The following is a 235,006-nucleotide window of genomic DNA, read 5'->3' as shown; positions in this document are numbered from 1 at the left end:
TACAACTTTAAGTCTCTGAACCACTGCTGTGAGTGTTTTTTTTTTTTTTTTATCGCATTAACTAAGAAAATTAGCCATTAATGTTTTAGAATCAGAATGTTTACTTCCAACAGTTTTAATTTAATAGTTTTAATGGTTGAATAATAATTAATTGTTTGGTTGAAAAGAGTGTTTTGATATCCTCGAAAATAAATTCCACTTGGATAGAAATGTTGTCATTGATGCATTGACAATTGATGTCATTGATGCATTGACAACATACAGGCCAGAAAGGCATCTACATGAAACAAGGGGATGCAATTATACCTTTTTATTGTCATTATTTACACATGACATGTGTCACTGAAAGACACAAAGGCTCCCATTTTTTGTGGAATGGCTTAACGTCATGTGTTATCAGGATCTCGGAGTATAATGTCAGTGTGTGGTGTATCAGCCTGGCCACATGAGCAAGTTGTTGAAGGCTCAAGAGTTATTGAAATGCTTTTATGCTGTTAGCTGATGCATTCTTTTTCCTTTTTTTCTTTTTGATAGCATAATGGCAAAAGTGGTGAAAATAGCATTGTTAGACAATTCTTACATAATATTATTACATTAGATACCGTACAATCTGACTAGGATTCTTTTGTGTGGGATTTTCAAAAAGCACTAAGGTCCAAGAAGCAAATTTGTCTTTATCGCAAATCAGAAGAGTGCCATTAGAAAAGATTTGGAGGTAAATTAGAAATTATATTCTCATTTCAATTGGAGGGGGTTTCCTGTCATTTGTTTATTGAGCAGCACGGATGCATGTTGATGTGAGCCAAGCACAAACACCAAGACAGGATATAACAGAACCAAGCAGTTCTAATAGTTGAGCAATTTACATTTGATAGCAGTCTGAAGGTTTACACAGAGGTAAAACCTAAATCACTCCTGCGGGAGTGATTCTCTATATCAGTGTCACTGTTTCTGAACTCAACTGTAGTCTTGAGTTTTCTTTTGGAAACAAATATTCCTCTTTTAAATAATTCCCGCCCATGGGATATGCAAAATAAAGAGGCCTGGTTGAGTTGTGACATTTTCCAAACATGCTCAAAGGATTTGACCAATCACAACACACAGGTACAGCCGACCAATCGGAGTACAGTCTGCTTTTTGGATGGAGAGCTTCATAGAGACATGAACTAAATGGAGTGTTACTGAAAGACTGGGAAGAAAGGTGCTGCAACAATGTAAAATATGTGGAAAAAATAATGGAGTGTCTATTTACACCAAGTGCAAATAGCCCGGCTTGTTGGCAGATGCTATTTACACTAACTCCAGCAACCAATGGTCTAATGGCTCGTTTCCACCGAGCGGTCCGGTACAGTACAGTACAGTACGGTATGCAATTATTTCCGTTTCGATTGTCAGAAGTTTCAAAAATACTGAACCGTACCGTACCACTTTTTAGAGGACCCTTTCATAGCACAGTAGTCCGAAAGGGTGGAGCTAGACTTACTGCAGAATGCTGATTGGTTGACGGAGAATCATCACTTGCAGTTGCTGCAAGGGGAATGACAACACAAGAGGCGCCATTATTTAATATACAGTTAAAAGTACAATACCGTTGCAACACAATGTTTTCTTTTCTTGTGACAAACAGCTACATACCGAGAATATACTGAATATGTTATTATTATTACACTTGTTTTAAAATATGCACTTAGGTGCAAATAGTATCTGCCACTATTTGCACTAAGTATAAATAGCATCTAACTACTATTTACACTTAGTACATAGAAAAACTGATATTTGCACTTAGCGTAAATAAAATCTATTAGTGTAAATGCCACTGACAAAAAAAAAAACGGTTTTTTTGAACATTTAAGCATGGTTACCATTCTATTAGACCCCAAAAACAAAATTAAAACTTTGTAAAAATGCATAATATGGTCTCTTTAAGGTTCTTTAAGGTTCTTTGGGGAACCCAAAATGGTTCTTTAATGGCATCGCTGCAAAGAAAGAAAAAAAAACCTTTTGGACCCTTAAGTTATAAGAGTGTAGATTTGTCAGGAAGTGAAGTGGGAGAGATAATGGAATGGGCTTCATCAAAGGTAAAGTGCTGTTTGGTTTCTGAAAAAGAAGGAGTTGCGGTCTTGTGGCCACTGTGCTGATCATCTTAACCCGACTCTGCTAATTCAGTCTGCGATTAGGAGAACATCAAGAGCCACTCCATCCAGAATCCTGATGAGAAGGACAAACACCACATGAAATCATTCAGAGCGGGAACACCTACTTAAATGTACAACATTTTTTTATAGATTCAACCTTAATGTTAGATATAAAAAGCCAAGATTACTTTAAATATGCTGTGGAGGAATTTGTTGAATCTATGCAGGTAGGCTAAGTGTTTACAAATAGCAGTATTTTTCTGTTCTAAAATGGTTCTTTTAGTTCATTATTGATCTGGAGCTCAGCCATTCAACTAAACATAGTCTGTCAACACACTCTCAACAGGTTAATATCCTTCTTAAATGTCGATAAATGTTAGCTGGTTTCCTACCAATCATGTTCTGTTAAAAAACGCACTGTGTAAGTGTGTGTAAGTGTGAATACTTCTCTCCTCTTCTCCATTAAGCAAGTAAGTGACAGAGATATTGAATTTAGGATCCATATTGTTAAAGATAAATTATTACTTGGGTTTATAAACATTAAAGCTGTCCAATGACTTTTCATTGCTTTAGGATTGTGAAAGGTTCACACACAATCTGTCCATTCACAATAGCTACTTTTGGCCCTCATAGACTAAATGGCTTTTACTTAAACAAATAGAAGAGACATTGTGTGACTCTAAACTCATTTGTGTACTTCTACAACCTCATCGTCTGCAAACTGCCACTCAATTAGGCTAGACCAAAACACACACATAAAGATATAGTATCATAGAGGATTGTGTAATACACTGGAACATTACATTACAGTTTTTCTAAATTGCTAAAACAGTAAACCCCATTCTCTGAACCAAATATTCAATAGTCTAAACCAATTTGTCGATTAAATCATTCCTTCTGTAAAACATTAAACAAGTGCAGGTAGTTAAAACACTGTTTGCAAATCTCATGCACTTTTTTCAAAACTCTAAAAACATTCTCACTCCCTAAAAAACATGTTTGCACTGTGACGCACTTATGTTTCAAAATGCTAAACCAGGGTGGCCGCGGGTCCTTAAAAAGTCTTAAAATGTCTTAAATAAAGTTTTCCTAATAAAAGGCCTTAAAAAGTATTAAAATGTCTTAAATTCAGATTCTATGGGTCTTAAATATTTCTGGTCACATTACCGCTAAAATTTCTCCAGTCTGACGGACAAAATGTCCGTCAAATAACCAGTGAAGCATCGAATCGTGAGAATGATTCTGATTTTATTACGTAAACAGCGATTGATAATGATAGTATTTCTGCAGCGCTGTTGAGACTCGGGCTGCCTGTCTCTGTGAGAGATTTTAAAGTGAGAATTCAAAACTAATGTGCATAACAGCACACAAAAAAACTCAAAGAAGAAACATACTGAGGTAAAAATTAAAAATGTTGATTTTTTTATTTTTATCATATGATATAGTTAAGTAACATTTTGCTTAATATTCTTACGATTGCAAATGTTACATTGATTTTAGTTCAATAAACAAGTTGTTAATATTAAATTACTTCAATTGCTTAGGTTAAACATTAAATATTACATATACGTACGTAATATAATGTGAATTTCCATCACAGGTTTGGTCTTAAATTTCATTCAAAGTGGCATTAAAAAGGTCTTAAAAAGTCTTAAATTTAACTTGTTTATATCTGTAGACACCCTGTAAACACAGGTAGGCGAAAGTTAAACACAACTGCAACACAGTTTACATCATTTACACACAACGACTCAAAATGTCATGATCCCGGTATCCTCCTCTTACACTCTACCACCCTCTCCTGGTCACACTCTTTATTACATCCATTTACACACACACATTCCCATTCATTATCTCTGCCGCTCTCAGCTGTCTCTCATCACCTCATCACTCTCCCTCTTCTCCTCCCCAGCTGGTTCCCTCTTTCTCTGATTAGACTCTCTATTTCTAGTCTTCCCTGTCCTTTGTTCTTTGTCAGATTATTGCCATAGGTTACGTACCTGTGTACCTGCTGAACCAAGCCCTGTCGTGTCGTGTCCTGTCTGGTGCGTGCCTCAATCTGTCTACCGTGTTACCTCGTCTCTGCTTTGTTACTTCTTCAGCTAACGTGAGTGGTCAAGGATTGGCGTTCCCGTGCTCTCTACGGACCCAGCCTGTCTCATCCTCCGGGGATTTCCCGTTGCCGGTCCTGACCGTACATTTCTGTTCTATTACTGAGAGACTTTCCGTTTTCCTTTGGATGAGACTTTCTTCAGTTGGATTTATTCGCCTTATGTGCCACCTGTGTTATTTTGCCTGAACTAATAAACTTTGTCTAACTGCCCTTTGCTTTTGGGTCCTCTCTCCTACACGTGACAGAATAATCTGACCAGAAATGGACCCAGCAAGGGAGAGTCCTCTTCAATCTGCACTTGAGATCCAGGGAGCCATGCTGGGCCGTCATGAGGATGAACTGGCCGCCGCTCACCATGCCATGGATTCTCTTGCTACTCGCATGACCGATATCTCACAACAGCTTAATCACCTCCGAGTGGAATCCTCCACCTCTAGAAGCCGTGACACGCCTGAGCCGAGAGTGAACAACCCGCCGTGCTATTCCGGTGAGCCCAAGGAATGTAGATCCTTTTTGACTCAGTGTGAGGTTGTCTTTTCACTACAGACTTCCACATACGCTGAGGATCGCTCTCGCATCGCCTTCGTCATCTCCTTGCTGGCTGGCCGGGCGCGGGAGTGGGGAACAGCTGTGTGGAGTTCGGAGGCTGACTGTCTCAGCCGTTATTCCTCCTTCAAGGAGGAGATGCTGCGGGTTTTTGACCGTTCTGCATTCGGAGCGGAGGCTTCCCGTCTTTTGTCTACGCTTCGTCAAGGGAGAAGGTCAGCAGCAGATTTTTCGATTGAATTTCGTACCTTATCTGCTTCATGTGACTGGAACGAGCCTGCCTTAGTAGCCCGTTTCCTCGAAGGGCTCAATGCTGACATTAAGGATGAGATCCTCGCCCGTGAATCACCCACTCGACTGGATCCTCTTATTGATATGGCCATTCGTGTGGAGAGGCGCTTCGACATGCGCCGCCGCAGCCGCAGCCTTGAGAGGGCACTTTTCTCTACCCCGGCTCGCTCTTCTACACCGCCGCCTTTCACTGACTCCGAGCCTATGCAGCTGGGTGGTTTACGAATCTCCGCGGCCGAACGCCAGCGCCGTATAACGGCTCGTCTCTGCATGTACTGCGCTTCCGCCTCCCATCGTGTCGCCTCCTGCCCGGTAAAAGCCAAGGCTCACCAGTAGAGAGAGGGTTACTGGTGAGCGCTTCAACCCTAGACCCTCCGTCACGCGCACGCACTACTTTCTCTGCTCTTCTCCGCTGGCCAGGGTTTTCCACCTCCTGTCCGGTTTTGATCGATTCGGGAGCCGAGGGAAATTTTGTGGATGAGACTTGGGCTCGAGAACAGGGGATTGCCCTCATTGAACGTAAAGACTCCACCCCTGTCCACGCCCTTGATGGTAGTATCCTCTCTAGAGTGCGCTTTGCCACTGCTCCGGTGAGTCTCACCATCTCTGGTAATCATCAAGAGACAATTTCTTTTCTAGTTTTGCATTCTCCTTTTAACCCTGTTGTTTTAGGACATCCCTGGTTAGTCGAGCATAATCCTCAGATTAACTGGTCTAGAGGTTCAATTCTTTCATGGAATTTGTCGTGTCATGTCAAGTGTTTGATGTCTGCTGTTTCTCCTGTCTCTTCTGTCTCTGTCTTTCAGGAGGAGCCGGGTGATTTGTCCGGGGTCCCGCGGGAGTACCATGATCTTCGAGCGGTCTTCAGTCGTTCCAGGGCCACTTCTCTTCCTCCCCATCGACCGTATGACTGCGCTATCGACCTCCTTCCTGGCACCACCCCTCCCCGGGGTAGACTTTACTCTCTCTCCGCCCCCGAACGCGAAGCTCTAGAGAAGTATCTTTCTGACTCGCTCGAAGCTGGTACCATTGTGTCTTCCTCCTCCCCTGCCGGTGCGGGTTTTTTCTTCGTTAAAAAGAAGGATGGTACATTACGCCCCTGCATAGATTATCGAGGCTTGAATGACATCACGGTCAAGAACCGTTATCCCTTGCCTCTCATGTCTTCTGCCTTCGAAATCTTGCAGGGGGCCAAGATCTTTTCTAAACTAGATCTTCGTAATGCTTACCACCTTGTCCGCATTAGGGAGGGGGACGAGTGGAAGACGGCGTTTAACACCCCCTTAGGACACTTTGAATATCGCGTTCTTCCTTTCGGGCTGGTCAACGCTCCCGCCGTGTTCCAGGCGTTAATTAACGACGTGCTCAGAGACATGTTGAACATTTTCGTTTTTGTCTACCTTGACGATATTTTAATTTTCTCTCCCTCTCTCCAAGTACACACTCTACACGTTCGACAAGTTCTCCAACGTCTCCTCGAGAACCGACTGTTTGTTAAGGCCGAGAAATGTACCTTCCACGCGCAGTCCATCTCATTTCTTGGTTCGGTAATTTCCGCTGAGGGCGTTAGCATGGATTCCTCCAAGGTCCGTGCGGTCACGGAATGGCCAGTGCCTGAGTCGCGCGTTGCTCTTCAACGTTTTTTAGGCTTTGCAAATTTTTATCGTCGGTTTATCCGTAACTTTAGTCAGATCGCCGCCCCTCTATCTGCCCTCACGTCCGCCAGGGTCCGATTTTCCTGGTCGGAGGGAGCTCAGACAGCTTTTGATCGCCTCAAGTCCCTTTTTTCCTCCGCCCCGATCTTACGAACTCCTGATATCTCTAGACAGTTCATTGTTGAAGTTGATGCATCAGAGGTGGGCGTTGGAGCTATTCTCTCCCAACGCTCATCTTCTGATGAGAAGGTTCATCCCTGCGCCTACTATTCGCATCGTCTTTCGCCCGCCGAACGAAATTATGATGTTGGCAATCGCGAGTTATTGGCCATCCGTTTAGCTCTCGGAGAGTGGCGTCACTGGCTTGAGGGTGCCTCAGTCCCGTTCGTTGTCTGGACGGACCATAGAAATTTAGAGTACATTCGTTCTGCGAAGAGGCTCTGCGCTCGTCAGGCTCGTTGGGCACTTTTCTTTACGCGTTTCGATTTTTCCATCTCCTTCCGCCCCGGGTCTAAGAACCTCAAGCCTGATGCTCTTTCGCGACAGTTTGCTTCCCCAGAGGTTGTTCCCAATAAGGAGGAGATCCTTCCTCAGGGCGTGGTGGTGGGCGCAGCTGTCTGGGGAATAGAACGTTTGGTCAAGCGCTCTCTGGCCCACGCCGTTACTCCTCGTCTTTGTCCTAAGGGTCTTTTGTACGTTCCTCCTTCTGCTCGTCTCGCGGTCTTTCAGTGGGGCCATTCATCCAAACTGTTTGCCCATCCCGGCGTTAGGGGCACGCTCGCCGCGGTCCGCCAAAGATTCTGGTGGCCCTCTCGTGAGCGCGACATTCGCCGTTTCGTCGCTTCGTGTGCCGTTTGCGCTCAGACTAAATCTGGTAATTCTCCCCCGGCCGGGTTGCTGCGTCCCCTTCCGTTACCGTCTCGCCCATGGTCTCACGTCGCCATGGACTTTATCACGGGTCTCCCCTCCTCTGAGGGGAACACCGTGATACTTACTGTCGTTGATCGTTTTTCTAAGACCGCCCGCTTTATTCCTTTACCTAAACTCCCGTCTGCTAGGGAGACCGCCCAGATTGTCGTCGACAAGATCTTTAAGATACATGGTCTTCCCTCCGACGTCGTTTCCGATAGGGGTCCCCAGTTCTCTTCCCTGTTCTGGAGGGAGTTTTGTCGCCTTATTGGAGCGTCGGCTAGTCTCTCCTCCGGCTTTCACCCACAGACCAATGGCCAAGCCGAACGAGCAAACCAGATAATCGGTCGCATTCTCCGTAGCCTCGCTTTCCGCAATCCGGCTTCCTGGTCAGAGCAGCTCCCCTGGGCGGAGTACGCACTTAATTCCGCTCCGTCTTCTGCCACTGGTCTATCCCCTTTTCAGTGTTGTCTCGGCTACCAGCCTCCGCTTTTTTCGTCACAAGATACAGACTCTAAGATGCCGTCGGTACAAGCCTTCATTCAACGTGCTAAGCGTACTTGGAGAGGGGTCAGGTCTGCTCTATTGAAGTCTCGTGCTCGCACCCGGCGGGCCGCTAATAGACGTCGTGTCAAAAGCCCCCGTTATTCCGTTGGGCAGAGGGTTTGGCTGTCTACCCTTAATCTTCCTCTCCAATCCTCTTCGCGTAAACTGGCCCCTAAATTCATCGGGCCTTTCCGCGTCCTTAAGATACTCAGTCCTGTCTCAGTCAGACTCAAATTGTCTGCCAATCTTCGACGCGTTCACCCGGTTTTTCACGTATCATGTATTAAACCCGTTACTCGTGTTCCTCCCCGTCCTGTCACTACCCCTATCCGTGTTGAAGGCGCTCCCATCTACAGGGTTCGCAAACTTCTCGACGTGCGCCCCCGGGGTCGGGGTCATCAGTTTCTGGTTGATTGGGAAGGATACGGTCCTGAGGAGAGAAGTTGGATTCCTTCCCGGGACGTCGTGGACCGCTCGTTGATCGATGACTTCTACCGCTCCCGCCAGTCCTCCTCCTCCGTTGCGCCAGGAGGCGCTCCTTGAGGGGGGGGGGTACTGTCATGATCCCGGTATCCTCCTCTTACACTCTACCACCCTCTCCTGGTCACACTCTTTATTACATCCATTTACACACACACATTCCCATTCATTATCTCTGCCGCTCTCAGCTGTCTCTCATCACCTCATCACTCTCCCTCTTCTCCTCCCCAGCTGGTTCCCTCTTTCTCTGATTAGACTCTCTATTTCTAGTCTTCCCTGTCCTTTGTTCTTTGTCAGATTATTGCCATAGGTTACGTACCTGTGTACCTGCTGAACCAAGCCCTGTCGTGTCGTGTCCTGTCTGGTGCGTGCCTCAATCTGTCTACCGTGTTACCTCGTCTCTGCTTTGTTACTTCTTCAGCTAACGTGAGTGGTCAAGGATTGGCGTTCCCGTGCTCTCTACGGACCCAGCCTGTCTCATCCTCCGGGGATTTCCCGTTGCCGGTCCTGACCGTACATTTCTGTTCTATTACTGAGAGACTTTCCGTTTTCCTTTGGATGAGACTTTCTTCAGTTGGATTTATTCGCCTTATGTGCCACCTGTGTTATTTTGCCTGAACTAATAAACTTTGTCTAACTGCCCTTTGCTTTTGGGTCCTCTCTCCTACACGTGACACAAAATTGTTCACACTTATTTCTAATGATGTGACCAAACCAACTGTACATTATACAAGTCAGTCCAAAATTTACTCAAAATGTTGCACTGAATGTTGATGCCAGCAATGGATGGAAACAATATAAGAGGGAGAGGAGGAAGAGGATGAGTAAGAGGAGGTGAACACGCAGGAAGAGCATGAGGACGAGGAAGAGCAGGTGTGGAGAACGTTGTCAAGGCTGGATCTGCTTTAGGGTTTTTCTCTTTTCCTGCAGAGATGACATTGTCTGAGATGTGGAGAAACTCCTCCGGCAGGACCAACATGAAGACATGATGCTGAAGCAGAATAAAATCTCTCTCGCTGACCTTGATTTTGCAGTTGCAGAACTGAGTATACTGTACTGTAACATGCTTTTCATTTAGAGTTTTTTACTGTAACCTTTTTGGCTTTTGCAGTTGGGTTATTGTATTTTTACAGTATGCAAGTGGTGAATATACATTCGTTAGGCCTACTATTCAATATTCAGTACTATACTATACTTGCAGTGATACAGTATACAAAATATTCACCGTATGTAATTGCAAAATTAGTTAACTTTGTTACAATATACCGTTTCTGTAACTGCTTTGGATTCTGTGTTCTCCATTTTATGATGTAGTGTCTAATGAATGACCTGTAGTGTTTATAAGTCTGACTCAATGTGTGTATGATCTGAGAGGATTGTTTGATTAATTGTTTGATTTTGTCAGAAGAGTCAGAGGTTCTGTGAATGTGGTTTGAAAATTTGGTTTTGTGTTTAAGGTTTTCAGAAAGTGAGTGATGGTTTCAATAAATGTGTTTTCGCAATTCAGAAAAACTGTAATTTGGTTTCTGTTTCGTGTTGTATTTCTTTGTGTTCAATGTCAATTATCATTAAATGTAGCGTACTCTGCTAAAAGCATGAGTGAAATGGGGCGCTAATAGTCTCACGAACGTGCACGTCGTCAAACCCCTATCGTATACCCCCAGAACATGTAAAATATACAGCACGTGTCGCCAGGGTGAGTAAATGGTGACTTCATTTTCATTTTAGGGTGAACTATTCCTTTAAGGCTATATGTAGCACTTGCAACGCATTGTTCTTTATGAAATCTTATAGGGTTAAACTTAGCCTACCCAGTTAACGTTCTCAGAGCTAACTTAGTCAAGGTTCTCTCAATATTAACGTTCTTCCAATAACGAAATGTTTTTCGAAGTTATACTATGTAATATTCTCAAAACATTACCAGAAAAAAAAACAAAAAAACAACAACAACGTTATTTAGGCCTATAGGCTACGTCATGGATCGTCTTTTTGTGCAATGTTTTAGTTTGACGTTCGTCTAACAATTTTGGTTAATGTTACTGTTTCAGATTGTAGACTACAGAGAAAAATCAAAGTAGCCTAGGCTTCCCATAATGCTTGAAGAAAATGGAAATGCTTCCTTAAAGGTGCAGTGTGTGAGTTTTAGCGACATCTAGCGGTTCGGTTGCGAGTTTACACTAAGGGCTCAGCCCACCGCTCACCCTTCCCTTTCGAAGAAGCTACGGTGGCTAAAACGGGACAAACATCGTTGTCTGAGACGGCAGAGAATAGCCAGAGTAAACCAAGTTTCTGTACCACAGTCCATCATAACCCACATCATGGATAAAGTTTACAAAGCCATAGTCAGGTGAGGATCAAGGGTCTTAATATATAATATAATAATAGTAATTAGTTGATTGTCTCACGAACGTAACCAGCACATTTCTCCCCACATAGAAAACCATTAATACAGCGAGGGAGAAGAACCACATGAAACTATGCAACTATACATTTTTTCTAACAGGGTAGTAAAAGTTTAGCTGGCTAATATGAGCTGTTACTGTGGCTGAGCTGGTTAAAGCGTTAAGCCTTGTTTATACTGGACGCGTCCGCATGAGCCCAAAGGTGCGTGCGGCAAAAATAACGTGATTGTAACAGCGCGCGCGCCTCCGAATCCCCTAGACACCATTTACTACACACAATAGGCTTTTTTTCTCTGATTTTGGAAACTCGATCCACTTAAAATGCTTCCAAGATCGACGGTTGGTGATTCCTGTAACTGTTTTACGGTCAATGACAAGAGTACTAATCAGCTGTCTCACGAACGTAACCAGCACATTTATCCCCACATAGCAAAGCCATAACACAGCGAGGGAGAAGAACTAAGTTACAAGAAACAATCCAACTACATATTTTACACCACTGACAAGGGAAAAGTCACTACTCACGGTGTTTATGGCTAGCTTCTAGCTTTCTGCGGCTTCTCTTTCAAGGTAGTGACGAAACGCGCTCTGTAACGCTGTTTGTTCGCGTTCGGCTACGGTAGAAACATGACGTCACAATATTTCGACCTTCATAGAAGGGGATTCCCGCGCCTCTGTAGATATAAATGCCTCATTCTAAGGTAATAAAAAAATTACAGTTTATTAAGTTCTTTATACACCACTGAACACATAGTTATGGATGTCATATTGCATTTCTGTTAATAGATACTCAAAATTTTTACACATTGCACCTTTAACGTTCGCAAAACTAAGAAAAACGTGTTTAAAACATTTTTTTTAAACAGGAAATTTTAAATGTTCAAAGAACATTTAGAAATAACATTTTCATAACTTAATGGTAACGTTAGCAAAACGTTCTTAGATTTGTCCTGAGAGTTACCGGAACAACCACAATCTGGTAGGCTACTGTTTAGAACCATATTTGTCCTAAGAACAGTTCTCCAGTATTTGAATGAGTGGTCTAAATAATAATAATAATAAATTTTATTTGTAATGCACTTTTCATTTGCGAACAAATCTCAAAGTGCTACAGCAAACCTATTTCAAAAGTAAAAACAGGGGCAAGAAAAGGAAAACGTAAAAACAGTTAAGTTCAGCATTAGTTGTAGCTATTTTTAAATAGAAAACTCTTTAAGCCTTTTTTAAAATGGTCAACTGACTGTGGAACCCTCAGGTGGTCTGGCAATGAGTTCCACAGTTGTGGGGCAACAGAGGAGAAAGCACGGTCTCCCATGGTCCGGAGCTTGGTTCTGGGTGGACAGAGAAAATTACCATTTTGTGAGCGGAGGTTTCTGGTTGATGTTTGCTGGGTGAGAAGTTCCTTGAGGTATAGTGGTGCATTGCCATAGATGCATTGGTGGGTGAGGAGAGTGATTTTGTAGTGAATCCTGGCGGAGATGGGAAGCCAGTGAAGTGCTTGAAGGATGGGTGTTATGTGTTCATATTTACGCACTCTCATCAGGATCCTAGCAGCACTGTTCTGTATGTGTTGGAGTTTCTGCAGACTCTTGCTAGAGATCCCATAGAGAAGTGCGTTGCAGTAGTCCAGCCTGGAGGAGACAAAGGCATGGACAAGTTTTGTGGCGTCGGAAAGGGTGAGTGTGGGACGGAGTTTGGCAATATTCCTGAGGTGGAAAAAGGATGATTTGCACAGATGTTTGATATGGTTGTCGAATGTAAGGTGAGGGTCAAGTCTTACACCGAGGTTGGTTACTGTTGATGAGAGGGGGATGTCTTTTCCGGAAAAGGTGATAGAGGTAATCAGGGACGACTGGACCTGATGAGGAGTGCCGACAAGGATTGCCTCAGTTTTGGAACAGTTCAACTGAAGGAAGTTCTGACTCATCCAGGCCTTAATCTCCTCCAGGCAAGAGGTCAGTAGGAGTGGTGTGGATGAGGATGAAGGCAGAGAAGTGAGGGGGTGGGGGGTTGAGTTTGTTTTGAGGTAAAGTTGTGTGTCATCAGCGTAGCAATGGAAGGAGATACCATGTTGGCTTATGATGCGGCCAAGGGGGAGCATGTAAAGAATGAAAAGGGTTGGACCAAGTACCGACCCTTGAGGGACACCACATGTGACAGCATGTGGGTGAGATTTAGCTCCACCCAAACTGACATACTCGGTCCTTCCAGAAAGGTAGGATGTGAACCAGTCCAAGGCAGAATATGATAATCCTATATCACTGTGGAGGCGGTTGAGAAGGATGTTGTGGTCGACAGTGTCAAAAGCTGCGGTGAGGTCAAGAAGGATGAGAAGTGAAGGAGAGCCAGCATCGGCTGCCATCAGAAGGTCATTTGTGACTCTGACCAGAGCTGTTTCTGTGCTGTGGGCGGACCGGAAGCCTGACTGAAACTTATCGTATAGGTTATGATGTTGAAGATGGTCCTGGAGCTGAGCAGCAACTGCTTTTTCCAATACCTTGGAAAGGAATGGAAGGTTGGATATGGGCCTGAAATTGGCAAGGTTTTCCGGATCCAAAGTGGTTTTTTTAAGAAGTGGTGTGATAGCCGCAATTTTGAGGGGTGAAGGAACATGGCCAGACCGGAGGGAGTGGTTTACTGTTTTTGTGATAAGGGCACTTATGGCAGAGAGATTTGATTTTATGAGGGTAGTAGGGAAGGGGTCCAGGGCACAGGAAGATGATTTCATTTTTTTGATGATTCCCTCGATTTCAAGTTGTGAAACCTCGGAGAAACAGTGGAGAGAGTGGGAGAATCCAGTCTGTGAACTGACAGAAAGGGCAGGTAGTGCAGAGGGACCAGTGAGATGCGATCGGATGGAGTCTATTTTTGTTCTAAAGAAAGTGATAAAGTTGTTGCAGTGTTCCTCTGTGTTTTCTGTGTGAATTTTAATCTGAGGTTTAAGAAGATGGTTTATTGTAGAGAAGAGCTGCTTGGAGTTTCCAGGATTGTTGTTGCTGATGTCCGAAAAGAACTGTGACCGTGCATCTTTAAGTGACTTGGAGTAGGCTTGTTGGTGTTCTCTATAGGCTAGTCTGTGTACGGTTAGTGCAGATGTTTTAAAACGACGCTCAAGGGCACGGCCAAGTGTCTTCATTCTCCGCAGCTCCGAGGTGTACCATGGGGATGAGCGAGCGAAAGACACTGTTTTGGTCTTGATGGGGGCGTGAAGATCCAAAAGTCTGCACAGTGAATTGTTGTAAAATGTGACTGATTCGCTGGCTGATGAGAGATTGGCAGAGGAGAGATGCAGGAGATCCAAGGTCAAGGTGTCTGGGTCAATGTTTTTTATGTTACGAAAGCAGATTTGGCGTTTAGGCTTGGAGTGAGGGGGCAGGAATGGCAATTCCATAGAAATTAACTTATGATCAGATAAGCCAAGATCATACACTTGCAGGTTGTTGATGGAAACAGAATCAGTGATGACCAGATCAAGAGTATGCCCTCTGGTGTGTGTTGGGACGTCAACATGCTGTATAAGATTCAGACAGTCTAGTAATTGTAAAAATTTTGCAGCTGAGTGACAAGCAGGGGTGTCAACGTGAATATTCATGTCTCCAAGTATTAAAAGATTGGCAGAGGTAGGACCAAGTGTTGTGAGTAGATCGTGCATCTCATCAATAAAGGCTGAGTTTGGTTTGGGTGGGCGGTAGATAAGTAATATTGTCATAAAGTAATAAATCAAATCTAAGTCTTTCCAGCAATTATTCAGAAATCAAGGGTAACTACATGACATTCTCCATTTCTTATGTAACCTCATACGTGATTATCTCCCCACTCATCTCTCCTGGGTCAAGATATTTTTGGTTTATTGATTCGTTATATGTAGGTTTTCATGGAAAAATCCCAATGGTTTATTGATTGTGGGCAGCCCCAGTTATAACAGTCCCTTTACTTCCCTTATAATTGATTTAGGCCACTTCAGCTTCAGTTTCAGTTCAGCAGCACTCTTGGGACATGAACCATTACCCAATTCTTATCGTTTCCTCACTAAAACAGTCACTAAAGCATCTGAGTGCAAAAGCCTCAGAGAAACAAGTTGATGAAACAGAGGTTACACAATACAAATAAAGATAGCACCAAAACACAGTCCTGGCAGGAACCGAGTGAAGATAGAAATTATCCTGCTCAAACATCACATACAGATATGATGTGGGAATGCAATGTTTGCATAATACACCCACGGCCCATTCATCCACCAAAAACCTCCACTGGACATCATGACATCATTCCAGGACAGAGTATGCTGGCATTTCTAAACTTGAATTGAAACACCAGTTAGCTGATTTCTATCTGGTTGCTACTTTTATGTACACTTATGTTTTTTATATAATGTTGTCTATTGATGTTTTTACTGGAAAGCGCCTTGTGCACCTTTTGGCTGTTGTAAGGCGCTCTACAAATAAAATGTGATTGATATAAAGTTATCGCTGAACTACACCACAAAAAAAAAAACAAATAAACATCCATGAAGGTAAACACTGCCATCTTCTGGAGAATGAGTAGCATTCTCACTCACCTCAGTTTATACAGTACTTGCCAAAAATGTTGTTCAGCTTAGGAAAATTAGCATCTCCACATACAAAATCGAAGACACATTTAAATATTTAATCATATTACTTAGTTGTACTTGGAGTCATGTATTGTATGTAATAACACGTGTGAACAATTTTATACCCAAGCTTAGTTTTTCCCCTCATATTTATAAAAAAAAAATATATACACACTTCTCATACTTTGTTTAATCAAACTTGTACAGTCAAAAAGACCGGGCCATTACTTTTAGCCACTACTGTATTTGAAAGATACTTTTGTGACATTCAGATTGTACGTTTTATCAGCAGTATTTACATTACTTGAGCAATGCTGGGAAGTTTTTCAATTAAAAAGTCCCTTTTTGAAATTTGAGAATCAATTAGGCATTTCACCAAACATCACACTGGCATTTGAACATCCTCTACAAACCAGACAGATGTGTCTACATGATATAAAGAAATGACTCCAAAGACAAAAGATTTTTTAGACATTTATTTTGACAGTTCCTTACAAATCAACGTTTATTTCTTCTTTTCGACGTCCTGCTCGGCGGCCTCCTTTGCCCTCTTGGCACGGATGCCGAACAGACGGGCATTGGCACGGGCCATACGGAGGCTGACGAACGCCTCGAAGTTCTTCTCCTCCTCTGAGATCACGCGGGCCTTCTCTTTCGGGAAAAACTGCAGAAAACAAGGACACTTCCTCAGTTGCGGCAAAACACTACATTATATATGAACTAAGAAAATCCATTTTCCACACATTACTCACTGCATCTTAAGCCAGTAAACTGACATGAAACAAAGCCTTTAAGTCAAGATATTAAGCATTATTTTTATTGAGTATCATACGTAATGCTTTTATAGATCACATATGGTAAATGGACTGCATTTATATAGCGCTTTCACAGACCGAATGGCCACCAAAGCGCTTTACATAGTTGCCTCACATTCACCCATTCATACACACATTCATACACCGACGGCGGTGTCAGCCATGCAAGGCGCCACTCAGCTCGTCGGGAGCAGTTGGGGTTAGGTGTCTTGCTCATGGACACCTCGACACTTGGTCAGGTGGAACCGGGGATTGAACCACCAACCTTTCGGTTTGTAGATAACCTACATGAACCACTGAGCCACTGCCGCCCCGAAATAGTATAGTATAATATAATAATGAAAAAAACCCAACAAATTTCATGCAAGTAATGCAATTAGGTAAAGTTGCTGATATTTATGCAGCCAAAAAGAAAATATTGATAGCTTGTAAAACAATGAGATATTTATAAGAGTATAGCGGACTATTTTGATCAGTCGTCCCTCTATATCTCCCAATAATGTGTCTTGCTACGGGGTGTCCAATCCTGCAGAGTTCAGCTCCAACCCTTATTAAACACCTGAATCTAGCTAATCTGGGTCTACAGAGACTCAATAGAAACATCCAGGCAAGTGTTGGAGCTGAAATCTGCAGGACGTTGGTTTTCCAGGAGCAGGATTGGATCCCTGTCTTAGCAAGATGATATTTAAAAGCTTAGTCGTAGATGCGTTCCACAAAAGCCTAATGGATCTAGTGTTGTCGAATACAGATTTTTTTAATGCTGAAATATCTGAAACTGTTCCAATACTTATTTCCCGCAGTATCGATACACGATACCTGCTGCTCTTTCACGCTCCCTCACGCACCTCTTCTGGTTCACTTTTCTTAAACGCTCCAGCTGAATAGTGTTGGTGTCACAAGGCCTGAATTTCAGCAAAACTGTTGATTTCATTTGTATCTTTATTCTATTGTATTTATTTGTGCTACTACTAGGGGTGGGAATCTCTAGGCACCTCACGATTCGATTATAATTCAGAGTGCTGCAATGATAAAACGATTATCGATGAATCTTTTTTCTATACAGATTTCTCACTGTGTGACTACTTGGTACTTTTAAAAGAAAGTATTTGTATGATCATAATGAATTTACTTCCAGAATATTTTATTAAACAAATGGAAGTGATTTGGCAATAAATGTTGCGATAGTTTGTAATTCGCTTTGCCTTTTCAGAGTTGGGTAAAACAGGGTTCCCACTCTTTTTGAGTGATCATTTTCCAGGACTTTTTCAATTTTACTATGGCGGGAATAAAAGACAAGGATCACGCGCTAAAGTGATATATTGCTCTCTAATCCTGAATCGCCCCATATACCCTCAGATAGGGCGCTATTTGAGGGGACAGCCATTTTGTAGTGCTGTCTGAAACCATAGTGGACGTTACCGAGTGCACTCATTCAATCCCACATTGCACTGCAATAACGAGTGTACAACCGATGTACGCTAAACAGCTGTCTGAATTCACTCACTAATTTTCATTCACTCCTTGAAGTGAACAGTATTAGTGGACAAACGTAGGGAATAGTGAATGAGGGGGCGATTTCAAATTCAGCATAAGTCTTTAAAAGGCGTACAGTTTATTACCATGACTTTAAGTATAAAATCAGCGTTTAATATGAGCTCTTAATCATACATTATGACTATGGAAGCTTTTTTACGCAACACAAAAAATCAAAAAGGTAATTGCGACTTTTTATTTCGCTATTCTGACTTTTTCTTGCAATTGCGCGCAACTGCGAGGTATAAAGTCAGAATTGCAAGATATGAGGCCCTATTTTAACGATCTAAGCCCATGGTCTAAACGCAGGTTCACTTAGGGCGTGTCTGAATCCACTTTTGCTAGTTTAACATCAGGTAAAATAGTCGGCGCTCCCGACACAAGGGTTGTACCTATTCTCTTAATGAGTAATGGGTGTGTTTTAGGCATAACGTGCATTAAAACAATCAGAGTCTCATCTCCCATTCCCTTTAAAAGCCAGTTGCGCTCGCACCATGGCGGATTCGCTATTTACATTACCTAATTTGCAAGCGGAAAAACTGAACGCTTCTCCACAAAGGAATCCTTTTATTTTTAATATTTAAAAATGTCTTCTGTGCTGCTGCCTTGTGTGTAACTAACACGCCCTTTAAATAATAATAAAAAATTGTGAGATAAAAAGTTGCAATTACGTTTTTCATTTTTTATTCAGTGGCAGACACAAGTGTCCATAGTTTATTGCCATGACTTAACTATAAAATCAGTTTTTAATATGAGCTCTTAATCATACATTATGACAAATTATTCTTGTTACCAGTGTCAATATTATAGCAAAAAATATTGGAACTATTTGAATGTTTTATTTAAAGCTCCAGTCCGTAACTTTTTTGGGTTAAAAATTATCCAAAATACATTTGGGCAAGTATATAATCGGCCAGTATTCAAAACTATGTGCTTGCCGTAGCTCGATTCAAAACTGTAATAATGTTCCAGTAATTCCAGTGGTACTTTTGAATTTCCGCAGGAAATTCAAGCATGTCTTTGCTTCATTACGTCACATCTAAAGGTGATGTCTCAGCTAATAGGCTATATTGTATGTGAGGTTTGAGCAATATACTAATGGTTTTTGGCCAGTGATAATCTCTTCGTTCTCTGCTAAAGAAAAACTGAAGGACTTTCAAAAAAATTATTTTCCGGGATAAGAAGATTTTCCAGGACATTTTCCATGCGTTTTCCATGACTGGAAAGTTTATCAGCGATTTTCCAAGTTTTCCATGACGAGTGGGAACCCTGTAAAAGCTTTTAAGGTTGCCCTGGTTTCCACGGAAGCGGTGTTTGATCTGACATGTGGGGTTTATAACAGAATTCTGCGCCGAATTTGAATGCTTCCAAGTATATCTCACTTCGATATTAATTCTGCGGTGAATTCAAACTTTGAATTTGACAACATGGCAGTCACACCAGTGCGACCTCTTATCGCCTATTTGGTCGCAGTCTAGAGCCCTACTAATTTTTTTCAAAAAAAAGGCTCTCGTCGAGCAAGTGTTCATTTTGAAATTTTACTTACAAAATAAAGAAAGATTTTGGAAAAATAAATATGCACCAGGACTTAAAAAAAAAGAATCATACAGTGGACTTTATATGGTTAAAAGATAAGATACATACGTTTTTGATGGGCATGACAGGTCCAGTGAGCTGTGTGGCCATCTTAATCTCCTCCTCCTACACACAAAAAAAGCAGCAAAAGTAGTCAAAAGACAAAAAAATAAAAGAAAAAAAAGAGAGTTATAGTTGAATAGTGTGCAGTCATCAGCTAAAAAAGGGTTCAAAAGTCATCAAGGATGTGCAGAGATTCCGGAGAAAGTGTCATCACTTGACTGCAAACACTGAAGCGCTTCTCTATTACAGTAAATGTAATGATATGCCATTTTATAGCAGGCATACAGTGCTGTATTACGCTTTAAAGGCCTTTATGATATGATTCGATGAATTAGAAAGCTTTATGAACTGAAGTAAGCCACTTACAGTGCTGTCTCCCTTCTTGGGTGCAGAAGCCTTCCTCGGGAAGATGATGAGTTTGGAGCGGTACACCTTCAGCCTCTGGACGTTGGACTGCAGGGACTCTGTGGATCGGTTACGCCGACGAGGGTCAACGGCGATGCCAATGGTGCGGGCCACCTTTTTGTTGATTCCTGCTGCCTGTATGGGCAGATTACAGTGCAACAGGACAGACATGTGAGATGTGATAATGCTGGAACAGCCCTGACACTCGAACAGAGTCAAGAACAGTCATCAGCAAAAAGGGTTCATGGATCATCAAGGAAGTACAGCGATTCCGGAGATTTGTCATCATTTGACTGTCTGAAACGACTGCAAGTGCACTTTATGAACAAGCAGACAGATTAGAGAACTACATTAGAGTTAAAGAGATAGTTCACCCAAAAATATACACATTCACCATATGTGATGTGCTCTATGCATGCGTGTGGATTAGATGTTTAAGGATTGATCAGATTCATTTTTCGCAATATATCATGCAGTTTTTTAGTGTTGCATCCGATGCTGAGCGGCTGAAAAGCGTCCACTTCCATTATCCAGTACTAGAGCGGCCTCTAGAGGCGAAATCACTGACATCTTGGGGAGTTTGTTTTGACACGTGTGGCTGTGCTCACACATAAGATGCAGATTTAAAACAGACAATGAAACGGTATGTCTACAGCACATGAATTGACTAGATGTTGCATTAGTAGAGAAATAGCAGTGCGTTTGCCATCGAGGCGGAGAGAACGCTAGCATTAGTACCTTAAGCATTTAAAATAATTTTACAAACACACGTAAGTCTGACCCAAATGTTTAATGTCACAATTGTTGCCACTTATTTGCATTAGTTTATAACCAGCTGGAAACTTATGAATTCGTTATGCAGCAAAATTGCATATTTAAAGCTAGTGACGGGAGAAAGCAAATTGATACATTTATGCAGCCGCGTCACTAGACACAATTTTCATTTTAAGGTGAACTAAGCCTTTAAGATTTAACAACTTGGCACCAAAGTTACCTTCAACTCCTCCAGGGTGAACCCACGTCCGGCACGGATCTTGTTGTGGTACCGGATGGTTGGACACCTGACTATGGGTCGAAGAGGTCCAGAAACTGGTCTAGGAGCAATACGCCGAGCCTTTGCCTGACGGGCCTTACGTCTGAGGAAAAAGCAGCATTTTTATAAACTGCCCCTTTCCATGATTAAACCATTGACATTTGTCAGCACAAACTTGTTAACGTTACCTGCGGAGCTTTCTGGCGGGCTGGTTGAACCAGGTGCGCACTCTCTTCTGCCAGTCTTTGTGAAAGTGAGGGTTCAAAATCATGCCATTCCGGCTGGGAGCCATGGTTGTTCACTCCTAATGCAAAACAAATGTCATAATAAGCATGAAGCTCCCTGGTCCATGTTCACATTTACTTCAAACCAGGATTAATTGAAGCTTTGCGCTGTGGTTTGGTTCTGGAAAGAACTGCACGTTCAGGCAAGTTATTAGAACATCTTTGTAAATATTGTCAAAGTCAAAAGCACAAGCCCAGACACTACATGAGCTAAGCTAGTGCCTGACGAAGTGTCGTGCATGTGGAATAAGGCCAAAGAAAACGATAGTAAACACACATATGGAAGTTATATGCGGAGTCGTTTATTTAGGCATTTAAACATTTGACTGGTTCGTGAGCGCCGGTTTAAAGTTCAAATTAGACATCGAAACGTGAGTGTGGAGCTGCAACAAGGTACCGTGTCCTAAAATTATCTTTTTTCTCTCTCAAGAAGTGAAAACACCAACAATACAGACAGGTATACATGTATGACAAAGCAAATTTTAATGTCGGACTATTTGAATTACAAAACAACAAAGATATAATGAGGATTAAAACGGATAAAGTTGATGTTTAGCGGGAATAAATGCACATACCGTCTCAAGCGGAAAATGGCTGAAAGGGAAAAGGAAATGACAACGCAGGGTTTTATGGGAAGTGAAGAAAAGAGCCAATAGCAACGAACGCGCCAGTCAACCGGAAGTGTGAAGCCGGATCTTGTTGCGACAAATTAGCACGTGGATGGGACGTAGATTAAAAGTTCGACAACTGATAGTTTTATAATTATTAAATGTTTAGAAAATTCAACAACTAATAGTTGCTATCGGACTACCATAGGATCTGACGCATGATCAAGAATGTAAAGTCGTTCATTTGATGCGTAAATGCAAAAAAAAACATTTTTTTTTGCAGAAGTAGATAGTAACGGTTAAAAGTTTTTAAACATTTTTGAAAGAAATCTCTTATGCTAATCAAGGCTGCATTTATTTGATCAAAAATACAGAAAAAACATTTAATATTGTGAAATATTATTAATATTTAAAATAATGGTTTTCTATTTATACTTTAAAATATAGGCCTAATTTACTTATGTGATGCAGAGCTCTATTTTCAGCATCATTACTCCAGTCTTCAGTGTCACATGATCCTTTAGAAATCATTCTTATATGCTGATTTATTATCAATGTTGGAAACAGTTGCTGATTAATCTTTTTATTGGAACTTGTGATACTTTTTCAGGATTCATTGATGAATAAAAAGTTAAAAAGAACAGCATTTATTCAAAATATAATTATTTTCAAACAATATAAATCTTTAATATAACGTTTTATCAATTTAACATCCTCACTGAATAAAAGTATTAATTTCTTCAACAAAAAAAAGAAAGAAAAAAAAGAAATAAATAAATAAATGACTGACACCAAACTTTTGACTGGTAGTGTTTAGTTACAAAATATTTTTTATTTTAAGCGAATGCTGTTCTTTTTTAACTTTTTATTCACCAAAGAATCCTGGAAAAGTATCACAGGTTCCAAAAAAAATATTTACCAGCAAAAAACTAATAAATCAGCATATTAGAATGATTTCTGAAGGATCATGACAAACTGGAGTAATGATGCTGATGAAAATTCTTCATATTTATATTTTAAAGTATTTTGGAGTATACTTTATTTTGTTTATCTGTACTATTGCAGATACAATTGTACTATTTATATTAGATTAAATAGTAGTTTCTTAGGCAATATGTGATGTATTTCCCCCTAATATCAAGCCACTATGCTAATACAGCTAGCTAAACATTGGCTGACAGGGGTGGGTTGGGTTGTAACACTTATTTAAAAAGTGGTTGTTACACTTGATTTTAATGTTTTTAAAGAATGACTAGGGCATGGAAAAGAAAGACTGACAGAGGTGTCTCTGCCAGTGTTTTAAATAAAGTGATTTGCATGGAGGAATTTAACAACTCAAAGCCAAAGAAGGTTTGGGTGAAATGCGCCCTATGCAGTTTCAGGGCCCATCAAGCCTTCACTCCAGGTCACAGTATCATTCATCTGTCAGCACTGTGACTCTGATTAAGAATATATACACACACACACACGCTTTTTTTTAGACTTAAAGATGTACAAAGATATTCTTTAATGTGGTACATTGTAGTAGTGTTTATTAAAGGGGTCATCGGATGCCCATTTTCCACAAGTTGGTATGATTCTTTAGGGTGTTCATGTAAAGTTTGTAACATACTTTGGTTAAAATTTCTCAATGGTTGTGTAAAACAACACCCTTTTTACCTCCTCAAAAACAGATCTGTTCACAGCGACCCGTTTCAGTGCATGTCTCTTTAAATGATGAGCAACTGGTCATTTAAATATAATATATATCATATAAACACATTAATGCATACATAAAATAAATCCACTATTCAAAGTATAACTAATAATGGAAAAAATATAGTGGAAGGAATTAAATATCTTACTACATACATCGTACTAAATGTAATATTTTAAAATATAAAAGCACCTTAATGCACTTTGAAATACTTTATTATTGCAGTAATATTATTGCTGAGGCTGCACAAATAGAAACGATTTTGACAAACTTAGGGCTCCCACACCGAAAACGATCAATAGACTTATATTTCCATATTTTACAGAACTTTTGCAGTCCTTTGTGATATCCTGAATAGGCCTACTTTATAAGAGTATATAGTTATTGTATAGTTTTATAGTTCAGTTGAACTATATTATAATATATATATATATATATATAATATTACATGTGCATGATCTGTAATATTTTCACTTTGAAATTCTCTGATCTTTCCGTGGTATTTCAGAAACGTAAAAATGATTGAACAATTGTCTGCAGTCTAATGAGAGGATTCAAATCAATCATTAGGGGGCGTTGTAAGTCCTTGTGTAGAAATCAGAAAATATGGTAGGATATTTCAGGAAAGTAATTGTTTGTTAGAGCCACACAGGTTCTTTCTTAATTGAAGAGTTTTATTGTTGATTCAAACTGGCTTGTTCGTGAGTTTTAAAACAAAAACTGTTGGTATGGTAAAACAAAGGCTATAATAATAATATATTCATTTGCTTTCGACACTTAGCCAATGTTATCAATGTCAATTTTCATTTTCAATACATATGCATGCTCAACCAATTAGCCATATTTGTTTTGCTACCAGAGATGGTTGCATTTCATTACATGGACTTCCTAGAATAGATAACTATTAATCAGTATTACAGATACAATCTGTAGGCTACATGTATGACCAAAATAAGCAATATTATAAACATCTAAATAAATGTCCTTCTGATCAAAGAGCTATATATGAAAGTAATCTAATGTGAATTCTTTAACACAGGTTTCAGATTTTCTTCAGGCATAAAGAGATACTGTGATCACCCCTTCATTAATCATTGATCATTGGAACACTGAAACCGAATCTTTTAATCTAAGGGCAAAGGTCAAGGAGTGCTGGGCCGGGCGGCGGCCATGTTCCCTTCTTTCTCTACACTTCTCTCAGTATCAAGCCCTCAAAACTAACCGTGCCTAATGTACAGTGCAGAAACAAAACGCCGCCTCAAAGGATTTTAGATTTGTTTGCCAACAAAGAAACAAACTGGTACATTTCTTGTGATAATGTTTACAAAAAACGTTTCTTTTGAACTTTCGATTCATCAAGGAATCCTGAAAATAACGGGTCACCGTTTCCACGAAAATACCAAGCATTGTAACATTGAATATTATAATATTCGGCATAATTAGAATGATTTCTGAAGGATCGTGTGACACTGAAGACTGCTGAAAATTCAGCTTTGCATCACATGAATAAATTACATTTGGAAATATATTTAAACAGAAAGTTATTTTAAATTGTAATATTTCAAAATATTAGTTTTACTGTGTTTTGAATCAAATAAATATAGCCTAGGTCAGCATAAAAGAAACTTCTTTCAAAAACATGAGGAAGGCAATGCTTCACACTCATGTGTTAAAATGATTGTGTATTGCAGGTATGAGAACAAGGAGTTACAATTTGAATCTGAAATGGTAAAAGCTGAACATCAGAATACAGAAGCAAAAATGGGGCTCAAAAATGTTACATTTTCGATTTTATTGCATGTCATGTTACTTTAACGTCACACGCATCATACAGGCAAACGTAATATTTAAGACAATCAGCCTCTCTTTGTTTGAGTCCATGTAAAAGCACCTCAGACTGTATCCAAAAGCCCTTTGAAATATTTGGCTCTTGACGGCAAAAGTTTGTTAAACTAGCACATTACAAAAGATTATTTTGGTGGAAAAAGAAATTACAAAACCAAAATAAATAAATTTCATAAGAATTGTATTAGTACTCATTCTACCATCAGCATTATAATGTAGCCATTGTGAATCCTTAAAGGATCTGAATGATCAAGAACAAAACAACAAAGGTCTGAAAACCTTTATGAATCGAGGGATTTGATGAATTTTTCATAAGCAGCTTCATCCATGAGTTCATCAAGTTCTGCAGGTTTCTCTATGGTCATCTTAATTAACCATCCTTCAAGAAGGAGAAATGAATGTTTGAGGAGTATATTATACATGCATGTAAAGTATTTCGTGAATTCAGCTGCACTCACCGTCTTCGTGGCAGGCTTTATTTACTAGTCCAGGGTTATCTGCCAGATCGGTGTTGATTTCCGTCACCTCTCCAGTCAGTGGAGAATACAGCTCGCTGGCAGCTTTGACGCTTTCTAAAACACCAAACTCCTCTGGGGAAAAAAAAATATGTAAAAAAAAATGCTGTAACAGGCAAAAGATGGAGATTTCAATTGATTCTCACCCATTTGTTCAAGCTTTGTTCCCACTTCTGGAAGCCCACAGTACACCACGTCACCTAACGCCTCCTATGGCGATAGAAAGGGGGAAGACCATTAAAGAGATAGTCACCCAAAAATTCAATTCGGTCATTAATTACGTTCCAAACCCATTAGAGCTTAGTTCATTTTCGGAACACGAATTAAGATATTTTTGGTGAAATCCGAGCGATGTCTGGACCATCCACAGACTGCAACGTAATGACCGCGGTCAAGCCCCAGAAAGGTCTGTAAAGACATCATTAAAATAGTCCATGAGACTCCAGTGGTTCAACCTTAATGTTATGAAGCAATGAGAATACTTTTTGTGCGCAAAAACAAACTAAAATAACGACTTAATTCAACAATCTATTCTCCTCCGTGCTACCCAATTCACGCAAGCACCATTAACGCATGCATGTGATCATGTGATCGTGCTCAGCCAATAGTGAACCAGCGTTCTGCCGTAAAACACGGAAGAGCTGTACTTTGTGAAAAGCCCAACAAAGTGAATAGCGTAAGAGAGTGGCAGGGAAGAGAGAAGAGTTTGTTGAATGAAGTCGTTAATTTTGTTTTTTTGCACTCAAAAAGTATTCTCGTCGCTTGATAAACGTAAGGTTGAGCCACTGTAGTCACTTGGACTAATTTAACAATGTCTTTACTAACTTTTCTGGACCGGCAGATATCAGATATCAGATATGATACAGCTCTCAGATTTCATCAAAAATATCTTAATTCGTGTTCCGAAGATGAACGAAGGTCTTACGGGGTTGGAACAACATGAGGGTGAGTAAATACTGACAGAATTTTCATTTTTGGGTGAACCATCCCTTTAACTGTCAGTCTCACTTATTGAGTTAAAGTTAAAGAAGTTTAAGTGCACGAAAATGTAAACACACACACACACATACATATATATACATACACACACATTTTTGTTCGTATATATTATGAAATTATATATATACACACATCTCATTTAAAATATATATTTTACAAAACATGTTCAACTTTAAAACGGCAAGAAAATCAAAGTCATAAATCTGGGGTGATATCTCAAACAACGAGCTTTCAGTAAGATTTTGTGTGGTTGAAAACAAACATTTCCACTAAATGTCATGATCTGAACCATATTTTTCACAATATTTATGAAGTAAACATCCTATTCAGAAGCAGTATGGGCAGTATTTGAGTTGAAATCAACCTCTAAGGCATTATTGTTCAGACTGCAGGCAAATTAGATTTTTTTTTCTCCAACTATTGCTAATGATCAAATAAGATTAGTGTGGAGGAGACTGGTAGGAGATGTGCTAAGAGAGGAGATTATGAATATCCTGTATTTCTGTTAACAGTTTTGGTGTTTTCGTTGCGTCACGTTAGGAGTGACGCAAAAGACAATTTGAAATCCCGATTTGAGCAGCAAGAGTGCACTGTCCAGACAGAGACGCATCTGTAAAAACCTGATTGGTATTGCATTTTGCTTTAGTTTGAATCAGATTTGAAAAAAATCTGATTTCATGTGTGTGTTTTTTGCTGTCCAGACTATCAAAAACCCATTTGGATAAAATCTGGATATGCAAAAAAATAAAATTTGCTGGCAGTCTGAACATGGCCTAACTAACATAAAAAAAACGTGCGGAGAAAGAACCCTCCCCACATCGTCACAAATGGAAAATCGATCTGTTCTACTTTATATTTAAAACTTTTTTTTGAGATTTTTTAAGTGCATCGCTATTTCAAAAAGGTCTAAACGCGCCTTATGACACTGATGAATATTCTTGTTGCAAACTAATAAATTACTGTTGCTCTGTCATTTGTTTCAAAAATTCTATATATAGTTTGTCAAGATTGGTGTAGGTTTAGACTAAGATATTATATATAATGACCAACGTCCCACTGGTGGGACAGTGACCTAACAGGGATCATACCGTTTCAGCAGTAAAAAGTGTAAAAACAAGGATAAACATTGGAAACTGAACCGACACCATGTCTTAACACCCATTTCTTTATAGAGGGGGGCAAACCTGAGCAAAGTTGCTGATGCCGACTGTGCCCACACCGCCCTCCACTCGCACCCACTCGTGTTTGTCTGTAAACTTCAGATCTGAAAAGACAAGACAATTTGATTGACAAAGAGAATTTTAATCATAAAAAGATCAGGATAAACAGAACAATTAGTTAAAGCAGAGATGGTCGTCTTATTGGGAGGGAGATACGAGGGTCCGTGGCTCTACCATTGGAGAAAGCGTAACGGCTAATGGATCATGTGTGCCTTGATAACCAATCGCAATCATTGATAACAGTCTTGACGTCACTGAATCTCGATCAGAGTTGTATGCCAGTCAATCACGGTTTGTGGATACCATGAATGAGAAGTGGCGTAAACTGAATCATACCTGTTGTGCAATTGTGCATGACTTTTCTTATAAAACAGCATTTTTTTCAGTGCAAAAATCCCAATTCTACCCCTTACCCCTTCACTTTCCCCTTCCCCTCTGTTTTGCACGTGCACGTGAAGGGGTAGGGCTCTCCCGATTCTCTTTTGGTTGGAGGGGGAGGGCTAAGGGGAAGGGCCAGCTAGCCCTTCAAATGAAGATTTTTCGGGACCACACTTCAAACGAAGGGGTATGAGAAGTGTCACTGCATACACCGGCTACAGACGCAAAATGGCTGCCCAAGCAAAAAACAAGACCCATAAATGTACGAATTTTGGGCTTTAATAAGTATTTTTAACAACAAATAATTATTTGCTTTATGTTACATTCAATCTTTTGTTCATATTTACGGACAGTTTCTTCAAAGAAACGTTTGTTTAAAAAAAAAAAAAAAAAAAAATCGCCAAAATCGCTATAGTTTGCTAACGATAATCCCGCAACATATTTAAATGTCTGATAACTGGTGAATGTAATCGCGGAAGGGAATTGGCTTATATTTTACCGTACATCTGCTATGACACATTGTTTTCTCGTGGTTATATGTGAACATGATATAAACGAACAGTGCTTACAGTTTCGTGCTTTTTGCAACATGATCAGATCAACCAGTCTGACAGCGAGCAACGTTTCTTTAAGTCCAAATAAGTCCATTTTGCAGCCATCATATATAACGTTACCATAAACTGATCCACCAGCAAACTTACGTCACAAGAAAAATGCATTAGAAGGTGTTACTAGAGGTGTAACAATATATTGTGTTATAATATATCGCAATACAAAAATGCAACAATATCTATCGATAGTGACAATATGTATTGTACACCCAAAATAAAAATGACTGTGTGAGAAAAATGTAAGTTTACAGAGTTTTAGTGTCAATACTACATTAAACTACTATATATAATGTTGAATATAATGTATAATAATGCAATGGGGCAATATTTGTGGGTCCTGATAATGCCAAATGTCTTGTTACCTGTAAAAAGTGGCTTACATTATTTTAAATATATCTAGTCAGTGACAGAGTGCAAGAATATTCATCTAAAATAATTCTGTACTTTCAGCTTCAGAATCATGAAATTTTTTTTTTCAGGCGTCTCCATTAATTGTCCCGTTCATTGGGTTTCCAGCAAGTCCAAGCCTATTCATTTACACACACAAAGTAATATCAAAGTTAGCATTTTAATCAACAGTACATTTTTTTAACCTTTTATTATATGTCTTGGAGTATCGCAATAATATCGTATCGTGAGTTCAGTATTGTGATGTGTATCGTATCGTGACATGAGGGTATCGTTACACCCCTAGGTGTTTTGCTTTTTTTTTTGTTGCTAACCTTGCAGGCTTGCCTTTAAGTGGCTTTAGTTAAAGTGTCAATGTCAATTACGCACTCTCACAGTGTTATTATATTTTACTATTATTTTTATACTAGATTTATCAATATTTGGAGTTAAAATAGCATGTGCTATTGTCATTCATATATATATATATATATATATACATATATATATATAGCTTTAATTTATTTTAATTTCAGTTTCCATAATTTCAGTATTTCATCTAATTTCAGTTTGTTCTCAAGGCAACGTTTCAAAATTTAATTACATTTTTTTAAGTGTTTATCATCAAGTATTTTATTTTAGTTTTATTTTAATCCCCCAAAAACAATTTTGAATAGTTGTCAAATTAGTTCTTACATTGTTATAAACACTTGTGACTTTTTTTCTAATGTGGAAGAGAAATTGGGGAAATGTTAAATAATGTACGGATCATTCTTTTTCATGCAATAACAAAGAACGGGCCTTTCAAACGTCTAATGGCACGTTTCGGTACGGGGTCGAACTTTAGACAACACCGGTTTCAACTAAAAACGGAAACATTTTGGCTGTTTATTTACACGACAACAGCGTTTCAGGGGCCTGAAAAGGCAAACTTTGAAAATGGGTTTCAAAAGGCAAGTTTTTGAAAATGATAGCATTGTTGTTTCCATGTAAACTACAATAAATGCTTCAGTCAGTCATATGGGGTTGGAATGACATGAGAATCATTATGTGCCCTTATATTTTGAAGAACTAGGCTATTACTTTAAACCCGACACTTTTCTTTCAAGAACAATTATATAAATATTAACTTCCTGACTGATAATAGTTGACCATTTGAACTCCATGAGGCTAATGCTGCATTAATTATTTCCAGATCAGTCTCTCCATTTCACTGCACTGTGTTTTCTAAATGATTCTAACTCTGAAACTTCTCCTACCATTGTACCGAACACGACACAGTCACTGAGGGTGGAAGCAACAGTAAAAAGGTCACGTTAGGGCATGCCGAATGATTTTAATTTCTGTGCCAGCCATTGCAAAATAACTGTCTTTCAAACAGGTTTCTTAATTACCCAGTTATGGGTTTCTGTACAAGAAAACTACAAAATAAGATTCACATGATAAAACAAGTGATTCACATTAAACATCCTCTTCCGTATGAAACAATTATGTCAGGAATGCCTCAATATCCCTTGCACAGGACCTGATTCAGAAAGCAAGCAGACATAATTTGAAATAAAAATTGCATATTGAGGACATAGTCCTTATGAAAATAGTCGGGCACACCAATGAACCAGTGCTGAGGACTCCCAGAGGGGTAATGCCTCAACTGAGACGGATTCTAGCATCAGCCCATGCAGAAACAATACAGGTTTAAACCAGATTGTGAGCAGGGCTGAATGCTGGAGCATGCCTGGGCTTTATGCAAAACACTCCTGGTTGTTATTTCTGATCTTGAGGCAACTGAGGGAACATTATGGAGGTGATGCATGCATGTGTAATTTCATACACATAACACACACAGATTTGTTAATGACAGATTTTGTGGAGATAATGTGGAGTCAGGGGCCTCTAATTTAATCAGACTTCACGGGCACGAGATGCAGCACGGTATTCACTTTAAATAGACACATTTTAAGATTGCAAAGAAACCCATGATAATACCACAAGCGAGAAAAATTAATGTTAGTGCATGACGAGTTTGATGCAAGCGTCAGCAAAAATTATATTGACCTTACACGGACCATGTAAATAAATCGCTGTAAATAAGAATACACACAAAAAAAATGCAATAACGAAAAAGTTCAAAAAATAAAGAGACCAGTGAAACGGAAGAATCCGCCAAATAACTTAACGTTACGAATAAAACGTACAAGACATTCATGACGTAACAAACGAACCAAAGTTCCAATGTAACCAACGTTTAATCTCAATACCAATTCGGTTGATAAGTACACATTAGATTCCAGCACATTAAAGCGTCTGAAATGCCCAAAAACGCAAACAGGAATGGCTGCAGTCCTTACGGAAAAACTAAATGTGAGATGTAAAACGTGTGGGAACCGTGAGTTCAGTAAAGTTTTTACCTCCCGAAAGCCGCGAGCTCGTGTAAAGCGTCCTTAAGATGTTTGGTCTTATCGAATTTTGGCACGTCCAGATATGTGCTGGTCTCGAGAGCAGGGGCAATGCTCCCGAAAAGTTTGTCGAAACGCATCTGAGCGCCGCACACATCGCCATCTTCACTGACTCTGGGCTTCACACATGAAATACCAGCCTGATGCACTTGACCGAGCGAGAGGCGCGCGACAGAGGCAAGAAGCGCGCTCACGCTAAACCAGGGACCTCACTGTGCTGATAAGTTAGTCTGAGAACACGAACAGAGATATCGATAACGACAAGAACATTGGCACAGACTAAACGAACCATTATACAAAGTCCAAACATGACGAAAGCTAAGTAGAATCAAATCCCTTGGTTTTGAAAGCCAACATTCATACTACAGAATAGTGTTTCTTTAGAGGGGCCCCCAAAATATGTGGATATTTAAGCCATATATCAAACCAAGTGACATCTGCAAACTAGAAATCTACACCTTTTCTCTTCTCAGCCATTTTACTCTTAATAAATTGGTTATTCTTCTCACTGCATATCTGAAGTCACACCTGTCTGTAACCACAGGTGTTATTCATCAAATAGCACATGGTCCACTAACGTTTGACAATCCAAAGTATCTCATTACTTAAGCATACTGTAAAAATAATAGTTTTATAAAAAAGTAAAATGTTCTGATTACATTCAAATATCAAGTATTGTAGGCTACATTTTTTCTATAAAATAAATGGTTAAAATACACTTGATGTTTTGCTGTCTAATGCAATATCTACTTGTTGGGCCCAGTTACTAATACAATACACCAGAACCATTGTTTTGTCTCAAGATGCACAGCACACCAGTATTGTTATAAAGTTTATAAAAGCTACTTAAAATGTCCTAATTTACCTAAAGCCTAATCCTGGTTTATCTAAGCCCTGTCTGTGAAACCAGGCCTTAGAGTTCATCAAGCTTGCAAATTATGACAACTACCATTACAAAACTGCTTTAAAATAGCATATTATATTTTGAGTAAATAAGCAAACTAAAGGAGAGAAAACTAAGATGAGATGTCCATCTGTGATATAGAAACAAAACACACAAACCGTTTAGGTTGTATAAGTCGTTATTTAATGGGATACAATTGAACAGCCATTGTTAAAAAATACAGTTGGACAGAAGATCATAAAACATCCAAATATGTATGAGAAACATCTGGTTTAATCACAACGGGCTACAGAGAAAAGAAAACAGGGTTCCTATCCCCAATAAAACAGTGAGCCGTATGTTAAAATAACTGCAGAAATCCTTCCTTTCATTATGAACAGTGCATAGGTCTTGAATATTATATCAGGTTATAACCCTCAACAGTGACGATAAATTGGACAGTTCAGGTTGAATCAAGAAATCCAGAGATGGATGAAATCCTCAGGTGTGTTTTCTTCAGTCTCACACTGATGTGCCCTCTGCAGGAGAAGCTGCTTTATTATCTTCAGGCTTCATAGCAGGGAAGAGAAGCACCTCCTAAAGCAGAGCACATCAATTCATATTTATATCAGACCGAGTTTTCATTTCAAACTATCCACAGAATAATATTTGACTGCATTTATTTACAGGGCTACAATTCTAATGAAAAGGTGTCATGGTGGGTCATACCTTGATGTTGTTGGAGTCTGTGAGGAACATGGTGACCCGGTCGATGCCCATGCCCCATCCTGCCGTGGGTGGAAGCCCGTACTCCAAGGCAGTGCAGAAGGTCTCATCAATAAACATCGCCTCATCGTCACCTTCTGCCTTGGCCTGTGGACACAATATGAACATTCATTCCCCTGGAGGATACTTTCTAACCAAAGCAGCTTGTTAGTGATGTGCCCGAAGCCAATTCTGAATTCGAAAAGACATGGAAAAATGAGTAACGCATTCTACGGAGCGCCAAAAGGGACAAGTTAGGCTTGCTGCTGTAGTCGGTTAATATAGTGAATATAGTAGGGAGGAAGACTGACAGGATGATGTCTGAGGATTTGTTGTGCAACAGTTCCTGAGCGTCATTGACATCTTGTCTTGAAAAAAGTGTGGTCCGTACCGCCGCTCCCTGTACACGTGATCGCAAATTGTAAAGAGAAGGTTAAAAGCGAGTGTGCATTCAAAAGAAATTTCTACCCCCCATATTGATAGAAGCTTCCTGTATTTTAGGTTAATTTTAATGTTTAATATTATAGTGATGTACCAACTGGTGCTTTCTGTAGTTAACAGCTTTAGATATTTTTTTCCTTAAGTAAATTGGCCACGTACTGTACCTGATAGGCTCCAATTAATCGATATCGAATGATAGCGAATCGAAACCGAATTGTGAAATTCGTCTAATGCCCAGCCATATATACTGTACACTACCATTCAAAAGTTTGGCCTTAACATTTTCACGTTTTTGAAAGAAGTTTCATATGTTGACCAAGGCTGCATTTATTTAATCAAAATTAGTCAAAACAGCAATACTGTGAATGAAATATTATTCCAATTTAGAATAGATGATTTTTATTTGAATATAGGCTGTTAAAATGTATTTTATTCCTGTGATCAAAGCTGAATTTTCAGCATCCTTACTCCAGTATTCAGTGTCACATGATCCTTCAGAAATCATTCTATGATTTGATGCTCAAGAAAAATTTCTGATTTTTTATCAATGTTGAAATCGGCTTCATATTTTGCAGAAACCATGATACAGTTTTTTTCAGATTCTTTGATGAAGAGAATGTAGAATTTGAAATAGAAATCTTTTGTAACATTAAAAAAATCTTTACTGTCACTTGTTTAAAGGGATGGTATAATGTTCTTTTCACAAGATGTAAAATAAGTCTTTGATGTCCCCAGAGTGTGTATGTGAAGTTTTAGCTCAAAATACCCCACATATATTTTTATAATAGCATGTGAAAGTTGTCACTTTTTGAGGGTGAGCAAAAACACAGCGTTTTTGTGTCTGTCCCTTTAAATGCAAATGAGCTGCTGCTCCCGGCACAGAGGGCGGAGCTTAAACAGCTTGTGTCCATTTACCTCACACAGACATGCACTGAACATTATAAAAACTTTTAGTCTTTTATGTTCAACCCGGAGTCATAAAGATGGAGAGACTCAAGAGGAAGTGACAACATTTCTCAATGGTTAGTTGATGAATTAATCTATCTTATGTGTAGTTATCTTCAAGTCGATTGATTAGCACATTCTGTCTTGATCATCTATAAATTGTGTTCCCGGGGCGGGGTTTATGTAAATTTTAGGTTGTGTAGTTCCTACCAGCCGTTTGTTGTAGTCCTTATAGTCCTTAAAAAGCAATTAATTTAAAAGAAAATATCTCCCTTTGCTTTGAACGTCGTAACTTTGCAGATGTTTATGCTTAAACAGCAACATTTCACACTAACTCTAGTTAGAAAAGTGAAATCATAAATCAACAACCCCTTTAATTTAATGCATCCTTACTGAAAAGTAGTAATTTCTTTCAAGCAAATACTTACTGACCCCAAACATTTGAATGGTAACGTACTTGATACAGATATCAAGAAAATACTAAATGTGATTGTGTAATTGGTCTAACGTGAATACAAAATAAATTATTTTGTATTAAAATGAATATACTTCTCAATATAATTACAATACCCATGCAAATACAGTGCATCAACACAAACCACCAGAGCCAACAGCAAGTGATTGCAATTTGTGCACTAGTTTGATATTTTTAAGGACAACATTTAATAACTGAGAAAGTCCCCCGAAATTAAACTTCAGGACAAGATTAACACAAAAATTAGGTATTCGAGTTTAGCTTCACCTTAGCCTGCTGCTCAAACAGTTCTCGTTGTCTGATAGGATCGTTCAACTCTGTGTAGGCATTGCAGATCTCCTTCTTCATCACGAAGAGTTCGAAGCGCTCAGTCAGACCTTTCTGTGATCTGTGCCTGAGGAGGAGAGACAGAAAATACATCAGCTGAATGTATTTGATCAGGGGTGTCCAAAACTGTCCTGAGGAGTTCAGCTCCAAATCTAACTATTTTCAGGAAAATATTTTCAGTAATATTTGTTCTTTTTTTCCTTTGTATTTTGAGAGAATTTCATGGTACTGGTGGATATTAATGTGATATGACCAAATTTTGTCCACTGAAAATAATTTAAAAATGTTCTACAATTTTTTTGTACTTTTTAGAGTGCGGATCGGGCCGAATTTTTTTGTCCGAGCCCGGCCCGCGTCCGACAGAGCAGTAACCGAACCCGACCCGAGCCCGACAGGCATAAAGATATTTATGTTCGAGCCTGACAGGCATAAAGATATTTATGTCCGAGGCTGACCCGAGACCGACAGTTAAAATCCCTTTTTTTTTTTCTCATACTAATGACACATGTCCGTTTGTTTGTGTGGAAAGCCTGCTTTTATTAAGCAACTGTAGGAAGACATTCGGAAATGTCAGCAGGATGATTGCATCAGCGCGCACGGAGAAACAAGCGCACTTAACGCAGGCGCGCATGCACGTGTTTCGTTGTCACGGCTACATAAACAAATTTCCGCACACAAGAAGACAGATGTTATGGTAATATTTTACATGTATTTTAATCACAAAAACGAACGTTTGCATCACGTGAAAGCATCAGGCACATTGGCTAGCAACATAATAAGCTGTTTTAAATTTAAAATGTTCAATGTCATATCGCGCTGATGTGACCGAGCCCGACCCGAACCCGAACATAATTTCTAAATATCTGTCCGAACCCGGCCCGGCCCGTCGGGTACCGACGGGTCCCGTCGGGCTCGTGTCGGGTATCCATCCTCTAGTACTTTTCAATTAAAGCATCATTTCATGTTAAAATGGAGACAATGCCTTTAAAATAATTTTTTTAAGTCATATTAGTGCCATCTGGTGGGTGTTAGAAAAGACATCTGTAATGCAATGTTTTACCCTCTAGATTATATATTTTTTTAAAATTATATAAAACGACACATACTTGTTCTTTATTAAGTTGTGTATTTGGATATACATTTAGACTTCTCAAAGACAACTTTGTAAAGGTTTAGATTTTGTTTGAAGTGTTTTTGCATTCATTTTACTACATTCAAACCTTAACACAGAAAAAGTAATTTTGTTACACACCAAAATTCAACAAAAATAAATGCAACAGGAATACTTTATCAGAGGTTAATCAATTTGACTTCAACCTCTTACAGCCACAAGAGTTCATTTGTGTGTGTGTTTTAGTGGGTGTGTATTTTGTACTCTCGATATTTTAGAGTGTAACCCCTTCCCTGATGTCAGTGTTTACTGAATTGTGGCTGAATTAATGATTTTATTTCCAGAATTTGCAAAAACGTGCTTTGTGTTACAGTCACACCAGTTCACATACATATGTTGGTGGGCCGGGGGTGTCTAGTTTGCACTCTTGATATTTCAGAGTTTCACCCCTCTTTGCTTTGAACTTTTTTCTGCATAGTGAATGATTTGTAGATTGTACACAAAATATTCTCTGTATGTTCATATCTTTGCACATTTCTGACATTTTTGACCGTGAACAAAACAAGTGAGTTTTTGTTTTTGTTTTTTTTAAACGACCGCTTAGCTCCATACTTTTTTTTTGTGGTCACATAGCGACTGCCACAAAAGTCATCAAGTTTCGCACCATTCCGATGCGGTAGCAATATCTAAAATGTCAAAACAAGAGAAGAAAAAAACACCACCAGAGGGTACACACCTGAACCCAGCAAACCAGGGTTTACAGAGACTCACTAGAAATGTCCAGGCAAGTGTGTTGGAGCTGAAAGGAACTAAACTCTGCAGGAGGTTGGCCCTCCAGGAGCAGGATTGGACACCCCTGGGTTAGATCATTTGTGATTTAACCACAGCGTGAAAAACTAGAATCAAAATCAGGCACATACCATTTAGCTAGAGGACTCATGATCTGTGGATGATCACAGATGAATGTTGGGTTGATGCACTTCACCTCCAGGTAGTCTCCCACCAACTACATGGAAAAAATCAACAACAATAAGGCAAAATCAGTTTAAAATGTGTACATGTTGATGAGCACAAAGAACATATCTTTTGTAAATAAGCCAACTGTTATTTATGATATGGAGTGCTTTTGGTCTTAATACATATTTTTGTGAGCATTATACAATTTCTCTGGACAGGTGTTTAACACGGCTGGTCCATGCGGTAATGTCGGGCAGAAAATCCAAAGTGTGGGAATATTGAGAGGGTAAAGAAAGAGGTGATGTGTGACCTCAAACATGACTTATTTAAAACATGCAAGTAGTAGCCTGAATTTTAACCACCTTACATGGCCGTTATCCTCGATAAAGGTGCGCTAATATTAGGCACATATCCAAGTGTTCGTGTGGAATCGAAATTAGTATCGCTTACAGCATGACGTTTAACTTAACTTCCACGCCAGAGCGCATCTTTTCAAAGCCCGACTTCATTTTAAGTCAGACACAGAGCTCACTTCTCTCAAACAACGTGGACAAACTTGTTCCTTTCTCATAATATGCTAAGAATGAGATCAGTGAGGTTAGTCAGGTATAGCTTAATTGTTCATGTAATGTTTCAGTTTGCTGCTATATTTTATTTATTCGTTTTATATCAAATAAATACATTTTGTTTGTGTTCTGACCTCTGCAAAACTTAGTTTACATTCAATGTTAAGGCTAATTGTGCGTCGGCCTGATTATGTTTACATTGATATTTCTCTTTTAACCGTTTCAGTTTGCTGTATATTTATGATTTATATGTCCTACATTTAAAAAAAAAAAGTCCTTAAATTTTGTTTAAGATAAGGCAGTTATTTATAGCCTATTATAGTTTATGTATTGAATGTAAACTATTGAGAAAGAAAATGAATGCGTATCATTACGCACATTCTTCAAAATATCTTCTTTTGTGTTCAACAGAAGAAAAACTCACAGGTTTGGATAAACTTGTGGGTGAGTGATGACAAAATAAAATTTTTTGGGTGAACTATCCCTTTAATACTTAAAATGTATTAAACATGTTACCTTTGGGAATTTAAGACAAGCTGGAGGTTATCTAAGTTTAAGAAGTTATTTACAATGATTTTTAAAAACATTATAAAGTTTAGATCAACCTTAAGAAATGTTTTTGGGAATACAAAGTATTCTTAACAGCTATTTTCTTTGTTTTCTTAAGAATGTTTAGTGAATCCGGCTCCGTGAGCTCTTTTCCATCGAATTTCTATTATAGTATCAGTTTTTGGCCAGAGTATTATACCTTATCAAGAAGACGAGCAGTCGTCCTAGGAGGAGGGCATTCAACTTCTTTCTGAGCACAAAGGTCATCTAAGAACTTGCGTGTTTCTGTCAAAAAAACATGAGTTTTTAAAAGAGTAAAGCTCCACCGCCCATGTTCGAGAAGGTCAAGTATTTTTCATGTAGTAATTCAACAGCTCTTCTCTGTGCTCTTTAGTTTATTGACCGTAGCCCTTACCATCACTGTCGTAGGTGTCAGGAGCTGGAAACTTCACTCCCAATTCCTTCTCCAGGTCTTGAGTCATGCTGATCCGTCTGAAGGGAGGAGTGAAGTCGATTTCTTGGGCTTGTCCTTCTGGACCATCAGGATGATACGTCACCTTATAGCCTCCGGTAATGTGCTTCACCATTCCTGTGAAAGCAACAAAGAAACGTCACTTGGTGTTTTCAGACACATGTTATATAAATGCACCTAAAAATGTAAATTCTCTCATCATTTACTAACCCTCATGCCATCCCCGATGTATATGACTTTCTTCAGATAAACAAAGAATTTTAAGAAAATAATCAATCTTTGTGTGTCCATATAATGCACGTGAATGGGTGCCGCGTGTGTGATCACACACCGCGAATGTGGCAGTGACCCATACGACCTCAGTGAATCAATGTCTTCTTCACGTGTCACAAGACTGTAAGCAATGATTAATAGTTAAAACCATTAAAGTTAAAAACATTAGTATTTTTCTTACACACACCTAACTTTTTACTTCAGAAGACATTGATTCATCCACTGGGGTTGAATGGATTACGGTCATGTCCGCTGTGTGTGGTATGTTGCTTGGCACCAATTCACTTGTGTTTATCTCATGAAAGAAAGTCATAACTCTGGGATAGCCAGAGTCATGTACTTTAAATCTTTGAAAAATTATGGAATTACAGAATTATGGTAGTTCAAATTACTACTGACGTCAAAATATTCATGTTAAAAGATTTAATTCAGCCAAAAATGAACAGTCAATTACTTGCACGCAGGTCATTTAAAAACCAAAGACTTCCTTTTATCTTCAAAAAACTAATGAAGTTTAAGAAAAAGATTCATAATTTTTTTTTTATCATAAAAGGAATCCATATATGAACGGATTACTTATATTCCAAAGTGACTTATGAAATGCAGTAAACGTCAAGCCTGCACAAAGCGCACACATTTGGATTCATACTGAATGAAAGATCTACATGAGCCCAAGTTTATTTGTATAGCGCATTTCCCACATGCCAGTAGTTTTGGTTTCGCTTTAAATTAGTTAAGGCTTGACATTAAATGTTTAAAATTAATGCCACTATCATTTGTTTATTTTCTACTTGTATTTTTCATTCCAGCTCATTTCTGAATGTATACACTGATAAATTCAACTAAATGTTGATTCTAGAGTGATGTTAATGTCAGATGAATTCTGTGACTGTTCAGACTGAGGTCGCATTGTAAAACATCAGACCTGTATCAAAATTAGGACCACATATTGAAGTGGCCCAAATCAGAATTGAAAAGATCAGATTACATGTGGTTTGTGCAGTTCACACTGTTATATAAAAATCAGATCTGAGTCACATGAGCAAAATAAATTGGATTTGGCCCACTTCTGCCTGCAATGTGAACGTAACCTGAGAGAAGCTTCTCTGTGATTTCCATCAGGTCATGATAGTCCGCATAAGCCATGTAGAACTCGCATGTGGTGAACTCAGGGTTGTGGGTGAGATCGATGCCTTCATTACGGAACTGACGCCCGATCTCATACACACGGTCGATTCCACCGACTACCAGCATCTGAAACATTGATGAGGGTCACATATCCAATATAACTCAAGAACTTCAACATTTCAAATTTGAACAGCTGCTGCAGTGACACATTTACCTTATGGTAAAGCTCAGGAGCAATTCTCATGTAGAGGTTCATATTGAGGTCATTGTGGTAGGTGACAAAAGGTTTTGCTACAGCTCCACCAGGTATCAGATTCATCATTGGGGTTTCAATCTGTAAAACACATTAAAAAAAAAGGCAACCAGTAAAACATGGAGCGATTGAAGAAACTCAAGTTTCAAGTTTGTTTTTATTTATATAGCACATTTAAAAACAGCAAACATGGCTGACCAAAGATAAAGAGACAAGGGCACACCACACATTAAAACTAGATTAAAGACGCATCTCTTTAACCAAGCATTCACTTAATGCTTAACCTTTGATACTGCTGAATCAGTTCGAATGCATTAACATTATGAACATCAGCTATGCTAATTATTTCCCATCTGCCTTTCTGCTGTTATCTCGGGACGCTAGTCCCGAGGTAAATAGCGTTCGTCAGCTCCAGTTTGTATCCAGCCTCTCACGGAGACTTCAGATGCCCCAACGCCTGTGAAGAGACGACTCGACGCCTGTGAAGAGACGACTCAAAGCCGGCGATATGTTATGCCATAAATTAATACTTGATTAACTAACTGTATTTTTCTATGTACATTTCCGAAATGCAATTTCTGTAAAGCTGCTTTGAGACAATGTGTATTGTGAAAAGCGCTATACAAATAAATTTGAATTGAATTGAATTCATGACAGAAGCTCACAATGAATTAAAAGCTAAAGAAAAAAAAGTAGGTTTTAACAGGTTTCAGCAATTGAAGAAACTCTCAGCAGACCATCTCAATCGGCGCGATATTGGAAAAAAAAAATGACACTGCGATATTTTGTTTTTCAGATATTTATAATATATTTAATTTATATTTAAAATATATTTAATTTTTGATAAAACTGCATACGTTTTTTTTCTCTTTGCATTTTTTTGTTTGATTAACATCAATGACAGACAGAAGCAGGTTTATTAGGCTGCTGTCACTTCAAGACTGAATGCACAGATCCAATATAATGATACGCATCCATTTTCTTTCTCAATTATTTACATTCAGGTGAGCAATAAGCGACTGTTTACATGAGGATACGCACATTTTGACAATTTTGCATGCATGTGTCCGTTCAAGCACATATAGACGTAAAAGGACGGAATTTGGTGTTCGTGTGCTGTCTGCGTGCACAGAAAACAAACAAATTGAGTTCTCTTTCGCATCTTCTTACGCTCTAATGGTTCAAAATTGATTGAATGTTCAAACTGACAGGACCTAAAACATGTGCAGATGATAAACTTTCACTGTATGATGGTTAAACTTTGCAATTAATTCCTGAATCACGTGCGTTTTCAACCATAGTGCAGACCAACTACAATCCCTATGACATCGCACATCCTGCAAAACACCACACATCACGGATGCACACATTGTGATATCAATGCTAAAACGATATATTGTGTAGCCCGAATCTGCACTTCACTACAGAGATATTCTTCTTGTGTCATCCTTACCTCAAGAAACCCAAGCTGGTCCAGAAAACTGCGGAGATAAGTGATAATCTTGGCACGGGTAAAAAACTTCTGTCGCACAGAGTCATTAAGAATCAGGTCCAGATATCGCTGTCGGAACCTGGTTTCCTAAAGGAACAATGAATAAACATCAGTACATGTAAAATCATGAATGACGAATAAAGCATTTGATTTCTTGCAATTTGGCAATATCATCAATAAAGGCAAATGGCCTCTTGCATAGTAATAGATGAGTGTTTACCCCTAAAAATACCCCTAGAGTCTGCGAGAGCGGGGGCGGAAGACAACATGGTTAACGACTTTGTGAATTACTATCCATACTCATATCAGTTTCCATTCCAAAAGACTAGATCAGGATATCAGTTCCCATTCCAAAAGACTAGATCAGGATCTGCAGTTAGCAAAGTCATTGAACTCCAAGCTTGTGTCTGTGGCTGGACAAAAGCTTGTGAGAAAACTGCATGGGACACGGTAAACACAGATCTATGCTTTGCATTGGAAAGATTAACTGGTACAGTTGAAAAGAAGCTGGATAAATTTGGGGACATCATTTACGCATATGGAACTGAGAGGTTTGGTGTGGAAAAATGGAAGGAAAAAGTACGAACTAATCTAGTAGTTTCTCTAATTTTACTCTTATGTCTAGACGGCAGCAGTAATTGAAGGGTTAGTTAGAGAAAGGAGACAGCTGAGGAAGCAATGGAAAAGAGCAGAACAAAGTCAGAAGGAGGGACTCAATCTCTTACAAAGGGCCATAAAAGATAAGCTTGCAACATTACGCAGAGCTGAGCGCCTACGGAAACGCTACAAAAAGAAGGAGCGTGCGAGGGCTAATTTCTATTAAGACCCATTAAAATTGGTAAAGTTATTCACCAGTAAGAAGAATGGCACTTTAAAAGCATCTAGGGTTGAGCTAGAGAGATTTTTGGAGGAAACGCATAAAGATGCAAAAAGGCATGAGCCTATGTCAATTCCATCAGACATCCCAACTATCAATCCACCAGAATACCAAATGGAGGTCTGTGCACCTAAGTGGAAAGAGGTAGAGCAGGCTGTGAGAAAGGCAAGGGCTTCATCATCTCCAGGGCCTAATGGAGTTCCGTACAGAGTGTACAAGAGTGCTTCAGGAGTTCTACGAATTCTGTGGAAGTTGATAAAAGTGGCATGGGAAAAGCAGGTTGTACCTAGAGCATTGCGCCGAGCAGGTGGAGTCTTTATACCTAAAGAAAAAGATGCTACAAGCATCAGTCAGTTTCGTCCCATTTCACTATTAAACGTCAAAGGTAAGATTTTCTTCAGCATTATTGCTCAGAGATTGTCAACCTACCTATTAAAGAATGGCTTCATTGACACTTACTTGGCGCCATGACCAAGTACTGCGATGTTTGGCTTTAGCATTGGAAGACAAGCATAACATGACCAATACATTGCCACACAGAAAAATTACACACAGAAGACAATATTCCTCCGCCTAAAAGGTGGAAAAACCAATTCTCGCCCAGGATAACTGGAAGCTGCTAGAGACTGGAAAATGCTGGCTAATCTTGATCAGTGGCTTATTTTTCCACCTGAGATTGCCACCACTAACCTCCGACCAGATATTGTTTTGTGGTCTGGATCAGCACGCATTGTTCAACTGATAGAGTTAACAGTGCCATGGGAGGATGCGGTAGATAAGGCATATGAGAGGAAGAAACTGCGGTATGCTCAGCTGGCCACTGAAGCAGAACAGCGAGGATGGAGAGTCTGGGTTTATCCAGTGGAAGTGGGTTGTCGAGGATTTGTGGCACACTCTGCAACCCGGTTCCTCAGAGACGTCGGATTCAGTGGCCAAGAGTTGCGTCGCACAGTAAAGAACTTATCTGAAGCAGCAGAGAGGAGCAGCAACTGGCTGTGGTTGAGATGGAAAGAGTCTGGCTGGCTGTGTACAGGCCGCCACGCTAAGGTTTCGAAGAATTCTTGAAAAACTTGAAGAGTCTGTTTATTTGTATAGTTTGCATAGTAATTACAGTTATTGTTTTCCTGTGTATTTTGCGTGAATGACGATTGGTGTTTGGACAGGTAGTATGCCACACGGAACCGTTGCCACTGAACCTGCTTTAATCACAGCAGTGGGGCTCGACAGCCTTAGTCAAACGGGTTGTCGCGTATGGTCGGGTTGCGGAGAGATTGTGGTTAGGTCACATGTGAATTATGAGGAAGGAGCAACCTCAGCAGCAGGAGGGATGTAAAGGTCAGAAAGCTGGGCTGAGTTAAGTGGGGGACAGAGGGGGGTAGGGCTGGATGATTAATGGAAAAATAATCGAAACCGAAATTCAGAGCCTATAACCGACGTAATTTTACCATGTCGGTTATTTCGGTTTTTTAATCCTATTAATATTTCCGTCCACTGTGTGTTAATGTACTTTCCCCTTAAAACATATTACCGCGTGTGTAGTCACGTAACTCCGCCCCGTCCAGTCTGCGACATTGAAGCAACATGAGCCCCTTACACACAGCGCGTTGATCCCGGGAAATTGCCAGAACAAACACCTCCTGTGTGAACGCAAACACGACCCGGGATTGATGCCAAGTTGGGAACATCAGAGAAAAAAATGCACAAGCGTAGTTTCTCGAGAGAAATCGCAGCTCATAAGCAAACTATAGACGCCGCTGGGACATGTCACGTGTCTTTGCAGGTTGTGCGTGTCTGTGTGAACGCACTCTCTTGATTCCGGAAAATCACTGGCAGTGTGAATGAACCAACGAACCCGGGTCAAATCCCGGGCCACTTTATCCATGTATTTTCCGGAATCTCTGTGTGAAAGGGAACTCAAACACTGAGTCAACTCAGCAACAGGAGCCGCTTGTACCAAAGAAACACGCGAAAAAAGAGAGACTAACAAACGCCCAGCAACAAGTGCCTCCACTCCACAAAGCAGGTTTCGATAACACAAGCATTTACAAATGCTAAACAATATGAAAAGGATTAGTATTTTAGTTTTATACAAGTTATATTTTACTTTTAAGATGGCAATATTTACAATAATTTATTTTGTTTACAAAAATAACTATTTTCTACGTTTTTAGGAAACTTTCTTTTTACATTAAAACTTAATTACTTTTTTATTAGACGTTTTGTATTTCAAGCATTGTATGCTTTGTTTGATTCAATTGTTTGAAATATTTAATAAGCATTTAAAGCTATCTGTGTGTTTCCTTATTTTAGAATCACAAAGATAGGATTATGCATTCTTTCAATCAAAAAAATAACCGTGAACATATTTACAGTATAAGCCTTGCCAGTGACACATGAGAAAGATTTTTTTGTAAATAATCGTTCAATAATCGCAATCGAGGTAACTTGTTCGATTAATCGCGATTATGATTTTAGCCAAAATCGTCCAGCCCTAGAGGGGGGTGACTCTGGGACGCCAGAGTCACTGTCGAGCCCTCTTGAGGTGTCGTGGGCTAGTCGACGAAACACTGAGGACAGAAGGTGCCCACTTGAAGACCCTAGAGATGTTCCCTACTCGGCTCCATCCAGACGGCTGTCATGGGGGGACCGCACTGTGGTTGCAGCCATTGTGTGTGCTGACGCGATTAACACCAGACAGAAGGAGATTCACATCACCATTTGGAAAGAAGCGTAAATGGATGGAGAAGCATAGGTTACTGTAAAGCTACATCTTAGTTGGTGCTTATCTTGGCGAAAGCAGAGTACAAATCAGCATGAAGTTTTAACATCTACTCTTGTGTAATGGAAATCATGTTATTGATATTACATTTAAAGTTGACCTATTTTAAATGTACTAAAATGCAACATCATTACAAATGTGTAGTTACAAATTTATTTAAATACATGACAAGTTAAGAGAAATTACATTGATAAATGCTTGTCAGTAAATTCAGCAGTGCACATTAAGCATATTTCAAAGACAATAGAACTAAATTGAAATTACATATAAAGATGTTCTTAAGTCCTACAAAAAAAGCACTGAAAAGTTAAACAATAATAAACATTAATAATAATAATAATATACACTATCATTTAAATGTAATTAACATGCAATTATGTGTCTGAAACCATTCCATTCAGGTGCATGCACTGAAGTATATTCTTTTAAAAGTAATAAACACTTTTAATAAGCATAATAAGTCCCAGTCAGTTGCATATTAATTTTTGCTGTGCTGCTGTACTGGCACTTAATTGTACTCCTAAATACCAGTGTCAAAGGGTGTGCTGAAAACGGAGGGGAAAACAGAAAGAGAGTTTAAAGAAACTAGTTTTTACCTTGTCTTTCAGGCCAAAGTGAAGGTGGGGAAGCATATGAAGGCACGGAGACAACAGTGTCATCTCCACTGGGAGGATGCTCAACTCGCCCTTCTTTGTCTTGCCAGGGTTCCCCCGGACACCAATGATGTCCCCGCGCCTTAATTTGTTGTTAATGTGCACAAAATCTTCTTCTGATTTGTAGTTCCTGAGAATTAAAAATTAAACACAGGTTATGTTACTATGTCAAAATGTGAAATACCCGTGAAACGTGATGCCGTAGAGTGCAAATCCGACCTGGAGTTGGCCATGACCTGCAGCTTGACTCCTTCTCCTCGCAGGTCATAGAACAGCAGCTTGGCACCTGAAGCTCTCTTAGCGTGGACACGACCTTTCAAACGAGAAAAAACATGAAGGCACAAAATAAGGAAAGAATCTAAATGTTTTTTTAAATCAAGCAGCAGAAATGTCTCTTTTTGTTAAAGAAACATTAATTCTTCACATTTCTAGGTGGATGAAATTTGTAGTAACGGTCTAGTTCTGGCAGAAGAGTGACCTCTGACCCAATGCATGATGTATTGGCAAACGCGGAAGAGTAGATGATAGAGCAAAACAAAACACCTGTCACAAATTAGAAGTCTAAAACAATTTTTTTTAAAGAGAAATGTGGGAAGAGCTTGAATTTGAACAGTGAGAGGCGTCTACTCTCACCTTATGCTGGGTACACACTACAAGATATTCGGGGCAATTTTGGACCGATTTCTCCCCTTCCGACAATCCTAGGTAAAGTCCCGATTATCTTGATGGTTCTACAGATAATTTTATCCGATTTTCCTGTGGTGTAAGGTTTTTTAAGAATTATTGAATCTGCTCGGTAGAACGTCTGAGTCGGCCCAATCTCGAATCGTAAATATCCAAAATATTGAATTTCTTTTTGCCGGTCGTCCGCCATGTTGGTTTACTTTAAAGTTGATGGGAGATTTTGCAAGATTTCCCGTGTTCACATGCTGGACTCTGTTGTTTGGGAACGGAATCTGTTAGTGTGCATGTTGTGTTTTCCTGATCACATCGTGGCACTTCACACACCAGAGGAACAAAACAGTTAACTCAAAACAGTTAAGGTCACTCTTCCGCCGGTAATGGACTCAAGTACGGCCGTTACCGGAAGCCAGTGATTTTAGTTTAGAAAGTTATAAATATGACTACTTTTCTTACAAAAACAGATGGATGTGCTTTTTTGGGCTTAAAAAAAAGAAGGTACCATTCACCCCCATTATAAAGCTTGAAAGAGCCAAGGATAATTGTTTTAATATAACTGAGTAAATTATGGGATCATTTTCATTATTGGGTGAACTATCGTAAGTAGAAAACATTTACCTGATAAATTGAGGACAACATCAGTCAAGTGGTCCCCTGGCTGAAGGTGGCTATATCGTTCAATGAACTCCATAAGCGACAAGTCCACAGGGAACTTGTGAGGGTACGGGTCTTCAGCTGTTCCCTTCAAGGCTTGAATGGCTTGTGAACGGATCTTGAAGTATTGCTGTATTGAAAACAAGAGAGGCAAGATAACTCAGTCACAATTGATTCTGAATTTGTGTGCCAGTAATATGACTTCCATAACCAATACTCAACACACATTTGGGTCCAGGGTTTCCTCATCGGCCCCATATGCATTTTGCTGTGGCTTGTCATTGGTCTCCTGTTCCTGCTGTTCTTTGACCTTGGCTTCCTTCTCAGCTGCCTTCTTCTCAGCTTTCATGCGCCTTTTCAGCTCACTAAAGACGTATAGGGTTAGAACAAAGCTCAGATGCCATGCGGAGAAACACTACTAGCATTGCTGTTGCGCCGCTAGCACATTCATGCTGTGGAAGTCTCTAGCAAGCAATATTTTTCAGTGACAAAAGGTTGGTCGCTTTTCGCATTAAATGGAAAGACCACCAACCTTTTGTCACTTCTCCAGCGACTTCCTTGTATAAGCAAAGGCAGGCTTTGTGAACAGGGAAGAGCAAACGTCTGCGCCCTGAAGGCTTGCAGCCTGCATATTCTGACCAGAGTCAACATGATGCGAATGCCCTATTCGATGAATCAAAAAAAAATAACGGTGAGTTTATTGCACCCTTGCAGAAACGTACCATGGTGGTACAGGAATTATATTGTGATGCCATGGCACTATGGAATTAGTTTTCACTGTCATAAATACCTATTGGTATCATTGCTGTTGCGTTATATATATATATATATATAATGTTGCTGGTAACACTTTACAATAAGGTAAGGTCTCATTGGTTAATGTTAATTACTGCAATAAGCCTTACATTCGTCTGAGTATGTATTTTTTTAAAAGTCAGTTAATATAAATATGACTTAGTAATTAGTTCATGTTTGCTTATCTATTAAATAATATGAACAGATACAACTTTTGACTTTATTAATATAATAGTAAATGTTACTATTAACATTAATATTTATAAATGCGTTCGAAGTTTTTTTCATTGTTAGGTCTGACTAATGTAAACAAAACCTTACTAGTTCTTAAGGTTCAAAACCTTAGAAATTCTAGAATAATAATACTGGGATTATGAAATACTTTCTCGTCCTGACAGGTGAAACAGAGCTCTAAAATCAGAGAGAGAGAGAGAGAGAGAGAGAGAGAGAGAGAGAGAGAGAGAGAGAGAGAGAGAGCTGAACTGTCGTTCTTTTGAGTCTGATATTTCCAATGAATCATTTGAATCGGTTCACAAATAAGAAACTCTTGAGCTGAATTCGAAACGGCATAATAATGAAACAACTTTGTAAGAGTATAGTATCCTAGCATGCTAACGTTAGTCCGAATCGAATTCAGCATGACCCGAAAACCGATAGTGAAAGCATTCAGACAATACTTGGACTGATAAGGCATAAAACAAGATTCTTTAATAGCCTAATCGCAGGGACGTTACAAATAAGATATATTAACGAAGTTACGACGTAAAATAATTGCCGAATCGGTTCTTTGAAATACTGGGTAAGTTAACGGACAATTCTGACCTCTCATAAGCGAATACGCCATTAGATTTCTGTAGACCCGCAGCGGAATTATGGGGAATGAAGTAGTCAATTGTACAACTAAATGCAACCGGCTGTGTGCAATTTGAGGATTTACGAGCATAAACGAGATTCGAGAGGATGCTGGCGAGAGAATTATCGTCACAAAGACTAAAGTTAACGTTACATGGTGAATAGGAATCAACACACTCTAGTCAGTCAATCGTGTTCAGACGGATCTAACCACGTTGCCCGGCACGCGTTTAACCCAAATCTCACAGCAGTGAAAATCACGCTAAACCATACAATGCACACAACACAAGCAAACTTATGTTTAGCGTTTCGTATAGAGTAAGCATAATCGCTGTAACGCTATAAATGTGTGTACTTTTTGCTGAGTTTGTCTCCATCCACGACAGCACTGTCTGCCATATTCTTCTCCGTGCTCTTCCGCCAAACACACACACACAGTAACTGAGACTGAAGCAAGATACATGCTACAACAACAACAAGCTAGCTAACGTTCAACCATATTTCAGTGTAAAAGTACCGTTGCTTGGGGTTGCATCAGTCACTTTCTCTTCTAATTATTTATTTTTTATAAATATTTGCATAACATTAACACCGAAAATGTTCAGTCATAATATTAAAACGAATAACACATTACACAATAAAATGGTTAAATGGTGGTTAATTTTTAAATTATGAAACTGTAAAATATAAACAAAAAAACAAATAATACACACACACATATTTCCTTAATAATATTAAAATACCTAATTGTGGTTACTTCCACTTTCAGTTACTTCTACTTCCATGAAATTGTCTGTCATGTTGCATCAGTTCTTGTAATTCTACTATTTGACCCATAAAATTTGAGGCACAAATAATCCTCCTATTATTGTGTTTTAATTTTGTGAAATGTATCACTATTTAACCTGTTAATATTTATTTCGTTAGTCCGAATTCATTCAACATGACCCGAAAACCGATAGTGAAAGCATTCAGACAATACTTGGACTGATAAGGAATAAAACAAGATTATTTAATAACCTAATCGCAGGGACGTTACAAATAAGATATACCGTATTTACGAAGTTAGGAGGTAAAATAATTGCTATAACCAGGTTGCCCGGCATGCGTTTACTTTAACCCAAATCTCACAGCATTGAAAATCACGCTAAACCATACAATGCACACAAGTAAACATATGTTAAGCGTTTCATATAGAATACATACGCATACTCGCTGTAACGCTATAACAGTTAAATGTGTGTACTTTTTGCTGAGTTTGTCTCCATCCACGACAGCTCCGTCTGCCATATTCTTCTCCGCGCTCTTACGCCAAACACACACACACAAACAGTAACTGAGACTGCGTTTGTCAACGAACCGACTCGGCCCTCGGATATGACGCCACTTCCACACTTCAATGTAGCCCCGCCCCTTTTCAGCGCCGCGCCAGATAGAAAGAAATAGAAATCCGTTAGACGGGCTCTGGCTGCGCTCCCGCTCATTGTCTCTTGTCTTCCGGTCTGTATTTCCACAGCGATCTTGCCTATTTACAGTGGCGGTTCTAGAGGGGGGGGGCCGGGGGAGCCCATGCCCCTGTGACAACAAGCTTGGCCCCCCTAAATGTGGAGTGTGAAATAATTTTTACAAAACTGTTTTTTTGCTATCGTTGTTATCGTTGTATGCGTATTATTTTTTTTATTATTCTATCTTTGAGGATTTGCTTGTTCACGTGACAATTCGCATCAAATTCGCGGGAATCGCGGCAGAATAACGTCTGTCTCCTGCACGCGAGAGAGGAGAGAAGGAGAAAGCTGGTAAATTTCAGTTCAGTTGCAAGTTCATTCTTTATGTGCGTATCGGGTGTGCGATGTGTATTGTCTATTATGATATTGTAATCAATGTTTTAACTGTATACGAGGCACTATGAGCTGAAGTCGCATTTGTCTATCGTCCTTTCACTGCTGTTTGCGGTTCATAGGTAGGCTATGTCCCCAAATTAGTTTATGTCTTATATTTATATCATATTATGTTATTATATCAGATCAGCAAGAGTGCCGTTTTCCCGTGCACAATTGCAACTGTGATACTGATGTTATACAACAGTTAAATTAACAATAAGTGAACATTGGGAGTTACTTTTTAGACACAATATTGTCAATATTGTTTGTTTTCCCTTTATTTCGCCGACTAGAATTTCAAAATGAAACCGTAGCAGAGTCTCAATGCAACAGACAGCGATGATTTCTTGACTGAAATCCGTGTTTTGAAGGAATCACTTGCTCCTTTCCCGAATGAATCAGCCGTTTGAACAATGAATGAATCCCTCAACTCACTTATTAAAACAGCGACTTGCCGCCGCCTACTGGCGGTTTTAGTTTCATATTTAAAGTACCCTTTAATTAGAACATTACAATTAGAAATCATTTCATATTTAAATATTGATTTGAAAAAAATCTCATAGCTTTATTTATGCAATTATAAATGGAGTGTAAATATATTAATGCCACTTCTGTGTCACCTCTAGACTGCACTGCAAAGATGGATTTTGATTAAATTATTTCATTTGACTGGTAACAGTGGTACTGTATAATTATTGTATAATTAAGTATTATTGTATAAATAAGTATAATTACTGTATAATTTGAATGTTAGTATTTGACTTAAAAGGTGATTCATAACTCTAAATAAGTTTAGAGAGAATGTCCATATATAGGTGAAAATGCCCCTGGAAATCAATTTAATGTGGCAAATTAAATTAATAAAAAATTAATTAAAAAATTGATTTCGGTCCCTGCTGTTAACTGACCACTGCATAGAATATTAAAAAATATGAATATCTTTGTGAGTCTGCTGTCAACAACAGGCCTAAACCAGACATGTCACCAGCACAAAAACACAATCAGTAAAATATCATCTAATTATCAACAAAACATTGAAAATATTGAGATATATTTTTGTCAATATTGCACACCCCTAAAATACGGTATGAATTTTGATTTCTTCAGGTCTTAAAAAGCCTTAAATTTGACTTTAAAAAGCGTGCAGGAACCCTGCGGTTAGTATTTACCTAGCAAGTCAGTTATTTTCAGTAAATGAATTAATACGCTTCTTGGTCCCCATTGCTTTTGCTCTATAGTTCTCACCAAAATGAAGAGAAAGAAGGACATCATGTCAATTACAGTTACTGTGACTAATACTGAATATGTAATGCAAATGTAAAAATATAATGGAAATGCAAATGCATTGTTTAATGATTATAAACATGGTATTTTGCCTGTTAATGCCTGCAGTGCAGTGCAGAAAATGATATGACAACAATAAGGTCTAAATGTAACTGGCCCCTCTAACAGTACAACTGGCCCCAGCTTGCCCCCCCAGTTGAAATGGTCTAGAACCGCCACTGCCTATTTATAAATGAACGGCGCATTTTAAAATCTTCCCGGTATAATGACATTTGTTAAGACATCTTTAAACTTACAATCCTCATGATACCTTTTGTCAACTTTACATCAAGTAAATCCACTTCAAAAGCTAATTACTCCTGGACAGCAATCCCATAGAGATATACGAGCGACCGCAAAAACGGAAGTTCAAAGACAATATTCCAATAAGCCTGTTGGTCAAATGAACCTGATTATGCCCTCGGTCGCTTGTGTAAATAAATAAATTAAATATGTGGCAGCCGTTGTGTGCAGTAAACTTTCTTTTAACAAGCCTATTGTACTGATGTGATGACCAGTTATAGTTTTGGTGCTAGTAGAGCCTATTTAGAGGTGCGGATTAATTCAGGTTGGACTGTGTATAGACATATACAGTATTTTATTATGTGTATTATGAGGTGGTCCGCGAAAATTCTTGATTACAAATAGTGGTCCACACACAAAAAGTTTGAAAACCCCTGAACTAATTAACCTTATAGTAACCATCTCTATTAGATTTCCTGTAATTTAGCTCCTCTTCAAGTACCTCACCAGATTTTTTTTTCAAAAACAAAAGACTACAGGAAATTCCTAACCACGCCCACACAGAGCACTTTTGCATGCCAGCTATTGTTGTTAGTTTGTTCTGAATATGTCTCAAAATGGTAATTTAGTGTAGCTGATTTGGTATGTCTTGTTATTGCTACTTAAATTCCTTATTTATGAGGTAGTTTGTAGATTCAATGTGCTTTAATTTTGTTGCTGGCAACGTCGTCCAAATCCAAGGGGTGAAATTCAGTTAAAGGTGCTCTAAGCGATGTCACGCATTTTTTAGGCCAAAACATTTTTTGTCACACACAGCAAACATCTCCTCACTATCCGCTAGCTGCCTGTCCCCTGAACACACTGTAAAAAAACACGGTCTCTGCAGACACCCCAGGCTCCACAAACGGCAACAAAAGCAAACCGGGCTAACCCGCACCACGGAACATAACAAACTGTTCCAGCCAATAACCGATAAGAAGGGTTTGGGGGTGCGGTTTGGGGGGTTAGTGCGGGGATGAGGAGGAGGGAGGGTCTAGCTAGAGGTGATGTCACCCGACATCGCTTAGAGCACCATTAAAATGGTTGTCTCCATGTTTGTTGTATAAGACTGCCACCTAGAGGTCATACTAAATAGTACTCATTACTACAATAATACACAAGTTGCTCCTGCTCAGTGTTTAATTGTAAGTCAGTGGTTCTCAACCTTTTTGACTGCAAGGCGCCCAATTGTCCAAGATAATATTTGAAGGGCAAGTTCATATATTTCCTCTTGTACTTCAGCTGTAATGATGACAAAGCTACTTTTTTTCTCTACATAAACTTTGACTATGAGTTGATTAAAATCAAATAAGATTCACATTTAGTGATTCCTGAAGTTTCAAGAACTGAATTTTTTTCAGGATCCATGCTGTTTTAGACCACAAAGTTTTCCAGTTGTTCATGATTACAGAATAAGGATTTTTAAAATACTTTTTGTTTGCAATAAAGACAATCATTTTTTTTATAGATTATGTGACTTTAATTTAACTGTGAATTAAAAATAGGCCTACACATAGATTTCTTTTGAAGTAGAGTTAATATATCGTTACTAGTGCATTCAAATCGATTAATAACATCTAAAAAAAAAATATATATATATATATATATATATATATATATATACACATATATATATATATATATATATATATATATATATATATATATATATATATTATACACATATACACACATATGTACACACATAATCGTTTATTACTATATATATATATATATATATATATATATGCATAGAGTGGCGTAACGTTTTTTGTTTTAAGTGGAAAACGACAGGCCGTTCAATTATTAGAAAAACAACAGAGGTGGTAATGCTAACAACACTTAGCTGTTATAAATTACCAAGGGTGCGTCTGAAAACGTATATAGGCAAGCTGACTTGTTGCCTAGGTACCTCATGAAATAGAGAGAGAGCTTTGGTGAAAACTTTTAGTGAATATTTAATGACTACAATAGTAATTTCTCGCTAGAAATGACATCATAAGTGGAAAACGTTTATCAAAAATTTAGTTACACAGTAACTGACGACCACCCGCAACTTTCAGATGCCATCTTTATTTTTCTAGCTCTACTGTCACACAGAATGGAAAGCACAGGATTGTGGGATATATCAAAGGCAGCGAAGGATACATCTACGCTGCCTTCAAAAATCATTCAGGTGAAGGTATCTCAGGAGACAGGAAGTGAAACTAACACTGCATTCGTCCTCCGAAGGCATTCTTTTTCAGTTTTCGGACGCAGCCCACTGCTTCTTGCATGGGGTTTGTTGCTGTATTTGAATCCGTGGAGGAAAGAACAAAAGAGAGCACAAAAATATTGTTTTTAAAGACACTCTGTTGTTGTTTCTTATTTATTTACCAACTTGTGCCATATTTGACTGATAAAACCATAGTTATTCAACGTTTTAAACATAGGCCTGTCTGGTCTAGTCATTTTAGGTGACTGAATAAAGAGAAATGAAGAAGCAGAATCTGTTGGCTGAGAGCAGTGACCTCTGTTGCTCAGAAAACGTTACTGCAGTTCTCTTTCATTGCGAACACAGGAAATAAATTATGCGAATAATAAAAATAATCAAGTATTACAACAGTAATTAGTATTAGTTATTAGTATTAATAGTTATTTAATCCTAACTTCAATTTAAATAAACTTCCTTTTAGGCCTATCACAGCCACTTTAACATGCAGGAGGAAATATAATAAAATTGAATCCTTTCCGTGGGTCTAGTCTTTGCATCGGTTTCTTTGAGTTTTAATTCAGGTCTCTGATGGAGTAGAATTGGTGTAGATGTCACAACAAAACTAGGGTCCTAGAAATGCGGTCCTGAAACTGCAGTCTCAGACTCTTGCAGGAAGGATATAGTATTGATTTTCAGAACCAAATGCATGATTGACAACAAGAGCATTTAACCTTTTTATTTAACCTATTTTATTGATACATAGCAGCATAACATTTACAGAAAAATAGCTGCAAGAGTAAAAGTGCCCCGACAAAAGCAAAATGCTTCTATATGATTTATTTTTATGTAGCCTAAAGTGTCACAATTATGTCAGAAGTAATATGTTATCATCGCATACAACAGAAACTTCCAAATCAGACAACAAAATTCAGCAAACTGACACATAAAAGTATATTGCCATAAGACTGACATAATACTGACATTCGTTATGGCACATTAGGAATTATCATTTGCATATCATTTGCACATTATGCATTAATAAGCAGCAGAACCGTAACAAAGAATAAAGAAGTCCAACTGAATATGCACTCAGTCTAACTGCATATTAAAATTTAAAAAGAAGCATATATTAAATAAAATAATTGTTTGTTTTTTGTGAATAATATTGCTTATTCTTGATCTAGTCAATTTAAAGGTGCAGTAAGCAATTTCTGAGAAATGCTGTTGAAAGTGGATCAGACCTAGCAGCTCAGCACACTTGTAGCCAATCAGCGGTAGTGGGCGTGTCCACTCATAATGGGGGAGGAGAAAGAGTGAGCCAATCAGCAGTAAGGAGCAGGTGTCCACTCATGATGGCAGAGAAGAGTGAGCCAATCAGCAGCAGGGGGTGTGTCCAGTCGCTGCTTGTATTTACTCATCTTCGCTTTACTTTTTACAAAGCTTTATTTTGCTTCGCTTCAGCTGTGATAAAGAGACATCAACTCTTGCAATGCATGTTTGTGCATTTAGGGCGTGAAGCTATGAAGGTAGGGACGTGTTTGTTTGGGTTGATTTCAAAATATCATCAGTGTTCAACATTAATTCTCAGAAATTGCTTACTGCGCCTTTAAAGTGAAACATACAACATAGCCTACGTATCCAACGTAGAACAAATTTTAAAGGGGTGTCCTTTCATGACCAGTCAAAATAGGCAATGGCCGGGAAATTATCTGCTTTTAAATCAGAAGGCACGAGTAATTGCTGTATATTTACCACGTCATGCAACCAATTAAAAAATTAATTGGTTTTAGTCAATTTAGAGGCACATTGTTTGGTATTCATTTATTGACTGGGATGAGTAGGAATGTGTCAGAATATAAATAAATGAAAGAAATGTGATATGCAAAGCCTCCCTTGCAATATTAAACTGGCTTTTATTATATTTTAAAGAAAAACAATTACACACTTGTGTTCGTATTACATTTTGTTGAATTAATTTTAATTTATAAATATTTACTTTTAAATGATAAATGTTATTGCACCCAAAACAGATTATTAGTTTGCTAAATTGAACTATACATAATTCATAATTGGTCCCAAGAATCATACAAAATAGAATTTTTAGGGGCAATGTTTGTTTTTATGGCTTGTATTTCCCAAAAGATTGATGAAATCATTATAGGAAGTCAGTTATATTTAAATAAAAATCCAGCTGAGTTGAGAACCATGATCATTTTGCAATAGCGAAAGTACAGGAATGTATGACCGAATCGCTGTGCATTATAATAATGATTCTCAACAAAGTCTCTGTAGCCTAAACATGATGTTACAAAAGTATGACACACACACACACACACACACACACACACACACACACACACACACACACACACACACACACACACACACAGATTTTTAGATTTTTAAAAGATCTTGACATAAAAGACACAAAAGCTAAATTTGTTACAATTATGCATTCTAACTGAAATCTAATAGGCATTGATTCCAATTGTGAAAATTCTTGAGACACAAAAATGAATACTTTCTAAGCAGAGGTATGGTGAAAAAGTAAATATTTACATAAATATTGATTATGGAAAAATATAACAATTAGTACTGTACAGAGATGAAGACTTTTTTCAAGTTCCCGTTCACAGTTCTCTCCCATGCAGAGATATAAAAAAGCACCCTTCAAGCAAAACTCAAAAAAAAAGGAAAAAAAGATGATCAAATCGTCTCTATTAAAAAGTATGCTCTGAGCAAATAAAATAGTCAAAAAATTTGACATTTAATACCAAACATAGCAGGCTCAAATGAGCCATTTCTGTGACATTACAGAGAACAGCTCCCTCATAATGTATATATTTTCACTCTCATGCTAACAACAAAACAATCTGCCAACTATTGTCACATCAGCCTAAAATTAAGCACACAAACTAGTTTGGCAGCTTTACATTATGTCTGACACTAGAACACATACATGAGCTTGATATTACCCGAAATATATAGCTCATAATGTTTCTCTACATACATTCAAAACAAACCCACTTCATAACCGAATACACAAACATTGAACCAACTGAGCCACAAAACTGACCAATTTTCGATAAAGTAGATAAAATATTGGTTTTGACATGCCGACGGCTATAACATTTTTAGGATTTAATTAGAAGTGATTGATAAAAACTATTTCTACTACAAAAGATAAAAGGTTGCTTCCCCAGCATTAATAGCGTTTGTATTTACTGTATATATTTAGAGAACTTGCCGATAATACTGGTTGTACACTCCCTTCTAATTTGCCCAAAAAAGAAAAAAAAAGCTATCAGCCCTGTTCCAGCGTACCAGACACTGGTAAACTAAATAAAATAACCTACCACAATGACACAAAATTATTTGAGCATCAAGTGTGAATATTTTAGAATCATTATAAGAATAAATTTAATAATGACAAACTTTTAGAGGTATTATCAGAAAATATATCACACATACACATGTATATAGGACACTCAGACATGCAAAACATAGACACCAATCTAAATATGATGACAAGAAATGACTTGTGTAAACCAAAATCAAAAATAAATATCAGAAGCTTTGTTTTTTTAGATTACTGATGACTACTTGTTTGATTTTTAACCGGGAATGTGCATTTCTAATTGCAAGTAATATATGGATTTGTCTAAAAAACACAGAGATGAAAGACAGTAGAATTATGTATTCAGTAAACATGGTTGGTTTGAGATAGAAAGCTTGATGAAATGTCAATGAGTCAGGAATAACTAACCACACTGAAAACATACATAAAGTGCTAGAAGGAAAATGCCAAAACACATTTGTTTTCTCACTTATATTCTAAGTGAATGTACATAATATGTATATTCTACACAATTTATTTTCCCATTTGACTAAAAAGATTTTTCCAAAAGAAAAATAGCTTATACTCAAGTGTGTCAGACAAAAAGGTATTAATGACTGTTTACAAAAAATAAAAAATGTCACTGCAGACTGCTTCTATCAGGCATTCTTGATTATTCGTTTAGTTTACAGCTAAAAATAGACATCTCATGTGTCCTGATCTTCTCAAAATGCTCTCCCCGTCACTGTAAAAATAAAGAGATACTCAAGGCACCCTTTTAGTTCCTTAGACTGCCACACCAACGAAACCCTTTTGAGACTCTCTAGGTTTCCAGGTGCCTCAAATATGCTATTGTGTACTCTAGGAACTTCAATAACTGCCTTAAAGCCTTTATTTATGATGGGGTTGCTGCAGAACCAACAACTGTCTTTATAACAGGAACATATGGGTTGCATTGTGTAAGATCCATGGAAAACTGCCCGTCTTTAAGGATGCCTTGAGGTTCTCCAGAGGGTTCTGCCATTGTGCCTAAGAATTGCAGGTCAGAATGTGTATACCATGGTTTTAGTTGTGATTCTTCAAGAGATTTTGCCAAATCTTTCAACAGACTCAGTGTCAATGTGTAGAATGAAATAAATGTTAATGGCCTACTCTTGCTATAAGGGGTATGATCAAAGTATCTCCAATCCAATATTTTTGCAACATCCAAAATAAAGGATACCAAAATATCCAATATGTGTGCAAGAAATATCAACAATCATTTATGGAATGGAGATATTGGGCAGCTTATCCTTGAAGGCCCTAGTAGGAGTGGGAGATGTTATTGCCTTGTTCCTGAAGGCTCACCAGAAGATCGTCAATCTTCTCCATGTTCTGAGAGGTTGTCAAGGTGCTCGGCACATTTCCAGGGTCTGGCATAGACTGCCCAAGTAAAGACTGGATTTGCCCCTCACTCTCTTGCTGTCTCTGTCCAGACTGACTGATGGCAATGATCTGATCAGATAGTGTAGATCCTGGGCTGTTCATTAGCTGACGGCACTCTGCAGGAAAGAAATCATTAGAATGAGTTACAACTTTGAATTATGAGACAAACTCTCAAAGTCTAAAGGATGTTTAAGAACACTGCCTAACCATTCTGGATCTCAAAAAGGAAGAGGTCGGGCTGCTGATTCCGGTTGGGCTGGTTGAGGTTTCCACCCATTGTAGTCTGAAAGAGTTGACCAGGCTGTTGTACTGGAGAGGAAGTGCTGGTTTGAATTCCAGTTACATCAGTCTGTGGTACAAAAAGGGTTTCTTGAGAAGCCATCCCCCCTTGCATGTTGGACTGGGCCATGAAGAGGTTTACAGACTGTGAAGGGCCTGTACCAGAACTTGGTGCCAGCTGCATTGGTTGCTGGTCTTGGAAAATTGGCTTATTCGAGGACGGGTTGACCACCATAGTAGTCTGATCCTGAAATGTCATGGGTTTAGACGACTCCTGCTGCCTGACTGTAACCATGCCGGCCTGAGAGAAGGGAAGGGAAGTGTTCTGTGGTTCGGGAGAAGCTAGGCTGCTGTTGTTCATCGATCCAATCTGAACTTGTCCACCGAATAACAGATTTGAAGTTTGCTCTTGTGTTACTGGAGAATTTAAGGACCCAAGGAGTAGACCAGCCTGCTGTTGCTGACCAGGGGAGAGTTTGCTTGGTGATTGGGACATACTCTGGAACATGGAGCCAGGTTGGGCATGCTGTGGTGACTGCTGCTGCTCCATCGGAGTGCCTTGCTGAATGGGGGACAGTTGGGTTGGAATCTGAAATACAGATGGGGCCTCAAGAGTCCCCTGCATAGAAGTGATGAAAGCCAGTTGCTGTGGCTGGCTGGCATTAACGGTAAGTTGACCTGGTACAGCATTCTGGGAAAGAAACATACTGGTTGCAGAGGGCTGAGCTTCTACAGACATGTTGGACCCGCTGAGAACATTGAGATTGCTTTGGAAAAGGGAAGCTTGGACCTGATCCTGGTTGGGTGAGGTCTTCTGTGTGTGGAAAAGAGCCTCCTGTGGGCTTTGGGTTTCAGTCATGGCCGTCGGATTGTGAAAAAGGGAAGTTGAGGAATGACTGGGTTGCTGCTGAAGAAAGCCAGTTGCTTGTTGAAACAAGGTTGCTTGCTGCTGCTGCTGCTGCTGTTGTTGTGATTGGGTTTGCTGGAAAAGGGAATTTCCATTCTGCACCATTCCCTGAGAAGAGCTCTGTTGCTCCGAACTACAATGAATCTGAACCTGGGGCTGAAAAAGCTGATGTTGTAGGTTCTCCAGAGTTTGCTGCTGCTGGTGTTGCTGCTGCTGCAGCTGGATTTGCTGTTCTTGTTGCTGGATGTGGTGCTGCTGTTGCTGAATTTGCTGCTGTTGTTGTTGGATTTGCTGCTGCTGTTGTTGGATTTGCTGCTGCTGCTGTTGAAGTTGCTGTTGTCTTTGCTTTGACATTGAATTCTCATTCTGGAGTTGGATGTTGCAGAATCCCTTTGCTTGCAGCTGCCGCACAGCCTGCTCTAGTTGTGCCACCTCATCTGGAGGTAGAAGGGAGAGCTGTTGCTGCGGGTTGTCATCTATCTGGGACAGCCCCACCACTGATCCGCCAGTGTTGCCTGATCTCTCCTGTCCAAGACTGTCTCTGTGTTCCAAGAGGAATGGCTGAACTCCTTGCTGGAGAAGAGATTTATTAGGCGCGTGGAAAGAGCCGCTGGATGCAAGATTATGTTCCTGGATGGTGCTGAATGGTTCCTTGTTAGAAAAGACAGAATTCGGAGATTGATCCTGTTCTCTTGTTTGGTGTGCCAGCGGACTGGAAAATTTGCAGTTATTGGTGGAGATCTCAGTACTCATGTCTAAGGCTTGCTGGGCTGAATTGATGACTTCAGAGGTCTGTTGGGTTCCAAACAGGATAAACATAGGCATTAATCAAATTATACGGAAATGATTGATGGTGATTTATTGTGGTGATTTCTGTCTCATGAATACACACCTTGAAGGCCGAGGGATTACTAGAGACCTCCATTGGTGTGGCCTCTTCTCGTTTAACAAGAGGCAAAACCGGCGTCATCAAGGCAGTATCGATTACTGTATGAAACAACAGACAGAAGGCCAGTTACTCTTCCATTTCAGGAAAAACCCTGGCACTCATAGCGCAACATCACGTTATGCTAATAGTCACATACAGTGGTTAAAGTGGGATTTGGTAGGTGGGGGAACAGTCATATTTTGTGTAGGTGCTACAGGGAAAAATGACTCACCGTGGGACAACATATTGAGTATCATGGTATAGCAATACTTTTTAGGACAAGAGTGTCACTGTGGCACCATGTATCACAATACTTATTTACTTGATATTTGAATGGTATTATTTCAGTACATCAACACTGATATGATGGCGATACTATGCTAAAATTGCTGAACACTGGGACACAAATTGAGCCCTGGCACTGTAGCCACACCAGCCCACGTTCAGCATTCAGCATTGCCAATAGGAACCTTCTACAAGCTTTGGAATTTGAAAAGTAATTGTAAGTAATACAAATTATAGGTTACATTTAACACAGTTAGTGGAATTGGCAGACGTTCCCTTAGGCATCATACGTTGTGGAAACGCGTCAAAGCATTCTCATGTATAAATATGCAGCATTAATGTACGTAGGTGATTTTGAACAATATTTAATGTCGATAATGGTAACATAATGTTAAAACTAATCCTGTTCTTGATATCTTTGTAAGACTGCCGATCATATAGAACAGTGGCAAGGGAAAACAAATGTCCGGCGAAATATAGAACCTAAAACTAACTTTACCTCGCTCAACCACCGTGAGTGCATTTCACGCATTTGTAATCGCTCGCGTTCAGCGGGGAGGAGGGGAGGTTGGTCTGTCAGTCGGGCCATCTCGGGACCAGCGAGATTCGTTGAGATTAATTAATCTATTTATTTATTAATTTATCTGAGGTGCCGGAACGCAGTTCCGGATCATTCCGGCCCACTTTAATCCCTGGTCACATAGATGTTTGCTCACCTTTTATTTGTCCAAAACAACAAGGTGTCACTGGAGGCAATACTTCCTTTTTCACAGAGGAATCAACAGCTGAAAAAATGTATACAAAATTAGTGATTTTACTAATTGGTAAACCGTTCTAGCGCACACCAACAGTACACATTTTCAAACTGTTCCTATTCAAATACAACTGATTCAACTCATCAGCTCGAATACCCCTTTTCCACCAAGGCAGAGCTGGTGGTGGTTCGGAGCCAGAGCCTAGTTTCAAATCGGTTCTTTGTTTTTCGACCACCAAAGCACCAGCTCAGAACCAGTAAAAGTGGTTCTTAAGTAGCACCAAATCATTGCTGGTCTAGAAGTAAGAACCGCTTACGTCAGCGGCTGGGGGCGGGGTTACCGTGACCAACAAGACGAACAGAAACTTGTGACCGCCATTTTTTAAATAGCAGCTTATCGTGCTAATAGCAGCTCGATTGTAATCTCTGTTAATGCAAGTTACGGCGAGCTGCACGAACGTGCTGGATTCGCCGTGTTTGGACACCGATGTAGGTTTGCATAGCCATGAGCATAAAAAGTAACGCAACGACCGCCATTGTTGATGGAAGGCTTGTTCGAGATGCATCGGAGCGGCATGGACTGATCGGAGCTGCGGGAGTGTTTGGAGAGCATACGACTCCTTTTGCTTTTGGATCGCTCTCGCAGTGCTTCGATGTCTTGCGCCGATCGGTCTGAGAGAAGCCGAACCATCTCGAACAAGCCTGGTGTGTTTGTGTTTGGCGCTGCCGCGCTAGCGTTGCTGGGCAACATGAGATGACGTAAGATCTGGCTCTGCGATGGCTCTCTAGCCTGTGGAAAGGCAAACGGGTTCTTTGAAAGCTCATCAGTCGAACCAACTCCGAACCGGCACTAGCTCTGACTCTGAACCAGCACTTGGTTCTTGTTGGTGGAAAAGGGGTAATAGAGACTCCAAGACCTAATATGGATGGGTCAGATAAGGGAGACGTCCATAATGTGTTCTGTTGGTGTGCCTCCAGGAACGGGGTTGGGTAACGGGGGTGGAGATTAAACTGACCTGGCTCTGGAGTGTACGTAAATGGTTGAACATCATGGGATCGTCCGGCATTTGTAACAACATAGATACCAACAGACACAGGAGATGTGATAGCTGGATTCTGATATGGAGGAACTTTGACAATAATGTGATTCTAAAAGGGGAGAAGGTTAAAGATTAAAAGATCACATCTTTTTTAATCACAACATAATGGTGGTGTCATATATATAAGAAGACTTCAAAGAAGTGTTGGAAGACTATCAGACTATTTTATATATTTCACTCAAATCACCTGAAATAAAATGGGATGTCTGACCATGCATTTTGTTGCAATTTCAACACTAGCCAGATTTATTTACTCCTCAAAGCCATTTTTGGCTACATTTGTGTAAATTATGGTCCCTTTGCATTAGAAAATATAGTTTGTTGTGGCAGCACATACAGTATTAAAAAAACATTGACATCACTTCTGACATTTCAGGACAAGTCACTGTAAAAACAGATCTATTTAAACCACTAGCTCAAAAAGAACTAAAAACGTTATTGCGTACTGTTTGTGTATTTAGGTCATCAATCTGCCATTCTTTCCATATTCATGTCAGGCAAAAATTGGGGACACTGATGTCTGTGACCTGTACAAAGCTGCCTCTATTTTTGCAGTGCTTGATCATCCCACCCAGTCAAATAATAGACACAACAGATGCTATGGCTTACCTGATGGAAAAACTCCATGTCAATGTCAGCCTCTGCCTTCCAGGACTTGTAATCTGCTACAATCAAACAGGCAGAGGTTAAACAGTGCAAGTGTTATGCAGGAAAAGCTGCACAGAAAAGACTATGACACCTTGAACATGTAAGGATACCTGAAGCATTCTCCTGAAATATGACCTTGGTTCCTTTGAGAAAGTTTTTTCCGATAATAAAGACTTCATTTCCCCCTTTAACAGAACAACTGTGTAAACTCTTCTTGAGAATCTCAGGTACTCCTGCAGGCTGGGCTATAAAAACAGAACCAATCGGATAAAGAGGGAAAAAGTTCATTAGGATACACAGCCAGGTAACAATATTTCTGTGCAGCAGACCATGACTAAAAATGTAGTTTCTGCACATCTGACATGACATGTGGGTCAACAAATCCATACAGCAAAATCAGCCTGTGACTAGCGGGAAAACCTGCATACTTTTACTTTGTATCCACACAAGGAAACCAGGAAGGGACACAGATTATATGCTGGTAATGCATAACCAGAAGTGCATTTACCTAAGTAGGCAAGGGGGTACATTTGCTTCTTAAGAGTAAAATTATAAGTGAATTACATCTTTTCAACACTGCAAAAAAAAAAAAAATTCTTACTTATTTACGTATTTTTGTCTTGTCTCCAGTCCAATAGTCCAACTATCTAAAAATTCTTAAATTAAGATGCATTTACTAATGTAGTAAAATGCCATAAGATAATATGTCAAAATAGTATGTCAAAATCATGTAATGTAAAAATAAAGTGAGTTTTTGCTTAAAACAAGCAAAATTATCTGCCCATGGGGTAAGAAATTTCAGTTTGAATTAAGAATATTTTTCTTACCCCATCAGCAGATCATTTTGCTTGATAATCAAATAAATTGCAATTATTCCACATGTGCACTATTATATTGTCTACTTCAGTGTTAACTGTTTTTTTTAGCATATCACGTCAATGCAACAGCACCTCCAGTGCTAAAAACACATTGTTAAAAATAAATTATTGCACTTAATGATTTTAATAAGAACTAATAAGAATGTAAATGTGTACCTTGAAATGCAATGCAAGTTGCTTTGGATAAAAGCGTCTGCCAAATGCATAAATGTAAATGTAATGAACAACAACCCTAGCAAATGTGTTTTCTGTCCTTATTAACACAATGAGGGATAATAATTAATAATTTTCTGTGGTAATTGACATTATGCTACAGATTGTGTCAGTAGAACTTAAGTTGTAAACAACCTGGAATATTTGCTGGCGACACAGAAATTCAATTTTAGTACAATTCATCACAGTAAGCACCTGATGTTCTGCCTAATACTCATTCTCACTCATTTTTTTGGGCTCTATGGCTTAAATAATATAAACATTCATTTTCCCCCTGTCTAATCCCTACCTCTCCTATGTGATGAGAGCACCAGCTGGGCTCGCCAGCAGGGAGATGCTATGAATAACCCAAAGCCACTCACTGCACAGTATGGGAGACGACGAGGTCTGTAACGTGAGCACAGAGCCATCGGGGCGTGGGATGTTGACTCGAAACACCAGTCTGGCACGGGTACTCTTCTTCTTAGATCCAGCCACCCCAATACGGGCCTCCACATCGGCATTCCTGAGCTTCAGGATCCCCACACAGTCCACACTGTAAAGACACCCGACTGTCAGCTGGTAATCATCAATATCAATACTTCCAACCACATTTGATCAATACAGCCTCTGGATTAGAAGACTGGGAAGTGTTCTTTTTGAATATTCAGTTTAAAGTTTAATGAACAATTTAAAGCTTCAAAGTGGGGTGCAATTCTACTAGTTGTTACATACGCCAGAGTCATATTGCTGCTGAGGTCCAGAGGCACTTCGATGACAGTTGTGCCTTCAATGTCCACTTCCTTACAGGCAGTTGTGTTCCGGCCTGTGACTCTGCAAGCCTGGTAAAACCCATGGGGTTTCACACGTCCAGCATCATTGCCCACAAAAATCTGCAGGATTACTGACTCCTTCACACCCTCAAGCTGTGAGGATCAAGAAACTTGTGGTTAATAAATGCATATATCAATAGGGAAAAGTGAGATGAGAACCATGACATAGAACTCATCTTAAAGGTACATTCATTTGTGTTGCAACTTTCCCTAAAGAGTCAACAACTGTAGGTAACTGTAAGTCTGTGTTCCCCACCTTGATAGTAGGGAAACCCTGCTGTGTTCGGTCTTTCACAGACCCACGGCTGCCTTCGGTCAGGTAACGCGCTCTATGCTGAGTCTCAGGCTGCACCACAATCTTTAGTTCTTTCCCTTCACTTTTCTGAGGATACTGACAAGACAGTACCCCGCCTTTGAGACCAGATACTTGAGGTCCATCAGAGCTATGAAACAAGGATTGCTGGTGAACATCAGTCGAAAGCTAATTGGGGTTTTCGTACCTTGAGTTCATCCAAAAATGAAAATTCTGTCAACATTTACTCTCTCTCTCTCTCTCTCTCTCTATCTCTCTCTCTCACTCACATCTCATGTCATTCCATTATAGTTAGATGTTCATCTAATGTTACTGGTTTCAGATGGTTAAGAGAACATTCAAAATAAAATTTTCATAATTTAATGGGAAAATTAGCGAAACGTTCTTAGAACATTTTTTTGGGGTTTCCAACATTTTGGGTCTATAATGACATGTGGGTGAGTAAATGATGCCAGATTTTTTATTGTTGAGTGATCTATTCCTTTATTTTGATTAAATATTTTGTGTTCTTCACACCAATCTCCAACAAACAGGCACCAAAATGTACAAGAAGGCCATGAGGCCCAAAGTATACCATGGCGCTAGATGGCTCACCTTGCTTTGGAACAGGTCTTGCTGTCTGGGCCAAGTTGTGAGAGCACAAAGTGTGGACCTTTGGCACTATCTGCATCAAAGACATCCATGCTGGCCTCTTCAGCAGGGACCGGCTTTGACCCCGGCTTCTGTCGGGGGTTACACTTACGGGCCTTGCGGGGCACTTCAGTGTTGTCATTGTAGGAGCTGGAGCTCACAATGCTGAAGTTAGAGACTGAGTTTTCCATCCAGATGCTGTTACTCTGCTCTGAGTCGAGAAGCAGCTCATCCTGGCAGGACATGTTGCTGTCATCGAACAGGTCCTCGGGAGGAGGCGAGATGTTGAGGACAGGACGTTTGGAGGGTGTCATCTGGTGTTGCTGCTGGGTCTGCTGGCCACCTTTTTCTCCACAAACTCTTCCGGAAAGCTTGTTTTCCGTAGCCACCACCTCTGCTTTCCTCCGACTGCTAACATCTCCTGGCGTGGTGCTGTCATTCCCGGCGCTCCGTTCTGAAGCTGAGGTGGAAGAGGTGGGAAAAGCACTGCGAGGACTTCCCGTACTCATACCAGAAGAGGCGGACGACGCATCTGTAGTGTGTACAATTAGACAGTGAATAAAGGCATCGGTATCAACATGAGCCAACAGTCCCAGTCAAGACAAGACATTTCTCTTTCTTTTTGTTACAGCTGTTCCAGTTTTGCTTATCTTTTACAGAGCATTATCTATCATTCGGGCAAATGTCAAAACGCAGTTGAAATGCTGTGGAAATAAATAAACGAACAACGAGAGCAAAACGATCATGCTGAATAACATCTGTGAAAAAAGAAAAACAAGCATTTCATGTAGAGTTACTGCAGAGCAGGCCATGACATCACTCTCCAAGACATTACGCACAGCCCGCTAGCCATAATATCCTCGAATGTCTTGGGTTTTATTTAAGCATACATTGGAAATCTACAGTAAATGAGCTCTTGCATTTGACCTTCAAAATAAATTGGCATTTGCTTTAATATTTATTCCAGTCTATATGGGGGTATACATCTCTCATCCAAATGATGCAAGCAAATTCTTATACAAATTTGCACAAATTTTGATGGGAGTGAGCATAGCCACAGAAACAAGATAAACCAGTGTCTGACCTATGAAGCAGAAAACTGCAGAGCATTTTGTATGCAGACACTCCCTGCTTCAGAGAGAAATTCCTGGAATGAAAATGAGACAACCAATGAGTAATAAAAGCTGATAGTAAAATGAAGAGGCTTTGTTCAATTTTATTGGTTTGTTTTTGGTGCATCTAATGTATTCATTTGCCTTGAAAATCCAAGTACACACCTTCCACTCCTCATTTGAACAAACGATGAGGTGAAGCATTTGTCACACAAAAAAAAAAACAGTATAATGCCTGTCTGTGGCATAATCTTTAAGACATTTTTGATATTTGTGTTTGTTTTGCATAAATAAACATGCATATTCAGGGAGAAAAAGAGATTGAAAAAACATTTATTAAAGTGATAGTTAACCCAAAAAAGGACAATTCTATCATCATTTACCCTCATGCCATTCCAAACCGGTATGACTTTTATCTTCAGAACACATTTTTTAATATTCTGTCTCCATAGAAAGAAAATATTCAAGCTAAATTTTCTAAAAGTTCATAAAGGCATTGTTAAAGTAATTCATATGAATCGAGAGGTTTGATCAAAGTCTTCTGAAGAGACACAATTTAGGCTTTTATTCACATCAAGCAAGCATGTTTGAGCTTCTGATTGAGCTCTATGTATGTAAATAAAAGCTCAAATTAAATCTGCTCATCATATAAAGAGATTGAGTCTCTTCACAAAACTTTGATTAAGCCTATCAACTCTCCATATGGATTACTTTTACAATGTCTTTTTGAAAATTTAGCTTGAATATTCTTTCAATGGAGACAGAATATTAAAAAATGTGTTCTGAAGATAAAAGTCATATATTGCAAATATTGGTTGAGTGGACTTTACAATGTATAGACAAAAATGATGAGAGATTCATTTGTTGTCCGAAGATGAATGAAAGTCTTACGGTTTGGAACGACATGAGGGTGAGTAATTAATGAAAGAATTTTCATTGTTGGGTGAACTAACCCTTTAACAGTGACTTAATACAGTGACAGTATTTCTTTACACTTATCATTTACCATATTTATCTGCTGTAATGCATGAAAATGAACCTGGATGTATCAAAGTGTTTTGAGGCCAGGCACCAAAAGGATCTGATGTAAAATGCAAAACTGGGTTGCATCATGGACGGTTCAAACCAGCAACCTTCAGAAATCTAGGGCTGTGTCCGAAATCACCCCCTATACCCTCATTCAGTAATCCCTACATTAGTCCACTATTATGGTTCACTTGAGGGAGTGAATGAAAACGAGTGAGTGAATTTGGACACTGAGTGTGCCGGAAGGGCAGCCGCTTTTGCATAGTTTGTGCTTGCTGTTTAATAATCATTTGAAACTTAGCAAACTGGCCACTCCAATAGTAAGATGAAAAGATTTATCCTGAACTCTTTCATGGGACTAACATTTAAACATCATAATTAAAGAATTTTATTATCAATTAAAAATAAATGTATACCTGTTTGATATTAACAATGTACCCACATTGGACCACTGGATGATTCAGCAGCAAGTGCCATCTTTCTGGCGAGACACGGGAATTAATTCGGCGCGTGACTCTCACAGTGCATTATGGGTATTCTCTAGCTGTTGAGCATACATCGGTTGTACACTCGTTATTGCAGTGCATTGTGGGATTGAATGAGTGCACTCGATAACGTCTGCTATGGTTTCGGATACCACTACAAATGGCTGTCCCCTCAAATAGTGCCCTATTTAAGGGCGATTTTGGACACAGCCCAGATCTTTAATCACCACACCACACTGATAAAACTCTGACAGCTGCCTAACGACACATATCAAGATGAGGACATGCATTGAAATGCTGTTTCTCCTACAGAATAAGATTTTTTTTTTTGTCTAACGTTCTCTGAATATCATTGATTTTTTAGCAGGACTGGATTGAAATTTCAGGATTTAAAGGAGTAGAAAAAAGCGATGTGCCACTAGGTGGCATAATCCCAAAACAGTGTCAATGATGCTTACCAAGTGTCGTTCTGACCAACCAAGTAAAAGCTGGCATTGTTTTATTAAGTAGGTGGCGTTGTCTCCAAACTTCTCAAATACTTTCAGAACATGGTGACCGAGACTGCTGCAATCTTTCAATAGGCCAAATATTTTTCTGGAAAATTGTTTGAAACTTTCCTCTAAGCAGGGCTGCCATATAGAGTCAGCCAGACAAATAATAAGAAAAGCAACATATTACCAACCTAAGGTTGGCCATTTAATAATAGCCTTTGTTTGAATACAAGCCTATGAACCTATATGGTTATGGCATGAATGAGACAATGACAGTAACAATGGGGTGAGTTTGACATCCCTCCTAATAAAACAAACACAAATTCTGAATGTTGCCTCAGAGTGGGCTCTTTACAACAAGCTTGTGAAATGAATTGTGCATTGCAATCCTATCTATGAATTATCAGAACAGAAGATCAGCTCACGATTTGGATGAAAAAATATTTATGGGCCATTTCAGAAATGCTTTCTAACCGCAATGGCTGTGGAAGAACATTACATAAAAACGTCATAATTCTGATGACAGTGTTGTTTACATTTGGAAGACTAGTCTAGGCTAATCAGGCCACATTCTAGTCCTCCCACAGTCCAGTCTTCCCATTCCAAATGCTCAAATATGTGGGAATAATGCCCTGTTGCAACAAGCACCATTATAACGGTGTTTCACAACTTCCTTTATTCTAAGGAGAAAAGATCATTAATAAATGAAATATTCAACACTGTGTTCCTTTAAGATTCAAATGGAAACAGTATACAACATTGCTTAAAATGTAGATAAAATAAACAAAATTGAATACAAATAAATAAATTACAAAATGAAATAAAAAAATAAAAATATATTCTAAACAAATGTCCCAGTCAAACACATGACAGTCAAATATGAACAAAACAAAAACAATATAATTTTTCATGACGTACAGTAGTTTTTCCTTGTTCAGTTCAAAAACATTGGAATTAATTATAAAACAGCAAAGATGGGCATGTCTTAAGATGGCAATCATCACATTAAAATACAATTAATATTTAGTAATATTATAGATTTAAAGGTAGGGTAGGCAATGTCTGGACTATCGTCTCTATCGTGGTTATGCTCATGTGACATTGCTGTGCTGAGTGGTCACGAAAGATTATCATTTGCATATGTTTTATGCATTGCAGTTTAAAAAGTGATTTTAAACTGTTGAAATGCAATAAGCAGCGAAAAAGAACTAATTTTGCCTGCCCTAACTTTAACTACACTGTCAGAAGAATGATTTGGGCTGGATAATGACACTAACTTTGTAACATTGACACTGTTATTGAACTGAACTGAATCAACATAATAATGACGACATCAACAGCTGAATAATGACGACATCACCTTCTGTAGAGCTGCTTATAGTTGATCATTGAACTTGTTTCCTAACTTTGAAACACTAAAACTGTTTCCATTGCAGTATAACAAAATATTTATTTTTCAAATTGCCTGAAAAACCACCTCATGCGAGCGTAAAAACTATTTTGCGATAAATGGGAGTTTTTGAGAAATCGACGTGTTTCCATTTGGCATATTTTTAATTAGCAATTTCAATTTGCGCAATTTGAAGGGTAATGGAAACGCGACTACTGACAGTAACACTGTTATTTTCCTGTTTATTAATGAGAAGCTTAATGAGAAGATATAAAGCGCTGTATAAATAAATGTCACCTGACTTCCCATCCTTTAACCATCCTAACCATATAACCACGGTGGCTCGTATGCATATCAAACTGGTAGAGGATGCATCCAGAATAGTGCTGGACGATTAATCGTATCGCAATCGCGATGTTAAGCCAATGCGATTATATGACGCAAAATGCTGCGAATTCATATGAAATAAACAAACTAGGCCTATTAACGCAATTAACGCAGCATCTGTTATTTTTGTCATCCTTTGGCTAGTGTTACATGATCCCGCTCTTATTCGTGCAAATGCTTTTGAACCAGTCATGCGTGACAAGACAAAAGAGAGCGCGCTGCCTGTGAATGTCCTGACTGTCACGGTGCTGATCCACTTTTCCGTGCGACACTTCAGTCGCGCCGCGCTCCACTTTATTCCTATGGGTGACGTCACGCAACTTTAACGCGCCCGCAAAGCATCCCGGGAAGGCGGCGCTTCATTTGGAAAAATGCTGTGCGTCAAAAAGCTGGCCCGCTGGGTCAAAACCACGCCCATTGCGGTAAACTTGAGGAACGCCAATCAACTTACAAATGTGGAGAGGCGTGCGACACCACGCTTCAGTCGTGTCACAAAACTGGATCAGTACTCTAGTTTACCGCTATGGGCGTGGTTTTGACCCAGCGGCCAGTCTAGAACAAAGGCCCCTCGAGAGACTACTTCTATTGGATAGACGCGTCGCGTTTGACGGATTCATTTGCATAAAGATGGGCATTGGCCAGCTTTTTGACGCGCAGCATTTTTCCAAATTAAGCGGCGCCTTCTCGGGGTGCTTTGCGGGCGCGTTAAAGTCGCATGACGTCACCCATAGGAATAAAGCGGAGTGCGGCGCGACAGAAGTGTCGCGCGGACAAGTGGATCAGCACCGTAACGGTACTGATCCACTTTTGCGACACGACTGAAGCGTGGTGTCGCACGCCTCTCCACATTTGTAAGTTGATGGGCGTTCCTCAAGTTTACCGTTATGGGCGTGGTTTTGACCCAGCGGCCAGTCTAGAACAAAGGCCCCTCGAGAGACTACTTCTATTGGATAGACGCGTCGCGTTTGACGGATTCATTTGCATAAAGATGGGCATCGGCCAGCTTTTTGACGCGCAGCATTTTTCCCAAATGAAGCGCCGCCTTCCCGGGATGCTTTGCGGGCGCTTTAAAGTTGCGTGACGTCACCCATAGGAATAAAGCGGAGTGCGGCGCGACTGAAGTGTCGCACGGACAAGTGGATCAGTACCGTGACACAGAAAGACGCGCGCCAGTATCATACGTGCGCACAAGACAGCATGCCAGAATACATTTCTCTTTCGCGCTTGAACGAACAATAGCACACACAATTATGCCAAAATGTCGTTTTGTCGAGTATCTTCGTAAAATAAGAGCATTCTTATGATGGACGTAAAGAATTGTGAGAGAATGAGACGCGTGCGAGATCCGTGTCTCTGTCAGCAGCAGCTGGTCTTAAATGGGCAGTACACAGTAGCCACTAATTATCTCTGTCAGTAAAGTTAATCAAAGAACAAAGGGAACAGAGAAAATTACTCAATGCTCTTGACTAAAGAACTTTCCGAGCTTTAATAAGGATTAGTCTATATATAATTTATGCAGCACCTGTTTGATAACTTTATTTAATTTCTGTATATGTCCTACCTGTTAGACAGGAAGGGCACATGTAAATATGACATTTATTATAGGTTTATGTGAGGATTGTTTGAAGTTCACTTAAATTTAAAAGCTGTTATATTTTTTGAAGACTAAAAAATGTTTAAAAAATTGATAGCTTTCAATTGTAATGACAGAATCAATGTAATGTTGGACGGCTATAAATAATGTTTAAAATGGGGAGGGGGGTCATTTTTATCCAGACATCAGTGCCTTATTGATCATTATAGGTGTTATCAATCATTTAGTTATTGTTGCTAGTTTGAGTTGAGAAATACACATTTCAGAATTATCACCAATCTGTGAGTGCATTTTGCTTTAGAACCAAGCAAGTTGACTCATGAAACCATTTGTTTATTATATTGCAATCGCATATCGCAATCGCAATATTGACCTCAATAATCGCAATATGACATCTTCCCCAAATCGTGCAGCCCTAATCCAGAAGTTTTAATTTTCACTATATAGCTGGTTTAAAATCAAGACTTGTATAGACAGAAGTCAAATAGCAAAAACAACAACAACGATTCAACTACAACCATAAAAAGAAAGACCATAATTTTTGGTTAACAACCAGAGACAAAAATGATACCCTCAAATAAATCAGAGAGAATAATTTGCATCCACTTTGAGCATTTATCCGAACACATGACACTGAAAAGATTTATTTATGCCTTCTCTATTTATGCCTCATGTATATGTATATCCTCATAAGGTTTGTTGTCATGCCTCACAAAAAGACAGTTTTAATGAATTATTTTACACAAGGATTGCTCAAACTGGTGCATAAATGCGGCATGATTAACATGAGGACACCTGCATGCACAGGAAATGTGGTCACCCAAGCCATACAATTAAATCAGGAAGAAATATATCCATGTGGGAGATACTTTTCGACATGAGCAGGTGACAAGAATAGAAACAACAAACCATTCTCTATGCATGTACACACATACACATCTATCTATCTTAGAGGCCCCTTTTCACTTTGATCATCTCAGACTCCACCAAAGCATCAATGGAGAGCAGGTTGTATGGTGGGAGAAACGATTTGCCAAACTGTGACATTTGAGTCATCTGGTCCTATGTTTGTGCAGAATTGGTAATGAAATTAATTGAAACCCTGTCCTGGAGGAGCACTACAAAGGCAGAGTTCTTCATTGCGCATTATGTTGCGACCTCTTGGCAGACGTGCAACAACACAGACACACTGACACTGAACACACAGTCTCTCTCTTCTTGCTCTTGGCTGAAAGTGGCTGCAAAGCATTTTTCTATGTGTATTGGGTTTGACAGTATAATATCAAGTTTGATAAGAATCTAGGAACAATGCAAAATCTAGGTTAGACAAACTCAACAGATTCAAATTCAAAAGACAATACCCCCTCTGATTCATTAGTCTGGCCTCCATGTTTATGACCGTACTGTACTCTTTACTTGGCAAATGGCCAACTGAACACAGCAACCTGAGTGTGTTGTGTTTTACTGAGCCCTCAGAGCTTTCACTATTGATATAAGCAGTAACACAAGCCAACGGGAGCCCTGAGGGACCAAACTAAAATGCAATCTGAATTCACCAATGGAGGACACACATTCCTACAGAGAAGCAGTAACAGAATTACACTTTTTGATTTAGGTACAGTAGCAGAAATCTTGCAGCTGACTCCATCTCAGTGGAGAAATAAACATTTAAATTCATTTAAAGACTGAAAAGGGGATAATTTGGGGGGGGGGGGTCCTGATGTATGATTAGGGTCAAGATAGTCATTCTGACTCAGCATATTGTCAGTATGTATGATATGTATAGTATTGCCTTTCATTAAAACTTAGCAATTTTGATAAACAGAATGGGTAACACTTTATTTTGATAGTCCACTTTAGACATTCTACTAACTATAAGTAACTTTGCAGCTACATGTCAACTAACTGTCATTACTGTATTAGTAGACTGTCTGCTTAATGTCTGCTAACACTTTATTTTGTTGGTCCCCCAACAGATATTCTTCCGACTATAAGTAACTTGGCAACTACAAGTCAACTTGTTCTCCTAACCCGAACCCTAACACCTAACCATAACCTAACAGTCTACTGACAGTCTACTACAGCCTACTAATACTCTAATGACAGTTAGTTGACATGTAATTGAAAAGTTACTTATAGTAAGTAGAATGTCTAAAGTGACTATCAAAATAAAGTGTAACCCCAGAAGGTTCTGTTAAAGGTGCACTATGCAGGATTTTCCAAGTATAGGCTCAAACTAAAATAATGCCACTAAATCATCACTAAAGCCCCTTCACACGGAGTGTTGATCCCAGAACATTGCCATAGAATTGCTAGAGTGCCTTTTGTGTGAACACAAACACATCCCGGGATAGATCCTGGGCTCGATCCCAGGATGCAGATCTAGTAACATTGCTGGGATCATTCACGGAAGGAGCTCTGTGTGAACCAAATCCACGACCAATGCCGTAAGGAGTGTGCCGTAGTGATGATCCATGTGTCTCTTTGATCTGCAGTTTTAAATGCATTTCAACGTTCACATTGCACATTAACAAAGAAGAAAGTTTGTGTTTGTCATACTGATATCATGTGTCTTTAAGGGATCTTTATGGGATGTGTGTGAACGCACGCACAGATTCCAGAAAATCACTGCCAGTGTGAATGAACCAAAATCAAACGATCCCGGGACACATTATCAGTGTATTTTCCGGATTCTCTGTGTGAAAGGGGCTTTAGTCCCCTAGAAGTATGTGGTGATGTTTGTGTCTACAGAGACACAACCTTGTTGTGCCTGTATTTTTATATTTTCCTCTATAACGACACGTAGGGTGAGGGCGGGACTTTATCGTGTGTGTCTGAAGTTGCTTAATATAGCTATTGCCTTGTTGACTGCTATCTGTAACTCGACAGATTATTAGGCATTATAATTAAATTTTGTATGATGGCATAATTATTGTTTATTAGCAAGCTAGACTGAAGATGGCTAAACTCACTCACAAATTACAGCCAGTCATCAAACTATTAGCAGTAGTGCTCATACATATACACAAAATATGCTATTTATGCATAATAAACACAATATTTGAAAAAAAAATTGTTCAATAGCTCATCACTCATCTTCTCACTAGTATTCTCGAGTCGATTCGGTTGGTCTGCGTGTGTAAACGGATATCATATCAGAGGAAAGAGAGACAGTAACTAAAAATTTCTGCATAGTGAACCCTTAAACCTTAGGCAAACTGAAATAAAACATTACAGTTAAAAAATTATTTATATGATCAGGACAAAAATGCTTAAATGTGTTTAAATGTATAAATGTATGAGCAGTGAAATGGGAGTGCAAAAAGTGATTCAATGAAATACTTTCAAGAAAAATGGAGAATTCATGGAAAATAATCTTAAAGGTACACTATGTAACTTTTTTGATAAAAATTAACTAAATATGAATAGCATAGCAGAGTCAATACATCATCAATCCTCCCTCAAAACGATTGCGACGGAGCTCGTAATAAAACAAGAATCAACATTGGCTTGGCCTTTCGGAGATGGCGATGGTGAGAACTGAGGGGGTTTGAAATGTTGTAAAAAGCGTTTTTTATTACTCAACAGGTGAGTAAGGTATTTTATTGAAGATAATTTTCCATATGCAGCTCTCTAACAGAGTTCATTGTAAAGTAATATCTATTGTGAAGGGCCATTTCATTATGGTTGTTGAAGCGCTGTGCTGGAATTTAATTTCAAGGAAGTACCGTGTCTGTTAATTGGATAAAATACAGTAACGTCTTCAGCTTGAGATCCTTTCCATCTAAACTGGTTATAACTTTTAAGCCTAGTAGTGAATGTTTTATGCGCAGCAGGAGAACCATATTCATCCGCACAGTCACGCAGAGCCGAAGCACAACCAAAACAATGTTCTGCAGCAAAATCCATGCATTTTTGTTTAACCGCTAGAGGACCAAAAGTTACATAGTGTACCTTTAAGAAAGGAACAGTAATTTGCAATTATGTTAGACATTACTCAGACAGTGTAAAAGAGAATAAAAGATAATAAAATAAATAAAGGGCAAGGCGGTGACACAATGGCTCAATGCAGGTGAACCCAAATATCTCTGAACAGAGAGAAAAGATCATGTAAAGAAGGGACATTAATATGGCAAAAAGAGACAACCATCACAAAACAAAATAAAGCAAAGTAGTAGACAAAATGTAAAGCAAAACAAAACAATAAACACAAAGAAATAAAAAAAAACAATCGAAAACAAAATGAAAACAAAACAAGCAAAGAAACAAAAATAAAATGTCAAACAATAAGTCAAACAAATAGCAAATACAATGAGCACAAGTCTGATTGCTAAGAACATATTCTTGATTCAAAAATAAAAAGATACACAAACAAAATCTTAATTAAACAGGAGGAGAAAATAGCCAGAAGAAGCAAGTCCAATTTGCAGTGAAACCTAAAATCCCACAATGAAATTCATTTAAGCTGGAAAATACGTCACCTTCCTTCAGCTGCAGCCAGCATGTCCTGCCTCGTCAGAGGGATGCATTTGGCTGCAGTTAGGTACAGATGTCCAAAGGCAACAGACTTCTGGCTTACAGAAACTCACCCTAAACCTGGGCACTTTGATAAAGGGGCAGAGTAAAAGAAACTAAAGTGAATTGCATTTTGAATGTACAAATAGGAACTCAAAAGAAAAGTTCTGAGGAGTGTTTTGTGGACAGTTTCTTTTCTCAGTGTTCAATGCAATGCAATTTTAATTGAAAATCCCTTAGAAAGCATTTGCCAATTATGCATGCATTTCTAAGAATATATTTTGTATATAGAATTTCTGAGAATACATTTTGCACATGTAGATTTTCCTCATTGGAATTTTATTCTAAACAGAATAACCTTTTTTGTTATTTTGTTTTTTCCTCACATTTTTTCAGTGCAAAACCAAATGAGATTGGGAATGTGGGACCTGAAGGCACTGAGCCAATTATGTTCATTCATAAAACTAGAAAAAAAAATGCTGGAGAGCAAAATGGAATTTCACAAGGGAAGACAGTCTGACTGCTTTGTTAAATTTTATTTTTTATTAATAATATGAGTTGTTTATTATTATTAGTAGTAGAAGATTATTATTATTTTACTAATTGTTAATCACTGTTAAATTTATTACAAAAAATGACCCAAAAAAAACTATTTGCAAAGCATGTTTGGTACTCTAATGCCCCAAAAATATTTTAGTTTACTCTGAAATATCGATTTTTTTTCTTTTTGAAGGCTTTTCTTTATATTTTTCCAGCAAGGACCAACATTCACAACAGGATCTAGATTTTGGTAAAAGACCGTAATCCATGCTAAATGCAATCAGATTTAAATTTTTAATAAAATAATGAGTAATGTTTTAATGTTTACCATTAAAACAATTTTCTTTATATTGTTTGATTAAAACTGAAATTAAAAAAAAGTTCCTATTTACATCTTAATGCACGTGCCTGGTCTTATTGTGAACAATTCATCAGTGCATGTTCTCTGTAATCTTTTATCAAAACTCGCTCCACCTCTGAAACGACTTTCCTTTTTTTGTCTGATGTCACAAGCCCTCCCTTCAAACCACCTGTCATATAGACACCATTTTTCAATTACCAAATTAATAAACCACTGAAACAAATTGGGCAGCTGAATATGCATCTTGATGTAGGCCTTAGTTCCAGTCTTCAGCATCAGACTCAAGCCAGCTTGAGAGAAAAGATGGCTTAAAAGACAAAAGCCAAGCTTACCTGCGGCGAGAGCTGTTGACGGAGGAGGTCCCGCCTCTCCACCACTTTTTTGACTCATAGCGGCTGCGTTCTGCTCTCTAGAAGATGGCAGCTGCAGCTCTTTCGGGAGAAGATCATATACTGATTCTAGAGGGAATCAGAAGAGAAATCTATCAGTTATGGGTACGTTTACACAACAACTATGTACTAAAAAAGTTTCTCCTTTGAGTTTTTCGAATACAGACGACAAAGCTGTCAAAACGAAATGACTAAAAACGCTGTATTATGCTGCCAGGTCAGTAGATGGTGATGTCACTTTAGCCCCTTTCACACAGCGCGTTGATCCCGGGAAATTGCCGGGAAATTGCCAGAACACCTTCTGTGTGAACGCAAACACGATTGATGCCGGGGTCGATGCCGGGTTGGGGACCTAGTAACATTGCCGTGTTCAGTCCCAGAACGCGCGCTGTGTGAACAAAAGCCGTAATCAATGCCGTGTCGTAATGATGGCGATAAAGCCGGGATCGTTCGCCAGCGTGAAACTGTACGTAATGCGCTAGTTTATGATCGAATCAGAAAAAAAAATGCACAAGCGTGGTTTCTCGCGAGAGAGAAATCGCAGCTCATAAGCAAACTATAGACCTTGCTGAGCATTACATGTCACATCGATGTCACGTGTCTTTATGGGTTGTGTGTGAACGCACTGTCTGATTCCGGAAAATCACTGGCAGTGTGAATGAACCAAAGTCAAACCCCAGGTCACTTTATCCGTGTATTTTCCGGAATCTCTGTGTGAATGGGGCTTTTGTTAAGAAACGCTACGCGCATATAGCATGAACACGTAATTCGCATGTGCATGATGTCACCGTTTTCACAAATTCATGTTTTACGATAACGGTAACCTACACAGCCTTGCCATAGACATCGAAAAAACATGGGAAAAGTCCTGACAGCTTATTTTACACCAATAGTAAGTGATAAATACCATTTTTGGCATGCCAGAGGCCTTAGTACCACTCTTGTGATTGTAGTGGGTTATTTTAACAGAACAAGAACACAAAGCCTTCAATCCTTGTTCAGGACTCTGATCGGTACTACTTTGAAAACAAGGCTGCTACAAAGGGATGAGGAATTTGAGAAGTCAAATGGTGATTTTATACCGTTCCCACCAGTTAGGCCATATCAAGATCAAAAAATAATTAAGTAAATGAAAAAATAACCGTTGCCCATCTGTCCATAGTCAAGCTCCTCAAACCCTTAATTCTGTACCTAGAGATTCTAATGTTTCCATGCAGATCATCTCTCACAGTTGTGTGGTCTCAAATGATGAAAACAATATCATTAATTGATAACCTGCCAATGGCGGGTTAATGGAAAAAATGTACCCGCCACGAACCTTAGTGAGGGTTGCCTGACGCCATATTAAATGTTAAATTTGTTGTCAACTCGAACCCCTTCGGATATCTATATTTATATTGGGCTGCACAGTTTGGTTAAGAAATTATAATCTGTTATATATTGCATTTCATTTAAAGCATCCATGCAAAAAGAACGTAGATGCCACACTATTGGAAAAAGGGTTCTGTCAGGTGATTCTTAGTATACTTAATATCCATAGTATCCTTTCATGAATTTAGTATTACATCATTTGTATTTTGTTTAATTAACTTTGTTTTGATTACATTTTATGAATTAAACAGCTTAAAAGTTGAAATAACCAATTAAACAAGAAATGATTATGCAATCATATAAGATATTTCTCCTTTTTAGCATAAAGGGTTCTTTAAAATTGAGTTGAAAAACCCTACACTGTAAAAAGTGAGTGTGCATTTGTTGCTTTAAGGAGGTATTTCTAGCGGATTCTACCTATAAATTCAAATTTTGTTCTTGTAACCTAATTCAATAAGGTTTATTTAACATGCTGAGTTACATTGACCCAATTTCCAATTGACACATTCAAGGATGGACACATTCAACACATGAGCACTACAACTACACTACACCTATAGAGGGCAGTATAGTAGTGACTCGTGTCAGCTACAGGACATCTCTTCTGAAGGACAAAGAAGAAGAAAAGGTTTGTGTTTAGCTGTTCCATGCTGATCTGAGAATTTTGCTTCAATGAGAAATTGTGATTTGGGGTTATTACACATTACGTTGCATCATGAAAATCACAATTGACACTGCGCTACTCTTCAGCACAATGGTAACCACAACATTCAATAACAGAAACTCATCTAAATGTCCAACTGAACATGACAAACATTCCCTTTACTGCAAGTGCAAAACACATCAAATAACACTTAATCCATAAATGTACTCTCCTAATGCAGTCCCTTGCAAAGCATGCTGGTACAGATCCACCGCCCAGGGCTGCATTTCTCAAAAGCATCGTAAGCCTAAGTAGATCGTAGAGCCTTTGCCACCAATGGTCTCTACCATCAACTTAGCACACAATGCTTTTGAGAAATGCAACCCTTGGCAGTAGATCTGTAGTTCCCAGCATGCTTTGCAGGGGACTGCATTAGTAAATTTTAGGATTTGTGTCCACCAGTGGTACCAAACAGAAATGCAAACTAATGGGCTTACAAACTGGTTTCCTAATCACTTATAATGCACTCCATCTCCCATTGGTCAGACATACACCTGGAGGGTAGCCACACCTCCAGTCACGTCATTGGCTGAACAAGGCGCTCCAACAAAGCAAGCATGTTTGCAGAATGCCATGGAATCACACTGTTTATACTCTTTTGGGGACGACAATCACAAATGGTTTACTTGTAGAAGTCTCTGCACATAGGAGAACAAATTATGTTCCATAATGTAATCTACAATGTAATACCTGATGCTTAGATGATTTCAAGCAGTCCTACAGAAAATAAAATGTGAAAAGCACAGGTATGTTTAGAGGCCTCTTAAATTCTGAGTACAAATGAATCTCTTATATGGCCTGAAACAGATGCAAACATGGGGGCAGGTAAAGACAAATTCTCGGTAAGGCCGTGAACACAGTTTACAGAGGAGAGACGGGGACCAACAGAAACTCTCTGTTTCTAACTCAAACAAGCCTAGGAAAGTGGATTTTAAAGGTCTTGAGACCAAAAACATCACAGTTCTTGCATAACCACCATTACTTTTACCAAATATCATTGTCTGGACTTTAAGCAGACCTTATTTTTTCCCTTTTATACTTCACAGCATGTCCCAAAAAGTATGGTATATCAGATGCATTACAGTGACACTTGAAATTTAAAATTTGAAAGTTTAGTGATATTTTAAACACCTTGCTTAAGAAGGACCAACATGCAGATTAATACAGAAAGGATGCACTGTATGCTTGTAATTTGCTTCTGAATCCTCACAGCTCTGAACAATAGTAATTGAGTCTGCTTGTAATTAACATCAGTAGTTTCTTTCCTACGCAAAAAAGCACATTAATTACATTTAAGACAGGATAGTACCCAAACCTAGCACCCACCAGCTCTTTCCCTGCACAACCGTTTCCAATTTTTGTCTTCTTAGGCTGGTCTGCACATGCAGGAACATGTGCCGTGTGCACAGAACCCTTCCAGTAAACAGATTGCCAACCACATAGACAGAAAATATGCGCTGTGCACTAAGACTGCAGCTGCCGAATCAGTACCTGGATTGTTTCTAAGTGTTTCCACTCATTTTAAGAGAGAAAATTCCTATTTTGCTGCAGTTTCTTCCCACACAAACAGGACATGGTGGCTGCTGTTCATATCCCAAAACACAGTTTTTCTTTCACTAGGGAAAAGAAAAACAAAGAGCAATATTAACTTGGTAAACATTATGATTTCATTGCTTCTACAAAACAATTTCTCACTTTCAAGCTTCTTTCTTGTTCAGAACTAGATCTGATGCCAAAACACACTTACACTGAATTAAAGGGCAAGATGAAAATTACGACATTTACTCTTCCTTGTGTTGTTCTAATCTAAACCCAGGAGATTCGCGTTTTCCATGTAACACAAAAGAAGAAATTTATCTGAATCTCCGTGCTGCTCTTTTTCATAAAATTTTTCCTGTGAACTATCCCTGTGATTAATTGAATGTTCCTGCATGTGTTATAATATATTAAAATTATAACTTTAAGGGATATCGAAATAATCGTATGATCGTATGATATCGCATAATCGCATTATGGTTTAGTGCGATCATCAATTTGCAAAAGCTTAGCTCAATTTCCTCAAGTTTGAGTCTCTTTTAACAGTGTTTCTCAACCTGCTTTTGGGTCGCAAGACTGTTTTGAGTGGGTCGCGGAGTGTGTAGTCAAAGAAACAACAAAAACGTAATTCTAAATGTTTTTCTGATGTGCAACGTTTATTTTGAAAGGCGTGCATGAAAGCTGTTGACTCTTCTGTCAGACGCAGTTTAAGTAAAGATTGCTTGAGAAAAACGCGACCTGATTAAGTATCTGCTGTCAGATGAGATGTTATCACGCTATATGTGTCATTACTGTAATCTTAATAACACAGAAGTTCGGCCACACGTGGACGATTGACTGAAATCCATGCTCTCGAACCATAAAGCTGAACATATTTGAGCCTATTGTGCATGAAAGGACAAACCTAAAGGAAGGAAAAACACATTATGCAAGTAATTCCGAACTCTCATTCACACTTTCTTTCACTATTGCAAATTCCTGGCACTTGTTCTGATTAGCCCTGGGATACGCTAGAGTGCCAGTGTTTTTGGCTTCTGGCCCGTCAGCTCCCCGTTAGCCCCTCGTGTTTTTTCTCTTGTTAGCTTTTTGGCTTGATCCTCTCGCTTTATTTAACTAGCTAAACAGGTTTTGCAAAGTAGCTTAGAGGCTTGTCAAGCAGAAATGTGAACTTCCAAAAAAGACTGTCAAATCACAGGCAAAACAGAGGTGGGAAACAGATTACAAAGGAGTATGTGACGTCACTGAACTCATGAATATTAATTAGCTCATGATGACATTGCTCAGTATGCAGTATACCTTGAAGACATTTCAGTATCAGGATATTTCTGCTTTTTTCAATATATTTACAGCATCTCTCAAAAGTTTGGACACATCATTTTTTTTTTTTTTTGGAAACATAATTTTTTATGTTTTTGAAAGAAGTCTTTATGCTTGCCAAAGCTCCTTTTATTTGATCGAAAATACAGTAATAACAGTAATATTGCGATTTTTTTTTACAAATATAAGAACCGTTTATGTGTTTTTGCAATAAAGGTGAGAAAAACTGACCTATTCGCAGAAGTGTGAATATTTATTTAACAACACTCAGAACACTAGAAACAGAAAAACCGCTATACACATGACGAGAACTGAAAATCAACTAAAAGAAACATGGAGCATAAATACAGACCAAACTAATTAATGAAATGAACAACAGGTGCAAACAATAATCAAACAGTGAGAAACCACAGTAACTAACTAAAACATAGGAAACTGAGCTCAACTTATGAAAACCCACCCAAACATACACAGAACACAGACCACCCATGACATATCCCCCCCCCCCCCCATTGAGGTGGCGCGTCCCCGCGCCTCTTTAACTTTACAAAAAGTACAACATAGGAGGGTGGGAGGGGGCTTTGGTGGAGGACTTGTTGCAGGAACACAGGACAGGAACCTGTCTGGAGCAGACAGTGGTAAGAGCCAGGGCGTGAGGGCCAGGACCCACGGCAGAGTCGAGAGAGGGAGGAGCCATGGTGGAGGCTTGGCAGCAGGAACCAGGGGGGCATTGAGCTGAGATGATGCTGTTGGCGGTGGAGTCCCAGGCAGAGAAATGAAGAGATCAGGCAACACAGAAGATCCTGGAGAGCATGTCGGAGCTGGAGGGATGGAGGAGCCCGCCGGAAGCCAAAGGGCTGGAGGGAAGTAGGGTTGGGCCGATAGACGCTGCCATCGTCCATTTGATGGCTGACAGACATCACGATGTTGAGTATAAACTTTATAGTTATTTACACTGTGTATCTGATATGAATAAAACACGTCTGCAAATATATTTCAATGGATTGCTATTGCTGCTTCCACAGACACCATTGTGTACTTTACAAACAATAAATGTATTGTTTTGCTATAAATAATATGTATTTAAATGTCTGAAACCTAAAATAAACATTATGTGTTTAAAAACGAACAGATCTCATGTAAGTGCGTATCTATACAACGAATGTTATTTCTCGTGCCATTTATAAGCCAAAAATAGTTTTTGCGTGCATTTGCTACACAGTTTTCGTGAGCATATGATATGCACTTTATGGCAGGTAATACGCCCTAATCCTACCCAAGGGCTTTTCAGTGCGTAGCATATGCACACTAAAACCATTTTTGGCGTATAAATGGCACGAGAAATAACATTTGTGGTATAGATATGCACTTTCATGAGATTGTGTTATTAAAAACACTGAATAGTTGTGATACATGACAAGCGCTGAGCGCGTCCGTCTTTGGCTCAGCGTCAGCCATAGCGTGAAAGTACAGTTTGAATTTGGCAGTTATGTCACGTCACTGTACATTTGCTCCTTAGTGCTCAGCTGCTGCAGAGAGTGCAAAAATCGTAATTGCTGATGAGATGTAGAGAAAAATATCTAGTGAAAAATGAGAATGTTGCGTTACCCCTCCCCCCTTCCCCCTACTTCCCGATGTCATCGTCCATCACGATGTTTCACTGTAGCCATCGTCTGATGCCAAATTGGTAGACATCGCCCAACCCTAGAGGGAAGAGTCACAGATTAAGTCCCATAAATCCATGGTGATGGCAGAGTGACGACTGACCAAGGTGGAGCCGGAGGGATGAGGAAGCCCAGTGGAGCCATAGGGACAACAGTCCCAGGTGGAGCCGACTGGTCAACAGGCCGAGGTGGAGTGACACCAGCACTGAGGCTTTAATGGGTCAACATTTCAGGGCTGGACTGACGAACACTCAGAATGAGGCGAATTTATCGTGCACTGAGCATGAGACAAAGGGTTGAGGAGATTGCGGATAGGGTTGAAGGACTGGGCAGTGCAGGCTTTGAAAGAAATTCAGTATCAGGATATTTCTGTTTTTTCCCTCAATATATTTACTGAACAAAACTTATTTTTTTCAGTGTGTTTGAATTGCTAAAGCAAGAATCAGAAATGTCCTTTTAATGCAAGTCAGAGGTGAGCATTGTATTTTATTATCTGCAATGGGATGTGGGATAAAAGTGATCCAGGCGGCCCTGAAACAGACAGTGCCTTTAAAGATTTACAAGGTGAAAGGCTCCATTCAAAGCACACGAGGATTTAAGCAGGGAATCATTTATAACACTCTACAAATGTTTATTACTTATCCCACCCTGCTGACGATTGCACCATAGCAACCAGGAGCAAAGCGCAGCCTACATCTCCAAGTGTTCTGAGCATTAAGTAGGTGGTAAAGGGAAATTTAAATGGGCGCACTATATGAGGAGAAAAACAAGGCAACAGTTGCTGTCCTGTTTGATTTGTTACTAGCAAACCAGTGAGAGAGAGAGAGAGGGAGAGAGAGAGAGAGAGAGAGAGAGAGAGAGAGAGAGAGAGAGAGAGAGAGAGAGAGAGGGATAAAAAAGTAGAAACTGTCTAAAGTTGTACATTTATATAAGTAATCAAAATGTTTGTATGGGAGGCTGTCTGTCATATACTATAGATAAAATGAAGTACATACAAAAATGGAGTCAAGTCAATTTTACAATTTATTACAAAGAAACGGCAAGTATAACACTCAGATTTTTGAAGAGCTGCATGATTCTGGATATTTTTTTCTTGTTTTAAACAGAGATCACGATTCTGTACAGACAACTAAACAAAATAACATAGAGGTTACTAGAGGTTCTGACAAAATGTTAATTGCTGCAGTCTATTTCAAAATATGCATTTTTCTATTTTAATTTATGTCCTTTAATTTGAATTATTATTACACTTTTAATGATTTATCGTGCAGCTCTATTTTGAAGTAGAATGACAATAAATGTAAATAAAAATCTTAAAATACAAGTTCATATTTTTCATATGGATGTAGTGGTATGCGGAAATCATAAACATTTTAAACCAGTATTGAGTTGAGAATAAAATTGCTCTTATGGTGTGACTATAAAAGAGAAGATGTCAGCTGTTCACATTTGAATTAAAAAAGTTGTCAAATAAGAAAAAAATTCAAGTCAATTAAAAATGCAAAAAAAAGTCTTACATAATAAAATACTTAATACTGCAACTTAAGCACTAGTTCCGAGTATTTTGTCTATTTGTTTGCTAATGTAAAACAAATGCAAATATATGCAGCTATATTTGGAATTATCCAAAAGCGAGTATAAAGTAAGCCCGGTATGTTTTGCGACAAAAACACAAGTTATAAGCAAAGCAACATCTGAGATGATCAGGATTGTTCATTTACAAGCCCAAACACTTGTGATCTGATATGAAACTGGCAAGGCAAGGCAGTTTTTTGCATTGTATGATATCTCAGTCACAGGTCTAGTTTTACTAGTAGGTCTAGTTTACTACTTTTGTTTGTCCTAAATTTTCATACCATTAATCAAACTCACTGTCAACATTAACTCCACCCCATCCCCCACACACACACATTTTTTCCCTCTCAATACTCTAAACGATCAATTTCATGCTTTTTACAGTGTCTTTAGTCAAAATAATATTTTTAACAAATGTGACAGATGTGGCAATGACAGCTACAACAGAGATGCAAACACAATCTGTAGTCAGACATTCAGAGAAAAGCTGAAGTATGACAACATCCTACAGTATATTCAGAAAGTCACAAAAGTCAGACACACTGAGCACTCCTTCATTCAGAGATAACACAACCAGCATCCACTTCAGTTGGTCCAGTCTGGACCAGAGTAATGGGATCTGCCCTCTGTCCCATAAGGGCAATAGATAATGAGAACATCCAAGGGCAACAGATTACATGGCCTAGATTTTACAAGCATGTCAAGAGGTCTTACTGTAACAGAAGCCAGGAGGATAGATGGACACTCTTAGTCCAGTGTCAATAGCTATGGGCTAAACAATGGCCTAACCTTGAGGCGGACGTAAACCGTAAGAAGGATGTTTATTTCATTCTGCGTGCCACCACATGCTTCCCATCGCATGTAGGTTAATCTATTACATTCCATAAACTCTTAAAAATAAAGGTACCAAAAGGGTTTTTTCACAGCAATGCCATTAAATAACCATTTTGGATTCTATTCATGAAACAGCTCTTAAAACAAAGATTATTTTAAGCCGGGTCCACACTGTACGATTTTGGCCGCCTGAGACTAATTTAGCAAATCCTAAGATTCCTCTGATCCTAGGCTAAAATCTGAAGTCTTTGATTAGTAGTTTGACATGATCACAGATTGATGACCGTTGCGATAAAATTTGAATTCAGACGAAATTCTGGTAGAGATCGAAGATTTGACTCACAGTCCTGCAGTGTGACTTCTACTAAGACGACAGTCAAATTGTCTTCATTTTTCAAGACAAGCCATGACCAAAATGAACGTTAGAGATTACTGTAGCCACCATTTCTATCTCACATGTAAATGCAGCTCACTGTCACCGAACTTGTTATTGATTGATGATTTAAATTAAAACTCCAGACGGGTTTTCTTGTGTGCGTCCGTTTTTAATGCATCTTGACTTTCATCCAGTCTGACATTAATGACTGAGATATCACAGTGTGAAATGGCTTACAGCTGGGATCATGTTCTTACAGTCTGACAAGAAACAATTGTAAAGGACTATTATAAATCGCAACTTCTTAATAATCTTATAACCCCTTTTCCACTATTAACAACCTTTTGAGCAATGGAAAGGTTCAATGGGTGTTTAAGGTTCTTCATGGAACCATAAATGCCAATAAAGAAGCTGTATTTTTCTGTGCTGCTTGGGATCCATGGGATGTTATCAGAAGAGTTCATTGAATGTGGAAATGAGGATGGTTCTCAACAGCTTATTTCCAGTGTGTAGCCAGATAAACAAACCTCTTGTTGTTACATTAAGCTTTCTAAAGACCCAAACACAAGGAGGATGGAAAAAATAAAGGCACCATCATCACTATCATCAGAAGTTGATGAAGTTTACAATTTTTCACTTTTTCTCTGTTGCTTTTTATGTATGCCAAGGTTTATGTGCGCGAACATTCAGTTCGCACTTAAGCATATTCTTTTTAAGTACTGTATGTTATTTCCATAATAAGTAGTCAGTAACACTTTATTTTACAGTGCCGTTGTTACACGTTACATGTAGTTACTGTAGTAATAACTATAAATAATGCGTAATTACATGCAGTTCACCCTGGACCAAACCTAAATCCTAACTCCATAGTAAGTACACATGTAGTTAATTATTATTACTCAGTACTTAAATGTATAATTACACTGTAATACTGACACATTCAAATAAATTCAATTAACATTTATTTGTATAGCGCTTTCCACAGTACAGATCGTTTCAAAGCAGCTTTACAGAAAATGCACGTGTCCACATTACAATTTAGAGTGATCTGTTATCAGAGGTAACGGTCTAAGTTATGTATTTCAGGATATGAAGAGAATTTCAACCGATATGACACAAAGTGTTTATGAAAAAAATGCCTACCCTAATTTCACTGCCATTAGTCCGCTGTACGTGAGCTGTATCGTTCAGTTTCGTTCCGACAAACGGGGCACTACATTTTCTTTTGCTCAATATGTTCAACGTTAATAAAAGGTATCCAAGCAAAAAGTTCTCAACGCAGTTAATCCTGCATTTAATGAGAAAAGTGTAATTTATTGGCGCACTATATTGACTGCGTATTGAGACATATAAAACTGTTTAGATAGATTTTCAACCAATCAGCATCGAAAATGTAAGTATGTCAGAGCCAAAATCAAGCCAATATCACTACGCACATGTAAACATGGAGGAGGACGTACAGTAAGCAGCGCATCTTCATCTGATAGCGGCGATCAAGCTCGATTAACACCCGTAAAGTGTATTCTTCATGTCGGAAAAGATGGTGGGAAAGGTCCGCAGCCCTTTAATGAAGTCCGATTGGACAAAATCAAGCAATGTCCGAAGGAATGGCTCAAAACGTCGGACACTACGGAGCTAGCTATTGATCCCATGCTGCAGGTAAGTTACTTTCATAACATGAATATTTTTTCATTATTTTTGGGTGATGCTAATTTACAAACTTTTGTCACATCAGAATCCCGATAAAAACATCGACATGATGAGAGACGTTGTCCTCCGTTGCTTGATCTTTTATCTGGGTGAAAAAGAGGATGACCTCATCCAAGAATACAATGTAAGTGACTAGAATTACTCTACATATTTATGGTGTTTTGAGAAATGTATTTGTACATTGTTTTTATTTATAAAAATAGAAATGCAACTTAAACAATCTTTTTTCCAATTAAATTATATAAAGCTAATGTAAAAAAAATATTTAACACAAAAAAGATTTTTGGAAGCCACTATATGAAAAAAGTTAACACTATATTTTAATGGTCCACTTTAGACATTCTACTGACTCTAAGTAACTGCAACTACATGTTAACTTAATCTATCAACCCTAACCTAGCAATCTACTAATACTCTGAGTTAGTTGACATGTAGTTACTTAAAGTTAGTAGAATGTCTATAGTGGACCATCGAAATTTAATGGTCCACTATAGACCATTCAATTCCCCCACCCCCCACAATAGTGTCACCAAATGTAATTTTACATTTATTTTATTTTTTCTTCCTGAATACATCCTCTGTCATTGGTGTAACTGTACTTGTGTTATTGTGAAAGTCTTTGTGGTGTGATTACAAAGAAAACAAACTATAATGGTTTACTTGTAGTTGTCTTAGCATTTTGAGCTGTTATAAGAAATGTTTACAACCGTACACAAATCAACTTTATAATTATGGACAGACTTTTAATGAGACAGACAAGATAAAAATACTTCTTTAATGTTTGTTTTACAGTGTGACAATGGAGATATCCTGCAGCACATAATGAAAATTGCAATCTACAAGAGGGATTATCAGGAGGATTTCAGCATCATTTTGGAGGGGATGCAAGTCATGGCATGGCTTGGAAAATCTGGCAAGAGCCTGTGCTGTTCTTCTTGGAATCACGTATGCACTAAATCTCACCTACCCGAAAGAACTGAGGCACACTTTTGAGGCCTTTCAGAAGCTCTTCTTGGAACTGGATGTTTGCATGTTTTCCCCGAAATTACTAACACTTAAAAACAAACTCATGACTTAGATTGAGACAATGCATTATGACCAAGTTCTGCTGAAAAAAAAAACTGCATTGATTGATGAACGTTTAATATTGTTCTACATACAAGCTTTCAGCAAGTACAAATTAGTTTATATGTTTTGCTACAAGTTATTCACAAGTTTTTGTCAAAAATTGGACTTTTCCAACAGAAATTTGTATGCACATGTTTTTTGTGTAACAAAATTATCTTTCTCAATGACATGGAAAATGTTACCATTTTTTGCTTTTATTTTTCATATCTTAAGACTGCTCTTACATTTTATATAGATTTGTTTTACTTGTGCAAAAAATACAGAATAAACGCATGTTTGATAACAAAAAGTGCATTATGTATTCATTATTTTCTTAACAAGGCAGTAAATGTTATAATTAAGTACATTTCATTAATACAAATGAGTAAATTCTGCTTGATTAATTTGTGAGACAAATTAAATTAAAAAAGCACATTCCACTAATAATATTAAATTCATCATGTGCCATAGACTAAATAATTTAGGAAATTTGACTTAATTTATCCGGGTAGCTTTCACTAAAAAAACAAACCTTAAAATCTACTCAAATATAATACGTGTAATATTGTTTCCATCATTATTTTTAAGTAGACTGCATGTAATATTTTTTGCAGTGTACATGTAGTGCAGTTATTGCTCGTGTATGCAAACTTGACAATTCACCATTAAATGTGTAATTTTGAAAAGTGTTTTTTATATATATTATATTTTGGCTTAATTCTATTTGTTATTCAGATTTTACCCCAAATATTACCTTTGAATTGGAACAACATAATGAGAAGTAATTGGGATGTTAATGCTACAGTAGAAGTTTTCTTGATAATCGTATCATTACTGTGCCTAGATAGCAACTTCAGGTATATCGCACATTTCAAACTGGTTTATTTTGTACTTCAAGTACAAAAATAATTTGGTAATTAGGTAATTCGGTATTTTTGGGTTTATATGATAAACATGTTTGAAAGTGAAAAATGTCCTATGTTTTCCCTTTTTTTCAAAATGGCCACCTTTAGCATCATTTTTCTCAAAAACTGCAAGGTTGTGTGCGGAGAACTTTTTCCTAAGGAATCTCTATATATTTCTGATGTTAAATATAAAAAAAGTAGGTAGTGCCCCACTTGGTGGAACGAAACCCTATTTCTAGGCCTCTTTTAGCCTACTGACAGCGGCCTACATATATTTCTTTTAAAAACTTAAGGGGAAATGCATTCATTGCACCATGAAGTGTGGCTTTACCTGAGGTGACACTTGTGAGAAGCCCGTTCTAGCTCTCAGCTGGATTCCAGAAATGTGTTTTTAGCACAGAAACAAGTCTGTGTCTGCTGTGTTTACCAGCAGCTTCAACAGGGCGGCGGAGAAGGGAAGAAACAGCCATTGGGCTCGGATGAAAGCAGGGCCTCAGCGCAGTGAGGAATTCACGCTGTTTACATAAGCATGGCCACTGCTCTGACAAGCTCACATCCACACAAACACTCTCACAGACACAAACACAAAGCCATCCAACGCTCACTGAAAGATTAAAACTTCACATGTAAATCCCATTTAACAGTGTAACACATAAGCATCTGCAATGCAATAATGAAAACCATCTGAGAGAGACACACTAAATGCCGTTTCCAAGATTACAGGATGGTTGTCAACCCTAAGAAGAACGCCTGGCCTAATGAATGAATGGTGGACAGTCGTTGTGTCAAAGCTGTGTGTTTATTTTTGGTGAGTAATGATACTGTATATTATAATGCCACAAGATTTTCGGAACAAAATTTTGAAAAAATGCATTATGGATGTTATAATTATTTGTGAATTTTTTTTGAGGTCACCCTATTCACAGCGGCGTCGTCTTTGATTTTTAATGGGAATGAAAGTCAGGCTGTGAGGGTTGGTTGTACTGTTAGTTAATTGGTTTTGGATTGTTCTGCTTACGAAACACTGCAAAAATATCTTTACCAAGAAATTTCAGACGACAAAAAACTACAGGCAACATGAGCTGTGGAAAATTATAAGTGATCTAGGAGCTTTATACAGCTTTTTACAGTGGATGCAATTGAAAACACTGTAAGTCTATTCCTAACAGCCTTGCTTTCATACCTGTCACGGCACTGCTCTGAATAAGGTCAATTGACTTGTGCATTGGGGACCAGAACCAAGTCCACCATTGGTTTGCCAACATTTTTATGAACAGTATCTGTTTATCATATAAACTCACCGGCCACATTCTTAGTACACCTGTTCAACTGCTCATTGACACAAATATCTAATCAGCCAAACACATGTCAGCAGCTCAATGCATTTAGGCATGTAGACATGATCGAGATGATCTGCTGTTCAAACTGTTCAAACTGAGCATCAGAATGGAGAATAAATGTAATTTAAGTGACTTTGAATGTAGCTGGGTTGTTTGCGCCAGGCGGCCTGGTCTGAGTATTTCCGAAAATGCTGATCTACTGGGATTTTCAAGCACAAACATATTTAGCGTTTATAGAGAATGTTCAGAAAAAGAGAAAATATCCGGTTCAGTGGGTGTAAATGGCTTGTTGATGCCAGAGGAGAATGACCAGACTGGTTCCAGTTGATTGAAAGGCAACAGTAACTCAAATAAGCACTTGTTACAATTGAGGTCTGCAGAAGAGCATCACTGAACGCTCACCACGTCAAACCTTGAAGCAGAAGAGTATCTCTGAACACTCAATACGTCAAACCTTGAAGCAGAAGAGTATCTCTGAACACTCAACACGTCAAACCTTGAAGCAGAAGAGTATCTCTGAACACTCAACACGTCAAACATTAAAGCAGAAGAGCATCTCTGAACGCTCAACACATCAAACCTTGAAGCAGAAGAGCATCTCTGAACACTAAACACGTCAAACCTTGAAGTAGAAGAGCATCTCTGAACACTCAACACCCCAAACCTTGAAGCAGAAGAGCATCTCTGAACACTCAACACCCCAAACCTTGAAGCAGAAGAGCATATCTGAACACTCAACACATCAAACCTTGAAGCAGAAGAGCATCTCTGAACACTCAACATGTCAAATCTTGAAGCAGAAGAGCATCTCTGAACGCTCAACACGTCAAACCTTGAAGCAGAAGAGTATCTCTGAACACTCAACACGTCAAACCTTGAAGCAGAAGAGTATCTCTGAACACTCAACACGTCAAACATTAAAGCAGAAGAGCATCTCTGAACGCTCAACACATCAAACCTTGAAGCAGAAGAGCATCTCTGAACACTAAACACGTCAAACCTTGAAGTAGAAGAGCATCTCTGAACACTCAACACCCCAAACCTTGAAGCAGAAGAGCATCTCTGAACACTCAACACCCCAAACCTTGAAGCAGAAGAGCATATCTGAACACTCAACACATCAAACCTTGAAGCAGAAGAGTATCTCTGAACACTCAACACGTCAAACCTTGAAGCAGAAGAGTATCTCTGAACACTCAACACGTCAAACCTTGAAGCAGAAGAGTATCTCTGAACACTCAACACGTCAAACCTTGAAGCAGAAGAGTATCTCTGAACACTCAACACGTCAAACATTAAAGCAGAAGAGCATCTCTGAACGCTCAACACATCAAACCTTGAAGCAGAAGAGCATCTCTGAACACTAAACACGTCAAACCTTGAAGTAGAAGAGCATCTCTGAACACTCAACACCCCAAACCTTGAAGCAGAAGAGCATATCTGAACACTCAACACATCAAACCTTGAAGCAGAAGAGCATCTCTGAACACTCAACATGTCAAACCTTGAAGCAGAAGAGCATCTCTGAACACTTAACACATCAAACCTTGAAGCAGAAGAGCATCTCTGAACACTTAACACATCAAACCTTGAAGCAGAAGAGCATCTCTGAACACTCAACACATCAAACCTTGAAGCAGAAGAGCATCTCTGAATGCTCAAAACGTCAAACCTTGAAGCAGAAGAGCATCTCTGAACACTCATCACATCAAACCTTGAAGCAGAAAAGCATCTCTGAACACTCAACACGTCAAACCTTGAAGCAGAAGAGCATCTCTGAATGCTCAAGACGTCAAACCTTGAAGCAGAAGAGCATCTCTGAACACTCAACACATCGAACCTTGAAGCGGAAGAGCGTCTCTGAACGCTCAAAACGTCAAACCTTGAAGCAGAAGAGCATCTCTGAACGCTCAACACGTCAAACCTTGAAGCAGAAGAGCATCTCTGAACACTCATCACATCAAACCTTGAAGCAGAAAGCATCTCTGAACACTCAACACGTCAAACCTTGAAGCAGAAGAGCATCTCTGAATGCTCAAGACGTCAAACCTTGAAGCAGAAGAGCATCTCTGAACACTCAACACATCGAACCTTGAAGCGGAAGAGCGTCTCTGAACGCTCAAAACGTCAAACCTTGAAGCAGAAGAGCATCTCTGAACGCTCAACACGTCAAACCTTGAAGCAGAAGAGCATCTCTGAACGCTCAACACGTCAAACCTTGAAGCAGAAGAGCATCTCTGAACGCTCAACACGTCAAACCTTGAAGCAGAAGAGCATCTCTGAACGCTCAACACATCAAACCTTGAAGCAGAAGAGCATCTCTGAACGCTCAACACGTCAAACCTTGAAGCAGAAGAGCTACAGCAGCAGAAGACACTGGTGACACTCCTGTGAGTTTAGAAAACAGGAAACTGAGGCTACAATTCACACGGGATCACCAAAACTGGTCAACAGAAGATTGGAAAACATTGCCTGGTCCGATGAGTCTGGATTTCTGCTGCGACATTCAGATGGGAGGGTCAGAATTAGAACTAAAATTAGAACTATAGAATTAGAACTAAAACTATAGAATTTCGAACTAAAAAACGAAAACCTTCGTTACCTCAAAAAAAATACAGGTTAACTGAAATAAAATAAAATAGCTGACCAATGCAAAAAGCTGATAAAACATTTGGGTTATAAATATTTGGATAATTACATTTTCTTGCCACATGGTGAGGTCCAACAGCCAGAGACCACAAGTGGAAATTAGTGACCTAATGTATAAACTGCAGATTTTCAAATTTTTTCCCCCATTTTTTCAAACTTTGCTTTGTGTTCATTTTTTAAATCCTACATCTAGTTTAAAGAAATCAATAAATAAATAAACATCCCATATTTTTTTAAATGCGGCCCCAGACTTTTGGGCCCCACTGCTACTCCATGTTATCTTGTAGGAGAGAGTCCTCAGCTCAGTGTGTTTGTCCTTTGGACTCAGTCAGACTAAATCCACACCTCGAGAACATTAATAGCATAAGAGGATTCGGCCAGCAATCTAATTAAGGCTGTAGAATGTCTGCCGTTCAATTAGACACAAGGAGAACACACCTATTATTACAGCAATGCACCTGGGCAAGAGTTGAGGTTAGCAGAAACAAAATAAAATCATCTCACAGTGGAGAAAAAAAATGGCACAAAATGATAAACTGGAAAACAGTTTATAATATCTCACCCAAAAATAAAAATCATTTACTCATGATGACAGAATTTTGATTTTTACATTTAGATTTTACATTTCCAAAAAGACACGTGTCAGTAAACCTGCCATGAATCTCTAGAGCAAATAGTCCCAACCTAAAACATAGCACCATTTAGTATATGGTAACAAGATATTTCTTTAGCAGATGTTTTTGTCCAAAGCAACGTAAGTGATTAATACAGAGGAGAAAACAGCAGTACTACTACCATATAGGGTGACCACCCGTCCCGCGTAGCGCGTGCGCGCACAGCGTTTGAAGCCCAATTCATGCGTCCCGCAAATTGAGACCGTGTCACGCATAATCAATGCTTGCTAAAAAAAAAAAGTCGAAATTCAGATGGAGGGCAGGAAGTGAAGAACGCAATGGACGTGATGGAGGAAAGTCCGTACTGTACTACTTTAGACGCTATTACAAGAGAAATATATAAACAAAAAATCTAAACATATGTTGGACGTGATCCATACGTTATGAAGAGGACCGATTTTCAACTGAATTGAAAGATTTGCCTGCCATTGAGGCGGTAGATATCAGCAACTACCTCGTCTCACAGACATACTTTGACTTTACAAAGTTCAAAAACTGGTACGTTACACAAACAGACACATAAGCTGTATTAACTCAGCTTTGACGAAGTGATCACTGACACACACGGGCATTTTCCCATTCGGCTCCTCCCGACCGGCAATTTTTCCGATGTTTTTCTGTCAATTTCTTGTATTTTCCCCCCTTATGAACAACAAATTTTGGCACCTCGAGGTTTGATCGATTTGAGCAACCATAAACGACGCAAAACATAGGCATTTTGAGTTTGTTATAGTGAGTCCTAAATATAGAAAATCACTTCCTGCCCTCCATCTGTATGTATCGCTATGGCAACGCAGTGACGTGACGTCATGTGAAAACAAGCTATTCCTGTTAATCCTATAATTTTATATTATTATTTATTTAAGGTGAATAAATTGTAATGAAAAATAAATAAAATTAAATAGCTAAAGTAAATCGTAAGTGGAAGTGCATCTGTCAATTCATTGAATGTTATGAATCTTTATTTAGAAAAAAATACACATTGGTTGGCCTATTCATGAGCATACATCAGCAATTACACATGTTTAGGGGAATAGGGCATTATTAATATACCATGTAAGGTGGTATGTGCTAGAAATGGGTAAACCACTATCAGTGAGTCTGTCCGTGGGGTGGGGGCACCGCCGTGCCAGGCAGTGTCCCACATTGTCCCTCAGAAACATACCCCTTGTCCCACCTTGGGCTTATTAGGAGGTGGTCACCCTACTACCATATACAATTTCAAGAATAGTTCATGTTACAACATACTGTAAGTGGAGAGCAGCAGGGAAAATTAGTTGAAAATAAAAGTGCATTATGTGAAGTTATGTGTTAAAGGTGAACTCAGGAAGTTTTTGCTGCTGCTGGTCCATGAGTTGGGCTGATTAAAAAAAACAGACCTAAATAAAATAATTGGAAACACTTTATTTTTATAGTCCACTTTCTGTCAACTAGCAGTCATTAATAGAATGTCTGCTTAATATCTGCTAACACTTTATTTTGATGCTCCCCAACAGACATTCTACTGACTATAAAAGTAACTTTGCAACAACATGTAAACTTATTCTACTAACATAGACTTGGATGACTGAAAGATGATTTGAAGGCAACTCTGTTGACTTGAAACAGGATAAGAGCGTTGCAGACGGTCACTGGAGTTTACGGAAGGATTTACCCAGGTAAGCGAGTCTGTGTTCTCAGATGAGGCCAGTGTGTGTGTGTGTGTGTGTGTTTGCGTGTGTGTGAGATCAGTAGGCTGGCTCTGGTGACTATGAAGGCTGAGTAAGTGAGGGAGAGCCTGGCATGATCGTGATAGGAATATTATGGGCGAACTGAGGGTTATTTTTAGGGTGCTTTTAAACTTTCGATTGCCTGCCCAAACCCGAGTTCAATTGCTCCCCACTTCTCACTGCCCCCACTGGATTGAGTTCACATTATAATTATTTGTGTCTGAACTGCTTTGCGTGTGCACGATCAAATCAGCAGCTGTTTTACCCTGTTGCTTGCTAACAATGACGCTGGAGAAGACGGTAAAATGCATACCTCACATTTATATTTTGTCTTTTGAACCTTTGGTTTTGTTTTCAAAGCATCAGCACATAACAGCACTTGTGTCTATCTGCACCAGATAGGCTATGCACATTCAACAAGCTCATTTATCCCAGCACACAGCATCGTTTTGGATGTTCGGTAAGTTCTGTCCCAAAGTATACGTCATAAAAGCCGACCAAGCAGGATGTGACAATATTCCTATGCCTTTAGGTTCAGTATCTAGGTTCAATGTTAAAAAATGCTAATGTGAACGCTACGCAGACCAGGACAATTTTTTTGGGTGGGTCCGAATCAAGCGAACCAAACTACAAGTGTGAACACACTAAGCAGACTCGGGTATCGTTTGGAAAACAGCCTTCACATTATCCAAACAAACCAAACTGACGTCAATCGAACCCGAGTGCGCACCAAAAGTGCAAGTGTGAAAGCACCATTACACTACTAAAAACTGTATTTGTGCTGAGGTACTAGTTTACGCCAGGTTTGGTGTATTAGTGGTCTACAAAAATGTGGTTCATTAAATTAAGAGGTTTGCTGAAATCTTCATCTCATGGTTTCATATTTTTCCCCATTCCTTTGTATAAAACATTTTAATGACCCTTTTTATTAGATTGTGATATAACATAACTCTGCACTGCTTTTATTATTTTTAGAAGTCTTCTGAAGTGATGAGTCACTGACTTAAAACCTCATCCCATACAACAAGAATTTGCCTGTCAAATTTGTCTAGTGTCAGAAGCGATCGACTGGAAATTGAACAAACTCTCCTCACTCTAAGCATAGCTTTGAGTTTTGCCCCACGGGGAGAACAGGTGAGTCACTGAGCAGGAATGAAAACACAAGAAATTTAAATTAAGCTATACTCCTCTGCCCATCTCCCCTACAACCTCAGACAAGCTCACAAAACCGCTGGAGAAATAAAGTCATGGATTATGTCATGAGAAAGCTTCTGAACTTTGACCAAGAGTAGTGTGTGATAAAGTGAAAAACCTTTTAAAAGGACAACCCATGAAATATCTGGATCTGACTTTAGGCTTTCAGACCACACTGTCCGTCGGGAAACTTGTCCAAGTGGCGAATGGAAAAAACGCCTGCTCAGTCAGGGACAATATATGACACAAGGAAGTGCGTTCTACGGTGTGGATCTTGTTTTAAGAAAGCCGAACCCGTAACCTGAGTATTTCTCATCAGCCAATGGAAAATCTACTCCTTGGATTTTTCCACACACAGTGTGTGGCTTTAAAAAGTGTCTATGTCAGGGTAAAGTCGTTTTAAAAGGAGACAGACAGTAGAGTCTACTTTATGATCCCTCCTTACTTTATTTTTCATCCATTAATTATGCATTGTAATGCACCCTTTAATGCATTGTTTCATGAATAATTGTAACTAGTTGGCAGTTATAATGCATTATAATATCTATTCATTCTTACATTTTTAGAAAGCATAAGGCATTAAAACAAGTGACAAACAACACATTTCAAATTTAAAAAGCAATCTGTGAAAATTACAATGCATTTTAACTTTTAAAAAAATATATATATTTATGAAAAAATATAGTGCATTATACATTATGAATACCTTTATAATGCATTATACATTAAGGCCTTGAGTAAAGTGTTACTTTTCATGTTAGTCTGAACTGAAAAAAAAGGTTAACAGTATCATTGGTTCAATCACAAGCAAATCTCTATATTGTTGTGCCATATTCTTAGAAATGTACTCTTTGTATTCATGCTGGTTTCATATGGTTTTGAAAAGCCTCTCTTAAAAATAGAAATAAATAAATGAAAATGTTTTTTTTTTTTATTATTAATGACTTAAATCCGTGACACGCAAATCCGTGAAGCGCTCCATATTTTTTTATAATATTATTGATCTGCCTTGCTTAAGGTGGACGTTGACTCAATTTTCTTTTAGAAACAAACTCTGTTATATTATTTTCATGTTATCACTGTGAAGCTGCTTTGATACAATCTGTATTGTAAAAAGCGCTATATAAATAAAGGTGACTTGACTTGACTTGACTTGACTTACCATTAAATGAAAATGTCATGTGGTATAACCATTACATAAAATGTAAGACACATTTACTCCCTAGACCAGGAATACATGTGAGTGTACACATCTTAATCATTATTTTAAAAAACATGGTAAACATGATAATCATTATTTTACATTATTTAAGTTTTTGGGGAGTCACACAACATTACATTTTTCATGCAGGGGTCACATGACTTGTTGGACAAAACTTTTTCAAAAATAAACAAACATTGAAGCAGTTTTGTTGCACAATTTTTCGTTCAAGAATTATTATTTTTTTGAGCTAAATGAATTTTAAAACGAAAAAAAAAAACATAATAATCAATGTCTTTTCAGATCATTGTATAAATTGCATCGTTTTTTCAATAAATTAATAGATTAAGACAAAAAATGAAATGTCATGTCTTTGACCCCTTATTGACATGACAGCACATATAACACATTAAAAGGACAAACAAATATAGACTCATACTAAAGAAGGGAAAACAGTCATATCTATGCACCAGCACTTCAAACAGACACGAGATACTTGTGGATTTTCCTTAAAGGTGAAGATGGGAAATATACAGCCTTTCCAAGGCCCTCTTCAGCAGTTGCCAGGGGCTGCTGATATAGTTTAACCACTCGTCTATTTCTTTGTTGGCTCTAGAACAACATCCAGAGTGTGCACGGCAAATAGTGGGGGAGGTAATATTTTGACCCAGAGTCAGGAACTCTTTTATTTTTTCTTTGCCTCTTTAAATTACAGTTTGGTTAGTGTTAACCATTAACTACCAAGGAATTTTGAGGCAGGAGTTATTGGGGCATGACAGCAGCACACTTCACCTTAGGCTGGCAGAGGAAGAAGAATAAAGAATGTGACGTCAAGAGAAGGCTGGACTATCAGGATCACATTTCATAAGTCAAAACAAGTCTACTCACATCTGTCATTTCTCAGTTTAGACAACAAACAGCTCAATTCGGAGTAAAAATGTCCAAACCGATTGAAATTTCAGTTTGAGAGGGGTGGATTAAACCTTTTCTAATCCGTTTTGTTAAGGCATGTAAACACTTGATTGGACTGAAAAACGTGTAATGACGTAGAAATGGAATCACGTAGAATTTAAGTCACTTTAAATGTAGTCTCAGCCTCAGATTTCACGCCCATGGATCGTTGGCTGAACGCCTGATGCATATGGCACACAAAATGGGAAACACTTGGGGAGTTTTGAAGTCGTTATCTGGTTGGTTGAATTCTCCAGGATTTCAGGTAGACGAGTGTGTCACGTTTTTATAACAGTCCGCCAAGAAACAAAGGCAAACCCCCTTATGGAAGAACTGTGACAGTGAGCCCTTATCAGGATCAACTAAACGCAGGATTTTTGAAAGTATGTGTGTCAGGGATCAGTCAGGCTCCACCATCACCCAATCACAAAGATCGCTATCACCTGAATATTAATCACCTGCTCGCATCATCATCTCATCACAGCAGGCAGCACACACATCACTCTGTCACATTGTCTGGTCTCATTTGAGTAAGGACTCTCATTTACGTCCATCACTTACCTCCAGTTTACTGTATGTTACGTTTACTGTTTCGTCTACCTGCATCCTCTGTGTCTTCACCGTCTCCCTGGTCTTCCGTGGATTCCTCGTCTTCCCTCTCGTACAACAGCTACTTACCTCTCTCCCTTCTTCTGTGTGAGCACCAGCTGCCATCATCAACCTCATCCACAACCTCCTCATCCATCTACAACACGAAGGAACTGTCTGTATCTCAATCATCAGCCCTATTTTTTCAACATCAGTGATACTTACCTGTTTTATGTCCGTATACCCGCCAATCTCAAATAAACTGTTTATTAACTTTATCATCCTTGTTGTGAGTCTCTTTTCCATAACAGAAGACCAGACCAACACAGTTTTAGAATGGGTACCCCAGATCCATTTCAGGAGGTTGTGGATGCACTCAAGAAAGCACTTTCTGGCACCACTTCCGAATCACCTGTCACCACTTCTTCACCACCCATGATTTTACCCATGGCCAATTTAGCGCCCTACTCTGGTTTGGCGGAGGATTGCGAGGGATTTCTCCTCCAATGTTCGATGGCCCCTCGAGATGCAGTCGCAGCAATTTCCCACCGAAAGAGCTAAGATCTCCTTCATTCTCTGCATGCTGAAGGGGCGAGCGCTCCACTGGGCACAAACCATCTGGAACCAAAATGGACCCGTCACACAGACCCTGAATAATTTCACCACTCATTTCCGCGATGTCTTTGGAGTCCCTGAGGGTGATACTTCAATCGGTGAGCAATTGTACCATCTCAATCAAGGAGAGATGTCCATTTCTGATTTATGCCCTCAAGTTCAGGACCATAGCAGCAGCCAGTGGATGGAATGAGCGCTCGCTCCTCACCACCTACCGGCAGAGTTTGAATACTACGTTGCAACTGCACATCGCAGCATCCGACAAGATGCTCGGTCTCGAACGGTGCATTCGTCTCTCCATCCAAACCGAGCGTGGTATGCTGCCCTGTTTGGACGTGCTACGGGGCCGGCCTTCTCCCTCATACCTTCACCAACCAGAGGATACCAGTTCTCAAGAACCAGAACCCATGCAACTGGAAAGTGCTTGTCTCACCCACACCGAACGGCAGAGGCGGCTAACCCAAGGTCTCTGCTTGTACTGTGGTGCTGGTGGCCATATCATCACTGCCTGTCCGATCCGTCCACCAAGACCAAGGAAAGAAGGAAAGGAAAGAAAGGAAGTGAAAGGAAGTGAAAGGAAGTGAAAGGAAGGAAGTGAAAAGAAACGAAGTAAGGAGGCAGGAAGGGAGAGAGAGAGAGAGAGAGAGAGAGAGAGAGAGAGAGAGAGAGAGGGAGGAAGGAAGAATAGACAAAACTAAATAAAAACTAAAACCATCAAATAAAAAGGCAAAAATTTATTCCTTACACATTAAATTAATGAGTGCACACATTTAGATGTCATTATTTAAAAATGGTAAAACATTTTTTAAAAACATCATGAATTATTAATTCAGAGATCAATCAAGTTTTGGGGGAGTCGCACCACATGACATTTTACATCCAAAACCAACATTCTTGCCTTTTCATTAAAATGTCAAATTAGCTCGTATTTTAATAGACTTATTGACCTTGACAAACAGTCATGAAGGTCTGCAGGGGTGACCCACATGATTCACGAACTTACTCAAAAGCAGTTGTGAAGCAGTTTTGAGTATTCTTTATGTTGACAAAGCAATTGAAGCATATTTGCCATTCCAAATATATCTACTCCAAAAATTAATAGAATGTTTTAAACTGCAAGCGAAAAGGATTTCACAATTTTGATTAACCTCAGATTATAAAATAGCGTTTTAGCTACATGTCTAATCATTAAAGATTAATAATAGTTGTTAATTCAAATTATTTTCGATTAATTATAATGTCACATTACAGGACACATATAGGTAGACCGGCATCCTACGGTATAACCCATTGACTTAATGAACGTAGGGAGCTAATCCAGTGAATGAAAACAGGATTTGCCTCTATAGAAAACAGTAATCAGCTGCATGGAAATAATCAGATCTTGGCTGCAAATCAATCCCACATCGCACAGCCACTCAAGCTGGACAATGTGTTTTCAGAGCTCACATACCAAACAACATCTAGCTAAAAATAAATTCACAAGCCACATCTCCAGGGCATTTTGCCATCCTTCTGGGAATGCACAGCCATATGCTTAGCTACATCTCATCCCACGTCACATGACACACAAGCTCATTAGCCAGTCCACTCCAAGAGATCCGCACGGCAGGGATGCGGAAGGGGAAACAACAATGTGAAAAGGTCAAATGCAGATGTCAGAGAATGACAAGAATACTGAAAGAGCAAACACGTGCGATGACGGAACAAAACTGGCCTGGGTCTATGAGAAAAGGCCTAATCTACTAACTACTTTAAATAAGCTCATTAGACGGATTGCCGGTTTCCCATAGACCCCTGCCACTTTTTGAACTCTCACGCCATGGATACTCAATCTACAATTTTTTTAAACATGTCTAAAGTTTTTTTACAATTATTCAGCATGCAGTTTCATGATAACTGAGATACTATGTGAAATAATGTCTGACCACAGGACTATTTCGAAAGAGGATTAAACGGTTCTCACGGAACATCATGAAAAACCCGTAAATGTCAGAACATATAAAAACTGCGATTTACAGGCCTGGAAGAGTCAAAAGGAATCTCGAAAAGTCAGTGAAACAGCATGGGAATTTCAATAGTAAATATCACTTTTTCAAACAATTGTTATTTAAAAATCGCTTTGTCCAATTTAAAATTCTTCTTTGTGTGCTCAATGTAAAAATAATAAACGATTCAATAAAAATACAAATCGTCCAGTATCATAAGCAAATAGCAGGATTATTCTCCTTAAAACACATTTTTCCTTATTTGAAAAAAAATACTAATTATAAAATAAAGTACTAAAATAACTTCAAATTTTAATAAACTAAAACTTATTTAAAAACTATAATAAAAATTACAAAAAACACAAAATATTTACAAAAAATTTAACTAAAATTAAAATATATAGTTTCTCTCTCACATGTCAATTTTAGCCTAAAACATCTGAAGGCCATCCTCCAAAACCTGACACGACTATTCTTCTTCATAGACAACATCTCATTTAAAAGCGAAAAGGAAAATGTTAACCTGATAAGGTTGAGGTTTTTAACCCCCGTCACTGCGTAACCTTGTGTTCACCTCTGATATCAGGCTAGAGGAAGAGGATATGAAGGTCATTTATTTATTACTCTAGGCCAGGGGTCTTAACCACCAAAAGATCTTTAACCTGAAGAAGGTTTAAGGAGACCCAGCAGGTGATCATTAAATCGAGTGTTGTATTCGCATACTGAATTTCTTATGATGGTTACAAAGTTAAGACAATCATTATTATTGAATCAAAGAGTCATGTGCATTACATACTCCCTCTTAAAGTTCCCCTATTATGCTTTTTTTAAAAATAATATAATATTTCATGCAGTGTGTAATATAGCCGTTTGGGAATGTAAAAGGTCGGCAAAGTTTTAAAGACCAAAGTGCACGACAAATAAAGTTATTGTCTCCTTGAAGAAAGAATCGATTATAAACTGCTGAAATTAGTCGTCTATCTTCCTGTTACAAACCTACGTAACAATGTAACAAATTTGCATAATCCCAGTCTACGGTTTTCATTGGGTGCACTTGAACAACATCTTAAAAGTATGAGGACTCACGCTCGAATGGATACGATGAAACTGATGCCATTGTTACTGTTTGTATCACAAGTTCTGAAGAAGCCAGAAATTTAGATATGACATATGCTGTAAGCGGTCGACCAATCACAACAGACTGGCCCATCTGACCAATCAGAGCAGAGTAGGCTCTCAGAACAGAGGGGTTTAGAGAGACTGAATCTTTAATCAAACCGTTTCAGACACTGTGAGAAAAGAGTTGATTCTGCAATGTGTATTATGAAAAAAAATTGTTTTACTTGCATGTAAACCTGTTATGAACCTTTAAAATAGCATAGGGGCATGTTTTAATTGGCATCAAAGAATCCATGAAGAAACATTAACATCCATGGCACATTTCCATTTCACAAAAGGTTCTTTATAGTGGAAAAAAGGTTAATAAAAAAATGGTTATTTTGAGAACTGTTCTTTGGGGAACCCAAAATGGTTCTTCTATGGCATCGTTGAAAAAAAAACATTAATTATTTTTATTTTTAAGAGTGCATGGCATTTTCATTGTACTAAATACATTTCACTGGCAATGAAAAATTTAGTTGAACTTGAGATTCTTAACTTTTGTTGAAGTTAAGGAATGATGTCCTTCTAAGAGAATAACATTTACTGTAAAACTGCAAGACAATTCAGAGGGACAGGGAACACCTTTTTTTCTTGAACAACAGAAGTCAACGTCAAAGTGTATCTGAAAGGAAATGGACAAAAACAGCTAAACAATCACTAAAACGTTGGTCTGGATGTCTGGAATATGAAACAACAACAATAACAACAGCCATGGCGGCCAGCAGACTATTACCAAGAATTGCAAATGAGATTAGGCTGAGTCTTACGTAACATGTGTGACTAAAGCCCTGATTCAGGATACTACAATACACACCTAGGCAATAACACTCGTCACCTGTAATAAGATGAGAATCCACATCAAATCACTGGGCAAATTAAAATCTAAGACTGCAGCCTCTCTGTTTAAGGCTGATACAAACAACATGAAGAACATCTAATGCGCAGGAAATTAAAAATGCAGCAATAGAGGACCTCAGCGAGAGGGGTGTATTTCATGAGAACGCTGCCCATAATAACTCTACAAGTATGAGAACAATGTTTGATGCCACCACAGTTTGAGTTACTCCCAGTTTATATGAAGCGCTGCTTGAAATATTGTTGTTATTGTCATCTAAAACTATTAAAAAGTGCAGTCAAATTGATTACTCTTGAATAATTGCATCTAACTTTTTTTGTTCTGTTTATATATAATGCGTGTAGGCTATATAATGTGTAGAGACAGTCTCTGATGTCTGAGGTTTTCTTTAGGAGTTCATTTTCCTATATCCAAAGGAGACACAGAGGCATCATGCACAAAACATTTGAAATGTAAAGCTGTTCTCATTTTTCTAAGAGAACAGAGGAGTTGGGAGGGTTATATATTCTGCACAATTATACTTTCACCAGATGGGTTCATGTAGAATGTGTCAAATAGATGTCAAACTCCATCGCAGGTCCATTAACCATGTCTGAATGTCTTCTCATTCATTCAATCCATCAGAGATATTTATAAACCAAATAAATAGTATGCTGATTTAAGTTCCAACTGCACACCCCGCCCCCTCAAACACACACACACACACACACACACACACACACACAAACATGCAATGTGTGTATCATCTCACACCATCTCATTTATTTGGTCACCATTTAAACCACTTGTCACATGGACTATGTAAACTAACAACAAACTGCTTGACAGTCCAGTGTGGCATTACACAGACTGAGTAAACGAACACACAACAAATCCTAGCACTGTTACACTTTATTTTAAGGTGTCTGTGTTACGGTGTCATTATGCATTCAAGTACTGTGTAATAACAATTAACTACATGTACTTACTATAGGGTTAGGGTTAGATAGGGGTTTGGTTTAGGCAGGGTTAGTTACATGTAATTATGCATTGTTTATAGTTATTAGTACAGCAACCACATGCAACGTGTAACAAAGACACTGTAAAATAAAGTGTTACCACCTAGACAGCACGTCTTGGCATTATAATAGACATAGTAAACTTGAACGTGATACTGTCTAGGTAGGTAAGTTAACGCACTAGGTTTGGGGCACAGCCTGGCTGCGCGTGCACACAGTAAATGTACAGTATGAGTAGTGTGCTGAAAGTGAGCAGAAAGTGAGTTACCTTTGGAGTAGAGGGACTTGGGCGAATCGAGGTCGATATCCGCGCTGAAGAGCGTTGTGAAATCAGAGGGCATCGCAGATTCTCCGACCCGCCGAGAAAATGACAGACTTGCTCTTCAACCGCAGCTCCTTACAAACTGCCTTCGTTTAGTTTGGCCGAAACGAAAGACGAAAACAAACAAAAGCCAGGTGTAGAAAAAGCAGGCAATGACACTTCTAAATATCATTAAAAAAAGTGTTTGTGTCGGCCAGAGCTTTTCGTAGTGTGTGTATGCGTATGTTTGTGTGTGTGTGTGTGCGCGTGTTTGTGTTTGTGTATGTGTGTGTGTGTGTGTGTGTATAAACAACACTCAGCCAGCACGAATCTTGAAACAGTTGTCTGTTTCCTCTGCGGCCCCGCCCACTCCACGCGTCATCACTTCAAGAGCAACACGTTACAAACAAAGGTGAATCTTTTGGAATTCTATAATAGATAACATTCAGTGGAGGAAAACATGGTTACTACCATTTAAATATTGTATACCCAATAAAATGAGAGAAGTGCACTTTAAAATTTTGCATAATATATACCCTTGTAATGCGCATTTATCCAAATACTGTGATGTAGCTGAGGTATGCACCTTCTGTAATAATGAAGTTGAAGACGTCTGTCATTTGTTTTTTTCTTGTAATGTTTCTTCAATTTTCTGGAATGATTTAAGTGCTTATTGTTTTTCGAAAGTTAATGTGATTAGTAATCTATGCTTAAAGGATGTAATTTGTCGTTTTGAAAACCCTAACAAATCTTTAGAGTCTACTGTTAACTTTCTTATCATTGTGGCAAAATTTTACTTTCACAAGCAAAAGTTTCGTAAGAAAATTCCTTCTTTTAATGATTTCCTTTGTGAAGTCAATTATTTAATCAAATCATTAAGAACAATCGATAATAGAAAATGTACGTCTTTTCTGAAAAAATATGATGAGATCCTTCATGTTCCATGAGCTATAGCTCTGCCGTTTTTTTTTTATTTAAAATTTATTTTTATTTATTTATGTATTGTTTTATTTTTTAATTTTTTTGTTCTCGTTCTGTATCCTTTGACTGTGCAAATTTGACTATGTATAATAGATGCTTTTTTGGAAATGTTCTATATTTCTAAGAAATGTATATTTGCACTACTGTAAAACATTTCTTCAATAAAATAAAATAAAAAAAATAAAATAAAAAATAAAAAACAAAGGTGAATCAGATCAATAGAGCTCAGATTTGTATTATATTAAGTTGTTGCAATAATACATTCAGTGACATTGAATGGAAAGAATTCTGGCTTTTTCGACAAAATTCTTCCTGCCCAAAACAGTTGTTAAAGTTTATTTTTAAATTATTCATAAGTGTTAGGCTTATTTATACCTAAATTTACGCCCGGTTTCACAGACAAGGCTTAAGCTAGTCCCAGACTAAAATGCATGTTTAAGTTTTAACTGAAAGCGACTTGCACTGACATATCTGATGTCACTGCCATTGTTTTGTCACAAGATGTACACCATGTCATTTTATTTTTCTTTCTAAGGCACGTTTGTAGAACTAAGGCCTAATCCTGGCTTAATCTTAGGTTCACCTTGCTAGTACCGGGTTGGACCATGTTTTGCCTTCAGAACTGCCTAATTCTTTGTGGCATAGATTTAATATGGTGCTGGAAACATTCCTCAGATATTCTGATCCATATTGACATGATAGCATGGTTGTGCTTTAAAAAACTACATTCAAAGTCACTTAAATCACATTTCTTTTCTATTCTGATGCTCAGTTTGAACTTCAGCAGATCATCTTGATCATGTCTACATGCCTAAATGCATTGAGCTGCTGACATGTGATTGGCTGATTAGATATTTATGTTAATGAGCAGTTGAACAGGTGCATCTAAGAGTGTAAACCACTAAAAATGGTGAGTCTCCGACCTTTGACATATTAAGTTTATAATTATGTATTTATTATGACAATTCCTTGCAAAATTTTACATTCATAAATGTACATTTTAAAACAAGAATCTTTGTTTATTTCACAGAAAGAAATGTATATTTGAATTCTTTAAAGAATCGTTGCTTCTGTAGACCCTTCTGTACTTAACTAAGTTAAGTAAAATTAACAAAGAAAATAAGTTAACTTGGGCAAGTAAAGTTTGTTGAGTAATTTCTACTTAGTTGAAGTTTACTTTGCAATACTCTGTTTCAAGTATATTTTACTCAATATAACACTAAATTAATGTAAAAACAATGTAACAATATAACACTAAATTAAGCTATGCTTTTAAATAGTGCGTTACTAGAACATCTAAGTAAATAATGCAGTAGATATTGTATAGACAACATATTAAAAGTAATGTGGTGCACTCAAACATCAACATTTTTGCTCATCAAATATTAGTGGAACATGTTTCTTAGAAAAGCAAACATGTTTAACAAAAGCACCCAATCAGTGTCCCTGAAGGGTCATGCCATTGCCAGTGATGTTCTCGGGGAAAATTAAAGCATTATTATCTAGAGACAGCGCAGGCTGTGAGGACTGTTTGACACAATGTTTGGCAGCTTGACACATGATTCATGTTCAGCAGATTCACTATTGTCCTCATACAATGGATGTTAAAGGGATAGTTCACCCAGAAATGAAAATTCTGTCATTATTTACTTTTTGGGTAAACCATTTTGAAGGTGCACCGTTCAGAATTAAATTGCAATGCCTTTTAAATTCCATTTCAATTCCTGAATTTGATTTGAGGTAGCAAACACGATCGAATTTGAATGTAAGGAAGTATAATTGCAGTATCGTTAAAGGGTAACTAAACACTAAAACAACTTTTTTTTAGTTAATGATCTGTAAAAATGGAGCTTCATAAATGCTGTTCATTGATTCCAGTAATTTTTTTTTACATTTGGGTTTAAAGTGTTTTAATTCTACAATATATGGTTTAAAAACGTCTGAGTGCTGCCCTCTTCAGGTTGAACGGTGGCTACTGCAGTTGAGTTTTCCTATTGGATGTTTGCGGTGGTTCGTGACGTAGGGGTTGTTGGTGACGTAAGGAGGTTCCATACAAAGAGATGCGTCTCAGGTGCACGCCCCCCTCCGCTGGGCCCTGCCCACTTTTTATAGCATTTTTAAAAAATTGCCAGTGGGTGGAGTCAGGCTCTGACTTTGACATTATGAAAGTTTAAAAAAACCTTGAAATAATGATGTAAGCAGTTGTTGACATTTATTCTTTATAAAGCTATTAATAAATTACTTATAATACAGCATTGTATCATTATAAATTCTGTTTATTGACTATAAATCTGCAAAGTGAGATACGCTGATCAACTTAGATAGATTTACAATTGTTTATTCATTGACAAATCATTAATAATAACTCCACAATATCTCTTTAATTTCCTACGTGGCATTTAGCATATGAAACGTTGTCATTTTTCATGGATCCGTCACAGAACCAATTTAACATTCAGACATCACAGCAATATTACTTCACTATCTCAGCCCTGACATTTTTTATATGTTCACAAAGTTCACAACATTTGTGGGGTCAACTTCTAATTACTATGAAATGAAATTTGAAAAAATGTTCAGAAGGGTCATGGACCTTGTTTTTATAGCCCTGTATGATTTTATCTGTACTAGATGTATAACTTAGACCTCCCAGTGATTTAATACTCTACAATGGACATATCGACCAAAACATTAAAGTCATTCTATGATGATTCATAAGGTGATATCAGAACAGCGTAAATTATTTGCCCTCTATTTACAAATAGATTATGTTGGAATTGTTGACACTTTTTATTTGCCTTTAGAGGGACTCCAATTAATTTGTCAGTACATATATCAATTGACTAGAATTTGATTTAATGACTCTAATTTAAATAACCTAATAAATAAATGAAAAAGTACCAATATGAAGTAACACTAAACAGGATAAACAGCGCCATCTGGTGTCTAAATTATCGCTATTATATAAGCAAAACATATCACTATGCATGCATTCACAGATAAAAGCATACTCAATATTTGAGTGATTGCAAATTAATTTTATCTAAGTTAATATATTGTTATATTGCAATGCTCATCTTGATTTTAGATGAAAGGGTGTAATTCCTACTCCACTCCAGATGGCGCTCGCGTGCGTGATGCTGACGCGCCACTGTGAGAAACACACACGAAGCAGAAGCGGAACAAGCGGAGAAGCGTCCATGAAACTGGCGTGCTGAGCAACAGAAAAACAAGATTTTTTTCCATAAGTACTCGGATTTATTGAGTGAAAATGCCGGACTTAGCGGTAGAAAGGGTCGTCGTTCATCCCCTGGTGCTATTGAGTGTCGTGGACCATTTTAACAGGTGAATATGAGTGGTGTGGAGTTGATGTAGTAAAACTGTTAACTCACTGTCATTATGTCAATGAAAGTAGCCGCTACAAGCTAAAGGCTAACTGGATGCAGTCACAGTCTTAAAAGCAATAACATGAAAAGAGGCAACATTTGAAGTGTTTATTCATTGAGGCATATTATGGTGTTGCATATCGGCTGAACTTAATAATATTAAAGTTTATGTTAAAACGTCTTGTAGAGGCACATATATCTGTGAGTCAGTTATGATTATTAACATGTAGCTTAACTTACAGATAATTGTATTTGCAAGAAGGGCTGTAAGCTATTCAACAATGAAAATTCAATACATACACTCTATATCATTTAATATTCTGCTATAATTTCAATATTGAACCAAAGTATTGCTCGGGTTTTTTGTTGTTGTTGTAGTATTTACTTCATTTATTGTGATACATAACTTGCTGTATGACATAACGTTATATATATCTATTAGTATATATATTAGTATAGATTCTAGAATAAACTTAGCTTTCTGAACAGATTTATAAAGCGGTATGCATGATCTGAAACGGCTTATATATTCAAAGAGCCATACATGTCCTATACATTCAAAAACATTCCATTTGTCTATTTTGTATTGTTTGTAAATCTTGTCTTTGTTTGGTAGGATTGGTAAAGTCGGAAGTCAGAAGCGAGTTGTTGGTGTTCTCCTGGGTTCATGGCATAAGAAAGTGCTTGATGTGTCCAACAGCTTCGCTGGTATGCTTCCATCTCTTGCTGTAAAATGCATTTCTTTCCTGTTGAAGTATAATGTAAGTAATGTTTAGTAATTGTGTGCCAGTGCCTTTTGATGAGGATGACAAGGATGATTCAGTTTGGTTCCTCGACCACGACTATCTGGAGAATATGTACGGCATGTTCAAGAAAGTCAATGGTAAGATGCATTGCTTAACTATGCACATGTCAAGAACCAATGTTATATTTTATACAATCTGTTATGTCATTGTTATAGAACGTGACCTGATGTCCCAGGTCTAATAGAGTCATTGTGTTGTTTCTTTCAATTCTAGCACGGGAGCGAATAGTTGGGTGGTACCACACGGGCCCAAAGCTCCACAAGAATGATATTGCCATAAATGAGCTCATGAAACAGTACTGCTCCAATTCGGTATGTAATACTGTTTATTTTAATACTGTAATAGCTTAGTTGTACTGGGTTGAATCTGACAGAAGCATGTCTGAGTAATGTTTCATTCTAAAATTAAAAACAAATATATTTGAGATAAAATTATACAAAATAATATTTATTTTATATAAATGTTTAAAATTAGTATAATTGTATGGTAAATATTCTATCATTTTATCTGTAATATCTAGAGATGCACTGGTCAGGATTTTTGTAACCTGCTCTAAATAAAGATGTGCAATTTACTATGGTTTACTAATGTTTTGCGAAGTTACAAAGCAGAAAGTGGCGCATAAGCCTCATCTTACGGCAACGTTTTAGTTTTACGTCCTCAAATTGCGATCGGTTCGTGAGATCGGCCACATTTATTGACTACCGATCGAGTCATAGAATGTGATTATCTGCCGATCGATTGGAGCATCCTTAGTAATATCTTTATCTGTAAAAATATTTTGTATTAATAATTATATTTAAATAATTAATATTAATATTGAAAAAAAATTGTACTATTAACTTTGTTTCCATTGTGAATGTTTTTTTTAATTTCCACTGTCATTCTCGATAGTGATTCTCATTACATTAATTTTTTACTTGATGCTTGAATTACAGTCAGTACAACAAATATTACTATGATGTATAATTTACAATTTAAGTCTTATATTACCTATTGTTGTTATTTTGATTTATAGTAATGCAATTTTAATGGATTTAAATGTAATGAAAATAACGCCACGATACAAAAATAGGTTTAATTTTCTTAACGCAAAATATAATTTCCTATTCTTCTTCTGATTTTGTGTTGAAATGTATACGGTACATATTCGGTTATCACTATCACTTAACGCAAAATATAATTTCCTATTTTTCTTCTGATTTTGTGTTGAAATGTATACTGTACATATTCGGCTATATGAAAAACACTTCTACAGTCAGTTATTTTATTTATTATTTTACACGTTCTGTGTTGCGAGTCTCTTTTTGTGTTGGTCCGTGGGATCTCACCAGTTCAGCCAATAGTATTTCGACACCTCGGGATGCCAGTTGGCAGGAAACACTGCGTATTGCAGCCAGCAAACAAACTGGGTCAGATATTGCAGATTCCACACAACCTAAAAAGCCTCGATATCCATCTAAAAATCTCTATGAACCAGAGCATATTAAAACGCGGATAAATCAACTCATTAACTTACAGTCTGTAAGTCTCCTTGGCTTTCGTTGTCAATTGCGCTCATTTCTGTTGTGCTCCTCAAACTGCCAACCCATGTGAGCGTCTGAGAAGGCGGGGAAACAACGATCTTTGATATTTTAGATTAGGACTGCAGTACCTATTTCAACCACTAGCTGTCATTCTTACAGACAGAACCTTTTATACAGCAGCTTATTAAAATCCTTTGTATTTTCCTAAAGGTTTTAGTCATTATTGATGTGAAACCCAAAGACCTGGGGTTGCCCACTGAAGCTTACATCTCAGTGGAAGAAGTGCATGATGTAAGTATTTGTGCTGTTCTATTATACGTTAAGTTTGTGTCTCTCATGCTAATTGTTGACATTTAACCTTTGCTGAAGGATGGAACTCCCACTTCCAAGACGTTTGAACATGTGACTAGTGAGATCGGAGCAGAGGAGGCGGAGGAAGTGGGTGTAGAGCATTTGTTGCGGTAAGACGGAGAAAAACTTGTACATTAATGATTATCTGATTCATTTTCATACCTGCAAACTAGTCGTTTTTCAGCAAAATTCGCCGAATGATTCAGCGTTTTGAACAAATTTTTTTGTATGAATGACTCAATAATTCACTAATTAAGACGGTCACTTGCCGCCACCTATTGGCGGTTTAGTTTCATGTTTAAGTATTGCATTTTTTATTTGTATATTCAATCACAAATATGAAGATTTAAGTATGTAAAATTTATATATATATTTGCACCACCAAAAAATCCCCCCCTCCCGTACATGGTACAGTACATACAATTTGCTATGTACTATACCTGATAGGACCCACGTCCATCTTTTATCTAATTGTTTCAGACACTATGAGAAGAGAGTTGATGCTGCAATGTATATTAGGAGAAAATTTGTGTTTTCTTCACCTTGGATGCATGTAAACTATTGTAGGAGACCTCCAAACTAAAATTAGGAATCTTTAAAATGGCATAATAGGGGCACTTTAAATAATCTGTGAGCAACCTAGTTTATTTATTCTCATGATGCTTTCTTGCAGTGATATCAAGGACACAACAGTTGGCACTTTGTCACAACGCATCACCAATCAAGTGCATGGACTGAAAGGGCTCAACTCCAAGCTGTTGGATATCAAGAGCTACCTGGAGAGGGTTGCAACTGGAAAACTGCCCATCAATCACCAGATCATTTATCAGCTGCAGGACGTGTTCAATCTTCTGCCTGATGTCAACCTGCAGGAGTTCGTCAAGGCCTTCTACCTTAAGACCAACGACCAGATGCTTGTGGTCTATCTGGCCTCGCTCATCCGCTCTGTAGTGGCACTCCATAATCTCATCAATAACAAAATCGCTAACCGTGATGCAGAAAAGAAAGAGGGCCAAGAGAAAGATGACAGCAAGAAAGAGAAGAAGGATGAGAAGGATAAAGATAAGGACAAGGAGAAGGGAGATGCTGCAGCCAAGAAAGATGACAAAAAGGAAAAGAAATAAACCTAAACTGGCATGAACTTGGGCTTACACAATCTTGGCTGAATAAAGGAGGAAGTCTGCGTTTCTTTGCATCCTCTTTTAACAATCTCCAGGCTAAATCGGCCATTGTGTCTGTCTTTTTGATATAAAGGACTTATTTTCTGTTGTGATTAAAAGAGAGAAAGAAATTCATTTCAAATGTTCTTTTCTTTCTTGATGTTTTGGTCCTGATCAAGGTTGACCTATTTACATTTATATTAGAACCATTATTAGACCATCAGAATATTAAGACAAGTGTCCAGTGTTACACAGCAAAGCCCAGTTGTATTTACACTGATGAGATTTCTTCTCTTTTTTTTTATTATCATAAACAGCTGTCAAACAAGCTCCTGTGGCCTAACCTGTTTTATTTTGTTCACTACAGTCTTGTTACAAGTTCACAAAAGCACATTCTCAAAACATGTCTACTGTAGTGTTTATTCAAATACGTTTTTCCTTAGTAGTTTATAAAAGAACACGTTTCATAAATAATGTGCTCTAAAAAGTACATTTTGCTTTTCCTTAAAATTAAAGTTTGACCAAAAATACCATATGTTATTGTTGAAGCAGAGTTATTTTTAAGTTAAAATTCTGAAGACAAAATGCAGAATGTCAGTTTATACATGCAATCCTCTGAGGAGCACCGGCCAAAGATGAGGACTAGGTATTCTTGTCACTATGATGAATTTCTTCTGCTGCTTTCTTCTTAGATTTGATCCCAAAAAGACTGAGGATCTTCACCAAAATCAGGTCGACGATTTCTTCTTCCTCAGAAGGCTGAGTATCAGAAGAGTAATTTCAGTTATTAAAACTTAAACCATATTTGGTACGTGCAATGTTGTTGACTTCACCTGTAGACTAAGGCCGCCGGCCTTTACGTTGCATGGTTCAAGTGACCCAATTCCGATTTTGTCCTCGCATGTGACAGATCGGATATATGACCCACGAACGTGTAAGCAGGAAAAAAGCACATGGATGCCGATATTCTCAGATCGGTTTCAGGCCTGATTTCATAGGTGGAAATAAATCTGATATGAATTTGTTACGTGCATTTGAAAGTGATGGTGGCGAATGAACCGCAATCACATGACTCTTCAATGGAGCAATGGGGACAAAGGCTCAAATCAATGTTTTGTTGAACTTTAGAGATGATGTGGAAAGCAAAAGATTGTATTCTCATTTCATCTTCTATTGCAAATCGCACCGTTTTTACTTCCTTTTCAGCCTAAGCTTTTCCGGGTCCGTACGTCTACCTTGGGTTGTTCCATAGATATATACACTAGATGTCGCCTTGGGGTTCTAAGCATGCGTCAAAACCGCCGCCATCTTGGAACAGGGGTCTTGTCATAGGAAGTAGCTAGGTAACGCTGCTATCTCCGCCTGTACTTCCAATTCATGGATCATGCCGTACTTTTGTGCTGCGTATCGATGTTCACACGAACGAAATCTAAAAACCAGACGTCAAGGGATTACATTTCACAAGAATGTGAAATCGTGTACAATTTTTTTTTTAAATTTCTCTGGACTCAATGATAAATACATGTCTGACAAATGTTGGAACGAACCAAAAAAAAAAAAAACTAGAAAATCACATTCATGATGATTTATGGTGATTTTATTAGGAGGGGTTCCCCTGTTCCATGATGGCGGCTCTATAGACCCCTTTTCAGTTAGTAATCATGGTGACGTTTTTCTGTGGGTGGAGCTTAGGTGGTTGCAGAACGATCCCTCTGGCCGCTTCCCTAACGTTAGTTTGCAATTTTTGTTAGCTTGTTTTTTAACAATGACTGGAGAAAATCCGATTTTATCTTAATGTGCAAGGTCACTCACTGTCCAGGACCGCGATTGTTATTTGCAAAAGTTAATTTTAACAGACGGAACCAGATTGGCCGACCCTTACACGCTCAGGCAATGGATGGACGATCTGACAGGATTAACGTTAATGCTAGGCTCAGTCCTACACCTATTCGATAGAGAAACCGAGCGTAAAGACAAACTGAGGGCATATAAATCTTTAGATGCCTATAACTATGTGCTGAATGGTCATGTACAAGACTTGTGTGGTACGATCCGCAGTTCTGCCTAGCCAGCGCCAAGAAGACGACAATGTAAAGAGTGAGTGACATTATGGTGCAATTTTAATGATGTGAATATTTTCTAGAAATATAAAATTCCAGATACAGCATATTCATTTTTCATTGATTCTTGCACCCAACAACACAACAAGATGACATTTAATAATAATAATAATAATTTAAGCTCCTTATTATGCAGCCGAATCTGTGCTGGTTTGCATTGGCCGCCTGCAGTTTTCCCTTTGTTTTGCCTCCAGCTAGCGCCGTGACGTAACTGTGATGTCGGCTCGAAATTGGTCTATTGACGCATTCGTTCCAATGAACCGCCGTATCCAAGGCGACATCTAGTGTATATATCTATGGGGTTGTTCCACCAAGTATCGAATGTAAAAGCAGATATAGGATATGGGTCACAAGAAGATGAAGTCAATCGGAATTGGGCATCAAGCCCTGCAGTGTAAATGCAGCTAAGAGTAGTTACTCGGTATCAGTAGTTAGTTAGACTGAAATTTGAAAGTGACTCGTATAACACCTGGTGTTCCTGCTGTTCTTCACTGAACGCCTCAAGGATGACTGAGACAAAGAGGGTCAGTATCACAAACGTAATGAAGATGACACAAGTGGAAATGATGAGAGCGCCGAGCACAGGATCAGATTCCATCACCTGTGGAGATAAAGCAAAAGCTTTTTGGTAACACTTAACAATAAGGAATCATTTGGTAACATTAATGCAGTAAATAACAATGAGAAATATATTTTACAGCATTTGTTACTAAAAATGTTCTTCGTGTTTGTTCAAAGTGCATTAACTGTTAACAGATAGGGTACAACTTTTGATCTTAAAACTATATTATTAAACATTAACTAAGATTAATAAATGTTGTAGAAGAATTGTTGGTTAACTAAAGTGTTACCAGCTTTTCTGTTACTTTCCCAGTCTTGGCCTGTAAATCATTTTACATACCTCATTATAATTGAACAAGCCAAACTGCAAACTGAAGATTGTCTTGAACGCATCTGACAACGTTTTGTACGAGTACAGCTTCCATCCAAATATTAGATTGCACTATATCGAAAACAAATAAATGGTATTAAACCTTTTTAAAAAATGACTGAAATGCACCCAAAATGGAAGTCTATGGCGCAGCCATTCAACTTCAATTGTAAATTGCTCCTGTCAAATGATAGTTTTTGGCTTTTTAAAATATAAAATCTTTAAAGGAGCAAATAGAAATTGTCTGTGGTAATGTGGCTGCTTAGAGCCAAAAGGTGTCTTGCTGTTTTTCAATGTTAAAATACTGTAATGAGCCTATTATACCAAAACAGTATTTTAAAGTCACCATGAAATCAAAATTGACAATTCTTATTTTTCATTTTCTCTGATGATGTATTTTCTGGTGTGGGCGGGACAACCTGTCACTCACATGAGACTGACCAATAGCAAAATTAAACCATTCAAACAAACCGATCAATTCCCCATGGACAAAATCATGTCCTGCCCTACATTTTTTTCTCATTTAAGAAACTGTTTCACTTGGTTATACATCCCAATAGGACACCCCATACATCCCAGACTACCACAACTTCTGTTTCATGTTGACTTTAAACTGTTATTGACAGTAAAAAGTTGTTACCCCTTACAGAGAGAGAATAGGCCAAGAGGATAATGAAGATAACCACAATGAAACTGGACATTTCGTTCCATGCCCGCTGCAGTGAGGAGGTGATGAGGTGTAGTTTAGGGTTGAGTCTCAGCAGATGCCAGAGCTTCACACAGGCCAGAAGAACCAAGAAAGCCATGAGATATCCCAGTGTAGCATCTATGACAGCTGTGTCATGGAAAGTGGGAAACCTAAAAGACAGGAATAGCATTTTTACCACGTTCAGTTCACCCATCCATTCTCCAAACCTGTAGGGTCGTTGGATGTTCAATTCATGCTCATATCAAAACATTCAAAAGAAAAGATCTACTTACTGATCTTTGTGTTTCTGGTAGTATTCAATGTCTTGGTCTCCCTGCACTGTTCTCTTGATGAACACTGATAGTGAACTCCAACTTAAAATGATGATGGCCAGGTCTAACAGATTCCACTTGTTTTTGAAATATGCCCATTTCTGCCGCTTCAACAGCTTTCCCTGTTCAACCACAAATGTGAATGGTTTAATATGAGCATTGCAGTTTAAGGAACGGTTCAACCAAAAGTTCAATTTCTATCATTATTTACTTAAGTACTTCTTTATTCTATAAAACAAAAGAAGGAGATGTTTAGTACGGGTGCAACGGTACACATAAGTCACAGTTCGGTGCGTACTTCAGTTTTGGGGTCACAGTTCGATACAAGTATGGTACAACAGGAAAAAGCAACAAATCCTCAACGCTAGGTTTCTTTTCATTTATTTTGAACAGACAGTAGTGCAAATTACATTTTGATCCACCAAGCATTTAGTCCCCCCTAAAGTAGTCTGTACAGTTCTGCCTCCTTTAGTGTATTAAGCACTAAGCAGTAAACATAATGCTCTCTTGCATAGGTTATATTTTTTTTAAGGCTGATAAAAAACAAAAGTTGTTTGGTCACTGAAAAGCATCTCTTGTGTTATAAAAGCACAGAATAATTAGAATAATTTTTCTATTTCACGGAAAGATGGAAGGTGAAAAAGAGCCTCCTTCACCTTTCCAAGAGGAGACAGTGAAGCGGAACAAGATACTTCCCATTTCCAGGACACACATATTTCATCACTTCATGGACTGTAGTAGTGAGACTTCCACGACATAAATCATTATAACAGCGGAAGCAACTTTGTCGTTTATTGTCATACAGATAAGTGTAAGACAGCATTAGAAACTGTAAAGGGTCTATTTGGTTACACTTTATATTACGACCCGCAAACAACTGCATAAGTAAACAGAAATTACAGTGTACGTTTCTGTAATTATAGTGTACCTCCGTGTAGGTATAAGGGAACAATATGTTAAGTTTTGGGTAATAAAGGGGTACAACCAGATATACAAGCAAATTGTTTATAATGTAATTATTTTAAAACTAACAGGTACCTATTCTGTTAATAAATTCAGAATTGGTGATTGTTTATTGTTACACTTGTTTTAATAAATGTTTTTGGTTTAATTGTGCTACTGTTCTTTTACAACTATTTTAGAAATTTGTTGATAATGCTAATGGTGAAGCTAGCTTTGTCTGTTTCAGCATACTGGTTTAATGTTGTATTTACCCTGTAAATACACAGAACAAGCGCCACTTTAATTTACAGCCCGCAGGAGTCACACTTATCCTGTAAATACACAGTTGAAACGGGTAACAAACACTACTTGTAACAATACGAAACAACACTATTTGCACAGTAATTACAGAGAAAGGTACTCTTATTAAGAAACCAAAACAAAAAAAAACAAAAAAACGTTTTAATTACACAGTATATTTGCCCTGACATTTAAGTGTCATTGCAATACAATGTGATACGGTAAGTACTAAGTACTACATGGTACGTTCTAAATTAAAATCATAGCAGAAACTATTTTTTTTGGCTTAATGTTAAGTAGTTTAGTAAGAAAAGCCAATTAATTATTTATCATACTGTGCTTACATACAGCCATATATATTTATTTATTTATATATATATATATATATATATATATATATATATATATATATATATATATATATATACACGTTTAATTTACAACCCACTGATGTCAAAATTACCCTGTAACTACATTGCACAAGAACATATTTTGCCAGAAATGTGATAAAAAAAATTTATATACAACAGACGTACAATTTTTGCCTGGAATATACTAACAGAATAGGTACCTGTTAGTTTTAAAATAATTTGCTTGTATATCTGGTTGTACCCCCTTTATTACCCAAAACTTAACATATTGTTCCCTTATACCAACACAGAAGTACACTATAATTACAGAAACGTACACCGTAATTTTGGTTTACTTACGCAGTTGTTTGCGGGTCGTAATATAAAGTGTTACCGTCTATTTTTATTTGTGCACACTCACAATAAAAACTCACACTCACAAAAGATTGTGCTTTTGCAAAATAAAGAAATCAAATAGATGCCACTTTCTGCCATTCCAGTTTCCTTTCTGTGAAGTTTGTGGAGCACGTCACAAAAATGAATTGAAACTCAGCGTATAGGCTACTAGCAAGGTCTTGCGTGCCATCTGAACTCTTGTTTTGGATTGTTGCAGAGATCATCACTTCTTCTAATGCTTTTTCCTGTTTTGGCGGTTAGCAAACAGTGTTGCATTACCACGTGCACCCCCTTCTGGATTGGAGTGTGGATCGCCTGGGACTGACTGTATTCGTCGTCTGACTGCATGCACTGAACCGTGAAGTCCGTACCATGACGGTTTGGGACGAATACATGTACCGTTACACCCCTAATGTTTAGACATGATCTTCAAGCTACTCTTTTCTATATAAAGAAAATGATTGGTCAGTCAAGTTCCAAAAATAATAAAAAAGGAATCCAAAAAGCTCATATCCACTACATTCCAAATTGTTTGTTCCTTGCGAAAAGCTGATGAATGGATTAAGATGAGTTGAAATACAGTGCTGAGTCAGAAAGTCTACTTTTATGGTTTCTTTTTATCAGTTTGGGAGCTTGACAGTCCCTGGTCATGCTTCACTTTTATTATATTTGAAAAGAGTTGCGTGAACATTCTGATCTTGTGTTCTGCAAAATAAAGCTTATTTATTGGCATTGATGGTTCCATGAAGAACCTTTAACATCCATAGAACATTTCCATTGCACAAAAGGTTCTTTATAGTGAAAAAAGATTCTTTAGTTTATTAAAATGTTCTACACATTTAGAAAAAAAGAGTTATTTTAAGAACTGATTGCTGAAATGTTCTTTGGTTAACTTAAAATGGTTCTTAAATGACATTCGCTATTAAAACCCCCTTTTGGAACCTGTATTTTTACTGAGGAAAGAAAGTCATGTGGGATTGGAAAAACTTGAGGGTGAGCAATCTATTCCTTTAAAATTTCAATGAAATTATGCTTTCAGAGAGCTGACCTGCAAAAACATGTAGTAGATGATGAAGAGGAAGTAAAAGACCTGAGACGCCATGAGAACCGATTGAAAGCCACCTGTGGACTGGTAGAGACGGACACTCTGCACCACGCTGCGAAACTGAAATGCGCCTGAAAAAGAAGAAATGTCAGCTCAGCTTTGCAGTAAACCAATGATGGTTTTATATATATATATGGGAATGATTGTTGTTTTTCCTTACCCACTGCAGTGCTCTCCAGTATCAGCGTGACAATGCAGAACAGGTTGACATTAGCGTTGTACACTGTAAACTCTGTAAAAACCGCCCTTGTGTACACATCCAACCAGGTGGAGTCAAATAGATATTGAAGCTTCCTGTTGGTTGAAGGGAGGAATGCCATTAGGATAGTATGCATAAAATAAACCCTTGTGAAAAAGAAGTATACTTTTAAACAGAGTATTTATTATGTCAATAATAGACTTTAAAAGAATATACTTAAGTGTAAATGGAATGGAATGTTTTTCAGACACGTAACTACATGCAACTCAATAAAAAAAATATTATCTTACATTTATATTAAATTCATTTAGCTAAACCTTAGAGTGCTTTTTAGACCCACTCAAGTAGGGCTTAATTACATCATTATATGTAGGCACGGTTTCACAGACAGGGTTTAGATTAAGCCAGGATTAGATCTTAGTTCAATTAGGACATTTAAGTAGCTTTTATAAACATGCCTTAGAAAGGGACAAAAAACATTACTAATGTGCATCTTGAAACAAAACGGGCACTGACATGTTTTAAGAAATGTCAGGGCTTTAAAGCTTTAAATTTTTCTGTAATAATTATTTCTATTATCCCAATTCGGTGTGCAGAGTCACCTAATAGTGAGCTCTCGGCTGCATCCAAAATCCCATACTTCCCTACTATATAGTAGGCAAAAAACAGTATGTGAAAAAAGAAGTATGTCCGAATTCACAGAACTCATAAAAGAGTAGGAAAAAAGTACCCGAATGACCTACTACTTCCGGCGAGATTCTGAAGTGTGCATATGATGGAGGCCACAGGAGTGGCTATATGAATGACACTGGCGCTGGTGAGTCATGATAATAACAACATGGTGAATGTATTCTTTGGGATGTGCTGGGATAGACTTTACAGGGTGATTGACTCATGCATTGTCAGTACATGATCTTGACCTAAAATGAATTTACTTCCTGATGGAAATAACATCACAACATTTATTTCCATCAAGAGCTGCATCAATTTTGGTCAACATCTTGTAATGACAATGCAAGAGTCCAGCACTCTGTAAAGTCTCCTCCAGCACATCCCAAAGACTTTCAATGAATTTATGGTCTGGACTCAGATGGGCCAATTCATGTGTGTAAATGATTCTTCATGCTCCTCACAACCATTCTTTCACTTTTCTTTGAGCCTGATGAATCTTGACATTGTCATCCTGGAATATGGCCATGATGTGTCTTCCTACATGGTTGTTTAAGAAATGAAAAGCTACACACTCCATCAGTTAGGGTTAAAAAACTGTTTCCAAACATAACATGCTAGAAACGTAATAATCAATGCAATAATGATCCAGTCATAGACTCTGAAGCATTTGCTGAAATCCAAACAGCAACTTTTTTTTTGGCGGGGCAGTGTATTCAACATACTTTTTTAGTGGTCGTGAAGCACTTACTTATTCAAAACAAGTACCTACTCAAGAGAGTATGCGATTTCGGACGCAGCAACTTGTCAGATTACTCACCTGCTCGCGTTTTGCTGGTCAGAACCGAGGTCCATAACATAGCCTCCTCCTCTATAAAGTGCAATCATACCCCAAACGGGGACTGCTTTGAGCGTGGACTGGCTTTGGTACTGCCAAGCTGTGACGGTGTCCTCAGAGCCATTTACAAAATTCAACTCTTCCCAGCCTGGACCGTAAGAGCCCATGTCCTCATTTTCCCAAGAGTAAGGGGCATTGCAGTGGGGAACAGCGTGACGCATGGACTTAGCAATCTTACAAGAGTCTCTCGTCACCCTAACTTGACGAAGACGAGCACCGCCGACAAGTTTTGAATTTCCATCCGTTATAAAGCCTTGGAAATGAAAATGAAATAGTCATTAAACACATCAGTCAATAATGTTGCTATTTACTGGAGCTCAATGGGTTTAAACTAAATCTCTCGGTAACCTCCTGATAGATAGTTTTTTCACTACTATTTTAATAGTATGGGAAGAAAATTTTATGGGAAGTTTTAAGATCTGATGGCCCAGAACTCCTTTAAATACAAATTAAAGACGATTGTTGTGCACTGAGATATTCTTGACAAATCAAGATATTGGAACTACCTGGATATTTTCCAAACAGGTTACTAAGAAGTACACTATTAGCCCAGGAGAACACATCATTGTGGTTCATACTGTCTGAAATGCCATAGCTGAAGCTCTGCCGGATGTGCTGTGAGAGGTAGAACCCATTTTCATCTCGCTGACCATACGCCACCAAGAGCAGCATCCACAAGAACCCCAGGAAAACTGCAAAAGAAACACAGGTCTGTGCATAATCGTTCTTTTACATAGTCATTGGCTGAAAGGGAACAGTTGATTTTTCCTACCTAAAATCTCCATGATGAGCGCCCGTGCTTTCTGCTGTTTGACCATGTTTCTCTTAATCTTTTCAATATCACTGGAAGGTGGAGGCTCATAGAAGCTTTGTGTACAATCCCTCTTAGCAAGTCGCACTCCATTGAACCCATCTATTGAAGAGATCGTGATTGAAAGTAACAAATCACAAAGATCTGATTGGGCCCTTTAAAAATAATAGGAGAGACATTCCCTTACGAAAAACAAGTGCACTTTACCATAATTTTAGAAATAATATTATTACGGGAATAATATCCTTTAAAAGAGGATTTCATAATTATTAGAATATTATTATTAAATTATTTCATAAGTACTATTGTCTAATTTAGAAATCTAGAACTTTACAATTTTTCTGAAGAGACTCGATCGCTTTATATGATGAACAGATTGAATTTAGTCTTTAACTCGTATATAAACTGTTCATCATAAAAAGCGATGAAGTCATTTCAGAAAATTTGGACTAAACTGCTCTATTCATATGGATTAGTTTTACGATCTCTTTATGAACTTTTTGAAGCGTCAAAGTTGCGTAGCTGTCAATGGAGGGACAGAAAGCTCTCAGATTTCATCAAAATATCTTAATTTGGGTTCTTAAGATGAACGAAAGTCTTATGGGTTTGGAACAACATGAGGTTGAGTGATTAATGACAGAATTCACATTTTTGGGTGAACTTTTAAGATTTAAAGGGCAACAACTTCATATTTAACACACTTAAGCTAATTTCTTTCCACAATGGTTGGCTTTTTGATCCGCATACCTGATCTCCAATTACCTGAGCAAGTGGTTGTTTTCTTACTTAAAGAGTCAACAAGTTCTGCATCCTCAAAATTGATTTTCTTCACCACCAATGCAAAGAAAATTGCCAAACAAAACACCTGCCAAATGAAACGCACAATAACATAGTAAAAAACAACATAACTGTGAATACAATACAAATATTTAGCATTTAGACTGCAGCTTTTTACTTTTACGGGCTGGGTAAAGAAGAGGCTCTCAGTGAAGGACATCGCAATGGTGATTATCCAACTGATCGAGCGATCCTTTCCATATTTCAGTCCATACAACATGGTAAAGTATCCTGATATCACACTTGTGGCTGCCACAAGAAGCCAACCCACATACACAAACCACCAGGGGAGACCCTTCCTGCTGCCGCTGTCTTTTTTGGGGCTCAAGCTACAGGTCCGCGGCTCAATGAGGGGTCCGGAGGAATAGAGACTCTCCAGCAGTTTCTTCATGCTCTGGATCTGCAGTAAAACCTGGCTGTAACACCCAGGCCTAAAAAAGCCTGAAGGCCCCAGCAGCTTCACTTCTCCCTCCAAGTTTTCAAGTTGTTTGGACAGATGATGGCTATAGGCCCAGAAAACGGAGGAGGTTTGGTTTTTGTGTATGACGTGCTGTTGTTCGATGAGATTCTGCAGCTCTGACAGTAAAGTGCTGATATCTGCCTCATCCGGTTTCTTCTGTGTTTTCAGGACGGGGCATCTCATGGCATTCCCAAACAAGTATGTGATTCTCTGTATGTCCTAATGAAAAAACGGTTACACTTTATTTTAAGGAGTCCTTGTTACAGTGTAATAATACATTTAAGTACTAATAATACTTAACTACATTTAATTAGGGTTAGTTGGTTATTATAATTATTTCTAATTTACTGTTATTTCTATAGCAAGTACATGTAAGATGTGTAAAATAAAGTCTTACCGAAAAATTATAAAATATGTACATTTTGGCTAAATAATGCGGCAATAAACACACCCATATGTTGGTTTGAGGTCATTGATTTTTTAAAATTACTTTTATTCAGTATGTACACTCTTGAAAATAAAGGTTCCAAAAGGGCGTTTTTGATGCCATAAAAGAACCAGTTTTGGTTCCCCAATGTTCCCCTTTAAGTGAACAGTTCTAAAAATAACCATTTTGCTTTGTGTGAAGAACATTTTATTAACCTAAAGAACCGTTTTCCACAATAAAGAACCTTTTGTGCAATGTAAAGGTTCCAGATGTTAAAGGTTCTTCATAGAACCATCAATAACCTTTATTAATTAAGAGTGTAGGTACATGAATACAGTGTTGATGGCATATACCAAAGTACTATCATCACTAGCTGAATTTCTGAAACATACTGTACTTTTTGTTAAAAACAAAAATAATGTACATAATTAATTAAACATGGAGGACTTACATTGATAAGGAAATCTACTGTTAAATTGTTCTCAACAAGTGGAGAGAAGGTCTCATACGGGATCTCTTTCTCCATCTGAGGAGGCTCAGGCTGCTTATGTGCCTTTCTTTTCTTTGTCTTCTTTTTTCGGGGACGTGAGTGTCTGAAGATTCCCACAATTAGTAGGTTCACGGGGAACACAATAAAGGAGCTCTGGATGCCAATTATCACCTGACTCCAGGTCAGTTTAATCTGGCCTTTGGATAAAAGAGAATCCAAACACCCACCAAACATCAGTTTTGACTTGAGCTGTCAATGAATGCAAATGTTCAAATATTTATTATTAATTTCTTTTGAATTTACCTTTTAAAAACTGACGTCATTCAAAGACACGACAACAGTATTGTAGCAAGACAAGTGAATTTGAATAGACTTTACAAAAATTGGATTTAGATGTTAATAAATTGTTTATTTCCATGCTATTGAACACAAGTAGGACTATTATCTAATTATGTTATGGTAACAGTATTTCGATAGTTCACTTTAGACATTCTACTGAGGGTTAGTAGACGTGTAGTTGCTAATTAATCGAAGTTAGCTGATATGTAGTTGTAGAATTTTTATAGTGGACTACTGAAATAAAGTATAACCAATACTTTTTGAATCATACCCATATCCATTGTCTGCTCAGAGGGGTCTGTGGGAATCCCGTAGAACATGATACTGGTCAACATGGAGCAGAGCAGCACTGAGAAACAGCACGACACACGCTGTACACGGGTGAAGTTACTGCTGGGGGGTCGGCTGACCACAGAGTACCAGATGTGGCCGTCACAGAAGTCTGTTGTTGTCTTCATGAAGAACAAATTGCTGCAAAAAAGAAAGTCTTTGAGTTGGATTTTCAAATCTACTTATTTGAAAAGCTGCACTGCGAAATAGTGAACTCACCTGAAGCCTTTCATGTCCATCTCTGATGCAATGGGAAACACTCTTTCAACAGTGCAATCATCTATATCAACAGCCAGCCACGTGCTGCACAAGAAGTGCCACTTCTGCTCAGTCTGCAGGTCTTCAACCATCACTGAGTTAACATACCTGAGAAATATAAAATACATTTTTCTAACACATGCTGGGCCTTGGTGGAAAAAGAAGTGCACTTAATTGTATTGAATGTGCACTTGTAGCGCACTATACATTTTAAAAGTATTATAAAACTGTACTTGCAGATAATAATTTTAATTATAGTGCACTTACAGAGAGTTTACTTGATTCTCTCTTTAAAACAATTTTAAAGTATGCTTTTAATGTTGAATAAAACGTTTTACTTTAAGGTGCATTTAAAATCATTGTTGCTTTAAAGAAGTACCCTTATTTTAATGTGTTCACTAACATAAAAGTACTACTTTAAAGTTAATATATTTCAAATATACTAAATTGCATCATTACAAATGTGTAATTGCAAATATAACATTCAGGTTTTAAAATAAATTACATGAAAGCCCCCCTGTGGTAAAAATCAAGCGTTTAATGTTGTATGTCTATGTGGTTGTTTTTAATATGCTTTAAGACAAACCATGTGCAAATTCATGTCAACACCATTGCTGAGTATTTTCTCCTTAAAACGGCAGTGAATCAAAGACAGTCTCAAAACGCGGTTTGAAATCGCTGGTGTTTCTGACATCATAAACTACCTTGTAACGAATTTGTCATGATTCTGCCTTCATGTCTTTGATTTCTCCAGTCTTGTGGCAGGATCATGGCAGACCCATGTTTTGTGTTCAAGCGCATGGCCAATTATTTGGGCCATGTGCTTGTGTTGTCTCGTCACGTTACCCCGCCCCCTTGTTATCCCCGTCTTGTCATTATTGCCTAGTCAGTTTCACCTGTCCTCGTCATTAGTGTTCCCTATATAATCCCCTTGTGTTTGCTGTCCTGTGCGGTTCATTGTTTGACATTGTCATACGTTGTGTGAGTCTTGCCGTAAGTGATCTGTTTAAAGTCTTGTCATCTAGAAGTGTCTGCTCCTGTCGTAATTGTTACTTGTCGTATAATAAATCCTGTTAAAGTCATTTGCTGTCTGCGCTTGGGTTCGTCTGCTATCCACATGACAGAGGAACAGTCCGGGGAATAGTGGCAACAGGGGAAACAGCACGGGGACTAGTGGCGACAACAACACAAGCACATGGCCCAAATAATTGGCCATGCACTTGAACACAAAACATGGGTCTGCCATGATCCTGCCACAAGACTGGAGAAATCAAAGACATGAAGGCAGAATCAGGTCAACGTGTGATCGTCAAAGAGTGGATCTCTGAGCTGAGTGAGTGAGTGGAGGCGGGGCTCATTTGCATATTAATTGAACCACATATGCTTAATAAGGCAAGGGTGTAGAGTTACATTCAAACTATTTTAAGGCATGAAGAATTTTTTTCAAGGAAAAAACATTTAAATATGTCTTTTTGGTGATCAAAGATTTGTTTTTAGGGATCAAATTATTGACTACAAGGGGACTTTAAAGTGTCATAAATGCTTGCCAGTACATTGTGCAGTACACTAACCATATTTGAAGGACAATAGAAGTGATTATAAAATGACATATAAAGATGTACTTAAGTCCTGCTTAAGTGAGTCAAAAACACTGAAGTCCAGATAATTGTATATAATATAAATTTACACTATAATACATTTTCATTGAATTGCAATTAACATGCAATTAAGTGTCTTAAAACTTTATTGTCGTGAAATTTCTATGGATACTGCAACGGTCACAAAATTAAATCACACTGTCTTTTTAAAAAATATATTTGAACATATAATGCATAAAAAATGTAAAAGTGTGCAACCTACTCCACTTTAATGCAATCCTGAATATTTAAAGTTTGCGTTCTTTTAATTCAGCTAAAAAAGGTCACGCTGTAGCGTATCAGTCTTCTATTGGTCATACGTCTTCACGTGATATGAATTTGCAGTGCAAACTTGGACTTAGGAACTCAGCGGAAAAAAAAATGTTTGCGTTTCTTTTCTACCGCATTCTTTAGGACACGTGAAGGTGACTAGACAATGACTGTAGGACTGGGTGAACTGTTCTATTAACACCATTTTACCAAGCAGGATGATCTCCTGAGTTGTCATGCCACAGTCTGATGCTCTGCAACTCTCCCAATGGGAAGGCGGTGGTCAGTAAGAACAGGTCCACTCCTCCCCTTTCAAACACTGGCTTATCGGGGTCAGTGAGGTGATGGGGCTCACATTCTCCCTCTGCACCTTGTAGAGTCACTATGACCTGAAGTGACAATGCAGAGTTGGTATGTAACAACATATGATCCGAATTCCTGAAGAAGGGCTTACGATAAAAGCACATGCTAACCCGGGATGAAGTGGAGGCTCCCATGCGATGTCCAGTGCTGATCTTCAGCAAGTATCGGTACTCAGCGAAGGGATCATTGTCCTCTAGCACAGTAATCTTCACCTTCAAAGAATATATCTTATTAGATCATCACATCATTTTTTAGAAGAATCATGTTAAAATGTGAGTATCAAATATGAGTCATCGGGCTTTTGAGGAGTGTTTATTTGTTCATCTCTAAATTATCATTGTATTGAATTGCATTATATGTTTCGCCCCCACAGTAAAACTACATAAAACTAAGCATTTAAATATCATATTATTGGGAGATAAAGAATGATAACTAATATGTATATGCATTTGTATGTAAGTTATATACAGTATTACTTACTTAATAACATTAGCTATACTGTTACAAATACCTGATTGAATTGAAATCTTTATTTCAAGCCATTTAAATATCAGCCATTCCCCAAAATTGCATATTTTTTGCCCCTGAATAAAACTAAGGTGTTATCTTTCCCATTTGAGAATGAGCTCCAAATTAAGCATAAAAGCCTGTATCAAATATGATACAAAAAAAATAAAACATATGTATTTTTTGTTGTTGTTTTAGATTTTGTTTTTAAGGTTTTAATAAACTGTTCCATAAAAAAAGAAGATTTTTATGACTATCAAATAAGGGTTCAAGGGGTAAAGAAAGTAAATAGGATCAATTCTTTTTCAGCATTACTTTAAAACAAAGAATTAATGGTTGGCTAGGCCAGGGTCTAGAGACTATAGATGCAGTAAAGTTAGACAGACCTTGGCTTTGTCCTGCAGGTCTTTCCTGCGCGCCCATGCCGCGGTCAGGATGTAAGCTAAGAAGATAGACCCGATAAAGCACACCACCACTGGGTTATTCGCAAAGTTTGAGAAAAGCTCAGCAGACTTGGATGGATCTACCGTATTGGGCATGACAAAGAAACTGTTCCCAAAAAAGGTTAAATGGGTACACAGGCACTGAGTAACTTCTGGAGTCGTTTTAGGGCCAACCTAAAGAATAAAGAAGAGTGTTATCTCACAACTAAACTATTGATAGATAAGGCCTTGTTAGTCTTTAACTGATAGACGGACGCAAATTGACTGATAGCAAACGTCATTTACATTTCATTGATTCATTGTTTATTTGAACTTCACTTAGGCCCTATTAACATCTGGTATTAGGATGCGTTTTGGTCGATCGGATCACAAGTAGAGGAGGGAGTTACGTTCCCGTTTACACCTGGTGTTTTAATCAGTCTCTCGTATCCACTTTCACCCACTTCTGTCCGGATTTCTTTGAGGGAAGGGTCTATGGGCGGGTAAATGTATGGGCTTTTTCAAACCTTTGTATCAAATGGATTAAATAAGCTTGCGTAATTTACATATGAACGTGCACGGAATCGATTGGGAAAACACACACCTTTAGTGTCTGCTCTGACGCTCCGCAAGATCACGCCGAAAGCTGTGATTGTGTGTTCGAAATCTGGAATGGTGAGAGACCATTGTGCTTGGTACGTTTTTCATTTTCAAACCAAACTTGTGTCTCCAGCCGACAAAAGTTTAAATACCGTCTGGCTAGCTCAAAACATTTTAGACCCCGTTTACATCTGTATTTAGCGTCGTCCACTTGTGATCCGACCGACCGAAACACATCCTAATACCAGGAGTAAACAGGACCTTAATATTAGTTCAGAGGTCAGCATAAGTTTCCACCTTTGGCACACAAAAAGAAAAAGTCACCACTCACCCTACAGCCATAGTCACTCCAGTTGGATCTGGTTTCTTCCCAGAAAATGCACTGAGCAGTAATGGATGTAATTGTTACTGATGCATCAACAGACTTTACGCCCGGAGGAACAACAGGTCGTATCAGGAGGAAGTAAATACCCACATCTATTGTCATGTCACTGGGGCCCAGTACCCATGTGTACCTTTGGTCTGAATGAAAAGATTACAAAAAGTACTAAAAAGTGTTTGTTGCAGCTCCAATTGTTAACAACCCATTGTGTTGTTTCCAGCAAATGACTCACCTTGTGAATTTCCTTGTTGAGGAAGTGTAACTTTGGCCACGTGGTTTTCCTCAGTAGGATAGTTCTGATAACCCAGCAGTACCACTAGTGTTAACTCTTGAGAGGGACGTAACTTTAAGACCAGAGTAATGTTGGGCGTGGTTATATTGATCATCGAAGTGCTGAAGTTTCTCAGATCTAGAACTGAGCTGTTCACTGCTGTGTCCAGCCTTGGTAAAAAGATCTGGAGATTGACCGAAGTGAAATTTTTTCATTTTTCACCAGTAAAATGGACTATTTACACATTCTGATTACATTAACTTTGATAAGTGTAATGTTGAAGTAATGATGTTAAAATTCTTTCCTCTGTCCAAAAGCATGCGCACTCAAGGCAGCTTTTGAAGTAAATTTAAAAGGGATTTTCATATCAGGTTGTTCTAAACTTTGGGTAAACAGAATCCTGGCTATCTTGCTTAACGCTGATCATAATTTACCCAGGGTTATCGATTACTCTTGGGTATTCAGGGGTATAATGTCCATTTCTAAACCCTGGGTTAAAGGTGCAGTATGTAATATTGACAGTTAGCGGATTAAGGTCCAAATTTATTAAATTGGGCAAATTAGCATGAGAGCACAAAACAAAAAAAGTGACGGTGGGAATAGAAAGCTCTGCGGTTGATCTACTGACGACATTCAAATAAAAAAACACAGACATGCAAATACCAGTAAATTGACTAGCAGTTACCTTAGTAAATCACGTTGCATGATTCATTTAAATACTCTCCTGTGATAAATTTTTCGTCTGTAAGGGACACTACTACAAATGCATATGCAATAAGGTCACCCGCAAAAATAACACTGTCCACACCTTTTCAGCGCTAATTTTTCACTGCGTGTCTTTATTACATCCTGACAGTAGTTTTTAACGCCGAAATAGAGTTTTCGCTGGAGCTGTTAGTAAAATCTGGTCCAAAATATTTACTGCAGTCCAAATTCAGAATATTAGAGAGAGTTATTTCCCCTGCCCCCTCCTCTTCAGACTTCACGCTCACGCGGGTTGCCATATATTTTTATATAGCATGTTAAAATTGTCACTTTGTGAGGGTGAGCAAAAACGCAGAGTTTGTGTCTGTCCCTTTAAATGCAAATGAGCTGCTGCTCCCGGCAAGAGGGCGGAGCTTCAACAGCTTGTGTCCTTTTACCTCATACAGACACGCACTGAAAATTTCAAAAACTTTTAGCCTTTATGTTCAACCGACATAAATCAGACAATGACGGAGAGACTCAAGAAGAAGTGACAACATGTAGAATGCAACAGGACATTTCTGAATAGTTAGTGGATGAATTTATGTAGCTTATGTGTCTTTATCTTCTAGTCATTGATTAGCATATTCTGTATGCTATATATTGATAAGCATAATCTATAATTCGCGTTCCAAGGGGCGGGGTTTATGTCAATTTAAGGGTTAGTGATGTCACTAACCTGAGAGGAAGCTTGTGTAGTCCCTATAATCGTTTGTTGTAGTCCTTAAAAAACAATTTCTTTAAAAGAAAATATCTCCCTTTGCTTTGAACTTTGAGCATTGCAACTTTGCAGATGTTTATGCTCAAACAGCAACATTTCACACTAACTAAAGTTAGAAAAGTGAAATCATGATCAACCATCCCTTTAACGTCCGTACCTAAAACAATGCGAATATAGTGTTGGCAGCACAATCTGATAGGTAGCAATTGAGACAAGATCAGGTCTCGCTGAGGTCGGGGTTCATTGATGTGCCCAGTGTTCACAGGTCAGCAATATGACTTTGAGAGACATTCCAGATGTCGAGTATGGAAAAATCTAAATTCCGAGTTGTTTATAATGCAGCATAATACGGCACTGTTTCACACTGTACACGTTTGGCACCACAATGCGAGTTAACACCACAACAACAGTTTCATAACCCCAGGTTAAAAAAGGTGCTAACCACGCTTGAAATGTTTCTTTACCCCGTTTAGAACGAGAAGCGCTTTTGAAAACTTATTTCCCCAGTTTCAAAAATTACATTTACAAGTGAAGTTTACCATTTTTTTTTTTTTGTAATTCCATTTGGTGATGCTAGTGGCACATAAATTACACACTGCACCTTTCCAGTTCCAGTTACTGTCAAGAGGTCATTCGTATTTTTACCTCAATCTCCTCAGTGAGGTTTGCCACGGGAATTCCAGAGCCGTCTGTTTTGGAAAGGGACAAACCAGCCACAATACTATGAATGGGCTGACCTTCAATCCATGGATCGATGTTAAAATGTATCATCTGTGAAACGAGAACAGTGTACTGTATTATATGTGTAAAGTAACTGTAGTACAGCATATAATAAAATGGACCCTAGACGTATATTATATCATTGTTATTGTAGAAAGGGTCAAAACAGGTGCAATAGGATTTCAATTGAAATCCTGAAAATAAAGCAATGTGGCTCAGAGGAATATTTCATTTCAAAAGGTTGCAAATTTGAATAATTCCTGACTAAATGTTTTTGAATAAACAAATTAAAATTGTCTGCTGTACATCAGCAATAGTGACATATTTAGTTGCACTTTTAACTAATAACTTTTTAATGGAAAAATGAAATGGAAATGAACACAGAAATCTTAAACTTGCTGATGTTTCCTCAACAAACTTGATTAAATAATCATATGAAAGACAGGAGGGCTATGGCGCAGGCCAAATAAATGATCTCGTTTAGTCTTGTATTGATGTTTCACGGCTTGTGGTGAATGAAAAACGCTCACTTTCACATCCACTGGCTCATCTACAGGAAGTAATACATCAGAGCCCAGATTTGGAAGCTTGAAGCTGGCTAGACTGTTCTGGAAACTGAAAGGCTCTTTCTGGAGGTTAGGTGAAGATAACCTAACCAGAAAAAAAAATCCAAACTTACACGAAATGTTGTCAATGCTCAGTTTTATTTTCACTGATCACGGTGATTAATTAAACTCTGATTGTCCTACCTGTTGACGTAAATATTGACATTAGCAGTGCTGATGATTTTGGGCTCCAGATCAGGTAATTTATTTTTTAGCAGCAATGTCTGCACATTGTCCATTGCATTGACCAAATAATCATAGATGTCAGACTGAAAGGCAATGAGAATACATCAGCAGATTTCTTCACTTACTTAACTGTTTACATGATAGCAGGTAGTCAAACCTATAGTCATTAACTCGTGCAAACTGCTAGATAATCTTGGATCAGCAACAAAAAAGCTTCTGTGTCATTCAGTTTAACATGGACTGAACAAAATTACTCTATTATTTACTTACTAGTATAGTATATTACTAAATAGTATATTACTCTACTATTTGCATCAACTTCAAAAAATATTCATCTCTCAAATTATATTTTTTTTGGATCAAACCTTAAAATTTAGATATATTTAAATCCAAAATATATATTTTTTACCTCTTTGTCCCTATTGAAGGCACCAAGAATGTGACTAGAGGACTCAACGAGGACTCTGGCTATATCCGTTAGTGCAATGATGTTATCTGAAGTCAGATTGATGGATGTGAGGGATTCACTGAGAACATTTAGTATGGAACCAGCAAGCTCCTGTGAAAGAAAGGTGCCTCATCAGCCATTATAAGTAACATTTGATCAAATGTTTAATGATGTGTTTGGTCACAGTGCTTACCTGAGCGTTAACGTTCACTTTGCCCTCATCTTCAATGATGCTTTTCAAAGCATCAGCATAGAACTGCAAATCGGTGGGTTCCCGGAGTGGCTCAGAGTCTTCTAAAATTGAACCTATATCTGAAAGAAGTTCCTCTTTGACCTGCAAGTGGGACATGGATAGTTGGGAATATATATTGGTGAGGGAAACGACAAAAACACCTTTTTCATTGCCACGTAGCACTAGTGTAGCCAGAGAAGCGTCTCTGGGTGTGCATAAGAAAAATTGGGTGTGCCACATTTATTGTCAAATTAATGTGCAAAAAAACTCGGACCCAGCTTATCACTAACTTTGCAGAATAGACTGGGCTGATGTGTAAAACTGGCTTGCCACATAAACATAATACTAGGCCTACAGTATATAAAATATAACTCAGGGCTCAACATTAAGGCTTTACATGAGCTTGTCCTTCGAACAAGTAAATCGGCCATTCTCTTGTCCAAGTAAAAATCCAGAAATCGGTTTAAATGTATGCTTCATCTTTCATTTTAAATTCTTAGATTTGATCAATAAATTCAATTGAAATAATAAGACACTATGCTGTTACCAATCAAATTAATTAATTTACACTGAAAAATTACAACTGCATTAAATAATGTTATGAGATTGTTTTAAATATTTTTTGAAGATACAAATATGACATATTGGAAAGAATGATAGCCTACTTTTAAACTCGAAACTAAACCACAAGTAGGGGGCGACAGGTGACCGTATTAATGAGTGAGTTATTGAGTCATTTATTCAAATGATTCGTTCAAACGGCTGAATCATTCAGGAATGAGGCAGTTATTTAATGGGTCATTGAATCTTTGATTCAATCGATTCATTCAATGCGCTGAATCATTCAGTAATGCGGTTATGTTTTCCGGTTAGCTGCGCTGTGGTTCTGCTGTTATCTTTGTTTTGAACTATTTTCGCTGCTCAAATAGAACAAAAACAGTCAATATTGTGTCTAAAATGTAAGTGACTTGATATTAATTACTTGTTTATTGAACTGTCATATGAAATCAGTGTCATAGATATTTTCAATCGTGATGGTATTCACCACTCTTGGTCACTGTGATGTTGCTTAACTGTATCATATCATATGTTATAAATATAAAAACTCCACATTAATTTTTTAACCGCTCTATGTTCATTAAGTTTCTTTGTGTGATCTGCGTTCATTTGTTTCCATTTCTCCTCATGAGTTGCGCGAGCCTCAACAGCACAACCATTACCAGTCAGCGGCTGTTTGCGGATTGGTTGGCACTTGGCAGTCAGAATGTCGGCAGATATTTTTTTTAACGATAATTATTTAAAAATTAAAATACATTTAAATGTACAAGAGTACTGAGTGAATGGGTGAATGAGAGGCAAATATGTAAAGCGCTTTGGTGGCCATTGGGTCTGTGAAAGCTCTATATAAATGCAGTCCATTTACCATTTACAAAAATAGTCCAAGTTTAGGAAACGTTTTTATTAAAACTTTAAAAAAGAATTCTGCATCTATTTTAGGTGTGCCAGCTGCCACTGTGGGTGGCACCGGCACACCCTGGCACACCCGTGGCTACGCCAGTGCCACGTAGGTCTACAAATGAAAGGATGTTCACTTCAAGATGAAAATTCTTTCATCATTTACTCACCCTCAAGTTGTTTCAAACATTTATGAATTACTTTCTTCTGTTGAACATAAAATAATGTATTTTGAAGAATATCGGTAACCAGACAGTTGATGGGCCCCATTGACTTCCATAGTAGGAAAAAAAATACTATGGAAGTCAATGGGGGTACATTCTTCAAAATATCTTCTTTTGTGTTTAGCAGAAGAAAGAAATGCATACAGGTTTGAAACAACTTGACGGTGACTAAATGATGACAGAATTATCGTTTTGAAGTGGACTAATCCTTTAAGTCTTGTTAATCTTATCTCTTTCATCATTTTTACCTCTTCTGTGTCGTCTGCTCTAGTTTCAGTCAATTGTTTTTTGACGTCTTCCTTTAGCTGATTCTTGTCTATCTTTATTAAGGAATAATCTATGATGTACTCCCCATAAGAAGTTGCTCCATCTTTTTGGCCTAAATCATACAGAAATAATTATTAGATGCCCTTTGTACATAGATGTAATCAATTGATTCTGTAGTCAAAACTTGTGAAATCCACGCACAAGTCACCACTACGAGGATGTCCTTCTTGAAAGATCTAATCGTTTTAGCTTTAACTTCCAAATTGTTACCATCTTTTTCTTGTTTCAGCACCTTTTTGCCATTTTTTAAGCAGTCTTTCTGCGAAAAAGCCAGTTATTATAAAAATTAGAGAAGCATCTGCATATCATTGCAAAAGTTAAAAAGCTATAGAAATTTGATTTAGTATATATAATAATATTGAAAATAGCATCAATACATACATTTGAAATAGACTGTACTTACATCATTTTCCTTCAATTTACTGTCTGTTTCCACATACCAGATAGTTTTCTCACAGTCAGGGTTTTCTAGGTTCAATTGGATTGTCTCGTGGTTATCATTTTCACAGTTTGAGCAGCTGGGAGAAAATACAAATACATATCCACTTTCTTCATAAACTCCATCAAAAAAATGTATAAAAACCTCAGCAAGTAAATGAAACTCTTTTTTGGTTATATTTTCATGGTCCAGTTTAGACATTTTAGACCAGTGGTCCAGTTTAGACATTATACTAAGTAACTTTGCAACTACATGCCAACTAACTCTCATTAGAGTATTAGTAGACTGTTAGGTTTGGGTTAGTTGAATAAGTTTAAGTCTATTTGCAAAATTACTTAAAGTCAATAGCATGTCTGTTGGAGGATCATCAAAATAAAGTGTTAGCAGATATTAAAGAGGCAGTCTAATAATGTAATGACTGAAATTCAGGGGTGTGAAGTAACGAATTACAAATACTCACGTTACTGTAATTAAGTAGTTTTTTTTCAGAAATGGTACTTTTTTGAGTAGTTTAAAAATTGTGTAATTTTACTTTTACTTGAGTACATTTTAAGTGATGTATCGGTACTTTTTCTCCGTTATTTTCCTTCTGTTTGTGGTCGTTACTCGTTACATGCTTGTTTTAATTTAATTTTATTTTCATCCATCAACGTGATTGGATCGAGTAATGGGTCTCGTGACTGTCATCAAATAAAATTAAGCATAGCAAACTTTAACCTCCTATTCCTGCTGTTACTCGTGACTGCTGTGGAAGTGCATTCTTAACGGATCAATTCAGTCCAGATATCAGCGTCTTCCCATATGCTAATAAGGTACATTTTACATTTCTGCTTAATATGATATTTATATAGGCTGGCCTGTCTACAGGGCCTAACATTTGGTCTGAGGTTGGGGTTATTGCGTGTAATTTTCCGTATTAGCTTAAACGTTACCTGCTGCTCGTTTGAAGAGACTCGCGCGAACTGCTGCGTAGTGCACTGCGTACCAGAATCGTTAAATTCGTATGAGGCGCGCAAAGGAAACTCCGCCTACAACTTCTCCGCCAATTTTTTTTAAAATATAAAATTAGTTTGTATTATTATTGTTAGTGGCAAGGGTGTATGTGTCTGTTTCATTTATTATAATATTTATAATAATTATTATTATTATTTACAATTATCAGAAATGGGCACAATACATTTTGAGACAAAAGGGGCAGGGGCGTGTCCCTGTGCACGCCACTGTGTGTGTGTGTGTGTGTGTGTGTGTGTTTGTTTGTTTGTTTCTTTTGTAAAAGTTTCCTGGATATAACTTCCCGATTTAATGCACAATATACCTTACAAATTATATTATCAGCATTACAATGTGAGTAAATGTAGCCGTGTAAACAGGAATGACGCCACCCTTCTAGAACAATGTGCATTTACGTTTAAATTGTAACATATTTAATAGCATGGAATTAAAAGTGTAATTAGTGTTAGCTCACTATCTTAGCCTTTTCCAGTGCATTAGGTGAGGTAATCTGATAATATTAGTGATTCTCATTTATCAAAACACTAACATTGGTACCGTTTTGGAGAGAAATTGGGTATTTTTTAGTCTCTCTATTTAACCCATCACATGGTGTGTGATGCTGAACTATCATATGAGTTTTTAAAGGTTTTTGAATTCTTTGCACAGTTATGAATATTGATATTTTAAGTGCAACAATAGCATGCTCAGGCCCAGTGGCCTTTCGCATAATTTTAAATGCTTTTCCCCCCCAAATAATATGATTTAAATGGTGATGAGTGTACTGATTTGATGCATTTTAAAAAGATGGATGATAGATATTCTTCAATCTTTCTGACAAAGAACTAAATATAATGTGAATAACAGTATGTGCAATTTTTATGTATTTATAAATTGTAGTGCACAGTGTTTATTATATGGGGTAGAATCCGCAGCTCAGTACTCACTACTCACTACTCATGAGTACTTTCAAATAAGCTACTTTTTTTACTCTTACTCAAGTAGTTTTTTGGACAAGTACTTTTTACTCTACTCACACTACATTTTTTGGAATGCAATGGTACTTTTATTTGAGTATGTTTTTCCAGTACTCTTTCCAAATGTAGTTGCAAAGTTACTTGTAGTTAGTAGAATGTCTAAAGTGGACTAACAAGATAAAGTGTAACCCTTTTTTTTCCAGAGTTTAAGGTAATGGAAAATAAATGTCCCAAAAATGTGTCTTACCGGATGTTCAAAGTGTCTGTATCCTCTACATCATAACAAATCCGATTCTCATCTGATTTCTCCCTTTTAGCCCTTTTGAGAGTGACCTGTCTCAGAGTAGTTTGATACTTAATAAAGGTTTATGAAAGCGGCATTTCGGGATCAATTTTAATAATAAATTCATCCGTTTCCACATTGAAAATGACTAAAGGACTAAAGTAAAAATTGATAAATAAAGTAATGAGAATCCCTGGAACTATTACATAGTTTTTTAAGACAGAAGTTTATGATTTTCAGTAATTCAATATTGTAACTAGAAGAAAAAAAGGTTCTCCAATTGCTGGTTGATCATTTTTATAATAACCATTTTATAGTTCATAAAACTTCTTAGAGGAAAGTTGTCATCATGACAAAATAAACCTTGACAAGCTGTTTAAAGACCCTTCGTGAAAAATGTTTAAAGTGAATAAATAAAAGTACAAAAAGTACACAGAACAGTTCAAATTTGAAAAATCAATTTGAAAAATCAATTTGATCACCTTAACATAAGAATCTTCTCCACCATCATCTGCAGATCTTTTCACAATAACACCAGAGGCTTCTGCATTACGGAAAATATACATTATTTGGTGAAACAGTCATTAATCAATTTGTTCATCCTAAACACACAGGTCTTCACCTATGGGTTATTTATTAGGACAAATGTAAACAGGTTTGCTTCTAAAACTTCAATGTCTGTAATATATTAATAGTCTGAAGGAACAATAGGAGTATCATTAAGTATGTTCCTCTATCCACCTTATTTTTAATATGCAGCCATTTGTAAATTGAATGTGTTTAAAAACAGTCCACTATTCTTCTTGATAATGCAAACCAGTATTTATCATATTATTTTAATTTATTATCGTTTTTATCGCTAATAATAAACAATATGGAAAATTCGTCACATATGTACAAAAATCATGCTTTAAATATAACATAATTAAAACAAAGTCGTAATTATGACATACTAAGTTATTAGTTACATACTAAATCATGACATTAAAAAAGAATGACATACTAAGTCATAAAGTCTTAATTATGACATACTAATATATGAGATAAAAGGCCAAATTATATGGATATGGTATGAAAAAAACATATGAGATTAGAGGAAAAATTATATGTCAATGCTTTTGCATTCCCCGAGAAAGTTTTTTGCGAGAAAACAGAAAATTTACATCATTTTTTAAACAGCATTGACATAATTTTTTCTCCCATCTCATATTTTTTCTCTTAAAATTACGACCCTCTATGTCATAATATTACTTTTTATGTCCTAATTATAACTTAGGGCAACACCTTATTTTAAGGGGACAGTTACATGTTACTACATGTTTATTACTATAGTAATAACAGTAAATTATGCATAATTACAAGTAACTAACCCTAAATCAAATCCTAACCGTAACTCTATAGTAAGTACATGTAGTTGATTAATATTACTCAGTACTTATTTGAGTAAGTACAATGTAACTACATCAGCCTTAAAATAAAATGTAACTTGACTTATTATGTCAAAATTAGGTTTTGCCAAAGCACAATTTTTTTTCTCATGAGGAAGAAATGGGCTTTTGTAAAAACTCACTTGTTTGTAGCGCGAATAGATTTACTGTATAGCCATAATATCATAATAATTATGATTCACAAAAGCATGATTTTTGGACTTCCATTAAAATATGCTGGCTTTGTAGCGCATATAGTTTTACCGTTTACAGCACGACTATTTTTTACTGAAAAAATAAGGTTGATACTGTACGTTAGAGAATATAAAAGAGCTCTCACGGCCTTTGCAGTGGTACTCCACAGACAGGTAACTTCCCAGGTCAGGACACGGCTCTCCGGAAGATGAAACATCTGCCACAGCCGTGCAAACCTGCTGTCCGTTACACAGCTCTTGGAAGGCAACAACAAACCTCATCAGTACTATTCATCACTGTAGCCAATCAAAACAGCATTACTGAGATGTAGTAAAAGAATAGATGCAGAAATTCTCAATGGTTTTTAAACACTAAGCACTTTGACAACAACAGTAAAGTACTATTGAAACAGAAGAATCATCTTCACAAAGAGATTGCCTGAATCCTCTGTAAATATTTATGTTCACAAATGAATATGCTCACAATTCTTTAGCCTAATTATGAGACTTTTTCAGGTCCATTAGTTCCTATTGAACTATCAATAAATTGTTCTTTTTTTCCAAGTTCGCTTTATGAGACTTTTTCAGGTCCATTAGTTCCTATTGAACTATCAATACATTTGTCTTTTATCCCAAGTTCGCTTTATGAGACTTTTTCAGGTCCATTAGTTCCTATTGAACTATCAATAAATTGTTCTTTTTTTCCAAGTTCGCTTTATGAGACTTTTTCCGGTCCATTAGTTCCTATTAAACTATCAATACATTTGTCTTTTATCCCAAGTTCGCTTTATGAGACTTTTTCAGGTCCATTAGTTCCTATTGAACTATCAATAAATTGTTCTTTTTTTCCAAGTTCTCTTTATGAGACTTTTTCAGGTCCATTAGTTCCTATTGAACCATCAATACATTGGTCTTTTTTTCCAAGTTCGCTTTGTTTTCCAGCTTTACATGTGTTATGATGTAATATTAAACCTAAACCCTACATATTCAGGTAAAAGAAAGCTCATTGAAGCTCTGTTTGCCTTTTAGATTTCATATTGTTTGCTCTGCATTCGAATTAAAAGAAAGAAGTCAGAAAAAGAGCATCAATTCACAAGCACCACACAAAAGCACTTTTTGTCCTTGACAGGTGGAGACACTAAGACTCATTAAAGGTTTAGAAATAAAAGGATGCTCTCGGATTACCTATATGTACTAAACACCTGCAATGTAGTTTCATACAGTGCATCAGGTGCTTTGATACCATGGCACTGAATTATTGCGCCATATTTATGTATTTTATGTAATTTTTTTCCCAAATGCCAGAAAACTTAATAACACTAGATTTTTGGTTTGTTTTGGAACTTTTTTGCCAGTGTCGTCCAGTACCTGCGACTAAATCCCGCACATCGATCCAGCTGCACTGCTGTGGTGAAGTTGTGCGAGAGCTTGACATGTTGTTCCTGCAGTAATGTGGCGTCTTTCTGCCGTAGAAACTCTCGTCAACCTCGATCACCTGATCTGAGCCACACTGCAGGATAGTGCTGTCCATACACGACAGAGAGCGTCCCAGTTCTACAGAAACATTGTTAAAACTACATTTTATGTTTCTAGTAAAAATGCCTTTATAATGTTCAAATGAACGTTTTTTTTCTCTCAGGCATACAATTAAGATACCCAAATGTCTTTGGAGTAACATTGTTTTCTGTTGTTTTACACGTTGTAAATAATGAATTTATTTTATTGGTGTAACTTAATATAATTGGGCTTATTTATAATACTCACTTTACAGAACTAATGAGCATACTAATTCAAAAACGTCCATTATTTTTTATGCTTAATTATAAATACTATATTAAAAAAGAAGAAAAGCGTAAAACACACTAAACTCAAATTAAATAGAATCTCTGACAACATTTACTCAATATAAGTAGGCTTATTCATACATTTATACATACCGTTACTTGTCTTTTTTTAATTTGTGTGTTGGGAAAGTTACTGGTAACACTTTATAATAAGGTTCAATAGTTAACATTAGTTAACTACCTTAGATAACATGAACTACGAATTAACAATACTTCTTCAGTATTTATTAATCTTAGTTAATGTTAATTTCAACATTTACTAATACGTTATTAAACTAAAAGGTATTTGTTAACATTAGTTAATGCACTGTGAACTAATATGAACAAACAATGAACAGCTGTATTTTTATTAACTAATATCAACAAAGATTAAAAAATACTGTAACAAATGTACTGCTCATGGTTCATATAGGTTAATACATTAACTAATGTTAACTTATGAACCTTATTGTAAAGTGTTACCAAGTTACTTTAATAAGGAATGCATTACAATATTGTGTTACTCCCTAAAAAAGTAACTAATTGCGTTACTTAGTTATTTGTATGGAAAGTAATGTTATGTTACTTTTGCATTGCTTTTTAATGCCTGGGCTGGACTTGGTTGTTTGCTTTATTAGAAAAAAAAAATCTATTTTTGGCAAATGCAATCGCCATTTCACACCAAAAGGATAATAAAGTTCAACACTCTTACTTCAGCAAAAAAAGGAAACACAAATGTGATGTTATCATGTTTACCTAAAGTCATTCTTGCTTATATGGCTGAATTGGATCATCAAAGGTCTGCAGCAAAGACTTTGGTTAATAAAGTGAGATTAAATACATAAAGTATATTTGTGTTACTTAACATGTTTTATTACTGCGGGTTCACGTGATATTCTGAGTTTGCAATTCACTGTTTTTATTCATTTTGAAGAATACTGCATCTGTTTTTCTGCAAGTGAGATGAGTAAATGCTCACATTTAGTCTAGAACTAAGAATCATGTTCACACACAGCGCACACAACGCCTCTGCACTTACTCAAGAGTTCTCTCAACATGGACAGGAGAGCTGTCAGTCAATAAATGGGAAAAAGTAACATGTGTTACATATTTGAAAAAGTAACATATTTTGTTGTAAAGTAATCCGCTGTGGTTATTGGGAAAAAAGTAATCTGATTACATAATTCACGTTACTTGTAATGTGTTACCCCAACACTGAAAACTAATGAGCATACCAATATATTAAAATACTTATATTGTTATGGTTAATTATATATAAATACTAGGGAAAAAGTGTAAAACTCCCCAAACTCACAAATTAAGTAATATTCCTGACTACTGTTACTTGTGATCTTCCGGTGAAATCCAGAGTGTGTGTTGATGTGGCCACAGCTGACTACAGTTACTCAATCTAGTCGGACTTATTCATATTACATACTTGTTTTTTTTTTAGTTTGAATAAAACAAACGAGCATATAACATTTTAAAATACTTTAAATATTATTAAACATATCTATATAAAAAAACACTATGTAAAAAGAAAGAAAGCTTAAAACTCACCAAACTCACAAATGAAGTAATATTCCTGACTACAGTTACTTTTGATCTTCCAGTGAGATCCAGAGTGTGTGTTGATGTGGCCACAACCAGTTTCCGGCCTCGGCTCACTGAGCCAGTTTGAGTAAATCACATCCGAACCATCTAACCAGATCAAGCCATCTGAGGACAATGCAAAGTTAATGCAGGTCAAATGATTTCTCTATCTCTACTAAAAAAGTCATGGAATTGATTATAAAACATTTGCATTTATTTGATTTCATGTCAGTCATAAAATCATATTCTCAAAATGCATTTATTCAAATTGCTTAGAATCAGCACAAATCGTTTTATTGTGAAAACAATTACATTTATTCAGTTAAAAAGGATGAACGTGGTTAAAATATGGGCAAACAATATGTTTGAAATTGAAAAAAAAAAAGGATTTATTAATGACAAATATATAAACCTGGTTGTTTAAAACACATTCAGTTTAAAGCTGTTTAAATGTGCATCAAATTCATTTTATTAGTTTATGATGTCTAATCCAAATAGATGGAAAATTGTAGGTCTAATACATACATTTAGGCCAAAATATTTTAGCCTAAATGTCTTACTATTGCTAAATAATAGAAAAGCCATAATATTTCAACTAAACCATCGCTGGGCAGCATTAATTCAAGCTTTCGCAATAATCTAGTGCCGTCACACCATGTACCTTCCGTGTCCAGAGTGAGGTTGATGGAGGTAGACACTAGTCCTATCCACCAGTCCTGCTCCGACTGCAGGTGTTTCTGGAGAAATTGCTGGGTTGCATCACTCTGGATGAAGGCCAGATGCCCACCGTCCCGCTCACACCAAGCCTGAGCACTGAGGAAACTGCGCTTCAGGCCCACAAACTCATAGCAGGAGCTCTCGAAAGCCTGTTGGTGCTCTGGGCAGGAAAGACCTTCAGGTCCTGCTTCGTCACACGCTAAGATGATCAGAAAAAGCGAAGTAAAGAGTCTGCCATCCATCTCTAGTCATACATGAAGACTAGAAGAAGCATCCTGGTGTTTTTGTCTATATAAAGGGTTTTGAGCGCTACCAAAAACGCACCAGCTTTCCAGATGAGTCTATTGATTGGCTCTCAAACAAAACCCATTGATGTAATAGCCTAATGGATGCATATTGTGTTTTTATACAAACAAAGGCAATGTTCATTTAGATCAAGTAGATAAGCCAGCCTTTACCCACAGAGTGACGCACAGTCATTGGATAGGCACTGCAAAAGTTAGGGTAGTTCCAGCTCAGTGTTTCACAAATCAGTCCACCATCATGAAGTAAATGGTATTGTCACATCAGCCTCTCAGGCTGGCCAAGCTGGTGTTGAGATGGTTTTAGCTCGTCTCCCAGCTTGATCAGCTAAGACCAGTCAGGTTAGCTAAAAAAAGTGTCCAAAACCCCTCTAAAACCAGCCAAAACCAGACAACTAGGCTGGTTTTAGCTGTTCCCCCCCAGCAAGGTAGACTTTCTCAAATCAACTTCGGGTATGTTTACACGACAACGATATGCTTAAAATGGAGAAGTTTTTCCTGTGAGTGTTCTGCGTACAGACGACACCATTGTCAAAACGATCCCCATTCACACTTATCCACGAAAACAACTAAAAACGCTGTATTCTGCTGCCAGGCCATTAGATGGCGATTAAACACTATAGACTAAACACGTAATACGCATGTGCAGGACGTCATCGTCTTCAGAGATTCAAGTTTTTGTTGTTTACACGGAGACCAGTTTCAAAAACTTGCACTTTTCATGACACTGTTTAACTAAAAACTTGTTATGCCTTTTGGCCGTTCATTTACACGACAAAAACGTTTTGGCTGGCTGAAAACGCAAACTTTTGAAAATGGGTTTCAAAGAACAAGTTTTTGAAAACGGTCTCCATGTAAACAACAAAAAGGCGAATCTCTGAAGACGATGACGTCTTGCACATGCGTATTACGTGTTCAGTCTATAGTGTTTCATCGCCATCTAATGGCCTGGCAGAAGAATACAGCGTTTTTAGTCGTTTTCGCGGATCCGTGTGAATGGGGATCGTTTTGACAGTGGTGTGGTCTTAACTCAAAGGAAAAACTTATATAGTTGTCGTGTAAACATAGTAGCCTACCCTAAGTTTGTCCTGAAAATCTATAGGTGTTTTTGTAATTGTTTTTTTAGTCACATTTTTTTGACTATGAGGACTTTTGTTTGATCTGAGAAAAATACTTACATTTACACAACTGATGTATGAGTTGATGAATATTTATATGTGAATAAAAGCTCATTCATTAAATAACATTAAATCTGTTCATTATATAAAGCAACCGAGTCTCTTCAGAAAATTTTGACTAACCGCTCAATTCAAATGGATTCGTTTTATGATCTCTTTATGAACTTTTTGAAGCGTCAAAGTGGTAGTTGCGTTGCTGTCAATGGAGGGACAGAAAGCTCTCAGATTTCATCAAAAATATCTTAATTTGTGTTCTGAAGATGAACAAAAGCCTTACTGGTTTGGAAGAACGTGAGGGTGAGTAATTAATGACAGAATTTTTTTTTTTGGTGAACTATCCCTTTAACTGGTATCACTCCTGAACAACAGGGGGCAGAATAAACCTCTTCACTGTGTTCTCTGACATTAAAACCACAGAAGAAATATACCAATTCAAAACACACCGTTGTATTTCCCGATGTTAGGGACATTGATATATGGAAATATTAAACATATAATTCGACACGGTTTGCCGTTTCTGGTAGATTTGTGTTCTTCTAAGAGGTGAGTGCCTGAAACACCAACCACATCTGTTATTAATGTTATAGATCAGGCGATATGAACTACATAGCTACTGTAAATCCGATTGGCATCAGCAGTAGTAATACACCATGTTTATAAACACTGTACTGAAAGCGATCGACTGTAAGTGTCGTACGGCTTGTTTACATCTTTCTGACACTATTTCGCGGCAGGTTAACAGCTACTTTGAGTTCAAATCCCACTATTTCATGTGTCAGTTTTCAAGCGTTTAAAGATGTTTATGCTTAGGGTGGATTAACCCTAATTTATGAATTTATTTATTTTAACAAATGATAGAAGCAACTGGGATGAATCAATGTCATGTGCAGCATTACTGAGGCGACTAGAAAACACTACAAATTTGAAGGACAAAAGCTTTTTTGAGAAAAGGAAGTAAAACTTCACGTCTGGTTTATAGTATTTTGTGATCGTGTTAATGATCGTTTCATAACAAATCTGATATCATCTAAATCCTTATAAAGCCTACTTTATCATATTTGATACATGCATTTCTAAAAATCTGAATTCTGACAGTACTTTTGCTTTTAGCAAGTAAAAGGCCTTATAATTGTAAAAACTGTCCCACTTAAGGTCGCGGTTCACGTGTCTTTTTGTAGTGACGATTTTTATAAAGTAAACGAATTAATAACTCTATGTTGTTAGTAATATTTCAAGATAAACACTTACTGAACTGAAGCAACTTAGGTTTGCTTGATCACCAATGCATTTTTTGTTTTCAAAAGAAAAATGATAAAATGTGTGAGTATCAAATATGATTCATCAGGCTTTTGAAGAACGCTTAGTCCTATTTGTTCATCTCTCAATCATCATTACATTGAATTGCATTATATGTTTTGTACCAAAAATATAAACTACACGAAACTATAATCATTCAAATAACATCTTACTAAGACATATTGGGAGATATAGTTACAACTGACATGTATATGCATTTTATGTAAGTAGTCTGTTATACTGTTATAAAGAGCTCATTGATTTTCATTACAATCAATCATCTTACTTTTTGGGCGTATAAATATCAGCAACTGCACCAAATGCATATTTTTCCTACGTTTGAGCCTCTGATTTTTTCCCAACTCAAACTATCTTTTCCAAAATGAAAACTTAGTTTTATAAACAAATCTTTATATAACTATATAATCTATACTGGCTTTCTATTTATGCAATACAGTGAATGACAACCTGTCTGTAATCTCCCAGTAGTATTCATGCAGTTAGTTAAGTGATTCATTTACACCAAAACCGAATTTCATAATGATCTCATACAAGCTCAATGCCGACTCATTTTCTGTCAGTTCTTTTTCGTGAAGTCGAATGTATGCTAATGTTTGTGGGTGGTTGAAGGACGCGAAGGCTACACTCGATGCTTCCTTTAAATGAGCCGAATGAAGGATGCGAAACGAAGGCTGCCATTCAAGGATCCTTCAGATCGGCTGAGATATATGCAAAGCACCCTAAAACTAGAAATATCATGACGGAGCATTGTGTTTTATTCCCATGTTGACCTGTAGCCCATGTAGCTCTATGTTTAAGGGGAAAACGCCCATGAAAATAGTTATAGTATTTTTGTATTATAATAATGTTATTATTATATTGTTATGATATATTCTTAATTTATCTTGTAAATCCTTGTAACATTCTATCAGATAGATAAAGTTTTTTGTCTTCTTAAACTAAATTATACAATTTTAATAATAATACTATTTAGTTTGACATTACAACTGAGGGAAAACAAAACATGACTGTTTTGTAAAAGTTTAGTGCAATCAGCCTTCTATACCCTTAAATAAACTGTACCACTATGTTTTTTTGGGCATGTACCATATTTAGTCAAACAATCAACCATTTATACAATCTGAGACCATCACTTCATCACAGTTTTATAACTCTTACTAAATGTGATCATAAAGTTATATTTGTGTTCCTAACGTTTGCTTTCTCCTAGGCTATAATGCTGTTGGCTCAGATAAACCAGTCAGCAGATTTCCAGCATGAGGATGATGCTCAGGAAGTCACGCTCTGCTTAACCGAGGCTGTGGGGATATCAGGTCACTGCTGCGCACTTCATAAATTTTTTTTATAAATTTTTATTAAAGGAAAAGTCGTGCATTTCCCCCCCCCGAAAGAAACGAACTCTATTATGCATTAAATTGATCAAAAGTGACAGTGAAGACTTTATATTGATACAAAAAAATTATATTTTAAACAAATAATGTTCTTTTAAATGTTCTATTCACCAAAGGGTCCTAGAAAAAAAATGTGTCAATGACGTTTCCACAAAAATATTATGTTTTCAATATTGTTAATAATAAGAAATGTCTCTTGAGCTATTTTCTGAAGTATCATGTGACTGGAGTAATGATGCTGAAAATTCAGCTTTGCATCACTAGAATAAATTATATTTTAAAATATATTAAAATAGAAAAGGGTTATTTGAAACTGTAACAATTTTTCACTGTATTTTTTATCAAATAAATGCAGCCTTGGTCAGCATAAGAGACATTTGAACGGCAGTGTTCTCCATATTACACTCATCATGATCTATTTGTCTTGTTAATTATTCAGATGGTGATCAGAGCATGGACACAGTCAGTTTGCAGGCTGTGACTTTATCAGATGGCTCCACTGCATATATACCTCACAACCCTCAAGGTACGTCTGTTACGATGCATTCTGAACAAACATCGTTCACCTGAGACACTTTGACATGTAAAGCTTAGCATCACCTTCTATAAGAAACAAATTGGCATATTGATTAGCAAATCTGTTGGTTATTTCATTTTTTGTTGTTGTGGTTCTGCAGATTCTTTCTACATTTTCTATTAAACATTTGCATGTATGCGTTTTGAAGAACAGTAATGTGTTCCCTGGGAATCAAACCCATGACCTTTTCAATTAGTTAACCTACCGGATCTTAAAATTATTAGTTTTTATTTTTTACTTAGTGTGTGTGTGTGTGTGTATAGCCTATATATATATTAGATGCACCTTGCTAGTACCGAGTACCTTCAGAACTGCCTTAATTCTTCGTGGCATAGATTCAACATGGTGTTTGCTTATCATCTAATCCACCCAGACCTTAATATGTGGCCGTGTTAGGAGATGATCAACAATATTGTGACAGGTTATGTTTTGGATCATCAGTGAAAATATAACAAATAAAATCTTGCTCAAATAAACGTTTATTAAAATTGATCAGAAAGCATCTGCAATCTATAACTCTGTATTTCTCTTCTTTTTTTTTTATAAACAAATCAGTGTTGTGCATGTTTTTACTTTCCATACTACCATGGAAGTGTTTTTAACTTTCTTTTTAAAATCTCATATTTATTCACAGTTGATACGGTATTCAATTTCTTGTTGTTGTTGAGTGAGGTATTAACTAAGTGCTGGTTGTTTTCCCCAGAAAGCAATATAGTTGAAGGACAAGTGTTCCAGTTAGAGGATGGATCCTCTGCTTATGTGCAACACATCGCTGTTCCAAAAGCAGGTACACTTTCCTGTGTGTTTTGCAGCAAATCTTCACGTTAGTTTCATTGGAAGTGATCTAGCTTTTATTATTTTATGAACGGGCTTATGATGTTAATATGCAAATAATGTTTCTTTTTTAATTTCCCATATTATATGCTCACTAGATGAGCCAAATAACTGGACAAGCTCGTCTGTATGTGATGTTGTTGGTAACGAAAGCTTACGACTGGAAGATGCTCAGACTGTGCAGTTGGAAGATGGAACTACTGCTTACATCCACCACACCACAAAAGGTTTTTCATTTACTCCTGTTTTTGTTGCACTCTTAAAAGTAAAAGTACTATATAGAACCTTAAATTGCCCCTATTATGCTACTTTAAAGGTTCCTAATTTGTTTTGGAGCTCTCCATGCATCAAAGGTCAAAAAACATTTTTTTTTTCTCATAATATGCAATAGAATTATGCACTCATTTAAGACATTTCTCCTTATATAGAACCTAAAATTGAGTCAAGAACCCCACTGAACCTATTTTTCTAAGAGTGTGTGCAGGATGTTAAATAAGATTCAGTTGAACATGCTTTATATATACAGTGTATATATATATATATATATATATATATATATATATATATATATATATACACATACACTGCCGTTCAAAAGTTGAACGGTAAGATTTTGAATGTTTTTAAAAGAAGTCTCTTCTGCTCACTAAGGATGCATTTATTTGATTAAAAATACAAACCAAACCCTGTAATATTGTGAAATATTATTTCAATGTAAAACAGTGGTTTTCTGAATGAATATATATATATATATATAGTAAAGTGTAATTTATTCCTGTGATCAAAGCTGAATTTTCAGCATCGTTACTCCAGTCTTCAGTGTCACATGATCCTTCAGGAATCATTCTAATATGATGATGTGATGCTCAAGAAACATTTATGATTATTATCAATGTTGAAAACAGTTGTGTACCATTTTTTTTTAGGATTCTTTGATGAACAGAAAGTTAAAAACAACAGCATTTATTTGAAATAGAATCTTTTGTAACTTTATAAATGTCTTTACTGTCACTTTTGATCAATTTAATTCCTCCTTGATGAATAAAAGTATTTATTTTTATTTTTATTTAAGAATAAAAATTCTGACCCCAAAGTTTTGAACGGTCGTGTTTAATGTAACAAAAGATTCTGTTTCAGATAAATGCTGTTCTTTTGAACTTTCTATTCATCAAAGAATCCTGAAATAAAAATGTAAATAATTGTTTTCAACATTGATAATAATGAGAAATGTTTCTTGAGCATCAAATAATCATATTAGAATGATTTCTGATCATGTGACACTGAAGACTGGAGTAACGATGCTGAAAATTCATCTTTGATCACAGGAATAAATTACACTTTACTATACACTCACCTAAAGGATTATTAGGAACACCATACTAATACAGTGTTTGACCCCCTTTCGCCGTCAGAACTGCCTTAATTCTACGTGGCATTGATTCAACAAGGTGCTGAAAGCATTCTTTAGAAATGTTGGCCCATATTGATGGGCTAGCATCTTGCAGTTGATGGAGATTTGTGGGATGCACATCCAGGGCACGAAGCTCCAGTTCCACCACATCCCAAAAATGCTCTATTGGGTTGAGATCTGGTGACTGTGGGGGGCATTTTAGTACAGTGAACTCATCGTCATGTTCAAGAAACCAATTTGAAATGATTCGAGCTTTGTGACATGGTGCATTTCCTGCTGGAAGTAGCCATCAGAGGATGGGTACATGGTGGCCATAAAGGGATGGACATGGTCAGAAACAATGCTCAGGTAGGCCGTGGCATTTAAACGATTCCCAATTGGCACTAAGGGGCCTAAAGTGTGCCAAGAAAACATCCCCCACACCATTACACCAACACCACCAGCCTGCACAGTGATAACAAGGCATGATGGATCCATGTTCTCATTCGGTTTACGCCAAATTCTGACTCTACCATCCGAATGTCTCAACAGAAATCGAGACTCATCAGACCAGGCAACATTTTTCCAGTCTTCAACTGTCCAATTTTGGTGAGCTCTTGCAAATTGTAGCCTCTTATTCCTATTTGTGGAAATGAGTGGTACCCGGTGGGGTCTTCTGCTGTTGTAGCCCATCCGCCTCAAGGTTGTGCGTGTTGTGGCTTCACAAATGCTTTGCTGCATACCTCGGTCAGTGTTTCCCCTAGAAATTTTTCCAGCAGCGGTGCTGTTATGTGCCCGAGGTTGTTACCAAGCCGCGCGTGGTGGGGTCCGGTGGCATGCACCCTGTAAGATTAAATTATTATATTTAAAAATAACCCCTTAAACCATGACTTCTGGCAAGTTTTGTGGATAGAAATGGACATTTTGAGAAAAACAAATATGACATGCCATCAACTGATTCAAGGCATGATTATTGCAGCAGCACGTACCTTGAACTGCAGTCACAAACAGAAACCTTCATTTTATAATTTTAGACAGGATTGTTCATGTTTTCTTTTGTGTTCATTTTCAGCTTGTTAGAAATTGTTTAGGGGAAAAATGAAACGGCACAACCCAGAAAAAGATTATTTACAATTTATTGAACATTTTATCTTAATGGGAAAGGCCACACCCAATCTGTGAGCACTTAATTTTTCTGGGCTTTTTAAAGAAGATCTATAAGGCTCTTTGGTAATTGAATGATACTGTGGGGGTATTTTTTGTTTTTGCAAGAAGTCTTATGCTCATCTAGCCTGCATTTATTTAATCAAAAATACAGAAAAAACAGTAGCCTAATATAGTGAAATATTATTACATGATGTTCTTTTTAACTTTTTATTAATCAAAAAATCTTAAAAAAAAAAAAAAAAAAAGTGCATCAGCTATCATCATATTAGAATGATATCTGAAGGACACCAACAAGTTTAGTAGACTCATCTGAAAAATTAAATATGATTTAACGTAAACTATCAGGACTATGAGCTGTAGGTGATACTTCCTCGTCCTCATGGAGAGCGCAGTTCGTACCGCTTTCTCCTTTCCACAAGCGCTTGCTCTCCCGTGGCGTCTGTCGTTGCTATGCAACCATGAACAGAGGCGCGCTTGAAAAAACGACCGCGCCGGCCGCATTTGAAATTTGCACGCGCAAAAAAACGTGCTATGTGAACGGCCCCTTATGGCAACGTGACATTAGTCTAATCGAAAATATTTCCATATGTGGCTCTTTCCTCCTTGTTAACAAGGGGATTCAGAGCCCCCGCATGCAGCGCCGGCGGTCGCCATGACAGTGTTTTTAGGTGTGTAAGTGAATGAAGTGAATGTCGTGATATTGCTGATCATGGAAAGATTTTGCAGCGGCGCTGAAAATCCTGAATACATTGTAGGGGAAACACTGTCGGTTTTAACGAGTGGTTATTTCAGTCAAAGTCGCTCTTCTATCAGCTTGAATCAGTCGGCCCATTCTCCTCTGACCTCTAGCATCAACAAGGCATTTTCGCCCACAGGACTGCCGCATACTGGATGTTTTTCCCTTTTCACACCATTCTTTGTAAACCCTAGAAATGGTTGTGCGTGAAAATCCCAGTAACTGAGCAGATTGTGAAATACTCAGACCGGCCCGTCTGGCACCAACAACCATGCAACGCTCAAAATTGCTTAAATCACATTTCTTTCCCATTCTGACATTCAGTTTGGAGTTCAGGAGATTTTCTTGACCAGGACCACACCCCTAAATGCATTGAAGCAACTGCCATGTGATTGGTTGATTAGATAATTGCATTAATGAGAAATTGAACAGGTTTTCCTAATAATCCTTTAGGTGAGTGTATATTCACATAGAAAACAGCTGTTTTACATTGAAATAATATTTCACAATATTACTGGGGTTTGTTTTGTATTTTTAATCAAATAAATGCAGCCTTATTGAGCAGAAGTGACTTCTTTTAAAAACATTAAAAATCTTACCGACCCCAAACTTTTGAACGGCAGAGTATATATATATATATATACATATAATTTTTTTGTGTCATTAATGCATTTCCAGATACATACGAACCCAGTACCTTGCAGGCGGTGCAGTTAGAGGACGGGTCTACCGCTTACATCCATCATGCTGTTCAGGTGTCTCAGCCGAACACCATTTTGGCCATCCAGACAAATGGCACAGTAGCAGATTTGCAGACGGATACATCCATTGACCAAGAAACAATCAATGCTTTGGAGCAGTACACAACCAAGGTACCCTTTAAAGATGACTAGGCCTAATGCAAAGATACTCACAATGTATTTACCATGACTTTGCTGGTGATATAAAATTAGGCGACGGTGTTGCATATTGTAAATGGCTTTTTTTAGCTAATCATTTTTCAAAATTGGTTAGAAAATAATTTTTGTAAAGTGTAATGATCACTCTTGAATTCTTTCCTGCAGATTGAGGAAATGGACTCGTACACAAACTCTGAGCTGATCACCAATGATCCTCACGGTGTTGTGGAGATGCAGGTTAGAATATAATATAAATGCAAAATAAAAATATCAACAGCCAAATAGGAGATGCTCAAAAATGTTTATCCTCCCTCCCTCTAGATCGTGCTTCAGGGTCAAGAAATCCGGCGTAGTGTGCAGCAGCCTGGGGAGAAATGTTTTCGGTGTGATTATGACGGATGTGGAAAGCTTTACACCACTGCAAATCATCTGAAGGTTATATGGCTTGTGTATTTGAGCCTATCAGCTTGTAAATCAAAGTAATTCACCATAGACAACTTTACAAATGTAATGCATTATGATTTCATGCTGGTGTTTTGTTGTATCAGGTACATGAAAGAGCGCATACAGGTGACAAGCCGTACTGTTGTGACATACCTGGCTGTGGAAAAAAGTTTGCAACAGGTAACAAAAAGATTTACAAATCAATTTGTCACCTCAGCAGGATTTTTTTTTTTCGTGTCCTATTCAACAAGGATGCATCACATTGAAAAACAGTAAAGAAAGACATTTGTAAATGTTAGAAAATATTTTAATTTCAAAGGAAAACCTGTTCTTTTGAACTTTCTATTCATCAAATAATCCTGACGAATCTCTTTTTCAACATTTGATAGTAATAAATGTTACTTGAGCAGCAAATTATCATATTAGAATGATTCCTTAAGGATCACGTGACACTGAAGACTGGAGTAATGATGCGGATAATTCAGCTTTGATCACAGGAATAAATTACAATTTAAGATTTATTACAATAGAAACCAGTTATTTTAAATCAATACATGTGTTTTTGTCTTACCCTGATTCACTATGGTTAGTCTATTATAAGTGTTTATATTTTATACGTCATAAAACGTCATACCACTGACCATGTGCATCTCGTCATATCCGTAAATAGAGAAAAGTTGTTCTTTCTGCTTTGATGCCTGTATGATGTGGGAGTGGTTAGGTTAGTTGTCACAATGAGTGAGAAATCTCGAACCTCAGGGGAATCTCCCGTTTTAAACAAACAGTGAACAGAGGAGAGTCTGCTGGAAAAAAGAGATAGAGCTCGTAATAAAACTAGAATCAACATCGGCTTGGCTCTTCGGAGATGGCGATGGCGAGAACTGAGAGATTTGAAATGTTGTAAAAGGGATGCGGAGATGGCGTTTTTATTACTCAGTAGGTAAGTAAGGTATTTTATTGAACAAATGAATTGCCATATGCAGCTCTCTAACAGAGTTCATTGTAAAGCATTATCTATTGTGAAGGGTCATTTCATTATGGTTGTTGAGGTGCTGTGCTGTAATTTATTTTCAAGGAGGTACTGTGTCCGTTAATGTGTAAAGCTACAGTAACGTCCTCAGCATGAGATCCCTTCAGCAGGAGAACCATATTCATCCGCACAGTCACGCAGAGCCAAAGCACAACCAAAACAATGTTCTGCAGCAAAATGCATGCATTTTTGTTTTGTTTTTGTTTTTTACTATGTAAAGGGTCAAACTTTACATAGTGTACCTTTAAACTGTAATCATTTGTTTATAACATTACACATTTTCAATCTAACAAAATGTATTAAAAAAATTTTTTTTAAATCTTACAGACCCCCAACTTTTGAGCAGTTGTCTATTTCTGACGTGTTTGCTGTGTAAATTCATAACTTGTAGTTCATTTTCTTTTAGGTTATGGTTTGAAAAGTCACATCAGGACACACACTGGAGAAAAACCTTACCGCTGTCAGGAGTTGGACTGTAAAAAATCTTTCAAGACCTCAGGGGACCTTCAAAAGCACACCAGAATTCACACGGGTACTTTCTTTGCCTTCTTAAAATCTTTAATCTATTCCTTGGATTATTGGATTTATTATATTATCTGAATATGAATGTAGTTATCACACAGTACTGTGTTAAAAATACCACGGTATTGAATAGTAGACAAAAAGCTGCATGCATAATAATTATACAAGAAGAAAATCAATGTTTCAAATAGTCGCTCTCGGGCGGAAACCTCATGTCTCCATTTTTCGATATTTTTATAAATCATTACTATTGGTTACCCTTTACGTCCGTCTGTGGTTTTTGCAAATATCTAACCAATGAAAAGTGTTAAAAAGAGCTTGTGACTAAACCTTGTATCTCCATTGGCTCCTCAAACTGTCAGTTAAACTTCATAACCCTTTATCGTGAACGAAGTGCTGCACGCTTTTGAGAACGTTTCTGCTTGTTTTCAATGCAAGGGTAAATAAATAACTGGTTCTTTTGAATAAGTACAGCGTTTTCTTTACTCAAGAAACAGAAACGCTATATAAAAAAGGTAATGTTTTATGTATTTGAGGAGTGGAGAAGACTAGCATTTGTCGATTGATAGCCAACAACACTTAAATAGTCTTAAATTGCCTGCGCGAAGCACTTCCTCTTTAATAACATGGGGTTTTGGCTAAATGAAAGAAAAAAACTGAGAGTCCACATAGCTAGAGTAAACTCTATAATCTGTTAATTGGTGAAAACGTTTGATTCCCTCAGATTCAGCAACTCTAATGAAAGACAAAACACATGTCTGAAATTCGCTGGTCAAAAACATTAAACTCCATTTGAGCTTGATTTTGGTAAAACGTTAATAATAAAATGACACATATAAATCCACAATATCAACTTTGACAGCGCCGTGGTGTCTAATTATTTTTTAAGTATGTTTTTTTTTCTGAAAAGTAGTGTTTTTGGACATACAAGGTTTCCGCCCAACAGCGACGATATGGAGATTTGATATTAGCAGCCTTATTACCAATATGATACTACGGTACCACCACATTACCTGGGCGTCTACATATGACCTCTTTTCTTTTAAGGTGAGAAGCCATTTTTATGTCCTTTCCCGGGCTGTGGACGATCCTTCACTACCTCAAACATCTGTAAGGTGCATGTTCGCACACACACAGGAGAAAAACCGTATCACTGCCCAGAACCAGGCTGTAATCGGGCCTTTGCCAGCGCAACGAATTACAAGAACCACATACGGATCCATACAGGTATGCTGCTCTTTAGCCTTAAAGGGGTTGTTCACCTAGAAATGAAAATGCGTATCCTTTTAATCGTCCCAGACCTGTATGACATTCTTTCTCACGTGGAACTCAAAAGGAGAAATTTTGAATGATGTGCTGCTGATCTGTTTAGATGTAGAGTTGTTATTGTTTATCTGGTTCTCAAACAAAGCTATCGTACGAATTCACTTTCATTGTGCTTCTTGTCATGTCTGAGCTTGTTAACTCCAGTCGTCATTCCCTTTCATTGTATTAAAATGATAGTTCAGCTAAAAATAAATGTACTCACCCTCATGTCGTTCCAAACCTGTATGACTTTGTTTCTGCTGTGGAACATAAAAGAAGATCTCTGTTAATGTCGGTTAACTACATTAGTTAACACAATCTAACAAAGAAACATACGGTAACACTTAATTTTAAGGTGACGTAGTTACACATGGTGCCTGACTTACAGTAGTAGTTAAAGTAAATGATGCATAATTACAAATAAATAACCCTAAACCTAACCATTAACCATAACCCTATAGTATTTACATGTAATGAAGTAATATTACGCAGTTACTCATTTGTGTAATTACACTGTAATAACACCACCTTAAAATAAAGTGTAACAAAAACACTTCTAAAGCGTTTATTAATCTTAGTTATTGTTAATTTCAACATTTACTAATACGTTATTATGCTCAAACAATGTATTTGTTAATATTATTTAATGGACCTGAGATAGCAGAAACTATCAATGAACATTTGTATTTTATTAACAAAGAATGATAAATATCATAATACATGTATTGCTCATTGTTAATGTTAGTTAATGCATTGACGTGAGGAGGACTAAATGATGACAGAATTTCCATTTTGGGTGGACTATTTGTTTGCACTCTTTCTTAATAAAATGTAACCTAACCTGAATGTAACTATGAATGCAACTCTTGTGAAATATCTAAACCATTGTCTTCATAACACGCAGGAGAGAGGCCGTATGTTTGCACAGTTCCTGGATGTGACAAGCGATTCACCGAGTACTCGAGTCTATACAAACATAATGTAGTGCACACTCCCTGTAAACCCTACAAGTGCAACCACTGTGGGAAGACGTACAAGCAGATTTCCACTCTAGTCATGCACAAACGTACAGCACACAATGACTCTGAGCCTATAGAAGAGGAGTCGGAGGGCTATTTTGAATCCCCTTCAGGTTGGTTGTAAAAACATATCTAGTATATCCTAAATACAGATCAGATTTTGATGATGTTTCATGAGCAGAACTGGGCTGTTTTTTGCATTCAGAGGCTATAGATGACCCCTCAATGAGTGTTAGCCCTGTGAAGTGTGAAGACACTTGTCCTGAAATGGCTCCTGAAGTATCTGATGTCACGGAACAACAGCATGTAACTTTCATCACACAAGATGGAGCATCACAGGTTTACATCTAAAGTTTCTCATTAGATCTACATGTTTTTATATTAAGTGTTTTGAGTCTTTTACTGAGACTACCAATTAAAGTGTGGTACTATGTTTAACAGCATAGAAAAAAGTCAGTAGATTTGTGTGTGGTCATTTGAACTGTTGGTGGCACTAGAGACTGACTGCAAATTTGGTCAGGTGACTTTTCAAAACTTAATTTCTGTGCTGCCATCATTGTTGGGTAAATTACTTACAAATCTTAATCCATTACTGAATACAAATTACATGATGCATATTTTATTTAGTGATCTATTATATAATAGTAATCTAGTACATTACAAATTTTAGGTAATATAATCTAACTACTTTTTGATTACTTTTGACCTAACTCGTTTATCGCATTGATTTGAATTGGATAATCTTGTACCATATTCATATGAAAAATAAAAAAAGAGAAAGAAAAAGTAGTCCTTTTTTTTAAATAAACCATATAAAGTGCATTGAACATTACAATATGTCAGGGTTTCCCAAACTAGGGGTTTTTAAAGGAACTGCAAGGGCTTCATAAATTAATGAATGAATCATAAAAATGGTCAAATTAAAATATGTTCAATATTTTTGTTTTGTTTATGCCTGTGATTTTAACAGGCTATTGGAAATACAATCACAATGGTAACACAAGATGGCAGTATGATCACCTTCCCACCCACTGAGTCTTTGCTGTCTTCAGCGGAGGCTCATTCAGTGACGATGGTCTCAGAGGACGGGACTGAAGGACAGGTGTGTAGGATTTTTGGGTGTTGTAAATTTGACAACCAAGTTCTCTCATGTGTGTGGTTTTCATTTCCAGCAAACACATAAAAGATTCTTTCCGAATTATCACAAGACTATATTCTGCCTAATGCTGATCTGTGTGCATAAAGAGTGCTGCGATGATGTTTCTTTAAAGGCCAACCTGGAAGTAAGCATCACTCTGGTTCCAATCGACAAAAACCCATTGTTTCCATTGGCTTTTGGGTTATTGCTGAAAATAAGCTCTTTGACCAACAAAAATGTTCAGCTGAAATGAACAGCTGGAAGCATAAATACAACCATGGTCACATGACTTCACTACACCATGGTCACATGACTTCACTAAGCTTCCGACAATTGTTTCAGTCTTTATTTAAAAAACAAACAAAAAAAAAACGTTTTAACTGAAAGTTTGAATTAGAATAATTTGCAAGAGCGTGATTATAAACACGAGGCTTTGAAAGTGGACTAGTGAGTAGATGAGCTTACCTGATGATGTTTAATGGCCCCTACAACCTTTGTGGTCCCATTTAGCCACTTGTTAGCAACCGCATTTTTCAAGACAAGTAAAAAATTTAAAAAAATCACGAGGGGACATTGCTGATGTATTTTTGTGTTGTTGAATAAAACGTGAAAATATCTTGGTATCACCACACTAAAAACCCATTAAAAAAACACATTGACTTCAGGACTTTGGAACTAGAACTGCTATAATGCTAACTCTTTTCCAGGTTTTGGCCCGCTATAATACATCACCCCCGCAGCACTCTATAAACTGATCATAGGAAATATTTTTATGTATTTTTTTCTGTTTTCTTCAGATGACTATTATGATGCCAGATTTAACATCTTGCAGGAACATACAGGATGGGTTATCAGCACACCCAATTACACTTCTGGCTACTTCTAACGGCACACAGATTGCGGTTCAGGTAGAATAAGTCTGCAATACACTACATGACTTTTGCCCAGAGTTTTGCCTGATTTACAGTTGGAGGAGTTGATGTTAGTCACAGACAATCTGCAGATTTTAGATGGTTGGATTCTTCACCAATTTCACAGAAAATCGCATATGATAGCCACAGACCATGATTTTTTTTTACTTCAGATTATGATTTCATCCAGTCGTAGGAAATCAAACATGTTCGATATATTGAGCCGATTTTAGAACATTATTTTGATTTGCAACAAGCATGTAACTGGTGGCTAGTGCATGTTTCTACATTGAATTTAGACACCGACCAACGCGGGCAATCACCAGATTTTAGTAGGCTACATCACTTTCCACGACCTGACAAATTGAACATGTTCAATCGGTGAAAACAAGCGACAAGCACCCACAGGCGCCGACATACCATCTGAAAAAACCTGATGAAGTGTCTGTTGGCGCTGGTTGTGTCTGTCGGTGCAGTGTGAATTAGCCTTTAGTTGTGTTTGGAACAAATGTCTGGTAACCGTTTACAAAGTTGGCAAGTTTATGATGCCTTGTATTTTTAAGGATCAGACAGGCTGCGGCCAAAAATTGTCACTTCCTGTCTACTGAGATGATCCCTTCATCTGATTTTTGAAGGTAGCATAGATACACTGATGGAACCAAAACATTATAACCAGTCACAGGTGAAGCTAATATTGTGGATCATCTCCTAACAAGGCCACATATTAATGTCTGGGTGGATTAGATGATAAGAAAACAATCAGTTCTCGTAATCAACGTGTTGGATGCAGGAGAAATGGGCCGGAATAAAGATCCGAATGACTTTGACAAGGGACAAATTGTTATGGCAAAACGACTGATATCCCATTATCCTGTGCATTTAATTCCATGACATGAAAGTTGTGGTTGTTGGTTCCAGCCTTTAGTCCGGCCTAGATGGTTTCACTCGCTTTTATTTTTCCAATGCTATTTTTGACCTTGATTTTTAAGTGTATAGCTGGGCATATGTATATATTATTGAGCATAGGTGTTGTATTCTATCTTGTAGCTCAACGAACAGACTTCACTGGAAGAGGCTCTGAGGATAGCATCATCATTACAGGGAGGAGAAACAACAGGACTGGCCAATTAACTACCTTCACCTTCAGTATTTAGTGTAACTAGTGATTCCAATGATGAACAAATGATGAACTTTTGTAATTACCCTTTCACCGCAATTGTACAGAGGTTACAGTGTGCACTATGAAAAGATTTTTAACAGATTTTGTTCACATTGATATAGATATCTAAAAGGCGGAAACCTGTTTGCATTTTTTAAATAAAAAGAGATGAAGGGGATGTTTAGCGTGTCGTGATGATTTCTCATTTATGACATTGATTCGACTCCAAATGTTCTTTCTTCCCTTGAAGAGCACAAGGTTTGTGCCATTATGTCATTAAAGCAACATACCTAATGCAAAGTATATTTTTTCTGTTCGACTATTCATTCAAAGTGTTATGCTGATAATATGAATAGTTATAAAGTATTTTGTAGTAAATTAGAAAATGTAAAACGAGCATTTTCACTAGTTTATTCAGATACATACTATATATAAGGCTACATAGTGGGGTGGGGCAAAAAATTGTTTTGGCATTAAAAAGTAAAGGCAGCAGTGAAGTTGGGCAATAGCTACCTATTAGCTTTTTTAGAAGAAACATGGTTAGGAAACGGCCTGTGCGATTGAAATTATATGGTAGTCACTACTGTAAAACTGTAAAGATTATGAAAATTAAATCACTGTAAAGCAATGCAGTCGGTAGAACTTGTTTGTTAGATGACTTGAGGCCAAAATACAATCAGCAGATTCTTAGCACTTGAAATTCTTCAGACTTTTTGGAAACAGAACTTCCTCCTTGTACGCTTCTGATTTCATTCCTATTGTTGTTTCTTGAATTGGTCATTTACAAGACCTGTTTTTCAGGGCAATAAATAGAAGTAGTGTTTCCCCAGCATGAACTAGTTGCTGTGGCATTTTCTGCCTGTGAAAGTGGCACAGACAATCCAAGAAAATGTGTTTAGATGGTATAAATTACACATGGCTTGGTACAATAGATAACAACATTTAATTCCTATTTATACACTGTAAAATCTAACATTGTTCTTACTAACTATTGTTTAGTTAACTTTAATTAATCTCCGACAATGTGTTGAACTTACTTAAAAAAAATTAGTAATCTGTACTGTTTGCATGCTATGCCTTCATTACTCAGAAAACCCTATTAAACATTGCTTGACTGGTTTGAGTACCATTTTGCCAAAGCAAAAAAAAAAAAAAAGCAGGCGGGGCAAATGGTTTTTGAAGCGGGGCAATTCTTAATAGACTTTTCACTAATTTCTTCCACTTCTGCAGTCATCATTCTTAGTTGCATACGCTAATTTTCCAGTCTTGTTGAATGTTATTGTCAATACAACTAAAAATTTTGGGAGAACGTCACATAAGTTGACTTCATAAATTCATGTTGATTTCCTAAAATCAACCGAAAATTCCTCACCATTATTGTGATTAGTGTTCCATTTGGTTGGACACTTGAAACTTAATTTATATCATTCTGATTCTCTTCCAATTGATGCAGTGATGCAACATGAAATCACAGTTATTTGATTTCAAAGGAAGTGAAGTAATAAATATTATATATACTGTATTTATACTTAAATTATTTCCATGTTCTTAATGAATGTATTTATGATGTATAACATGTTTATCATGTTAAATAATGATCTTTTTACATTTTAATTGCAAACACTTATGGCATAAACTTTTAATTGGGTTGATATAATCCCTCTATATTTGTGACAATATCTTGCAATATTGCTTGAGTCACACACAGACTTCAACATTCAGCATGCAAACCACAACAATGGTAACAAGTTTTTTAAAAAAAATACTTTAATTAATTAGACCATTGCAATTTTATTTGCTGTCTCTTGTCAGTATAACCCCAATAACGATAGCAAATACAATTTTAATGGTTAAATAAAGCCAAAAATGGTAAAACAAAGCAATTAATTTATTCATGCCGCAATGCACTCCGGGAGTACACTTCCTCAGATCACAGATAGAATTAAGTTGACAAAACTTAAATAGATTAAGTAAGAAGAACTTGATGTAATTAAGTTATGCTTACTTACTTAATTTAATTGTGCAAACTCGTTGCCTTAATTTAAGTAAACTGAACTAATTAGTTTTTACGGTGTAGATGAAGTCTTGAAGTGAATGCAGATGTTGTAGGTTGCAGTTTTTTTATAGCTCTTTTTGCTCCGAGGAGATAAGATGATGAAAAATAGTATTATTTTAATTAAATAGTATATAGTATATTATTATTTTTTAAAATAGTGTATTAAGTATTTTCTTTTGGATAAAGTAGGCTATATATGTACACATTTATATATTTTTTCCACACACACCAGGTATACCTACATTTCAGCTTTGAAACAATTCAGTTGCCATAAAATTTCGTACTCTGATAGCGCATGTAGGCCTACATCGAGGAGACGTTTGCTTTTACATTTGCAAAATGTATTTTTTTGAATGTTTGCTCATCTGCAATATGTCTACCAAAAGATGTTTCCTGTCAGATGTTAAATAGACATTTAGAAAACATCTAATATATGTTTATATACATTTATATAACATCTAATTTATGTAATATATATAAACATTAAATAATGTTTATGATTTAGAGTGTATAACTGCTTGTTCTAAGATGTTTATCAGATGTTTGTGCACAACAGATGTTTTCCAGATGAAGTGCTCTTTAGCAGACATCTTAGAGACGTACCTGTGCTATGTATGTTATAATGCGGCAAAAAGACACTAAATTGAAGTCTTCAGGAGGTAAATACATCTCAAGATGTATTTTTTTAGAATGTTTGCTCATCTCTAATATGTCACTAAGATGTTTCCTGTCAGATGTTAAATATACATTTAGCAAACGTCTTTAAGATGTTTGTGAAACTGACTTTTTAAAAGATGTTTGGACAGCAGAGTTAAGTTAAATATAAGTTGATGGTCTTGTGTGGATAGCTACTAATAGAAATTCATTTGAAGGTTCGGTCACACTTTATTTTAGATGTCCTTAACTACTTATTGTGTTCAAATTGAACCGCAAAAAATTTGGTCTGATGTTGAGGTGGGATATCAGGTAAGGTTAGGGACTGTATTGGTGGTTTGGGTAGGTTTAAGGGTGGATTAAGGTGTAAAGGAAGGGTCAACAGTGTAATTATGTAATTACAGAAATTAATTACATGCAGGTATTTCTTTTTTTAAATATAAGTACAATATAAAAACGTAGCCTACACGATAATTGTATAATAATACTAATAATTGTGCATTGTATCAAATGATTAACTGAAATGCTAGTACATAGTAGTCAAGACACTTAAAATAAAGTGGGACCAAAGGTTCGACTGAAATCATGAATAATCAGCACACATGGATCGTGTTTTCCCCCCCACCGTAGGGATTTCCTGTTATCTACATTGGACTACGCACATTTTATTAGTAGCCTAATGCCCACATAAAAAATAAACCGGTGCGTTATAAAAAACAAAGAACTCATCATTTCGGCTCTGTTAAGATTATAGTTTTATTTGTAGCCTATGTAAATATGTGAGATGATGTAAAGCTGTCACTGTGTCACATGACACTGATGTTGCGCTGACTGACTGAGAAGAGGATTAGTTTTACACGCGCTCTGACATCTTTCACTTAAGTTATCATGATATCCCGGGAAGAAATACTCAAACCCATATGGTATGCCTTTACTGCTCTGGATGTAGACCGAAACGGGAAAGTATCCAAATCCCAGTTAAAGGTAAGTAATCCTTTTAAAACGAACAACTCCAGAGATCACAGCGCACGCACCTGTTAGTTTCCGTGTATCGAGACCGTATTCCGCTTGTCCACTGACAAATTAAAGTTTCTCCATACTGATGTTATCGTACTCATAAGAGTTGTTTAAGCGGTGTCTTCTACTTATTTATTGAAACAGTCCTTATAATCAAAATGAAGTAAAAATAAATTGTCAATTTCTCTTCTGTTCTCCATTTACCATACCGTTGTTCAACAATACTACTGGCAGTTGCATTAACATTAGGTCTATTTTTCAAGATATTTGCAGAGGATAATGTTATATAATAAAAGAGAAAGAGAGGCACAGACTTCATTTGTTTACTCATTTTTTTAATCACGCTTGATCAGTCTCGCAAGACTTTCACAAGGGTGTATGCAGTTATGCACTGAAGTGGAGAGAGAGACTGACTTTATATTTATCATCTGGATGTTTTATCAACTTCAACACAATTTTTGACACTCTTATTAGGGCCCGAGCACCGATGGTGTGAGCACTCTCTTGGAATTGCTCAGTTTTGCATTCTTTATTTTTCTGTATTTTTTTCACATTTTAGAATAACAATTAAATCAATAATGACTAAATAAATCAACATTATATTCTATTACAAAGCAGACTGTCATATATAGCCTATTTGAGTATCTTCAAAGCACCATCCTTTACCTGGTGGACACTTGCAGCTGCTTTTTCTTCACTATCCACTCAGATTAAAACATATTGACTGATTTATTTTGTGAATAAATGTATACATTGGCGCAATTTACGTATATGTCTACAAAACGTATTCCAGGCATTTAAGTGTAAATAAGCATCAGGTGTGTCTAAATTTTTGACCTCACTTAAAGGGGCTATATGTTAGAATTTTCATTAACCCTCTGGGGACTAAGCTCTTTTTGGTCCGTTTTCTCTATTTTTACATTTGGGCTTATAAACTATTTGTAATGGAGATGGAACACTATGTGTTTGGTATCTATGGATTCAGAAGACCCTAAGCTAACATAAGCACACTTGTAATATGTTTATAAAGGAAGTATGAGTGAAAATGTACCATAAACTAGAGAATTTCAAAAACGGAAATTTGATTTTTGACATTTATTTTTCTGTAAATCACACATCACACAACAATAGTGAACAGTTTTTGAACAAAAAATATATTTGTCAAAGCCTTTGCTTGACAGACATGTGTAATTGTTAAATAAAATGTGTAAAGAAAAATGAAAAATTTAACTTTATTTACAAATAATCCCAGGCATTTTTCTTAGGAATGCTTAGAATTTTCTAAGCAAAGTTTTCTCCTCGTCACTCTCCAGTAATTGTTCCAGAGCTTGTTCCACCGTAAATCGTTTACTGCTCGCCATCATAAAAGTGCTAAAACAATAAATAATGCTATAATTGTATGTGTATATATATATATATTATAATTGCTCTGTTTCTCTCTCATATCTCTGTGCGCTCTCGCTCCGTAAAGCCTTGTTTATACTCGAGGCGTCCGTTCGCTTTCTGTCGTCTCTGCCACTCAACGCTGTTTGCGTAATAGTATATAGTACCACCCCTTGCAAGGCTACAGAGTCCTCCGATTTGCTAGAATACGTCATGGTAACCTTCCTCTGATTGGGTAAGAAAAATATTCCTCCATCGGCAATTTTTCCATTGGTTGTTGCTCGTGAATCTGCCAAACAACATCGATTTCATTGGCCTTTGACGAAGTGGTATTGCGCAATTTTTAAGATAATTACACATTTGTAAAAGTATGTCATTTTGGGCGGTACCGCCCAATCCGTCCCCAGAGGGTTAAGTCATTTTTTTTTATTTCCAGTGTGTGAACAGCTTGCCACTAAAGGTAAAAAACGAGACCTTTCCCCACTTCCTAGGTTGTCTAATTCTTTTTTATGCAAAGGAATAGGGACATTTTTGCCGAAAAATCAAAAGAATGTGAATGTTTACACGCACTTCCAAGAGCCTCTCTTCCGTTCAATGACACGTGAAACGAATGCTTATAATATTCAGGATTATGCCGAAAGAGCTACTCTTTACTATAATGTCAATGTGTCATGCAAAGAAAATGGATTAAATTAAACAATAGTCTCAGTCTTATAAGTGAAGAACGAAAAACAACCATACATCAGTGCCTTGAATCACAATAGGTGCCTTCCACTTGAAGAGGCGCTGCGCAGACCGATGCGATTCGAACGCATACAGAGCCGTCTGCTCTCTAATCTCTCTCATGGTACTTTAATGTAATACACCGGCCGGTCCACGCAGCACGAGTGCGAGCATGAGCCGTAAGTTGCTAGCTGCAGTTCACTTAATGGCCACGGGTGTCACTAATAACAAGGGTTTCTGAATTCTACAAATGGCCTCTTTAATCCTTTTTGCACAGTGAAACCATTGCTGTCTGTCTCTCTGAAGGTGCTGTCTCACAACCTGTGCACCATACTGAAAATCCCTCATAACGTTACGGCCTTGGAGGAGCACTTTAAAGACGATGATGAAGGACCAGTGTCAACACAAGGGTACATGCCCTACCTGAACAAGTTCATACTTAACAAGGTAACAAAAACACTGACTCTTATCAAAGCGTAGACCTTCCTATCGCCAGACAAGCCTGAGTCTGTTTTAAGGAAAGACGTTTATTATTTCCTCTGGAATAAGGCTACACCCTATTTAATGCCTCAAATAGAGATATTATTTTGTGTGTGTGTGTGTGTGTGTGTGTGTCTGCTTTTCTGCACCAAGACATTTGGTGGGGTCAAAAATCTAGGATGCAAAATCGAATTTAAATCTGGAAATTAAAAAGATGTACGATTGTGAACCTACAAATAGGTACATCTCTGACACTGATCATGTGACTCTTTGTACAGACGTTCCATTGAAGCATAAGATGCTCTTTGGATAGTTCTGCTGGTGGATAAAATGATCCTGTCAGTAATGCATAAGGCCAACATACAAAATACCAAGGCTCAGAAATTCAAGTTCAGTTCAACTGAAATGTTTATGCTGATAAAACCATTATATCTCTTTAATGTGACTTAGTTACTCGTAGGTCTACATCATAGTAATAAAAGTAAATTTTGCATAATTACAAGCAACTAACCCTACCAAAACATATAGTAAGATACATATAGTATACATACATATAGTAAGTACATGTACTTAATTAATTTTACTCAGTACTTATTTGTGTAATTACAGTTACTAAATCACCTAAAATAAAGTGTAACCAATTTATAATGTAAAATATATTGATTTTAATATATTCATTAGTGGTCTTAAACTTTTGGACCCCATATTTTTTAATTGAAGTTTTTCATCAATATTTAAAATCGGAAAAATTGTTTGTGAATACTAAAGAAGATTAACCCTAAAAAGGCAAACAGACTGCAGGGAAGTCCATGGGCTGTCACTTATGACTCAAAGGCATGAGACTTGTTACTCACATATTGATGTCTCCTGGAAATAGAAATGAAATAAATTTAAAGAGTCACTTCAGTGAGTGTTAAAAATGTAAACTTAGTGTGAGATTTCATGCTGATTTAAAGTGAAATTACTCTCAGTGGGCACAGCACTAGGAGGTTTGCCAGTTAGCATGTATTGTCTTCTAATGTTATACTATTAACAGTCATGATATGTTAGCTGTGGGTTCAGTTTGCTGCTGATGAGATATATATATATATATATATATATATATATATATATATATGTACATGCACACAAATACATTCTTGTACAGATATTTTTGTAAGGACATTTATTACTGTCCTCATTGTGAGGACACCCTAACCTTACCCATCACAACTAAGTTCCTAATCTGAACCCTTACCCTAAACCTACCCTTATCCCTAAAACCAAGTCTTGACCCTTAAACAGGCCTTTAAAGGGATCACAGAAAGTGAGGACCGGCTAAAATGTCCTCACTTTACTCACTTTGTTCTCACTCTGGTGGTCTAAAAATTAGACACACACACACACACACATATACACACGTGTTGGGGTTCCGTATTGAATGGTGACTTTCCATGTGTGTTTGTGTGTGTTTACATATCTACTAATGATTTGTGATTATACAGGCACCTCTTATCATCTTGCTGGTCAATTGCATTTACTCATTGTTGTCATCTGGTTGTTGATGTTGTTTTTTGTCAAATTTATTGGAAGTTTCTATATATTTTTATCTTAGAAGTGAATAGTAATAATAAAGGTTCTTTATTGGCATCGATGGTTCCATGAAGAACTTTTAACATCCATGTAACCTTTCCATTCCAGTACAGGTTCTTTATAGTGGAAAAACGTTCTAAACCCACAATATTTCTTAAATGGCATCGTTGTAAAAAAAGCAACAACCTTTATTTTTTAAGACTGTGCCGTATGATTTTGGTTTCCCCCTCACTAAACCATGCCACCAGCCCAGTACACGATGACGTGTTACAGTGTCTTTAAAATAATTTATTTCAATCCAACGTCATGTTGTTAACTGACTTGTTAACCTGTTGTGCTCTCCGGTTTCTCTTTGTGCGTTCAGAAATACGGTTTCCTTCCTGTTAGCTCAAACCTGTTCGACCATCCTTCTCTGACTTCTCTCCAAGGAATTTTAGTCTCCAGAACTGCCATTGGATGTTTTTGTTGTTTACACCATTCTCTCAATAGTTCCTAACACAAACACATCACATACAGTATTTCCTCATCCATTCTGATGTTTGGTTCGAAAAACATTTTAAATAAAGTCAGTAAATATATGCCCAATGTACGGTGTTAATATTATCTGTATTGATTTTCTTTTACAGGTGTTTTACTCATATTTTGAAATACAAACTGCATTTTGTTGTATTTTAGGGTTGAAAGAAATGTCCGAAAACTTAGCGAAAACGTAGCCTACTGGTAATTTTATGCTATGACCTTATACGTTTTTCTACAGTATTATTTCTTATAGTGAAAAACCAAAACCCTTGTCCATCTCTACATACTTTTATGCATTGACCACTGAGTGTATATTTAGATCTTTTAAGTTTTCATAATGCCATCAAGACTATCTACTTCATTATACTCATATTGTACAATCCCTTTTTCTTTATAACATGTCCTACACGCCATATACTCCATAATATCAGCTCTTTGGTATCAGCTCTCTGGAATACTTGATTTTGATTGGTCAGTTGTGGCATTCTTTGGTCAAATATCTTTGTATAATGACTACTAAATAATACAAATATTACTATATACAAATTGGCCATGTTCACAACTAAATTCCTACTTCCCTGCCGATTTTATCTTTATAGAATAAGTGGTTAGTTAACACAAGACAAACTTCATGCCTCTACAAATGAATTCTGCAGAAAAGATATGACATTGTAGCCCTAAATTAGATTTGAGTCATTTTTAATATTTGAATGGCAGATCCAGCCCAACTTTGACTTCATGGAGCTGAACACGATGTGCTGGACTCTGTCTGCACAAAAACACATCAGCAACAAGAATCTGCTCATCTCGGAAGGTGATGCCTTCAAGGTGTGGTGTATCTTCAACTTCCTGTCTGAAGATAAATATCCACTGAACATTGTCATAGAGGAGGTTGGTCCTAGTACTTTTAATCTTAGGATTCCTTGTTATGTATATGGAAACAATGAGGAATTTCTGTATTGTAACAGCTTGAGTACTTCCTGGACAAGCTGTTTGCAGCAATGGGTTGCGGTTGGAACGAGGGCAGATTCGAAGACTACAAAATGCAGCTCAGCGCAAAGAAACGTCACCTGAATGCGTGGGAGATGATTGAGCTTATTGGCATAGGCCATTTCACCAAGGGCATAAATCCTCAAACTCTCTCCATGGGCATCAATGAGGTCTTTCAAGAAATTATACTGGATGTTATTAAGCAGGTGGGTGTCTGTGTTAATGTGTTTAAATAATATGGGTTATTCCAGGTCTGCTCTTGTCTGTACACGATAGTCAGGTGTTATCAGTTAAATTAGTTGTGCGAAGACCACTGGCTAGCCAGAGAACACTGGAGAAATAAACGGATATCCCTGAGAAAGCATTAATTTGGTTTATTTTTCATTCAAAAAGGGTTATATGATGAAAAAGGGCCATAAAAGGAAGAATTGGACAGAGCGATGGTTTAAGCTCCATCTCAACCACATATCCTATTATGTGAGTGAAGACCTAACAGAGCAGAAGGGAAGAATTTCGCTTGATCGCAACTGCTGTGTCGAGGTAAAAGCTAAAACATTTTTTTGTAGTATTTGTTGTTCAGAGTTGAATTTTAAAGGTATAGCCCAATGCATCCCAATTCGCCTACTTATATCCCCTAAAAGTAGATACTGTACGTTTGACTATGTTGCAGAAGAGTAGGCAAATTTTGGGACATACTACTACGTCAGAACTGTCTTTAATGCATCCTATCACCGTTAACTGGCCTATCAATTATTTTGTCCCAGTTAAACGCCTCATATACACACTCCACAATTCAGTTTTTTTAATTTATGCTACTCAACAATTCTTCCTACCATATTGGAGAGAAAAGAAGTAGCATGTTGATCTGTCATCCGTGGGTCTTTTTTGCGGAGAACTCCCTGTTTTTGCATAATGATGCTTTTAAAAGTCAATGGCCAAACACATCTTTAAAAAGAGTTCACAATGTTGTTGCAGATTAAATATATATATATTTTTTTTATCAGGTTGGATATTGATTATTAATCACTCAAACTCCTTTATCTAAACCTTTACTTAATCATCAGTCTTGCACATCCATTTTGACGCGTGTTTGTAGTTCTAAACTGAATCCTCATCAAAACCGCAATGGGTTGTGGGTAATTTCAGTATGCATAGGTCTGCATTTCTGATTTCCACCAGAAATAGTAGAGCATCCGCATACCTTTAGGATATTAATTTCAACATACTATGAATTGGGACAATTTTGTAAGCTATTTTGGATGAATAGTTTGCGAATAGTCAGCGAATACGCAGAAATAGAATATTTTGTCATCATTTACACACTCTAATGTTAATGCAACCCTGTATTATTGGCTTTTTTTATGAATGCAAATGTTTTCCAGAATGCTGCCTTTTTCAGATAATAAAAATCAATGAGTATTGTGGCTGTCAAAAAAGGCACCTAAAGGTATCATAAATGTAGCTCATACGATTTGTGAGATATATTGCGAGTCTTACGATAGTGTTGTGTGAGGACCCAATTTTAAGTTGTTATTCACAGAAAATATCCTTTGCACTTCCATGTATTCAAACTTGGCACCTCAAGATGCTTGTTCTATAACATTATCGATTATCTCATGTTTTGCGGTCATGCTTTCTGATCACACGGTGTGTTACATTTAAATATTCTGAATGGATTGCTATGGCAGGACAACATACAGGTTTGGAACAACGTAATGGTGAATAAATGGTGACAGAATTTAGATTTTTGGGTGAACTATCCCTTCAAATATCTAAATTTCTCTGTCTTTGCAGTCCTTACCAGACAAGGATGGAAGGAAAAACCTCTTCATTATAAGATGTGTTGAGAAAAGTTTTGAGATCAGTGCATCGGATAAAAAGACAAAACAGGAGTGGATTCACGGTAGCACATACCTTGGCTGCACACACACACATTTTGCACTGATGACATTTTTGTACTGTATATACACATTCTCCTGCTGAGTAATTTTTTCTTCATGTATATGTTAGCCATCCAGGACTGCATTGTCCGCATAAGGCAAGGCCTTTCTTCCGCACACCGAGAATCCAGACAGAAACGCAGGGAGCTGAGAAACAGGATGAAAGCTGAACAGGAGATCATGCAGGACAGAATGAGACGGCTGCAGTTGGCCAACGAGAGCAAACAGGCCCAGCTGGAGGCCCTGAGTAAGGTATTGTGGCCTTCCTTGAATCATTGAAAGATATAAGCACAAGTCACCTGCAAAACGCCTTAGATTTCAAGCCATTTAGTACAATCTCTGTTGGAGACATTGGGTTAAACGTGTATTCAGTAGTTCTTTAACTAACGGTTGCATTGCCTTTCTTTGTGTAATTTGTACCGATACCACAATGGCATCTTTCGACGTGGATCAGCTTGATCGTCGTTACATCGTTTTATATAAATTACGCCTAACTAGTGAGTTTTAGAGAGTGGTTTGCACAATAATTAATTCCCCTAGCTGTTAAACAAAACAGAAGCAACTTGAGCCTCTACTCAGGATTTTCTCAAGTCATCTAATCTCTCCACATCATATGTATGCCATACCGATGTTTACACATATTTTTTGGCTGTACAGGTGCAGATTCTCCCTTTGTCTCTACTGGGAAAGCACTATAATAAGTGTGTTCCATTGTCTAATTTTCGCTCCTCCGATCACCAAACTACACTGCGCTACTAGTGTATCTGGAGAGGCGGCAGCCAGTCACCACGAGGATTCTCTTCGACGTTTAGTGAAATTGTGCGTTCACACCATGTTGGAATTATGTAATGAGATACATACTTGTTAAAAGCATTTAAATACTTGTAGAACTAGGATTTACAACTTGTAAGCTCCGACTTGTACCACGTGACCCCTGTACCACCTGACCACTGCAGATTTTTTTTGCTGTTGATAGTGTTGATAGTCGCGTTGATAACTATTATGTACGGTGACCGAGAAGGCTCACAACACATACAAACGCCACAACAACTACATATTCAGAAAACACATGGAAACGCCGCCACAACAACTACATATTCAGAAAACACATGCAAACGCCGCCACAACAACTACATATTCAGAAAACACATGCAAACGCCGCCACAACAACTACATATTCAGAAAACACATGCAAAGGCCGCCACAACAACTACATATTCAGAAAACACATGCAAACGCCGCCACAACAACTACATATTCAGAAAACACATGCAAACGCCGCCACAACAACTACATATTCAGAAAACACATGCAAACGCCGCCACAACAACTACATATTCAGAAAACACATGCAAACGCCGCCACAACAACTACATATTCAGAAAACACATGCAAACGCCGCCACAACAACTATATATTCAGAAAACACATGCAAACGCCGCCACAACAACTACATATTCAGAAAACACATGCAAACAACGCCACAACAACTACATATTCAGAAAACATCTCCAAATTCAGAAAACACATACAAACGCCACAACAACTACATATTCAGAAAACACATGCAAACGCCGCCACAACAACTACATATTCAGAAAACATCTCCAAATTCAGAAAACACATATAAACGCCACAACAACTACATATTCAGAAAACACCTCCAAATTTAGAAAACACATATAAACGCCACAACAACTACATATTCAGAAAACACCTCCAAATTTAGAAAACACATACAAACGCCACAACAACTACATATTCAGAAAACACCTCCAAATTTAGAAAACACATATAAACGCCACAACAACTACATATTCAGAAAACACATGGAAACAACGCCACAACAACTACATATTCAGAAAACATCTCCAAATTCAGAAAACACATACAAACGCCACAACAACTACATATTCAGAAAACATCTCCAAATTCAGAAAACACATACAAACGCCACAACAACTACATATTCAGAAAACATCTCCAAATTCAGTAAACACATGCAAACGCCACAACAACTACATATTCAGAAAACACCTCCAAATTTAGAAAACACATATAAACGCCATAACTACATATTCAGAAAACACATATAAACGCCACAACAACTACATATTCAGAAAACACATGCAAACGCCGCCACAACAACTACATATTCAGAAAACACATGCAAATGCCGCCACAACAACTACATATTCAGAAAACACCTCCAAATTTAGAAAACACATATAAACGCCATAACTACATATTCAGAAAACACATGCAAACGCCGCCACAACAACTACATATTCAGAAAACATCTCCAAATTCAGAAAACACATGCAAACGCCACAACAACTACATATTCAGAAAACACCTCCAAATTTAGAAAACACATATAAACGCCATAACTACATATTCAGAAAACACATGCAAACGCCGCCACAACAACTACATATTCAGAAAACACATGCAAATGCCGCCACAACAACTACATATTCAGAAAACACCTCCAAATTTAGAAAACACATATAAACGCCATAACTACATATTCAGAAAACACATGCAAACGCCGCCACAACAACTACATATTCAGAAAACATCTCCAAATTCAGAAAACACATGCAAACGCCACAACAACTACATATTCAGAAAACACCTCCAAATTTAGAAAACACATATAAACGCCATAACTACATATTCAGAAAACACATGCAAACGCCGCCACAACAACTACATATTCAGAAAACACATGCAAACGCCGCCACAACAACTACATATTCAGAAAACACATGCAAATGCCGCCACAACAACTACATATTCAGAAAACACATACAAACGCCACAACAACTACATATTCAGAAAACACCTCCAAATTCAGAAAACACATACAAACGCCACAACAACTACATATTCAGAAAACACATGCAAACAACGCCACAACAACTACATATTCAGAAAACATCTCCAAATTTAGAAAACACATACAAACGCCACAACAACTACATATTCAGAAAACACATGCAAACGACGCCACAACTACATATTCAGAAAACACATGCAAACGACGCCACAACTACATATTCAGAAAACATCTCCAAATTTAGAAAACACATACAAACGCCACAACAACTACATATTCAGAAAACATCTCCAAATTTAGAAAACACATACAAACGCCACAACTACATATTCAGAAAACACATGCAAACGACGCCACAACTACATATTCAGAAAACACATGCAAACGACGCCACAACTACATATTCAGAAAACATCTCCAAATTTAGAAAACACATACAAACGCCACAACAACTACATATTCAGAAAACACATGCAAACAACGCCACAACAACTACATATTCAGAAAACATCTCCAAATTCAGAAAACACATGCAAACGACGCCACAACAACTACATATTCAGAAAACTCCTCCAAATTCAGAAAACACATGCAAACGACGCCACAACAACTACATATTCAGAAAACACATGCAAACAACGCCACAACAACTACATATTCAGAAAACACATACAAACGCCACAACAACTACATATTCAGAAAACACATGCAAACAACGCCACAACAACTACATATTCAGAAAACACATGCAAACGCCGCCACAACAACTACATATTCAGAAAACACATGCAAACGCCGCCACAACAACTACATATTCAGAAAACACATGCAAACGCCGCCACAACAACTACATATTCAGAAAACACATGCAAACAACGCCACAACAACTACATATTCAGAAAACACATGCAAACAACGCCACAACAACTACATATTCAGAAAACATTTCCAAATTTAGAAAACACATACAAACGCCACAACAACTACATATTCAGAAAACATCTCCAAATTTAGAAAACACATACAAACGCCACAACAACTACATATTCAGAAAACACATGCAAACGACGCCACAACAACTACATATTCAGAAAACATCTCCAAATTTAGAAAACACATACAAACGCCACAACAACTACATATTCAGAAAACACATGCAAACAACGCCACAACAACTACATATTCAGAAAACATCTCCAAATTCAGAAAACACATGCAAACGACGCCACAACAACTACATATTCAGAAAACTCCTCCAAATTCAGAAAACACATGCAAACGACGCCACAACAACTACATATTCAGAAAACACATACAAACGCCACAACAACTACATATTCAGAAAACATCTCCAAATTCAGAAAACACATGCAAACGCCGCCACAACAACTACATATTCAGAAAACACATGCAAACGCCGCCACAACAACTACATATTCAGAAAACACATGCAAACGCCGCCACAACAACTACATATTCAGAAAACACATGCAAACAACGCCACAACAACTACATATTCAGAAAACACATGCAAACAACGCCACAACAACTACATATTCAGAAAACACATACAAACGCCACAACAACTACATATTCAGAAAACATCTCCAAATTTAGAAAACACATACAAACGCCACAACAACTACATATTCAGAAAACACATGCAAACGACGCCACAACAACTACATATTCAGAAAACATCTCCAAATTTAGAAAACACATACAAACGCCACAACAACTACATATTCAGAAAACACATGCAAACAACGCCACAACAACTACATATTCAGAAAACATCTCCAAATTCAGAAAACACATACAAACGCCACAACAACTACATATTCAGAAAACATCTCCAAATTCAGAAAACACATGCAAACGACGCCACAACAACTACATATTCAGAAAACTCCTCCAAATTCAGAAAACACATGCAAACGACGCCACAACAACTACATATTCAGAAAACACATGCAAACAACGCCACAACAACTACATATTCAGAAAACACATACAAACGCCACAACAACTACATATTCAAAAAACACCTCCAAATTTAGAAAACACATATAAACGCCATAACTACATATTCAGAAAACACATGCAAACGCCGCCACAACAACTACATATTCAGAAAACACATGCAAACGCCGCCACAACAACTACATATTCAGAAAACACATGCAAACAACGCCACAACAACTACATATTCAGAAAACACATGCAAACAACGCCACAACAACTACATATTCAGAAAACACATGCAAACAACGCCACAACAACTACATATTCAGAAAACACATACAAACGCCACAACAACTACATATTCAGAAAACACCTCCAAATTTAGAAAACACATATAAACGCCATAACTACATATTCAGAAAACACATGCAAACGCCGCCACAACAACTACATATTCAGAAAACACATGCAAACGCCGCCACAACAACTACATATTCAGAAAACACATGCAAACGCCGCCACAACAACTACATATTCAGAAAACACATGCAAACGCCGCCACAACAACTACATATTCAGAAAACACATGCAAACAACGCCACAACAACTACATATTCAGAAAACACATGCAAACAACGCCACAACAACTACATATTCAGAAAACATCTCCAAATTTAGAAAACACATACAAACGCCACAACAACTACATATTCAGAAAACATCTCCAAATTTAGAAAACACATGCAAACGACGCCACAACAACTACATATTCAGAAAACACCTCCAAATTTAGAAAACACATACAAACGCCACAACAACTACATATTCAGAAAACACCTCCAAATTTAGAAAACACATATAAACGCCACAACAACTACATATTCAGAAAACACCTCCAAATTTAGAAAACACATATAAACGCCACAACAACTACATATTCAGAAAACACCTCCAAATTTAGAAAACACATACAAACGCCACAACAACTACATATTCAGAAAACACCTCCAAATTTAGAAAACACATATAAACGCCACAACAACTACATATTCAGAAAACACCTCCAAATTTAGAAAACACATACAAACGCCACAACAACTACATATTCAGAAAACACCTCCAAATTTAGAAAACACATATAAACGCCACAACAACTACATATTCAGAAAACACCTCCAAATTTAGAAAACACATATAAACGCCACAACAACTACATATTCAGAAAACACCTCCAAATTTAGAAAACACATACAAACGCCACAACAACTACATATTCAGAAAACACCTCCAAATTTAGAAAACACATATAAACGCCACAACAACTACATATTCAGAAAACACCTCCAAATTTAGAAAACACATATAAACGCCACAACAACTACATATTCAGAAAACACCTCCAAATTTAGAAAACACATACAAACGCCACAACAACTACATATTCAGAAAACACCTCCAAATTTAGAAAACACATATAAACGCCACAACAACTACATATTCAGAAAACACCTCCAAATTTAGAAAACACATATAAACGCCACAACAACTACATATTCAGAAAACACCTCCAAATTTAGAAAACACATACAAACGCCACAACAACTACATATTCAGAAAACACCTCCAAATTTAGAAAACACATACAAACGCCACAACAACTACATATTCAGAAAACACCTCCAAATTCAGAAAACACATACAAATGCCACAACAACTACATATTCAGAAAACACCTCCAAATTTAGAAAACACATATAAACGCCACAACAACTACATATTCAGAAAACACCTCCAAATTTAGAAAACACATATAAACGCCACAACAACTACATATTCAGAAAACACCTCCAAATTTAGAAAACACATATAAACGCCACAACAACTACATATTCAGAAAACACCTCCAAATTTAGAAAACACATACAAACGCCACAACAACTACATATTCAGAAAACACCTCCAAATTTAGAAAACACATACAAACGCCACAACAACTACATATTCAGAAAACACCTCCAAATTCAGAAAACACATACAAATGCCACAACAACTACATATTCAGAAAACACCTCCAAATTTAGAAAACACATATAAACGCCACAACAACTACATATTCAGAAAACACCTCCAAATTTAGAAAACACATATAAACGCCACAACAACTACATATTCAGAAAACACCTCCAAATTTAGAAAACACATATAAACGCCACAACAACTACATATTCAGAAAACACCTCCAAATTTAGAAAACACATACAAACGCCACAACAACTACATATTCAGAAAACATCTCCAAATTCAGAAAACACATACAAACGCCACAACAACTACATATTCAGAAAACACCTCCAAATTTAGAAAACACATACAAACGCCACAACAACTACATATTCAGAAAACATCTCCAAATTTAGAAAACACATACAAACGCCACAACAACTACATATTCAGAAAACATCTCCAAATTCAGAAAACACATACAAACGCCACAACAACTACATATTCAGAAAACACCTCCAAATTTAGAAAATACATATAAACGCCACAACAACTACATATTCAGAAAACACCTCCAAATTTAGAAAACACATATAAACGCCACAACAACTACATATTCAGAAAACACCTCCAAATTTAGAAAACACATATAAACGCCACAACAACTACATATTCAGAAAACACCTCCAAATTTAGAAAACACATATAAACGCCACAACAACTACATATTCAGAAAACACCTCCAAATTTAGAAAACACATATAAACGCCACAACAACTACATATTCAGAAAACACCTCCAAATTTAGAAAACACATACAAACGCCACAACAACTACATATTCAGAAAACATCTCCAAATTCAGAAAACACATACAAACGCCACAACAACTACATATTCAGAAAACACCTCCAAATTTAGAAAACACATACAAACGCCACAACAACTACATATTCAGAAAACACCTCCAAATTCAGAAAACACATACAAACGCCACAACAACTACATATTCAGAAAACACCTCCAAATTTAGAAAACACATACAAACGCCACAACAACTACATATTCAGAAAACATCTCCAAATTTAGAAAACACATACAAACGCCACAACAACTACATATTCAGAAAACATCTCCAAATTCAGAAAACACATACAAACGCCACAACAACTACATATTCAGAAAACACCTCCAAATTTAGAAAATACATATAAACGCCACAACAACTACATATTCAGAAAACACCTCCAAATTTAGAAAACACATATAAACGCCACAACAACTACATATTCAGAAAACACCTCCAAATTTAGAAAATACATATAAACGCCACAACAACTACATATTCAGAAAACACCTCCAAATTTAGAAAACACATATAAACGCCACAACAACTACATATTCAGAAAACACCTCCAAATTTAGAAAACACATATAAACGCCACAACAACTACATATTCAGAAAACACCTCCAAATTTAGAAAACACATACAAACGCCACAACAACTACATATTCAGAAAACAGATACAAACGCCACAACTACATATTCAGAAAACACATACAAACGCCACAACTACATATTCAGAAAACAACTTTGTCAATTTCACATCACGTACGCCGCAAATTAGAGGCTACAAGAGGTAAGTGTTTCTCTTTTATTATGACAGACTTGTCGATGTGCTCTGATACCGAAGTGGTTTTGTATGTTTTCAACATATTAAGTTATTGTCCCCATAACGTATTAGTCCACACAGATAATTGTTAAACGTTCTGCCAACGTTGTTAGCTGGAAACTAGCTGGTTAGCTCGCTTCTGGTCACTAAATAGATGCATTACTTGTAGCCATAGACAACAAAAGCGCACATTCAGATAGCGCGAAGACAACCGGATAGATGCGGGTCTGTCACTGATTATGGAAACATTTCCGTTGTGTCTTTACAGTTTGCAGTTCGTCTCCCTATTTGCTCGTGCTGTAAATATTTGCAGCGTACGTGATGTGAAATCGACGAAGTTGTTTTCTGAATATGTAGTTGTTGTGGCGTTTGTATGTGTTTTCTGAATATGTAGTTGTTGTGGCGGCGTTTATTTCTGAATATGTAGTTGTTGTGGCGTTTGTATGTGTTTTCTGAATATGTAGTTGTTGTGGCGTTTGCATGTGTTTTCTGAATTTGGAGGTGTTTTCTGAATATGTAGTTGTTGTGGCGTTTGCATGTGTTTTCTGAATATGTAGTTGTTGTGGCGTTTGCATGTGTTTTCTGAATATGTAGTTGTTGTGGCGTTTGCATGTGTTTTCGGAATCGGAGGTGTTTTCTGAATATGTAGTTGTTGTGGTGTTTGCATTTGTTTTCTGAATTTGGAGGTGTTTTCTGAATATGTAGTTGTTGTGGCGTTTGCATGTGTTTTCGGAATCGGAGGTGTTTTCTGAATATGTAGTTGTTGTGGTGTTTGCATGTGTTTTCGGAATCGGAGGTGTTTTCTGAATATGTAGTTGTTGTGGCGTTTGCATTTGTTTTCTGAATTTGGAGTTTTTTTCTGAATATGTAGTTGTTGTGGGGTTTGTATGTGTTTTCTGAATATGTAGTTGTTGTGGCGTTTATATGTGTTTTCTGAATTTGGAGGTGTTTTCTGAATATGTAGTTGTTGTGGCGTTTGCATTTGTTTTCTGAATTTGGAGTTTTTTTCTGAATATGTAGTTGTTGTGGGGTTTGTATGTGTTTTCTGAATATGTAGTTGTTGTGGCGTTTATATGTGTTTTCTGAATTTGGAGGTGTTTTCTGAATATGTAGTTGTTGTGGCGTTTGCATTTGTTTTCTGAATTTGGAGTTTTTTTCTGAATATGTAGTTGTTGTGGTGTTTGCATGTGTTTTCGGAATCGGAGGTGTTTTCTGAATATGTAGTTGTTGTGGTGTTTGCATTTGTTTTCTGAATTTGGAGGTGTTTTCTGAATATGTAGTTGTTGTGGTGTTTGCATGTGTTTTCGGAATCGGAGGTGTTTTCTGAATATGTAGTTGTTGTGGCGTTTGCATTTGTTTTCTGAATTTGGAGTTTTTTTCTGAATATGTAGTTGTTGTGGGGTTTGCATGTGTTTTCGGAATCGGAGGTTTTTTCTGAATATGTAGTTGTTGTGGGGTTTGCATGTGTTTTCGGAATCGGAGGTGTTTTCTGAATATGTAGTTGTTGTGGCGTTTGCATGTGTTTTCGGAATTTGGAGGTTTTTTCTGAATATGTAGTTGTTGTGGGGTTTGTTTGTGTTGTTACACTTCTCGGCCACCGTAATTATGAGTTCAATTTTCATCTCATGTTTACAACAATCAGATGACTCTTCACAAAAACACAATATATATTTCATAATGTCAAAAACGTATTAAATTAGCACCATACTAATCAATGCACCTTTTAAACTGTATGCATATTACTCTATTTAATACCTTTTTCTTTTTGTGCACTTTTTACTGTCACTTCCCCCTTTGGCTTATTTTTATTTCCCTACATTATTTCTGTTTATAGCACACTATTAATAATATGCGAAGAAAGTTTCACATCCTTGTCTGTTTTTTTTCTTCTTGTTAAACCTTTGACTCTTGTAATCCTGTTCGACCATGAAGAGAAAGCTACTGAACCTACTGAAGCTCTTACTGAACCTACTCTCGACTCTAAACTGAAGCTGATAAATGTGAAGATATTTTTAGAACATTTTTATGCTGAAACAGCCCTGCTGTCGGAGCCATAGTCTTGTAGATCGTTCTCTGACACATAGTGCAACAGCACCGCAGGCGACAATCCCAACTGTCCTGTCATATATAAGCAAAAAAGGCCCAAAATATAGCTTGAAAACGCTCATAGTTTAGGACACCTGCAAAAGAGAACTCCTGAGCAATGAAGCCACACTTCCTGTGTATGGGTGGGTTTGACTTTTACAAGTTCCTGTTTTATATCTTCAATCTCAAGGGATTGTTTCATACTTTATCGTCTATGAAGCAGGAAATATGATTATTTCTTGGCGTCATGAGACTAGTTTGGTATTTAACTCCTGTCAACCATGCAAGGCTGTTAAACTTGGAAACTTTTGCACAATACACCGTGATAATGCAAAAATGCAAAACCAAACGTAAGTTTGTGGATCTAGAAAAATAGTCCCACACAACTAGACAACACTTTTTTAATATACATTAAATAACATACATCTTAAGCACTTTAACAAGTTGCACAAAGTGGTTCTGAATGCCTTGCGTCATTTACTTGTACTGTAAGTGCGTTATTATTATTGCATTATTATTGTAAACATATATTTGTTTTTACAAATTGTGGGATGAACTGAAGTGATTTTGTTGAAATTAATGACATAGCTGCCGTAGATTCAAACTGGAACTTTCTTTTATTAATGAAACAGTGACTGAAGGCTAGTTGTTATTTTATGTTTTACTCCCTTTCTAGCTCACAGAAGCGTTAGTTATTGCTTTAATTTTGTCTGGATGTTGCAGGACCTACAGGACACGTCAATCAGGGGTGATTTGGAGGAACAGAGAAGACTTCAGACCCAAACAGAATTACTGGACCGGTACAGACGAGACCTGGCGCAGGAGAAAATGGTAATTACAACAACCTTATGTCTTTTTCACAAGGACAGTGATTTTATTGATGGAGGTCACCAGGTTGCTTTTAGGTGTTCATATGCCTGGATGCCATAATTGCTGATGTGTAAGAGGCCTACACTTTTAAAAATATGTTCATAAATTGAATTTATTGCTGACATTAATAAAATACACAATTGAGGAAAAAAAGATTAACGCAACTTCTGTTTTATGTCGACTACATGTGTCTGTGTGTTTATTTAATTAAGGCAGAGATGTAACACCGACTTTATGTAACATCTGCAGCTCAAATGAATTAAAAAAATAATAATTTTGGCGACAAGGAAACCGATTACATGTGAAAGTAAAATTTCCGTATATCTGAGTAAAACTGCTTCTCGAAGAAGAACAAATATAAGGCGGGACTTGATTTTGTCCATGGAATTGATTGGATGGTTGTGGTTTGCTATTGGTGGATCTCATCTGAGTGACAGGTTGCCCCGCCCTCACTTCAGTAAACGCATCATCAGAGCTGCAAGAGGGAGAGGAAGTTATTTTGATTAAAGATTATAAGGGCATATGAATAAAAAAAAACAATGATGTGCATGGATAAATGTTTTATAATAAATACTGCAAAATATATATAAAAAAAGTCAACTTTGATTTGATGGTGACTTTGTTTAAATTAAGGGTGTCAATTGATTAAAATTCATACAGTATGTATAAATAGTTGTGATTCATTTAATTAGTTAACATTTTCATGCATTCATCTCCTTTTTAAAAAAAGAAAGAAAAAATAATGCATAAATTATTTATAGAAATGCAGCTCTTTTGCGCAGAAAGGCTTTCAGTTTGCAAGAAAGCACAATACAGTTGCACTTCTGCGGCACATATGCAGGATGTGTGAAACAGGTCTGATGTATACATTTAAAACGTCTTCATAGGCTCGAATGCAGATGGAGGAGCAGGTGGTTGAAAAGTCCAGTGAAGTGGAGCTGTACTGGCAGCGTATGCAGGAACTGGAAGACATGCACCGTCAGCTGAAACAGGCACTAGACGATGAGAGGCAGGCCAAACAGGATGAAGAAGACTTGCGCAAACTGCAGGCCAGGTAACGGTGCGCGTTACAACACCCAGCGTTCAGATTCAGTATGCACAAAGGGGCCACAGAATTATGCAAACCATTTGCGTGTTTTCTATTTTGTTTCGCAGGCTGCTACAAGAGGAGGCAAGCAAGAGGACTGAACTAGAGCAGATTCACCTGTACCAGCAAGAGGTCTTAACCCAGTCCCAGAAAGAGAAAAAAGACCTGGAAAAAGAGAAGGCAGAGAAGGAACGTGCCCTGCAGGCTGCGCTGGAGCAGCTGGAGATTCTTAAGCAAAAGAGACAGGGGGCGCTAGAGGAATACAAGGTATACAACACAATTTATTATGTTCACTTTATCAAATTAACATTATATTTTGCTTTTCCAACATGTTTCATTTAGCTTCTTTTACTCGCTAGCTCTGTGGGTCTCAAACAGGGGTCCAGCGCCCTCTAGGGGCGTCAGCAAACTCAAGTTGTCTTAAAGGGGTCATATGATGCTTTAAAGGAAATGTCACAATGATAAATGTATTTGGCAGTCATAATGACTGCCAAAAGGCATATGCGTAGAAAGAGGCAAGGCTTCAGTGAATTGAAGGGTTGTCGTCAATGCGATGAGAAAGCAAAAACGCTTTGTCTGGCCGAAAATGGATGAAATGAGGAATTACAGGTTAAGATTTATTAATAAAGCTGTTCCTGAGGAGTAGGTTTGCTTCTGCACAGCGCATTTTACAGAGGACAGCTTCCTGAACCTGCGAGAGCACAACGCAGGCTGTTAAAATGATTTAAAAACAAGACAAACCAAACTTAAAAAAAAGCTAAAACAATTAAAAATCAAGATAATTGTTATTTTATTTCACCCCTCAACAACTATACCTGTTATTTTTTGGCTAACCAGTGAAGATTTCCACTGTATTGAAAAACCTGGATATATGAGAAAACCTGATTTTAATTGTTTGATAAGACCTGGAAAAGTCATATAAATTAATAAAACATTATAATGCCAATGAGCGTTTTTATAATGAATATACATTTTTCTAGTTATGCCAAGTTCTAAAAATATTGTGAGAAAATTCCTTATCCTTATCCGAGAATCGTGTAATCACGAATGACTGGAAAAGTCAGATTCATTGGCTAAAAATAGTGTTGACTCTAAAAAAAAGTTTTTAATTTATTGATAATTATTTTAGTTACTTAGGCTTATATACGGACATATATGGTGGGGAGTGGCTTCAAATATTGTTGTGGATAATGACAACCCCTGCTCTAACACCAATGTCCCTCTCATCAAACAGAACAGACATTGCTTGTTGTTTCCACTTTTACTCAAATTAGTATAGTTTCATTTTTAAACATAAGGTAAATGATCCGGATTTCAGTGACCTTTAATGTTTTTCAGGCCGTTACGAAGAAACTGGAACGGGCAAGTAACAAGACAAAGACTTGGAAACACAAAGTCTCTGAACATGAGGGCCTACTTCGAATCGTTCAACCAGGTGACCGAGTGTGAAGTTTTTCAAATACCTGATACCGTTACCAAAAGCACCATTTTTATGTTTTTATGTATTTCTCAGGCAACAAGTCACCCAGTAAAATGACCAACTGGGGACAGGCAGCGTTCACCGAAACAGAGCTGGATCAGATGGAGAAGATTTGGCAGGAGAACAAGAATAGATCATGGGATGGAGAGTAACACCTAATACATCCATTTCCTACATTTGTGTATTTTTTTATTTTATTTGCCAGGCAGTCCTCATCCTGATCTTGTGTAACTTGTTAAATCTGTTGTCACTGAATTTTTTTTTATTCAACCGTTAATTAATCATGTGCTTTGTAACGTCTGTCAGAGGGTTTGAAGTCTGCTCAGATGAAAATGGAAAACAGGAAGCAAACGAACTGGTTGTCCCACAAGTCTTTATAGATGGTTTGCACAAGCACACTCTTCGCATACATGTAAAAGAGCGTGTATAAAACAGGAAAAGAAAGCACTCTGATAAACAAAGTGGAAATGAACACATTAATAGTTAGCGGTAGAGCGGCCATCTCTCTCTCTCTCTCTCTCTCTCTCTCTCTCTCTCTCTCTCTCTCTCTCTCTCTCTCTCTCTCTCTCTCTCTCTGTGTGTGCAAACTCACTGAAGAACAGCATGCATACCCACAATAACCGACCATAGAAGAATTCATCTTAAAGGCACATCAACACTCATGTCATGTACAGTATTTAACATTAGGAGGCTGTTACAGCTTGTATAATGGAACATGAGCAGAAAAATGATGTACAGTTGATTGTGTTGCTTTTGTTGTTAATGTAGAAAATGACATCCACACTTTTTATACTTATGTTGTTTTTAAAAACAATGTTACATATCATTCAACTTTAGTAATTCCAAGTGTGTTTTTGAGTTCAATCAGCTCAGAGGCAGCAGATTCACATGTTCCTGCGGTGTCCTCTAGATGTCCCTATTGATACACAGATACACTCAGATGACCCGTTACTAAAAAAAAGTCATACACACATTTTCTGCACAGTAGAACCACCAATGAACGAAAGATACACAACTGTAATACTGTGTTACTCTGAGCAGTGAATTTAGCCTTGGTTATTCCTTGTTTTTTAACCTTTCGTTGCAGCTTGTTTGAAAATATATAAAATAATACATTTTGTAGTTCATGATGAGTTTTTGTGGTACATTTTGTCTTTAATAAATAGAATCTGTCAACAAAGGTGAATTTATTTAATATTGATCACTAACTCTACTGTTTTTAGCCACAATACATATTTAGATTTTAGTATTTTACTAATTTTTGTATTTTTACTTTTGTATAGCCTACTATAAAATTATTAAATCTTTTTTTCTTTCTTTTTACCAGGCCTTGCCTGGTTTGTTGGTTTTAAAAAATAACAGGCAATGTCAATATAAAAGACGATGTTGAAAAATTAAACTGTCAAAGTAGCCAGAGCATATTGTAAACCAGGCACGTTATTAAAACAATCTAATTGTATCACTCTGCTCTGTTAGCCCGTTCCTGACCCGTAATATTGATGTAACCTGGCTGAAGAAAGTGTCACTAGAGACTAGTGGACTCTTTCTGCAAAGTTACATCGATACTCCAGTAGATAGAGATCATAGCTAAAGGATACGTGACAGTCTTTATAATTGAATCATTGAATCATTCATTCAACCGATTCGCTCGAACACTGATTCATTCAGGAACAAATCTCCACTGTTGCTCAGCGACATTCGACGTTGATCTTATGGCTTCATGATAGAACTATTTTCGTTGGCGGAGTAAAAACACACTAACTGGTACAATTCAATTCAATTCAATTCAAATTTATTTGTATAGCGCTTTTTCACAATACACATTGTCTCAAAGCAGCTTTACAGAAATGGTGTCTAAAATGGTGTCTAAAATGTAAGTTAGTCTACTCTATATTTTAGTTTGTGTTGTTACCTCGTGGCTTATGTGTGTCTGTATAGATATTTAGAACAGCCGCATTTTTCTTTTTACAAGCACTTTTAGTGTAACGCATCCTTTCAAGGCTTCTATTCTAACGTGATTTTGGTCAGAGCCGAATTCAGTAGCATCACCGGAGTCTTGACACGATCATTCTCTGACAGAATTACAATTGTAAGCATAGGCTACTTTTTATTGTAACGTTAGTGCATCTTAAAGGGGTTCAAGTTTGTACAAGTTAATACGAATCTTTAGGGTCTAAATGAAAACTTTTTAATATACTTTTATTAAAAATTCTCATTAGTATTGTAGGAAAACACTAATTTTAACCTGGTCAAAAACAGCTCTGTTTTCAGCACGACGTTTCAGTACATCGTTATGCCTTTAAATGATAATGAGCTTTGCTCACGCCGCCCTTCTGTTCTTTGGGTAATATTAAAAAAAAATCAATAAGAGTATTAATTGTCTTGAATCATATGCATTTGAAGAATGCAGCAGTATTTTGCCGGTATTGTGTTACCATTCATCATCATGCAGTTATAACTGTTTTTTTTTTTTTACAATACTTCTTAATCAGTAACTATAAACGTGGGATTATGAATTATATTGAGAACGTCGTAACGTTACATAGAAAACATGCCGTAATATACCCTTAGTGTAAACATTAGCCGCATTCATCGTGAAGCGTGCAAGCGATTTGCAAAGATTAATATTTAAAGGTTAATAAAAGGTTACACTCACTTCTTCTGGAGGTGCAGCAGGAACACGAATAGTTGGTACCGATTCTTTTTTCAGGACCAGCTTCTTAGCAAAACCATATTTACACTGACCCTCGTTTATAAAGCAGTCTGGTGTGAAATGATTAGCGCAAACGTTGATCGTTGGGAATATTCCCTTCAAAAATAAAACTCAGCTACTGCGTCTTCAGCTGTTCGAATTTAGGAACATTAAAATGACTGCTGTGTTTATTATTACAGAACACCACAATCGCTGAGACGCCATTCTGCTCCAGTGTATCAACAATGGTGGACTACGATGACAGCTCGCTCAGGGCGGGTCTGTGTTGAAACGCTGCTGTCAATTATCAATCGTGGGAGGGGCGTCCGATCTAGTGACGTCACAAGATTGAACGGCTCAATTTGAGGCAGGGGAAAACATATAAGGAGACTAAAACAAAAACACTGCATGGATTTTTATCATTATATGATGGTTGTGTACAGGCACTGCCAACACACATTTCAGTACAATCAACTTGTAAAAGTACATGTAGCCTACCATTATATGACCCCTTTAAACCAGATGACAGTGTTCGGCTCGCGCGCAATTCCTTGAGAGATTTATTAGATCCGAATACAACAATAATTTGCACTGTATTTATATAGTTCATATTTCCTAATTGTTTGCTAAATGCTTACAATGGTTTCATGTGAGAAACAAGTTTCTGGAGGGATTGAGGTTTAACGTTGCACGACAACGATGTACTAAAACGAAAAAAATATATATTTTCTGTTTTTTGCTTACTGAGGACAACAAAGTTGTCAAAACAATCCCTTCACACACAGATATGCGAAAACGACTAACTTAAACGCTGTATTATTATCTTGACAGGGCCGTATTTAGGCCATAAATGTCACTTTAAAGAAAAAACTACACATCACATCACCGTTTTCACAATTTTTTTCCACGCATTTTTGTAGCTTTACACGAAGACAAGACAACAGCGGTTTCGTTTCCAAAATCTTGCACTTTGAAACCCGTTTTCAAAAATGTGCGTTTTTAGGCCTCCAAAACACAAATGTCATGCAATGATAATGTTTAGTTGAAAACAGCGTTGTGTAAACCACCCCTGACTCTCCATGCTTTGACTCTCTTGAGATGACTTTTCAAAAATTTGGAAAGGCTTTCTCATTTCTCAAGAAATATTTTTATACCAAACTTGTTTGAAGACCTATCCCTATGTGTTGTGATGTTATCCACAGCAAGCAGGGGCACATGAGGGAGAGCAGGAGGATAGGAGGATGGGAGTAGGGAGAAGCCTTATAAAAGAAAAGAAAATAGACCTAGCCTTTCATTTAATTTTGGGACCTTTTGCCACTTTTATGCTGTACTAACCACCCAGTTTAAGCAGTCAGCTAAAAGTAATTTCCCCAATATTCTTTGTTTACACTTTATTTTAAGGTGTCATTGTTAGTGTAATATTACAGTGTATATATTTAAGTACAGTGTAATATTAATTAACTACATGTACTTACTATATGGTTAGGGTAGGATTACGATTTGTTTGAGGGTTAATTGCATGTAATTAGGCATAATTTACTGTTATTACTATGGTAATTACATGTAACATATGTAACAAGAACACTGTAAAATAAAGTGTATACCTTTTTTTTCTTTCACAAAAAAAACCTTAATTCCACAGCCTACTAATGTAATTAATACATGTAATAATACAAATAACATAAAAATTGATGTAATCGAAATCAGAAATGACTGCACAATATAAAATTATTGGAACGATTTTGGCTGTTTATAAGTTTAAATGGATTATAAGTATAAAAATTATATATTTAATTTAAAAAAAAAGCAAAATATTCAGATGTTGACTATACAATTATTAGTATATAAGTAACATATTAGAAAGTGTAGGAAGACCGACTCATGGTAGTGGGCAGTTTACTCCTTTAATTGGTAACCGCAACTTCACTGATGAGTCAATTTCTCTTTGTGATCATGGGTAGTGTAGTTCTTCACTTGCCTTGCGACGGTTGAAAAGGTATGTTCTATATTGTGTGGATATGCACCTCAGAATTTATCCGGAAATAGTTGGGGTACTTTTCACCTACTCTTTTATGAATGGTAGGAAATCAGACATACTACTCAGTTCACATCCTGTTTTTCGACCTACTATGGCATATTCGGACACAGGGGTGCAGATTAGTGACCAGTGGCAATGCACAATAAGTGAGCAGTGCTGACTACCAGTAGGTTTGGACTGGGATAAACAATCAGCCCTGGCATTTTGGCCCAGATTTGGCCCACTACATATGATCATCAACACCACCCATCTTGGCACACACTTGAATATACATACCAACTCCTATTCCTTAAATATAGGAGTTGCATTGGCTTAGCAATACCAGTGTTTCTCACAGTATTTTTGGTAAAACTGTGGTGGATGGACCTCTGGCCTTCTAGGGGTGTTCGGGGGCATGCCCGTAATAAAATTTTGTGCATTTTAATGTTAAATTTGATCAATCTGGTGCACTTTGAGAGTTCAAATTGAAAAGCTCCAAACTAGCCTGGGAAAACCCAGACAACTTCCGGCAAATTTAGATTTGCTCTGAAAGTTAGCCTGGCAAAGAGCTCATTCAAGCCCATTTCCAAATCCGTCGAAATCAAGGCACCAATCAGAAACGTTGGGGCGGGCTTTACACGATGACGACAGCGCTAGCTGAATCGACTGCAGGGCGGGATTTCCACTGGTTTGGGGGAAAAATCACGAGCTGGCTAGGAAGCGACGGCGAAGCAGATTTTGATGCCTAGCTGCTACATAACAAAGATGGATGCCGCCGTGGATCATCACTCGTCCGAATCAGCTATCGCGTCTGTTTTAAGCGATTTGAACGTTTCCTTTTTGTTAAAAACCGAGCAAAGAATAACACTCGAAGATGTATCTCCGTCACTCTGCATACTTCATCTCCTTCTGATTGGTTTTAGGTCTAACCAGAGAAATTTGAGTGACGTCCGTTGGTGACGACCCTCTGGAAATTATTTTTCTACGAAGCTTTGCCAGACCCTTACTCAGTTACAACTGAGAATGGTCTGGTTTTAACCAGGCTAGCTCCAAACCATATTCAGTGTGCAAATTAAACAAAGAAAAATTCAGACCTCTTTTAGTTACAGTGTCTGTCTACATCACACTACTTCTACATAATAATAATAATACTAATATTAATCCCACGGCAGTAATAGCCATATTGTAAAACAAATGCACTGAAAAATAAAGAACACTTTCATAAATAGCTTTGTTCTAATTTCTATACTTGAAAGAGATAAGCACACGATCTTTTATTTTGACGGAAACTGCATCAAGCTTTTATTTTGGCGGAAAACATGGTTTACAAACGCGTCTCATAAAATTACTAGTTCATTGCGGTAATTGTCAGTTATGCAGATGTGGAAATAATGCGTAACTGGGCAATGGGTTCCTACATTCATGACAGCCTAAGTGGTTTGAAAGTGCAGGCTCTCTCTCCTTATCCTACACTATCATCATCAGCTCCCGATGAATGACACATTTTAGAGTGTCTGCTTGAAGGGCCTGTTTCTATTTTTCACGCTATTTCTCTGCTCATTCCTTGCGTTTCTTTTCCATCCAAAGCATGCAAAGAAATTATGAACACATGCAAAAACCAGTGAAATAATAAGAACTGATTCAATTGTTGTCAATGTATTCTTTTTCCTGTGCGTTTTTTAGTTAATTTATTTTTAAACCTGTAGCTGTAGTTTGCCTTTTTTGATAAATAATATTGTCAGATAAATACCTTCACTAAGTTAAGTATTTTGTCCCTTCATATTTAATTAAAACATTTCAAATATTGTTTACATTTCTTAAAAGGTCGGTTACAGAAAGAATTACTTTTACGATCAAGATTTTATCGTTTTATCAAATCCCTGCCATCATATTACTCTGAATGCATTATATCTTTGATGGAAAGTGCGTCCCATTAGCAAGTAAAAGACACTTGCGATTTCAGTGAACAATGTTAAAAAGGATTGTTCACCTCAAATTAAAATTGTGTCATTTACTCACCCTTATTATGTCATTCCACATCTGTATGACTTTCTTTCTTCTGCGGACGAACTGGCATTCTTTTTATTTTTAGTGAAGTGCAATGTTTAAGGCTGTATTTGTTCAAAGTGTTTGTATGAGCTGTCTATTTTGGATTAAGCAGGGATAAATAAAAATGCTCTATTAGAGGTTCACGTATTTTCAACAATATACAATCGTTTAAAACGTTCATATATAGTCCCATGTGACAGATAAATCTGCAGATTCAGATCTAAGTTAATGAATCAAATCAATGTGCTGAACTTCCATTGAACTTTGTTTTTCATGAAAAGAAACTGAAACTTGTTTCGTAAATGCTGAGGAATTAGAACATTTCAGAAACCAGATTCCTGAAAACATGTCCTTACAGCGTAACATAAGACACATAATAGACACTAGTCCTTACAAGTGATTGTCAAAACAAACATGACTACGTTACGCTGCGTCTTTAGTTTTGGCACTGGCGGGAAAAGAAAGCCCACGTGCAATTCCTAACGTGTAATACCTGCAGAAATTGTTGCATTATCTGAGATCATCTGTGGGTTTTAACAAAACAAATGTTAGACATTGGAGCCTGACACTGAAGTCACTCTCCAAACTGCAGTGATGCAAAAGAAAGAGAATAGTTCATTCTTAGGCCAGAGCTGGTTTGGATAACAGGCCTTGACATGTCAGTTTTACTCTACTTGAGGTCATCGCCATTATAAAGACCTTGGACAAACACCTACAAATTACAAACACACAATATTTTAGTGAACTGGTTTTGTTTCAAGACCCAGATTTACACTGGACATCAAGGACCAGAGTCCCAGAATCACAAGTAAACCAAAATGTTTTTAAAATCAAACCAAAAATAATTTACAAAAGCGAAATAGTAAAAATGTATCATTTTGTAAAACTAGTGAAGTAACCCATATGTAACGTAGTCTGGTTTGTATTGTTATTATTATTATATATATATTTTTTACCATACAGATTTTTTTGGATGAAGTCATGTCACACAACCTGCCCATGCTGGAATCCGCCTTATTTGGCAGCGTATAGTGACAGATATTAGTTCTCACTCATTAGGCTCATTCTAATAATGAATAATAATAATGAATTTGAAGTATTCTAAATGAGCGACTGCATGCCCAAAGTTATTAATTTGCACAAAACACGTCCAAACCATCTCCATATAAGGACTTACTGCACAACCTTTCCTTTACATCCTTCCGTCACTCACAGCAAACATACAGTATGACACTCTCTCAAGATCCTCGAGAAATACCAAGTGTACCATCCTCAAAACCAGTTCAAACACAATGAACATCTTTCATGCAGTCCCAGATTACAGACGTCTCATTAGCCAGCTGTACATGTGTCTTTATGCTGTGGAACCAGCATAAACTGATTCAGAAGAAGAGAAAGAATGAATTATGCAGGGTCGTCTACAAGTCGATGAATCAGAATAGTGATGTATGTATCGCTCTCTACATCGTCAGACACATAACAGTAATAAATATGATTAGCTTTTGGCTTTGCTACGTTACCAAACAGCTAATAATGTGTTGCTTATGTTGCACAAACCATGTTCCCGTCCTCCATCTCAGAGTCAGAGCGCTGCCTTCTGAAAATCATCATCCTCAGAAACACTTTGAACAACGTAAAACGTCAGTGGAGAAATGCTCCACCCATCATGTTGACCGGGTTGGTTACATGTTTGTGACGGTAGGAAACTCATGCGGTTTTAAAGCACGTTTTTAAGAGACTGGACTTTTTAAGGAGAAAAAAATACTCAGCAATGGACTGGTGCATCTGCACATAGTTTGTCTTAAAGCATATTAAAATCACCAGACAGACATATAAACAACATTAAAAATTTGATTTTGTCCACAGGTGGGTCTTGTGTATTTTTGTACGAAAGAGAATGAGACCCATTGTCTGGACACGTCAACAACAAAAGATACGATAAGCACTGTGACCTCGGTATCGGTAAAAGCCTATTTTGCTATCATACTAATGTTCAAAACAAACTGAAACTCCCTCAAGTACTTGGTGTCCGAGGGCATAAAAAAAATTGCAGCAATAGCTCTTTTAAAAGGCTTGTTTGTTTGCATGATTGGCTGTCATTCAAATGATATACCTCTAGGCCTTGTCTTACTCAATAACAGATGAATGAATGTGATAGCTGTGTCCTGGTTGTGCTCAACTTTTCCATAAACTATCGTTCTGTTTTTCTCCTCAGAAACGTGATGACTAATAGAAGCCATTACTGTAATTGAAAGCACACAGATAAACCATCAGACACGTGTGAAATGACTTCACATGTTGGGTTTTGAAAGCACAGTTTGACTCACTTTTGTACAATGCAAAGTGTATTCGTGAATGTATCTTCAGGCCTGAAGGTTTTTGTGATGTTTTCTTGGTGACTTTATTGTTTAGTGCTCATAGTCTGGGTGGGGTGGTGAATGTAACAGTCCACACACAGTCATGCTGGCTAAATGATATCAACAGATTGGCCTTCTCAGATGAATGACACCAGGTGAAAGCCAACAGTGTGTCAACTCTAATGCCTCTCGCCGAGGGAATAGCTCCCCCGCGGTATTGTTAATACATTTTTGGTTCATTTTTGGACTCTATTAAGGCCCTTTGATTTGGGTTTAGTGTTCCCCAATGGTGGCGAGCCCAGCCTTTTCTAGTTTTACTGGTGTGACCCATTCAAGGTTGGCACAACGCAACTTTCCCTGGTGAAAATGATGTTTTCTGATGATATGCGTTGCCGACGTGGGACCCTCAGATTATAAAACTAAAGTTACTTTATTCCCATAACAATTCCGTGACTGGCACCAGTGGCACAGAGACCTGGAGAGACCTGTCAGTTTTCCATCTGTTTCAAGCCACAAATACTTAGATCAGCTGTCAAAAGAAAGAAAATGTGAACAAAATGCAAGTTTTGGCCACTTGCGACCTATATACAGCACTTGTGGCAGAATTTGAATCACTAAAAACAGTACATACTAAAATGCTTAACATTTCCGATACATTCTCGGACATACTAAAACACTAAGGCCGTGTGTCCACCAAAGGGTTTTTAGCCGGCTGAAAACGCTAGGCGCTCTGCTGAAAACGCCTAGCACTGGGCGCTTGAGAGCGTTTTGGCAGCGCTGCGTTTTTTCAGTTGAGACGCTTTGTTGCTATGATACAGAATATCCGCAGCACAGTTTACTTGTAACTGATTTCGCAGATAATTTGTTTCATACTAAAAATTTATTTTTCATCTATTTTGGTCGGTTAGCTCTGCCGGTTGACGTCGTTGTACAGAAAGAATGTTGTGACAGTTGGTCGGTGTGATATTTGTCCCGCCCCTCCTCCACTGTGATATGACGGCTGGGTAAAAAGTGATAGTGATGAGCGCAGTGTTTTACGCAAAGTTGAAAATGTTTCAACTCTCGGCGACCAGTAAAAAACGCCGGACGCTCAGCGCTTGAGCGTTAAATACGCATAAAAACGCAGCGCTGCCAAAACGCTCTCAAGCGCCCACAGCTAGGCGTTTTCAGCAGAGCGTCTAGTGTTTTCAACTGGCTAAAAACGCTTTGGTGGACACACGGCCTAACGAGGTGCTGAGCGTTTTTTTCACACTGAAGCGCTGAGCGCCCCGCGTTTTTTACTGGTCGCCGAGAGTTGAAGAATGTTCAACTTTGGGGAAAACGCAGCGCTCATCACTGTCACTTTTTACCCAGCCGTCCAATCACAGTGGAGGAGGGGAGGGACAAATATCACACCGACCAACCGCCACATTCTGCTTGTTCAACGTCAACAGATGACAACAACAAGCATAATAGATGTACGTGTACGTCACCAAGCTCGTGTGTGTGCAGTCTGGTACAAAACACACAGGCATGACGGCGTAACGTTACGATTATAACGTTAGACTATAGAAAAAATGACAGACGTTAGCTTCAGTAAAGTTAGCTTCATTCATTGAGAGAAAAGGTAAGACGTCACATGCGCGCCTTTTGGGTTTGTAGTCTTTGTAATTACGTATTTTCACAGTCTTATACCCCAACAGTTTTACATTAAACTGCGACTTTCTTGACTTTAAAATGTATCTTTTAAATTGACAAACATCATATGTGTAATTCAGGGCACAATTCAAACGGGATCCAATTATTTGTTGTCTCTCGCCATTGACTACCATACAATATTTTTCCGAAATAAGGTCACATGGTGGTCCAACGGAAGGGGAGGGACTTAGGCTCTCTATAACGGAACAAAATAATTTAAAACAAGAGCCAGAGAAAATACGTTACATTGTATCGACATTTTAATATACAATCAACACATAAACAACATAGGGCCTATGTGTGAACTGTAAAATGAGACACTAGTAACACTTTCGCGGATATTCCGTATCATAACAATCAAAAGTGTCTCAACTGAAAAAAAAAAATTCTGCGCTTCCAAAACACTCTCAAGCGCCCACAGCCGTTTTCAGCAGAGCGTTTCAGCTGGCTAAAAATTCTTTGGTGAACACACGGCCTTAACATTCCCGATACATTCCCGTATATACTAAAACGCTTAACATGAAAAATGTGTAACGTGCTTCAATATACGAAGATAGTGGTCAGGCAAGCAGATGAGCCCAGAATATGAACGCAGTGCACAATTGAATGTTTTCTTTATAATAGTTTTCTATGGGAAAACGCTTAAACTTTGCATGTTACGTTCATATTCTGGGTCCTTCTGTTTGCCTGTACAATGTATGTTTTATTAATAAAGGGGTATACTACATTTGGACCCCCAATACCACTGTCTTAATGTATTAAGCCACATTAAGCACGTTCTTTATGATGGATTTCTATGGGAAAACCATTATGAAGAATGCTTAATATTAACATGCAAGTTGCGTTCAGGGCGCATCTCTCTGCCTGCATATAGTATTCATAATCAATAATGTGTATACTGAATTTGGTCTTTTATTTAGTACACAAGTACAAACCTGGTAAATGTAACTGGCGGTCAACAGTAGAAAGCCATGTATTGCCATTCAGGTGGGCGTTCCTATTAGTGTGTGACGTGAAAACTACAAATACGAGTTTACATTAGATAATGTTGAGCTACAATAAGCTAACACTACCAAATTAGATCTAGCTAGCTAGAGAGGGTGCTAACATGACGGTACCCAGCATCTAGTGTGCTGTCGATTTTTTTTTATTTTTTCTGGTAACAGGAAGTGGAATGAACTTGACCTATCTTTGTGACAGGTGTGTTCTGCACGCTAGTGCCACCTGCATTCAGCCCACATGTAATCCCCATTCTGCATGCTTTGGTCACACTTGCATTGTTCACATTGCTGATTTGTGAACAGTCAAGCACTTTAGTGTTTAGAAAAGAACATCTGCCATGTGTGCCGGCTGCCAACAAGAATGTGAAGCATCTCAGACCGTCAGATTTGCTCTGAAATCCTAGTTTAACTCGAACCAGGCAATATAAGAGCACAGAATAAACAATAATCACTTGTGATAAATCTACATAACTCAATAAAAGTAAACCGTTTAATGTGTAAATCCTTAAAATAAAATGTTGATCTGTTTTATGGAAGAGAATGGTTGATATTTGTATAAGCTCATAGTCTGCGTGAAAAGAAGAAACCATCATGAAAACCAAACGTTATGACTTCAGCAGATTAATAAGTCTCCTGCGATGGCCAGTTAACTGCAATTCCTCCAGAGCATCCCATTTGTCCCATTCCAAGCATTCTGGAGGGATTCCCTCTTCCGCCGCTTCCCCTCTCTATTCCCCCACTCCAGGAGACATCTATATTTGGAGAGAATTGTGAGAGCGCCCCAGATGTTTTGCCAGGCCAACACCTGCTCTTAATATAAGTCAGCAGGGAGCGACCAGCCCACATGCACGTCCTCGACGCTCTTGCGAAGCTGAGTCCCGTCAGCTTTTCTCTTCTGGGAGCTGAGAGGCGCTGCGGTGTCTCGCCTCAAAGGCGCCCGTGGCCCCATTTACTGCAAGCGAGAGCACTTGGCTGTGATTGTTAGATGCGACCCGTTAGGTGTATCCAACAAGGATCTGTAGACGGTTCATCTTACTGTTCATTAAGTGAGATGTCCCGTTCCGAACACCGGAAGAAAGGCGAGACGTGCGGTTTCGCAGTTTTTCCTCAATGAAGGGACATATTACAAATGAATTGGCTCAGTCCCACTGTGTATCAGATTAAACAAGCTGACACGCTGAAGGCATGGCCAACTGATGACGAACTTGAACTGTCCTGGCCTCTACAGTGACATATTTGTCTACTGAGGTCTGAAGAGAGAAGCAATTATTGACATTAACGCTCCATTACTGCAACATCTGTTCACGGCAGAAAAAAAACATTTCAAGGTTTTCAGTGTGTGCTAAACTTGTTTGCACAGATCTTCCATTGAGTGCCAATGGTTTATTAATGATTGCAAGTGATGTTTTCTGGAGAACGCTGGTCTCTTCTGGGATGTCCTCTCATGAATAGAATGGCCTCATTCATGAAACATGAGCAGAACAAATTTCTGTCCAAATTGTTCTTTAAAGTATTATAGTTGTGTACAATGCATTGGCCCAGGCTGTATTGCACTTATCAAAAATGATTTTGACAAAGTAAACCAAAATTTCATTTTGGCAAGGCAATCCGATCAAAGCCTCAGTTTGGCGAGCACATTGCAAGCGTGATCCTGTCTCACCACTCTTACGTGTTCTTTAGTTACGGTGACTGACAGTCTGATAGAGTTACTTCCACGTGTCGGTGCTGTTTAACCCGAGGTGTTATTATTAAGGTAGTTAGCTAAAAGCATGTTGACAGCTGAGGAGTGTGTGCTGGTTTTACCTGAGTGCTGCAGTGCCACGACAGCTGTTGACCTGAAAGAAAAACAGTTTACACTAATGGCCACTATAGAACTCCTTATGGCATTACTAATAATACAACGGCAGGGCTCGATAAGGATGGGCTAGTTAATGGGACAGACACTAGTGATGCATTTATGCCGTTAATCTGTACGAGGAGGCTTTTCTATTACGTTGAACAATATGCAGGGATTTGGAGACTCAAAACTCCACTCATTTTAACATTGACAACGGTCATGTCACAAGATAGGCTACTGAAAAAAAAGTTGCAAACTACCTCAAAGCAAAGTTTCTGTGCTTGAAAGATATTTACTTAATTGTTCTAAATTTGTGTTGTGTCAAAATCTTAAATTAATCTGACACAATTTAAAACCTAAGGATTTTCCTTGTTTTCACAACACTTTTTGATTTGAGTCTGGAGACATTTCAGGATGCAGCAGTGAGTGAAACTGATTTTTCATTTACATCCGGGCTTATTTTGTGACCGTACTTTTACTATTCATGGATAAATCAAGATATATACATATATATATAGCGAGAGAGTCATGCAGTCGCAAAAAGTAACTCGAGTTCTTTAGATTTATTTCAAATAACAGCAAAACCCCAAATAAAACATAACCAAACCAGTAAACAAACCAGAAACATTAGTGGCACAGCAAAGTATTGTACATACAGTAACGTCATTTTAGGTTCAGTAACAGACATCATGTCTTATCATTTTTCATTTTGCTTCTTAACTTTACAGATACACCACCAAACAGATAAAACCTTAGTGCCTTAAAAAGCCATCAACATCACATATATCCTCACGGAAAATAGAGAAATATAGTGTTCATCCCTTCATTTCAAACAAAACCGATTATTGACAACCATCTCAGGCAGGAAGTGCTTTGCTTGGTCCGTAAACTATCTGTAATTATTCAGTATAAATTTAAGTGTTATTTCAAGTTAGACTAAATGGTTAGAAATTTTTTTTTTAATAGCATATCAGCAGAATATAAAAAGCTTGAATTGTAATATATATATATATATACACACACAAAATCACACAGGTGACACTTTTAATGTTTAAAAAATAATTTACAGAACAACAACTCTGTTACGCATGAGTATAACATTCATACTGAAGAAAAAAGGTTTTCGCAAATATATATATATAAAAAATACTTTGCGCATTAGAGCATGAAGTTGTTCGCTCCAAGCTTAGATATGTTGTCAAAACATAATGCCTTTTGCTTAGTTGTTCTAGCCATTAAAAATCGGTTTTGTACGGAGTGCATATCATTAAGTGCAAATCATTTTGCCTTTAACACATTGTGCATATTTCTAAATGTAGTTATCAGATTTTGGTGGTCGGTTCGCATTTGATCAGCAGCAACAGTAGTTTTGTTTTACAGAACACCTCCCGTCACTATTATATTGACCCCCGAGTTTAAGATTAGTGCTATTGCTTCGTCTCAGTCAGGTACATGTAGCATTGTAGTAGTAGTGCATTGCGTCATTTTCCCCGATCCCCTGAACATAAGCTCAGGATCAAGCTTTTGGGCCCAGGGAGTGGGACACATTAAACGCAATGTTTTTGTGCTCTCACTTGTTTGTCAGAAGTTTTTTTGGATTTCCAACAGGCACTGAAGGCTTTACTACGGTCCTATAATTGCACAGTGAGTCTCCCTGCAGTGAGAGGTGGTTCTGATAAGTCATGTGACTTCATGCATCTGAGATGCAGCTCTGGATCTTATCAATCCACAGCTGGGCGCTCGGAGCATCCGCTGCACAGAAGTTGTACACCCGTTTAGTGGTCTTCAGCTGCAGGGACAAAGAAAGAGTTATTTTATGTACTTTTTCAGCAAAGAAAAGACACATTTAATTGATCAAAAATGACATTAACTTTTAATGCACTGGCTGTGTTTTTTTATTAAGTTGCCAGCCAGCGCCATCATTTTTGATAATTTTCACTAAACTTTTATGGCCCGCACAATATGTTGTTGTGTGAATATCTGAACATACAATATATCAAAAGAAAGTACAGAGTAAGTCATAAAAAGCAACATTTTGTACAAAATCACTGTTTTCAACATTTCATTTGAGCAGTTTTGATTTATATGCTGTGGAATGTTTGATGTGCATAAGCAATGCTTTTATCACTTGTTTCTGCTTCTTCGTCGCTTGTTTCTGGATCCAGAGATTCAGTATTATTTCAGATATTGCACCTCCAACCGTATTACAGTGAAAACATAGATTGCTGGAAAAACTTGTCAATGGCAGGGAAAGAGTTAATAATTACTTTTATAATGTTACAAAAGATTTCTATTTTAAATAAATGCTGTTCTTTTGAACTTTCAAAGAATCTGGACAAAAAGTAGCACGTTTACACAAAAACATTAAGCAGCAAAACTGTTTTCAACAATGATAAGAAATGCTTGAAGTGCTTGAGCACCAAAATCAGCGTATTAAAATTATTTCTGAAGAATCATGTGACAAATCAGAGCTCGAAATTAACTTTTTTACTTGCACTGGTGCTCCCAACTTCACCAGCAAAAATTTAGGAGCACCCACCAAATTTGAAGTTTAGCTCTGCCAGTAGAGCAGCCTGGCGATTAAAAGCCTTATGAATGTAAGGATGAAGTTTGATTGGTTACGTAACGTTGGCCACCGTGTATCAGCGCATATAAGGTACACACTGTGCAGTCATTTGCGAACGGTTTGTAAAGAAATGAAAACAGGTCGCACCACAACCATTATTTGCACTCGCACAAATGCTTATACCAAACGCATATACCAAAATGGTCGCAATTTCGAGCCTTGCAAATAAAGTAACAATATTTCACACTATCACTGTTTTTACTGTATCAAATAAATGTAGCAGGGGGGAGAATAAGTGACTTCTTTCAAAAACGTTAAAAATCTTACCCTAGACTTTTGACCGGTAGTGTATACAGTAAATAATTAATAGTAATTGGCAATTCTCGTCCTGGATGCTGATTGGTCGTAGTAACAGCTATGATGTAAAACCATGTCACTGCGCAACACCTACAGAAGTCAACCTTATTTCACATAGAACTAGCTCTTCTAGCATAAAGATTTTTTTTTATATATATTTTCAGGCTCAATGAGTACAGTCACAGTTAAAGGAGCCTCACGTGCTGTATTATCACCGGGTGGAATACTTACATCAAAGAAAGCCTTTTCACTGATGTGTTTGGGGGCTCCTATGGTTGGTGTGGCGATCAGGACAGACTCCACTTCAGCCAGGTCAATATATCCACGACAGCTTGTGTCCTCATCCGTCTCATAATACCTCAGCTATGGAGAGAGTCGTTTAAAATACAGAAATAATAGAATGAGTTAAGGTAAAGTGCAAAATACCACAAGTGTAATCAAACACTCACCTGATGTTTTGTAACGTCCAGAACAAACCACCTAGCTTTCCACGCCTTAAGTAATGCCCCTCGCTTGTACAGAATTCCCTCAAATGATCTGTATAAACAAAGAATTGATAGCTTGTTTGCTTCGTCCATGAAGTTAGTTGAAGCGGTATCGGCGGTGTTGTCTGTCACTGTTACCTATTGTCTTCACTCTTCGGGGTAAACTGATTGTAGAGTGTGGCTGCTCTGCGATTAACACCATTGGCTGCAGTGGGGCTGCTGTCCTCTCCGAGGCCGCTGTCAGGGAGGTGTAACATGGAGCGGCGCTGATAGGCCTGCAGGTTGGAAGTGGGGACCAGGCCAGAGATGGACACTGACTCTTTCCGCAGCTATGAGGTTAAATGCACAACAGGTTAGATCAGGAGATCATTAAGACAGACGCTTTGCTGCTTGTTCACTGATTTGGTGCTTTTTAAAGGGGCCATATCATGAAAATTGGACTTTTTTAACTTAGTGCTATAATCGGGTTCCCGGTGCATCTACCAACCCAGAAAACGTGAAAAGTGAAACCCAGTAACTTTGTTTTGGTAAGCCTTTCTCTGCAAGCAAGTCAAAAAACAAGCGGATCAGATTTCACTCCCCTTATTATAATATTACCGCCCCTTAATCTGTACGTTTCCACCCACGGCGTCGCCATTTGGTTTTCTCGAGCGACAACAGTGTAACCAGTTCTAACGCAATGGCAAAAGTTCAAGCAAAGCATGCAAACTGCTCTGTCGTTACTGCACAGACGAGCACAGAACACTATTTGACCAAAAAATGTCACAGCTGTCTTATAAAGACCTCAGGGAACTGTGTCAACTTGTGTAAAAGTCTTCCTGAGTCTCTCTGTGAGGCTGTACTACGCTACTGGTTATTTCTGAGATTTTGGATGAGTGAGATTCGTGTGTTTTGTTATTGTTTGTATCTGAAGTTCGTGTAAAGGATTGATCGTCTTCTGAACGGAGGCGGGAAACAGCTCATATGCATTTAAAGGGCCACACTAAAACGGCACGTTTTTGCTCGCACCCAAAAAGGGTCAAATTAAAGGGTCAAATTTGACAAGCTATAATAAATGATCTGGGGGGTATTTTGAGCTGAAATTTCACAGACACATTCTGGGGACACCATAGATTTATATTGCATCTTGTGAAAAGGGGCATAATATGTCAGCTTTAAAGCCTGTTTCACACTGCATTAAAGCTCCAGCGTCAATGCAGAAATGTTAATATGGTCGTGTAATACATGTTGCTTTTGTGTTTTTTTGTGAAACAAGCCTAATACTGTGTACATGCACATTTACAATATACCATATGGAAAACTAAACAGGGAAGTTGACAGGCAATTGAGGCTACATTTGTGAAGGAGAGAGGAACCAAAAATAGGTGAAAAGTGGCCGTACTCACATTGCCCTCCAGTTTGAGGTCTTCCTGGATGCTGTCTATCAGCTTCTCCAGCGTGGTGTGCCAGGGCTCAGACTGCTGTCCCAGCTCTCCCTCCAGCCTCTCAATGTCCTGCAACCATACACGTACATTTTAAGGCTTCCTGTCTTACAGGTTCCTTTGATCAAGCCCTATTCAGATGGGACTAGTTTAACATGGAGCGGTGGGGTTAAGTCATTATTACCAGAGCTTTTCAGTGATTTTAGTCCCGTCCGAATTTCAGTAAAGATAAAAGTGACTTTTACCTTTGTAAAAAGGTCTGGAAAATTACCCCAGGTAATGCTTATCCCGTGCAAATAGACCAGCTGTAAATATGTATGTAAATATTCTGTCATTTCCTGTTTAAAGGTAGTTTTCCACGGTTTGTGGACGGTATGGAGGCGCTTGAAAAAGCATTCAGTTGCGTTCTAGGTGGTGGAACAAGTCTGTGGCAAAACTCGAGTGTTTTTTCCGCATACCAATCAGATCAAAAAGAAGATCGAACGCACCTGTTAGAGGCATAAAACTTATTTTAAGCTTTAGGTAAGTGCCTATTACCAACAGAATCCAATCTTTAATTAAATTAATAAATTGTTCGACCGGACTTAACTGTTTTATATATACAAATGATATCAGGAAGCAACGTAATATGCACATGTTGACAGGATGGTGACGTGACACTCTGTGCACAAATAAAATGACCCCTCTCACTTTTGGTAGTTTTACTGAGATTTCTTATCCCGTGCAAATTGGCAATTAATATTTCAGACGTCCTGTGGTAAAACTACATTACTCCATCTACCCTTATATAACTAACCCCGTCCGAATGGGGTTTAAGCAATCTTTGCTTCCTGCTAATGTCTGACACTTAAAGCTCCAGTAAGTAACTTTTGTAAACAAATATTTGTTAAAACTGTCAGAATGTCAGTTATGTCCTGACAGTAGAATATGAGACAGATAATCTGTGAAAAAATCAAGCTCCTCTGGCTCCTCCCTGTGGTCCTATTGCCATTTGCAGAAATAAACCGCTCCCGGTCAGAAACAACCAATCAGAGCCAGGAGGAATGTCTTAGCAGTGTCAATCACGCTCGTGTACGCGCTGATCACCCCTCTCTTGCACAGCGCGAGCGTGTACCGTCGTTCGTGACTCTCCTGTTCAAACTCGTTCATCCAAATGAACAAATCTTTTTTCGAGTCATTTCGTTCATTCAACGGACGAAATGACTCGAAAAAAGATTTGTTCATTTTGATGAACGAGTTCGAACAGGATCACGAACGTGCATCACAGAACAGAGCAAGGCGAGCATTTGTGCTTATAAAACTTAAAGTTTTTTATTTATTTTTGAAATGACCGATCGTTTCGCTAGACCCTTATTCGTCGTCTGGTATCGTTTAAAGCCCTTTGAAGCTGCACTGAAATTGTAATTTGGTCCTTGAAACGTTTGTGTCCTATTGAAGTCCATTATATGGAGAAAAAGCCTGGAATGTTTTCATCGACTGAAGAAAGAAAGGCATGGACATCTTGGATGACATGGGGGTGAGTAAATTATCAGCAAAAGTTTTTTTAAAAGTGAACTAATCCTTTAACGTTATCTTACTAGCTATTTATAACTTATAGCAACGTTATAAAGTTACATGTATTGCAAAATACATAATGATTTGAGGACCAAGTTTGTAGTCAAAGTATGGGCAGGCCATAGTCAATGTAAAGCATATTGTTGATGTTTCGTCCCTATTAGTGAATGTTCCATAACTGTTTATAATCCGCCGTCATCGGTGGTCCTGCTTACTAGCCTGTGCATTCACGGCAGGCTCCGCTGTGGGGGAGGAGCTGTGGAGGGAGGGCTGTAGCGCAGCAGAGAGCAAGGGGGTGGGACCTGTAAGTTGTGCTTGTTCAAATTTTCAGGCTAAGTCAAAATTTTCTCAAAACTCCCTAATGCAGCTTTAAGCTTTTGTCCTCACAAGCAAAAGCAGACGCTACATTTTGCTGGTTGCTTGCTTCCTATTTCCTTTGGATTTGTGGCAGGAAACATTGAAAACTCTGGACTAAATCCTGATCTTCACAGATATCAAACATGGATGAGAGCCTTATTGTAGTTTGAAAAGTTCAGAATTGCTGATAAAGCCATAAAAAGTATGGTATAAAAATACAAAGTATATGTTTTTAATTGTACATTTTCAGCTGTGTGGTGAGTGTTAGAGACCATACAAACAGAAAGAAACATCCCTTCTCTCTTCTGATTGGCTGTGATTTTGAGATTTTGGCCCTGATAAACAGAAACTAAAAATGGACAAAGAAATATGGACTCACAGCCAATAGTTTGGTGATGGCATCAGGCTGTGCGCGGCTGACACTGCTGTAACAGGGCCAGACGATCCTTCTCTTGGTGGTGGCGATGGTGTCCGAGTCTACCGAGCTCTGTGAGCGCACCGCGAGCATACACCAGTCATAAGAGGGGCCTGTGGACAGCGTCTCCCCTGTGTAGAACTCCCATGTTGTCAGATTGGGAATCGAAATCAATGGTTTCAACACCAGCTAAGAAGAAAAGGACAGAAACCATTGTTTATTGGATATTTCAGTTTTGACATTATATAAAGATGCTGTAAGTGATGCTAGTGCTGTGTGCCAGAATTAGTCACCCTCCCTCTTTCCAAAACCTTGCCCTATCTTTACATGCACTCATTTTTCATCAATCTAGAAGAATCTAATCCAGTATCAGATTCTGAAATTTCAGTGTATATGAACACTAAATCCTGGTTTCACAGACATTAAGCCTAGATTAGGTTTTAGTTCAATTAGGACATTTAAGTAGCTTTTATAAACGGGTCTTAGGAAAAAAACATTACTGGTGTGCATCTCGAGACAAAACAATGGCATTGACATATTTTAAGATATGGAAGTGCAAGTTTCTTTGTTAAAACAGCTTAAACATGCATTTTAGTCTGGGACTAGACTCAACCCTTGTCTGTGAAAGGGTAAACTTTGCAATCCGATTTAGATTCGTTTCGCCGGTCGCCACATTCAAAACCGAAGAAAGCCAAATGCGATAAATAGAGATACCACAAGCATAATTGCCATTTTTGTCTTGATGACATGTTTGAAAAGAAAGCTGACGTATGTCAGAAGAGCTTTTTAAGAAGAGCAAATATTTAGTGAATATTCAGTGTCTTTCACTGATATTGACGTAAGACGGGAGGTATAAATAAATGTCTATCACGGTATTGTGCATGTGCACAAGGTATGTTTGAATCGTTTGATCGGATTTTTATTCGGATTGAGCTCAATCTGATCGACTGAAGTGATTATTGTAAATGTAGGCTTTTGAGTCCAATTGAGCCATCAATCCGATTATAAACAGATAATTTGCTATTGACATTCCGGACATTTCAGGACTGCGAAATCAATTATACATATTAGGTAATGGGGCATTATTTTGAGTGTCATTCCAAAGCAAAATAACCTTTAACTCAGAAGCATGATACTTGTTCTTTCTCAACCTTAAAGAAATCTTGTTTAAGTTTCAAGATTATAATGTGCAGCCCCATTTACAGTGTTTGGTTGTAAAAAGGGAATGGGAAAGAAAGAAAGAAAGAAAGAAAGAAAGAAGAGAAAGAAGAGAAAGAAGAAACAGGCCACAGGGTCCTTTGCTCTCACTAAACTTCCTCAAATATGTTTTTGTTTGGGCTATGGATGACTATGGATGAACTGATTCACCCATTTTGAAACACTGTCAGGGATGACTGCCAGTAAGAAGATCCCTATGTGAAAAACAAACTTTACTCACAGCCTGGATTTGAGCATTTTAACTATTTTTTTTTTTTTTTACAGACTGTGACCACCTGATTCAGATGTAACAAGACTGCTTTATAAGGTCAAAGATGCTGTTTTGCAATTGTGGGGAACTATTCTTCACTGTGAATGTGATCTGGCAATAGACGACAACATATTTGGGACCGGTCACCAACATAACCTCTGAGCAGAGTGCTCTAGGGTAACAGCCATTAAAGCTGTCTGGTGCTTCGACACACACCCAGATAGACTCTTTACCTCTGTCTCTGATGGGCTGTACAGGTAGTTGAAGAAGAGAGGGCTCTTGCGGTGCATTCTGTTGATACACTCCCAGATACAGATTCCTCTCTTGGACTGCTTTTCTCCTTTGTCCTCAAACAATGTGCCTTTATTGAGGAGACACAAAGGAGCACTTGTTAATCACACATTACCCAGAGTAATGTGATCAGGTGTGAAACAAAATATCAGGAGTCAAGTCTGATAAGATTAGCAGCACTTAAAAGAAGTGCTTCCAAAGGTCATGAAGGCTGTTACAGGTAGGTACAACTTTGCTGAGCAAGATTGCACATGTCTGTTGTAATGCTATAATGACATTCAAATCCATGTTTATTTCAAGAACACATCTGACAAACATTTGCACAATAATGTAATTATGACAATAATAAAATAGAAAAAAGTTGTGCTACACACCGTGCTCCAGGCGCTCGTAGTCCGAGTCCAGAAGGAAGTTTTTGAAGCGACTGGAGATGTAGTGGTATGCCAAAAACTTCAGATAGTATTGATTAAATTCAAACTCAAGGGGGTACTGGTTATGAACCTGGAATAAGAAAGTTAACGTGTCATATTGGAGGAGCTTTTTGGCCTCATTCCACGGCCACAGTGATTCAACAAATATGAGTAGACACCACTGAGACTGCAGTTCAAGAAAATTATTAGTAAACGCCCAGGAAATGATTAGTTGAAGAGATTTTAAAAAGTACAAAAATAACAGCAACAAGGAGGGACATAATGTGATAATGTGCTGCCAACAGGATCTAGACAGAAGAGCTTGGGAATTTCTCACACTCCGGGCCACCTGGACTTCCTGGCAAAAACAACAGCTGCCTCTAAGATGAGACCCTTCTATTTTCAGATGCATTCGCTATATTTCTGTGGTTTGTGACATTGGAGGACCTCTGCTGGGTCATTGAAGTGCTCTATGCCTTGATTTCATCACACTTGCCTAAAAACAATGCATGTCTGTAAAACCATGGGAGTGGTGCGCATGTCTCCAGAGGGAGAAAACTTTTCCTGCCCTTTACTTATTTTAATGTAGCACAGACTTAACAGAATCCCCAAAATTGCTGTTTTCCGTTGTTTATGCTAAATGTGCGGATGTTGGGAGGTGATGGCGAAACACTCAAGCAAGTACAATGCTGGCTGCAGGTTGAAACACCATCTGTGTACGATCATTTCAAAGGGGGTGGGGGGTAGGAAGATGGGCCGAACAAGCATCTCTGTCTAAATTACTTGCCCACCATGGGGATTGCAAAAGGAAAGCAAGAGCATGCATTCTGACAGCTGAGTGCTTCTCATCCTCCTCCTCCTGGCTGGACGCTGCAGGAGTGCTGTGAGCTCATGGACGAAGCATGGTGAGAACAAGAAAGGGGTGTGTGTGTGAGAGAGAGATGGAGCAATTGGTCATTTGTTTTTTTAGCTGAAACTTACTCAGAATGAAAATAGACGGTCCCATTTGGTGCAACCTGGGGTTAAGGTGTCTTGGTCAAGTACACAATGGTCATGGGGTTCATGAGTCACTACATCCGTTGCTTGAATCTACATGCCTCAGGTTTTCCAGCCCAGATCTTTAACCACTACAATTCCACTACCCCCAGATGATGGAAGACATCAAAAGATCAATTGTTCAAGGATCATCAAGATCTCCCAAGCCATTATTTCCTTGAGCAAGACACATAACCCCGGGCAGCTTTGGATAAAGGTGTCTGCTACATGACTGTTTATAAGGCCAACTTGCCTGATGGACACAGTCAAGAAACTGGAGGAAGATGGGAGTAAAGCCGCTGCCCTGGCTGCTGGGGGTCAGGGTGCCACGTTGGCTGAATTTGTGGCCAAAAGACAGCCACTCTTTCTCCAAAAGCACCTGAAAGCCCTCTAGGGTCCTGTAGAATGGATCACTGAGCACCTGCGTGAGGGAAACCACCTACAGAAACATTGGGAGGAAAAGAGGAAAATAACCATGAGTTGCAAACAGGGTCCAACGCTTGCTACGTGCCCAATGCAAGTAAATAATGGCCCTATTGTACCTGACCCAATGTAAGTATCAGAGACTGTCGCAACTTGCACATCCCAACAGTTTTTATCTGAAAACAAAATTTATCATCTGTACCAGAACTCCATGTGGCAGCCTCATTACATGTGCAACATTCTGAACACTAAGGGCCAGATTTATTAAAAAGGGAAATTAGTTGGGAGTGGAAAGTTCTGCGCGTGATCTTCTAATGACGCGCAAATTAAACAACACAGATGCAGCCGGATCATTTTCATAATGACCAACGCAATCTACCAAGAGCAGCACAAATAAGAGTCTGGTTTAAGTCTGTTTTTTTCGGGGCGGTAAAACCAGTAAATTGACTAACATAAACCTTAGTAAATCGTGTTGCATGATTCATTTAAATACTCTCCTGTCTCCTCCCATAAATTTTGCATCTGAAAGGGAAACTCCTACAAATGCATATGCAATAAGGTCAGCTGCAAAATTAACTGTCCATGCCTTATCAGTTCTAATTTGTTTACTGCGTGTCTTCGTGGTGTTAACGCCAAAAGAGGGTTTGCGCTGACGCAAGCTCTTAGTAAATCTGCCTTCATATTTTTATGAACGGTGCTGTTTCCCAGAGATTGGCTAATCTTGAGTGACACAATGGCCTGCACTTTTTGTCACAAGAATTTCAAGTCGGCATGAAATAAAAATTTACCCTATTTATTTAGTGCACATTACAAGTCGAGTGGTGAACAATTAATCCCTGCAAGTTAATCCACAGAAGAAGAAAAAAAAAAACTTTGCCTTCGTAATCTTTAGCCAAAATCTGAACATTTGTTTCCCATCTGGAATGGCGTTCCTTCGTCAGTTTGACGGCTTTGGATTAGCGTCGAGGTCTGCTGAAATCAAGCCCTGCCACCTATTAAATATTCCAGAGATACTGTAGTAAATACACCTGGTATACGCAGAGTTTTTTTTATATATATATATATAATCAAAAATGCAAAATGTAAATACAAAATGTCTGCCAGATGCATAATTAAATTTAAATTTCTGTTGCAGTTTCTCCTTTTAGTTAGAGCAGAGCTTTAAATAGCTTTACTCTAACTAAAAGGAGAAACTGCAACAGAATCTGTTTCCATGTATTATAAAGATTATGTTAAGCATTATCAGAGCAACATCGCAAAGCAATAAGCAATATCACAAAACAACCAAGACTAAAAGCATGGCTACATGACAAAAGCTTAATTTTGTTCTCCAACAGAGCCAGGCATATGGAGCCTATTTAGATGAATACAGCAGAATGAATGGCAGAATGGTCAAGAGGCAGGGAAAGTGAACAGTAATGGTCTTGTACAGACATGTGCCTGATTATGGCGCTGACCCACAGCTAAATTTTACAACCCCAGTTGACAGCCTGATGACCGTTAACTGAAGTGGGCATGGAAAATATGAGCTGTGACTCGACAAGTGTGCCTCTACTGCAACTAAATAAATCCGTTAACATCCCAGTTTCAATTGAAAATGTGTTTTTGAATAAAATATGTTCTCCTATCCCAGTTTAATGTGCAAGACAACTATAAGGCATTCATAGGTACACATTTTCATTGCTCTTTTCGTTTGAGCAGACCGACATGTCAATTTTTTGGGGCGACACTACATGTAAATGATCCGTTTCTCGGTAAATCATTTTTTCTGTTTTTGTTTTTGAACCATCAAAAGATAATGGAAGAGCATTTGGAATCCTGTTTGGAAACATTAATTTGGAAGTTCCATTTGTCATCTTAACATTAATATTTGAATCTGATTACAGTCAAAGACAAGGCAAGCACCCCCCCACACCCCTACCAGAAAAAACACTCTCAGATATTAACTTGCTTGCAAAATCTTACAAGACTTATCTGAAACATTGTAACTTAGTTACTGTTGTCCTAAACATTGTAACATTGTTGTCTTAACTTGTTCGGCTTCATACTGTCAGTAGCCAATATTTTGAGGCACACAACACACTGCAGTCTCTCTTCATTACCAACAGTTGTACTGGTGAATCCGGACTGGTGTCGACACCGGACGTGCTGCAACAGCTTGAGGCTGTATACTGGATGCTACCAAGTGAACGATGCAAAACCAGTTGTCCTTTGTGTCAGAATTTGCGCGAGTGCAAACGGCATCAGTTTACTGTCTGGGATATGTCATGTTGTGCCGCATCAATGATCATAGACAACGTCACTGATTATAATCTGTTCTATTTGCTTTTGTCACGTTGCAACTCTCACATCTTGTATAGACACGTTGTTTTGGTACTAGTTGTGACGTTTGAAGTAGATTCATTGTCAGCCTTACGTTTACCTGACACTGGCAGTCCTTTCACAAACTTTTCCATGCTTAGTGCAGAATTCACATGCTTAGTTCTCAATTCTGATTCTTTAATTGCGAGTGGTCTGTGTTTGAACGACAACAACTGCTACAACTGACAACAGACCTCTCAAGCAGGTACTGAGAAACATCTTGAGGAAATAAAATGTCAAATTTATATTTTGTGTACTTATGTGGAAAGTACCCTCATAATAAGCGGGATAATTTCGCATAGGGGTCTTGTACCACCCTGAACATTTTTCTTTTGCATAACAATCTGCTGATTACACACTATCACTTAAAGGTGCAGTGTAATATTTCTGAGGATCTATTGACAGAAATGCAATATAAGATCCATAACTATGTTTTCAGTGGTGTTTAAAGACCTTGCATAATGAACCGTTATGTTTTTATTACCTTAGAATGAGGCATTTATATCTCCATAACCTTCTATGGAGGTCTACATATTGTGTCGTCATGTTTCTAGCGTATCCGACAGCAAACACACAGCGCTACAGAGCGCGTTTCCTCACTACCTTGAAAAAGAAGTTTTCAGTGGTGTATAAAGAGCTTACTTAATGAACCGTTATATTTGTATTACCTTAGAATGAGCAGTTTCTATGTACATACACTGCGGATCCCCTTACATTGAATGCGCCGACATGTTTCTACAGTGGCCCTAAACGGACAAACGCGTTTCGTTACTATGTTGCTGTTCATGCAAGGAAGCAAGCTTAGTTCAGCGAATAAGAATTTCCTGTCGGCCACCGTAACTTTTGTTGGTTGCAATTCGTAACCTCACCACTAGATGCCGCTAAAAATCACACACTGCACCTTTAAGGCCCGGGTATACTTCATTTTCCACGTTCTGCTCGGTCTCCCGAGCCTTTCAAAGTATATTTCTTTGGCAATGAACGACGAAAGACGCATTCTGCGCGTGCGCAATATCTAGTGGACTTTGTTTTTAAGCACTCAAGTCACTAGCACATCCGCTGTTATATGTGCACCATCTGCGTGGACTCAAATTAGGCTGCATGTGGACACTGTGCTCGGACGTCTGAAGTATACTTTGGGCTTTAGCCTTGCCACACCCCCTTTTTATAACTCCGGGCCCCCCCTAGGGGATGGGCCAACCAGTTTGGGACCCACTGCTATAGAACACGTGTGAGATGATACTCACCTGAGTGGTGATGTCCCAGCCATCCTCAAGACTAACTAGTACAGATGATCCACTGTCCAGTAACTCCACCGCAACCAGAGCCAGCTGCAGCAGCTTATGTAGCTGTTGAACACACATACAGAGTACAAAACAACACTTTGAGCAATTCCTGTACATTTATTGTAATGTGATTGTGCTGACTAAAAGCTTTCGGAGTGTCTTGGCAAGGATCTTTACAGATAATATTGTTTTAGTGTCTGAGACGCAGTGGAACGTAAGGCCAAAGGGGTTTGTCAGTGCATGGCTTTTAGTGTGGTAAGCAACTTTGTTTTGCTTAAATTGTATCATGCAATTTTCCCATCTTTGTGTTGTATATTTCCCAGGGGTGTCTAGTTTTGAAGAAGGAATTACCGACAGGGTCAAAGTCACACAGGTCAACGTGTCTCTGGTTTTCTCACATTGCTATCAGTGGATTTGCCTGATATAGGCCACTCTGAGTCACAATAAGGTGAAGGTGCAGGGGTAGTTTAAATACAGAACTGGGTTCTACACAAAGAATTTGTGTAAAGAGGTCATGCTAACCTGCAGCATCCATTCGCTCTCCTCCAGAGCCTTAAGGAACGATTCCTCTGTGTCTGAGGACATGGAACTGGGTGCACATGCCCTCAGAAGCTTCTTGAAGGAGCTTTTCACCTGTCTGGTGTCTGCAAACTCAACCGGCACCAGTTCACAGTTCAGTGCTGAGTCCAGTTTTAAGCCCTGCCATGAAAAAGCATTTGGATTCGAATTTTTAACTTTGTTTTGTTTAATTTCTGGAAGGATCATAGCATTAAAATAAACATTTGGATTATGCCTCTGAGTAGAACGTTGTGTAGAAGTTTTGCTTATTTACAGCAAGTCACAAATTTGTGTATCAAAAAAGCTATTATATTCTATCCAAGACCATAAATTTGAGCAGACCAACTATTTTACTAATAGGGATGAAATTAAATTTCCATTTCAGAAGGCATCTACAAAAATTCAAAACAGACAGTTTATGTAATAAGCAGGACCAGCCAAGTAACTTAGAGCTTACTTAACTGTTAACCTCTCTGCTGATTTATTCCAAATATTAATCTCCATTTTTACATTGAAGGTTAAAGGAACACATCATCGATAAGCTAAAAAGCAGCACAAAGTTCCTTCAGGCATCCAAATGTGATATAATGTCAACCAAAACAGACAAATTGTGTCGATAAATCAGGGCTTTTATAAATAGCTATTAAGAGGTCCTTATCTAGTCTTAAATTTATTATGCACTGGGGAGAACACTTTCAAAGTATTGCAGGGTGATATGACCTAGTACACTTCAACACAGAAATGAAAAATCATTTTAGAAATTAATGCTTCTTTTGGCCTACTTTCTTGTAAAATTACTACGGTTCATCACACAAGGTCAGCATCAAATCCTTTTAGCTTCTTCTCTCTAAGAATTGATAGTAAGTGTAACACCTTTACCCTCAAGTGAGACTTTTCACCAAAGATGTAGAGAGCGGCTTGATGCTTGAGGAGTTGGGTCTGGAGGGTCTCAATGCCTGTAGGGGGCGCCAGATCCTTGCTAGCCAACCGCGCGCCCACGTCGACAGCGGGGTGCTGCATGAATCTGCTGCTAGACCGCAAACTAGCCCACACACCTTTCAGAGAGAGGGGTACAACAGATGTATGAACACAGGTTAGGCAGGAGTACAAAAAAAAGTAATAAAAACAAACCAGCGTAACTAATAACGAGAATAAAATGGAATCTTCTGATGTGTTAAACGGAGCTGAGAGTACTATATTTTTATTGGTAGCATAAAACCATAATCAAATTAGGAAAAATCTTAAATAAACATGTAAGGGGCAGGAGATATGTAGAAGTTGAAGTGTATATATACACAGTAAATATATTGGCACCCCAATACATAAACACACACTTCAAAAGTTTGGAATAATTATGATTTAGTTTTTTTCAAAAATGAAGTCTCTAATTAGCTGGTTTGTTGCTTAATTATTATCAATTATTACTGGAGATTAATGTGATTAATTATTATTAATCATTCTTGATATTATCAATGTTGAAAACACTGTGTGTGTGTGTGTGTGTGTGTGTGTGTGTGTGTGTGTGTGTGTGTGTGTGTGTGTGTGTGTGTGTGTGTGTGTGTCTGTGTGTGTGTGAGAGAGAGAGAGAGAGAGAGAGAGAGAGAGAGATACACTAACGTGTTCCTTTGGAAGCACATCATCATATAGTTTACTGACCTCTCTCCTAAAATTTGTCCTGGAAAGTTCAGTTGCGAATGACTGAGTCATGAATGTTAACTGGCTTAGTGAACAGGGTCAATGCTGCTGCATTTTAGTGATGATGACTCAAGTGACCTGTCATCAGCTAAAGCACTAAGATATCAGTGAACCTCACTACAGACCTGCCAGAGCAAACAACTACACCTGCTTCTGTAGTTCTGTAAACCATAAAAGTCATCGGTAGCCTAACCTCAATGTGGTTTCAATTTCAGACACTATGGATGATGGATGTATGGATAGAGGTAGAGAGCACATGCATAGTAAGTTAAGTATGGATTAAGTAAGTAAGAATGAGTAAAACAGAGAAACTATACCTTGATTGTGAATTCTTCGCTTAGCTGAAGCTTTTTGGTTTGAGTGAGTGAATAGTTTATCCCTGTACCCGAGTACTGGTAGATTAAGGGTGCAGGAGTTGGTGGTGGCACAGGGGAACAGGAAATAAAAACAGAAGACAAAATTCACACACATGCAACCATCCCCCTCTCTGAAGACAGACAGGACAGTCATTAGCACCTCAGCTCATGAGACCGACAGGAGAGAAATGCTGGTTTGAGATTTGAGGTCGACCAATTTATGGAACTGCTCTGCTAATGATTCTCACTACATGATTCTCAAAGTTGTTGGATCGATGTTCTTCTCACACTACATGACAGTCTGGGGAATCAATAAGTTGCTGTTGTGTGCACATTACACAACATTTCAAAAGGAAGAATCACCGACAACTCTGTCTGGTCTCCAAACTACATTTCACAACCAAACACCGGCATTGGCGCTTCTCTCAAATCGCATCTTTGATAATACACACTACGCGATTGTCAATCACGTGAACGCTCACCAATTTGCCTCCAATTTTGGGCATTTGTTGCCGATTTCTAAAAAAGTGTCGGCAACTGAAAATCATGTAGTGTGGACCCAGCATAACTCTGACACTAATCATTTATGGCGAGCAATCGCTGATTTATGAATCGCTTTTATTGGTTACAGTACTCATCTTTTTTATATATATTATTGCGATTTCTGGTTTCACTATAGACTGCACACAGGATTTCATAAAAGCTATGTGGAATTGGAAAATTGGAAATCTGCTTTTTGCCCCCATAAAAATGATCTTATTGGCAAAATACAATATTGGTCAACCTCAATCTAAGATCACCTGAAGAATCATGCGAAGTATGCAAAGATAGGGCATCAATGACGACAATAAGATGGCTGAAGGTTTACATGAATGACAGGAATTATATCAATGAGATGAATATAGGAAGAATAGAAGAAAAAAAAGGGAAAAATAGAAAATGTATATATTGAAAACTAGATTTTTACATTTTCTGAAGAAAATGTGAGTGGTACTTGGCCATTCAAAACAAAGACAAGTCATTTCACTCGGCTACCATCTTCTAAACATCTCTATGCATGCAAGTAAACTAATCACCAAGCTTACGATTAAATTTCATATTTGAGATCACCATGAAATCTGACAACAACGGTCTCATAAATTTTGTTTCTAAAAGCACGAATCATTACAAAAACTGCATTTTTCAGGCTGGGACTTATTTCTCCATATTGCGCATTGCACTTTCTCCCATTCATAGTAATACGAGTGCACTGTATTTCTTTGATACAAAACTAGCGTTTAGAATGCTAAGGTTGTGGGTGGCCAAGGCATTATGTGGTTCATTGGTTATTCTTAGTGGTTATTTACTGGCGAAAGTCAAAAGAACCCACCCTCCAGTTTCTAAAGTGCATGTCTTCCCATGAAGTCACAATATTTGAGGTATCGATAATGTGGCACTAGCTACATACAAGGTGCTGAATGAATCCGAGCAGTCAATGCTTTCACCATTAATAATAAAAACAATGAGGATGAAATGAGGAAGTGAAAAATCAGTTCCACATTTCTGTGAAAAACACATGATGGGAAATGTCTTAGCTTGCACCTGCTTGAATATATTTGGCTGTGGTGAGACAGAGATCCATCTGATTTCAGTGCATAACAGCAAAAAAATGAGTCTTCAAGAGCAGCTGCTATCTATAACCCAGATTTTGAGAAATATGACGAGAAACATCATGGAGTTAACATTGAGCCATCAGCTTAGACTTGCATCTTATACACAGTCTATTAAAATCATGAGCTCTTTTCCAAGAACTCAACGCATCATGACCTGACATAAAATGATTTATACTAAGACATGAAGTTCAAAACAAGACATAACTGAATATTCCTGTCCTCATTTACCCATACTCATGTTGTTCCAAAATCTTGTGATTTTCTTTCTTCAGACTTTCACATGGGTTTGGAAAGAAATGAGTGTGAATAAATGACATAATTTTCATTTTTGAATATCCCTTAACATACAATTCTCTCTCTCCCTCTCTCTTCCACACACACACACACACACACACACACACACACACACACACACACACACACACACACACACACACACACACACACACACACACACACACACACGCACACGCACACGCACACGTGAGTGTTTGGTAATGGGAGAAGATGTGAATATCTGTACAGGTGTTTCTAACCACCACTCTAAATTGGATATATGTAATACCCTTCACATGATGTACAACAAAACACGAGACATGATCACAGCAAAGACCTTCCACCTTTATGCTTGTAATATCATTTTCATTTTCTGTGCAGAAATTGACCTTACTGGGGAGGTGAATACTACTGAACAATCATTCACAATGGGCGTTCTGGATGCGGAAGTGTCTGCATGGCTTGCTTTTTGGATTTTATGAAATTCTCTGTACTTTGGAGGATTGTGGCCGGTTACAAATATCTGCAAGTTCAGCAGAACCATCACCGCAAAAAATTAAAAGAGCGTGCCAAAGTCAAAGCAGCATGATTGTGTGTATGTGTGTGGGAAGAGTTGTGGTCTGTGACAGAACACAGATAATGAGATATCAAGACAGAAGACAGTCAACTAAAGATATCAGATGAAGGATGGGGAATTTGTTTCACGCTAAATATCACCTTGGAGTCGACGGAAATGAAGAATGGAGGCCAACTCACCTCCTCTGGTGAAGCTATTGGTGAAGGAAATGTCCAAATGGACAGGGGCCATCTTTGCTATTCTTGTTGCCCTTCTTTCGCTTGCTAAACAGATACAGATAGACAGTCACACACCATGCATCACGTGCAAACATGAGCAAACAAGACATCACATCCCTTTCCACACCCTAGTGAGCTGCTAACTGTCAAATACCAACATAGATAGAATAGCATCCTAACATTCAGTAATGGACTGAAACATTGAGCTGAAATGCTCTTCATGGGTCTGTTAAGTCACTCAATTATCACGCCATCATTCACAATTATCTAACCAGCATAGCAATATATAAAACATTTGAATGTTAGGTAAAGCAATGATGCAAGGCATTCTGGGATTGCTGGATTTTGTTTGTTTTCTTGACTTGCTGTTGGAAAAGCATTTATGTTTTGAACAAGGCTATGATGCCTAAATGCTTTCTAGGTACAGTAGGCAGCTCACTAGGTTTGGGAAAAAAACACATCCCAGCAGTCACTGGATGTCACTGTACCGTCAAATAGACGTTGAACTCCAATGTTGGGTGGATGTAAAATTTTGGATGAAAATGAAAATCGGGTTGACAATCAAAATCAAATGTTGGCTTGATGTCAGCCCTCCAACATTGGAGAGATGTTGAATTGTGGTTACTCAATACCAAAACTTAGAACCAACAAAATATCAAAGTGCAATGATGTTATAATTGATTGATGTTGGTTTTTGGTGTTGATTTAATGTTTGCCGAGACATTTAGAAGCTGTTGGAGTTTGGTGGCATTGAACTATCAATGTCGAATGATGTTATAATTTCGTGTTGTGTGTATGTTCACATTATGAGATTTAGCAGATTGTTTCACGTCAATATGATGTTGGCATGAGATGTTTGGAAGACACTGAATTTAAAAACAAGGACTTAAGACAAAATATCAATCTCAGCCCGACATCAGAATCAATTGACAAATTGACATTGGTTACTGTAGTGGAATTAGTTACTGGTAGATGCTGGTTGTTGTAGTTAGTAAACATGTCAACTGAACTTTAAAACCCTCTTTTTCAGGCCATAACAGACGTGGATTAGTACGGATCCGTCTAGCTTATGGATGCTGATGTAACTTGGTGACTTTTGCCTTAGTAAAAAACATTACTGGTGTTCATCTTGAGACAAAACAATGGCACTGACATATTGATATGTCAGTACAAGTTGCTTTCAGTTAAAACAGTTAAAACATGCATTTAATCTGGGACTAGCTTAAGCCATGACTGTGAAACAGGTGATAAGTGTTTTGAAGACACAACACTGCTCAGTCAGATTCGGGTCCAGTCTCGTCGCAACCAATTCCATTACACTTCTGAATCTCATTCTGAGTATCAAGACTGAAGGTCTGTTTTGAATTGAGAGGACTTACAGCCGCCATGCCGCACTATCATCAGAACTAAGATGAGCCATTTACTGGTGAGAGAAGGCTGTCTTTTACCCAGCAGGTGGGGATAAATGAAAAATGAATGGTGTCGACAGAGCATAGCTGACGGGGCAGGATCTGTGTGGTCTGAGCCATCTGCAATACGGCTGTGGAGAGCATTGAGTGCAAGGAGAGAGATGGATGGGAGGTGACCTCGTCATGTCCTGCTCTCCTTATATAACCACACAATTGTGCTCCAGTTCCTTTGGAGATCAGCCCAAAACATAAATAACATTTTGTGCAACCAAGAGGAAACCAGGAGGAGATAAGAGAGCCTTGAAGAACACATAAAGGGGCAAAAAACAAGTCTACACAAGGAATTGAAGAATCAGGCGTTAAGTGGAGGATGCACCTGATGTCTTTGCGTACCTGGGGACAAGCCGATGAGGGAACGGTTGGTGAGGGTGTTGGTGCCGTGTGGTTTGAAGTAGATGGGGATGGAGCTGAGGATGGCCTGCAGGTATTTCTCCTGTTCCAGACTGCTGGAGGTCTCGGAGGAAGCCGGAGCTGGTAAAGGCAAGAGAGCATTATTAGAACAGTTGTTTCTGTCTTGACAACTTCTTATTATTCTCACATAGCCAGACCTAAATAAATAAATCAGTGGTTCTCAACCAGGGGGCCAGAGAAAATTTCCAAGAGGACCACAAGATAACTTAAAATTATTTCATTATAATAAAAAATGTAAACAGAAATCATATTTTCTTTTCCCCCTATTATTTGTTTTGAAGAACATTCAGAATCACAAAAGAAGTCGTATTTACTTTTATCTAATCAACAATCCCAGTTTCTGTTAACATTTTGAAAACAAGCATCATTGGCATAATTACAGCAGAAATATCTTTTGGGACCAATATGAAGACATTTGAATATTGCAATGGATAATGGGGGCCTTTGGACAAAAAGGGTCACCGGACTAAAAAGCCAAAGGTCTGGTCCACATTGCAGCTTATTCTGGCCAAGAACCACCTACGACAGGAAGACTCTGAAACAGACATTGAAAAAGTGACCCACCACAGTTTGTTTTCTTTATGTTCTGTTTGGTGTGGGTTTTCTAAAAAATAATAGACAGCCATGAAAATATTTAACTAATGCTGTGGTAGTTTCTGTGAAAAACATGGCTACCTTTGTCAATCCAGTGATTATTTCATCCTCATAAGTGCTTGTTTACCAATTTGGTACCTTGTAAACAAAAACCCTGTGTTCTCATGGTCACCAAAGTTGCATAAAGTCATCAAATCAAGATTAGTGCATGCCCGAACAATGAATCACTTTCCAGTGTTGTGTGCAGAATGCATTAGACAGTCAGTGAACAGGCAGTGAGCTAGGTCTGAGAATAACCTTTCATCAAAATCATAATCTAGTTTTAGTCAGAGCAAATATTTACACCCCTAGTTATGTTTCACTGTAAAACTTCCCGAAGACTGCTTGGTGAATTGCATATTTTACAGCACAAACATACCTGCCGAGGAAGGGTTCTGAGACTTGAAAAGCCCAACAACACTCTTGCTATGAAAACCTCCCGAACGAAGTAAAATCGCTTTGGTGCGAGTGTGTTTCCAACACACAACTGGCAGACGGTTGTGCCGGTAGCAACGGGAGACCTTATGGAGACTGCTGTCCTGCACGGTGTGAGGCACCACCAGGAGACCAGGGTAACTGCAAACCACACCATTTAGAAAATAACTCATGATTCAACAGTAATAGCTAAGAAACTGCTCCTTCTAAAAAAGAAATGCTATAACAATTTCTGTCATTGTTTTTATAGTGCACTCTGTTCCAAAACCTTGTGAGCTACCCACCTAGACTTAAACAACAGTTTAAAGTCACAATGAAGTGAAAGTATCAACAGATCCTTTCTTACGTATTGTGATGTACATCTGTATGGAAACTTGTTCCCGCCATAGAATAAAACAATTTAAAAGATAATAGCACATTTTTATCTCGAAATTCTGTTTTTTTTTTTAATTTTAAGATATAAACTTGCAATTGTGAGTTATAAAGTCAGTATTACAAAATATACAGGTGCTGGTCATATATTTAGAATATCATCAAAACGTTGATTTATTTCAGTAATTCCATTAAAAAATGGAAATTTGGATATTATATTCATTCATTACACACAGACTGATATATTTAATTTTGATGATTATAACTGACAACTAATGAAAACCCCAAAATCAGTATCTCAGAAAATTAGAATTTTGTGAAAAGGTTCGATATTGAAGACACCTGGTGCCACACTCTAATCAGCTAATTCACTCAAAACACCTGCAAAGGACTTTAAATGGTCTCTCAGTCTAGTTCTGTAGGCTACACAATCATGGGAAAGACTGTTGACTTGACAGCTGTCCAAAAGACGACCATTGACATCTTGCACAATGAGGGCAAGACACGAAAGGTCATTGCTTAAAGAGGCTGGCTATTCACAGAGCTCTGCGTCCAAGCACATTAATAGAGAGGCGAAGGGAAGTAAAAGATGTGGTAGAAAAAAGTGTACAAGCAATAGGGAGAACCGCACCCTGGAGAGGATTGTGAAACAAAACCCATTCAAAAATGTGGGGGAGATTCACAAAGAGTGGACTGCAGCTGGAGTCAGTGCTTCAAGAACCACCACGCACAGACGTATGCAAGACATGGGTTTCAGCTGTCGCATTCCTTGTGTCAAGCCACTCTTGAACAAGACACAGCGTCAGAAGCGTCTCGCCTGGGCTAAAAACAAAAAGAACTGGACTGCTGCTGAGTGGTCCAAAGTTATGTTCTCTGACGAAAGTAAATTTTGCATTTCCTTTGGAAATCAAGGTCCCACAGTCTGGAGGAAAAGAGGAGAGGGATGTTGTCTGTTTACATCAGTGAGTCAGTGATGGTTTGGGGTGCCATGGCATCTGCTGGTGTTGGTCCACTGTGTTTTCTGAGGTCCAAGGTCAACGCAGCCGTCTACCAGGAAGTTTTAGAGCACTTCATGCTTCCTGCTGACCAACTTTATGGAGATGCAGATTTCATTTTCCAACAGGACTTGGCACCTGCACACAGTGCCAAAGGTACCAGAACCTGGTTTAAGAACCATGGTATCCCTGTTCTTAATTGGCCAACTCACCTGGCCTTAACCCTATAGAAAATGTATGGTGTATTGTGAAGAGGAAGATGCGATACGACAGACCCAACAATGCAGAAGAGCTGAAGGCCACTATCAGAGCAACCCGGGCTCTCATAACACCTGAGCAGTGCCACAGACTGATCGACTCCATGCCACGCCACATTGCTGCAGTAATTCAGGCAAAAGGAGCCCCAACTAAGTATTGAGCGCTGTACATGCTCATACTTTTCATGTTCATACTTTTCAGTTGGCCAACATTTCCCAAAATCCTTTTTTTGTATTGGTCTTAGGTAATATTCAAATTTTCGGAGATACTGAATTTGGGATTTTCGTTAGTTGTCACTTTTAATCATCATAATTAAATGAAATAAGCATTTGAAATATATCAGTCTGTGTGTAATGAATGAATATAATATCCAAATTTCACTTTTTGAATGGAATTTCTGAAATAAATAAACTTTTTGATGATATTCTAATTATATGACCAGCACCTGTACTATTTAAACAAGCAATTGCGAGTTCATATCATGCAATTCTGATTTTATAAATAGCAGTTGCGAGTTTATATCACGCAATTCTGAGGGAAAGAAAAATAGTTTATATCTCGCAAGTTTACGACTCAGACTGTGAATGTCAGTTGAGTCTCACTATTTCTGCAGTTGCTGTCTATGTAGGCAGTAGACAGTAGACAGCATGGCTGCTCAACAGGTTTTCGAACAAAGTCTAGGTGTTGGGTTGCTTCTTACCTGCGACATAATGAGTAGAGCCTGTTGACTGCCGTAACACGGAACTGCTCTCCGCTTTTAGACCGTGTGGAACTAACACTAATGGTACCCAGGCCCAGCCTCTGGTAGTCACGAAAACAGGCTCGCTCCACTAACTGCTCCATAGTGGACTTATCTGAGGCCTTCAACGTGCTGCTGGAGGGCGGCTCTCCATCATCTGAGACTGAAACACATCAAACAAGTGAAGGATCATGACTACTGACGGCATATTTTGGTAACACTTTACAATTAGGTTCCATTTGTTCACATTAGTTAACTATACTAGTTAACTATACTTCTAAAGCATGTCTATTTAGACTTTTAATAATACATGTTTAAAAAAAAAAAGTTGTATCTGTTAATATTATTTATTGAACCTGAGCTGGGTAACACTTTATTTTACAGTTTCCTTGTTACACGTTACATCTACTTACCATAGTAATAGCAGTAAATTATGCATAATTACATGCAACTAAACCTCAACCAAACCCTAATCCAACCTTAGCCCAATAGTAAGCACATGGTGTTGATTGATATAACAAACAAATGGGACCATATTGTAAAGTGTTACCAAAATGATTCTTTGTGAACTATACTCACTGGAGATGTCATCATCCTCATGCCACGTCATGCGACTGCCCTTCTCGTTTTTCTTAAGTGTGGATTGGCGGCCCATTGTGATCTTGCCGGCCCTTTTAGCCCCTTTCACAATGGTCTTAGATAGGGTGCTACAAGAAACAAGATTTTCATTTTATGGGGTGAAATTAGAATGTGAATGAGCACTTGGGTCACATAAAAAAATTATCATTATTGTAGTACGTATGATGTGTGCTATATTCCAATTCTGGTGAAGCCATACGATAGTTTTATGTGAAGAATAGATCTGAAAATTAAATTTAAGCTGTTATACACTGAAAATCTTGTTCCGCTCTAGCCCTCGCTAGTATGTTCAAAAGAGCTCTTTATAGAAGTAGCAATGTTTAATTAATGAGTGAAATCTGATAAAACAGTTTGCAAAACTGATTTATTCACAAATTTGACTGATCCAGTTCTCAAGTTCAGATGATGCAGTCATAGTGCTTAAAGCACAAAGTTTTACAAACAGATTGGCAAGGATATTTATACGCACACAATACACATAACAACCAAAAAAATCAGTTTATTGAAGTAACCTAAATTTACCGGTTTATATGCAAACCAATAACCTGGAAATTCAAGTAAACCACATTTACAAGACTGTATAAAAAAAAAAAAAAGGTTATTCCCCGGGGGTGACGTCAAAATGTAAGCATCGAAGTATTTCACTCAGGGTATTCTATTTATTATGCGAGAAGAAAAACATTAAAACCCCCAGAGTATTTAAAAATGATAGCAGGAAACTCATTCTCCTCTAATATTTAAAGTTTCTACAACTGTACCACTGGAACTTAGGCTGCACGAGATGAGAACAAATTTTTTATATTTCTTGGATCAAAAAAGTCAGAGTTTATGCGATATTTTTCTCCTCCCCTACCGAAACACTCGCTGTGACTGGAAGCACTTAAACCTGCCGTATAAGGACGCGTTCCTGTCACATATCACACATGTGCACTTCAATAAGACGACAGAAGGCAGGTTAAGGTGTTTAAATGCTGGGTGAAATCGGGGTAAGGGGCAAAAATCAAGCCCTGTTGATCGGTTAATTACCTAATGACGATAAAGGAAAACTGGTTAAAGGGATAGTTCACCCAAAAATGAAAATTCTGTCAGTATTTACTCACCCTCATGTTGTTCCAACCCCGTAAGACCTTCGTTCATCTTCGGAACACAAATTAAGATGTTTTTGATGAAATCTGAGAGCTGGATCACTCCTCCATAGGCTTCTTAAGGGATTGACACTTGTTCCCCGAAAAGTTATTAAAGATATCGTTAAAATAATCCAAGTGATTACAGTGGCTCAATCTTAAGTTTATCAAGCGACGAGATTACTTTTTGTGCACAAAAAAGATAAAAAAAATAACGACTTTATTTCAACTATTCGTTTCCTTCTCTGTGGGCCTCAAAGTCAGTTCAAATAGTGTAATAGCGTAATCTTCTGGTGTTGTACGTCACACGCATCACACACTTGACCAGCGTCGGCCAAAATTGAGCCTACGTGTGACGTATTACTACGCAATCAGACTACGTTAACTGACTAGAGGCCCACAGAGAAGGAAATTAATCGTTGAAATAAAGTCGTTATTTTTGTTTTCTTTGCGCACAAAAAGTATTCTCGTCGCTTGATAAACTTAAAGGCCATTTTGCAGTTTAACCACCACTGTCGATTAATGGGTACATAAATCACTCAAGATATGTATATCATTTTTAAAATGTCTCAAAAATGGTCTTAAAGACCAGTCTTTTACGTTTTTGGTATTAACAGGTTTTTTTTACGCAATTCGTTAATTACGTCACGTTAGAGAGAAGTGGAGGAAAGGTTGGTAGCCTCAAGATCTATGGTGACTGACTGGGATGAGGAAGAGATGGGAAGAGGAAGAGGAAGAGAGCCCGCAGAAGTATAATATCGAACCTGCCAGACGTGAGAGGGCAAATGAGGAATTGCCAAGATCTGATGGCCATCAAAGCCAATTTAATGCATGGTCTGAGGAGAATGAGTGGAGAGGTGGTGAAGTGTCCTGGTGAGTTGCTATCATTTAGCAACGCAGCAATGAGCACTGGAGCCAGTCTACGAGCAGCAGTGCACAATAACGACACTTTTTTTTTTACTGTCATTGAATAGCACCGAGTGAAAAATCAACATTTTCTTTATATCTAGTGGCAGTGATCATGACGTTAGTTCAGATAAGTACCGGTAACCTTTGTCATAGTGTCATAGTACTGGTAAACGTTGTCTTTGGCATCTAGAAATAGAAGGCATCAAGCTAGCTATATGGGCGTTTCTAAGCGTTTATCTCTTCCTCCGGTGAAAATGTTGTTGCAAACGTAGCCGCCGCGCGTCTGTCGCTGTGTTTGGCAGGTGCTTGTGTGGGCGGTATAGAGAGAGATAGGCAGACAGCCAGATAGCATAACGTTAGCATAGATAGCTAGCAGCTAGATAGATAAATAGATAGAAATATATAGTAGGTAGATTGACAACGTAGCGTTGGTCGCACGTCAGAGGCGCCCGCGCCATTGGATGTGCAGTTGCCGCATATACTAGCCTATCTATCTATATCTATATATCATTCTGTCCATCTATATATCTAGTCTATTTATCTATATCTATATATTTATCTATAATCTGCGTTATCTGAATACTCTCGTCTACTACTCGTCTCTAGTCACTCTCAATGCTCTCAAGGCGGGCTTTGGTAAATTCTCTCCCCAGGTGACGTAATGCAATGCATTGTGGGGGAAAGGAGAATCGTTGCAAACCGCTGTTAGATAGTACCTATTTTTTCGCATTATAACGATATCTTTAATAACCTTTCGGGGCCGGCAAGTGTCAATCCCTTAGAAGCCTATGGAGGAGTGAGACAGCTCTCAGATTTCATCAAAAATATCTTAATTCGTGTTCCGAAGATGAACGAAGGTCTTACGGGGTTGGAACAACATGAGGGTGAGTAAATACTGACAGAATTTTCATTTCTGCGTGAACTATCCCTTTAATGTGTTTACATGACCACACGCACTGTCGACTTATTAAGCATAATCGGGGTTAGGAACGTGCATGTAAACGCATTGATTATCTGCCTTACGAAGGCTTAGAATATAGTACAGGGCTGTATGGTGCACACTTTTTAATGCTTGACAACCGCAGTCCTTTTTTTAAATTTCATTTCCACTGGAAAAAGAAAATCATGCGGGCTTGGAATGACATGAGGATGAATCAGAATTTCTAGGTAAAGTATTACTTTAATGTTGTTCTTATGATTAGGATATCAAGGGTTTTGTTGCAGCCTAAACAATAGTAGTAAAAATAACTCCTCGCCGAATGTTAAATTTACATTATGTCCTCTCTATAAAACGTATATTGCACTGACCGGAAGCCTGTGTTCCTCTCTTTCTGTTTGGGTAATATGAGCTGTGGTGCCGTCTGTCCTGCTGCAAAGGCAAAGGTGCTGAAGATGGATGGTGGGTAGCGGATCCGTTGCAGGTGTTTCCTGAAGATCTCCACCATCTCTGAGCTCACCTCCTCGTCAAACGCCACCTTAATTAGCTAAAACAAAGCAGGATATATG

The 235,006-nt window shown here is 37.9% G+C and overlaps 10 protein-coding genes and 2 non-coding genes across 21 annotated transcripts in view; 4 read left to right on the top strand and 8 right to left on the bottom strand.

Annotated features, from left to right (window-relative positions):
- Positions 1–16,129: 16,129 nt before the first annotated feature.
- On the bottom strand, positions 16,130–22,061 carry rpl13 (ribosomal protein L13). The gene is made up of 6 exons (XM_077201788.1): positions 21,952–22,061; positions 21,281–21,396; positions 21,054–21,195; positions 20,021–20,194; positions 19,661–19,717; positions 16,130–16,332 (listed from the first exon to the last, which is right to left on the bottom strand). The coding sequence occupies exons 2-6, from the start codon at positions 21,382–21,384 to the stop codon at positions 16,174–16,176; spliced, it is 636 nt and encodes a 211-aa protein (XP_077057903.1). The 5' UTR covers positions 21,385–21,396; positions 21,952–22,061; the 3' UTR covers positions 16,130–16,173.
- On the bottom strand, positions 19,786–19,867 carry LOC143710882 (small nucleolar RNA MBII-202). The gene has a single exon (XR_013194677.1). It is a non-coding gene; the product is annotated as a small nucleolar RNA MBII-202 (small nucleolar RNA).
- LOC143710883 (small nucleolar RNA MBII-202) lies at positions 20,269–20,347 on the bottom strand. Its single transcript, XR_013194678.1, has one exon. It is a non-coding gene; the product is annotated as a small nucleolar RNA MBII-202 (small nucleolar RNA).
- Positions 22,062–25,453: 3,392 nt separating the features above from the next.
- Positions 25,454–32,285, bottom strand: gcshb (glycine cleavage system protein H (aminomethyl carrier), b). Its single transcript, XM_077201826.1, has 5 exons — positions 32,044–32,285; positions 28,224–28,303; positions 26,187–26,250; positions 25,984–26,115; positions 25,454–25,904 (listed from the first exon to the last, which is right to left on the bottom strand). The coding sequence occupies exons 1-5, from the start codon at positions 32,192–32,194 to the stop codon at positions 25,807–25,809; spliced, it is 525 nt and encodes a 174-aa protein (XP_077057941.1). The 5' UTR covers positions 32,195–32,285; the 3' UTR covers positions 25,454–25,806.
- Positions 32,286–33,155: 870 nt separating this feature from the next.
- On the bottom strand, positions 33,156–51,555 carry kars1 (lysyl-tRNA synthetase 1). 4 transcript variants are annotated; one of them, XM_077201819.1, is made up of 15 exons: positions 51,266–51,523; positions 48,905–49,035; positions 48,599–48,737; positions 48,337–48,502; positions 47,257–47,350; positions 46,981–47,167; positions 42,690–42,815; positions 41,198–41,317; positions 40,947–41,109; positions 39,526–39,699; positions 39,310–39,395; positions 37,959–38,044; positions 35,868–35,994; positions 33,704–33,847; positions 33,156–33,571 (listed from the first exon to the last, which is right to left on the bottom strand). In XM_077201819.1, exons 2-15 carry the CDS (start codon positions 49,021–49,023, stop codon positions 33,497–33,499), a joined length of 1,806 nt encoding a protein of 601 aa, XP_077057934.1. In that variant the 5' UTR covers positions 49,024–49,035; positions 51,266–51,523; the 3' UTR covers positions 33,156–33,496. The 4 variants fall into 4 exon arrangements, with proteins under 4 accessions (XP_077057934.1, XP_077057933.1, XP_077057935.1 ...); XM_077201818.1 differs by lacking the exon at positions 51,266–51,523 and adding an exon at positions 50,375–50,467; XM_077201820.1 differs by lacking the exon at positions 48,905–49,035 and having other exon boundaries at positions 51,266–51,555.
- Positions 51,556–56,419: 4,864 nt separating this feature from the next.
- On the bottom strand, positions 56,420–110,138 carry nfat5b (nuclear factor of activated T cells 5b). Of its 5 annotated transcripts, none has more exons than XM_077201811.1 (13): positions 109,788–110,138; positions 80,441–80,566; positions 68,172–68,739; positions 67,521–67,707; positions 67,167–67,357; positions 66,815–66,987; positions 65,472–65,606; positions 65,323–65,378; positions 64,630–64,762; positions 63,576–63,644; positions 62,539–62,633; positions 60,668–62,438; positions 56,420–60,576 (listed from the first exon to the last, which is right to left on the bottom strand). In XM_077201811.1, the coding sequence occupies exons 1-13, from the start codon at positions 109,858–109,860 to the stop codon at positions 60,338–60,340; spliced, it is 3,816 nt and encodes a 1,271-aa protein (XP_077057926.1). In that variant the 5' UTR covers positions 109,861–110,138; the 3' UTR covers positions 56,420–60,337. The 5 variants fall into 5 exon arrangements, with proteins under 5 accessions (XP_077057926.1, XP_077057929.1, XP_077057930.1 ...); XM_077201814.1 differs by having other exon boundaries at positions 65,323–65,375; positions 109,788–109,993; XM_077201815.1 differs by lacking the exon at positions 109,788–110,138 and adding an exon at positions 97,634–97,746.
- Positions 83,387–92,781, top strand: LOC143710782 (uncharacterized). The gene is made up of 5 exons (XM_077201945.1): positions 83,387–83,413; positions 83,942–84,058; positions 91,257–91,532; positions 91,609–91,707; positions 92,376–92,781. The coding sequence occupies exons 1-5, from the start codon at positions 83,387–83,389 to the stop codon at positions 92,574–92,576; spliced, it is 720 nt and encodes a 239-aa protein (XP_077058060.1). The 3' UTR covers positions 92,577–92,781.
- Positions 110,139–113,964: 3,826 nt separating the features above from the next.
- psmd7 (proteasome 26S subunit, non-ATPase 7) lies at positions 113,965–118,565 on the top strand. Its single transcript, XM_077201825.1, has 7 exons — positions 113,965–114,146; positions 114,804–114,895; positions 114,978–115,070; positions 115,207–115,304; positions 116,730–116,810; positions 116,889–116,980; positions 117,544–118,565. Exons 1-7 carry the CDS (start codon positions 114,073–114,075, stop codon positions 117,992–117,994), a joined length of 981 nt encoding a protein of 326 aa, XP_077057940.1. The 5' UTR covers positions 113,965–114,072; the 3' UTR covers positions 117,995–118,565.
- pkd1l2b (polycystic kidney disease 1 like 2b) lies at positions 118,432–149,737 on the bottom strand. The gene is made up of 34 exons (XM_077201807.1): positions 149,414–149,737; positions 148,720–148,878; positions 146,705–146,890; positions 145,483–145,593; positions 144,198–144,259; positions 143,680–143,765; positions 141,430–141,544; positions 141,168–141,285; positions 140,948–141,078; positions 138,982–139,122; positions 138,750–138,899; positions 138,299–138,423; positions 138,080–138,200; positions 137,475–137,600; positions 135,326–135,548; positions 135,043–135,233; positions 134,076–134,306; positions 133,293–133,394; positions 133,030–133,208; positions 130,874–131,020; positions 130,596–130,795; positions 129,947–130,182; positions 128,727–129,287; positions 128,534–128,636; positions 127,733–127,873; positions 127,467–127,652; positions 126,883–127,213; positions 125,355–125,488; positions 125,138–125,265; positions 122,063–122,223; positions 121,729–121,939; positions 121,052–121,153; positions 120,620–120,751; positions 118,432–118,789 (listed from the first exon to the last, which is right to left on the bottom strand). Exons 1-34 carry the CDS (start codon positions 149,709–149,711, stop codon positions 118,673–118,675), a joined length of 5,745 nt encoding a protein of 1,914 aa, XP_077057922.1. The 5' UTR covers positions 149,712–149,737; the 3' UTR covers positions 118,432–118,672.
- A 1,619-nt stretch (positions 149,738–151,356) lies between these two features.
- On the top strand, positions 151,357–166,966 carry znf143a (zinc finger protein 143a). The gene is made up of 16 exons (XM_077201787.1): positions 151,357–151,492; positions 153,477–153,579; positions 154,097–154,183; positions 154,938–155,021; positions 155,167–155,295; positions 159,040–159,233; positions 159,426–159,497; positions 159,582–159,695; positions 159,809–159,884; positions 161,141–161,266; positions 162,304–162,483; positions 163,466–163,693; positions 163,786–163,919; positions 164,551–164,682; positions 165,516–165,626; positions 166,677–166,966. The coding sequence occupies exons 2-16, from the start codon at positions 153,483–153,485 to the stop codon at positions 166,758–166,760; spliced, it is 1,848 nt and encodes a 615-aa protein (XP_077057902.1). The 5' UTR covers positions 151,357–151,492; positions 153,477–153,482; the 3' UTR covers positions 166,761–166,966.
- Positions 166,967–170,096: 3,130 nt separating this feature from the next.
- swap70a (switching B cell complex subunit SWAP70a) lies at positions 170,097–193,305 on the top strand. The gene is made up of 12 exons (XM_077201786.1): positions 170,097–170,482; positions 172,928–173,068; positions 175,910–176,083; positions 176,161–176,388; positions 176,576–176,722; positions 177,977–178,085; positions 178,193–178,374; positions 189,412–189,519; positions 190,446–190,612; positions 190,714–190,912; positions 191,984–192,080; positions 192,159–193,305. Exons 1-12 carry the CDS (start codon positions 170,387–170,389, stop codon positions 192,275–192,277), a joined length of 1,767 nt encoding a protein of 588 aa, XP_077057901.1. The 5' UTR covers positions 170,097–170,386; the 3' UTR covers positions 192,278–193,305.
- A 12,998-nt stretch (positions 193,306–206,303) lies between these two features.
- sbf2 (SET binding factor 2) overlaps positions 206,304–235,006 on the bottom strand; it is a 146,559-nt gene continuing 117,856 nt past the window's right edge. Inside the window, exons 24-42 of one of the 3 annotated variants that reach the window (XM_077201808.1) lie at positions 234,809–234,984; positions 231,408–231,535; positions 230,790–230,991; positions 228,409–228,605; positions 227,319–227,456; positions 225,478–225,561; positions 222,755–222,829; positions 221,622–221,797; positions 220,707–220,883; positions 220,146–220,247; positions 216,368–216,553; positions 215,044–215,170; positions 214,612–214,739; positions 212,875–213,099; positions 210,549–210,656; positions 209,302–209,492; positions 209,128–209,215; positions 208,910–209,041; positions 206,304–207,544 (exon numbers count right to left, since the gene is read on the bottom strand). In XM_077201808.1, the coding sequence (XP_077057923.1) occupies positions 207,446–207,544; positions 208,910–209,041; positions 209,128–209,215; positions 209,302–209,492; positions 210,549–210,656; positions 212,875–213,099; positions 214,612–214,739; positions 215,044–215,170; positions 216,368–216,553; positions 220,146–220,247; positions 220,707–220,883; positions 221,622–221,797; positions 222,755–222,829; positions 225,478–225,561; positions 227,319–227,456; positions 228,409–228,605; positions 230,790–230,991; positions 231,408–231,535; positions 234,809–234,984 (2,739 nt within the window). In that variant the 3' untranslated portion in view covers positions 206,304–207,445. The remainder of the gene's footprint in view (positions 207,545–208,909; positions 209,042–209,127; positions 209,216–209,301; positions 209,493–210,548; positions 210,657–212,874; positions 213,100–214,611; positions 214,740–215,043; positions 215,171–216,367; positions 216,554–220,145; positions 220,248–220,706; positions 220,884–221,621; positions 221,798–222,754; positions 222,830–225,477; positions 225,562–227,318; positions 227,457–228,408; positions 228,606–230,789; positions 230,992–231,407; positions 231,536–234,808; positions 234,985–235,006) is intronic. The other 2 variants (XM_077201809.1, XM_077201810.1) reach the window with 2 other exon arrangements.

The sequence above is a fragment of the Siphateles boraxobius genome, unplaced genomic scaffold (genome assembly GCF_051911475.1).
Source record: "Siphateles boraxobius isolate OS27281-9 unplaced genomic scaffold, OSU_SipBor_1 48, whole genome shotgun sequence".
Lineage (NCBI taxonomy): Eukaryota > Metazoa > Chordata > Actinopteri > Cypriniformes > Leuciscidae > Siphateles > Siphateles boraxobius.
Note: the sequence above shows the minus strand (reverse complement) of the source record. Positions and strands in the feature narration are given on the sequence as shown.

Excerpts from the sequence above, each read along its gene's own strand:
- nfat5b (XM_077201811.1), bottom strand. The coding sequence starts at position 109,860 with ATGCCCTCTGATTTCACAACGCTCTTCAGCGCGGATATCGACCTCGAT. Across the intron at positions 64,763-65,322 it reads ACATGGAGTTTTTCCATCAG|AATCACATTATTGTCAAAGT; the intron begins GTAAGCCATAGC and ends CTCCCCTTTTAG. Across the intron at positions 62,439-62,538 it reads GTAATCCCTCGGCCTTCAAG|ACCTCTGAAGTCATCAATTC; the intron begins GTGTGTATTCAT and ends GGAACCCAACAG.
- swap70a (XM_077201786.1), top strand. The coding sequence starts at position 170,387 with ATGATATCCCGGGAAGAAATACTCAAACCCATATGGTATGCCTTTACT. Across the intron at positions 178,375-189,411 it reads AGCTGGAGGCCCTGAGTAAG|GACCTACAGGACACGTCAAT; the intron begins GTATTGTGGCCT and ends TGGATGTTGCAG. Across the intron at positions 190,613-190,713 it reads TTGCGCAAACTGCAGGCCAG|GCTGCTACAAGAGGAGGCAA; the intron begins GTAACGGTGCGC and ends TTTGTTTCGCAG.
- rpl13 (XM_077201788.1), bottom strand. The coding sequence starts at position 21,384 with ATGGCTCCCAGCCGGAATGGCATGATTTTGAACCCTCACTTTCACAAA. Across the intron at positions 21,196-21,280 it reads CCCGCCAGAAAGCTCCGCAG|ACGTAAGGCCCGTCAGGCAA; the intron begins GTAACGTTAACA and ends CTTTTTCCTCAG. Across the intron at positions 16,333-19,660 it reads CTGTCATGCCCATCAAAAAC|TTTTTCCCGAAAGAGAAGGC; the intron begins GTATGTATCTTA and ends TGTTTTCTGCAG.
- LOC143710782 (XM_077201945.1), top strand. The coding sequence starts at position 83,387 with ATGGGGGCAGGTAAAGACAAATTCTCG. Across the intron at positions 91,533-91,608 it reads CTATTGATCCCATGCTGCAG|AATCCCGATAAAAACATCGA; the intron begins GTAAGTTACTTT and ends TTGTCACATCAG. Across the intron at positions 91,708-92,375 it reads ACCTCATCCAAGAATACAAT|TGTGACAATGGAGATATCCT; the intron begins GTAAGTGACTAG and ends TTTGTTTTACAG.
- psmd7 (XM_077201825.1), top strand. The coding sequence starts at position 114,073 with ATGCCGGACTTAGCGGTAGAAAGGGTCGTCGTTCATCCCCTGGTGCTA. Across the intron at positions 114,147-114,803 it reads GTCGTGGACCATTTTAACAG|GATTGGTAAAGTCGGAAGTC; the intron begins GTGAATATGAGT and ends TTTGTTTGGTAG. Across the intron at positions 115,071-115,206 it reads CATGTTCAAGAAAGTCAATG|CACGGGAGCGAATAGTTGGG; the intron begins GTAAGATGCATT and ends TTTCAATTCTAG.
- znf143a (XM_077201787.1), top strand. The coding sequence starts at position 153,483 with ATGCTGTTGGCTCAGATAAACCAGTCAGCAGATTTCCAGCATGAGGAT. Across the intron at positions 153,580-154,096 it reads CGAGGCTGTGGGGATATCAG|ATGGTGATCAGAGCATGGAC; the intron begins GTCACTGCTGCG and ends TTAATTATTCAG. Across the intron at positions 154,184-154,937 it reads TATACCTCACAACCCTCAAG|AAAGCAATATAGTTGAAGGA; the intron begins GTACGTCTGTTA and ends TGTTTTCCCCAG.
- pkd1l2b (XM_077201807.1), bottom strand. The coding sequence starts at position 149,711 with ATGGATGGCAGACTCTTTACTTCGCTTTTTCTGATCATCTTAGCGTGT. Across the intron at positions 134,307-135,042 it reads GGAGTGACTATGGCTGTAGG|GTTGGCCCTAAAACGACTCC; the intron begins GTGAGTGGTGAC and ends TTTATTCTTTAG. Across the intron at positions 122,224-125,137 it reads TCTACTACATGTTTTTGCAG|GGAAAGCTGTTGAAGCGGCA; the intron begins GTCAGCTCTCTG and ends GTGGTTGAACAG.
- kars1 (XM_077201819.1), bottom strand. The coding sequence starts at position 49,023 with ATGTTGACTCTGGTCAGAATATGCAGGCTGCAAGCCTTCAGGGCGCAG. Across the intron at positions 35,995-37,958 it reads ATGAGTCCTCTAGCTAAATG|GCACAGATCACAGAAAGGTC; the intron begins GTATGTGCCTGA and ends TCTCCTCCTCAG. Across the intron at positions 33,848-35,867 it reads TGTTTGAGCAGCAGGCTAAG|GCCAAGGCAGAAGGTGACGA; the intron begins GTGAAGCTAAAC and ends TTGTGTCCACAG.
- gcshb (XM_077201826.1), bottom strand. The coding sequence starts at position 32,194 with ATGGCGATGTGTGCGGCGCTCAGATGCGTTTCGACAAACTTTTCGGGA. Across the intron at positions 28,304-32,043 it reads GAGCTCGCGGCTTTCGGGAG|ATCTGAAGTTTACAGACAAA; the intron begins GTAAAAACTTTA and ends TTGTCTTTTCAG. Across the intron at positions 26,116-26,186 it reads AACAAAGCTTGAACAAATGG|AGGAGTTTGGTGTTTTAGAA; the intron begins GTGAGAATCAAT and ends TTTTTTCCCCAG.